The 288,358-nt window shown below is 30.8% G+C and overlaps 1 protein-coding gene, 1 long non-coding RNA gene and 1 pseudogene across 7 annotated transcripts; 2 read left to right on the top strand and 1 right to left on the bottom strand.

Annotated features, from left to right (window-relative positions):
* The first annotated feature begins 45,525 nt into the window (after positions 1–45,525).
* On the top strand, positions 45,526–279,909 carry LOC148284952 (neuroglobin-like). Of its 2 annotated transcripts, none has more exons than XM_088232186.1 (4): positions 45,526–45,816; positions 129,870–130,518; positions 251,020–251,251; positions 277,830–279,909. In XM_088232186.1, exons 2-4 carry the CDS (start codon positions 130,325–130,327, stop codon positions 277,977–277,979), a joined length of 576 nt encoding a protein of 191 aa, XP_088088312.1. In that variant the 5' UTR covers positions 45,526–45,816; positions 129,870–130,324; the 3' UTR covers positions 277,980–279,909. The 2 variants fall into 2 exon arrangements, with proteins under 2 accessions (XP_088088312.1, XP_088088322.1); XM_088232196.1 differs by lacking the exon at positions 45,526–45,816 and adding an exon at positions 129,600–129,734.
* On the bottom strand, positions 161,637–187,020 carry LOC148284954 (uncharacterized). 4 transcript variants are annotated; one of them, XR_015823329.1, is made up of 5 exons: positions 186,060–187,020; positions 185,556–185,626; positions 185,092–185,292; positions 166,998–167,180; positions 165,718–166,080 (listed from the first exon to the last, which is right to left on the bottom strand). It is a non-coding gene; the product is annotated as an uncharacterized LOC148284954 (long non-coding RNA). The 4 variants fall into 4 exon arrangements; XR_015823333.1 differs by having other exon boundaries at positions 185,591–185,626; XR_015823334.1 differs by lacking the exons at positions 165,718–166,080; positions 166,998–167,180 and adding an exon at positions 161,637–162,296.
* Positions 190,184–192,490, top strand: LOC148284953 (phenoloxidase 2 pseudogene; annotated as a pseudogene). The gene has a single exon (XR_015823328.1). The product of XR_015823328.1 is annotated as a phenoloxidase 2 pseudogene (transcript).
* Positions 279,910–288,358: the final 8,449 nt, after the last annotated feature.

Genomic DNA, 288,358 nt, shown 5'->3' with positions numbered 1-288,358 from the left:
TTTATTGTCCCCTTAGAGCTCGTCAGGTTGACAGCTGTGTAATGATGGTTGACTAAATAACCTAACGAAGGCATTAAATGCACCGATAAACACAGGGAACGAGCAGTAAGGGCTATACATAGATATATTGAGTAGAATGTCATTGAACGACATGATCAACGGTGACTACTTAACTAGTACTAACATAAACCGTTTGAGTCAGACAGTAATAAAATACTGTTTTTAATTAACACAATTTTTATTTTTCTTCTTCAGTCTTGTTCTCTCTTTTGCTGGATAAAGGCCACTGCCAAACATCTCCATTCCTTCCTACCACTTGGGACTAAATCGTGGACTTGGGTCCCAGCAAAAATAAATTAGGGGAGGTCCGCCTAAGAGTACGCAGTCCACAAGAGTACGCATTGTTTTTTATTTTTTTTATTTTATTGTTACTATTATTATTTGAATTATTGATATACATTTCAAAAAACTTATTAATATTACGAGATTTAATTAATAATCTAGTAAAATTATATTCGATTGTATAAATTGCATCTATCGTAAATTGAATTTTATTAAAATTGATCTTATATAAATTCTAATAAACTGCTTTTATGACATATAATGAAAATTAAATTTTGGTCCATTAACAATTTTTATTTTTTCTTTTGTGACTGTTGGTGTTCACATATAATTGGTGAAATTTGTTTAGTGTTATTATTTTTTATTTTAAAAATTGTATTTATATTGTGATATCTTTTACTGTTTGTGAACAGAAAATAAATAAATAAATCACAGGCTTTTATCATCCATGTTTTACCGGCTATCGAGGCAACTTTATTGACTCATCTTGTTCGAGGTCTTCCAACACTTCTTTTGTTTGCCCATGGTCTCTATTTTTTTATTCTGGGTGTCTCCTTGCCATCATTTTGTCTCGTCAAGTGTCTTGCCCGCTATAATTTTAGTTTTGCTGCACGATCCATTATCAATAATTATAGGCCTATTTCATTACAAAGCGTTATCTCTAAGATAATTGAGAAGATTTCTAAACAACGAATCTATGGCTATTTGAAAAAGAATAATATTCTCTCCAATAACCAATATGGATTTCGAAAAAATCGTATCACATCTGACGTGATAGCAGTTTTCTCACATATTACAACAGGGTACTTAGATAAAGGTCAAAAACCCTTGGCGGTGTTCCTTGATTTAGCTAAGGCTTTTGACACCGTTTCGTATCCTATTCTTTACAAAAGACTTGCTGAAATAGGGATATCAGGAAACAATGACGGAGTACAAAACACAAAAATTCAGAATGAAAAGGGAGAGGAGAGAAAAAGCTCCAGTCAGCCGATGTTATTTGGAGTACCGCAAGGTAGCGTCCTGAGACCTATTTTATTTTTAATATAAATCAATTTTCTCTGCGACCTGAGTATTAAAGGTAATATTCTTACATTTGCTGATGACACTGTCATAGTTTTCAAAAGAAATACCTGGAATAAAACTTTCCACAAAGCTACTCTTGGAATGAAAACAATTAAAGACTGGCTAGACAATATATTATATTGAGAAAACAAAATACCTGATGTTCTCATTGAAAAAAAGTACAAAGGATAACTTCAAGTTAATGCTGCATTCGTGTCATAAAGATACATTGAATTATTATGATAATAGTCGTATTTGTTCCTGTCCACAGATAAATTAGACAGAAAATTTCAAATATTTGGGAGTAGTCATTGACCAACATCTTCGCTGGAAATCTCATATAGACACAACAACTGATAGATTAAGAAAACTTATTTATGCATTTTACAACCTGAGAAATGTGTTAGACCTCAGCACTCTTCGTTTGGTGTATTTCGCACTATTTAAATCAGTGGCAACATATGGCATAAAAGGATGGGGTGGTTGTGCTCAGACAATCTACAGAACGCTCATGATAACCCAAAAAACCATATTAAAAATAATATTTAAATATCCTCCTACCTTTTCATCGGATATTGTTTAAAGAGGCCAAAGTCCTTTCAATTAGACAACACTATTATAAGTCATGTCTGATCAATTTTTGGACTACAAGTAGTAAACAAAGAACACAACAGGAAATAATATCAAGATATTCCTCAAAAGTAAATTACTACGTGCCAAAAAGTAAAATAACTTTGGCCAAGAGACATTTCTCTGTGGTAGGTCCAAGAATTTTTAATTTACTAGATCAGGTAACAAAGGAATCTGAGTCATTTTCGAAATTTAAATCTGGTTTGAGTTACGGGTTTGCTCGAACGGGAATGGATTTCTGCGATCAAATGTAGACTAACTGATAAATGATTAATATGTATTTATAAATGTAAAATGTAGTAATGTATAAGGTTTGAATGATGTGTATAAACTTAAACTTAATATATATGTATATGTATGTATAAAATATAGTATAAATATGTATGTGCGAATAAATATGTATATATGTGTGTGAATGTATGGTTATGAATGCATTACAAGTTCCCCGACTCAACACGGATTTTCTAGCGAGTCGGAGCAAGTTCACAGACATGGGTCGTTCCTGATTGTGTCGCATAAACTGTGTCTTTGTCCTTAACAAATGTATGTGTGATGTAATTAATAAATAAATAAATAAAAATATCTACGACTTCGGTTGGGCGCCTTATTTCTTCATTTCTTTTTCTGTCTCTTCGACATACACCGAGCATCTGTCTTTTTATGGACCGTTGCAAGTATTTTAGTTTCTGGATTCTTTTCTGTATCACAGGAATGATTTCTAGTCCATATATCGTCACCGGCAAAATACACGAACACAATTACATTTCTCGATAACACCAACTACATAATTTAATTGATAGAATTACAAATTTTGAATCAACGCAATTTTAATTTCAAGTCATCATTATTGCAGTGCTTAACTAACACAACTTTTAATTAATACCATAAAAATGTTGAAATAACGAAATTATATATATATATATATTTACATTTCAATTGAGATGCATAAATTATTTGAAAATGTGAAAATCTACCACGTACATGTAACAAGGCCCCCTATCTGTCATCGGCTGGTTAAATTAATTACATTTATTTGTAATTCTGTCAGACATCGACAGTTCATAAGCCATGTAAATGCCTGGATTTTTTACATTTGGAAATATTCCATCATCTTCGTAAATATATTGACGTTTTGAGGTGAAGTCCAAAGAGGATTCAATTTCAGCATTTATCTACAAATGTCCACACGCAAAATATTCAGCAAAATAATAATTTCAAAGAAACAAAATTAAGTACATGGTGTTTTCATTTTTTGTCTTTTGATTTTTATTTTTTTGCACCACAGCTAGACAGAGGGCCAAATGGATACTACTCATTGCAGTACCCATCATTGTTTCTTTAAGCACAAAAAGTAAAATATAAAAAACCAAACAAAGATAGCATTCCTTAACTTATTATTAAGGTTAACAAGACAATAGACGACACTCAAACTCAAACTCGTCCCTGCTTTATGCAATAAACAGCTTTATGCAGTAAACAGGATCTATTGTCTTTTTCCTAGTAAATAACTGTAAAAACACTTGGTTCACATTTGGCTGTTCCCTGGGAGATGATGGTAGAAACGCATCTGTGTGCATAGTGTAGAGTGTAGGTACCAAGGAATATATCCGCTTGTTAATTTTGTTTGTTATTATTATACGCAGTATTTCCCGCTTAAAATTTCTGATTATTATTGTTATTTTACTTTGATTAAGATGTCAGATAAACTTGTGTGTGATTACTTTTCATATTGGAGTAATTTTACGTGATACAAGAAAAACGAATCATTTGTATTTTTAAATGAACATGAATAGGTAGCACTATATTATACAGAAATTGTTTTATAATAAATAGTCGAATTTTAACAGTTTTAACAGAAGCAGAGTTATGAAATTACGAGAAATTATTATTTTGGTTAGAACAAAGCGTTGAATATAATAACGTGTATAAAACAATGCTTTAAATGAATTCTCTCACCTAATAAATTGTCAAATTTCGGCACTTGATCTTCACAAATAAACACTCGTCTCTGTTTACTATTGTTTTTAGGGACCTTTACAATATATTGTGCGTTTTTATTATCATGTTTTTGTTGATACATAATTAAATCATTTATGTTTATTGTAATTGGCTGGAGTGTTGTATTGTACATTAAAAAAAATAAGTACTAATCAATATAAAATAAATAATTTTAAAAAATTAATGTCATTCATTACTTAAATTGAATACTGATATCTATATAAATATTTAAGTTATGAAACAATGCACACTTATGTAGCATGTGTCGTTTCCTGTATCGATTTTTCATTCAATATTTAGATAATGCGCCTGCCCGTTCCGATCGGAAAAAGGCATAATACGTCGCTCGCCGATTGCAGCGTATATTTTTTATAGGCGCTTTCGGGAGTTACAAATAAATTAAAATATCACTAGCGGGCAGCAGTCGTCTATCGGCTAATGTTACATAAAAAAATCGTGACACATTAAAAAAAATATATTCTGAGGGAAATTTCAATATGGCAATAATAAAACGTATTATTATTTCTCTCCCGGGGCGTGGTGCAGAAAATAAAAATAAGAGATGAATAGGAGAGATAATGATCATTAAAAAATGAAAACGTGCGTGGGCAGAGAGTAAAAAGGTCAGCACATATCGCGAAAATTTTTTAACAACTGAAGAGTTTTCGATTCCTGTTTTCAACATTATCATTAAAGTTAGCCAATGAATCAGCAGATAATAGTTAATACGGGAAGATACTGGAAAAAGACATACAAAAATGGACCATTTGCTTTATTTGTGTAATAATACGACAACATCAGGGCTTCTGATAGTTTAACTACCCTTACTTAACAATGAAGCATTTCTGATCTGTCTTTTCTCTTTAAAATTTTGAACTATTTTATCGATTGCCCTCATCTCTAAGAGCGTATTTTTATAAATTGTCCCATTAAGTCAACGCGACAGATTCAATTTTATAATCCGTTGCCCGAAAAAAAATACGCTCAAAACTCATTTAATCTATCGTAGCTGCTCTAAATTTGATTTACTTTGTCCCCATTTAGAAATTTTCAAAACAAAATTTTGTGAATTAAAAAAACTTTCTAAAACACTCTAAAATGAAGCGTTTTTGGCAATTTATGTACCTTTTAATATTTTAAGGTAACTATCGTAAATAAATTTTAAATTGGTCTACTAAATTAAAGAAAAAAATTTCCCCTCCTCTCCTCCACATTTTTTCCTCATCCCCAACCTTCTTACGGCGCTCTACTTTTTTTCTAATATAATTTTTTTATCTTAAAGTGGATATACTCATATGTACTATTTTTTCTATCTTATTATTTTTCATATAACATCTGTTGTTTTTCCAAGCACAAAGATGAAATAGATTATCATGCATCCGATGATTTTTTTTTTTTTTTTTTTTGTAGTTGCAAATTATTTGTACCTTGCTTTTGTTATGTGCAAGGTTTTATCGAATACATTTATCTTTAAATTATATTCCGTTGACTTCAAAATTTTTCACCGTAGACTTACAATAATAAAAATAAAGCAGAATCAGAATAAACAGAATAATTCTAGAAATATTACATTAACAAATAATAAAAAATAAAAAAAAAGTAAAAGTTGGACACAAAAAAAACAAAAGGAGCTAAATACCACCATTGAATAACTTAGCCTGCTTGATCGTCCCTGTAATGAATCGAACGGTCTCTCTTCGTGTATCATTACAGTTCAGGAGCTCAGCTAGGTTATTAGTCGCAGCAATCCGAGTGTTTATTTTGCATTCAAGCTCCCACCTCGGCCTATCAAACATTGGACAGTATACAAGAAGATGTTCCACAGTCTGCTCAGTGATGCCATCACATGGACAGCAACTATCGTCTCGCAGCCCAAAGCGATGCAGATATTCCCTCATGCATCCATGTCCCGAGAGAGCCTGAGTTAATTCATATGTAGGCGTTTCATGCTTCCAAAATGTTTTGGCCTCGTCTGTGCTTCTCAAAAGTTGCTTGATCCACTTATTGGCAGTTTTTTCTTCATAAATTTTCCTCCACTCATTTAATTTATCTTTTGAAAGGGACCACCTTACATGGCTTATTGGGACTTCATCAAAGTTCGGCCTCACTTTTTTGACTGTAGCAGCCTTGGCTAGCTCATCTGCTCTCTCATTTCCGATTTCTCCAACATGAGCTCTAACCCAGCAGAATCGAACATATATGCCTTGTATGCTGAGAGCATAGTGAAGTTTTTGAATGTTGCTTATAATGGCATTCGTGGAGTAAACAGATTTGAGCGCGAGCAGTCCAGACATACTATCGCTGTGAATTGTGATAATTGCGGGACTAGTTATTTTTCTTTGTATCCATAATATTGCACTTTCAATACCAATCAGCTCTGCCTGGAAGACTGAACACTCATTTCCAAGTTTAAGTTTTCGCTGGTCTATCTCCCTAAGTTCCTTGTATACAACAAAGGCCGCTCCAACATGTCCGTTCAGTTTGCTGCCATCAGTGTAAATATGGATAAGGCTAGTTTGAGTAAGTGATAGCGTATTTGTATTTTCCTCTAGATTCACTTGTATATTAGCACACTTAGCGGGATGTGGTAGTGAGCAATATTCAACCCGGCGCTGACATACACGGTCATTTGGAAGTAATTCGCTTACTCCACTACGTTTCGTTTCATCCAAAGACACGATTTCAGCAATTTTGAGATCTATGGGCTCAAGATCTGCAATTATCAGAGCTGCATAAAAAGATATCGTTCTTTATCCCTTGCATATTTGTATAGCAAATAGTCTTTGTAAGGATCTGAGTTTTGAAATATTTTTTTTACGTTTTATCGCAGAACCCCATACGGCAGCTGCGTACGTTATTACAGGAACTATTATCATATTATATATACATCTTAAAATATTTGGATTCAAACCCCAAGTAGATCTTGTTGCTCTTGTCAACCGCTGAAATAAATTTGTAGATTTGCATATAAGGTATTTAATATGTTCATTCCATGACAATTTTCTGTCGATCTCAACTCCCAAGAATCTGAAGTTTGAGACAGTTTGTAACGCTTGTCCCTGCATGTAAAACTTAGGCGTTATACCACGTTGTCTCGTACAGATCATGACATTTGTTTTTTGCGGTGCAAAGTTTAGTCGAGCTCGATGTCCCCATTCTACTAATTTATTAAGAGTGTCATTACCCACATATTCCAATTTGTCAGTGTCATTGCCAGATATGAGAATAATAATGTCGTCGGCATATGCCTGTATGTGAACATCTGGATTTTCACTATTGACTTTCAAGGCTTTGTTAACTACGGCGTTCCATAGCAGTGGTCCGAGAACGGAGCCTTGAACACAACCTATATTATTTTTCTTAGAGCATACACTATCAGATATACTCAATGTGATATTACGATCCCCAAGGTAACTTATAATTATATTATACAAGTTTTTAGGAATTTGAGCTTCTTTCAATTGTTCAATAATGTAGGGCCACCAAGCATGGTCAAAGGCTCCTTGGATATCCAAAGATATCACAACAGTTGATATTTTGTTTTTTGTATTACTATTTATTCGTGTAATCACCTCCATTAGTGCATCCGTTGTACTTTTTTGTGGCATAAATCCAAATTGGTATGATGAAATGAATTCTCTTTGATGGAAGTGCCATAAGATTCTTTTGGAAATGATTTTTTCAAGGATTTTCCCAAAAATTGATAATAGCCCAATAGGGCGATATGATTTCGGTTCGCTTGGGTCTTTTCCAGGTTTTTGGATAACGATAATTTTTGCGATTTTCCATTTTCTTGGAAAATATCCCATAATCAAGCATTTATTAACAATACTGTGATAAATGGATAAATTCGTGTTGATGGCTCGATGGCAGATATCTGCAGTAAAGAAATCTTCTCCTGGTGCCTTTTTAGCATTGAAAGATGACACAGAGTTCGTGACTTCTAATTCAGTAATGTGTGGATCATCAGGTATTTCATTTTTCCATGCAGATTTTGCACCAATTCTAGTGGTCTTTTGTTCATCTGTATCATCATCGGAATTATCATCGGGGAAAAAAGTGTTCAGCAATAATTCGGCTGTTTCCCTGTGAGTTTTCGTGTAGCCATCAGAAGTTTTGAGTGAGCTTGGGGTGTGCCTAGAAGTATTTGAAAGTATTTGCTGTACACCATTCCAAGGATTTCGGTTATCAATATTTTCGCAGAATTTGACCCATGAAGATATTTTTGCTGTTGCTATTGCTGTTTTGTATATCTCCCTATCCACTAGTAACTTTTCAATTAGAAATGGTCTTCTTAAATCACTGGCGTTCCTAATTTTATGTTTCAGTTTAAGCAAGTTTGCCTTCAGTTCGTTTAGGTTATCATTCCACCATGCACTGGATTTATTTTTTGTCTGTTGTTTCAAGGAAGGGATAGCAGCTTCACATGATTCACGGATTGATTCCTCATAGTTATAAATGACACCTTCTAGCTCATTTTCGGATGAAATCTGGTTAATGTTATCAACATTTAAACCATATTCAATAAATTTTTTCATAAGAATTCCGGTAAATTGGTTCCAGTCAGCTTTGTTGGTGTTGTATTTTCTAGTTTTACGTTCAAGACCTTCACTCACTTTTTGGAAGCTTACTCTAAAGGTTATTGCATTGTGGTCAGACAAGCTAATGACGGCACGATTAACAGACCAGTCAAACACTTTTTCTGTCATATTACCAAACGTCACATCAATAATACTGCTAAGAACCAAGGACCCCCTAGTAGTTTCAAAAGTTGGCGTGGTTCCCTGGTTTGCAATAAACATATGATTGCCTGCTACGAAATCATTTATTTGATTTCCTCGTGAATTGTTTTCAGGACAACCCCACCAAGTACTTCTTGCATTTAGGTCACCACCGATTATTATTTTCACGGGTTTCGAATGTAAATACATCTCAAGAGGCCTTAGCAACACTTCCGGATCAGTGGAAGGTGTTATATATATGGAACAAATTGTAAAGGTTGCACCATTATTTGCAGGAAAAGTCACTAAAACTAAACATTTGTTCATATACTCACTTATACCGACCGATTTCAGTAGGGGGTTGAAAATAATGATGGCAGATTTGACAGGATTTTCCCGTGACGCCCCATTAGTATCTTGAAAAATTTTTTGGCATTTGATAGAGCAGATTCCGTTATTTCCCGTGTAAGGTTCTTGTACAAGCGCCACGTCGAAATTATTATTCAATTGTTCAAACTCAGAAGTAGCCGCCTTTGACCTTTGTAGATTTATTTGTATTACACGCAAATTACTTCCAATGCTGCATTTATTTGAGTTGTTTTCATCCTTGGCTTAACAAAAGTAGTTCTGGGAGAAACTGCTTGGGTAGTTTATATTTTCACGGCTGAGCGAGTCAAAATATATTCTTGTTGGGCAGTCATGACTAAACGCATTGTGTTTAGCCTCTTTTTTGAACTTGATACAGTTGTGGCAGGTTTGTTCTGCTCCTTTATTGGGACAATTCCAGGTATTATGGTCTTCCGCACAATAACCACATCGAGATACACCTGTGCAGTACTTTTGGGTATGTCCGTATCCCATACAGAAATAACATTGCACCAGGGGTGTCTCGTCTTCGACAGTCACCCTCTGGTATCCGATGTTGGCCTTGCCTGAAGATGTTATAGTTAACCACGTGTCTGGTGAACACTCACAAATTATATTGGCAAGAAGAGGGTTTCTATGTCTTTTGTTGTACAATATTTTAATTTTATTTTTAATAACAAAGCTGGAATTTTGTTTTACGAGTGACTCGTTTAGATCTGTTTCAGATATTCCTTTGATAACTCCTTTAAATATTATTAAGGGATTTTTCTTTTTGCCATCAACTGCCAACAGGTTTGGGCATTTATTTATCTCGTTTTGCATAAGATTTTTATCCTTAATAGTGGGAAACTTTACAATGACACGCTCTTTGTTGATTTTCTTCATCGTTTGGATACCTATACCTTGCATTCGAACGTTTACACTCTTTCTTATATTGTTGCAGATGTCTTCGCTGCTACTGTTTAAGTTTTTGCTAGATACAATAATTGAGTGCGAACTTAAAAGTGGTCGTATTGCCGAGCCAAGTTTAGGCCATCCAGATGTGTTTACTTGGTGATGGGGTGGAACGACTGGATGATGATGAGGAACGGCTTTGTTAATAAGCTCTAGTTTCTCATTCTGAGCCCCAATAAGATCCTCCAACCTTTTATGAAGGTTCGGCAGAGCGGCTATATGTTCTGACTGTTCTTTGATAGCTCTCTCGATATTAACAATACTAGCTGTGGACTCATTTGTTACAGTCGTAGCCAGTTTTTTAATGATCTTCTCAAGGCCTCTCAAAGAAGCCAGGACCTGCTCGCGGACCTCTTTCTTGAGTTTGCTTACTGAGTTCAATGAATTAACAGCTGCCTCTATTAGAGCTGTGGATTCCTCAACTGGAAATTGTCTATTCGATGACGTTTCAGAAAACTTTTCCCCCCCAAGGTTCGGCGAGGCATCACGAGATCCTGGTGCCGATCGAGATCCACTAGCTGGAATCTTGAAGCCGAAACTCGTACGGAGAGGTTTGCTAGCCATATTGAGATAAGAGCTGATTTCGCTTGAAAACTCGAAACTTTAGGACTTTAACGGGCGAGTAATTTCGCTAGGGCAGACGCGAAACCCGAAAGCAAGATGGACTTGAACGGAGGTCAGAACAGAAAGCTCGGAAAACTCATACAGACCGGAAGTGGAGTTTTCCTGGATTTCCTCGAATTTTTCCTAGCTTTTCCGAGAAAGTAGAACTATCACAGATTTCCCAATTTTCAGAAGATTTTCCAAATTTTCCAACTGATTTTCCGAGCACCAAACTATTTTCACTAAACACTTAAAAACAGGACTGAACACGTCCGCACTGACTGAAATCCAAAATTTTATGGCACTTACGATATTTTTAAAACTGAAAGGCGTGGGTTCTTATTATTAGTTTTAATCCAACGGTGGGAGCTTCTTTGCTCCATAGGCGTCCACACGGTACGGCGGTCGGCTTGCAACTTGCATCCGATGATTGGTAAAACAAATGTAATATTGTTGTATATAATTGAACGCCCACAGCGGTTTTTTTGTTGCATTTATTACATATCTAAGTAGGTTAACAATATTTTAGTTTTATCAAATGTTACTACATAATTTTATTGGTTAATTATTCATAGCATCTTCATCGTTCACTATGCAAATATCGTACGCAGATTTATTCCATCGATTAATTGCGAACAAAAGGGGATGTCAAAAATGCCACTTACGTCCATTTGACATTCCGTTTTGAAGGCTTGTAATCAAATAGTATAATGTATGTTATGTAGAAACAAATATTAGATCTTAAAGATTAGAAAATTTGCTTTCGAATGACGTATATTTTTTATCATGTTGTTCTACTTTTGGTGCTCAATTTAGAAAAAAACGGACACAACTCGTGTTAAAACCTAAAATAAGGTAACCATCGATATCGGATTTGCGAGCGAAACCGGTAGAAATGGAGAACTACATAATTATAAAATAATATTTAATAAAATATTTGACCACAAGGTCAATGCTTTAAATATTAACAATATTTTTAATAAATCCAAATATTTGTAGACAAGCACTGGATTTCACCACCCATTGAGTTATCATAATCAACATTTTACATCAGAGATGAGAACATAATATTAGAGAACATAATATTGGAACGGAAGGCCGGTTGATAATTGTCTATAGGCCGGCTTCTCCTGAGGAGTTTTAAGTGGTTTCCTCTCCACATGAGCAAATGCTGAGAAGTTCCTGATTGGCCCACATTAGTATATCCCTCCGATCCCAACAATTTAGATAAGTTTAAAGAAATTTAATTGCAGAAAAATCCACCTTTGAAATATAAACCTTGTATATTATAAGCAAGGTAAATAATAAAGCAACTCCTATAAAAATATAAATATATATTAGAGAAGGGAATATGAAATAATTATAAGACAAAACACACGGATGATTAATCATAAACGGTTTTTGCACTTCAGAAATATTATCAAATTAAGGAATTAAAGAAACATGGATCTTTACATATAAGCAGAACTGCGAATGTTACTGTGTTCAAAGTGGTCACTAAAACCAGCCAATGACAGATCATGAACCCTGCTAATGCTTTAACTTCCATATGCCCTTCTCTAAAATGTTCTCCATATCTGTTGTAATATGTTAATAGAAGGTGGTATATCTGTAAACTGCGAATAATATGGTAAACGAACAAATACAAAAATGCAAAAGCAAAAAAAAAAAAAAAAACAAGAAAAAACAATAATGGAACCCGAATACAGAATAGATTTATTGCAAGCCAAGTAAGTATTATTTTTTTACATTTTATAATGAACGCCGAAATAATAATTTAGATAAAATTCTAAACAAAATTACCCATAAAACTTCTTAATTTAGATTCACTTTTATTTTGTTTGACGAACGAGCGTCCCAGACGAGAACCCCAGTCCTGAAGATGCCTTAAAAGGTATCTTCAGGACTGGGGTCTTCCAGTTCAGAAAAATACTCAAGTCTTGAAGATGCTTTCTTAGATGAAAGCGCTCGTTGGTCAAATTAAATAAAAGTGAAACTATTAGAAGTTTTGTCAAGAAATATCAACGAAAAAGATGAAAATTCATTCAAATATCTAAATTAATTGCCAAGTGTATGTTTCCTTTCAATACCCATTCACCGCTCTAAGTTATTTGCCTTCTTTTTACAGCAGTAGCTGCTCGAATAATCTACCCACTAACGTCAGAGGGGCAATGAACATTTAAAGCATGATTGAAATGTCACTATCCGAATATTTTAGTTTTTCCTTTCTCTTCCTTTTTTCCTTCTCATTTTTACCCCCTTCTCTCTGTATTTAAATGAATAACTAAATGTGTTTCATTAGATTAAACATCTTTATCAATAACGATGCTTCATTATATTCGCATTCTTCTACAGCTGAAAAAATCCTGAAACACAAAGTTTTTCAATTTGTGAACGAACGAAAATGATTTATTACCGAGATAACTTAGAGATGAATTCAAACTTTGAATTAAGGACTTACTCTTTGTTTTATAACTCTGCGCCTTTGTTTTTACGACGGATAGAAATATCTTTGATCCTGTAAAATGATTTGACGTTATATTGCTGTAAAAAAGCACCCTACAGTACCCTAAAATATAAATAATTAAAAAAATTCATTTTTTGCCTCCTTGAGCTTCTTATAAATAATTGAGTGATTGAAGTATGTGTCCGAGCTGATGAAGAATACAGTTAAGTATGTAAACATAGAACTAGAATCCTGGTCGAGTATTTATGCTCTCGGGTAAATATCCTGAAAAGGCAAATTGAGGGGAAGAACGTCCGCCTTTTAGTGTAGTGGTTTGCACATTCGCCTATCATGATTAAGGTATCAGCTTTTAATGTGACTAGACTTGAGATTTTGAATCTGATCATGCCACGTCTTTATTAATCAACCACGTTCTACGTTACTGTTCATTCTTGTTGACACTTTTTTTTTGCTTTACCATTTTCTAATAGTGAGTTATTTACAACTCGTTGAAAATGGCCCTCAAAATTAAATTTTTCATACCTGCGGTCATACCTGATTTGTTTAAAAAATTGCCCATAGATATGGTTGTGTGAGAGCAAATTTGGCAGTCACTCTTCTCATCCTTAAATCTTCACTTATACATCATTGCATTAAACTTTAAGTCACTCCAGATACCTTAACTACTTATTCGATGGTCTATTGTCAGTCTTCCAGAATAATTTGGTCAATTTTAACTACATTTTTGTCGGTAAAATATAAAATTTTAATCTCGACCAAATAAAAAATTTCAACTTTAATATTTTGCCTGGAATGAACATATAAAGTAGACAAATGTATTTACAACTTAATTGAGCATAGTAAAATAAAATACAATCAATGAATACCGAACAAAACTGTTTGCACTTAACCGTGGAAATTGAAATAAAATTTACGTTAAATATTATAAGTAAGTAGAAACGTCGTTTCTAAGGCAACCAGAATCAATGCTGTTCGGAACAGTCAAAATTTAGTTTCTCAATTGTTAGCGCCGTGTTTTGCATCTGTGTTGGCAGGCCTGGCAACAGGTGTTTTATGTGTCCAGTGTTGCAGGTTCCCATAACTTCAAGAGTTTATGTGCTAGTTCTCCTGAGCAGGATGCAAAACTTCACGGCCGCGCGTTCGTTCATCCATCGAATAAAACGACTAGTATACAAAACAACAGTTACAAATATATTCATACCAGCCAAATAAAACCCTTTCCAGTAACGTCACTAGGCATACTGACTGAGGAAAGGTAGTTTAACACGACCCTAATAGCAAAACATGGGACTACGAAAACTTTGCCTTCCATAACATCAGTCCGGTTTTTTTTGGGTACCCCCTCTATAAACGCCCAAATATTATTTTTTTCATGTAAGTAAATATTAGTATAAAATTTTCACTGACTTTGTAACGTCTACGAGTTTTAAAGAAAATGCTATAATTTTAAATACAATAACATGTTTTTAGGAAATATTTTGAGTTCCAGAAAAAACAGCATTCTATTTTAATTACCATTACTGTATTTTTATTTCTTTTGATTTCGTTTATTTTTTTTCTTCTTATGCATGTTTGAAATTATATTACTTCAAATAACTAAATGACAAAAACAGTGAAAGTCACTCTACAAGCACAGGAGCAAGTCTCTTTTTTGGAAAGTTACAGTCATAACATTTACTGAATATAGAAAAGTAGATTGTAATAGGAAAAAACATATTTCACTTACATAACTATATTAATCAATAAAAAACATACATCATTAAAAAGATTTTTCATCTCTGTTAAATAATAATTAAATGTTATACTTTTATTATATATTTAGAAAAAAACGTTTTATTATTTTATTTTTGGAAAGACGCTTTTATAAGTCTCCATGTTTGTTATTCGATATGATCTGCGATATTTATTCCATCTCATTTGTCTTATTTTCCCTTTCTATCTTGTGGGAAGATTTAATATAATTGACACATCCTTAGAAGCTTTCGTTTTATTAGTGTAAGTTATTGATCAAATGTAAGTTATTGCCTATGATATTTCAATAAAAAGCAGATGTAAAATGATATTTTCCGTGAATTTATTATAAGTCGTAAAACACCATCCTGCTTATAAGTTTTCAAGTTCAAGTACAAAGTTATAAATTTGTAGTGTGTAGCAGTCGGCAGCAGCCACATTCTGTGTCATTTTGTGTAAAAGATGGTTCGTTGAAATACGTTTTAGCCATTTCACTATTAAAAAAACATTGAATAGAAAATTCAAACATAACAACAATGGTGAATTTTACAAAGTATATGAGGAAGGCGATTTGCTGGTAACGGTCGAAAAATTTAATGTGATAGTTTTTGAAAGGAATGAAAGTATGACTAAATGTGCAATCACTGTAAATGAGGTTATACCAAAACAGAAAGTGGATTTTGTGTATCTGGAAAATAATATGGTTTACTAGGGATGGAATGACTGAGACAGATATTGAAAGGAGGGTGAGTGCTGGAAACAAAGTGAAACACGGCACTTAAATGAATCTTAGCAAAAAAATGTTTGTCGCAAGAGGAGAAATTAGCAGTTCACAATGGAGTCCCAATACTGACCCTGATGTTTGGGAGTAAAATATAAACTTAGAAACACAGGAGTGAAAGTAGGCTGAATGCTGTCGAAATGCGATCTCTCAGGCGAATTTTCGCTTAAGTTCGTTTTTATCCAACATACCAAAATACAAATCAGCAGAAATTGAGATTTAGTTATTTTTACGAAATGAGCATAAATAATGATGGCAACTAAAAAATTCCTTAAGCAATTTAAAATATGTATTTTTTTCATTTAAATTTTATAAATAAAGGCTTTCTAAGCACTCCCGCACACTTATCTCAATTACGTTAAAAATGGTCTGTCAGACAAAAACGAACTAAAGCGACGGAATATGTGGTAAAACAATTATTATTATTATGGATAACTTATAAAGCGCTATTTTTAATACCTCAAGGGCACTTAAGTTTTACGATAGATGCACAAATGTCGAAATCCGTTCATTATGTAAGCCTGAGATAAGCACTATCGACATAATCAAGAAAGGAGATGTGCGCTTGTTTGGACATGTAGAGCAAATGGACAGCGAAAGACCGGCTACAATATTTACAACGCGAATGTTGATAGAAACAGAAATAGAGGAAGACCGAGAAATACATTGCATGACCAAATTCAACAAATACTTGAATACGGTTATGTTAAGAGTCGGAATAATCGGCGTGCGTGCACGAGAAGATGTATTAATTGTAGAGGAAGTGAGATATGTATGCAAAGACAGAGTGATATGGCGTTCTATCGTCTCTGTCTACCCTTACGGGGAAACGGCGTGATGGTTTGTTTGTTTTGTATACCTCGATTCCCAGTAGTGTTCGACCGGTTGGCTGATAATTCAATTTGGGCTTACCCCTAAGCTTTTTCTATGACCCGATATACGATATTACAGCAGTCCGCATCAGTTAGGAAATACAGCAGCATCAAACATCCCACCCACTACATATAAAACTTCCAAATTAATAAAAATTGTGTTTCGAAGCACGCTGAACCACATATTTTATAACGCCAGGGATTCATATTTTTAAATATCAGTCATAATAGGGAAATATCACCTTTTTTTATTACATTTTTAAAGTAGGTAAAAAAAAGTCTATGAAATACTCTCCAGTAAAAAAAATGCTACTACTTATAGAAATAAAAAAAAATAAAAATAAAAATTTGAATAATCGTAATAATACGCCACGATTTGTGTTAGTTTTTAGCTTTGTTCCAAACCATTCAAGTTTTTTTAGAACATCGTCATGAATCTTGACGTTACAATTGAGAAATTTTGACCAAAAAGTTGTAATATTATAAAAAGTATGTAAAAGTTCTTAAAATGTTATGAACTAACTTAATAAAGCATAAATAAATAAACAACTTTCAATGCCAGTAATCGTTGTGAGCATGTGTAATATGTCGCGTTTTTCTAGTGAAATACTTTTTTTATATTGTCTTTTTCAAAGTTATATTTGAAAACATTTCTCCAAAATATCCATATTGATTTTGAATATAAAATGAATTATTCCAAATACGTTTTTCATATTTTTATCGGTATTCGTAGTATGTGATATTTCCCTATCACACTGGCTTCTTTTTTCACAGAGGGTGGAATAGTAAGTCACAGCACAACTCAGTTCCGGGATATCTTTTTAGTACTTTTGTATAGTGCATTCCAGATGAACGAGCTGGCAACGTCTTCCACCAAATGAGCTACATCTACGTTGCGGTGATAAGAAAATTCATTTTATTTATTCATGTTCTACTGTTAATGATAATATTTTTAGCAACTTTTGTAAAGGTTGTCTGAGTCTTTTGTTAAGTTTTGATTGGTATTTTATTTTATAATTTCAGTCCCTGGTTTACTAGTCTTGACTGTCCTAGTCCCGTTTTAGAAAGTCGTTTATGCCATTGTTTTGATTTTCTCGTATTGTGTCCATGTTTAGTACATTTTTTTTCATGTTTAAGTACTTCGTGTACACTTACATCAATGGCTAATTTATGAATACATTTTAAGGATTCTAGTTGATTGAGTTCAGGTTCATTTGATTGTTTAGTTTGTTTAAAGAGTACTTTATTTGCTGTTGGATAAAGGAGATCATATAATGACTTTGATATTTTATTTTGTTGTCTTTGTAATCTTTTTATGTCATTTTGATGTCTTGTTTCCCATAGTAGTTGCATATAACATATTTTAGTTTTTACGTAGGCTTCAATAATGAGATTTTTATCCGTTTTTAGAACAAAGTTTTTAATTTTAAAAAAGACTTGATAATGTCGCCACTTTGCTAGTTAAATTGTTAATATTAATTGTCCATGTGTTATTAGTCCTAAGTATTTAACATGTTCAATTTAAGCTAATTGTTCATCATGTATGCAATAATCTATTTTATGTATTTTTTTCTTTACTTGTTCGCAAATAAACCACTAAATTCAATGATCGTGCATTTGCAGTCACAGACGAATTTTTGGAAAAAGTTTAAAATACATCTTATCTCAAAACAATGTTGATAAATAAAGCGCATGTAATGACGAAAAACTTATTTTAATAAAAAAAATTACTTGAAAGTCAAATTCAAATCAATATCCACAGAATCACTTTGTCAAGTGCCCTCGAGGTTATACGGGTGGCCGGAGAAGTGACGTCCAAAGGTAAAATGTAGGTGCCTCATATTGAGGGGTATCTGAATCACCGCCATGTATATTCCATGTATTCGCGTAGTTCTCGAGATATAATTTTTTTAATGGGTTTTTGGAAATTTTCAACCTAAACTTATTTTCTTTTTTGATTTTGGATGGTTTTTAAGACTTTTTTTGACTCATTTTTTTATTGTATTTTTACGCATAAAATAATCAGTTTCGTAACATTAATGAAAGGTACCAAAATTTTGATATAAAAAGCAGAATTTAAGTTTGAGCAAGTCAGACTTGAACGTTCATTTTAAAATAAAAAAATCCAAAAAGACAATTCCTTAATTTTCGAGAAACTTCGAAAGCTGCGCTAGACTTTAAGCTTTTGTAATGTAAAATGTACTTAATAGGCTCTTATTTGCTGAAATTATGCTTATTGATACTGAGGTGGAAAATTTCAAAGGATAATTGAGGGTACTATTTGCAAACCCGGCAAAATTCTTTTTTTTGAGCAAATTACAAAAAACTGATACAATTCTTAACTTCAACTTTTTTTTAAACTTCAATTTTTTATTGTAATCAGTAAATATTTTATACGCCAACAGTGATGACATAAGCATCATTATGTCAAGAAACAGTAGCACAATAATAAATTTAATTTTGTACATTCCAACTTTGCAATACTCCAGCAGAGGTTTCCATGTTTGCAACAAACCCGATAGTTTAAAGTTAAGTTCTTACAAATAAAGCCGTATTTTTAACTGAAAATGTTAAAATTATTGTAAAAAAATGTATTTTTAATGAGTTTCAATTAATATCTCATTTTTTTAGATTTTGGACTTTGCCGGGCTTGCAAGTAGTACTCTCAATTATGAAAGAATGTGGGTCAACTAACAAAAAATAACCGTTAGAGATAAAATGCCGACTCGAGTAGCACTTAACACAAGGTGAGAATGACTGAGGAATTTTTCCCTTCAGTATTTATGAGGGCTGATTTCAGCGAATAATTACGTTCTAAGTCCTACTTTATTTTGTATTATTATGAAAGCCTAAAATCAAGCGCAGTTTTAAAAGTTACTAAAAAAATTTAGATTCATAAGTTGAACGTTTAAGTCTTACTCCCTCGAACTTAAATTTTGCATTTTAGGTCAAAACTTTAGTAGCTTCCATTAATGTAACGAAAATGATTATTTTATGCGTGAAAGCATAATATGAGTATGTCGAGTTACTAATATAAACTCGATAAACCCTTCCAAAAATTGATAAAATCAATGGAAAACCGATCAGATCGAAAATTTTCAAAACCCCATTTAAAAAATAATTACTCGAAAACTACGAAAAATCGCAGAACATACATGGAGGTGATTTGGATACCCCTCAATATGGGGCACTTACATTTTACCTTTGGACGTCACTTTTCCGGCATCTGTATAACGAAAATGGCTGAATAAATTACCCATAATGGTAATAACGGTTTTATGATAGTGAATCTTGTCAGATCTTACCCACGCGTGTTACTTTAAGTGGTGTCAAACTCATTTCAACTTCAATATTTCTTCTTTGGAGTTAGCGAATAAAACGTGACAGGAAAAGAGACGAACAGAATTAACAATCGGCTGAGTGACATACCGACGCCGACGTTTGTGAGACATAGCGAAAACGTTGGTTGTAGCCATTTATATAGACAGCCCCTAAACTTGATTTTACATACAACAGCATTGTATTCGTAGTTATTTAAGACATTATTTTGAAATTAAGCATTTACTTTATTAAAAGAATGGTTACTGGTTAAAATGATTACCTAGATGATCAAAACAAGTTATTATTTTTCTTAATAACAATGTTTCGACCAGGTCTAAATGTTTTTAAACAGGCGGGATTTCCTCCCTAGGGAGTTATTTAGGTCTAAATATGTTGCAACAGAGAGGGAAAACATTTTGAGAAAGGAATACGGAAAAAGGGATTTACAGAATTTATGTTTTGTCATTGGCTGGTTTAATTGGCAACTTTGCACACTGGATAACATTTACCATTCTGCCAATGTTTGAACATCCATATGTCCTTAACTCTTCCATATGTTGACTTTTGTGAAATAAAAGAGCAGAAACCTTGATTATGTAGGTAAGTTAATTTATCTACTAGGCATCGTTTAAGAACATTTTCCAATTTTTATACTTCTTTTACCAGTTTGATAACCCGCATGAAAAAAAAATTAGCCCTTTTACTTCACAAAAGTCAACGGATGTAAGAGTTCAGTTAGTTGTTCATCATGTATGTAATAATCTATTTTTGTAATTGTTTTCGATATTCAAAATAGATAATATTACTTTTTTTTCATTAGGTCTAAGTAAGTTTGTGTTTGTTGAGGAAATGTAGATGCTTAAACATAGGCATAATGGTAAACAGTGTGTAAAGTGGCCATTTAAACCAGCCACTGACATATCATAAGCCTTGTAAATGCCTAGATTTCCATATTTCAAAACGTTTTCCCTCACTGAAGCATTAATTTTAGACATTTTTTCTTATTTTTCTCATGCCTCATTCATCCATTTCGTCTATTTGCAATAAAATAACTTAGAATTCTTATAAATACATAGATCTATTGGCTTTTCGTAGATCTTTTTGCCACTAAAACAGTGTGGGGTGAAGATGGATAGGCATGGGTCAGCTCGAGGTCTTATATGTTTATCGTGTTTATGAAAATGTATTTTTCACGAATAAAATAGCTTATTGGGATAACTTCTGCATTTTTAATTTCAAAACGGCAAAAAGTTGACTCCCCCATGTATTATTTTCTAACTCTAAGGTACAAATATTAACTTTATTTTTTTTTGTGCAATCGGATCTTAAAAAAGGTTTTTAATTATTTTTTTATATAAATTTGAAAATAACAAAATATTTTCTACATTTGTAAACAAAATTTTTACTGTATTCTGGTCTTTTATTGTAAATTTGCTCTGTCACATTTGACGTTTTCTAGGAAGCCCGAAAGAAATTCGAGGTCAAAGCGTGAAATGAAATATTAAAAGAGTTTAAGAAAAATACTATGACTCTTTTCCATGGAATGCCAAGATAAAAAAAAAATGAAACGTTAATCTCTTGTCAACTTAGGCAGAAACAGTTGATGAGGATAACTGTTTCAAAATATTGTTTATATTTTTATTGTCTTAAAAATAGATTAACATATTACAACAAATATAGAGAAAATTTTGGAGAAGGGGATATGGAAGTATAGGCATTAACGTTCTCACTGCAGAAATTCGAACCCGAGACCGCTTTTATGATAGGCGAACGCGCTAACTACTTCACTGCGAAGCGGACTTATCTCCACTCGATTTCCCTTTTCAGGATTTTAATCTGAGAGTAGCAACAACCTGTATAGTGTATTATCATAAATTAAAGTTAGTCACACTTTGGCATATTTCATACAAACAAATAAATTCACACATTCTTCTTGTGGTGCCTTATCAGGTCACCCCGACGTTGGCGATCACTTAAGCGAAAGCATCTTGTTCTTGCGTAACTTCGTGACCAGGACTACTGCTTGTTGGATGTACTCCTGGGAAAAGATAACCAGATTGGTTACTCGTTACCTTCTCTGGTGGATTTTTCTGTCGGGATTACCTTCCCTAAGCTGGTTGGTTCTGGTTTGGAGGCGTTAGAAACCCGCCTTTCATCCTCTCGTTATCTCCCGTGATCACACTGTTATGAGTGTGATCCAATTGCCTGAGGTTTGTGACGTGGACGCTAACGAGTTGGAGTAGTCAAAAGTGTTGCCGGTGGAATGCAACTTTGCATTCGCAGCATTTAATAGAATCATACCCTCCAGAATGATGTGACTCACTGCGACTCTACTGACGACGGTTTGAACCCCCTAATAACTCCACACGGTACGATATAATAACATGAGTAGATTAATTTTTCATCGTGATCATCATTACCTTTTCAGCGCCCACTGGTGCATAGAGCACTGTATTGGAAAACCAAATACAACGTATTTCGATCATTTCTTACATAGAGGATTTGTCTTACGCTGTGCGATTCCAGAAACAATGAAGTGTTGTGGTTAAAATTACCTTTAAAATCAATATTTACTACCAAGAATCAAACTTAGGACCTCAAAAATGTTAGGTCTGGGTTGACCACTTCGCGATGAGACGGACTTGTCATCACTCGATTATTTTATTCAGGATTTTACCTGAGAGGAATCGAGTCGAAAACAGTCGTCCAGGATCTCGTTCTATTTCACTCATAGAAATATATCAATATTCGCCCAGACACAGAAAAGTAATGATTTTATGATAATAAATATTTAGATTTATTTTCATAAATTTACAAACGCACTAACCAGTACATCAAGAGGCCGACTAATCTTCACTCGATTTCCTATTTTATACATCTTATATTAACATATAAAGGCGGGCATATTGCCTTAAGGCTATTTGTTCCCTACCTACCCAAACCATTCAATTTAAGAAAATCTATGGATATTGAATATTGAAAAAAGTATATGGACATATCTAGGTATGTTAATATGGTTTCTTACAATTTTATTATTAAACAGAATATATACCTACATTTTATTAAAACAGTTTTTTTTTGTAAAGAAACGTTTTTTATTTTAAAGTACCCACTGAGTTAATAATAAAAACAATTAAAAACAAATAATATCTATTTACCATATTTTTTCCTTGGCGTGTCGATTTAAACGATTCGTGGAGTATGGGTTTTTTTTGTATTTATTTTTTCATAGACGTTTTAATATCAACCTAACTTATTCCATTTCTTCCAAATGAATATGAAGTACGATTACTCTATGTAGTACATGATGTTTTAATTTTATTTATTTTTAAACCCAAATAAAGTAGCAATTATTTGTTAAAATGAGTGTTTTTTTATTGCGCCGTTGCGCCGGCAATATTTTTTTATTGTTTTTTATTTTTAAAATTTATTTTGTATTTATTTATTTATTTACATTTCTTATCAAAAATACAATTTTACGTTCTCTTTGCCCAGCTAACAAGGGTACATACCCCGTTCCGAGCTAAGTAATTACATTATAATATATGATAATAGTAAACAAATTAATTGAGAGCACAGACTAATAAAATATAAACTTACTCATATACACATTCTGATACATATACATACACACATATACATATATACATTTAAACACATATATACACATGTACATACACACACACGTACATACACCCATGCGCACACACATACATACATTCATAAAACATAGACAATTTATTTATAATGCGAAACTTCATTTTGCGAACAACTTGCGAAATTTCTAATAAGGATTAGCAAATTTGTTTCAACATAAACATACTTAAATATTACATAAACATAATGCATTACTAGACATGGGGGCATGACGGGGACACGGGTACGATGTATGACGAGGTAAGCAAAAAAAATGTTCAGAAAAGTAGCATAACTATAGAGTGTACCACAGACCACATATTTCAAACCCGTGTTCTCTAAAGGTTAAACCACACTTGGGCGGCGCGTCACTTCAACGGGGCTGCGCTTCACTTACTTCACTTACACTTAAAAAATACCACCCTTACGCCCGTGGCACTGCGCATCGCGTCAAGGCGCGGCAACATATTTTTAACAAGATTTTAATGATTCGTTAAAGATATCAATATCTGCATTACTTTCTTTGCAAGTATATAATCTCAACATATGTAATAATGCGTTAAAGTCCGCCATATTATTATTGAAGGTTGGAAGTTAAAATGTAGTACACTTTTTCCACTTTTTGCTGCATTTGGAATGCATTTGGAAGGTAATATAACACACACGCAAAATATCGAATCGATTTAAATTTCTCGCATTCATGAAATATTTATTTATAAAAATGACAAGTAGTGCCATTTTCTATAAAAAAAAAATACAAAGTTTGTAGCACTAAACTTTAAAAATAATATACAGTAGATAAAGGAAAAAAGAGAGCACAAAAAGTTTGCATGTACATATTATTACACTGTGGTTTCAAACAATAATTGCGTTACATTGTTGACACAGTTTTAAACACTAGATATTTATGTTTATATTTAATTTTTGTACCCATATTCCTACCATGCAAGAGGTATACCTACCATGCAAGAGGTCTCGGGTTCGATTCCGGACATGGAAAGTGTATTTTTACACTAAAATATTTCTTAGTCCCTGGACTGGTATCTGAAGCGTAAGACTGATCATCTTACCTTCATGTAACAAAAAAGATTAAGCTACGCTGCGATTGGTGTATCAATGCAGTGCCCCATGCATCATTTGGTTCGGAAAGATAAAGATGATGACGATGTTACCTATATATATATATATTATAAAACGCACAATAAAATATCTAGATCTTAACTTGTTGCAACATAGAAAGAAAACATTTTGAGAATGAATTTTGGAAGTATAGGCATTTACAAGGCTCATGACCTACCATTGGCTGGTTTAAGTTGCCGCATTATACAGTGTGTAACATTCTCTTTTTTACTTCACAAAAGTCAACAGATGGAAGAGTTGAGAAAATGTGGATGCTTAAACATAGGCAGAATGGCAAATGTTACACAGTGTGTAAAGTGGACACTTAAACTAGCCAATGACAGATCATTAGCCCTGTAAATCCCTAGACTTCCATATTTGGTTCTCAAAATATTTTCCCTTTCCAAATACAGCGTATTTAAATCATCTGTTTTATGAAGGTAAGGTGATCAGTCTTACATTTCAGGTGGCAGTCCAGGAATAATGATTCCCTCCTCAAAAATCTGTTCTTTCTTTGTTGCAATAAATTTCAATCACAACAACTCCCTAGGGACTGAAATTTAGCTATGTCTTTAAACCTTTGGACTTACTCAATATATTGTTGATTCAACCTAATTGTATAAAAGATGTATAAAAATTAAAAAGTATTTTTGGTTGTTGCCAAGTATGTGAAATAATTCAGCGAGAAAATTCTCAACATATCAATAAACATTTCAGCTCTTTTGTAGAGGAAATGTGGATGTATAAACATAGGCAGAATGGTGAATGTTACACAGTAACCGCATAAACCAGCCAATAATTTAATAAATTATTCCGCAAATGCTATTTCGTTTTCAAGAATGTTTTCTTTCATGTAACATAACAGCATGTAAGATAATAAAAACAAACGTTTTAATAAATAATTCACCAACAATATTTTGAGTTTTTCCAAATTTGTAGATGTTCAAATATGGGCAGAATGGTGAATGTAACACAGTGTGTAAAGTGGCCACTTAAACCAGCCATTGAGAGGTCATAAGCCCTGTAGATGCTTAGACTTCTATATTAACTTCTCTTACATGTTCTTCATCTCTGTTATAATATGTTAATAAATAATTCACGCCTACTATGCCAGGAATCAAACAACAACACAATGAGGTTGACTTATCTCCATTCGATTTCCCTTTTCAGGATTTTTACCCGAAAACAACCATCGAATCGAAGTCGAGTCGCACAAAGAACTGTATTCTTCTTTATCATGTTTCGCCTAGACACAGTACAGTTAAAATAAGTTGAAAGGATAAAGTATTACGATATTACCAGTTAAAAGTTATATCGAGACAAAAAAAAAACACCTTTTACAAGAATATGGGTTTCCTTACAACAAATTGCTTAGATACCATCTTCTCTTTAATATTTATTTTCTTATAATGGGGATGAAACATGATTTACTCTCCCCATTTTGTAGGGGGATAACTCCTTTAAATCATTTTATTTCGAGACTCACTTTGTCTTGCTAATGTACCCTGGATTTAGTACCAATATTTTTCAAAAGGTTCATTTGTCAGTAAAATTCGTGGGTAGTTTTTATAAAATGGCCATGTTTACGAAACACAATAGTAAGATATTATTTTAACAGAGATGAAGCTGGTGGGAATATGGATGTATAGGCATATACAAATCTCTTAATATTTGTATTCGCGCATGGCATTTTTTGATTCTGCATAATTTGATCATTACACTCCAATGCGTGTTGATTTATGTATAACAGAGGGCGAAATTATTAAGTAAACTAGCGACATCTATTGCTGAAAAGAGGCAATTTTTTATAGACCGAAGATCTTTATATTGCTAGGTTTCTATGACAGATAACGATGAGAATTTAAATTCTCAAATATTTAATTATGCTTATTTATTCACCTGAAATAAACCATATGATTTTTATTAACAATGTTTTGGGTATTTTTGAATATTTGTAGACTAATTCTAAATATTTGACTGACCGTATTGATATGAGTATTACATTTTTTTTTTAACAAAGATGAAACTATCGAGAATATGAAAGTCTAGGCATTTATAGAGCTTTTGTCCGTCATCGGCTGGTTAAAGTTTCAGACTGTAACATTACTATTCTGCTTATAGTAAGTTGACATCCATATTTACGTATGTCATTTTAATGTGCTTTAATGTTGCGTTCCTATGCGTATTGGTTTATTATAAGGAATAAAAGTATGGAGATAACCACTCGTAGCTACCTCTATTGCTAGTATAATGTGAAAAATCATACTACATTAAGATCAATAATAAATAAAACCTTTTTCAGATACTTTCATTAATCCAGCCATATTGTGTATCCTTTGTTTGAAGAAAAGATGAAATAAGAAAGCTATTCATTTTATAACATTGTGTTAGACAATTTATTATTAAAAAAAATATATATATTTATTTTATTTTTATTTTTATTTATTAAGGAAAAACCACAGTTGTTATATAAGAATTCAAAATAGAAAAAATAATACATAAATCCAGTTAAAGTTTTTCACAAATATAATGAGAGAACATGTTACACAGTAAAGAGAAAAATAATAAATTGACATGAGAAAAAAAAGAGCTCTGAAAAAGATGAGGAAATAGAGTGGAGGAGTGGAAGAGAGGGATTTTCATGATATAGTTGACCAATTCAAAATTTTGGTATTATAATAATATAAACATAATTAAAGGAACATAAACTTATTACACACTGACAAATGTTTTATTTTACAGTGTTTCAAAAAGTTTTTTTTTGATGTCACAAAATTTTGTATTAAAAATATCTAAATGGGGACAAAGTAAATTAAATTTGGAGCAGCTACGATAAATAAACGAGTTTTGAACATAATTTTTTTGTTCAAGAAATTTAAAAAAAATGTACTTGTTGTTGTTGACTTTACGGGACAATTGATTGAAATACGCTCCAAGAGATATGAACTATCGATAAAATTGTTTAAAATTTTGAAAAGGAAAGACAGATTAGAAATGTTTCTACGTTTAGTTAGAGAATTTAAACTAAAATAAATATATATCTGGAAATATATTGTGTTATTATATTTTTTATGTAAATGTCAAAGTAAATATCTCAGTTTTGTAATATCTTTCTCAACAAGTATCACTCGTCTTTGTCAGTATTTTTTTTCTGATTTAGTCATGGTTTAAATGACAAAATTTAAATATTATTTTTCACATCATATTGGTTCTAGTTTTAAGAGAAATCTAGAAAATTTTCTGACTATCAATTCTCAGTTATTTTTCTAACGATTAACCAAATAAAGAAAACAATTACTATCTCTAATTAAATGATCATATTTGACTGTTTTTTCTTAGGTTTGTAAAATTAATGAGAACATTTAAATGGGCGTTGATTTTAAAATGGATACATAATTGCATTTTCGTACTTATCACTGTTTTCAATTAATTGTCTTCAGTATATTGTTGACACACAATTGAACAGTTTGCCTCCCTATCTCAAAAATAGATCCTTAGGATATATGAAGTATTTAAATTAAAATACATATTTTGTAAAGTTTTGTACATAGGAGATTGATTGCTTTCATATTATTGTTTGCTTAGTTTATTATCTCTTCTCGTAATATTTATACCTCCTTATTTTTTTTGCTTTTAATATATTATAAATATGTTTATATATTTTTATATGCATATACGAATGAGGGTTTGTTTATATGTGTATGAATGTATGTAATAAGAGGGTGTTTAATTATATGTATATGGTTTTGCTCCCAACATGTTTAAATAATTCATAGTATTTGATTGTATTTGGCAATGAATAATTTATGTCTAAACGATATTGTTCCGAAAAGAATTTTTGTTTCAATTATAATTATTCATTAAAAAAATATCTTTGATTGTTAATTTTAACACATAGTAAACAAGTTTTTTATTTATTTATTCGGATAACCAACAGCCTTGTTTTTCAAATGTAAAAAAAACAACACAAATTACATATAAGCCAATTACCGCTTTTAATTTACAATTTAACTCGAGATTTTTATTTGTAAAGGTAAATGATTATTAATATTTAAAGCAAAAAAGTTTAATTTAAAACGGACCTTCGTTCCAAGGATGCGTCTTATCATTTCTTTTAAACACAGCCTTCGAAAAACAAGATCCGCTTTCTTCCATGACTGGTATTGATGTGATTGATTATCCGTTTTGGAAATAATAGAACACTTATAATATTAGAAATCAAACACTGATTTGAGTCTACTGAGCACTTTATTTTATTTTTACAAATATAAAAATAAAAACTTCGTGACAATTGTTTTGCCTTGTTAAGGCATTTTCAAACGAATGTGAAGATAATATGGATTGAATGTCCTTATATAGTTACATAACTCATTACCTATTAAACACTTAGCCTCGCCCTTAACCATTGGTGTTTCTCTCAATTATGATTAATGTACATGCTATAGTTCATAAGATTATTTTTATTTTCTACTTAAGTACCTTTAATTATATATAAGGACATTCAATCCATATAATCTTCACATTCGTTTGAAAATGCCCTAAAAAGGCGAAACAATTGTCACGAAGTTTTTATTTTTATATGTTTAAATTTGTAAAAATAAAATAAAGTGTTCAGTAGACTCAAATCAGTGTTTGATTTCTAATATTATAAGTTTAAATATGGAGTTCTACAAAATAAACACCAAATCAAATGATAGAACACTTTTGATTTCACACAAGATAACAAAATGATATTTCATTCGGTAATTTATTTGGTAATGTATTAAAATAAACAAGAAACAAGTAAATTTATTTTGGGTTGAATGCCGAGTGCATTTTATATTTCATTTCGACGTCCATTATCTAGAATAAAGTTTAATGTGATGGGCGCTGAAATATTTTCCTAAGTGTCAGCATGACGAACAAACTTTCTTACGTTTTGGAATATATTATTTTGACATATTTTCCAGGTAAAACCGCCGCATTTGTCACTAGCGTTTGTTATTTTTAAAACAAATGTAAATGTAACTACATATTTTAGAGTACCCGAGGCAGGTCTTAATATAAAGACACGATTGATAAGTGCTGTAAAAAGAAAAAAATATATCCATCTGGTTTAGAAGTTGGTTCCTTTTTAACTTGATGTAACTTTTAACATTGCTTAAAACCTAAAACTTTACACCAAATTAATACTCCATATTCGTTAATTTCTTCGATGCTTTGAGATGGTAAACAAGGTTTCCTTTTCCCAAAACGTGTTTGTAGAAAATTGTTGTACTTTCAAATAATTTTAAGATATACGTTATAATAATATCTTTAAAATCCAGGAGTTAAATGAAATGGATGAGTTTTTTCATTTTCTTTTCTTTAGCTTAGTTTCAGGATGGCACTCAGTCGATTAAATAGGCTCTACATATTATTAAATTGATCCACGCACGTTTTTATCGCCCAATTTTGAAGAGGGTTGTTAAGTGTTGTTTGTTGCACTGTTCAAGAAGTAATATTTTTTTCTTGAGTTGTCGCTGGAGAAGGAAGTGACGTTAGAAACTTGCCCACCACATAGCACACAACGCATCTGAGGACATAAGTTTCCTTGGCGGTGCCCGCATGCATGGAAAAATTGCTCATTGCCAAACGAGAAAAGCTGCCCAAATTAGCTTTTTGTAATCTGGAAGCCTTAGTATCATCGTGTTAAAAAAAGGTAATCCAGAAGTACATAATATATTTTTTTGGTTTGAAAAAAGAAGAAAATGAGTTTTTCACTGACTAGGATTAAATTGATTAGACATGTTTAATTCGCCGAAATGATTACAAATTTTTAAAAAGCCATTAAATTCTTTTTGGAAGCCACCAGATCTGGATATCCGGCAGGAACTACAACAAAGCTACGGATAGTTGCGAGAAGCTCCATTCAGTAATCATAGAGAGTGGGAAAGGAACAAGACCACAGGATATCAGGGACTGTGAAAATCAAAACAGAGGTCACTGGATTTCAAAGGATAGGATGGTTTGCAACTCGAATCAAAATACACACAAATCCGAAACACTTCATGAAGTAAAAATTTACAAATATTAGCGCCCCCGATTGCAATGGAAAGTTAGGAGAGTTATCTTAAATTATCTATAAAATAAAACAAATTATTTTATAAGAAAATGTTTAGTAAAGAAGCATGTTTTAAAAATAAATTTTATATAAACATAAAATGTTTAATACGGAAAATCCTATTTCCTTTTTGACCATTAAAAATGGCACTTAATTTGTTGCAACAGAAAAGGAAAACATTTTTGAGATAAGAATATGGATGTCTAGGCATTTAAAGAGCTTATATCTAATACAATAAAAGTAGAATAAATAGCCACCCACCAATCCAAGCTTCAACCAATCATTTGTTTGTTTATTTTTTTATAGATTATTTGACACAACTGAGAACAATATTCTGTATGTATATGATTACATCTGTCATTGGCTGGTTTAAGTGGCCACTTTACTCTCTGTGTGAAATTCACCATTCTGCCCATGTTGAAAACTCTACATTTCCCCAACTCTTCCATCTCTTGACTTTTTTGAAGTGAAAGAGCTGAAACCATTATTTACGTAGATGAGATTCACCTGGCTGAATTATTTCACCTACTAGCCAATGCCTGAAAACGGTTTTTCAGTTTTATACTTCTTATACCAGAAAGTTTAATCAACAATGTTTAATCTAAATTTTTATTTTTTTTTTTCAAAGGACTCTCGACTCAAGGATCTGTAGTTTGAATTCCATTCTACCCCAACTTGATTCCCATTTTCTAAAAGTGAGTTATTTACAACTCGTTGAAAATGGCCCTCAAAATGAAATATTTGGGTAAATCATAAGAACGCAAATATTTATTTTTTACAAAAAAAAGTATGTTTACATCTATGTAGACATGCTGAGTTTTCTACGTAGGGAGTTATTATGATCTAAATTTATTGCAGCAGAGAGGGAAAACATTTTTGATCAGTGAATGTTGCGTTTTTAAGGCTTTTTACTTCAAAAAAATCAACAGATGGAAGAGAAGATCTTGGAACAACGCAATTTAATGTTCACTCTCCGAAGTAATTTGGAACAATGTGTTACATTATGTTATGATAATTAATAAAAACGTTGAATTAATATTATCGTTGTAACTTAATTGAATTCAAAAGGTTTAATCAACACTTTTTTCATACGTACTTAGGGCATGTTTCAAAATAATAAAAAATGTTTCCCTCGGCATGAAACACCCCTGTGTACATAATCTTTAATGAAAAAAGAAATAATAAACTAGAAAATAATAAATATTTGTTGAATCAATATTGGTGTTCATATAATGTTTGTTTTTATAAGCATACTTTTAAAAGCTTGCCCATTTTTTCTATTCTTTTTATTTACACTTTGTAAATATGTGTGATCTTAGATCCTCAAAATGATATCTTTGATGTTTGGAAATATGAAAAAAGCCGACTGTAAGACAGACATGTTAATTTATATATTGCCAATAACCTGGGAAGCGTCGCATAGCTACATTGCAATGTATTTACATTTTGAATTTCTCATTTAATTGCAAATATTCCTGGGGAAGTTCATAAATGTCATGGAAATTGCTAAATACTCAACGACCGAATATAGAAATACTGAAATTCAAGTTTCCGTAATGTCATACGTGAGTTCAGTGCTGTAACGTACTCATGGCGAATAAATTCATATTTTAGTGAATACCATAAATTTAATGATATTTAAACTTTCAGTGAGAACAAAGCATTAAGAAGATACGCGTCGAATGGTGGTTTGATAAATAATTTTAATTTTGTTTTACGTCGCTCTAACCCTGAATAATGTATAAAAAAACAACTGCGGGTCGGACTGATTACCTATACCTAACTAAAATCGACAAAATCGACTAAATCGAGTTCTCGTTCTCCCGTTTTTTGCACTCCGAAATTGGACCGATTTTGATATTGAAGTTTGAACCTCGGACCTTTGATTTGCGAGTCACACAGCCCGGTTCAACAGGTAAATGGTAACAATTGCAATATTCTAGTAGCAAGCGTCATATCAGCACATTAGTTTTAAATGTTTGTGCTATATTGTTTATCATTACATGTAAATACATGACATCGGAGAATCTCTAAAATATTGGAAATCCAACTTTTTGCAGATGATGCAATAGTTTACATATCAGGATATAATTATGTGAGAGGGATATAATACAGTGATAAATAATAATTTATCAAATATACCGAAATGGTTAAAAGTGTTTTTATTTTTTTAAAGGAATAACCCGCTGAGCGTCTATTTTTAGGCTTGTCAGCAGGTAGGAAAAAGGGGATATGGAAGGACGTAATGAATAATACACCACAACACCCAGACCAATTAAAAAAAATATGTTTCTTGGGTTTTTTCTTGCAACTGGTGGGAATCGAACCCGCGACGCCAGTTTCACAGTTGGCCGTCTTACCAACTGCGCCACGGCGCCTGTCTAAATTAAAATTAATAACGCAAAGACAAAAAAATACCTTATGGATATAATATTGATATTGATAATGTAAATATAAATTCTGTGGATAAAATAAAGTATCTCGAAGTTTACTTAGATAAATATTTAAATTTTAAAACACATTCTTAATTAAACAAAAAAATATATTTCTTTTTAATGATTAGAAATGTTATAGATATAAAGAGTAGTGTTTTTGTCGATTAAACAATCATATGTGCAAACATAAATTACTTTTAAAAATATAAAAAATATTATGTAAAAATAAGGCGATGAAGATTGTACTCAAAAGATATATTTATTCTAATGAAAAAACAATGCACAAAAAAAAATTGGTTCGCTCACCGTAAAGCAACAGATAAAATATAATACAGCAATTTTTAAACAAAAAATAATTAAAAGGATGAAAAAATATAATCAAATTCAACAAACAATGTCATACATACTAGGGCCAAAAACAAATTAAGATTACCGATGAGTAGAAAAACAGAGTCTCTCAACTCATTGTATAAAGGATTGAAGCTGTACAATGAGTTACCAGAAGAAAAACAATAATCAAAAAGCATTAAAATATATTTATATCGGTTTTTAGGATGTTATGAACTAACTTAATAAAACATAAATTAACTACTATGGTCAACGAGTATAGTGGGATTTGCATGTCAGTGTAATAAGTATCCTGACGAAGAGATGGGTACGTCTCAAAACCGGTAGACATGGAAAAGTCAGTAAGTTATCGTAAAAAAGTAAAAAGATTATAGACAAATATTTTTTCATATTTATCGTAATGTTTCGTTCTTTTGTATTAACATTTATTTTTAACGACGACAAAATATAAAGTAAGCAAACGCCCGATTCAGCAGAAGAAAGTTAGTACTCTAAGATATTGTAGGAAATCATAAAAAAAATAGTTTTATGCATTATTAATGTAAAACAGAAACACCAAATGGGCCTCTGATTTAAATAATAATTGTATTGATGATAAGAAAACTTACGTTTTTTGTTCCGGTTTTAACAGTTGTATCGTAATGGAACACAACACTACGTTAAAATACAATTTCGTTGGGTAACTCGATACTTTTCGCATAGCACTCAGAGTTAACACTCATTCTTTACTATGTAGAGTGCATATCAGGAGCACGTAAGTATTTATTTGCTTACATTTTTATCTACCGCTACAGGTTATTTTAAACCTTTTACTACTCAATAAAAAATTCAGCTTTACTACTTCGCAATAAATTGATATGGGGTTATGAATAATACGAGCGTTTTGTAAAAAATAGGGTTCTCAATTTTTTTTCATGTTTAAGGCATTTTTTATTTAAACTAAAAAATACATCATTGGAAAGCTTAATTTCTTAACTATTTTTCAACATAATCACCAGAATTTTTGTTGACGACTAATCCACTTTTGGAATCCAGCTTCAAAGAAGTCCGCGAACAGTCCGTGGAGGAATTTGGTGACCGCTTCCTGCACTTTTCCTTCAGTCTCGAAACGTTGTCCACCCAGGTGTTGCTTTAATTTTGGAAACAAGTGGAAGTCACTCGGTGAAAGATCAGAGCTGTAGGGAGCCTGTTCAACGAGATCCCAGCCAAAATTTTCGATTAAATCCTTGGTTTGGCGAGAGACGTGCGGGCGCGCATTGTCGTGGTGCAGTTTAACGCCTTTCGTCAGTCTTCCTCTCCGGCGATTTTGGATGGCTCTTCTGAGTTTTTTTAAGTTCTCGAAATAATTTTCCGAGTTTTAAACTCGGATTACTGCACGAACTTCACTCCTGGCGGTGACAGCGATCAGGGGTTCCATCGAGGATGGCTGTCAGGCCGGCACCAAATGTTGCAGTGAGTTTTACTAAGGCGAAATCTAAAGGGGAGGAACCAGCGCACACAGCGGTGTTGCCGGATTTTGTCTAGCATTTTGCGCGGCGAGTTTACAGCGTTGGGAACCTTTTTTTTTACACAACCGTCGTATAACAAATAAAATGGAACCAATGAAAGTTATTTCTGTGAAATATAACCAGTATCGTAGTCGAGTGTTTTTCACTCGATGGCTATTTTCAGGAAAAAACACTGAAAAAGGGAATCGAGTGAATACAAGAATTCCGTCTCGAAGAGGTGAGGTTGGCGCGCCAGCATATCATGCTTCAATATAAGTTATACGTAAATGAGCTTTTACATTAAAACCTTTCATTGTTTCTGCTCTGGAACCTTATGCTTAAGGTGCAAGAAGAAGTTTACTAATGCAGTGGATACCAACCAATGGGTGCAGATAAAGAAAAATGATGAAAATGAAACATGGTAATAAGATCCAAAATCAATTAGCTGAATAATAACTATTCTTCTTCTTTAGCCTTGTTCTCTCCACTGCTTTATAAAAGCCTCTTTCAAACGCCTCTATTCATTCTTATCATCCAATTTTTTCATACTCTATCAAAGCAATATCGTTAAGCTATCTTTTTTGTGGCCTTCCAACACCTTTTTGTTTCCCCCTGGTCTCTACTTTATTATTCTGGGTGTCCACCTGACATTATGTTGCTTCGCCAACAATGTAATTTAAATTTTGTTGCTTAATCCATGATATTTATGACTCCGGTTCGGAGTCTTATTTCTTATTTTCTTATTCGGTCTCTTAGACATTTTACACCGAACATCAATCTTTCCATAGATCATTGCTTACATTTTAGTTTCTAGCTACTTTTCTGTGTCACAGACATTTCTAGTCCGTATGTCGTTACTGCCAATATGCACGATTCATAGACATGTCTTTTAAAGCATATTATAGGCATATGTACAAAAACATACTTTAGCTTGCCGAAAACAGCTCAACTTACCCCCATTCTTTTGGCAACTCCGCTGCTTGGTTTTCTTTACCAAGTTTGACTTTGTGTCCTAGGTTTACTTAATCGTCAATTATTTTGATTTTATTATTGTTATTAAGAATGTCTTTATAAATATTTTACATTTTCTTTTTCATGTTACACAAAAATTATAACTGTCCATTATTTATTATTGGAGCAAAAATTCATAAACATTTACTTGTATACCCACGCATAGGCCATGCATTTATGGGATTTTTTTGTTTACTATTTTTACTATTAACATGTATTTCATTGCTATGTAATTATGCTTTATTTTTTGAATACTATGTTTTTTCACTTATGTTTATTGTAAAAAAACAAAAAATGAAAATAAAAAAAATAAAAATTATATAAGACAATAAAAAGAGAAACATATTTTCAGGCGTTGTCTAGTATGTGAAATAAAAGATGTTACAGCTCTTTTACTTCATAAAAGTCAACAGATAGAAGACTTGAAATGTGAATTTTGAAACAAAAGCAGAATGTTCAATGCTACATAGTTAGAAAAGTGATTCCCTTCTCCAAAATATTTTTACTCTCTGGTGTATTAAATTTTAATAATTATGGATGATTTGTTACGAGAGGAATTGTGGATAGTATATAAAACGGTAACATTACATAAAGATATTTTATAAGACTAATCAGGCAGGCAGGTCAACGTTAAATTTTTTTTACAAAAAAAACATTCATAGGAACATACAAAAAAAATACCTAAGAAAATGTTTTAACCATGTATTTATTATAAAATAACGCCCGACCGCTTTCCGTATTTTCAAACATTTGCATATTTCGTAGGAGGGTTATATTTTGGGTCCATGCATTTTTTACTGCTCAAATCCATAAAAATGGTGAACTGATGTGTGCACAAAAATACTTTTTATATAAAAGTTTTATTAATTTATTTTAAAAAAAATTTCGTATTTTTTTTTCAAATTTAAAAATAATATTCTTTAACTGGGGTGTCCCGTGTGTGGGAAATCGATGTTTGACAGCTTTTCAAATAATGAAATTAGGCGATAGTGCAAACATGAGATAGGTGTGAATGATAAGATTAAGAAAGGGTCACTGAGACGGTTTAGAACAAATGGGTGACAAAAGAATGATAAAGGAGATATATAGTGAGAATGAGTGGTAACGTAGGACGTGGACGATCAAAAAAGACGTGGCATGATAAGATGAATCAAAATTTTAAGTCTGGTCATGTCAAAAGCAGAAGCTAGGAACGTATGTCAGGATAGACGCGTGTGGCGGTTCATTTTTACTGCCTACCCCTAGAGAGAAATGGCGATATGGTAGTAGTAGCATAAACTTGCAAATAAAATACACTTGTACATCATACTTCTCAGTCGTTATCATTATAGTGCTTAAAATGATTATTAGTAAAACTTACCTATCACCGAGTCAACAAATAAACACAAAAAACAATTGTTTAGTGCCTTTTTAATTGAGAAATAAATAATCAAATTTACGCAATTCAAATATTTAATTAAAAGCAAATAGAAGAGATATAAAATGATAACTTAAATGCTCTTAGCTATTTTAATTGCTAAGAACGCGTCGCGACGCCGACGCGACGTCTTATTTCATACCTATAAATGTTGGTACTTTATATAGAATCATGCTTTCCTTTCTTCAGGCTGCATAGTTTCTAATAGTGTTCATAATAATTGGTCTGACACAAAATGAGAGGGCGTAAACTTAGGCGGGCAAGAAATTGAGAATAAGGGATACAATAGTACAAAAATAAGCATAAAAAATAGTAAAACTGACAGAATTTTAATATAAATCAAATTTGCAAACCACAAATTTTATAAAATAAATAGCTATCAAATAAGGAAACAAAAAAAAAAATAAACTAAAAAATAGGCCTACCTGAGATTTGGCTTAAAATACAACTAATTTAATAAAAATATAAACACGAATACAGCAACACTTTTCTTTTTTATATTTTTATTATGTAGCGTATGGCCGGAAACAAAATAAAAACATGAAAAAAAAAACTTAGAGGTTCGATTGATTCAGGGACCGCATCGAGAAAGTTTGCTGAATTCCTAGGGTAGCATCGTGCTGATTTTTTTTTCACAAAAATAAACAATCAGTACCTAAGTCAGTAAATAAGTCAAATTAATGAACCTCCACGTGTGAATAATTGAAATTTATCGATAATATGTTGGTGTTGAAAGGGTGAATTTAAAACAAAGAGAGGAGAAAAACTCAGCAACAAGAAGCGATAGAAAGTCCATTAAACTAAGACAAGCTTCGACAAATTGATTAAGAGTAAATACAATAGAATTCAGCGAGGCTTAGCAAACATACATGGCAACGACGGAATCCGATTTACGTAAAGAGTAGTGAGTGATGTGTTGAAATTAAACAAAGGTATGTATGCTATCTTAAATCAATACGGAACTTAACGGAGGTGCCTCCAAAACTTTACAGAACAAAACGTAGAGATATACCCGACATTTAAAATCTCTATGGAAAAAACAAATGTATGCATATCATAAATCTCTACGGAATTAAATATAGGTGTGGTCTTTCGCTTCGCTCTTCTCAAGAGAGAAAACTTTCCATTCCTCGACATGGTACATATCATTTTTCAGAAATTACTTTTCTGTTCAAGGAGCTACACTTTGGAAAGAACTATCTTCATGTGGAAAATTCACCTCCTCTGGCCACCTTTAAAAAACGCCAGAAACATTATTATGTTATATCTGAGGCCTCCTTTCTTTTTCATTGATTTAAAAAAAAAACATTTTAAATTACTTTTCTTTTCTGGTTCCTCTTCTTCTCTCTTTCCAAACTCATTACCTGATTCCATATTCCTCGTCTTTTAATGTGAATAACATAATATAATTTATTAAGTTTAAATGTGCAAGCTTTATCTGCCCTTTTAAAAGAGCTGTTATTTTTAATCAATTAGGTGTTTTTACGAATTTATCTTCCGATATGTATATATTTTTGTTCTTAGTAAAAGTTTTCATCCAACTTTTCTTCTGACCAGACTGTTATTTGGCTGGCCGAAAGATATTTTTTAAACATTAACTCCGCCAAATTACTAGTTTTTTGTACATGAAGATTTAAAAATATATATTTTTATTATGGGAAATATAATTGAAGTTAATAAATTATTAAAAAAAATAATATCACCAGTGCCACTATGTTTTAGTTAAATTACAAATAGTACCTTTGATTAACTGTATTAATATATTTAGCATATAAAATTGTAAAATTGTTGCATTATCACTTCTGCGACAAATAAATTTCAATGTTCCGACTTGTGGATTGAGAAATAACAAATCGCTGTTCACTATCAGAATGGTACAAATTAATTATGGTCTTAATATACCTTTGAAACATTTTTGTCGAATTGTAAACATAAGACAAGATTCAGACTTAGGGCTAAGGTTTAAAGGTCAAAACATATTAGAGCGGCACTGCGCGGTGCGTCACGGCAGTACAAAATATTATTTGAACTGTTTTTAATGAAAGAAACAGCACTACAGGCACGCTACACTGCACGGCATTTAATACAAAATGTATTTTTTCCGCCATTATATAGACGTAGCCCTTCCAACAAGCATAACTACTAGTGGGTCGGTCCTGTATATTGGAATATAAAACGTAAATGCCTAGAATTTCGTATTCCCTGCTCAAAAATGCTCTTCATCTCGGTTGGAAAATTCAATCAACCAATAAAGAATGAATTCAAATAAGTACCGTTTGTCAAATGTATTAACGTTTCGATTATGTAGATAATCGTCGTTTGTAATTTCTTTCAGTGGCATTGTTAAGGAACTAAAATGAAAGAGACAAACGTTGTTTGTATTGTAATCTTCTAATTGGATAAGCGGAATCGGTTACACGATAACTTCGTTCTATGTGTATTTAAAAATGTATATCTGATTTACAGATAAAGTTCAATTCGGTAGCTGATCAATAAACGATAAGTAATTTTGAAATAAAAATCGATTAAATCATGTATAATTTCATATTAACGAAAGATTACGAAAATAATTTAGGACTGATTAAAATAAATTTAAATCGATGATGAGGTTTATTTTTAATTATTTGACGAAACAAGAATATGATGATATTCTGATCAATTGTCATAACCAATAGACTTGTCATTTTAACCTTCTTAATTTGTTCGCTGTCTTGAAGAAATAAGCCAATAAGAATATAACATTTAATTAATCAGTCAGAACATTAAAATCAGTAAGCAGTTGTGTAGAAAGAACTTTAAAAAAGTTGGATAAATTATGTAATATTGTTATTAAAAAATTCAAGTAAATGTCCTCAAGATTTATAAAAATAATACGTTTAAAAATATTCCTGTAAGTCAAGGCCCGACGAAGATTTTTGAAAATATATTAAATACAACATGCCGTCCTACAAATAAAATCAGAAATAAAATACTTACCCTTGCTGGTAAATAGTTTTTGATGAGGATATGCAGTAAGAAGATAAAGGATCACAAAATTAAATTGAATATCCCTAAGAAACAATTGTAGCATCATGATATCACGACACAAACACTTTATATTTTGTTATAGTATATTAGAAGTCCGGGGTTTTGTAAGAAATGATTTTGAAATAATTTACTATTATTAAACCAACACTTTTTAAATAATAAATTAACCTAAAAACTAATAAACGTTAGCGACTCTTGATTGATTATTTTACTAACATTTTCACCGCGTAACTAAGCGTAATTGGCTGTAGAAAGTTGACAATAAAAATATGTCGGTAAATAATATATTTTCAGGAATTCGAATAGAATATTGTCACCAAAAGACAAACATGTACCAACATAGTTCTTTTGTATTTTGTCATTTTACTTTAAACATTTTATAAAGGCAACAAAATACAATACGACAAGCATATAAAACTACAAGCGGACGGAATAATTATTATGTATAAAAATGTCGTATTATTTGTATTCCAATTAGAGCCTAAATTTGTTACTTATATATATATATATATAGTTGGATAATTTATAAAGCGCCATTTTTGTGAAAATCACCTCAAGGGCGCTGTACAATTAATAAATATCCCAGTACGTCTTGCAGCTACAGAGCGCATGGACGGTTGGGATTCTAGTTCCTCGTTTTCAATTAAGATCAATCAAAAATTATAATAGATAGGAGCTAGATTACAGGACGTCTTGCAGCTACAGAGCGCAAATACAGTTAGAAATTTAGCCCCCATTTACACATTTTAAAAATTGACAAATAAATTTAGTGTATTACAAAATAATAATAATATGAATAGTAAAAAGGAGTAAGATTACAACACGCCTTGCTGCTACTAAGCGCATAGACGATTGGAATTCTAGACCCCGTTTACAAAATTAAGGTATTTTAAAGTTGAAATATGAAAGCTAGATAACCAATCATCGTGCAGCTACAAAGCGCATGGATGAGAGGAATTCCAGCAAAGTTAAAACAATATCAATAAATTTATAAAAAATAGAGTATAGTAGTAAATTGGTCAAGTGTTCATACCAAGAAGTAAGCAATAAAAAACTAAATAAATAAAGCACTGTATCAACTCCATGGTTAACAAAGGGAGATAGATGTCCGAAGAGAATCTTTTGTAGACAGTAGGTAGATATCGTCACCATGTGGTCCACTAGGCTGCTGGAGAATTTCTGGAAACGCACGTGTGTAGACCCCAGGATTACGCCTATTGTTCCAACGACTTGGTGTCCATTTTGGTCCGTATTATTTCGTTTTATGAGACGCAACATTCCTGTTCAAATTCACTTCTTTACATGAATATTACACAAACGCGTGTATAAGCGGTTTGATTTATAATTTTGTATATTATTAGAAGGCAGATATTTGAAATATTATGTATTTATCAATAAATGTCAGTTCACTTTTAGTAGCACTGTTGTAATTTTTTAATTATGGGTGTAGTGTTCTAAATAGCAAAATTTAGGTACTTTCGCGTCAAAAACTGATTCTTAAACGGTTTTAAAGGATTCATATAAAATTTTATGATTTTAAGGTTACAGACGCACTATTTTTGTAAGTTTCCATTGTTCACTATTTGTCACATATTTTGTTAAGAATAAAGTATAAAACAATGCTATTAAATAAATAGTCTTCTTTTTTCCACTGTTTGTTGAAACATGACTACACTGTAATGATTTATAAACATAAACTCATTGTTTTCTAACATATAACAACTTATTTTCAGATTTATTATAAGATTATAAGCTACGGTTGGGGAGGAACTATATTTCACGCCCAGCCCGTACGGTGGCTGAGCTTATTATTAGGAATGTCAAAACCATCAAAACAGATTGTATGTGTGCGCAATGATATGTTATTATCATCATCATACCCTTTTCCACACTCAGTTGTGCATAGGGCACTGCATTGTTAAGCCAAATGAAGCCTATTTCGATCATCTGTAACATGAAGGTAAGCTGATTAGTCCACAGCTTCAGGTGCCAACCAATGAAGTATTGGAGTTTTGATAATCTTTAGGATCATCATTTCTCGTCCACCCTGGGAGGAATTGAACCCAGGACCTCAAGCATGGTTGAAGAATGCACTAACCACGACTCAACTATGCGGACTTATCTCCACTCGATTTCCTTATTCAGGATTTTTACTTGAGAGTAGTCATCGAATCGAAAACACACGTCCAGGGTTCTAGTTATTTTTGACATGCAGAACTATATTTTCCATTCTCGAAAAACAAAGCACAATAAAAATGAAAAAAAATCTTATTATTCATGAATATATAATAATAATCTTTTTTGTCAAATATATATATTTTGCCAAACACAAGGACCAGGCTCTCTTTTGGAAAGTTTAACCTTAAGTGTTCCATTTTTTTATTGTATGTTTTTTTTATGCTAATAAATAAAAGTTTTTATAAGAATAAATATATTTGTATGTAATATTACGAATACCGACGTAATGTATTTGATTTTAGAGTTATTTGCCCACCATGAAAGAGATCTTAGGTTTGATTTCCGACATGGCGATTTGATATAAACTATTTCTTAAAAGTGTTTTTACACTAGAACATATTTTCTGGACTGGTACATGAAGTGTAAGACTCATTGACGTATCTTCACATCGTCTGACTAACTTGCAAAACTCCAATTTCCAAAAAAAAAAATTTTTACAGAATGGTGCAAAAACAGTATAATTTGTTGAAATGGAAAATAATAATGATGACGATTATGTATGTCACTTGAATAAAATAAAAAAGGAAAAATAAATTAATAAAATAATACAATATGTAGATGCGTGAGTGTGTAAGAGTTTACTTTTTATAAAAAAATAAAAGTATTGGAATGTAAAAAAAAAAAACTTTAAACATGTAAAAATAATAATAATAATTTCACACATCCAACTATTTAGCACGTTTTAAAGGGTTTGTAATTTCGTTTAAGGGTGTAATCACTTCGTGCATTAAGGTTTAGTCAAGAAAAGAGGAAGTGAAAACACCGTTTGGAATGCTAATCATTATCCTTCAGGATTCTACCACAGAGGCAGTATTAGTTCAGGGATGAATAAATTTTCCATCTCGTAAACTTATCTTGAACGTAAAATATCGTGCACCCGAGAATATAAATAATAAATACAGCAATTCTTAATTTGTTGCAACACAGAGGGAAAACATTTTTGCGAAGGAATAAGGAAGTATAGGCATTTACAGGGCTTATGAGGAAATGCAGCCTGTCCGCAAACATTTTACATGCTCAAATTATTAAATAACGTGTAAAAGAAGAAGAGTTAAAATTGTAAAATTCTTTTCAGGCGTTGCTCAGTTAGTGAATTGGTTCAGCCGGGTGAATCTTACCCATGTGATAAATGTTTCAGCTCTTTGACTTCACAAAAGCCAACAGATGGAAGAGTTGAGGAAATGTTAATGTTTAAAAATAGTCAGAATGGTGAATATTATACAGTGTGTAAATTGGCATTTTAAAACAGCCAATGACAGGTCATAACGCTTGAAAATGCCTAGACAACCGTATTCCCTTCTCAAAATGTTTTCCCTCTTTGATGCAACAAATTTAGACCTAACAAACTCCTTAGGGAGGAAATCCAGCCCGTCTACAAATATTTGAACATACTCAAAACATTTTTGATTAAAATAAGTTATTTGACAAGAAAGTTGAAAACTTTTGGAATTAATCAATTATACGTAATATAAGTTTGTTTTCAAAATATATATTTTTTGGGTGATCACGTGTAAGTCGGATTCGTTCTGAAGTTTCGGCTACCATTGCAGGAGCCATCTTCAGGGTAAACAGCGGAGAAACAAATCCAACTTACACGGGATCACCCAACATACAGTGACTGAGAAAACCTAAGCATCAATTTTTACTTTGTTTTACATATACAAACAAAACAAGAAATTTAATGATATGAGAATACAAAAAAATAAATTATTGTAGTAAATTTTAGTACATATTTTTTTGTTTTATTATCTTTTGCGTGTTAAATTATGTATAAGGCATTGGTTTACAAAAGCAAACTGGTAAAGCAGACAAGCTTCGGCTTTGCGGGAACAAAAATACAATTTTGTATGTTATTTACTTGTTAAAATGAATAAAACTTAATAAAAAAAAAATAAAAAAAAATGCTAGTAAAATGCAGGTTCTGGTAAAATATATATTATGATAATGTACATAATTAATTATTTTGTTGATTTTAATGATACCATTATTTTGAAAATTTGATTACGTGTGATTCTTAATTTGTTTAATTTATATTTTAAAAATTATTTCTGATTATCTTTTTTGCATTGTATTCTTTGGAATTTTATTATTTATTACTTATACTTTTTTTTCTAGATTGTTATTCTATTTTATCACATGTCATTATAATTGAATCTAATTAATTTAGCTGTGTATTTTTATTGTCATTTATTATGGCTTGACACAGGCATAGCCTAAAAAGCCTTTATAAGTTCATTAATATTTAAACTAGTGTAGTTTTGAATGAATAAATAAATTATAAAAAAATATTCAAATATATTTTAGGTCAATCTGAAAATTAAACTAAGGATTTTAAAATTTGTAGTTATGATATAGACTCGATTGTAAAAAGATTTTGAAAATATTCGAAAAAATATGCACGCTATAATCCAACCTCTTTCCTTTAAAATGTTAGTTTTAATATTCTATTCATATTTTTTAAATTGATGTACACACAAATTTTAACAAATCAACCGCCATATTACTAATAACACAATTTTCGTAAATAATTAAAATAAAAGTGACTATTATCAATCGGCAACGTCGCAAAGATGTTCCCTCCCATAAATTTACTCCCAATCCGGCAACGTTGCAAACGTACCCCGAGTTGGAAAACTGTTATGGCCGCGGGTTTAGATCGCAGCCCACGCGATCTTCTGTGGAAATGTAGGCAGTATCACAAAGCGAGCCCTTTCGTGATAAGTAAAATAAAAAACAAAACAAAGACACCGAAAAAAAGAGCCACAATCATAGAAACGGTATTGAATAATTTTCATCTCCCTGAAAATACATTTTGTCTCTTTTCCAGCGTTTTCCCTGCCTTACCTCCTCACATCCTCGGTTGACCGGTGCGAGTTTAGGCAGTTAAAGCTCAGCTGTGAGACGCGGCGGTCGTGTCACGTCCGCGCCGATTCGTTCTACTACCCATACATCAGTTGTTTAGGTTCGCTCATGCGCAAATTTTCAAATAACAAACATTCAAATTTCGGACGGGTTCAGGTAGATAAGATTCTCGCGATTGGTGGTGGAGAAAGGAATGTTTTCATTTACTTTTTTTAATGATCAATCAAATGTGGCGGGAAAACGTGTGAAACGACCGGAATAGTTGATGGATTTTAAACAATCGGTACATGGATTTGGAAAGAAATCGTAAGTTAATTACTTGAAATTATAATATATCATATTACTGTTAGCAAATAAGTAGAATGTACTGAGGTTTTTGTCATTTTTCTTTTATAAATATGTTCCATCATGGTTTTATACGCATTATTTGATTAGCAAATTATTTTGACAGATCAATGTATGTCCTAAAAAAATGTATTTCTACCTACCTACTATTTCACTTTAAAAAAAATTGTTTCCGATTTAATTTTTTTATAAATAGTAATTAAGTGTATGTTAATTCACGTTTTTAGAACCAATCATTGCCATGAATAATAAAATAAAATTTTCTTCACCTCGTTAAAAAATGCTACATAAACCTCAACATTCGTGTAGCTGCGATATCACACTGATCTACAATACTTGACAAATCACTCTAATTTTTTTGAACGACGAAGTTGTATTTTTTGTAAAGTTTAAATTGACATTTTCACATCGGATTAGGAAAGCGAAGTTCGTATAACTCTGTTGGATTTTAATTTTTAATTTTCGCCACGCGAAGATTGAATTTGACTCCAATACAGCAATAAATCTGTAGAAGAGAGAGCGCGAAGATAAAACTCATAACAAGGAAGACAGAGACACTTCTGTGGCCGGTGTTTGTGTGAAACAGATTCAGTTGGTTATTGACAGTGACGGGGGACGCACGCATGTAAGATGACTGGCATATTTATGATTTTTTATTTATTTTGCATAACAGGGCTAAACTATATGTTTATTTTTATAAATCATAGAAAATATTTTTTTTACCTATATCATGTTTTTTTGTTTTTAATGTCTGAACTTTGGAATATTCCATATTTTGCTTGTGGTGATACGATGTTACATCACCGCGCGTAATGGAATTATTTACCACAGTTTTTAAGTCGACTAGAGATCATACGCCCTGTATATGTCTAGACTTTTATATTTCCCTAAAAAAAGGTTTATTCGTCTCTGTTAATATATCTCACTATCATCATCATTACTATTTTTGAACACAATGGGGATACGTAACTGAATTTGTAAATTAAATGCATCGTATTTCGGTTACCCGTGACACGAAGGTAAGGTGATTTGTCGAACGCTTCAGGAGCCAGTCCAGAAACAATGAAATATTGCATTTTAGACAAAAGTGAAATGATGATTATGAAAGTCTTTAGATTGCATCTTAACGCAAGAGTGCTCATCTTAACCGAATGTGACAAATTATTCAGATACGCTGTTATTGAAATACCGATAAGCGCCCATTTGATGATAATCTAATTATAATCATCATCAATTTCCACTCCGCCACCAGTGGTGTTGTTTAGACCTTTTATGAGTAGATTTCTGGAGATATTTAAATGTGTTTGACCAACAAGAGTTTTGTAAATATGTTTTATCGCGTATGCACATGGAAATTTTTTGTATGATAAAATAAATAATTACATTTTCTTTTTACTAGTATTTTAGTTTTTAGCTATAAATATGTACTTTTGTTTAATAATTCTTTTTTTGTTGTTAATAAAAAATAAATAAAAATATTTAGATTTGCTGCGCGGTAATATCTACCTATATATATAAAAGGCAATGTTCGTATGTGTGTCCTCGACGAATTCAGTGGACCGATTTACGTGCGGTTTTCAGCAAAATGTAGATTATTGCCGTGAGCATATTTACAGATATTAAAATCGTCAATTTATTCGATAGAAAAAAAAAATATCTTAAATGTTTTTTTCATCGATCACCAGGGCTACATTCACCGAAATGCATTTACAAAAAAATTGGAAAGATGTTATATTTTTGTGTTTAAATTTTTTTTTTTTAATGATTACAAACGATATTACTTTTTTAAAGATCCCAATCAGATTATTTCCTTATAATTTCTACCTATTTATTTCTTTTAACTGTATTTTTGGAAAAACTAAAAAAATATTAATTTAGTTTATTTATTTATTTATCAAAAGAAAACAACAGCCATTTTAACAAAAAAATCAATATTGACATATATATTAAAAATATAGGCCAACTATAGTTTTTTATCTATTACTAAATACCATGCCAAAAAAGAAGAAGAAAAGCGTATCTTTAAAAAACTACTTCGGATCATCCCACTGCTAAAAAAAAATATATTACACTAATAATGAAATATTAATTGACTTACATTCAATACATTTTTGAAAATCACGTTCCTAAAAAAAGTGCATCCCATTGGTGAGAAGTGCAGAGTTTGACTACTTGCAAAAATAATTATATTTTTGAAAATGAAATATTTCTGGAATTCAATTATAAACAAGTACCTAAGTACTTACTTACTAACTAAATAGTTACACCATCTTTTTTACGTTTTTGAACGGTTTTCTCACGCTTTCATAGACCTACCAAGCATTTCGGTTTCGAATTAAATGTCAAGCTTACGAAAAAACCCAGATGGCGGTAAAAGAACGACAAACTACGCGTAGGGTAGAACTGAACGTTTGGGCGTGAGTTAAACGTCATAATTTTAGAGGGTTCCGGTTGCGTCTATGTGTATTAATAGGTCCATGGTTTTTTTTTTAAGAACACTGAATTAATTTCTATGGTTACATTAAAGCATTATGAAGTAAAGTTTTGTAAGTATACTCAATAATGTTTAATCTTTAGTGGAAACGCAGTCCGATTTTTTTTTCATACAAACGTATTCCCATATTTTTTCTCTGGATTATGGCACTAGAGCAGTGATTTTTTTTACACACTATAGATATTTACCATTGGCGTGTCCTTAGTATTTAGTATTCATAAAAAAAGGTTTATTATGGGAACTAGAACTATCCAAAAACTTTTGTCTGCTGTCTTCGGGCGTACGAAACACAGATATAACTATTTTTGAAAAACGCAAAACGTACCGATATAGAAAATTTAATTCTGATACTTTGTTTAATGAATCAACTAAATCGGTTCAGTTTGAGGTGCGTAAAACGGGAAAACAAAACGTCGATTTTGTCAATTCCAACAAAAGGTCTGACGTGTAGTTGTCTTTTTTGCACATTATCGGGGAGGCATCTGCAAGACAGTGACAGGAAAAAAATGTTCGAATACCTATTTATTAAAATTCCTTCTGTCCTCACAATTTATGTCAGCCGTTCTTATCATAAATTTATTGTTTTTATTTCTATCCCTTTCTAGAACCATTAAACGGAGTTTATATTTTAGAAAAAAACACAGCTTAGGAGTTACAAACTTTATACTTTATTTAATTAAACAGCTTAAAATTCAGAAAAATCAGTAAAAACAATTAAAAACAAGTGCAAAACACTAAATATAAAGGAAAATCATAGGTTTAACTTATATCTGCCAAATGATTAGTTCTCATACGGAATATTGTTGCAATAAGTGTGCTTGTCTGTTTATAAAACGTTCTTGCAATCGTAAAACTTTATTTTAACTTTTAAAGAGAATCTTTGTGAAGGCGTGGTAAATTTTCGAAAGATTAGGGCTCTACAGAAATATTTCTTCGTTGGGGTAAGAGAGTCCAGTTATCCGAAAACCTTTATTTAGAATTGATTTTGCCATCAGGAGTATACTGAAAAGCACGAATATTGGTAACCACAAAATCACATTTTTTTCCCAGGACGAATCATTTTGTAAAACTGTTTAGTCTAAAAATACTTTTAAAAATTATGGTTTTATTAGTGAACGTCATAAAGCTGTGCATTTTTTCCAGGCTGTCTTACATATCATAGTACAATCATTTACATAAAAATCTGCTTTAGGCGTTTATTCTTATACAAGTTATTTTTTATCAGTTAAAATATAAAACCCAATTTAAAACAGTAGCAATGAACATGACGCGTGTAAATTGACAGATTTCAACACAAAATGGCCGGAAGCAAAGGAGTTACAAATATTGCAATATAACTTAGGACGTGATGGAGTTTGGTGGTTTATATTTTGCTGTTAAATCATCTTGGACTATTTTACGCATTTTCGAGGTTTTCACCTAAGATTACAAATCCATTTTTGACAAAGTCTGGAGTTACAGGTTTTACAGTTCAGGGTGACGGTGTGTTAATATCAAGTTTTTTTTTTCAACACTGCAAATGATTTTTTTACACTGCAAATACTGACTACAAAAGTAGCACATTTACATGAAAAAAATTTCCATTGATAATCCTAAAGTGTGAATTTCCCAAAATGGTGTCCAGTTATGCAATTTTTTGTGTTTAAAGACATGGTTTTAAAATAAATTATTGATATGAGAAAGTATTTGAGTAAATAAACATTTGAATGATTATAATGATAAAAACACATTAATAGTTTTATTCCATTTTTATTTCATATTTTTACCTGTGACTGGGTTTCGATTAAATTGACTTTCATAATATTTATTTTAAATCATTTAAAAGTTATTTTATTAATAAATAAATACAATGATCCCATAACTATGTAATAATTATTTGTTTTGCAAATGATAAAAATTTTTTTTTTTGAACGCTCTGGTTTAAATTTTTCACGTTTAAGGTTTGGAAAGAAAAATTAAGTTTTCTGATCGCCAGATTTGTCTCGGGTCTTAAAAGGTAATATCAGTTATCAATATAGGTACTAGGTACGTTATCAATATTATACAACAGATAATTTTGATTTCATAATGGATGATAACATTATATTTTGTCGACCTATCAGTACCTCAATATTATATTGTGATTATATTATCTACATCATCATCAGTGGCGCTACTGTCCGTTGTGGGCCCTGGCCTCCTCCAGTATATGTCCTCATTCCTCCCGGCACCCTGCGGCTCTTCTCCAGTTTATCAGGTCAATTGGTCTAATGTCACTTTCCACATTATCAAGTCATCTTAGTTTTGGTCTTCGTCTGCTTCCTCTACCTTTTAGAGTGGTATAAAAATTCTTTTTTGGGGTACGATTTTTATTAATTCTGTGCACATGGCCCAATCATTGATATCTTATTTTTTGTAAATTTTGCAATGTTGGGTTCACCATACAGTGTCTCTAATTCTTGTTTAAACCGTCTCTTCCACACTTCGTTTTGTTGACAGCACCAAATATCTTCCTTATTATTTTTTCTCTCTGTGATTATATCTATAAGCGCCAAAAACTAGATGAAATAAAAACATTTTGAAAACTTTAAAAACTGTTATTATATTTTATCAATTAAATTAATATTTGCCACATTACAATTTTTTAATTATTTATCAATGTTTATTATGTCCGTGCCCGGGTGGATGAAGAATACAGCTTAGTGTGTTTAATAGCACTAATGATGTGGTTAGCGCGGTCGCCAGCTATGCTTAAATCCCGGGTTTGATTCCTGCGATGGTAAACGCGATATATTTATTTTAAAGTTGGTTAACTGCAATATTGTATGGTCCCTGGAGTGGCACCTGATGCGTAAGACTAAGCCTATCACCTTCATGTAACAAATTGTCAAAATTCGCTCCATTCGGCTAGTGCCCTATGCACCGCTGAGTGCGAAAAGGAAATAATGAGTCATTGGATTGTATCTAAGCGTAAGAGTGATTATCTTAACCTAAGTTAACCAGTTAGTAAGATACGCTGTTATTGGAGTACCGATTCAGTGAATCACTGGATACAAATAAGGAAATGTTATCATAATTCCCTTCTTCACACCCATTGATGCATAAGGTACTGCAATCGAATGCAATATATTTTGATCATCTGATACATGAGGGCAAAGTGAACAGTCTTACGCTTAAGGTACAATATTGCATCAGTCCAGTGCAATATTGCAGTGTTAAACTTTATGAAAAATAGTATTTCTCATCAAAATATTTCTCATGTCTACCCTGCTGGAAATTGAACCCAGGACCTCAAGAACAACCACTACACTAAGTAGCGGATTTTTCTCTCCACTTGATTTCGTTATTTAGGATTTTTGCCTCCGCAGCCATCGAGTCGAAAACATTTATCCAGGGTTCTGTTTCTATTTCTCACACAGAACTGTGTTTTTCATCTACCTGGATACATTATAAAAGTAACATTACACGCATTTGTTAAACCTAAATTCTGAGTTTTTTATTCTCTTCTGATCTGTATGAAACGCACCTTAGTCCATAGCACAAAAAATGATGTCGGACGTCACTTCAATGTTCTCAATATAGTTTGGTAAATATTTACATTCGTGTAAGCAGATTTCAAATTATAAGACCATTGATGCCACCGCACCGTAAAACAGATCATAAAATGTTCATAATTCGTCTAGTATAGTGGTTAACGCATTTGAGTACCATGGGTGACATCATAGGCTTAATTTACAATACACTAAGCGTTCACTTATATGGTAAGTCTTCTCTGTTGCGATTTCAAATTCTAGTTGTACCTGTGTTGCATATTTTATGTTCCCAACCGTGTCACCCAAAGCCAATTTTTTTCAGTCAATCATCTAAGAGAAACATTGATTTTTATGCTCCGATTTCTAGAATGTTATGCGGGTATGTAATAAGTCCTTTCCTCGTTTAATATTATTTGGGTTAGATCTTCCTGATTTTTGACAAAATGGTTTAATATTTAAGAGGATAAGCATGGCTAAGTTTGAAGGCTTATGTTGAACATGTTCTTTGACCATATACTTTATACCAGCGATCGACAATTGGTGGCCAGCGGGCACATCCGGCCCGCGAAGTGCCCCCTGTTGATATTCAGTCCCTGAAATAACCACAGTAGTCCATGCAGCTCGGCTGTCAGGCAAGCATTTCGCTTTATTTTTTGGTAAATTAGAATGTTCAGGGTAAAGAGGGTTTTAGTCGGCATGTTTTATATTAAAATGTCAATTTAAATTGTATTCCTTTATCTCAGCAATTCTTTTATATTTATACATATTAGGCACATATTGGTGGCATATTAGTCCACAAAAATAATTGACGTATTCCTAAAGCCCACCAGCAAAACTAATTACCGACCGCTGCCCTATACCATTATTTTAAAACATTTAAGTTTGTTGGTGAATATTCTTGCTAATTTTAGAAAGGCTTTTTCCAAAGTAAATGACGATGTCTTTCCAATAAAAACAAATACAATTGATTTTAGTAATGCATTGCTGATATGTTTTGCAAACTTTTTTGAAATAGGAGTCAATTTGTCACTTACGGATTTTTTACTTCTAATTTTTTTATACATTTTCAGGAGTCCAACAAGACTCTTATTTAGGTCCATTTTTTCTCTCCATTTTTATAAATGTCAAACACAACTAGATTGGTATTGGAGTATTGTTTGCTGATGACTCGATTTTTTTTACTGGAGATTTCTATCTTGGATGATTGCTGCCTTCTCTTGTCTGAAAAAGAAGAAATTTCTGAGGTATCTTTACTTAAAAAGTAAGGATACTCTCCATGGTGGTATCTGGCATACTTTGTACTGAAAATGTATGGCTAAAACAATTGAAAAAAAAATGGTGAGTATTTTTATGTATGATCCCAGTGACTACTTTATACATCAGCGGCTTTTTCTGCTTGCAGAGCTAGCCTCCCAATAGTATTGCCAGTAAGAAGAGTTATGTCTACTTAACTGTATCTCTTCGGATATTGATATCTTTCATGTTACCGATAAAAAGGTCAGAAAGGAAAGCTTTTTTTACTTTTATTACTGGGTATTTTTATTTGACCATTTTGCAAAGGGTAATTAGATTGTTTTATTTCGTACGCTATGAAATACTTATTTAGTTTTTTTCTAACTTCTGGCTATATATCACATTTACTAAGGATCAATCTTTATAGTAATCAATCGACACGTCTGACTAAGAGATTTGTTGTTTAGTTTCTGTTTTACGGGCTGGTTGACACCAAGACACAAAACTCATGTTAACTGGGGCTTAGGACTCCACTGACTCCACTGCCATCCTCAACACAACGTCCTGCCCGTCACCGCTGTCTTCTAACAGCTTACAGCCTGAAGTATGTCTGGGTGGCCTTCTAGAAAATTTATGCCCCATACTCCTGTTCCACTATACCAATGCACTTCATCTCCATCACAGCTGTTGAGGTCTTCACCCGTAGCCCTGGACAAGGGATTGCGTTACGCCCCGTAACACTGGGTGCTCATCCAAACCTAGCCACGTTAACACTCCGGTCTACTGAAGCGTAAGGTGCCTACCTCTGTGACATGGACGTATTTATTTATTATATATATATACGGCCTAAGCCAGTTACAACAGTTACATGAAGAAACATAAATGCAAGAAACTGAACAAAAAGAACATAAAACTATTTAGCAAAGACAAACAAGGGCAAAACAATAATAGTATACAATATATTAAAAAAAACGAAAGACCAAAAACTTTGAGCTAAACCAAGCCAATCCAACTTCATCCCACACTGTTTAGTCGCGAAGACATCTGCGAAAAGCCGGAAGATCTATCCCAAAAAAATCCAAGTTGTGTGATGAATTGACTAATCTACACATTCTGGATATTGGGGCATAAAAACCAAAGTTGCTCTTAGAAGATTAAATATATATTTTATTAATGTACATAAAAGGTATTTAATAATTAATTGAAATATTTCAATGGATATTTTTTGATGAAGCTCCAAAGTGATTGACTTTGATTGAAATATTAATGAAATTTCTTGGTTTAGTTTTGTTATTTTGTTTATTGAACAACGAGCGCTTTCGTCTAAGTACACATTTTTAAGATTGGTAAATTGATTACACATTTTCAAACTACATTTTTAAACTACCGTTTTGAACAAGTTATTTGATAAACACATCAAGTATTGAAATTAAGGACCAGACATATGATTAAAAACTAGTTTGCATAAAAGATTTTTATGTTTTAAATGTTTGGAATCAAACCGAAATTGGGATAAAGCATTATTTACTGTTAACAAATTACAGTACACTTGGAGAACATTTTAGAGAAGGAAATATGGAAGTCCAGGCATTTACAGGGCTTATGATTTGTCATTGGCTGGTTTAAGTGGTCACACACCATTTTGCCTATATCCGAACATCTATATTTCTTTAATTCTTCCATCTGTTGACTTGAAAGAGCTGAAACTAAGAGATTAATCTGATCAAATTATTTCACTCACTAGGCAACGCCTGTAAACAATTTTCCAATTTATAAACTTCTTCTTGGACCAGATGGTTTAAACACAATATTTTGAGTTAGTCCAACTGTTTGTAGACAAAAGACTGGATTTCACCTCAGGGGAGAAATTGAGATGAACAAATTACAACGCAGATGGAGAACAGGTGAAGAGATCACATGGTGTAACAAAGCAGGGAGCATTTGTTACATCAAAAATTGTATTTCCTAAATTTTTGTGTTTAAAAACGTTTTGCAAAGAAGTTTTTATTATATGTCTGTCCCTAAATTAAAAAAACCCAATTAAATTCTTATTTCCTAAAACTTGTAAACAATAAGGTTAAAGTGAAAGGTATTATAAACGATTTATTAGTTTTGAAGATGCCTAGACGAAAGAGATCGTTGATCAAAAAATAAAATTATAAAACTTAACATAAATAAATTTTATTTTACTAAATGTTTTTAAATATTTGTATATAACCTTTTACCGGCTTTTCTATGTCTACCGGTTTCGAGACGTACTCGTCTCTTCGTCAGGACACCAATTAAACCAACATGCAAACCAACACTGTCCTGACGAAACCGGTAGACATAGAAAAGTCGGTAAGTGGTTATATACAAATATTTAATAGCATTTAGTTAACTGTTAGACCACAAAGTTAATGCTTTAAATATTAAAAATATAAATAAATTTTATGGATATTTTTATAAATATTTTTGTAATAATAATATATTTTGCACACGCCTTGAACTTATGTCAATTTATTTTTCTGATAATTGATAACTAATTTTCCACCCTTCTTTTTTTCAAGGTCTTATCAGTAACCCAGTCAAAAAAATACGATTTAGAGAAGTTTCTGTTTGTTTAACACTTCTAATAGTATCTAACTAATTCTAATAACTAAAACCTTAATCCATCACGCTCTGTCACTCTGGAAATGGATGGATTGGTTCTGAAAACATGTATAATGTACAATCACCCTTTTACAAAATAAATACACATGTTGGAATATAGATTTACTTAGTATAATACGAGTATATGCTTCAGTTGTGCATGACCACTGCTTTTCTTAATAATAATTGGATTAATGTTTTTTTAATACATTATTTTGTTTGTTTATAGAACCTTTGTTGGAGTCGAATATAGACCTTTGTTTTTTTTATTTGTAACTTGATTTAATTCCTATAAAGATCAAAGTTTTTGTATCTCAATGAAAAGTTTTTATTCAACCTTTAACATGGGAATTTTTGTTTAGATAAACATAATTTCATAAATGAAAAGTTGAAGCATGTCATGGATTGGAGATTCTTACTGGATGTCGAAAATAAAATATGAAAATAAATAATAAATTTATAAAATAAATATACAGATGTTAACCATGAAGTTTCGCATTATAAATAAATTTTCTATGTTTTATGAATGTATGTATGTGTATGCGCATGGGTGTATGTACGTGTGTGTGTATGTACATGTGTATATATGTGTATGTGTGTATGTATATGTATTGAAATGTTAATACGAGTAATTTTATATTTTATTAGTCTAAGCTCTCAATTAATTTGTTAACTATTATCATATATTATTATGTAATTGCCTAGCTTGGAGCGGGGTATGTACCCTTGTTAGCTCGGCAAAGTGAACGTAAAACTGTATTTTTGATAAAAGGTGTAAACAAATAAATAAATAAATGCACGAGAATTTACAATGAACTATTCGTTGAAAGATGATCTTGATACTATACGATAATTTTTCTAAATTTTGTAATGTTAAGCAAAATAATATTTTTAACTGTGTATCGTAAAATGTTTGATACTGAGGACAAATCAATGTCAAAAGTGTTTTCGTCCACGGCGTGGCTTAATTACGTATTTGTGTAACCATATGTGTAGTTCCTGGTTTAATGCCAATTGAGATTGAAGAAAAATACTGAAAAAGAGGAGTATTAGAGAAATTGAATCGAAAAAACATTTTTTTTGCTAATGGAGGCATTTGCAGTATCGGCAGTTCCGTTTTAAAAAAAATCGCAGTTCGACGACTGTTATCATGGAAGTTGCTGCGTCAATCGTCTTATTTCTACGTTACTTGCAATTCATTAAAACGTTAGTGTTTTCATTACCAAAGAAAACAAAAAGGGTAATCATTGATTAATTTTAGGGCGTGTGCTTCAATTATCGGTAATAATTTGTACGCGGAGTAAACCTAGCAAGCCATACTTTGAATTGTTTACAGTAGGCACATAAATAGTTTGACGGGATGCGGATGGTAGTTAAGAAAATACAAAGAGAAGTGAACCGAAAGAGAAAAGGAAATACACTTTTAAATAACTTTTTAGGCGTAATTCTTTGAAGAGTTTTAGATCCTATTAAAATAGCTCTTGAAACATAAAGGATTCGATGGTTGGAGATTGGTTCAATTTAATTTGATAAAATTAGAGGATATTTTATTTTAATTTTATTTTATTAGGTAATTTAACAAAGATACATACAATTTGAGAGCATTTGTCAATACAATTTTACATGCATATATATCTTCAATTATAGAATTACACAAAATAGATTTATACATTAAGTTGTAAAACATTTTTTTTTTATACATGATACAATGCAATAAAAAATAAGTTGTACGTGTGTACTTATTGAATAAGATTTATTCCTAAGAGATTATTCGCAAAAACTGAGAGAGTATCATGAAAAATGGCAATTTTATTGTTTCGGCAGTATATATAAAGCTAGGGTTTCCTAGGACAGCGGTGCCCGTATTTTAACGGCCGTAGTGAACATTGATGCGGTTGACAGCCGTCGTAACGGTGACTAGAGAGTCTTCTAAATAAGTTTTTTTTTAAAAATTAAATGTCACACGTAAATTCAGTGTTAAAAATTTAACTGGCTATCTGGGTGTAAATATATAAAACATAGTGGTTCAAACTAATGTGACGAGCGAAGGAAACTGTTTGTTGAGATTTATTACTTATATTTATTTATACACAAAATTCTTAAAGGCCAAATTGATTGCGCAGACCTACTCTCCTCGATTTATTTATTTATCATACCTAGGTGGACCAGACACATAATTTTTGTTCACATACCTTAATACAATACAAATGCAGCAATACATTCACCTATTAATCGTGCCCTGACCTTGTACAATCAAATACTTTCAACATCGACATTTTACTAGACTGCAACATCTTTTACAAATAATATACTGAAGAAATTTTAAAGTGGATTCATCCCCACTTACATAATTTCTTTTCAATACTTTTTCACACACATATACACTCTTCCACCCACCCACTCTCTCACACACACCCTGTTTTGACATACCTAGTGACAAATTTCGGCTTTGATTGGTATATAACTAAAATGACATTTTATACCTAAAAATTATTCTATCTTACTGCTGTTTTGATATTTGTTTTGTTGTATTCTGTTACCTATATAAAATAAAAAAAACATTAAAAAAATATTAATTATAACGTTTTTTTTTTCTTTTGCCTATCCTAGTTGAAAACTCTTTTCACGCGACTGATAATAGATGAACAAATGCAATCTGTGCATTATAACAAAAGTGAAGATCAGCGTTTCCACCAAAACTAAGTAAGGGATGCTGCGTTAGTTTGGGTGTATAGAGCGAATGGATAGTGAAAAACGACTTCAAATATTTACCATGCTAATGTTACTGTAGATAGATGTTTAGACGAGCAAGATCGAGAGAGTCATGACATGATGAAATCCAACAAATAAGGTAGGGTGGACACGTTAAAAGTCAAAATAATCACCGTGCGTGCATGACAAGATGTCACACTCTGAGTAGAAGACTGTTATAACTCAAAATTCATCGATTTTGAGTTATGGACACAGTCAAAACGTGAATTTCATTAGGCATATTTGACTAAACCAGTCGTAATTCTGTCACAAATACCTGAAAAATTATACCAATATCTTCACTTTTCTGTATTTATTTTTTTTATTATATGTTTTCAAATATTTTTGATTTAATAAAAAATACACTTTCATTTAATCCTGATGTACCTACTGCAAATTCATTTTTCAAAAAAATTCTGAAAACCTATCACTTTTTCTTAATAACTTTATGTATAGTGAAACTGAATTTTTGCTCTCCTGTAAAATCAGTAATTTTGAGTTACAACAGTCTTTTACTCGGTGTGCGATGTATGAATTTAGATTAAGCGAAGTCTGTATTCTATCCTGACCGCCTACCCTTCCAGGGAAACGGCTTGATGGTTCGTTTGTTTGTAATATTTGTATCTGGGTCAATATTCAGATGGGAGCATTTTTTATCCGTTAATTATAGGTCAACCGTATTTCACTCTTTAGAACCGTTCTGAACTTTTGTAAAGGTGAATGATTCCAATGTCCTAATTCTTGTGATGGTAAATACAACCTGCCCTGCCGTGCAATAATGAAAGGTTTTCGACAAACGAATCGATATATTCAACTCGAATTTTTCTTAAGCAATGTCCTCAAGTTGAACAATTCGGAAATATTATATTAGAATATATAGAATACACTATAGTCACAACATGTAAGTTGGTATAAAATCAATTGATATTCCCAAATCATATTATGTATTTAAACTAAATATGTTGAGATTGAAAAGTTTTTCATGCGTTGCCTAGAAGGTAAAAAAATTCAGCTCACATCTCACTCACATTAGTAAAGGATTCAGCTATTTTTTTTTATTTGTGGTAACATAGAGCAGTAAAAGTGAGTAGCACAGAGATATTTTTATTTTTTTTTGCCAGTGAGTCATCTGACAGTTAATATGTATTTTTTAAATCTGTTATATTTATAACTCTCCGAAATATATTTTTTTCATTTTGTTATTTTTTCTATTGTATTTTTATAATGAATAATCAAAACATTATTAAATAAATATATAACTAGTAAAATAATAAATTAGATAAACCGTTATAAATTGAAATAAAATTGCACAGTAATAAATTAGACAAAGCTTCACAAAAGTTAACCGATGGAGGAGTTGAGGAAGTGTAGATGTTTAAACATTGGAGAAAGGTGATTGTTAAACAGTGTGTAAAGTGGCCACTTGAACCGGCCAATGTTGTAGTGGTTAAGACGCTTGACTCACACGCGGAAGGTTCCAAGTTCGAAATCTGTTTTTCTTAAGGCTTGGTGTGGCGCTTTGTAATTGAGACTAATGGCCTTATGTGGTGCAAAAAAATTAGACCTGTGAATGACTAAACTTCCATATTTCCTTCTCAAAAATGTTTTCTCTACCTGTAATTTCAGTCTTAAAATAGATTAATAAGACCCCAAAAAAAAATTTTTAGCATTTTTTTATGAACATTTTTAACGAATTCTATATGTTTTGTCATTTTGCTCGCTACTTTGTGTAGATTTTTTAAAGTTATTTTCATTAGAAAGTGTTCTGCGTTTTTTATTTTTTTAAATATGTTTACAAAAATATCTTTAAATTAAAGCTCAGCAGAATTGCAAGCATGCAATTTGTCTGGAAGCCCAAATGTATTTTTTCAATATTTAACCTACAATCGTAATAATTTAATTTTTTTCGCATATTATGCCTTATTTAATTAAAATTAAAAATATCACTAGCAAAAAAAATTTTTTTTCATCAACCATTATTTGAGTATACGTTTCACTCCTGTATTTAATTCACCATTCTTAACGTTGTTTGGTAACATATTTTAGGTATAATGTATTGGAGTGTTCTTTTGGCTAATTTATAACAACGTTTCGGAATAGCTAACCATCCGTACTATTAAACCTGGTATTGTAGTCATGTACCAATTCGTGTTTATACTCGAGTGTGACGTACGATGACAAATTAAGTTGCACCAAAGTAGAGCCCTAACTGATATTTTTTCAATAAATTAAATTGGAATATAATAAATGTTATCTTGACGCCAATACATAACTTATAGATCTTCTGGAGCGTTAGCAGAATCAAAGTATCCGCTTTATTTTAAATCTCAAAAAGTATGACCATGTTTCACCTTTTTGCTCCTAACTCAAGTGGTTTCATTTTTATCAGCACATTAACTTTCAATGTCTATCACTTCTTTATAATATTCTTGACAACTCTTGCGCTCTAATATATGTATCTTGATGAGAATTTCATTTACCTTTCCGAATATGGTCTTTCGCTTCGCTCTTCTCAGGAGAGAACATTTTCCATTCCTGGACATAGCATTTTTCATTTTTCAGCTATCTTTTTTCCATTTTAGGTGCTAGACTTTGAAATGAGCTACCTCTTTGCATTACTATATATCCACAGAATCCTGAACTCGTTGTGTTGTATTAGTTTTTAAAATGTGTATTTTTGTCCCTTTTCTTTCCTTGGTTACACTTTCTCTCCTTCCAAACTTACTATCTAATTCTACACTCCTCATCCTTTAAATGTATAACATAATGTACTTTTTAATTTAATATTTGAAAAAAAAAACGAGTGATACTTTAAACCACAAATTTGGAAAATCCAGTAACCGGTTTCATCGCTTTTGCAACATCTTCGAGACTGGTATCTTTATTAAGGAGTTAAATGTATTTAAAATACTTAAACTCATTAAAATATAATTATCTCAACTCATTAGTTAACCTGAAAATTTTTTGATAGTAATCCTTAAGATAGAAAAAAAATTTATTTAATTTACTTTCATATAATTTTGAATTATCTATCCTTACCTTTGTTTTGTATAAATACATTGAACTCAAATAAAGAATCCAGTCTCGAAGAGGTCGTGAAAGCGATGAAACCGGTAACTGGATTTTCCAAATTTGTGGATTAATGTATCGCTCGTGTTTTATTTACATAATAAATTACAATGAACTTCCATCAAGAATTTTCACTTACAAACTTAAAGTACTTTCTGATAGTTATTATGTGCAAGCCTTATCTCTTCATTAAAAAACAACTGTTATTTTTAATTGATTAGGTTTTTTTTTTCATGTATTTTTTTTTGATATATATTTTGTTTGTTTTCTTTTGACCAGACTGTTTTTGGTTTGCTGAAAAATATTTCTTTTATCAATAAGTCTACGAAAATACATATTTTTTGTATATAAAAATTCAATTAAAAAATAAAAACAATGTTTTGAGTTTGTCCAAATTTTTAAAGACAACGACTGAATTCAACCTCCTAGGGAGCTGTTAACATTAACATATCAAAACAGAGATAAAGAACTCTTTAGAGAAAGTAATATAGAAGCCAATTACAAGTCATAAGCCCTGTGGTGGATAGACTTCTATGTTACCTTCTCTAAAGAGTTTTTCATCTGTGTTGTGAAATGTTAATGAAAAATTATGTTTTTTTATTAGTTACTAAAAATAAACCAAAATAGATTCCTTGAAATTTTTAAACGGCAATAGATTGTCGATTATTCGCATTTGGTTTGCACATAACAAGTACATATCCATTTCTTAAAGGTTGTCCCCTTATTTAGTAGTTTCATTTCAATTCGGCATCCAATTTACCCTTCATCCTGGGTAGTTCCGATTTCTGGACTAGTCGAGTAATTGGTTAACGTCCCGGTCTTGGGCACCCGAACTTGCCTTTGCGAATGATTTAACCCTTTAAGACAAACTAAATGAATTTATTAATATTATCTAATTGAATGATATCATCTGGATTCAGAAATTACATCTTGAAACTTTGAAATGTTTCCAAAATTTTAAGCGTTGTTTACTTATGTACTTTCTCGATACCTGTTTGCTGCCTCGATTGCGAACATGTAAATTACTGGTTCGAATAAAAACCCTTTTGACTTTTGGGGCAACCGTTCATTTGTAGAGCAAGTTCGCAATCGCAATCGAGGCAGTACACCTCTTATATAATTATTAAAATGGAAATTGGGAACTAGAATCCCAACCGCGTATGCACTCTGTAGCTGAAAGGCGTGTTGGGATGCTTATTGTACAGTACCCTTGAGGTGATTTCCACAAAAATGGCGCTATGTAAACTAAGAAGCGGAGAAATGATATTGTATTTACACAAAAAGACAGAAAAAGAGGCCGTGTACAAATTATAAAAGAATTCTAACTTACCTATGAAAAAAGTCAGCGTTTGCCACTGAAAAGCACATAGACGTGACACAGGAACAGATCTAATTTATGCATCCGTTTTGCACCTATAATGCGATTAGAATGCAAATATGATTTGATAACGTCGAATACGCTAGGGTAAATGACCCTGTTGAATATTAAAGCCTTATTCAAACAAGTTAGTTTAAGCTAACCTACATAGTTTAATTATGGAGCATGATTTAATACCTGCGTCAAAAACTTTTTGACAAACAGTATACAGGATGTAAAAAGAAAATAGTTACACTGAATAATAAATAACCAAATTGACTTTAAATAAATAAAAAATTGAAGCTTTTTCTTTGTGGTTATGGATTATAACAAAATAAATTTAAGACAACTTTGTTTTTATAAACTTAATTTTCATTTTTTTCTACACACCGGTTCAAAAGCTACACAAGCTACTTTGTCAGGTATAATTTAATTTAAAAATACAAAAGAGATGCAAAATACCTGAAATAGGGGAATATGGAAGTTTAGGCGTTTATAGGGCTTATGACCTATCATTGGGTGGTTTAAGTGGTCATTTTACATACTGTGTAACATTCACTCTTTTGCCTATGTTTGAACACCCATATTTCTTCAATTTTTCCGTTTGTTAATTTTAGTGAAGTTAAAGAGCTGAAACTTTTATTGTTGTGAAGAGATTTATCTGACTAAATTATTTCATATACTAGGCATCGCCTAAAAACAATTTTCCAATTTTTAAACTTCTTGTACTAGTAGGTTTTTTTACAATATTTGCGTTTGTCAAAATGTTTGTAGACGAAAGACTGGATTTCACTCCCTCGGGAGTCTTTTTTTTCTTTTAAATTTTAATGTTTGCTGTCGAGCCGTGGAAAAAGTGAGTACCTAGCGGAGTTTGAAGTTTGAACTATGCAAATTACTAGAGAAGACAAAAGTTTCCCTCATTCCACTATGTCTCAATTTAAAAAAAAATTGTTTTAGAATTCCGGACTATGAGAAATAATATTTTTAACAGCATCACTAAAACACTAACTTTGCGATTACCAAGCATAAAAAATAAAAGTAATGTTTTGCCCTATCAATCAATATTACTGAACACGATTTGTAATAAAATTAATAATAATTCATATTTATCTTTGATTTCCCCCCGTGCAAACAGAAAACATTAAAATTTATCGTTTTACATTATTTTTGATATATTGGTCAGTTTGCACGTGTGCTTTTTGCTATTTGAGTGCAAAGTTCCGGTAATAACCGCAAAAATCCGGATTACGTGATTTAAATTTTACATGCAATCTCCCCCACCCCTCTCTCTAACTACCCACTTTAGGACCACGGTAACACGTAGCGAGACTTTGATCAGTGATGTTTAGCGTGTTGCAGAGAGATCAATTCGATGCAAAGGTTCGAACCTCGCTCTAACAAAACTTGTTTGCCCTTTTCTTACAATGCTGTTTTCGAATTCAAGAAATGGTCAAAAAATCGAAAAATTTTGAAATATATCATATATTGTTAAAAATAATAATATATTCGTTTACAAAATGAATTGCTTTTTTTTTTAAAGTAGTTAATCCGTTTTATGAATGCTGACGAAAACGAATTAATTATTTTAATTTTACTTAAGTTATTATTAAGTTTCTTGCCCTGAATGCCACTAGCCCTGAATCTACACAACACGCTGTATGATAAGTCTGGTTTATAATATGTAAACCCCACTGGGGGGAACTTCCTAGACATCCTTAGACTCTGAGGGCTGACGCTTCAAGGGTGAGAGATTATAATAATGAACCTTCGCAATTTGTCTTACTCTGTTTGACATGAGATTGGCGTGTCTACATGTAGTTTATTGCATAAATCAAAATTTAATACCCAGAGAAACTTTCAGACAAAATATAGTTTAAGACTAGATATACACATGAAGATTTGTTATTATAACGCCTTAAAAAAATGTCTTTGCGCTATCAATTTTATTATTCACGCATGAAAACTAAAATCACTGAATATATTTGACGATTTATGTAAAAAGTCGAAATAGTTTATATGCAAAAAGATATCAGTAACATTTTAATTTGGTCATTTCTTACATTTTAATTTATTTATTTATTTTATTTTATTTGGGATTTTTACAGCTATTACATAAACAAAATATTAACAATACTAGAGTCAATCAAAAAAATCCACTGTTAATCTAATGACACATAATATATAAGAAAAGAGTTTACGTAATTGTATGTGTGTGACGTTTGTATTCATGTGTTGGTGAATGTGTGTATGTGTATTCTCGTACATAACAATATATATCGACAGTCCTTACGTATACTATAGAATGAAACACAAAATAGGTATTAACAAATTACAATAGGGATGGAGAATACCTTAGAAAAGGTAATATGGAAGTCTAGGCATTTACAAGGCTGATGACCTGTCATTGGCTGGTTTAAGTGGCCACTATACACACAAAAGCTTTGTAAATGCTTTGACTTCCATATTCCCTTTTCTAAGGTATTCTCCATCCCTGTTGTAATTTGGTAATCTTAATGACTCCCGAAGGCGTGAAATCCAGTATTTAGTCTACAAACATTTGGATAAACTCAAATATTGTAACACAATAGGTATATTTGGTAATTCTACAGTATCTGATAGCTTCTTTAAAAAAGTTTAAACATTGTTTTCGCTCTCATGTAAACTTCGCAAAATGCAAATGGTATACGTGAGGACAGCCGATAAATTTCAAGGCATGCATATTATAAAACAAAATAATATAACAATACAATTTTAATGTGAAAGATAGTAGAATAAAAAAAAATCCAGTGTAGTAAAAGAAAGCTATCCTTTCTCAATTTGTTTACATTAACACAAAATATATTTATATCCAAAGAGACAAGACGCACGATTATAAAGGAAGTGTTGGGCCATTGTACAATATGTCGATCGTTTTGGAAAAATTATATGTTCATCAATAAAAAATATGATTTTAGATCATTTTATAGATTTTTTCGCCGTTCAGATTCAATACGCGGTTAATTACGTTTGCAAAGAGTACGAATGATGCACGACATAATATCTCAATGAGCATCTGATTGCCGTGGATATCTTAGAATTTATAAATAAAATAAAAAAATATTAAATAAATATTTTTATTTTTTTTGTAATTCACTAAAGCTTCGTTTTTATTCAAAATATCGTTGGAATTGAAAGGATTTAAAAAAATGTATATTTTGATATTTTTTAATTTTTTTAAAGAAATATTTGCGTTCTTATGATTTACCCAAATATTTTTTTTTTATGGCCATTTTCAACGAGTTGTAAATAACTCACTATTAGAAAATGGAAATAAAGTTAGAGTAGAGTGGGATTCGAACCACGGACCATTGGTCCGTGAGTCCGAGACACTAGCCACAAGACCACAACTCGATTCATAATAACTATGAAGAAGATGCAGTTCATCACAAAATCGAAACCTTGCAATCTAGAAAAACCATCACTGATACCGTCTCCCTTAACAAAATATGTTTAATAAGAACTTACCCATAACGGCTTGAAAAAATTAAAATTCGTATCCCTCAACGTACAACTCGACTGCAACAATTGTTTTATGTTGGTATTTCAAGCACAAATAACAATAAGACTACATCTTTTCCCAGAATTCTAAATTGTAATTAGACGTCACTCCCAATTACGTTCACTAGAATTGTTTTTTCTTTTACGCGTAGTGGAATCTTTTTGTGTGAATGAATATTAATCTTGGATTTTGATTTACCAAAGTTTTGTTGCAAGGTTGCGTGTATGGTATGAAATTCACTTTCATTTTGGAAGCTTCATTTATGAATTTAGCTACTGTTACAGATAAAATATCAAAAGTGATTAAATCACGCACAATACTGTATAACTTATCCGTGTCAAGAATTAAGCTAATTTTGGATTTGAAAATATTTGATAAAGTAAAGTGAAAACGAACTCGGATCAGCGGCTGGCACAGAGTATCTAAATCGTCTCTTTTATCCTGCTAACTAGTGGCAAAAGGATTTTTTAAGACAGAGTTTTAAAAAAATAAAATAATGTGCACTATTTCATTTTTATCGTTATATTTCATTATATTACAAGTGGAATTATATGGAGCGGGTTTTCCTACGATTTTTTTTCTTAATTTAGACACTGTATTTGGTTATTATGTTAAAAATGTAATTTTTTTCCGTTTTAATATTTAAATGTCGTTAGTTTAATTAACGATGAAAAAATACGTATTAATATCAATATTAATGTGACAACCCTACTGTAGTGGTAATTTTTATTTAATTTATGTGCAAATATCCGATAAAGTTAAGCTACTGCCTTTTTTTAAACCAATAGAGGTTGAAGTTTAAAAAAAAAATAGGGTTGGCACACAGCTTTTTCCTAAACTACCCAAACCGACATCATTTTCCACCTCATTAGCATGACGGACCATGTAAACAAAGTGTCGGCAAATGTTTTATCCTTTATTTTCAATATACGAAAATTCTTAAATGACCTTTGAGGTTGGTTTGAAAACCTTGAAGCCATAACCCGAATTACAGTCAGACATTTTAGTACGTTTTTTTTTTAAATCTCTGTTTAAAACGTTTTCTTTACATTACAGATACAATTCTACAGCTTTTTGCCATGAAACTGGTTCCAACCAGCCAAATAAAATGTCAATTAGTTATGTTCAATTGAAAACGTAAAAATGGGTCAAGATGCTTGACTCACACACGGAAGGTTCCGGGTTTAATTCCGGGAGAGAACACAAAAAATTAAATTAGATTTTTCTAAAGCCTGGGTGTTTTGTGATGTAATTCACCACTGTAATTGAGCCTCCTAGTCTGTTGTGGTGCAAAAAAAATGCAATAAAATAAATGTGTTATCATTAACGTATGTTTATTAATTAAGGTTCTTAGAAAACATACAAGTATGTTTGTTAATAAGGGTCCTTGTAAACTTGGTATAAAGTTATTGCTAGGCATCCTTATTTTACCACTATAGTAAGGATGGTATTCCCATCCTTATTCCACAACTATGCCTAGGCGTCAATTTATACCAGTAAAGCGATACAATTTTTTTTTTTAAAACAAGTAGTTACGAGGAGAGAAAGTTTAGGAAAAAAGAGAAGAAAGAGGTTTAACTAAAGTATTATTTGTGTGAAACGAATTATTTCTTTATGTATGTATTAGAAAATATATGATTAAAATAACAATGTGTCTGTAAATAAGGTTGCAAAATTATTTACGGTTTTCAAAAATATGTATATTTTACTGATTTTTTATTGATATGGTCTTAGTAAATTTTTTTAATTTTTTAAAATAGGAGTTGCTTTATTATTTACCTTGCTTATAATATACAAGGTTTATATTTCAAAAGTGGATTTTTCTGCAATTAAATTTCTTCAAATTTATCTTAACTGTTGGGATCAGGAGGGATATACTAATGTGAGCCAATCAGGAACTTCTCAGGGTTTGTTCATGTAGAGAGGAAACCACTTAAAACTCTTCAGGAGAAGCCGGCCTATTGGCAGTTGTCAACCGGCCTTCCGTTCCACTAGAAGAGTGTTCGGCATTTTGTTCCCTACTTTGGTTTATTTTATCAATTGCCTGCACTATATTTATCATGCATGATACTACCTGGTCTAAGTGAATTACAAAGATATAAAAAATAATTAATACAGTATTTAATCTAAAACATGTTTGACTTTTCAAAAAACCTTTTTTTAACTGTGGAAAATAATTAGTTCGTAATTCTACTTAGGGTGAATTGTTTAGAAAACACTAAGAAAAGTAATCAAGAAGCACTATAAAGGTGTAATGGCTTCGCCAACAAATTGAATCTCTCAGAATGGGCAACTTTTCGGAGCTGAATGGTCGAGATACGAGTAGGTACTATTAATAAAAGTGAGCAGATATTTTGTTGGTTTATGAGTTGGGAAATACAATCTTTACCTTGCAAAAACGTATATATTAAACCTTGAATAGACACCGTAGAATTTTGACAATAATAAAGATACTAGGAAAGTACGTATTTTTTAATTAGTATAATAAAAGGTATCGCAATTTGTTGCAACAGAGAGGGAAAATACTTTTCAGAAGGGAACATGGATTTCTAGGCATTTACAGGGCATACGACCTGTCGTTGGCTGGTTTAGGTAGCCACTTTACTCACTGTGTAAAATTTACCATTCTGCATACCCTTAAATATTTACATTTCCCCAACTCTTCCATCTAATGACTTTTGTGAAGTAAAATAGTTGAAACTTATATCACGTGGGTGAGATTCATCTGAAATTCAGATTCTGAATGAACCAATTCACCTGTTAGGCAATGTCTGAAAACAATTTCTTAATTTTTAGACATCTCATACCTTTTAGTTTTTTCAACAATGTTTTGAGAATGTCCAGATGCTTTTAGACAGGATGGGTTTCCTCCTTAAATATTTATTTAGATGTAAATTTGATGCAACTTTACAAAAGTCAACAAATGGAAGAGATTTCGAAATGTGAATGTTTAAAAATTGGCAAATTGGTGAATGTTACACAGTCTGTTAAGTGGTTATTCAAACCAGCCAACGCCAGGTCATAAACCCTGTAAATGCGTAAACTTTCATATTTTCTTCTCAAAAATATTTTTCCTCTCTGCTGTACAAATTTAGATCTATCTTACTCCATAGCGAGGAAATCCAGCCTGTCTACAAGAATTTGGACATACCCAAAACATTGTTGAAAATAATAATAGTTGTATTGTATAGTTGGGTGTCTCAACGACAGACATGCAGTTAAACTTCTTAGATTTTCACGGCCTTTCAGATTCACAATAAGTTTTTTGTGTCGTGTGTCGTTAGTACTCTTTACTGACGTTTGGAATAGCTTAAACCATCCATCAGGGTTGATATTATTTGCGCATGTAGATGCTTAACTTCAAGTATTTGGGATTTGTGCCGTGTTGCAGTCATTGCTGTCGACAGCTTGATCTGTGGCACTTCACAGCCTACGCTTTTGTGTGGATTCTTTAAAACTTACTACTAGTATGATTTTAAACGTATCCCACCGTCTCTGTTCATATTGTTAGGATGTTTGCACAGTTGTTTGGTAAATTGACGTTTATTGTATCTTGACTACCCTGAAAGGGAATATGTAAAGAATGAATTTATTACCAGTAGCTCAATCACAAATAATTATTGACGTGCTAATTAGCGAAGTGATGACAATTTCTCAACATGGTTGTTCATCGTATTCGCAATCACAATGGAACATCCCTGAAAGTTTTGCGACGTATAATCCTGCTACACAATCACATATTTGAATTTCACCGGTGTAAATACGGAAAATATTCCAAAACAACTGTATTTATTTATCTATTTATTATTTATCACGCTGTTTATTGCATTTAGCCGGCAGTTGGCGAGCCAAATGTCAAGAAAAGCAGACGCCATAGTAATTGTAATTTAATTTTTACTTTTTTGTATTAGATACTCCTTACTATGTTTCAAATAATGCAATATATTGCTTTATTTTTAAAAGTAAATGCCAATTTTTCGCTAGCAAACTCTATTTTATTCATTTACAAGGAAAACACAAAACAAACTGACACGAGCGTATTGACTAAGAGATACACACGTGTTGACTTATATATGACTGCGATAACTTAAGCATGCTCATTATTTAAAATATTTAAGTTTGTAAGTGAAAATTCTTGATGGAAGTTCATTGTAATTTATTATATTAATAAAACACGAGTGATACTTTAATCCACAAATTTGTGGCTTATTTATATTTATAATATTAGCTTTTTTTAAATAATGTACATGATTCCACTTTTCATAATTTTGTATCGCAACTCAACACAGGACTCTTGGCCTCATAGAGTTAGGGATACGTTATTATTATTTTTTTGTAATATTATGTATTTTTCATGAATAAATAAATAAAATACTTACTCTTAAAATCTAAATCTAAAATATTCACCGTTCTGCCTATTTTTAATCAAGAACATTTCCTTTTTAATTTTTACGCATATTTTTTATATAGATAAATGTGTTATAAATATTATATGTATACAGATAATTATCAGGCAATATTTTTTATTTATTTTTATGACCTTGTTAAACTGGGAGCCGCAATAAATAATCGATAACCTCTTCACGTCTCGATTGAGCTTTGGAAAGGGGCCTAATAAAGTGTTTGGAGATCTATTATGATGGATATAAAAGAAAGGCGAACACGGTCGTAAGAGTCGTATTGTTCTATTCGTTATCTTGACAGACAAAACGAACGCAATATCTCAACATGATGTATAGATAACGAAATAAAACGCGAAAAACTGTTTCACAGGTTCTATTTTCAGAAATACTTGTTTTTTGTTTTTGTAGTGGTGTAGTGGTCAAGACGCTCGTCTCCAACAAATAAATGAATATATTGGTTAAATTGGTAAAGAGCGCTGTGCATGAATACTCTAATATGTATTTATTTATTAATTTAACTTTTTGTACATAATGTTATTTATACATTGGCGGGCTTATTGCCAAATGGCATTTTCTTCCAACTAACCAATAAAATAAAAGTTTTATTTTTATAATTCAAGTTTCAGAACATATCCTATAGAAAAAAATATTAAAAAGCTGAAAATATATAAAAATAGATATAAACGTATTTGTTCATAAATTACTTTAAATCAAAACTATTACTCAATGAGAAAAGGGAAAAAAAGGGGAAAGAGGAAAAAGGAAAGGAAGATAGATTAAGGAGGAGAAAGGAGATGTTTCTTCAGACTTGATTTAAACAGAGATAATATAGTAAGAGATAAGTATGTATACTTGTATGGAAGCAGGCAGCTACAGTGTTTCGTAATATTACTTAAGTTCCTAAAATGTATTTAAATGAACTTCTAAAAAGAAATTAATATTTTCGTCGTAAGTCAGTTTAATATAATAGAATTGACATGGTTTAACTATGTTTTGTGTAAAACATTTTTGCGAAGTAAATGTTTACATTTTTTACTGTCAGGTTAAATCCAGTCCTTGTTTACAAAAATTTGGACGAATTGAAAATATTGTTTACTTTTACATATAAGTAATTATTAATAGTTTGTATATAATTATAAAAAAATACTACGTTTAGAATGTTAACAATATAAGGTTAAAGAAGAAAATGTGTTTAGAGTATTAATTCAGTAAACTGAGAAACAACTGCAGATAAAATATATATTTATAAAATTGTTCATTAATTCAATAAACAACATCTGTTATATTGGATTTCCACCTTTCTATCAAGGAAGCAATATTGCTTTGCAATAAAAATACCTATATCTAATGAAATTTCTCTTGAGATGAGGAAAGTCTGTAAATGTGTTTTCATATCGGATAAAATATTTCATTAAGGCAAGAAACAGAATTTAAAGAGCAATATTTTTCAATAATGTTGTAATCATGTCTAAATTTTTGAAGACCAGCTGGATTTCCTCCCTAGAAAATTATCTAAATTTATTGCAACCGAGAGGAAAAACATTTTTGAAAAGGAAATACGGAAGTCTAGGCATTTACAGACTGTGTAACATTAACCATTCTGTATGGTTCAAGTCGTAAGCCCTGTAAATGCAAAGACTTCCATGTTCTCTTTTCAAAAATGTTTTTCCTCTTTGTTGCAACAAATATAGAGCAATATTTTTTGTTCATCAAAAACACAATGATATCATTATAACACGAGAATGTATAAGGAAGTATTTTTTCCAAGAATTTTGTCATTTTACGTCATAAATCTATGAAGTCATATAAAAAAACAGAACCTAGCCATTTATAGAGCTTATAACCTAGTGATTAGGTACACTACATATTGTGTAACCTTCACAATTTTAATTTCGTTAAGTCTGCGGATGCGTTGAATTTTCATATCTGCACGTAGTGATGTATAAGGAATTACAACCAAAATACAACAGATCTTGATCTAACCATATAGATGCCCATCTTACCATTAGTCAGATTAACCTTGATGTAATCTCACCGTAATTTGCGTACCAATGCTGTTATTGCCGGAGGAAATTTTAAAACCAACGTCGGGTTCTTTTCACATCTATCAAAGATCCTTAGAGTTTACTGCATACCAAAATAAAACAGGGACGAGTTTGAGTTTGAGTATCGTCTATTGTCTTGTTAACCTCAATAATAAGTTAAGGAATGCTATCTTTCATAAAATAAATAAAACAACTTTGTTTTTAACCACTAATTTTTATTTTTCACAGACCGGTTTCAAAGCAAACAAGCTTCTTTGTCAAGGTTTACGTAACTATTAGTATTACTATTAGTTACGTCAACCTTGACAAAGAAGCTTGTTTGCTTTGAAACCGGTCGGTGAAAAATAAAAATTAGTGGTTAAAAACAAAGTTGTTTTATTTATTTTATTAAAATGAATAACCACAAAGTTAGTGCTTCTAATATAATTTTTATAATGCTATCTTTGTTTAGTTTTTTTATATTTTACTTTTTGTGCTGTTACATGTTCACTTAATTGCCATACTTACTAGTTCTTTGCTCAATGTATTATTATTGTGTTTTTTTAAAATATTTTTTTATAATTAACTTTTTTAAATCATTCTTATGTTGTTGAAATTCCATTTGTCGATGAGTTTTTAAGCTGCAAGACTTTTTGTGATGTTAGCTATCATATTATGTAAATGTTATCAAGTATCTAAATTTAGTAAATGGGGTCTAGAATTTCAACCGTCCATGCGCTCAGTAGCTGCAAGACTTGTTGTTATCTAACTTCTAATTTTATAAATTCGCTTTTTATTTCGTTTTTAAAATATCACTTAAACTCTCAACTTCGTTGTCAAATAAAAAAATAAAAAATAAAAATGTAAATAGGGGCTAGATTTCTTATTGTCCATGCGCTCTGTAGCTGGAAAACGTTCTGTTATCTAGCTCATATGTATATATTATAATTGTAATATAACATAATTGGAGACGAGGAACTAGAATCCCAACCGTCCATGCGCTCTGTAGCTGCAAGACGTGTTGGGATATTTATTTATTGTACAGCGCCCTTGAGGTGATTTTCACAAAAAAGGCGCTATATAAATTATCCAAACATTATCCTCTAAACAGTAAAAAAAAACTCACAAAACTAAACTCACCAACTAAACTAAGGCAAGCATCTAAGAAGCAACCCATGTTAACGCTCTTTTCTTAAAGATGATACATTTTTCATGACTGCTTTGATCTTGCCATAACCATGCCTACTGTACTATTAAATGGTTTATTTTATAGTTTCTATGATTCCAAGATTGTAAAGATAGTTTTGGTTGAGTTTAATTTAATATCTTTATTATCAATGATGCCAATCGTTTTGTCTTTTATAAGCCTGTTGCTTTGCTAAAAAATGTATTATTTGGGTAAAGTAATCATATTACGGGCTTTGATCAATTTTCACTTACCAGCATCCATTTTGGAGATCTTTAGGCCTCTTTTTGGATCTGTACATCACAAAAACCATATTTTTAATGAACGGATGAAAATATTAAAAAAAAAACGGGCTTTTAAAATTATATTATTACGATTTTCGTTTACTGCTTTCAATGTCCCCAACACTTTCAGTGCAATTTAGTCTGGATAGTCAATTTGGATGTCAATATCCATCTAATTTTCCCAATTGTAACTATGATAAGATACATTAGTTCATTAACATATTAGTAGACTAAGGGAACAAAATCCAATCAAGCAAACCAGAACCGTAGACACTCCTTTATTAACCATTCTATAACAGCTTATACGGAGCAACCCTTCCACGATATTTTGCAGTTTAAGACTCCCCGATTCAGATATCTACTAAATTTTTTAATCTTTTTTTATTAATTATGGTTTAAAATTTAGTAGAATTCCATATAAAATCCAATAAAATATCTAAAATAAAATACTTCAGATATCTACTAAATTTTTTAATCTTTTTTTATTAATTATGGTTTAAAATTTAGTAGAATTCCATATAAAATCCAATAAAATATCTAAAATAAAATACTTTCATTGGATTAAAATCTACCTTTTTTTAAAATGAACATTTTGTATTATGTGACGCGTTTTGTTTTGTTAGAACATAATCTAAGAAATTTAGATATGAACAATTTTTCTTTTTATACTAACTAAAATTGCTGTTTAATTATAAAGGTGTATACACGCATTATAATGGCGCTAATAGTTTATGGGGTATTTGGCAAGTATTGAGAATTTATATATAAACCAAATAAGGAAAGTAATTAAAAATCAATTATGGTATGCTAAGTATATTTCATTAGGAATATCAAGGGTTTTATTAAAATTTTTACTTATTTTCATTAATAAAACATATAACACATAAAGTACATACTACACTCCCGGGAGTTATTAAAAAAAAATCATTTGGTACCGTACATAAAAAAAAATATTTTTGTGACAAAACATAATATCATACATAGTTAATACATCCGAAATAGTAAGAAAACTTTTTTGTTTATTGAGAAAACCTTCATTTATTTTTAAATATTTGCAGGGGTACAGCTTTGAGATTATTATAAAATCAATCGGTTTGTAGTAACGTGGCTAGTGTCTCGGACTCACGGCTGAAAGTTTCCTGGTTTAAATCCCACTCGACCTTAACTTGATTCGCATTTTCTGATTAGTTATTTACAAATCGTTGAAAATGGCCCTCAAAATTAAATATTTGTGTAAATCATAAGAACGCAAATATTTATTTTATTTAAAAAAAGTTATGATAATAATAATTATGATTATTAGATATTGATATTGTTTTCATTTACAAAAGTTTATTTTAAATAAATAATTGAAACTCTACACTGGTGTTTTATTTAATTATGAATTAAATGAACTTATTATTTGATGAAGAATTGAATATATCCGTTAATTAATTTTTATTAAATCTTTTCAGTATTTAATATTACTATTAATCAAGAATTCAATCCAATAAAGAATTTACAATTGATATCTTACCAAATTAAACATTTAAATAATATCCTGCCATCTAAATGGATAAAATAAAACAGTTTAGGCATTAGCCACATTTCGGGCGATATGATGAATATGTATCTAAACAATACATGAGGGTACTACTTGCAAACCTGGCAAAATCTAAAGTCTAAAAAAAAAACACATATTAATTGAAACTTATCCAGAATACATTTGTTTACAATTACAACATTGTCAGTTCAAAATATGGCTTTCTTTGTAAGAACTTGACTTTTAAATTATCGGGTTTGTTGCAAACATGGCAACCTCTACTAGAGTATTGCAAAGTTGGAATGTATAATTTTTTATTTTTTTATTTCACTACTGTTTCTTGACATAATCATGCTTATGTCATCACTGTTAACGTATAAAATATTTACTGATTGCAATAAAAAAATGAAGTTTGAAAAAAAAAATTAAGTTAAGAATTATATCAGTTTTTTGTCATTTGCTCAAAATAAAGAAAAATGGATTTTGCCAGGTTTGCAAATAGTACCCTCACATATCATTAGTTTGGCGCGATCGAGATATTGTTTTATTTTGTTTATAGATTCTAATGAAAAGAAACAAATATACAAATATATATATCTACCTAAAGAGGAATCGAACCCGAAACTTCAAGCATGCCAGATATCTCTATTACGAGGCGGATTAATCATCAGTCGATTTATTTTTTCAGCTAAGAGAAGTTACGTGTTAAAAACACTCATCCAGTATTTCGGGTTCTGAGCACATACCCAGAACTGTATTGTGTGAAAAGTGATCACGTACACCAGCCTAAGAACGGTCGTAAGCCCTGTTAATGCCTAGACTTCTATCCTCTCTTCAGCATTTTTCATCTCTGGTGGAATGGTTTTTATTTAGAATCAATGAAAAAATACGATCAAATTAATAAATACTTTGTTTTTAAAGACAAATATTTTTTTTTTCCACCGACCGGTTTCAAAGTAAACAAGCTTCTTCGTCAAGGTTTACGTAACTAGTGAATTAATTCCTATTATATTTTTATCATGTTCACTAAATACTACACGTGGACTCAATTAATCAAGTCTTTTTTTCCTAAGAAGTGTGGTAATTTGATATCAATATTTCCTTTATCGATTTTTAAAGTACTGTAAGTGTTTTCTGTGTATTAAGAAATGCCGTTTTTGTGAATACAGTTTTTAGTACGAAAACGGTCCGGCTGTTTTTAGCAAAATTAATTAATTAATTAATTAATTATGGATAACTTAGATAGCGCCATTTTCGTAATAAAATACCTCAAGGGCGCTTTACATGGTGATTCTATTGTTAAGTTAATTTAATTGAAGCTTTTAAATTTGTGTTTTAATTAAAATAATTTATTTTGTTGTCACGTGCTACGGATTTATTCAAATGATTTAGAGAACAAGTGGGTTTTGAGTTTTTTCCGAAACATCACTTCACTTTCACAGCCTCGCATCTCTGCTGGGAGAGCATTCCATGCCATAGGGCCTGCGACCGCAAATGCGCGTTCACCAAATTTAGTGCGCTGTTTGCGTAGAGGTATAATAACTTTTCCTCTCGCCGTAGACGTAGCTGATCTAAGCGTGAGACGCCTGTCAGCTAGTTCATCTGGAATGCATAGTTCCCTTAGATATTCCGGAGCCGAGTTGTGCAGTGACTTATACATAAGCCAACAGAGTTTGTATTCGACCCTCTGTGGAAAAACAGAGAATTAACCTTGCTGCACTCGATAACACCAGTATCTCATTATTTCAAAATTGTGGACAAGCGGCTTTCTGCATAACAACGTTAAATTAACAATTAAATTTAAAAAATATATTTTTTTAAATATCACACCATTCTTCAACTTTTACAGCCCATAAAGACGGTTTTAGTCTTGTTCGATCTGTGAGGCTCTTATAGCATTTATCGACTCGCGTTCTTTAAATTTTCTCTGTCTAGATCAGGAATGCCGAAATAAAATCACATAGTGGGCTAAATAAAATAATAAATATGTGTGATGACTCACTGAATAAAGATATTTGTGTCAATACATTACAATAGAGACGAAGAACATTTTGAAGAAGGTTTTGTAGAAGTATATGCATTTACAGGGCTTATGACCTGTTATTGGCTGATTTAATTGTCCATTTTATATACTGTATAACATTCGCCTAATTTAAAAAATTTCTATGCCTTTTATTCTTCCATCTGTTATCTTTGTGTTACGATTTTTGAGAGTTTTGCAATTTTGAAATCACTCCGCCCGTGACATCACCTGTTCTCGTTGGTAAGTTGTCATGACATTTAAAAGTAGAGCCCCATCGCTATCAAAATAAAATAAACATTGATAAAATGGCTCCCCGGAAACCGGAAATGTATCACAACTCACAACGCAACACTTTAAATGATTGGTTGATTTGCAAGAACTTGTGACATCGTTCAAAAAAGTCAATTTTTATTGCAACAAAATTTACCTTTTTTTTATGCATTTTGAGAAACTTTGCCGAAAAATTAAATGCTCTAGTTTTCACCGCATGTAAGAAAACGTTTTCATATCAAATTTCCTATAGCACTGAACTTCCTCATTGGGCCATAAGTAGCCCGAGGACCAAGGTTTTGGCATGCCTGGGCAAGATTAATTTAATAAAATACGTCCCTTTGTTTTGTTTGAATAAGTATTTAATGAGAAATCCGGAAGCTTGTACAAGCTTTGTTATGTAAATATTTATGAAATAAAATATTTTATGTCCCTTAGGAAACAAACCTGTAAACAATAAATGTTATAGGAAACAAATATTCAGTCTTTAAACCGATAATAAACAAGATTTTCTCAATTCAGATTGTAGGTATTTTCAAACAATATGCGCCAATGGAAATTGATAAAATTAACATGAATTACCTAGCAGCTGATGAGTTGAACGGGCAAATACAATATTCAAAAATACTTTGTTTTTTCAGACTTGAATAAATTTCCGTAAACAAAAAATATATGGTAATATACATCTCCTCGTGGTCAAATGGTCAGCGCGTTTGCCTGCAATGCGAAAGGTCTCTGGTTCGATTTCGGACATTATTAATGAGAAATATTTATTTTCAAAATAATTAGGCACAAGTTCCCTTGACTTTTTTGGATCCGTTCTAGGAGTTTGGTGGCTTCTTTTCAAATCCGCAAATTACAAAAACAAATTTTAAACTAAAATGATGAGTTTATAACTTTTTAAAAAACATGCCTTATTTACCGCTTTTAATTCCTTTATCAATGTCAGTGCATGTGTAGCACTTCAAGTTTATAATATTATACATAGTTTATTTGACTCATTTTGACGGTAAATGGGTATTTTAGTTTATTAGTTGGTAGGGAGAATTTAGCCCGATCGGACAAACTAGGGGGTTTAACACTATAATATGTAAAGGTCTGGCACGTGAAGCGCGAGACTGATCATCTTGCCTACATGTAACAAAAATGATTAAGATACGCTACAGTTGATGTACTAATATCTAATGCATCATTAGATAGGGAATGAGAAAGATGATGATGACAGTACCAAAGTAATTATTTGGAACCTTTTGGTATTTTAATTATTTCTGTATTTTATACTGTACAAATAATTAAACGGTCTTTTAATACGAATACTGGATCACCAACTGATAACTTATCGACAAAAATGCATTGTTACCTTACAATATGCTATGTTTATTTGATCTACACCGTAATATTTTATTAAAACATATTTAACACACGCCTGAAATATGATTTAGAAAATCGTCGGGTATTCGCTCCAAAACAAACAAACTAATCTGAATTCTGCTGTCAAACTAAGAAACAATTTTAATAATTTTAAGTCAAAAACCAACATAAATAGAAAAAACAGAAAAACTAGCAATTTGAAAATAAATTGCCTCGTTTTAATTTTGGTAAATACGCGAGTACATATATTTTAAATTTTGTGTATGTTTGAATAAACACCCAAGCTAAAAGTGAATTTTTTCAATAATTTATTATCATTCTTGGTGAATTGGTTTTATTTATTGAATGATATTATTGATATGATTTTGTTATGATTTTTTCTTTTAAATCTTGAAATAGTGCAAACATAGATATATTCTAATGTATGCTCTAATGCTTACATTAAATAATATATTATATTATATCAATGTTTACATCAAAAAATAAAAAAGGAGAAACCAAAAAAATTTAAAACAGTGTCAAAAAAGGTGTTTGTTTATTATTTTTTATATATTTCGGAATCAAAAAAGACTTGATTTGCTTGTATTTAATTTTTTTAAACTTTTATTTTATTGATATATTTAAGATTTTTTATATTTTTATAAAAACATAATTATATTGTGTTACCAAAATGTTTAAAGAGAGGAATTCCTGCAAAAAACTGATTTTGCAGTTTGGCGGAAATTAAAAAGTTGTTTAGAAGAATGTTTGTGTAAAAATATTTCAATAAAAAAATAAATTTAAAAAAAAACATTTTTAAACGGTTTTACGTACTAAGGCTTAATGAAAATGTTGAATGTGTTTTTTTTCATACATGTTTTAGCCCGTGTTGCGCATTGAAGGGATTCGAAAAATTCGTCCAAGAGTTTACATTTCGACAGCATTTAGCCTACTTTTTTCCTTGTTTTTCAATTCTATTCCTAGCTCCTCTACATTAGGCCCGATTATAAATTTATAAAAGTGGTTTTTTCAAATTTAAAAATAAAACATTTTTTTTTTTGAATAACAGTGGTTTATACATATTTATAAATAAAAATAGGGGTACTTTGTATAAGAAGTCGGCCTCTCGGTGTAATAGTCAACTCGTTTGCCTACCATGCTAGAGGTCTCGGGTTCGATTCCAGGCATGGTTGATATGAAATATTTATTCAAAAAAAGGTGCTTTCCACCAGAATATTTCATAGTCCCTGGGCTCGTAATTGAAGCGTAAGACTGATCATTTTACCTTCATGTAACGAAAATTTCAAGATACGCTGCGATTGGTATACCAATGCAGTACCCTATGCACCATTAAGTGAAGAAAGGTTATGATGATGAAATTAGAAAAAAATATTGTAAATTTGTATAAAACCACTATTATTTATTCATGAAGTTGTTTACACAAATTTATTAAAAAAAGGGGTAGTTGGTCAAACCACAAAGTGAGAAATGTTTCGGGTTCTATAATTACGATTTCGAAAGCATAAATACAGAAAAAATGGAATGTTATATTAAATTTAAATATAATGAAATACAATATGTAAATTTCTATGGACAACAAAATTCTGTGACAAGGTTACTAGCTATTATTGCGAAAATCTAATTAAGTACCTTTCATTTTGTCTAGAAAATTAAAGGATCTGACATAATGGGAAACGTAGCTCGTAGCAGGTATAATTGATGTCATAAATACAAATGTAAAGGAGAAATGGAGGGAGTTATCCACTTAGTTTTAACAGGAACATCTTAGAAATTCTCTTTTCTCATTATTTCACTTGGTAGAGGTAAAGGGACAAATAGTTGGTAATTTCGGAAAATGTATTTATACATGATAATGTTATTATTCTATTTTCTCTAGCTTATCACAATTTTCTCAAATAGCAATACAAATTAAAATAGATCCATAATGCATTGAGTATGTCCAAATGTTTGTAGCCATGCTAAATTTCCTTACTAGGGAAAAGTCAATTAATTTTTTTTTTTAATTTTAATAAAAAGTTGGTTTTTTAGTAATTATTTTTAGGCAAGGGGAAATCAGAATGTTTTTTCTCTTTTTCAGAAAATTTGATTACATAATTCAGGTGTTTACAAATTTAAATGCAATTATTTGATACGTTTGGAAGAACAATAAAAAAATCATATTCGTTTTATAGAACATATGAGATGTCTTCACAATAAAAATTTATTCGGATTCGCAAATTACCGAATCAATTTAAATCATGACTAGTAAAAATACAGAAGTTAAAATCTTTCTACCGAATAATAAAGGGTTAAAAGTAAATAATATGGAAATATTTCACATTAGGAAAGCTTTAAAAAAATGTTCCTCTGATCAATGATCAAACAACCTTTCAATATGGCCCGTTATACGATTTTCTATTGTAATGGTCACCTAAAACCTATAAAACTCAAGCTTTCCTTCCGTCGCTTCTCTACTTTTTCCAGTATTTCTCAAACAAAATAAAATCTTTTCCTAATCTAATCAGTGCATGTTTGTCCCAATCAGTGCATGTGCTTATTAAAATGCATGTCGTGTTGGTTTTATATTTTTGTGCAACAACTATGGTGAAGGTGTGTAGTGAGTTTTGCATGTTGGTTTAGTTGATGACTTGACGAAAAGGCGGGTACGATTTGAAACCGGTGGACAAAGAAAAATCGGTTAGTTATTATTTACAAATATTTAATAACATTTAGTAAAATTTTTGACAGCAAAGTTATTTTTTTAAATATTATTAATATAATTTTTTTGTGTTACGATTTTTTTTTTTTAAATGATGTTTAAAAGCACCCCGTTTCTATTTAGAAGTAAACAAAATGATTTTCTCATTTATTCACTAAAATAGATACGCGTGGCGCACTTACTACGCCAAATATTTCAATAAATCTTCACACAGAGCAAATAATCTTGCGAATTGAAGCGAAATCATCCCTGATATATGGATTCCCTAGATCTTTGTATCAATTACGAAGTTTGTGAAACATTACATCATTATAACTTTGAAGATGTGAGTTTCATGCTGAACTCAACCAGTGCCTAAACCCCAAACGGTTCTTGCGAAGATGCGAAATTGCTTAATTTACAAAGTTAAAAATGTTTATAATAAACTTTATTACTAAGTGGAAAATAACTTCGCTCTGTAGATTATTTTTGATTTTTTTATTTTTAGTGAATAGCGTATCACTATTTTTGTATTTTCTCGGCCACGTTTAAACAAATAAATGTCTCAGATATACGTTGACGGATTAAGACGAATTTCGATAAATGATATGAAATGATAATAAAAATATTGCTTTTATCAATAAGTTCGCCTATGTACATATTTTTTGTACTTGAAGTTTTAATTAAATAAAATAAATTACGGTATTAGAAGCAAACTTAGAAAGCTCCATTGAAGGAGTTACCGAGATATTAGTAAAAAACGTTGAAAAAAGAATTGTGAGATTTCTAATTATGCTTCACTAACTCAATGGAGAACGCTATGTTTGGGGCGTCGAATAGTATGATTGAAATCTGTTTTTGCAAGATTAAGACATGGTTTTGAATTACTCAATCATTTATTTAGGAAGGTTTTTGTGTATAGTTTATTTTGCCATCAATAACTAATTTTTCGTTTTTAGTGGAGATTTCTAAGTTTGCTTATAATACCCTCAAATGTTTTAAAATAGGTATTTCAGGGAAATGATAAAAGTTAATACAGTTCAGGTTTATTAAAATATTGTAGTCTAGAACCATCTAATTAACTGTTATTAACCGTTCAACTTACAAGTATTAAAACTCGGGACCTCAAATATGGTAAACAAACGCGCCAACTACTACACTACCATTCAGAATAGTCTGGAAAAATATCCATAGAGTCAAAACTACTCCTCTAAGATTCTAGTTGTTTTAATAATATCATCATCATTCCCTTTCTGCACCTAATGGTACATATAGTTCTGCATTGGTATACCGGCAGCAGCGTAACTTCATTTTCTACGTTATATGAATTGGGTTGTGGTCTCGTGGTTGGTGTCTCGAACTCGCAGATCAAAGGTCCGTGGTGAATCTTACACTACCTAACCATGATTCCCATCTTCTAATAGTGACCTATTTACAACTCGTTAAAAATGGCCTTCAAAATTACATATTTAGGTTAATCATGCAAACGCAATTATTTATTTGAAAAATAAAAACAAAGAAGATCAGTCTTTTTAGTATAAAAGCACCCATTGAAATCAGAATTTAATGTCAACTGTGTTAAAATCGAACCGAGACCTCTTGCATGGTAGGCAAATTTTCTTACCGCTACTTCACGAGGTCGACATTTTTTTTGTAGGCATAATTACCTGGCAAATTGAAGAATGAAATGAGACTTCGTTTGTATGTAGCTATACTAGAAAAAACTACGTTCTTCTTGTTATCATTTCCATACCAAATTTGTGAATTCTGGAAATTGGCATGTATTTTTTGATAATTAATGAGTTCTAGAGCGTTCAAATATAAAATAGCTCTGTTCATAAACCGACCGCAGCTTATTTAAATGATTTATTTCATGATAGCGAAATGATTAGTTTCAGGCTTCCAAAGTCAATGAAACATTTAGTATAAAAAAATGTCTGATTAGATCTTTTGTTTCCTTGTGGATTCAATAAAGTTCATAAGATGCAAAATGTGTTATGGTTTGTACGTGGAGTTACTCACAGAAGTTGTAATTTTGCTAGTGAATTAGGCGATCTTCCTTTTTCTTGGTCCTGCGTTGCTTGCCTAGCTTCCGAAACAACAAACATGTTAATCAGTCCCCATTTCTGCAGGTACCGTAGCCCTCCTGATTTAAATTTTAATCTTACAGGAATAAATCTTTCCAGATAAGTTAAGCTATTAATTACAGTCCACATCTATAGTAGTATAAGAAGGAACCTTTACAAAACGGTACCTCGAACCAGATTTTTTTTATCTGATATCACTGGATGATTTTTTTTATACATCATTAACATCTATTGAACATTTTATATCTACCTTGCCAGGAATTGATCCCTTGGCTTAAAAGATAATGAGCCAGATACGTTAATTAGCCTATCAATACAGACTAATACGCACTAATTCCCAGATAACAAAATTAAAATTATGTCTAAAAAAACTCATCTCCCTTCTTAATTTATAAAGCCTTTTCTGAAAGTTAGAGAGACTCAGAAATCTAATTGAAAAAAAAACAAATTATATTTAAAATCCTTTGCAAGAATCCCACGAGAAATAATTGGATGTGAAAATTGTTAAATATTTAGAACTGAGCGGTCATTTGTTTTCCGCTGAAAACGAGATTAATACTTTTAATTATTTCGTTATTTTCTAACTCCCTTGGGCGGTTTTTAATTGAACTTTAAAATAAATTTGATTTATTCCAGCCCTCGACCATAATGTCATTGAGAAACGATTTTCATTAAATTTATTTAATAATGCACAATGTCCAGATTATGATAAAAATGAAATTAAAACCATTTTTCGTTTTAGAAGTACAATTTAAAATAATACGTTAGTTAGAAGGTTTTGATATCAATGAAGGTTAATATTTAAGTTCATTAAATAATTAAAATCTAATATATTATTATACATACAGATATTGTCAATCTTTTTTGAAAAGAAGAATTGAAATAAGTCTAAGCGTTGTGTAATATGGAATAGAACCCGTCATTTGATATAATGGCCTTTTTGAGCGATCATTCTACATATAAAGTACAATGTTTTTCATTCTTTATTTCCATTCTTAATTCTTAATTACTCTTACAAGTTTTCTTCATTTTTAATATTATTTCCATTTGTAAATACTCACTACAAACTACAAACCTTCAAATATATTTTTTTCACTTAAATTTAAATTTTTAAACAACTTTCATTTATGTTTCTTTTTCCTTCTCTTTTTTATACTTTCATAATTAACATTAGATTTAATTGCTTTTTAATATGGAAACTTCACTGGTCCATTAGAATTAAGTCCAATTGTGTAAAATATTAAACTTTGTAACTGTACTGTATGTTTCCTGAATAAAATAAAAAAAAAAAAAAAAAAAAAAAGTGACTTCTTCATTTTGCTCCAGTTTTAAAATCAATTTTTTTTTTCGATTTTTTTATCTGTTAAATAGTTAAGTACAAAAACTCATTACTTATTACTCACAGTAAGGTTCTTCCCAGAAATAAATTTTCTTATTTTTATATATTATTACTGTAGTAATTAACTGAGCCAAAATAGATAATTTATCCTTTTGTATATACGTATTTGAACATTGACGTGGTTGACGTTAAATATATTTGTGCCAAACAACCAGGAATATAAAAGGTGTTATTTTTTTATTTTTTTTAATACTTGTAAAATTAATATGTCTACAGAAATTAATTATTATTGGTAATAGTCTTCAATAGAATATAAAGAGAGGAAAAGATGAAAGATTAAAGAAGAAAGAGAAGATGGTTCCGCGGTCGAGCCACATGGACTCATAGAGTTGAAGAGGATGGAGGAATTGTGAATGAAAGTACGGAGGGTGCTTTGACAGTAAGAACAAAGAGGAAAACTATGAACTAATAAGCATTGAAAATTTTCACGGTGGTATAAAGGGGCATAAACTGAGAGAGGGTATGATAGTTTCACCATTGTCGAATTTCGTACCAATTTAGTTGACTACTATAATCAAATATGCGGTCATACTTCTCAAAAAACATTTAAAAAATAAAATAATTCATTCATTCACTAGGAAACGCCTAAAATAATAATATTTTTGAATATTTTTACTACACCAGCTATTTGTATTTGAAATTATTTTGGCATGTACTAAGTATCGTACAGGCTCAATCTCAAAAAAAAATTGGGTATACGGGGTTTGACTTTGTGAGGAATTAAGAAATAAAAGAACGAACGCTCCGGCGACAACAGTCATCAAGCGGAGGCGATACGGTTGGCTGGGTCAAATACTGCGGATGCCTCCTGAGAGCCTTAACCACGGATGCCTACTTTACAAGGCATCAGGTTCTCGAAGTCTTGGACGTCTACTGTTGACTGGTTGTCGGCAACTTATGTCAGAACTACGGGACGCGAACCTGATTCGAATACACAGGAGCTGGCAGCCGATAGAGATGCATTGAGGCTCTTTGTGGACACCACATGCTTCAACTAGGGAGCGGAAGTCGAGTGATGATGATGAAGAAGCATCGTAGTGATTTTCGAGAATATCTCGAAAGTACAATTATCTTGCAAACTTAGCTAATTTTACTAAAGGTACCTACATTTTATTATTGGTTCTGTCTTTTCTGATAAGTTGACCCTTTTGTTTTAATACGTGATTCTCTAAGTTTCCCATATTTTAAAAAACTCATATATATTTAGGGGAAATAAAAACAAACCGATATAATAGGAAAATATCACAAACTACGAATACCGATAAAAATATACGAAATAGATTTAAAATAATTAATTGTATTTTTGAAATCAAAATGGATATTGTGGAGAAATGTTTCCATGTATAAATGTATAAAATAAATTTGATAAAAATACGTTGCTAGAAAAACGCGACATTTTATTTAGGAAACATACAGTACAGTTATAAAGTTTAATATGATACACAATTAGGCTTAACTCTAATGGACCAGTGAAGTTTCCATATTATAAATCAACTATATGTAAGGTTAATTATGAAAGTATAAAAAAGAGAAGGAAAAAGAAAGACATAAATAAAAGTTGTTCAAAAATTAAAATTTAAGTAAAAAAAAGACATTTTAAGGTTTGTAGTTTGTAGTGAATATTTACAGATGGAAATAATATTAAAAATGAAGAAAATTTGTAAGAGTAATTGAAAGTTAAGAATTAAAATAAAGAATGAAACATGCTCAGATGTAAAAATAAAATAAAATAGTAATAACATTTATTTAAAAAAAAAAAAAAGAAAAACATAAATATACACATATTTATTTTAAGGGATTCAAAAAAACGATGAGAAGAATCTTTAAGTGAAATATAAGACAATAAATTTAATTCAATTTAAAAAACATCTTCAAAATTAATGACACATTATAGTAAGAGCAGCAATATATTGATTTTATGTACATATATAATATAAGTAATTAAAAGTAGTTTAAAAGTATGAAAACATGCCAATGCAGCAGAGAAAAGAGAAAGAATAACAAGTATAGCAAGTAATCTTTAAAATTTGAACAAGCAATATAAGGAGAAGATTTTAAACCAAGAGACATGTTTGGCCTTGATAATTGTGACGCCTAGATTTGTGATAATGAATCGTGATGTATTAGAGGCGTGGCCAATGGAATGACAGTTTTTGCAGGAATTCAAAATTACAAAATTAAAAATATTTTTCATGCTTCCAAAAATTACCAAAAAATTTTTTTTTACCTGACATTATTTCATAGGCCTTTATTGCTTTAAAAACTAAAAAAAAATACCGTAATATTTCCCTTTTGTAAAAATAAAACAATAAACGTTCAATAGCAACGCAATACCTACAGTTTTCCAATAAAATTATGATTACTTGTCTATTTTTAGGTACCCAACCTTTTATCCTTTCTCTTATACCGTTAATTAAACGAAATATTATTCTTGTCACGGTTTTCCTGTGCGCCAACAATATAAGGGTATTTATCAGGTAAGTAAGTGTTCGAAAGAAAATTCAACTCGTGTCCTGCGATAATGAACCCTGTTGTCAGGGGAAATTATAAATAATGTTTTTTTTGCAATTTTAATGTGTTTTGTATTCTTCAGGCCAATTTTTCAAGTGTAAATTAAAATTATAAATTAAATTTTAAATTCTCAAGATAATAATATTACATTGTAGAAAAAAATCTAAAAATTAGCAATATTGCTACAGAATTTTCTGGTTCAAAAAACGAACAATTACGATGGTTGTAAATTTATTGTAATTTATTCACTTAAAATAATTGAACAACAATTTCTTTACATTGTAATTTTTCGTTTTTAATTAAAAACATAATATATTTAAAAACGTAACGGCATATCAAAATCATTATATGAAATATGAAATAAGTTATGTTTAAATAATAAACAAAGGAAAACACTGGATTCAATTAAACATTTTATTAGATTCCATTTCCCTTAATAAAAAGGTTTTTGTTAAATAATTTCTCCCAGCTTAGATATAATGTTATTTACCACGCTTACTTAACTAACCTTTTTGTATGATAATAAATAATTAAATGCTGGGTAATTTTCACAAGTGACTGGGTTTCGTCTTGACTGACATCGTCAGACTGAATGTCTGTCACGAAGAAACCCGGTCACAGGTGCAAATCTATATAAATAAAAAGTAATGTTTGTATGTCTGTCCTCTATATACTGCATAACTACTAAACCGATTTACGTGTGGTTTTCAGCGAAATGCAGATTTACAACCATATTTATAGTTATTACAATCGTCAATTTATTAAGTAGAAAAAAGTTTAAAGCGTAAATATTTTTTTTATCCCTCACCAGGGCTGCATTTGCCTAGAATCAAAATACATTTGTGCATAAAATGTTTGTTTTTGAGTGTTTACAAACAACACCAATTTTTTTATAGATCCCAATCAGATTATTTGCCATAAATTTCTAATAATATCTACACATTAATGTCTTTTTACTGCATTTTTCGTGATACTAAAATATTATTAACTAACATTTAATACATTTTTGAAAATTGCATTCCTGAGTAGAGTGTACCCCTGTTAATGAGAAGAGCAGAGTTTAAAATTTGCAAAAAGAGTTCTATATTTGAATAATAATTATTTTTAGGTTTGGGATCCAATCATAAACAAGTACTAAGGTTTAATGAAAAGTTACACCATCTTTTTTCATGACAACAAAACGTCGATTTTGTCTTTTTTAGTTAGACATAAACGTCTGATATGCAGTTGTCTTTTTTACATAGTATCGGGGAGGCTTCTTTAAGACAGTAACAGTAAAACAATGTTCAAGTACATATTTATCAAAATTCCTTGTCACCGCAATCCTCAAAATTTATGTAATCCGAAACACATGTTTATGTAAATATTTAATGTTAACTAAATATGACTTTTCTCAAAATTTCGATTGTGTGAATTGAATATATGTAAAGGAGTATGTACTCAAATCTAGCACTAGCAAAGCTTTGCTCGGTTGAGCTCGTTTCGACGAGTTTAATATTTTAATTGTCAATTCAATACAGATCAGAGGTTCGAGGTACGAGTCTCGCTTGACCGCAAATTGATTTTAATTTTTTTAAGCTCAGTTATTGATGACTAGTGAAAAATGTATTCCAAAAGGAAATATTTTTGTAAGTAAATTGTAAGAGGACATTAAAAAAATATAATTAAAAAATCAATTGAATGCCAAAAACATTTCTGTTTTCATACATATTTTATCCCAAAAGTTGGAAAAAAAAAACATTTAAAAAAAAAATATTGTTAATATTGGAATTCGTAAAAGTTTCATCAGGGAACAGTTTCGGTGAACTTTATAAGGTATGAAAAAAGTTCTTGTAAATTACACAAAAAGTGCTAAGTGATAAGTTGAGACTAAGGAACATTCAGGTGGAAGGTTGTTACTTTGTTATTTATATGATTATGGAAGGGATGAAGTAAGGATAGGTTTCGTGGACAAAGAGGGTTACAGAATCGCACGTAATTTGGCCGCAGGGTACTTGTAGTGAGTTCGTTCCCCTAAAGAATTGAGCCAAAAGCCTTTGGATAAGAAGTGTGTATACGAGTATACCTATATTTATTCTTTTAGTTTTTGTAAAAAAAACCACAGGCATTTTAAAACCAACCGTATGAATAAACACTATGTATAGAGTTCCTCTTTTGACAATGATATCGAGCTACCGGAGACCGTAAAATCCTAATATTTTCAGTTGCAAACTTGTTTAAAGATGCCCCCCCCTTCAGTAAATTAAAGCCAACATCGCTTATCGTAGCTGAGCGCATAAGTCTTCTTGGCGCAAGGCAGTGCTTACGTGAAAAACTAGAGTTAGCTCTATGTAATCTGGTAGCCTTGGAATCTATGTGCAGATAAAAAACACTAAGATTAACTACATTTGAAGAACGAAGGTAAACAGGATACATAATACATAAATGCGATCCAAATGTTCGTCTTCTGTAAAGCGATCTTTCCTCCATTGTTTTTGCTCTAACATTAATGTTTGTTTTCATCTTTTGATATTTTTTACATGCCCCTTAATTTATTTAAAAATAAATTAAAACTTATTATTTCTGGCTGCGATACGATCCCACTTACTATTTGATGATGCACACACCTAAACACTTACTCCCACACCAATACACATCTACCCACATCTACACTTTCTCTCATACAAATACACATACACATCCTTTTGTTGTAACACAATTAAATAATATGTATGATTTTTATTTATAAACTTTGCTGGTCTGTCTTTAAACTGTATTTTTTAAAAAAATGTTATTATATCAAAATCGACTGTTTGTTTCTTTAAAATATATATTAAAAAAAAAAAAAAAAACTAATCGGAAACAATTACTTTCCAAACGTGGCTGTCAAATACTATTACGTTCAACCAATTAACATACATATTATATACTTACTTAATATTTTTTATCTGTCAAATCGTTTGATTTGCATTACAATTGTTTAATGTAAATATCGTTTCTTACAACTTTTCTCTATTCAACTTAATGATTCCACAATAAAAGAAAACTTTTGAAAATGTTTTTTTTGAATGTAATATTAATGAGTACCTACTAGATAAATGTAATATTAATGCTTTTTAAAAGCTTTACTAATTCTCGGAAAGGTTGGCATTAATAAATTTCATTATTCAAAGACTGGCATCTGAAGCGTATGTACAAATACAATGCCTTATGCACCAATGGGCGCAGATAGGAATATTATGAAGAAAGACTTTTTTCACATTTTTCATATTTTTCTAAAAAAAACTCGTCAGTACACTAAAGTAAAATAACATATTATTTTCCAAACGTTTCATGCGAAATATCAAAGCAAAAGTATGATTTTATGATGAATTATCATAAGTGTTCCCTCGAGTACATTTTGTCCCTTAGTTCGTCAGTCAGAGTATAAAATATGTATATGGGTCAGAGAAACCATAAGAAGAGGTTTTTTCAAATATGCCCGCAGGGATTTCTAATGGATGAGGGAAAATTATTCTGGACGTTTTGTTCAAAACACAAAATTCATTTATGTACCCTAAATTATGCGGTTTCATTCAAATGTTTGAGATTTTTTCTGACCACGGTTTTGATTAAGAGAAGTATATTTTATTCATATAATAATAAAAATACTGGATTCAGTTTAATTCCACTTTTATTAGCTGTAGAAAATGCAGTTTCAGCAAGAAATATCACTAGAGAAACAATCAAAACGGCATAGAATTAAGAATAGTCAAGAAGAATCGTATTAAATACATCGGACTGTGTCCAATAATTCCCACTATGCCCCACTTTCACCGCGCGCATTCGTGATGTCGCCGCGTAATGTTGCACGATGGGAATAAATATAATCATTACACAAATGTTAGGTTAGAAAAAGCAATCTGTTAATTTCTCTAAAATTTTATTGTGCACGCGGAAATATTGATTGACACGACAGAGAAGATAAGTAAAGGGTCATTTAATAAGAGTAATTGAATTTATGAACTTTGAACTTAAAATATAAAACAAATTTTATTTTACATAAAACGGATATTTTTATATCATGTCAAATAATATTTGACGTTTTAAAGATAATGTCGGTCAAATGTCTACCGCAGAGTTGTTTAATCCGAGGCCTAATTTTCATTAGTTCTCTCATTAGATGAGCAAAGTAGGGTAAAAAAAATACTACCCTGGCAACACTAACGAAATGCTCATTTTGTTTCTTCGACAATCTGACGGATAAAAAAATAATTAAATTTTTAAGTAATTCATTTGCTAATTACACATTTATTTGCTAAGTACACATGAAACGTGATCCCATCCTGTTTCTTTAAGATTCTAGCAGTATTTCTACACTTTAAAAGGACACAACGCGACATATTTGAATTCAAATCAGGAGTTGCGTTAACCTAAGCATTTATGAGTAGTTAAGTCGTCTTTTGTTCGATGTGCGTATGCGCCTTCTGGAATATTCTTAATTCTATGTTCGTGAATATTGACACGCCAACTTTAACTTAACCGGACAGCGCTACAACATACCCGCATTCCTTCTGTGCGCCTTGATCGTAGACCCCTTCAATAGGTATGTTGGTCTAGTATAGGCGACCTTACTCAAACCGGTAAACAAAATAGTTACTTATTTCCTATATAAATGTTTTGCTGTCTTAATTTGCAAAATTAACAAACTAGAACCCTGAAACATTATTGTGAATAAATTAAATTAATAGCATTGAACCAAAGTTTTGATACACCATAAAATGATTATTATTTCAAACTAAACTCGATGTAATTATATTCAGTTTTGATATTTAATTTAATTGAATTCCAAATTCGTTGTAGGTAAATAAACAAATTTATGAAAAGCAAATATGTGAAAAATAATTAAATGTATTTCATTGTTTCATCTATGAATATTTTGTTTAATTAACTTCCCCAATTGATGTTTTATCTCAGTAAACAATCATATAAAATAAATTTTATATTTAAAGCACTTACTTTGTGGTTATTGATTATAATAAAATAAATAAAACAACTTTGTTTTTAACCACTAATTATTTTTTTCCACCGACCGGTTTTAAAGCTAAACAAGCTTCTTTCTCAAGGTATACTTAATTCATGAATTATGTACTATTTTGTTTTATGAGTATGCTGCCAATGGAATTTAGAAATCAAGTCTTTTTGTCCTGACATGATGGTAATGTAAGATGGGTACATTCGAAACGAGACAAGAGTGGACTAAAAGTCAGAATAAAAAGACTCAATTTATTCATTTTATTGGCAGCATACTGATAGAAAAAAATAGTTAAGTATACCTTGAGTAAGAAGCTTGTTTAGCTTTGAAACCGGTCGGTAGGAAAAAAAATTGTTTTATTTTTATTTTTTTTGATGTTAGAAATTTTTCGTACATGTAGAACTTACTGTATAACGTACTTACCGACGTTTTAAGTGTACCAGTTTTGAGACGTACCCGTTTTTTTGTCAGGACATTAATTTCACTAAAATGCAAATCCCACTGTACACCATAAAAATTGAACAAAAAAAAAATGTGCTGAAGACACATGCTATCAGAAAGGAACATGAATGTGCACTGATTATAATAACAAAGTTCAATCCTGTAGGAAAATCAGTTGACCATAAATGTCTAAAATTTCGAATTATCCGAAAACGAGACGTTTCGTACCGTATTTGACAAAAGGAACGTATTACGATACTGCGCCATACTTGCACACCATGTTTCTTAGTAGCACACTGAACGGGAATGACGGTGACGCCAAAGTGACGTGACGCCAACTGAGAGCTGTTTTTCATAAACTCCTTTTAAAACCCGAAAATTATGAATGACAACGTGGTTTTTAAAAATTAATGGTTGTACTATAAAAAATGTACAAACCCGCTCGAATTTTTTAATACATGGCACCTGAGCAATAATAATGACACAAGTTTAAAATTGTGGTTATTGAGTTAATATAGAGAAACTTTCGTGAATGTTTTTTATTTGTGTAAGTGAAGACATGATTCTTAAAAATATATATGTAACCTTAAAAGCAATAATATCGATGTCATACCAAATATTCATGTTTATTGAAATTTATAAAATAATAGTAACACAATGATCATTTCACAATTGTTATCTTTTAAAACATTTAACACCTTTTTTTTTCTTTTTTTCATAGTCTTTATTCAATAAAATAAACACTTTATAACATTATAAAGAAAACAAAGTATTAAAATATATTTTGTCCCGAAAACCATAATACAATTAAAATCAAAGAAAAGCAATTTGCTAGAATATATTTTCAATATAAGAAAAAAATTAACGCATAGTTATTTAAATAGTGTGTGCTTGTAAATGTTATCAAAACAAGATAAAAATAAATAAAGTATATCGAAAATTTCACTTCATATCTTCAGAAAAAATAAAAATAAAATGAAAATTTAAAGTGCCTATTAAAATAAAGATCTAAAAAATGTAAATAAAATAAAAAGAAAGAAGAAGATGGCATAAGTGAGAAGATATGTCTTTTTTTCTCGAACTAATGTTAGTTTATCGAGAGCGTAGTTATGTGTAAAACTGCTCTCCGGTAAAAATGAGTTTTTTTTAATTGAGCTATTATTATTCCCGCAGTGCGATACATTCAACGCTATTCCCGATTTGTGAAAATGCCCCATTATTACAGTAGTGAAGCAAGCCTCGTTACGGCGCTCCGTCGCTACAATTTGGGTACCCAATTCGTAAACATTCGTACTAACGAGCTATCACACAATCCGTTCGAATAAAGCCGTTATTTACCCACACGAGCTCTGTTAATCCTATTAACAGCTCACGAAAGGTTAACACCTTGAAAATCCGTTGGCGTAACTACTGGTTTGCTTTTAAACGGGAATTTAACAGTCGGATTCTTGTTATGTTATCACACATACCGTTTTAATGTGGGAAATTCACCATTTCAATGTCAACAATTTTCACAGCTCCAATATTTCCCATTGTTTTGGTTGAAGATTTTCGATACAAAATTCACTTAAATACTTAATTTATTTAGATTGAGAAAGCTAAAACAATGGACAGTAAATTTAAACTTGTAAAATTATCAATTAATTCCTCAATCATGATGTCTGATCAAGAAACTGAAATGTAATGGCTGTTATTAGCGATTAACCGCCAATTTACTGTTTTTCTCTTTTATCATTAAAAAATAAATATTACCGTTCTTATAATTTTTATATTTATTTATTTATTTTTTATTAATAAATATCATAAACGGTACATGTTTTTTAGTCCATACAAATCTACTGTTATACATCCAGTTAATGTTATAACTGCAACTCTCCAAAAAAAGAGACTAACTCGTTTGCTTGGAGAGTGACTTACACTGTTATAGTTGTTTATTTATTAGAATTTATGTAATTTTGAATATCCGAATACATGAGAAAAAAAAACTTAAAGGAAATATAAAGAAAAACAGAAAATCATAATACATTTATACTTATTTAAATTAAATGCAGTTTTTACACTTGTTCAAAAAATTAACTTTGAACTTATTCATTGGAATATTAGTTTTAATAGTTTTTAGTTTATTGGGGAGATTATCGTAATTTTTTATACCTTTGAAGACAAAGCTAATTTGACCATGACTTGTGTGGAATTTAGGGATTTTAATATTATTTTGGTATCCGAGTGACTTATTCATCTCATATTCTTTTATTATTTGTTCTTTATAAATTTGTATACTGGAATTTATTTTTAAAATAGTGTCTTCTGTATGAACTTTAAAAAAATTATATAGACATTCCGTATTGAATGTTAAGGGTTTCTCTTCATATTGACATATGCACCACCCTATCCAACAATATCATTTTGTAACAAAAATTGTACAATTGAGTAATAAGCTTTCTTTAAATAATTGATTTTTAAAATATTCCTTTATCTAATAAATATTTAAATACATTTTCTAATACGTTTAACTATTTCACTAATATGGTCTTTCCATTTTAATTTTTGGTCTATTTAGTCTATGTATACACCAAGATATTATTTTTTGTCTGTTGTATCAAGTACTGAACTAAAGATCATTAGAATTGACTAAAATATTTCAATTTTGGTAGCTATTTTCAACTAGTTGTAAATAACTCACTATTATAAAATGGAAATCAAGTTGGGGTAGAGTGGGGTTTGAACCTCGGACTTCTTATCCGTCTGTTTTTAATACTAATCTGATTTAAATTAAATAAAATTATTTTATTCCTCATAATACTTAAAGTGTGCGGCTGGATAAAATCACGCCATTACAATATACGGCGACAGATATAGATTGCTCCAATTTTGGAGTCATTCATTTTTTGGATTCGCTTATATTATGTCGAAATGACAAGTCGGTAGAACATACCGAGGTAGATGGAGATATTACAGAAGTTACGTATACCGTCTCGGTATGTACCGATGAAGATAACCTTAAAAATGGCAGTCCTGGTAACCTTAACATGCACTCGCATACTAATAAGAATACTAAGTTGACAGCAATTGAGCATTGATGTTTATATTTTAAATAAAAAAATCGAACCATTAAGTTTTCCTCACTTTTTCACTATTTGTGTATTCAGATAATCATGTTACAGTTCATGATAGTATGCTTGATTTTTTGGATTTTGAAAAAATAAAGTTAACTTGTATGTTTTTTACATAGTTTTAAACAATATATCATGATTGCATTGTTTATTCTTGTAGGTAGATTTTCAATACCTACGTTAAAAAAATAGATTGTATTTCGAATATAATATTAGAAAAAAAATATTGTAGGCACTAAAAAGTTTTTAAAAATACATCAAAGCATCTTATTTATATTGAGATATATTTTTTACCCGCTAATCAAAATAAATAAAATGTTTTCACAAATAAGCCTTTCAACGCATTTAAAAAAAAAAAACAAATATTTTATCCTTAGTATGTTCAGAAAATCTGCCGCCCTTATTTTCTCATAATTCCCCTGTAGAACCGTTTTCAAATGATTCTTTTTTATCCCCTTTTTAATCACACATCTATCCGTTTTACACCACATTCTCATTCTTTTATTTGACAGTATCCTTTTTATTGATTTCCCTCACGGATTCAAATTGAAAATCCTTTCATGTTTCTATTTTGTATTCTTTCATTAGAAAAAAGCCATGTGGATAACGTCTTCTAAATTTTATTATATTTTTAGGAAAAATACGTTGGCAAAAATATAGCTTGTAAAGCTCCAAAGGTGTTGGCTCTCTAAAACGCTTTATGCACATGAGTTCGGGGTTTGATTTTTAGTTTAATTACAGTAACTTGCTGTTATTTTTCTTGAATCAAGCGAGAGTTGAGTTTTGGTTTACTAGTATACATGATAAGAATCTTGCCTTATTGTATTATTTAAACGATATGCATTTACTTCAAAAAACATTTAATTACAAAATAAACGATAGCAAAAAACATTTAATTATAAAATTAACAGTAAAAAAAAACAGGAATATGGAAAAGGAATTGAATTAATATTTATACATCATATACATGTAACTTTTCCAAGCCCGAACGTGAATAAAATCAGTAAGTTCCTGAAAAGGGCACCACAAATATCTTAGCTGCATAAATTGCTTTAAATACAACCTGATTATTATGTTGAGAAATTAATACCTGTTATCATTCAATGCTGTTACAAAATGATGCTATAGACATCGCGGTGCCCTCACTGTGACATGTTAAACATCACTGATCTAAATTTTTGCTGCATGTAAAGTGTAAAGCATGAAATCCGGTATTTTGTAGTTATGGCTAAATACAAGTAACCAACTAGCAAAAAGCTTGGCTGCAAACTGACCAATATATCAATGATTATAAAACTGTAGAGCGATGATTTGTAATATTTGCTATGTGCACGGGAAAAACCGAAAACAAAGGTTTTTTAATATCTAAAAGATTTGGCGGAAAACAATTGTGATTATTTTCATATATTTTCAACGTCATGGAGTAGAATTAAGCAAAAAATGAAATCAATATAAGGATTAACAAAGAAGTTCTAAAAAAAATATGCTTTTTGAAGAAGCCTAGATAACCTCCTTGGGCACGGAAGGGTTGAAGTTCTTACCGAATACAATTTTGGTAAAGTAAATAATCCTGTAATCGTTTTAAAGGATTATTTACTTTACTGGTTAGTAAAAATATTCACCTTACATTTGTCATTATGAACCATTAAATGTTTCAACTGGAATAGTTGTAAACACGCATAGATTACTAATGAATTCATCTTAAGGTATATTTTCAGATAAACTTTTAAATACTGGAGTAAAATTTTTATTATATTTAAAAGACAACAGCTTTTAATACTTTCGACATTTCTTATAAACTTATAAATTGAATTTTCCCCTTCAATACTTACATAAGTCGTTTGATCGGAAAATTTCAAGGTTGTTACCAAATTGTTCAATAACTTATCGAATTTGCGGTGAAGTCACAAATTTTAGAAGTTATGCGTAATAAAATAAAAAGAAAATTTCTGAAATTTAAATTTCATTAATATTGCGATTACACTCAATCCTGTCAAATAAGTTTTATAATTAATTCCAAATGGGAAAAAACAGCATTACACTTTTACGTGACGCTGCGCTGGGCATACCTTAGAAGTTTTTAGTATTATGCCGACATTTGGGGTTTAATTTTATGTTTCAAAACGATTAAATTATAAACAAAAACTTGAGTATATTACTGCAACAGAGACGGAAAACATAAAAAAAAATTGGAACTCCAGGCATTTACTAATAAAGGATTCAACTTCTTATTTATGTTGATTTTAGTGAACAGATGAAAGAATTGAAGGAATATAAATGTTCAAATATCGGTAGAATGATGAATGAATAAGCAATTTTTTTCTCGAACCATAGTAAGTATTTGTTCGGTAATCTATGGATTATTTTATTTTTTTTCTTCATTTATATGTTAGCGGAATATGACGTTTTAAAACTGTTTATAGTTATTTTTAAATCCCTTTAAGGACTAACAATTTCGGTTTAATTGTAATTAGTGATGTTTTCGCCTTTTGTATAATCCTGAAAAGGTTTTATCAGTGTTGTCGTGGAGGATTTTTCAGGATTCTTCTTCATCAGTTCTAGGTGGTCATTTTTTCTTATGTTGGGATGATGTTTTTCACATTTGTATATTTTTCAGATTCATCAACTTTATACTTAATTTTCCAGTTGAACAAACTGAAAATAAATGTTTATAAAACCTTTTAAACTTGTCATCCCTTTCTAAGCGAAGGATTTTTAATGATACCATCCATTTTTATAAAAAAGCGAACAGCACACTGGACGGTCAGTGATTTAACGAGACTGATAAGTATCAAATCTTGTACATCCATTTGGTACAAACAGATGGCGTCTAGAAGAAAGAATTATTTTATAAATTTTTCAATTTTCAGACTTTACCAGCTCAGTAACGAGTTTGCAGAAATTAATACATATGTTTCGTTTTCTATGGTCAGTTTTAGATTCTTACGGCAATAAAATGTAAATAACTCGTATTTTTTAATGCTGTAAATTAACTTTGATTTTATGCATTTTATTTACCTAAATAATACTTACTGTAAAATCTTTATTTTTGCCTATATTTATTTATTTTTTTAAATAAATAATCTTATACCTACCTATTTTTATGTAGTATTTTATCCTCAGAGTAATAATTCTCTAGAGAAGCCCTTAAGTTCTATTGCATTGAACAAATGCGTTCTTAATTTTCGGTTTGGTTTTAGTTTACCAAAAAACATGTAATTTACGGTTTTGGTTAGTGCTCGCAATTCTCTACCCGAGTACTAACAGCCTGTTGTGCTTTTGTAATCTGTAGCCAACTTTGTAGTCAATAATCATAGGATGGTTTTTCTACATACGGGTGACTATTAGGTTATAACTCATTGGTGCAAAGAAGACTTGAGTGTGGATCTCTGATCTGGGCACCCCACAAATTAAAGTACTCTTTTATGCTGGAGATGGTTCAAAAGAAATTTCTGAGGTATTTTTATTGAAGGGAGTACCACGGATAGCGGATACTATCCGTGGTTGTTGCCGTCGGACTGCATACTGGGAATGCTTGGCTACAATAGTTTGGAGAAAAGAAGAAATGCATACTTGCTTATGTATTTTTCCGATTGATCCGTAGAATTACGATCAACATAGGTGTGACGGAGATTTTTTTTTTTATGTTGATATGACTACATACACAGCTTGAGCTTTTTTTATCTTCCTGCTTGCAGAACCAACCTGCCGATGGTAATTCCAGTAGGAAGAGCATTGTCTTTACTCAACCGTATCTCTTCGGATATTGACAACTTTCATATTAGTGAAAAAAGTTCAGAAAGGAAAGCATTCTTTCTCTTTAACTTCTGGGTATTTTTATTTTCCCATCTTTGTATATTTAAATGATAGTATTAATTTTTTCGTGTTATGTTTGCATTGAAATATTTTGTAATGTACATAAACGTTTATAAAATAAATAAATAAATTGAATATATAAATAAATAAATTACGCTTTTATCTTTGTTGATTCTGTAAGTCGGCCTTGTTGCGTAGTGGCCAGCGCGTTTGCCTACCATGCAAGAGGTCTCGGGTTTGATTCTCGACATAGTTGATATGAAATATTTATTTATAAGTGTGTTTTTACACCAGAATACTTCATAGTCTCTGAACTGGATCCTGAAGCGAAAGATTGACCATCTGACCTTCATGCAACAAAAATGATCAATAGTATACCAATGCAGTGCCCTATGCTCCATTAGGAGCAGAAATGGAATGATGATGGTGGTACCTTTAAAAAATAATGTAATTTGATACTTAAAAATACTGTTTTATATGTACATATTTATCACACCTACATAATTTCTTGTTATACCATGAAATGCTTGAATTAAAATTTTGTACCTGTCATGTAAAAACCCTCTGGGGCTAAATAAATATTTTACATTTGTGCATAAATTTTCATCATTCCTAATCATTTCGTTTGTGCGTAATGTTATTTACAATTTGGAAAATATTAGAATTTAGAATATTATATGCGTGATGTTTCGTCACTGGCCAGTTTATGTCCGGCAAATTGAAATCCCGTATAATTAAGTTAGTTTTTTTAGTAGTAGCATGTAGAATAGTGTTTAATAGTTCAATATCAGATTCCTCTAGTGAAAAATAGGTGGGACGGTGTACAGCGGCTAACAAAAAGTAAAAAAAATATTTATTGAATATCTAACCATAACGCTTCTACACTTTTCTTATTATTTTTAGGGTTTAGTTTTGATAAGAAGGGAGTGTTTTTATGACTAATGGATACATCGATGTCTACCCCTCCCAATTTCTTATCACCAAGCCTAGTGTCTGAATAATGTGGATGCCGCTATAGTAAAAACACTTTAACTTATTTTGGGTTTTAAGTGAGTTTAAGTTATAACAATAAACGTTGGTTCATGTTTGAAAATTTCCAGTAGCGGCAAATCAAATTTAGCGGTTAGTGATGCCTTATTTGTATTGAAGGCAGTCAATCTTGTGAATTTACGGATTATCAGTTTTTTTAATGTAGCCATTTAAGGGAAGCGTGTAATTTATTTATTCATTAAAAATTACATTCCTTTGAAATATGGATGAACTATAAAATGCTTTTTAGGCTGTGCCCGTGTCAAGCCATAATAATTAACCATAAAAAATACCTAGTAAAATTATTAAACTAAATTATAATGACATGTGATTCAATAGAAAAACAATTAATAATGAAATTCCAAAGAAGGCGAAGTTATAAGAAATAAATATTAAAGTACAAATTATACAGATTTAGATTCACAGATAATCAATTATACAAAATAATTGTATCATTGAAAGCAATAAGATTTTTTTTTGTAAAAACATAATTTGAATAATAAATGAGATATGGTTTCTAAAAACTCACACTTTACTGTGGTAAAAAATTAAAGTAATAAATAATATGACAAATAACATTCGATTGTTACCAAATAACATTTTTAAACGTTATATAGTTAAATCCGTCTCACATTTTCCCATTCGTTCTATTAATTTTTATCCTAACTTTTTTAACCGATCGTATTGATGGATGGTCAAGTTGAATTTAACTGACGGAATCAGAGGCATTTTACCTTTATTCTTCAGGATGTTTTATTATTGGACGAGACCTGGTACAGTGTCTACAGAGTCTGGTACAGTGGAAAAGATTTTTTGAACTTTGTTCATGTCTTGTTTTTTTCTTTCATCTGTTGTTTAGGTTAATCCCTAAACATCAGATGAAAGTCAGCTAAAAAATATTATATCTCTTAAATTTGTTATGAATAATAAAACAGTAGAAGTAGGTTATTAAAATTTTTACCACAGAATTATCCATGATAACTCTTTATAGTAATAACGGCAACAAAAACATACTAAAAATAACACAAACACCAAAGTGGTGTCAAGTTGATGTGTTACTGGAAGATTTAGTCGCAAAGTGTTCAAAAAGATTACCAAGTGATTACAGCATGGCCATAAACAATTTTCATAACCACGAAGCATGCATAAACGCTATTAAAATGTAAATTTAATTAATATTGCGAGGACATGTTTGTATGTTGTATGTCGTATGTCGGCTCACCCCCTAAAAATCCCTATGGTAATGAATGAAGGAAGAGGCAAAGATAAATTTAATGGTTTGTCTTTAGTTTTATTACAATTATTATCTTAAATGAAGTATTTTTTCCTTTGATATCATTGCGATTTTTATAAGGTTTAGTTTTTAAAACGTACGTGTTAATTTCTAGTGTCCAGGTGTATAAATAATACAGTTCTGTATATTTACGAAATAGAACCCTAACCCTGGACAGTATTTTCTAAGCTATGGCAAGTCACAGGTAAAACTCCTGAAAAAGAAAATCAAGAACATATAAGTCTGGCTTGTATTTTATTTATTTATGAATTTCATCAACTTGCGTGTGGCTGTGATGTCACGCTAGTTGACATAGGACACAAGACTTTATATATCTTTCTCATTTTTTCAAGTGATGAATTAATTTTTTTTGTAATCTTCTAATGGACATTTTCACATCGGATTTGGAAAGGGAAATTTGAATAACTATGCTGGATGTTAATGCAAACAATATTTATACTTGCTACGCAAAGAATGAATGTCCGCTTATTTGAAGAAGAATGTAGAATTCATTACAAGGAAGACAGAGACGCAGTTCTGTGGCGGATATTGTGTTAAACAGATTTAGTCTTCAGTCGAGTAAAGACAGTAATGGGGGACGCACGCGCGTAATATGAGCGGCGTGTATTTGTGATTTTTAATTTATTGTTCAAATTCCTGAACTTGAGAATATTCCGTCTTTTACTAGTGGGAACACGACGTTACATCACCGCGCAAAGGAGTTATTTACCAGGCTTTTAAGATTGAAATAATCGATGAGAGATCATTTGCCCGGTACATGTCTAGACTTTTATAACTCCTTAAAAAAAGTTTTATACGTCCCTGTTAACATAACTCACTATCATCATCATTCATACATGATTAAAACGGGGGTTTTAAACAGCCATATTTCATTGTTCCTGGAGAGATCACATTACCTTCATGTACGCTACATTTTGTGTACCAATCCAGTGCCCTATGCACGATCTAGTTTCAATAGGAGTATGTCACTGATGATGATAATATGCGTTTGTATTTTACGGTAGGTGCGTTTTTTATATGTGCGCTAAAATTTTCTTTGTATCAGACATTTTAAATTTATTGTTTAAGTTTAAAAACTTATTTTTACGGCTTGGTAGATTTTACGTATATGGGGAACTTGATGATTTGACAATACCTTATTCTTCCAGGGTCTTACTACAATATAACGTTAGAACATTGTGTATAAACAATGGACCATCTCAGTTAGATTTCCGGTAAGGCATTCCTCTTGTAATTGTGTGCGTAAATCGTCACGTATTCGCGCTGTGCACGCGAATAGAATAACGAATCTTCTACTGAAGCATTCCAGCGAGTACCTACCCCTGTTTTCTGTGGAAAATATATAAATACTAGGTACCCCTCTACAATGGGGTGGCAAGAAGCTAAAAAACTGGGATAACTAAAAAAACTAAAAACTGAGTGGAAATATTTTTTTGTATTTTTTACGTTTAGTGGCTTAAAACGGTTATTGAAAAAATTTTTGGTCCGTATTTTTTCAATTCATCTCTATAATAATGAAGTTAAATAGTTAAAAGCTTTGTTAAGAGGATAGGCGGTGGCTGGGATTTTTTATAAATAGGTAACTGATTATTATTTTTCGGTCATTCTCTCGCAGATACTTTGCAAAAAAATCAACTGCGCGTCGGACTAATTTTGCCAAACTAAAATCGGCAAAATCGATGTTTCGTTGTTCTGTTTTCCACACCTCAAAACAAAACCGATTTGGTTTTTTTTTTAAAGGAGAGTTTTAAAAAAATGTTTTACATGTATTTTCTTCATTTTACAAAATTATTTATCATATTTACATGCCGTATGTGCAAAGTCGGCAGATAAAACAGTGTATTTTTATGGGTTTTTGGGATGGTTCTAGTTTCTGTAAGAAACAATTAATCAAAAAAAAAAGACACGCCAATGGTAATTATCTGAAGTGTGTAAATAAAACACTACTCTGATGCCATAAACCAGAGACTTCATCACTTCTCACATGTTGGTCCAAGATCCTTCAATTTTCTAACCAAGGAACTTCAAAACATCAAATCACTGGTACATTTTAAAGCAGGTTTAAGGTCTTGGATCAGCACAAAAGGAACAGATAGACAAATTATTTAAAAAAAATATTGAAATTAAAAATAAATGCATTCTGCAAATAAATCATGTTTTCGTTATATCAGCATATGTTAATTTAGTTTTTCTTTTTTTTTTTTTTTTCATGTTCATGTCATACCATATATGTATGCTAGTAACTTTTTAATAATTAAAAAAGGAATGACCCACGCTCAGACCCTGAAGTTTTTGTGGGCATTTTTTCCAATTAATGTTTTAGCTTAATTTTAAGATGTATTTTTGTAATTGTGGTTCTTTGCTAATATTATGTGTAAGGAAAAATAAACAAATAAACAAAAAAAAAAGGGAGAAAATAAGTTTGTGTGAAGAAAAATCACACCGCGTTTCCTTTTAGCGTTGATGCGATTCATCCGTACTTTTATATATGCTTTTTTTATTTATATTAATTATTAATACCAACTAAATGGTAGTGTAGTCTTCTGGACTTTTGTTATATTTAACCTTGTTAATTTCAATTTAGCCTTTTCTACTCAACAATTCTGACAATGTTCGTATCTTGCAATTTTATAATGTTTACAAATACTTATGTAACCAGGCGCGTTCCATATATTAATACTGTGGATGCGGCGCATTCCTCTTAAATTTCAGAAAAATATATGTTTAGTCAAAGAAAAAATATGTATTTTAAAAAACAATAAATTTTCGTAAAATTCCCAAAAAACTTACCAACGCAAGCGATTTCAATATTTTAACAATATTCATACTAAATATGTACGCATATTTTCTATATCAACATACTAAATATCTCTTCCCGATTGTGTTCAATATATACACCAGATACTCTTCTCTAGAGTCCAGTTTTATACCAAAAATTCAGACTTAGTGCATGCGCATTAAGGTTCAAAACATTGTAACTTTGTTTTATACGAAGCATCTAAAATAAGCATTCAACTTGTATAATGCAATGAAAAAACAACTCTTATATCGTATAGTATTAAATGTAAAATTTTCTTTCGAATTATTTATATTTCCTTTGTAATTAGTAATATGCTAAATAAATAAATAAATAATTTATTATCAGCACCATTACAACCGTATAAACAATAAATCGTACTGACAATTATTAACAACATACATAATATTTTTAAAACAATCTCAATAATGGTTGATTTGACAATAAATTGCGTTACTATTATTATTTATTTACACCGTGTTCAAACGCCGTATATAATATGCCAACGAATTTAAATGTTATTTTAAAAAATAAATCTATGTTAAGCTTATTTTTTTATGTTATAGGGGCTTTAATATATTCTAGGTGTTTCCCGACAGATGGTGTTATCTCATCCTTTTAACATCGGGCAACACTACGGTCAACTTCATCGTGAAGCTCTATCGTTAAGCTTGATATGACAGATTATGTTATTCTGCCGAAGTATGAACGCCCTATTTTTTCATAGCCTTAAACATATCAAGAATTTGGGCCACCATTTAGGAATGGAAATAAAATTGGGGTAAAAACCTCAATAAAACTTAAACTGGGACTTCTTATCCGAGTTTATAAATCTATGAATAAATTAAAGTCTAATCAATTTATACATTAATAATCCACTACTTTCGTTTCTGGTACACCCTGTAAGAATCAGAAATGGGTATGAAAGTTCAAGGTGTTCTGAAATCCTACCTTGACTACACTTCGCCGAAGTTTTGTTCTCATATTGGATTCTGGATTTACAACTACGGACCCGAGTCTATAAATAATTATATCTAGATTTTGGGTAGCCACTTCAATCAGACCAAACATTTCTTCGAACGTGTATTTTTAAATCAAACACAGGAAATTGTTTACCGCATAGACGTCATTAATTTTTATTAGTTGAATAACGACGCATTTGATTTTCTTCAACCTTACGCGAGAGCAGTTATTATTTTTTTTTATTCTTTATGTCACCACTTTATAAGTACAAAAGTAAGAATCCCCAAATAACGGAAAGTTGGGTGCGGATTGTAATTGACAATGGGATATAATATAACATTACACGCGGTAAATTAGAGCATTAAATTGTACGGCTTAGTTTCTTGAAGATGTATAAAAACATTAATAAAAATGATTTTAATAAAAACTAACTACTTTGAACTATGTCACAAGTTCTTCCGAATTAACCAATGATAAGACACTTGTTACGTATTTCCGGTTTACGGTATGTCAACTGACAAATCAGCAGAAATCATCAAGAAGGAGGGAAGATAACTTAAGACGTCATACCCGTAATTAAAAAAAAAAAAAATTCATATCATACATAAAAAAACCCTTATTTGGTTTAGTTGATTAACAAATGATTTTTTTTAAAGCCACTGATCTTTTTTATTACGACAAAAAACGCGTCTATTGCGGGGTCATAGTGATTAAAATACAGTAGTGAGACATATGCTCAAATTACTTATTTATTTATGCTTTATCAAGTTAGTTCATAACATCTCAAAAACTAATATAAACTTTCTCAAAAACGTATTTTTTCAAATAAATTATAATATTTCGATTTTTTATATTTCCTTTATTTCTTCAGGTAACTCATTGTACAGCTTCAATCTCTTGTACAGTGAGTTTTGAGATTATGTTTTTCTTCTCATTGGTAATTTTATCCTTTTTTAACCCCTTGTTTTATATGTATGACATAATTGGTTAAATTTTATTGTTGTTTCTATTTTATTCATCCCCTTAATTATTTTATGAATAAAAATTGCTACATTATATTTCATTTGTTGCTTTACTGTGAGCAAGCCAATTTTCTTTGTGAATTGTAATGGCTAATGGTTTTTTTTTATTGATGATTAGTATAACATGTAATGTTTTTCAAATAAAATTATGATTAATGTAGTTTGAGTATAAAGAATCGAAGCAATATACAAGAACCTTCTATAGAGTTGTATGCTTACAATTCAGCAGGACTTTAATTTTACCATTTTGTATTGTAAATATTGTTAATAAAAAAAGAAAAAAAGCAGTGTGACATTGTTTTTAGTCCAGTTGCGTGGTTTTTAGTTAACACATCGAGATATTACAGAGAATTTATAAGTTTAAACTCATCAAACTATTTTTCCAAAGTAGTACCTTTTACTTTTGAATCATGATTCTGCAGCTAACTCTTTTTTTTTCGATTTTGTGGCTTGACACATTTACATAACACTATCCAATCGAAAAAATAATACTGAAAACGTTTTAATCATTATTTTGCTTGAATTTTTTTCCTAAATCCGTATTATTCTAAATTTCGCTCTCCTTTTATGCTCGACGGGCCATTTTCCCAAGTCATTCTTGTAATATGGTAGGATTCAGCCGTTTATTCCATTTCTCTGTCTATTGTCTGACCTATTTTGCTGTGTACCCCAGCAAACAAAAGCACTCTCCATTCCATTACTTTCAAGCAATGCACAGCTGAATTGAAAGGATTATTTTTAGATTTTTTTACTACACACATCTCTTTACGGATCAAATTGTTATTAAAATATAAATAACATTTTCTGACGTCAAATTATTATTTTAAAATACTAATTATTTAAATAAATATTTTCTTATTGTAAAATAAATTATTCCTTTGATAAATTATAAACATCATCAATATTTTGAGTCCATCCAAATTTCTGTAGACAAGAACTTGATTCAATCACTTTTGATCGCCCAAAATAACATCGCTAAAATTACATTTAAAAAGTCTAGAACTTACTGTTCAAATTTATTTTTTAAAGAACTAGATATATCGTCAATTGATGACATTTTCAAAAAAGCATCTATTATACCTTCAAACATTCAAAGAAAAAAACCTACTAATTTACATAAGTCTCGAAATCCTAGATTTCCAAATTATTATTTACATGATAGAAAAATACATTTATCTTCCTGATATCTTGAAATCCATAAAAAATATTAAAACATTTAAATCTAATTAAAAAAAACGTATAAAAATATCCCTATCCCGAAGTCCATACGGTAGAAAACTTTGTATTTCTTAGAATAAAATATCTAATTTTAAGAAATCTCTTTTGTGTGATTAAAATTAAGTGTTAATACCGTACTTATGTATGAATATTTTTTTTATTGATAATTCAGTTGATTTCCGGGTAACAAAAATTCAACTGAACAATGAGCATATGATGAGGAAGAGAACTTGACTTCCTGATTGCCTAGTATCTTCTTCTAAAGAGAAGAAGAGGAAGCAGGTATAAATTTAAAATTATTAACAAATTACTCGTGTATGAATATTATATATTTTTATATTTGCTTTAGAAAAAGATTATGGTTAAAAATAAAATATCACGTTAAAATACAGAATTTAAAATTAATGTTGAAAGATACTACGAGAAAAATAAACAAAGGACTTGCCCAAATATTTGAGCTTCAAATAATAATACCTCATTTTTGTCTCTGAAAGGTCGTGACCTGTGAACTTTAAAAATAATAATTTTCGACATGAAGGTTTATTAAATAGAGAACAAACGTTCACAAGAGTTATTAATTTAAATCTTAAAAATTGTACACAATGTGTATCAAATACGTTATTTTATTTTTTATTAAAGCTAAATTTGTTCATTCATACAAATATTTATTTATTTATTAAGGCACATATAGTCTTTATATATTTACAAAATACAAAAGAACAATAAAAAAAAGTAAGACCAATTACAGATTTCACATTAATTTATTATGAATGCAGGAGAGAGGAAAATATAAATTAATTCTAAAAAAAAATATATGTAAAAAAATATAAATAATAAATCAAAAGTTCATAAAAGGGAGAAGACATTATATAGCTCCAACTTTCCTCCCCTCTCTTCTTTAGTAAAAATTCACAACCAAAAATAATTACTAAGATGCAGGTAGTAGATGTACATATGAATAAGTAAAAATGAAGGATTGAACTGAAAAAAGTTAACTAAAAGATAAAATTAAGAGTCAAAATTATAAGTTGAAAGTTAGGCAGGAGATAAATTTAAAATGTCTAACAGATCTCATAAAAAATATAGTATTCACAGTGTGATATGTTGATGTCACTAAAACTGTCATGGTATTCTGTATTCTTCGAAGAGTGTTATTTTTCATAAAATAAGTCATTCAATTAGGAATGTCGAAGAGTACAGATTGTACGTATTACAAAAAAATAATAACATATCCCTAATTCTATGAGGCCAATAGGCCTGTATTGAGTTGGGAAACAACATAATGGAAAGTGGTAGCGCGCATATTATTAAAGAATACTAAAAATAATAATTATTACAAAAACATAAATTTTAATAAACACCTGGACACCACGCCTAACAGTATATAAATCTAATCAATATCTCGCAGCATTTCCTGCATTAATCTCTTCCATTATTCCAAAATGTCTAGATGGAGGACATTTTAAAAATGGGAATGTGGAAGTCTACGCATTTACAAGGCTCATGACCTGACATTGGCTGGTTGAAGTGGCCACATTACACACTGGGCAACGAATAGCATTCTACATATGTTTTAGCTTCCGCATACCTTTATCTGAAAGACTGATATCCATGTGTGAGAAAAGAATCCTGGAGTTCTTTGGGCATATTTCCAGGGGAGATTCTGATAGTTTGGAGAAAACTATTCTCCTGGGAAGTGTCGAAGAGACAAGGTCCCGTGGACGTCAACCGACAAGATGGAGCGGCACAGTCACTGAGTTATCAGAATCATCACTGACGAATGCCTATAGAAGAGCACAAGACCGTTCTAGATAGAGGGAGACTGTCCACAGACGAGCCATGCCTGGAGTCAGGCGTAATCACCATCCTCAGCCATGAGGCATGGATTGAAGAGAGATATCTTTAATTAATCCATCTGTTCATTTTTTTAAATTTCTAATTTTGTCTGAAATCCTGACTTGGTTAGAAACAGTAAGTGGCTCTTGGGCTGAGAAATGGAAGATTTTCAGGGCTACCGATGTATGGTTACCGATATTTGCCAACATTTTGTTTTTGAAAGAATGTGCAGAATGTTTGGTAACTTTTGTATGTTGTCAATGAAACCCTATGTCTCTCGGTATGAACTGAACAAATATTTTGCGCCGTCTTGTCCCATTGAAGGGGAGTAGTGTTGCCTTTTTAAATTTTGATCTTGAAATTGTCAAACGTTGTACATACCAACAAGTATTTCAATGTGATTTAATCAAACTGGTGTAGTTAATAACCTTTGAATAAGCGGCGCTAGATGCATGTTCATGGAATTTACCATTTGATAACTTATATGGGAGTCAGAGTAAAGAAATAAAAATAAATGAAAGTAATAATGTGAGTAAATATTAGTAATTAACCACAAACCTACTTTTTATGTCTACCGTTTTCAAGACGTACCCGTCTCTTTATCAGGACGCTCACTATACTAACATGCAAATACTAAAATACACTTTCACCTTGACCATCACTGTAGTATACATAGTGTTTACGAAAAAGTACATAAATTACATGCAGAGTTAAAGGTGATGCAAAAACCGCCGTGTCCAAATATGCACTAGAATAAGTTAATATTTTTAAGCGATATTTTGCAGAATGTGAGAGGGGGAGTTAGAAAGGGGAGAGGCTATGAGGTTGAACGTAACACGATGTATACTACGGTGATAGTAACGGTTTAAGTGTATTTTAGTATTTGTATGTTGGCAAAGTGAACGTTCTGACGAAGAGACGGGTACGTCCGAAGCCGGTAGACATAAAAAGTAGGTAAAATAACTAAATACCTATATTTTCTAACATCCATTAAAATGTTTAACTTTAAAGTTAACGCTTTGAACATAAATAATAATAATGTAATTTGATGTTATTAAATTTATAAAAATACTGTTAGGAACATAGACTTTTGTAACTAAATTTGAAACAAATAAATACAGTTTTTGATACCATTCGTGTTTGCAATTGGTCATGAGGAAGCATGACAATATCCGATAAAAACCATCCATATAATTTTATAAACTCTCAGTGAAAGGGGCAGTGAAAGTAGATAGTGTTACACTCCATCAAAATTGCGATAATATAGAGTTTGAGCATTTTAAAAATGTAACTCGATAATTGACATAAAAACATTGCTTCTTGTACGAGCAAAACCGATAGGAGGCCCAAGGGTCTTTAAAACAGTTTTCGGGTATGTGGAGGAAATACTTTCACTGTTTATTTTTGAAGGTAAATGGCATTTAAAAATAAATCAATATGATCATTCCACGTCTGCTCTTTAGTTGTAGCGTATGGTGTCCACGAAGATTCTACGAGCATCTCTGTCAGTTGCAAGCTTCTGTGCATCCTCCCGAGTCAGGTTCGCGTCCCGTAGTTTTGACATAAACTACCGACAAACTACGGACGTCCAGGAGTTTGAGAACCTTATGCCTTGTAAAGTAGGCAAGCGTGGTTAAGGCTCTTAGGTGGCATCTGCAGTATTTTACCCAGCCAACCGTATCACCTCCGCTTGATGACTGTTGTCACCGGAGCGTTCGTTCTCTTATTACTTCATTCCTCACAAAGACAAACCTCCGCACACCCAAAACTCTTCTGACACACCTATGTATTCTCAAAACCCAATAATTTGCTGTTTTGGGCTTTAGTGAGGTGCCACGATTTGCATCCATAAAGGAGAATAGGTGTTATGCAGGCGTTATAAAGGCAGCATTTAGTTTTAACTGAGTAAATATTCGATCTCCAGACAGCCTTTATACTGTTGAATGTGACACCTGTTATTTCTAGCTGCACTTCCATTACTTTTTTAAAGCTGCACATTTTCTGTAACATATACTCACAGGGCCAGTATTACGAACGCATTTACAACGCGTCATAACCCGTATTTAGTACTGTAAATGCGCTATACCGCGCTATAAGTGCGTTCGGAATACCAGACCAGGTATTTGAAACTCTCGATCCTTTCAACGACATGGTTTGACAGAGTCAGGGGATTTCGGCCATCGAGGCATGAAGTACATGGGTTTTTGCAATATTTATTTGTAAACCCCTGCAAGCGGAATATCTATTTATTTAGTACCTAAAAATAAAATTAGATGTATTATAATTTTCGGAAATTTTGTAATAAAAACGATATAAAATTTAATCTACTTAATATTTATCAAAACTATTACAGGGGCAGTTGATAGTTCCTTTGAATGCGCGCTCCAGCCTTGCCCCGACAGGAGTAATTAAATAACTCCGGGCTTTTTAATTCTTAGCAAGTAATTTTGGCCACGGCAAAACCCGGTCACTGGTAAAAATATAAATAAAAGTGAAATGAAACTGAAAATAGAATTTTTATTATTTAAATCAATATTCTAATGACAAGCTTTGCAGGTACATAATTCGTATTCAACACCTATTCGGAATAATTACAAAACACAATTAAATTTTGTGGACGAACGGGCGTGTTAAATATTTTTTAGACATATTGACGCATTTACGTCCGGTGGACAATTAGCATGAAAATTTAATCAAGTAATGGCTTTGTCCGGATACTTTACAATAAGGTAGGCCAAAATGGATACGCTACGAAGCATCAACACTTGACTTAATATATTCCATTGAAATGGATGTGCATTGTCATTCGAGATACGCCAGTAATAAACATAAATGCAAATTGATTTCCGTTGCTAAAGGACTACATTATTACTCGCATAAGTTATGCTTATACAAACACTTGTTCAAATTAGAGATATTAAAATTCACCTCAGTACACAAACGCGTAATAACAAATATTTGATTTACAGCCTTTTAATTTATTGTTATTATAAATAGTAATAAAATATCAAATGAGTTTTATGTCTTTAATGACTGTGTCTAGGTATATGAAGAATACAGTTTTAAATGTAAAAATGAACCAGAATGCAAGACCGGTATTGAAATGGGAAATTAATATGAATCTTAAATTTTGTCAACAAAGTAAAATAAAGATTTTTGTTGGAGAAAAAAAAACATATTTTTTTAAAATCCAAACATGTTCAATTTCAGGTTATCGGCGAATATAATTAAATTTTTCATACTAGTATACTAATTTTCGCATGTAGATATCAATTTTATTTTATACGCCTGGGCCCCGGTTACAATGGAAGGTTAACATTTATCTTCAATTTTATTTACAAAATAAAATAAAGTTTTCCGCACGAAAAGCAAAATTTGCATGATTTTTTTTCTTTTAAACATGTTCAACTATTCGTTACCGACAAAGATACTTCATTTTTGTACACAAATATCGGATTTTCTTTATAGACAGTCGGAAATAACTCTGTTAACTTTTTATTGTAATCAGCGCCCTGGACGATTGTTTTTGACTCTAAAGTACTCTTAAGTAAAAATCCCGAAAAAGAAAATTGCATTTAGATAAATCGACTTCATGGTGTAGTAGTTGATACATTCACCTACCAGGGTTCAGGGTTCGATTCCTGGATAAATGATTGTTTTAAAGATGATTTCATCATCATCATTCCCTTTCCAACACATTCTATTTGGTATACCAATCGCAGCGTATCTTGATCACTTGTGTTACATGATGGTTAGATGATCAGTCTTACGTTTCATGTACCAGTCCAGGGGCTATGAAATATTCTGGTGTGAAAACACCCCTTTAAATAAATATTTCAAACCAACCATGTCAAGAATCGATCCCAAAACCACTTGCACGGTAGGCAAATGCGCTGACCATTACATCACGAGGCCGACTGGTGATATTAACACCCCTATATTTTACTGTTCCTGGACTGGTACGTGAAGTGTCAGACTGATAACTTTATTTTCATGTAATAGATGATCATGATAAGCTGCATTTGGTGTTTCAATTTAAAGCCCTATGCACTACCAGATGCGAATAATGATATAATTATAAAATATGCGTTGATAATCAAATCGTGTTAAGGTTTTTAAATGATATCGGGCCTTACTTATAAACCTGGTATAAAGTTACACCTATGCATAGTGGCAAAATAAGGATGAAAATACCATCCTGATTATATCACTATAATGAGGATTGTATTCTCATCCGTAATCTACCACTATACCTAGGTGTAACTTTATGCCAAGTTTATGAGTAAGGCCCTGAATATTTTTTTTTATCAGAACCTCGACTCACATGTTTTATACGTGTATAATTCATATCATTAATGGTAGTGCTTTCACACTTATAGATTACGACAGGGTATAGTCTAAGCTTATAACCAAGTTGCACAGTTTAAACCCGCGCTGTGCCAGCGGGTACCCTGCAAGACATCGGACCCTCCCATTGTTTTTCAAATTTATATTTGGAGCACTAACTTTGTGGTTTTTCATTATAATAAAATACTTTTATATGATAATTATCATAAATATGAATCTAAAATTCATTTTGTTTCTTGATATCATGTTTTTTTTCTAATATTACAGATGTTAAAGAAGCTTACGATTTGAGAACACTTAAAATAATTACATGTTTTTTTTATTGTTAGGATACGTGATTGCAGTAAACACTAATATAACACATAACATAGTAACGTATCCCCTACTCATACCACACACCGCATGTGAGGACATGAGTCTCCTTGGCGGTGCCCACATAAACGGAAAATATGCTCGTTGCTGAAAAAGAATGTAATGTCTTACAACTGTCTCCTGTAATGGCCTCTTGCCTAAGGTAAAATCTAATTATGAATATTCCTCCTAAAAATGGCTTTGTTTTGGAAAACTTAATATTTCCAAAATATAAGACACTCTCGAGGCAACAAAAGAAAATTTTCTTTTGCAAAAGTCGTACGTGTTTTATTGATTAAGTTATAATAAAAACAAAATTCATTTTCAAACATAATCTTTATTTGTGTCAACCTTATCATATTTTTTTTTTATTTTTTTTTTTTATTTATTTTTCTTTTTTAAATTCAAAACAATTTTTTTTTTTAAATTCCCGCCAAACTGCAGAAGCAGTTTTTTTGCAGGGATTTCTCTCTTTTAACATTTTTGTAACATAATATAATAAATGTTTACATGAAATATTTTTTAAAAAAAATCTTAAAAATATCAATAAAATAAAAGTTTAAAAAAAATTAAATACAAGTTAATCAAGTCTTTTTTTAAAACGAAATATATAAAAAATAATAAACAAACACTTTTTTTGACACTGTTTTAGATTGTTTGGTTTCCCCATTTTTTTTAATTTTTTTTTTTTATAGACTAAACTTAGAATTTAAGAAAACATGAAACAATCGACATTCATTCGGGTTAATGTAGGCAAATACAAATTGATTATCCAGTGCAATGGTGTAACTACACTGGCTCAGTATCAGGCATAAAGGAAACATTCACATTCTATCACTTCTTCGCAATATTTTAAATAATCCCACTTCGCCTATTTATTTGAGAGAGCTCTTCCAACCTCTATCAACCCTTTTAACACTCCTTTATCGCTCTAATTTTCTTGCCTCTTCTTTCACAGTAGTAACTGCTTGATTTTGGAATAATCTACCCACTAATGTTAGAGACCCTTCTTTATTTAAATTTAAGTCAAGATTGAAATGTCACTATCAAAATATTTGAGTTGTTCCTTTATCCTTCTTCTTTCCTTCTCATCCCTTCTCCTCTCTTCTCTTCATAATATGTAAAGTGTTAATTTTTTATGTATTTTTATTTTCTTAATCATTGTTTTTATTTTTTTTTTTAAATTGTAAGATTCAATATGTCTATGTACTGGTAATTTTCTCAAACTGAACGGTTAGGGTAGGTAAGAAGAAATTGCCTTAAGGCAATATGCCCGCCCTTATATATATGTATATACAGCTATAGCTCAAAAATCATTGAAAAGAGTTTTTTTTTAAAACCATACCGATACCCGAGTGATTCGCTCTTCAAAGAATTTCAAGTGCTGGATATTCGTCAACAGTATATATTGAGGTCAGTAGCGGTCACGCATCTCAACAGGGAAAAATACGCAAGGGTTTGTCGTGTTCATTATACTAGACACTCTAATGAGGATCTGATTCTACAGAAAAGAGTTAATACTTTTTTTGCTCAAAGGCAGCAATATTATATAGACTCGAGGATATATAACCTTATCCCAGATTCATGGAAATGTGGTGGAATTGCCAAACTGAGGAAGATGTTGACTGCATTTTTAATCCATATTGGTCGGAGGAAGTCAGATAAATTGTTGTCTGATGTAGAAGGACGTAATTTAATTTCTTGTTTTACGAGTAATGACTTCGTACTTAGGATATAGAGATTTTGGTATTATTTATGTTTTTACTGTATATTTATTATTTATTTTAGAAATTGAAAATGCACACATTATAATAAAACTGTAATTACTTTTTAATATTATTATAAAATACATAATTTAATGCCTTTGAACGGAGAATCTATCTCTAGTTAGGCAGTTTATATGAACCAACAGAAAAAAATGCATGTTTTACTACTTAATTATTCGTGTATATATAATTTGTTGTTTAAATAATCACTTGTAAATTGCTGTAATAAATATGTAAAAATTAAATAAATAAATAAAAAATATTTTTATATAAACTATCTATGTATAAAAAGTGTTAAAATAAATTAAATTAATAAATAACTCTTGGGTAAATTATTGTAAAGATATTTTTTTATAATCTTCTATATTAAGAAGTTCAGTGGATATTGTGTATGTTACAAAAACAACTAAATTTATTTTTTAAACAAAAAATATTTCACAAAACACGTTTTTTTAATATAAACACCCTAATGAGTACAACCCGTGACAAGGCATTAATTTATATTATGTCTCTAGTTATAATAGTTCTAGATATCGATAATAATATGGCTTAATCGGTGTAAATAGAATTCACCTTGGGTTAAAAAAATACATTTATGATAGTGGATAGTAAATTAATTCTCCAAACTCACAATATGAACTAGTGGATGCGGCCAACAATCTATTAGAAATGAACTCAGACCAAAGAAAATCAATTTGTAAAAACACTGACTAATCTGGTGTTGAGTTTTCTTCCTTGTCGGCAATCAGCTCACGCAGGGAAATAAGTGATCAGGAACACTGCAGGCACACAAATTTTGTCTGGAGGCGGCGGATGATGGTGAACGGCGATGGATGATGAAATGTATGCGGCGTTGTGCGATTATAGGCAAAGTAATAATTCAAACGGCGAATAGTGAAAATACTTTTCATCAATTCGAAATGCGTGCGGACATAACTCGTCAAAAAACCAAAGAGAAGAGAGGGGGGTACAAGCAGTGTAGCCAAACCAACAATGTCCCGTCTGGCGTGGCAACCCCACAAAACCCTAATTAGCCAGTATCTTCTTACATATGATTCTTATGGTTAAAATACATGGAAAAAAATTATCAGCTCATCCAAATATTATATGCATAATATACATACACACACATTATGCGTACAAACATACACAAATACATGTATGTATATTCATTAATAATTAATAATAAAATAATAATGAAGGAATCATACAATTTCATTAAACGGACAGAAATCAATGAAACTTATTTTGCAATACATTATAATGATAACAATATTTGAGTTTGTCCAAATGTTCGTAAACAAAAGACTGGATTTCACAACAATAAAGGTTTCAGCTCTTTAACTTCACTAAAATCAACAAATGGAAGAATTTAAGAAATATGGATGTAACATAGGCAAAATAGTGAATGTTACACAGTGTGTAAAGTGGCCACTTAAACCAGCCAAAGACAGTTCATAAGCCTTGTAAATGCCTTGACTTCCATATTCCTTTATATAAGGTTTTCTCCATCCTTGTTGTAATTTGTTAACATTATAATGATCTTTTACTAATGTTATCATTTTTAACTGAAGAGCGGAAATTTTATTTTGTTGAGTTAATTTAAATTATGTTATTTGTTTATAATTAAACTATTATTATTTACAAAAAAACATTTATCATCATTATTACGTTCTTATCCATTCTAGTTGGTGCATAGGGCAGTACATTAGTATGTACATGAGTGTACCTTGATCATGTGAATAAAAATGACAAAAAAATGTATGCGTAAATGTGTATGTGAATGTGTGTATATGTATGTGCGTGGATGTCGTGTGTATATTTATTTATATGATTTTTTTTTTAAAAGGGAATAACCCGCTAAGCCTCTACTTTAAAGGCTTGTCAGCAGGTGGGAAAGAGTGCATATGGAAGGAGGTAGTAAAAAATGCACCACAACCCCCAGACCAATTGAGAAGAAAATCTTTCATGGATTTTTTTTCTTACAACTGGCGGGAATTGAACCCGCGACGCCATTTTCACAGTCGGCCGTCTAACCAACTGCGCCACGACGCCTGCCCTTTTATTTCATCTTCATATGCCTTATTCGCACATTCTTTGCTTAATTTATGAAAGTGTAGGATTCATCCGGAAATCAATTTTCAGTGTCATATAAAGTCCACGCAGAAACCAAATAAACTAACAAACTAACTAAACGTTTGTGAACAATTAAATATCAAATTATTTCATTGACTTAACAAACTCCTGATACGAGCAATTGTAAAATCTTTGATAAACACGACTTCAAAATCTCACCAAGAAGTAAAATGAACACTGGACAATATAATATAAGTGATAACATACTCAGTTACAACATGTAGTTCATACAGTGAGTTCCATCATTGAGTCCAGTTCAGTGCTCACTACAACATTCTCCTCTGTCGATTTCCAACTGGGTTGGAGAACCAATGCATCCACATGCATTCAAATCCTACAAAAACTCAATTTGTATTTTTTTATAATTCAATATCTTTGTTTTAAGTTTGTAAAAAAATTAATTTATTTTTCTAAATAAAATATAAAAAAATAGGTTAATCGCGTTTATTTAAAAACTTTTCAAACATTTAGTTGCATGTTTTTGAAATGTAAAATACTCGTATTATGTACACTTTTCTTCATTTAATTATGGAAAAACTCATACTGAATTTGAGTCACACGTCTCATTTGATCACTTCAATAATAAAATATGATCAAATGAATTGATATGAAATCCTTATTACATTCTTGTCATCCTTCAACGCTTCAGAAGGTAATAAACTCATCCAATTTTTCTTTATTAAAAATTCTCATGCTGAAATAAAAATAATTTATCCTTCGTCTTTCTAAATTGGAGAGTTAATGCTGATTTGATCTGTAATTTTGACGCGGGCTAATTTAAAACTTTAATTAACTTTATTGTAAAGGGTTAGAGGTATCTATTTTAGTCATGTCATAAAGGTGTGTCTGCAAATGTATTATATTTTATTAAAGTTAAATTAACATCCAAGTATAACAACGCAATTAATAATAATAATACACCGGAATGACTTTTTACATTGGTTTTATACACTTTTTCAAAATAACACGGTACAAATACGAATTTAAAAAATAATTAAAAAAACATTATTGAGTATACTATTCGTTCTTGGGATTCCCTTTGTCGCTATTTTTATAAAAATTGAAATTGTTTGTACTAATCTAGGAAAAAATAAGCTAATACAATAACGAGTTTAAATTTTAAATTACCAGTATTTTTTGGTCAAACCTCGTATGTAAATGTTCTTCGTGACGCACATCTAAAAAAAAAATAAGAAAACTCAGCTAAGCAAGATTAAAAATAAACCAACTGTCGGTAAAATTATTATTTAGTTTAATTCAATTCATTCAATAAATTTATTTTAAAAATAACTTATACATTACAAAAATGTCCCGACTTAACACAAAATTTGGTAACTAATAATAAAAAATTATAATTGTGCTCTGTGATAAAATTGTGTATTTTGTGCATTAAATAAAAATAAATTAAATAAATATATTCAATACAGACATATTATAAAAAACAAAAAAATACACGAAAGAGACTCATGTCAAAGTAGTTGGAGAATCCTGCTCCGGAAAACCCCTTCGGATACATGAAGCAGATCAATATCCAGAGCGATGTTGTTCAGCATAGCGCTAGCCCTTCCAACAGGTATAACCATTGTCAGGTTAGTCTTGTGCGTCGGAATATGAAACAATCTCTGCCAACGATGTCCTAGGTAGTTATCAGGAACATACAAACCAATGCCCATCATAATCTCTAAATTATCGATCGTACCACGCAACAATCGATAAAAATGTGTAGTCAAATACACATTTCTTCTAGTCTCTAAACTGATGTAGCCAAGCATACTCTGGAGAAACTCGGTCGGATAGAGCCAAGGATAATACCCGCACTCTCATGTAGAGATATCTCAGAAACTTCTTTTGGATTTTCTCTGTAATAAGAGAGTACTTCAGTTCATGTGGCCCCCAAATCATCGATCCAATCTAGAGTCTACTTCTCACCAAGGAGTTGTAAAGAGTTCTCAGTACGCGGGTATTTTGGAAACCCTGGCAGTACGCAGAACAAATCCTATTATTTTCAATGCATTACCACTAATTGTCTCTATTATCATCATTTAAGACACGGTAAATCTGAGTTTAAAAATTTCAGACAAAAATATTGCTTTTTTTAATAAGAATATTTTTTTGATGGTTACAAAGTTGTAATTAATCAAAAACACAACATCGCGTCACGTTAGCTCACTCTACCTTTGCCTGTGGTCAAGCTACCCAGATAATAAACTTTCCCTAACTTCTCCAAAAGTCCGAAGTGTCTTAAGTTTAATGGTGTTGAACTCGTTAAAGAGTATCACACCTCGTTGACATGCTCCGCTTTGACGTAGGGTAAAACTGAACACATTTGTTTTAATGTTCGACGACGGCGTTATACTTTTCCACATTCCGTATTATTTTTTCCACGTTGTTAATGGCCCGGCCATAATAGCACAATATAACATAATAGCCCCATTTACGCGTTAAATAGCGTCATATAACCCCACTTACGATGAAATCTTGAAAAATATTTAGATTTTATTTATTTTTTAAATATGAATTGCAAAATTTAACATAGAATTAAGAATGGTCCAGAAACCGCATACGCGCATCAAACTGAAGGCAAATAAACTACTCACAAATGAGTAAATGAAAAAGAAAGAGAATGGGATCACATTTCATGTGTGCAAATTGACAAATCATATTCTTTAAGAATTTAATTATTCTGCCATGTCATGCAAAATTAATATTGATTTTGTTAGTTTTGTTAGTTTTGCAAGGGTAGTCAAATGTGTACGCTACTTTGCTCAACTAATTAGAGAACTAACGAAAATTGGACCTTTTGGATTAAAAAACACCGTGGTGGACATTTGACCGACATTATCTTTGCAGCCTCCGTAGTGAAGTGGTTAAGGCGCTTGACTCACGCACGGAAGGTTTTGGGTTCGATTACCAGTGAGAACACAAAAATTAAAATGTGATTTTTCTCAAGCTTGGATATTCTGTGATTTAATTCACCATTGTAATTGGGTCTCTTGACCTGATAGGGTGGAAAATAAAACACTAAGGCTTCAAATACTATTTCACGTGACATAAAAATATTCTATTATTCTCATTAAATGATTCTTTACTTATCTATTCTGTTATGTCAATCAATATTTTTGTGTGTTTTCCGTACAATTTTAGAAATATTCAAAAAATTGCTTCATTCTTACATTTGGGTTACGATAGTATTACGAGAAAATCCAGCCAGTCTGCAAGCATTTGGACATACTCAAACATTGTTCGTATTACGGCACTAAAACTGAGACTGATAATCTCACCCTGCTGATATGTTTTGTATGAAATTGTACTTTATTATTATTAATATATTCTATTGATGGAATTCAGGCAAAATCTTTTATTTATAAATATTATTGTTTTCTTTCTTTTTTAAAAAAGATGCAGGCTCTGTAAAATCTGTATAGAAAAATACAATTATTGCAACTTAACATTTTGTAGGTTTATACAGTAAACTGGCTTACTCAGGTTACGTTTTGTCAGTATCCAAACGGAAGAAAGAAAAAGTTATGCGTATGAAATAAATAGGTTCTTTTTTGCACAGGCAAATGAAAAATGAAGTCCTGTGTGTGAAATAAAACCAGAACCCTTGACCTTTCTTTAAATCGATGTCTGCTATCAGGTAAAAATCCCGAAGTAGGAAACCGAGTAGAGATAAGTTCTTCTTATAGTAAATTATAAATTAAAAATAAATTATATCATTCATACGATTTTAATAAAATGTTTTTAGAGAAAGCTTCATCCCAATCAATTTATATCAAAACTAAAATGCAGAATTAAATTTTAGTTATTTCTACATTATTTTTATTTTTTTTGCTGTTATTTTCTTTTTCCAAAGCCAGTTATTTTAATTTAAAATGTTATATTTTTCTCTCGAGAGTCGTTACCATTATGAGAAATTGACATTGGAAAAATGTTGTCATTTTTTTTTTGACAATGAATTAAAATCACTTTAACCAAAACACACCATGATATTTACAAAAAGGCTCAAGGTGAACCCTTTACCCAACGTAGACCCTCTTTACTGTAAATGTTCCATCTACAGCACAATTCAAGCGCCCTTAGGGATTTATTTTGCTCAGAATTTCACTACTAAAAGGGGTAACTTTGCCATTGGGTTTTTGAACCAAAAAAAGGAGGATCGCCTTTTAAAACCCATGATTTATTGGTAAATTGTAAAAAACTCTTCTAAGATTTATGATTATTTTAAAATAATTTATTTATTTTTTTAATGATCTAAATAAATAACAAACAAAGACAAAATTAAAAATTAACATTGATTCTTAAATCAATAGTTAAATGTCATTAGTTTTTTTTTCTTTTTATTATCTTTAGTCAACTAACACGCATGAGAATGTAATATTACACAAGTAGATATAAATATCTAAATTAGTTGCAACAGAGAGGGAAAACATTTTTAAAAAGGCAATATAGATGTCTAGGCATTAACAGGGCTCATGACCCGTCATTGGCCCGTCATTGGCATTCGAAATCCAGCATGTCTGCAAACATTTGGACGTACTAAAAGCATTATTGAATGGTATAAGAAGAAGTATAAAATTGGAATATTGTCTTCAGACGTTGCCTAGTAGGTGAGTGAGTTCAACCGGATGGATCTCACTCACATGATAAAGGTTTAACCTCTTTTACTTTACAAAAGTCAACGGATGGAAGACTTTAGGAAATGTGGATGTTTAAACAGAAAAGTGAATGTTACACAGTCTGTAAAATGGGCACTTAAATCAGCCAAAGACCAGTCATAAGCCCTGTAAATGCCTAGACATCCATATTCCCTTCTCAAAAATGTTTTCCCTCTTTGTTGCAATAAATTTATATCTAACTAACTCCCTAAGGAGAAAATTCAGCCTGTCTGCAAATATTTGGACATACTTAAAATATTGTTGAAATAGAAATATGTTCACAATACTAGAGCCAATTAAGAAAATCACTGTTAATCTAATAATCAGGGATTAATAATGTATGAAGGAAAGTTATTCTGGACGTTTTGTTCAAGACACAAAAAAAAAATTGTACCCCAAATTATGCGGTTTCATGCAAAGGTTTAATATTTTTTTTGACCATGGTTCTGATATCGATTAGATTTATTAATTATTTTTTTACTTACATAAGTTCATTGTACATTATTTGAGATATAAGACCCAACTCCATAGGACTAAAAGTCCTGTGTTGAGATGGGACGAGCAATTAGTTGACTCAGACACATGAGTATATCACCACAAATATCGATTCGGTTCAGCCGGATGAATCTCAACCACGTGATAAAGGTTTCAGCTCTTTTACTTCACAAAAGTAAACAGATGGAAGAGTTGAGGAAACGTGGATGTTCAAACATGAACAGAATGGTGAATGTTGCACAGTGTGTAAAGTGGCCACTCAAACCAGCCAATGACAGGTCATAAGGCCTGTAAATGCCTAGACTTACATATTACCTTCTCAAAAACGTTTTCTCTCTCAGTTAAAATAAATTTAAATGTGATTATTACAGTTTTTTTTGTATGAAAGGGGTCTGGTTTTTTTATTAGAACACAGAATTGATCTTACTACACCCACATCGCAATTTTTCGAAATTGTGGACTGGCTGCTTTTTGCATAACTACATTCAATTTGAATTGGTTTCTTCATTGAATTTATTCGTAAATTTAGAAATCAAAAGAGTAAACGAGAAAACTCTTAGAATGAAAGAACTGAACGTATATTTTTTAACATGGCGAGGTGTAGCAAATGTATTAAATATAGTGTAAAAGGTAATTTTGAATAATGGCTGTAATAAGTCTTTGCCAGATTATAACCAACTCAGTAATGAGCTACCAAGGGTAAATGGATGGCACCACCCACAGAAATTATTTATCTTCACCTAAAATATTAAATTATATTGGATTTAAGACAATATTAACTTTAAAGTCAGCCATATAATTTTTAAAAAATTTATTTTTCAAAAATATTTAAAAAATATTCTTAAATTAAAGTCCTGCTGAGTTGCATACATACAACTCGTCAGCAGGTTCTTATAAATTACTTTGATTATTTACACTTAACCTACATTAACAATAATTTTACTTGAAAAACAATTACAGATTACATTTTGAAAAATTAAAAACTATCACTAATACAAAAAACTTTTTTCTAATAACCATAATTTGAGCAAACGTCGAACTCCTGTATTTAACCATATTTATTGCAGTATCTAGGAACAGCTAGCCCTTCCATACTAGTAAACCTGGTGTTGTAATCATGTACCAACTTGAGTTTATACTCGGAGTGCGACGCCTGCTGACAAATTAATTTGTACCAAAGTAGTAAATTGAACGTAGTTATGCAGAAAGCAGCCTTAGAAAAGTGAAACCGAGAAAATAGCACCTTCATGGAAAGAGTGAACAACAAAAGAATAAGAAGAATATTATTGACTTTGACAAATGATAAACAATTTTTTTATTTTTTTTATTTTATAAATTTATTGCATAAAACCAGTATACATATTTAATAACAGGGAATCTATTTCAAACCAATTAATATAAAATGAAAACTGAGTGTTTTTTGTTTACGATAGTTTCCAGCAAACATGGCCCAGCCTGTTTTAGAGCGTAAGTTGTCCTATACTAATAAAAAATAACATTAAAAAAATACTAAAACTTCTACTAGCTAATCACATGTAAGAAATTTAAAATCGTTATTATACAAATATAAAATATGTTTATGCGCCAAAAATACATGTTACTTAAACACAAATAATAAAGTATAATATATAATAATAAACAATTATAAAGCAATGAAATACATAAAAATATAAATAATACGTGTACCAATTTTATAAAGTACTAGTTTTTTAATATACATAAATTTTTCAAAAATATCTCTCGCTACATTATTAACATGTGCAGTTATTTTTATTTAAAAATTTGTTTTACATTTGAGTCTTTCATATTTGGCAATAAATCATTAAATATTTTTGGAGCAAGTACATTACATTGCTTTTTTCCAAAGATGAATACATCAGTTTTTTTTTAATTAAAAAAAAAGGATCAAATTATGTATTTGACCAGTTTCAATGATTTTTAAAGTACCGTCAGATTTGTCTAGTGCTGTGGGCGTTTTCTGCAAATTGAGAAATGCCAGTTTTGTAATCAAAACTATTTTTTTAGAAGGTAATAATTACATTTTTTTAGATGAAAGCGGTTTGGCTGTGTAAAGCAGAACATAGAATTGAACCTACTGCACCCAATTACACCTTTATCTTTTTTCAATTGTGGACTGGGTGCTTTCTGCATAACTACGTTCAATTATACGTCATTATTTCAAAACAAAAAATATTTTGGTGGTATTTTATAACAAGACATTTTACTATAATTATTATATTAGTACTCCGTGTCCGGGAGGATAAATTATACGATTTGGTGTGTGAAATAGAACCAGAATCCCGGAAGAGCGATTGTTTTAAACCGATGGCAACTCTCAAATGAAAATCCTCATAAACGAAATCAAGTGGAGATAAGCCCGCCTTGTAGTATAGTGTTGGATAGATTCATCTACCATATTTGAGGTTCCTGGTACGATTCCTGGGAAACTGGATATGATATTTAATTTTATTGATTTTGAACTGGCACCTGAAACATTAGACTGATAACCTTACCATCAAATAACAGATTATCAATATATTTAAAAAATATTTTTATTATTTTTTTAAAATATTATTTTTGCACCACAACAGGCCAGGAGTCTCAATTACAGTGTTGAATTTCATCACGGAACACCCGGTCTAAGAAAAATCACATTCAATTTTTGTGTTCTCACCGGGAATCAAACTCGGAACCTTCCGTGTGCAAGTCAAGCGTCTTGACCACTACACCCTGGAGGCCAATTTTTTAGGCAATATTTCATTTGTTAAACGAAAACAATAGCCATTGTAAAAAAAAATACAATGCTTACAAATAAATCAAAATTATAGGCCAATTATAGTTTTCTATTTAAAAGTAAATACGATGCAAAAAAAAAAAAGAATGCGTACCTGTGAATAGTCACTCCGTATAATTCCACCTGTTAAATAATATAATAAAACAATAATAATTAAAATGAATATATAATATGAAAAGATTTTTTTGTCCATTTTTAAAAAAAAGCTTTCGTCAGCGGATGCACACGGAATAACCCCAGATCAGCCTTCCTTCCTTTTTTATTTCAGACAATAAATATTATATATTATAATATAAAAGTAACCAAAGTAATCAAACATTTAAAACCTTAATAAAATGATCTGATAGATTTCCGATTTACGGGAAGCCAATTCACAAATCAGCAGACCTCACTGATGAGAACTTGTGACATTATAAGATTTTTAAAAAATCATAGCGCATCAGCGCTACAATACATAACAAAATATTTTTAAAGTTTTTTGCTCACTTTGGTAGATTGTAAGATATAAAAAAACCACTTAACTTCTTAATTACTTAAAAATTATGAAAAATATAAAAAAAAACTTACATATAAATCAGTTTTAACTACCAATTAAACTTAGGAATTTATAAAATCTCACATTGTCTAAACTATTTTGTTTTCTGTTGAAATCCCGACAATCGAAAATATAACTTTATATTTTTAAGTAGTTGTATAAATGTGATCCACTGAGTTAATGAAATGTAACTTTTTCCAACCAACTAATAAAAACTTCAATGCTTTTATATCGACTGTGTGTAGTGCGTGTCGCGAAAACACGAGATTGTACGACACCGCCCATTTGACAAAAAAAACAACAATTTTCGCTTATTTTGTAGTACTTTTTTGCTTATTTGATAAATTACAAACTTTTTTCCGTTAATTACATTGTAAACTTTAAAAATTGTAAACCTTTTAGAATTAAATCAATATCAAATGATTTGAAAAACAATATTTGATTTTTTCCAAATGTTTGTAGACAAAAGACTGGATTCCACCCCGTCGGGAGTCATTACGATTAACAAATTACAACAGGGATGGAGAATACCTTAAAGAAAGGAATATTGAAGTCTAGGCATTTACAAAGCTTTTGACCTGCCATTGGCTGGTTTAAGCGGCCACTTTACACACTGTGTAGCATTCACTATTTGGCATATGTTTGAAAATCCATATTTCTGGAAGAATTGAAGTCAATTTTTAACATTTGTAAATAGGGGCTAGATTTCTTACCGTCCATGCACTCTGTAGCTGCATGATGTGCTTGGATATTTATTTATGGTACAACACCCTTGAGGTGATTTAAAAAACAATGGCGCTGTATAAACATATATATATTTAATTATTTTATGTTTTATAGTTCTATGATCAAAACGGGTACAAGTAATTACTTTTTTTTTTTTACAACTTACAAGCAATAATCACCTACCTCCCTAGGGGACGCTATGGCTTAATTGAACAACTGTTCTATTTTTCTATGCCTTTGTTCCAATTTACTGTATTCATTTTTGTCTTTAGGTTAAGTATTATTTCCCATATTTATGAGTTATATTTTATTCAAATAACACGTATGTAAACTGTTCAAATCGGGCTAGGCCATTAATTAAAAAATATATAAATAAATAAATACAATACATACACAATTTTTGCAGCTTCATTCCTTGAATATTTTTTTTTTGAAAAAAACACCGCCATGTGTCAAAAAGTGAAAATGTATGTAGAAGCAGACCTGTTTGTGAGTTAAAATCAATATTTTTTATCTGAACACTTGATTAATATACAGGAAAAATAATTAATCACGTCAATTTATTACCAAAAACATCGTTCCTCTATTGACACACTTCATTACGATCATATTTGTGACACTGAAATTCTGAATATATTACAAAAATATATTCAGCCCACGATAAGCCGTATTTATGTTAAAAAATTCGGTCATTATTTCAGCATGAAAAAAAACTGAAACCATTTCAACGCGTTTTTTATGCAAAACGAATTTTTTATACGTACATATTATTGTATTTGTATGTAGATGTAGTTACTAGGCAAATGAAATACAAACGAACATTTACCTGTATATTTCAGCTCATTATGTAATCTCGTTTTGCTAGAAGCAGTCATTGAGTTGGAGAAAAAAGGTGGATTCTCACGTTACGTGACCATTTTTCACTCGTTGAACTGGATTTTTTTTTTGCTCTGGGAGTTGTTTTTCTACTACGTTAGTCAGACGGCGCTATACCGTAACATCGGTCACGTGAAAACGTTCGCTGTGATGGTGGTTGTGTCGAATTTCCACACATTTATAAATTCTACGGACCAAAGAATGATTGTCTATGTAAATGAACGTTATTTGAGATGAAAATCTCACACTCACCTGAGAACTTCTTTGCTCAGGTGACGTGGTTTTAGGAACGGGAGATTAATTAAAATGTGGTTCGGAGAAGATAGCGAACCGAGTAAATTAATCTTTTAATTCTATTCTAATTAAGACATTTACTCTGTGAATGCTAATTATTCTCATTTTTGTATTAATTTAATTCCGTTGGTTTTAAAATGTTGTTTATATTTAACATTGTTTTTTTTGTTCACAGGATGAGGCTGACTTAGAACGGGAAGGTTTTTGAAAAAATCTTAACCGAATTTCACGACATGTTCTTTCATTAAATAAAAGAGAACCCGTTTTTCTAACAAAGTTTGAAATTTTCAAGTGACAGTTAAAAAAAAACCAGTGATTTTGCTTTATCTGAATAGTCAGTGCTTGTTATTTACATAAAAAAAATATGGTTTAAAAAGACTCGCGTGTAATTTTACTCTTGTTGAAGTTCGGCAAAAAGTCAACTCGCTCTTAGTTGAAAAGTGCTAGTTGCAAATAGGTGTTGCGTATTGCGAAAATCTGTGTTTGAAAATAAAGCATTGAGTTGTGGGTTAGTGGGGTATTTTCCGGGGGTGAATTCCCGAATCAAGAGTGACAGGGCGAGGGGTGTACGCCGGCGCGTCTTCGAACGCCCGGGGTCGTTTCCTTAAGAAGTTCGAAGCTGTTCTAGGTATGGGGTGCGAGTTGGGTAAGCTCGCCTCCTCGGGAGGGGGGAGGAGTAGCGGGAGGGGCGGGCTGGATGGGGCGGCTCCGCCCCCGCCAGACCCCCGCTTGCCCCTGACCGCCAAGCAAAAGTACTCGATGATGGCTTCTTGGAAGGGCATCGCTAGAGCCATGGAGCCCACAGGGATTTGCATGTTTATCAAGTGAGTCATTTGTCTCAATTTGTTATGTTTTACCTCATCCGCATTCGGTGCGATATTAAAATAAACTATTATGCATTCCGTTCAACACAATCCCAACGAATATACGTCATTGTTTTATATGCATAAAAAACACGAAAAAACCTATTTCCTAAATAAATATGATTATTTTATAAGACTTAAAGTTTACAATGAAACAAATAGAAGTCAATCGATTAGAATTTAAAAAAATATTTGATAAAACGGTTTTAAAAATCTCATAAAAATAATTTTTTGATAATACTTATTTGTGATTTGTTAATCGATGACTTTTATCTAATTGAGTTTTTATTGTGGTTCTAAAAGTGTCAAAATAACGATCGTAATCAACAAAAATGATTTGGATAAAAATATTTTTTAAAATCCTTGGTTTTGTTTCTTTTTTATTGTACCAAAAAACGCTTTCGACTAAATACATGTCTTCAGGACTGATTTAATTAACTTTCAACTTTCTTGTTTGTTCAGTCGTTGGTCTAATAAAATAAAAAAGATTAACCAAGAAATTTTATTGATATTATTATCTGAAACTAATGAAATGAATATAAAACTGGAAAACATCGCTTTAATTCCATGATCATTCAATTTTATCATATGAATATAATATATTTTATGAACGAGTCATATCTTTTGTAGAATATTTTGAAAATGTTAAACTTGAAACAAAAATATATTAGGAATATTTTGATATTTGTTTTAATCTTAGTCAACGAAAATTGGATTAAACCCCTTTTCTGAGTGATTTCCATGTTTTTTTTTTTTATATTTTTTTCTTTGCATTTTACAATCGGTATAAATAAGTTAAACATTCAAAATACACTATTCGGGACCACTTTAACCAACGAATGACAGGGCATAAGCTCTGTAAATGCCTAGACTTCTATATGTCCTTCTATGAAATGTCCTGTATTTCTGTTGCTATAGAAAAAAATCGGTTAGGATAAGAATTCAAAATTCATATTTTTAAGTGATGAATACTTATCGTTTTTAGTGACGCCTTATATCCCTCAATTTGTATTTAAGATATATGACAAAGAGAACCATCAACGATTTCAAACAACTTAAGTACCCTGCGGATCGTCAGTCTATAGTCAGCGGCCTCCGTGGTGTAGTGGTCAAGACGCTTGACTCACACACGGAAGGTTCCGGGTTCGATTCCCGGTGAGAACACAAAAATTAAAAATGTGATTTTTCTCAAGCCTGGGTGCTCTGTGATGTAATTCACCACTGTAATTAGGCCTCCTGGCCTGTTGTGGTGCAAAAAAAAATGTAAAAAAATGTAAAAAATGTAAAAAAATGTAAAAAATGTAAAAAAATGTAAAAAATGTAAAAAATATCGGGAGATAAATTCTGTTTTCCATAATAGACATTAAACCAAATTTATTATTTGTGCAATTTTCAGAAAACCGGAAAAAACTATATTTAGAACCACTCCCTAAACCAGATTGGCACAACGAAAACCCCAAAAACCCTAATATTTAGCATCGAAATAAAAAAAAACGATAAATGGGGTTTATGGATAATTTATTATTTAATACCGATTTTATGTTAATCTAGATTGCTAATTACAGTTGCCCGTAACTAGTCTTGTCTTTTTTATTCTTTCTTAATACGTAATAAAATAAAAATAATTTTTGTGTTCCGTTTTATTACTAATTATAAAAATGGCACATAGGCGCCTATTTCCAAAATTCACTTCGTCAATTTTTCATAAAAAAGTAAACCATTTTATGACTTAGTAAAAGAGCTCCATGAATTATCATCATCATCATTCCCTTTCCGCACCGAATGGTGAATAAGGCACTGGATTGGTACACCAATCGCAGCATATCTCGATCAATTTGTTACATGAAGGTAAGGTAAGGTAAGGCGTTGGTTTGGACATGTAGAGCGAATGGACAGTGAAAAAACGGCTGAAAAGTTCGACCCACGATGCAAATGTTGATGTATGCAGAAAACGAGGAAGACCGAGAAAGACATAGCACGATCAAGCCTATCAAATACTTGACAAGATTGTATGTAATTCGAGGTCTGTATACAAAGACAGAGTGATATGGCGTTCTATCCTCTCTGCCTACCCCTACTTGGAAATTGAGTGATGGTTTGTTTTGTTGTTTTGTGAAGTTAAAAAAGTCATCTTGTACCCAGTGCATAATTTTTGTTCACGCAATGTTTCATTAAATTTGACGAAATATTTTTTTTTTAATACAAAGGTTTTATACATTTTTGGGGAAAAATCAAAACAAAGCGAAATAGATAAAATAAAGTTTTGAAATGTGTGACTCACATATTTATGTAAATAAAACCATCTAAAATCATTTTCTTCAATATCTTGTGATACGCCTTAATTTCTCTCAGCCTTCGGCTAAGTTGAGTTTTAGAACCCAGTAAAGTTTCAATAAAGCCTCAGTTGATTGTTCCTTCAGATCATTGAACAATAGTTAGAGCAGCTTAAATGAACATGTTTGTTACTGATAATAAAATAAGATAACATTTAACTGAGTTGTGGTCTCGTGGCAAGTGTCGCGGACTTGCAAACCAGAGGTCCGAAGTTTCCCAAAATTAAATAATTGGGGAAAATATAAGAATGCAAAAATTTCTTTTTTTATATAGAAATTATTATATAAACAACTCACATATAAAACAAAACGTAAATGTTTGGTCGTCTCATCTTAGAAGAGACCATTGACTTACTCGCTAACCCGCCACTGCCCCTAAGATCTAAGGAACTCTGTGTATGATACGCCTCCATTCCTTCTGGTCATGGGCCAAAATAAGGCAGCGTTTAATGAGAAGCTCGTTATTTGGTCGGCCCAAGGTGTAGGAGATTGTTTTTCTAAAATGTCTCTCTTTCGTCCAACGTGAGATGATGACATTTTTAACAATATGTCCTCAGTAATAAATATAAATTGTTATGCATATTGTAGTTAGTCTCGGGCGTTTTGAGAAAACTACAGCAGTTAAAAATCTTTTCACCAGCACTATCATAAGTTCATTTGCAGTTTATAAATACAAAAAATACTCTATAAGGATGGACAAAAGATTAATCAAACATTAATTCTATATAATTATCATATTCCAATAAAAAGAAAATATAATTTATTAAATTTATTTCAACAGAGAGGGAAAAAATTTTTGAGAAGGGAATATGGAAGTCTAGGCATTTACAGGGCTTATGACCTGTCATTGGCTGGTTTAAGTGGCCACTTTACACACTGTGTAACATTCACCATTCTGCCTATGTTTGAACATCCACTTTTCCTCAACTCTTCCATCTGTTGACTTTTGAGTTGAGGAAATGTGGATGTTCAAACATAGGCAGAATGGTGAATGTTACACAGTGTGTAAAGTGGCCACTTAAACCAGCCAATGACAGGTCATAAGCCCTGTAAATGCCTAGACTTCCATATTCCCTTCTCAAAAATTTTTTCCCTCTCTGTTGAAATAAATTTAAATATGAACAACTCTCTAGGGAGGAAATCCAGCCAGTCTGCAAGCATTTGGACATAATCAAACATTGTTATAATTTATTATTTTACTTTGTATAAAATTAAGCACAACTTTAAGCCACTCCGGGTTGTGGTCTTGTAGTTTGTGTCATGGATATATGGATCAAGGGTCTGCAGTTCGAACCTCACACTACTATAAGAAATTAATTATAAATACATGAAAATGGCCCTAATAATTCAATTATTTAATTTAACATATAAATAAGGATATGGTTAACATTTAAGGGGAGGTAACTTTGATGTCAAGGCATTCACAGGCCTTATGTTAAACCATTTGCTGGGTTAAGTGGCCATTTTACAAACTGTATAACATTTTTTATTCTTACAATATTTGAGTTTGTCCAAATGTTTGTGGAAAAAAGACTGGATTTCACCCCCTACGGAGTCATTAAGACTAACAAATTACAACAGGGATGGAGAATACCTTTAAGAAGGGAATATGGAAGTCTAGGCATTTACAGGGTTTATGATCTGTCATTGGCTGGTTTAAGTGGCCACTTTACCGACTGTGTAACATTATCCATTTTGCCTATGTTTCAACATTCGTATTTCTTAAAATCTTCCATTTGTTGGTTTTAGTGAAGTTAAAGAGCTGAAACCTTTATTGTTGTGAAAATATTTATTCGACTGAATTATTTCACATACTAGGCAACGCTTGAAAACAATTTCTTCTTGAACCAAATGGTTTTTTTTACAATATCTGAGTTTGTCCAAATGTTTGCTGACAAAAGACTGGATTTCACCCCCATGGGAGTCAATAAGATTAACAAATTACAACAGAGATGGAGAATACCTTAAAGAAGGAAGATGGAAGTCAGGAATTTACACAGTGTGTAAAGTGGCCACTTAAACCAGCCATTGACAGGTCATAAGCCCTGTAAATGCCCAGACTTCCGTATTCTTTTCTTTAAGGTTATCTCCATCCCTGTTGTAATTTGTTAATTTAACATTCTGCCTTCGTTTGAAAACCCATATTTGTGCAATTCAAAAAACTTCTCATTTTTGTGAAATTAAAGTACTAAAACATTTATTGATTAAGATGGGATTGTCCTCCATCTCAATTGTTAATCCTAATAACTCCCTAGCTAGTTTAATTCAGCCCTTGTCTATGAATATTTGGACAAACTCAAAGTACTGTTGAATTATTTTGATAAATCATAAGTATGCATACATTTAATTAAACATTTTTCTCATACCACTTTTGAGAAATTTTATTTTCTATGTAGGAAGGCCTCATAAATATTTATTAGGAGGAAAAAACGTCTCATTTGCAAAGTGCATTTGCAATGGTGGCGGCGGTGGTGATTTATAATAGATAACAATTATTTTATTTATCTTCCCATAAACATAGTTACTATGATATATTAACATATTACAACAGAGATGAAGAACATTTAAGAGAGGGAGTGGAATCCAGTCCTTGTCTACAAAAATTTGGACAAACTCAAAATATTGTTGATAAATTACCTGGTCCATGAAGAAGTATAGAAATCGAAAAAATAACATTTTCAGGCGTTGCCTAGTATGTAGGTGAAATAATTCAATTAGATGAATATCACCCGCATAAATAAAGGTTTCAGCTCTTTAACTTCACAAACATCAACAGATGAAAGAATTGAAGGAATATGGATGTTCAAATATAGGCAGAATGGTGAATGTTACATAGTGTGTAAAGTGGCTACTTAAACCAGCCATTGACAGGTCATAAGCCCTGTAGATGCCTAGACTTCTATATTACCTTTTCTTAAATGTTCTTCATCTCTGTTGTAATATGTTAATATAAACAGCTCCCCAGGGAGTTGAATCCAGTCCTTGTCTACAAAAATTTGGACAAACTCAAAATATTGTTGACCATATAATATTATTAAAGAGAGTTGAATATAATGGTAAGCCGTGCATAATTGCTAATTTCGACGATTCGCCCCTGGTTCGGAATATCAGCCCAGCTAGACTTATCGCTTCCGATTAATGATGGTTGCAAAAATCGTAATGCGATCCAAAACGTCGGAAAATAGTGCAAACAACACACAGTACGATAAACTAGAAATTCTGCATTAATTAAAGTTTTTAAAAATAATTGAAATGCGCACTACATTTTACAATGTGGCTGATGATAAATGAGCCGGTACATAATATAAATACAATAATTTTCAGGAAAACTATCATTCACTCGTACAAATTTAACAGATTCAAATAAAATAAGGCTCACGAAATTGGAATAAATACAAAAGTGAGGACATTAAAACACATGGAAATTAATATAGAAGACTATTTTTTTCAGTAGCTGCTTTTCAAAACTGCCTTAAACTTAGTCAAATATCCACTGTTTGATTTCTTTATCATTGCGTAAACATGTTAATCGTATTTGAAATGAGTAGGTTCCCGAGTTTATTTTAATCGTAACTTGTTTTCTTATAAGCTTTTCAACACAGCACAGTTAATTAACTACTGTTTTGAGTATGTCAAAATGTTTGCAGACTGGGTGAATTTCCTCCCTGGGCAGTTATACAGATCTTAATTTAAATTAACAAATAACAACAGGGATGGATAATACCTTAAATAAGGGAATATGGAAGTAAAGACATTTACATAGCTTATGACCTGTCATTGGCTGGTTTAAGTGGCCACTTTACACATTGTGTAACATTTACCATTTCGCCTGTGTTTGAACATCCATATTTCTTCAATTCTTCCGTTTGTTGATTTTAGTGAAGTTAAAGAGCTGAAACCTTTATTGCTGTGAAGAGATTCATCTGACTGAATTATTTCACATACTAGGCAACGCTTGAAAACAATTTTTCAATTTTTAAACTTCTTCTTGGATCAGTTGGTTTCATTACAATATTTGAGTCTAAATCAACAAATGGAAGAATTGAATAAATATGGATGTTCAAACTAAGGCGAAATAGTAAATGTTACACAGTGTGTAAAGTGGCCACTTAAATCAGCCAATGACAGGTCATAAGCCTTGTAAATGCCTAAAATGGTTTAAAGAACACCCTGTATATAGTTAGATAATTTATACAGCGCCGTTTTTTTTTTTAAATTGCTTCAAGTGCGCTGTACCGTAAATAAATATCCCAGCACGTCTTGCAGCTACAGAGCGCATGGACGGTAAGAAATCTAGCCACTATTTACAATTTTTAAAATTGACTTAAATTCTTCAAGAAATATGGATTTTCAAACAAAGGCAAAATAGTGAATGTTACATAGTGTGTAAAGTGGCCACCTAAACCAGAAATGACAGGTCATAAGCCCTGTAAATGCCTAGACTTCCATATTCCCTTATTTAAGCGCCCTTGAGGTGATTTTTTCAAAAATGGCGCTATATCAATTATCAAAACATTATTATCATTATTATTAAGGTATTCTCCATCCCTGTTGTTATTTGTTAATCTTAATGACTCCTGAGGGGGTGAAATCCAGTCTTTTGTCTACGAATATTTGGACAAACTCAAATATTGTAATAGATCTTAATTTGTTGCAACAGAGGGAAAACATTTTTTATAAGAGAATATGGAAGTCTATATATTTACATGTCTTGTGACCTGTCAAACCAGCCAAAGACAGTCTTTCGTGCTATTTTTTTTTTTAACAAATATAGCTACAGATATGGACTAGGTATTTACTGTTCAAAGATTAGAACTGGGGATTCGCGTATCGATCTAACGCTTAGTTGAGAGCGGTTGCATAATATTTCCAAGGCAAGCGGAAACTCAAGTTCATACAAATTTAGATTTTGTTCATCGTTTGTGGTACGTTTTCTGTATTTCCACAATTGTTCCTAACGACTCATGGGGCTTCGCTTTAAATGCAGAAGTGAGTGGAACAACCGAGAAAAATATATATTGAGAGTTTGCAATTTGGTTTGAATGATTTGTAAATGCCACATAAGAATCATGAGTACGGGGATAACGTTGCACAAAGGTTCTGTAGTAGGATTTAGAAACTATTTCTTAAGTATGAATTTATAATTTTATTCCTAAAAATTTGCATTGATTTCTGTTTTTGTACCACAACACACCAAGAGACTTATAATACAGTAATGAATTAAATTACATATTTTTTAATATATATTTTTTTTATTAATAACAAATAAAAATACAATATTTCATCTGAATACAATTTTTTACATTAATCAAATACATATATTTACATTAACGTTTCCCATTACATAAAAGAAATAAACAATTCTTGTGTACATAATGAAGAGTGATGTCTTACAATAGATTATTTTATTTTAATCAATAATATTTTTAGATTAACATAAATAAATTACAAAAAAGATATAAGCGATGATTTCAATCGGTGTTACATAAAGAAGAATTATGGATGTAGTTTTTTACTTCTTTTTTAAATATATTGTATTCCTGACAGTAGTTTTTATTATCTTATGTGCTAAGAACCTTAAGGACTTTACTAAGACTTTACTTTACTGAAGACATTACTAAAAATATGTACATCTAGAAATATATATCAATGCTTCAGACTCTAGTCCATAAAAATATAGCTAGAAGAATGAGAAAAGAAGCTTAGGAATTCATCTCATACGTCAGAGTATACTCATGAACTCGTTTATATATTAGAAATGTTATTTTTATCTTTTTTTGTTTTCGTTTTTTTTTAATTGAATGTTTCTTCATTATCAACAATTTTGTGAGTTTGTCCAAATTTTCGTAGACAAGGACTGGATTCAAATCCCTGGGGAGCTGATAACATTAACATATTACAACAGAGATTTTATTTATTTATTTATTTATTTATATACGGCATTTCTGCCATTTACATATATGTGATATAAAGAGTGCTTAAAAATAAAAATATTTAAAAAAAATCGAGTATGAAATATTAATATACTCGTACTGTACACATTATTCATTACTTGAAATACATATATATTTAAAGAAATTATACAATAATAAAATACATTAATCAATCAAATTATAACTATTTCAACCCAATCTTCTGAAGATGATTTGCTCTTTTTGATAAAAATATGTTGGTCACTTTATTTTTTAAGTTAGGCAGAGATAAACTAAATATATCAAAATGTGATGTATATTCATTCCCGGTATTCTGTAATCTAACAATAGGTGAGTTATAGTGAGCTACCGTTCGAGAATTTTGACAATAAAATATTGTAGACGTTCTGCTTAATCTAGGTGGTACATAGAATGAAATCAATTTCAGTAGATCAGGGGTATCAAACATAGGTTTTATTATTTTATATAAAGTCGTAAGATCGGTCGATGTTCTTCGTTCTTGCAATTTAGTTAATTTAAGAGAGTCTAAAATGTTGTTATAATTTAATTGATTAATAGAAAAACCCATCTTAAAATTAATATATCTAAGAAATTTATTCTGAATTCTCTCAATAGAATCTGAGAAAGTGATTTGATAAGGTGGCCATATTGGAGAATTATAATCTAGTTGGCTTCTAACTAGAGATGTGTAAAGATATTTTAATGTGTTTATATTATTAGATAAAGAACATTTCAGAGAAAGTACTTTATAAGTCAAGGCATCTACAGGGCTTATACCTGTCATTGGCTGGTTTAAGTGGCCACTTTACACACTGTGTAACATTCACCATTCTGCCCATGGGCGGATCTTAATTGCAACATGATATTAAAATACTTAAAAAAAACGGAACAAAAATTATTCACTGTCACTAATATAATATATTATACCTCAAGTAAGTAAAACAGCGATGTAAGGCATTTAAATAACGAATACTATGATTATATTACTATTATACATTTAAAATTATGTTCAAACAAAAATTGAACTTCATCTTTGAGCCGTGTTAAACGAGATTCCCGAATTCCTTCAAAATATTTGTGACTAATATAATACGTTCTCTCTTAACCTAATTTTTTTACTCGCCCAGAATGATTTGGATACTTATTTACTTCTGACTAAATTCTTAAGGACAAATAATAAAAATATTTGAATTTGTTTAATATTATTTGCCAAATTTAAATAAAAAGTCTAAATTTAAATAATAATGTTGTGTTGTGCTTACGTTTAATTAAGACGATAATAATATTTTATTGTCACATAAACCCTTTCATTCTGATTTTAATAACCTTATATTATATTATATTTTTTCGTGGGTATGGTTTTTTTTGTCGTTAACTGAAGCGTATATTCTTAAAATTTCTTATTCTTGTTTCTAAGAGCCAAAATCACTCGCAAACGAGTGAAGGCGTATATAATAAAAAAAAACGAGATTCCAGTTTATTTGTGTCGGTACAACACTAAAAAGTATCGAAAACGTAGTATTGCGCGACTTCTAGAATACATTTACTATCATTATAACTACTCAGATCGGACTAGGGCATTATTCTCCAACAATTTATGTATACAATGAAGTTGCTTCATCGGATGGTAAAAATATATTTATGATTCTCCTACTGCATAAAATCCCTCAACAAACAGATTCCGCTACCCATAAACCATACATTCTTTGATAAGAATGCAGAATATGAGGTATTTAATAAACCTATTTATTTTATAACCCGCAGGTTTGTGTTCACAATTCAAGTGTTCGTTATTAAATCTATTTCAGGACTACGCAATATCTCGCCGAGAATTTTTATGCTGGCGAATGTGTTTGCTTTTGGTTATCAGTGGAAAGAGAAATATAAATACCACATAATGCTATAAACAAACACATCTTGATAGCTGAGTGAGAATTCATAGGTTATCAGGTTTATTAATGTTTAAAGGTTTTCAGAATGAAAACAGACCCAGTAGAGATGTATTAAAGTTAGTAAAACTGAATATTTAATTTTTTATTTCACTCAAAATAGAGAAAAAAAAGTGATTAAAGAAGTAAGGTATGGCGTAGAAGAAAATAACTTTATTTAATGGATTTTTTGTGACCAGGCGAACGAAAAATTTGTGCGTGTATCCAGAACCATGGATGAGTATTTTAGACTCAGCTGGTCTCAGGTAAAAATATTTAAAATATCTCTGGGAAGAGATCCAGCAAGTCTTCAAACATTTAAACATACTCAAAACATTGTTGAAAATGTACGAAGTTCATTGTTGGAAAACTTTTAAATCTTTTTGATAGAACAACTTAACAAGATATTCTTAGGTAATTTTCCTTTAATAATATTATGCTTTCAATTCAAGACTTTAAATTTTACTTTGAATAAAGTTAATTTAAACAGATGAGCAATGAAAATTACAATTTCAATCAATTAAATTTCGATTATTGTAAAGTAAAGACTTCATGAATAACGTTATTTTGTACTGGGCAAATTTATTTGGTCACGATTAACTAACTCAATATGGATTTTCTAGTTATTCAGAGCAAGTACAAGCATGACTCGTTCCTAAGTGTCATTTCACCTAACATTTACTTCCTTGATTGTTTAATTGCCTCGTGGTGTAGTGGTCAGCGCTTTTGCCTACTATGCAATAGGTCTTGAGTTCAATTTCCGACATGGTTGAGATGCGGCCTCCGTGGTGTAGTGGTCAAGACGCTTGACTCACGCACGGAAGGTTCCGGGTTCGATTCCCGGTGAGAACACAAAAATTAAAATGTGATTTTTTTCAAGCCTGGGTGCTCTGTGATGTAATTCACCACTGTAATTAGGCCTCCTGGCCTATTGTGGTGCAAAAAAAAATGTAAAAATGAAAATGTAAAATGTAATATTTATTTGAAAATGTGTTTTTATCCTATAATATTTAATAAACCCTGGACACCTGAAGCGAAAAATTGATCATCTTACCTTCATGAATAAAAAAAATAAATCAAGATACGCTGCGATTGGCGTACCGATGCAAGTGCCCTACGCACCATTAGGCGCAGAAAGGGAACGACGATGATTGTTTGATTGTGAATTTTATATAACAATCGCATTGTATATAAAATTATATAAATTATTTATAATTTAAAAGAATTTATAATGCTCTTATACAGATTATAAATACGATAAATTTAACATACTAAAAAAATATTTTTGAGAACATAGCTTACCTTATAGTACCTTGCTTATTATACAATCCAATGGCTTAATCCACAGTCCAATGGCTTTATTATACAATTTATTACACCTGCAAGTACTAAAATTGCTAATATAATAACAGATCAGAATATACTTTAGATAATAATATGCAATTATGGACATGACTACGGGTAGTGTATACCCAATGTCCTCGACCAATTTCGAATACAATCGATGTTTCAGTACAATGTTCAATATGTACAACATTACTACATAATGTGTAATATAACGATACTCTTCAGTATTTTTTTAAAAGCGATGCATAATATTTCTATTTTTTGCACTACAATGGGCCAGTAGGCCAAATCACAGTAGTGAATTACAGCACTGAACATAGAGGCTTGAGAAAAATCACATTGGGTCTTCCTTATTAAATTTCCTTATACCAGGTTTACATTAAGAAATAACTAAACCCGATTTATCGTGAATTGCTACTGCAAAAAACTGAGTAGTGTTCAAAGTATAAAATATCTTAGAATAACTATAGACCAGTATTGGAGGTAGGATGAACAAATTGAATCTATAACTGCAAAAATTAAGCGCTTGATACATTTTTTCATCCTACTTAGAAATATACTTAAAGTCCCGGACTTGAAACACCTATACCATGCACTGGAAAATTCTGTGTTGGCTTACGGTCTAATTGGTTGGGGAGCTTGCACAAAAACCGCCCTTGAACCTGTAGCAATTGCACTGAAATCTTTTATCTTAAAAAAACATTTTGTTATGCAAGTGACTTGCTCTTCAAAGAATTCAGAGAACTGAATATTATTCAACAGTTTATATTGAGAACGGTAGTGGTTACACACAAAAATAGAGACATTTACCCAAGCGTCAACCACAACCATAATACAAGATACTCGGAATCTGATACTAACTGAAGGGGTCAACACTGTTCTGGCATTGAGACAACACTATTACGTAGGCAAAAAGGTCTATAACCTTTTGCCAGAACCATGGAAAGACGGGAGTGTTGTCAAGTTGCGGAAGGTGTTGACCTCGCTCTTTCATGACATTGGTCGTAGGGAGTCAGAAAAGTTGATGCATGCTACGGATTGGAGATTTTTACTGGATGTCGAAAATAAAATATGAAAATAAAGAATAACTTTAAAATATATAAATACAGATGGCAACCATAAAATTTCGGATTTGGTCGTGCCCTGTCTTTTTCGGTCTTCCTCGTTTTCTACATCTATCAATATAAGCATCGCAAATGCTTTAAGCCATTGTTCGAACCAACTCTCAATCGAATCCATATCTACTTACCAGTCCTTCCAATTTCCTAGCGCACTCCACGCAACAATATTTTTAACTTGGAAGTGCCGTAAACAACATTTAAATTTCAGAACACAATTAACGAACTTCACCGGGGTTCCAGCACACGTCACGCCTCATCGTCAGCCGGTTAGTAGAGTTGCGCAATCTGCCTTCCCCAACAATACAGTCCACCTATTAAATTTTTCTCCTCCTAGGACGAGGTATTCTTCACACCTCGACCACTCGTCAACAGCTGTTCTTTCGCCGTCCATTCGCTCTTCATATCGAAACCAACGCAGCACATATTTCTTGATTTTTTCGATGGCGGTTGTTTCATCCTTACATAATGAACGGATCTTTATATTTGAGCTCCTACCATAGATCCAACTAGCGGCCTCTGTTTTCAAAACGAACTAACAAACCATCACGCCGTTTCCTCGTATGGGTAGGCAGAGAGGATAGAACGCCAGATCACTCTATCATTACATACAGATCTCGCTTCCTTTACATTCATACATCCTATCATGCACGCGCGCCGATTATTCCGACTTTTAACATGTCCATCTTCAAGTATTTGTTGAATTTGGTCATATCATGTCTTTCTCAGTCTTCCTCGTTTTCTACATCTATCAATATAAGCATCGCAAATGCTTTTTTTTCTATCTGTGCATCCATCGACATTAGTATCGTAAATAATTTTAGCCGTTTTTTCGCTGTACATTCGCTCTTCATGTCCAAAGCAGCGCAGAGCTCCTTTTTTGATTTTGTCGATAATGCTTATCTCTGCCTTGCATAATGTACGGATCTCAACATTTGTGTATCTATCGTACATAGTTTTACCACACATTTGCCTGAAAGAGCGCATTTCGACAGCATTCAGCCTACTTTCATAATTGTTTTTCCATTTCCGCACTTCATTAAACTCACCACAAAAATTAAAATACCTGTGATGGAAGAAATCTTTTTCAAATCCCCTAAGCGTTGTTCCCTGATAGTTGATTTTATTAGCTCAAAATAAATCATTAATTATTCAACCGTTATCTACAAATACCAGCGCGTGTGTGTGTATAATTATATGACATGTAACTTTAAACGTAAGGTCTCTGAATTGATTGCCCCTAAAATCCCTTTACGTCACAAATTTCAAACCTTCATCAAACAGATTACCCTGTATTAAAAAAAATATACGTGCTCAAAATTTCAGCGATTTTATTTTTTAATTTATTTTTTATTTAAATCTTAAAGTAGGGCACACATATCATACATATTGTTTTGTGTGTTCTAATAATAACATTGCAAATATATTTAATTTATAAATTGTTTATCACATATGTCTTGACCATTATTTTAAATTTTGACATGTTTTTTTCTTCATAAATATTTTTTTCCATTTCGTTATACTTTTTAATTGCTTTAAATTAAATTGAATTTTGTGACTTTGGAATTTTGGAATTTTGTGAAGTCTAATTTTGTTCTTTTCTCTAGTATTGTGATCGTGTTCATGCTGGTTCCGATCAATTTTTTTCCGAAATTCTGTTTTTTTATTAGAGTTTATAATTTTATGAACAAATATCATTGTATTGTAAAATATTCTTTGTTTATATGTTAATAATTTCATTTCATTTACCATCGACTTTACCCTCGTGTATCTGTTTTTTTTTCAAAATGATTCTGAAGGTTTTATTTTGTAATACAGTTAGTTTATCTATGTTTTCTTTGTTTGATAAAAATAAAATGCTACTACAGTAGTTAACGTGTGGTTTAATAATTGCTTTGTAAATAGTTTTGCAAGAGTCCTTATCAATAAATCTTCTGATCCTTCCCAAAATTGATATTTTTTTTGCAATCTTATTTATTACCATCTTAGCGTTTTGGTGGAATGTAAGTTTTGAATCCGACATTAAACCTGAATATTTAATTTCAGTGACTTCATTAAGTTTTTCATTTTCTATTACAATTGATAGTGTAACTTGTATTCTTTTGTTTCCTATATTCATATATTTAGTTTTGTTAACATTTAATTTTAATTTATTAATTTTTAGCCACAGTGATACATTATTAAGATCATGATTTAGTCTGTCCATAATTGTTTTATAATTTTCTCCCGATATATATATTAAGGCATCGTCTGCAAAGAGTCTTATTTTTGAATATTTTAATGTTTCACCTAGGTACTTATACATATTTTTACCTGTGACCGGGTTTCGTCGTGAATGACATCGTCAGACTGGTGGAAGACTAAACAAATTTATATGTTATATACAAGTAAAGCCGGGGATGTAAGTCATGGTTTTATATAATTATGGGAATAAAAGAGTTCAAATCAAAATTATTTTAGTATAAAGTAAAACAATTGTATAAATTAAGGTCTTTTTTAATGTTTATATTAATAACAGATGTCAAATGTATAATTTCATGAAGTTTTATAGCAAAAATGTATCTAAATTAAATGCATTGAAATTTTATTAAAACTAAAAAAAACTAGCAGTTCACAATAGTCTTAGTCCCGACCCTGATGTATGGGAGCGAAGTATGGACTTGGAAAAACGGAATGAAAGTAGGCTGAATGATGTCGAAATGCGATCTCTCAGGCGAATGTGTGGTTAAAATATGTACGATAAATGCACAAATGTTGAGATCCGTACATTATGCAAGGCAGAGATAAGCATTATCGACAAAATCAAGAAAGGTGCTCTGCGTTGGTTTGGACATGTAGAGCGAATGTACAGCTAAAAATATTTACGATACAAATGTTGATAGATGCACAAATAGAGGAAGACTGAAAAAGACATGGCATGACCAAATCCAACAAATACTTGCAGATGGACATGTTAAAAGTCGGAATAATCGATGCACGTGCATAAGAAGATGTATGAATGTAGAAAAAGCGAGATCTATAGGTAAAGATAGAGTGATCTGGCATTCTATCCTCTCTGCCTACCCGTACAGAGAAACAGCGTAATGGTTTGTTTGTTTGTTTTAAAAACAGGGGCCGCTGGTTGGTAGTTCTTTCGACAGCCATGTCCCCGGGCCCGGGGTACTTTTAAAGCATCAGAAAAACCGATCAGAAAAAAATGATAACCTACCTTTAACTTAAACTATTAAGAAAAAAGAAATGGATCAGAAGTGTGTTGTGTTCTCAACGCTATTTAAATATTTTATGTGAAAGTAAAGTTTCAGATCACGTTCTGCCTTTGATCCGATTTGTCGCTTAGATTTTGCGCGCTAAATTTAAAAAAAATATTTCTTTAATTATTCCCTTCTAGCACCTCAAATGGAATAGTACACCAACCGTAGTATATATAGTTTTTTTTGTTAAGTTACATGAAAGTAAACTTATCAGTCTTACGCTTCAGGTATCAGTCTAGGAACTATAAAATATTTTAGTGTAAAAAAATGCAGGTGTATTAGGTCACGAAAGAGTTTTTGTACCCTTTAAGTTAACGTTACATCAATATTTTTTATGCTTTTAGGTATTATAATAAAGTATTTTTTTGTCACATAGTCAATCCTGAAATATGCCATTCAATATAAAATAATCTGAAGTTACTTTGTAGCAATCCACTAGCAATATTTTATTTTAAGTTTTTTTTAAGACCGAGTTACCAAAAAACGTTTTTAATAATATTTTGAGTTTGTCTATATTTTTTAGACAATGCTTGAATTCAACTCCCTGGGGAGCTGTTAATTTTAACATATTACAACATAGATGAAGAACATTTTAGAGAAGATAATATAGATCTGGTTAAAGTGGCCACTTTACAACTGTGTAAACCAGCCAATGACAGGCCATAAGCACTGAAGATGCCTAGGCTTATATATTCATTTCTCTAAAATGTTCTTCATCTCTGTTGCAATATGTTAAGAATTTTTATATTTTTGTGTGTTATGTTATGTATAATTATATCTTATTTTTCAATAAGCTAGAGTGGAGTGGTACTGAGTGGCCAAAAAAAGATTTTATTTTTGGCATTTATTAAGAATATTCAGATATCTTTAAATAATTAGCCTCAAGTTTTGGTTTATTTAAAAATATCGCATTTTTTAAAATTGTAATGGCTGTTTTCTTTAAATGAATAAAACAAATAAAGAATTATCGGGTTGTGGTCCCGTGGCTAGCGTCTCGGACTCACGGGCCAAAGGTCCGTGCTTTGAATCCCACTCAACCCCAACTTGATTCCATTTTCTAATAGTTAGTTATTTACAACTCGTTAAAAATGGCCCTCAAAACTAAATATTTGGGCAAAACGTAAATATTTCTATTTCTTTAAAAAAAAAAAAATAATTCGTACACTTTATGTAGTACCCTATTCTGTTATTTTTTTTTAAATGTATATATACATGAATATGTATATATTTTTTAAAAATATTTATTTATTTTAACAAAAAAAATAACATACTTAGTCTAAGTGTCTACCAATATATTTTTTAAATAAATAGAAGACGATTTATTCAAATAAATTACAAAGAATACGATGCCTATTATTTGCGTACTAAAAAATGTACGCTATATTCAACAAAAAATATTGTTCAGTCATTGAGTCGAATTATTAAACAAGTTTTCTGAAACGTTCTTTTCTTTCCGTGTCTCAAAGCAATTTGGTTGAGAAGTTTTAGAATTTGCTAAGAAACAAAATGAAAGGGTCAGGAATCAAATTAAATGTCAAAAAAGAATTTGCCAAGTGGTTTAGACGTAAAAGTTTTAATTAAATAATACAAACATGTACATAACGGGAATAACCATTAGCGTTTCTAGTAAAACGTATTGATTTGCTCTGCTTTCCGCTTAACAAAATCACGCTGTTTCATTCTCACGTAAGAAAAACCAATATATATATTTTAGAAATATTAAAAAATATTTTAATTATCTAAAGTATTTAATTAAAGCAATTTATAATTCCCTGAAAAGTTCAATAATATTGTTGAAAATTTTGTCAGTATTTACCAATACTGCAAAGAATATCTAATTTTCATATCAGTTTTGACAGGCGGAATTATTTAACGGTATATATCTATGTTTTTTATTCCAGATGTCGGAGCTTTAGAATACACTGTCTTTTGCTTGTGGTAACACGATGTTACATCACCGCGCGCGAAGGGATTATTTATGAAAGTCTTTTAAGAGTAAAAAAAAGCATCATATTATGCTTGTATTTGAATACAGTAAACAAAATTATCAGGTTACTTTAAAAGAAAATTAGTATGGCTGTTGATTATATTCAAATAATGTTATTATAATTTGAATTTACCTCTTACGAGCCGTAATGGTAGATAGCAAAATCCACACGTAATAAATTCTATTGTAGTCTCCAAGATAAACGATCGTTCTTTACCCGAAGAAGAAAGGATATCCAACTGCGCCAATATAATGGCTTCATGAATATTTATGATTCTATTTATTATTCAGATAAGGAATATGTGTAAATTCTGGGAGAATGAATGAACGCGTTGTTACATTACTATCACCGATAAAAAAATATTAACGTCAGGTAATTGATCAATAGTTACTCCGTGTAACGGGGAAATTCTTTACCAATGTTTTTTTTTTCTTATTTCTTTTGTTTTCTTGATTTTATTTAAAAGTACACAATATTTCTCATTGTCAATTGTTTTATATCAGAATGTATTTTTTTTTTTTTTTTTTTTTTTATTAAAGAGGGTAAAAACATGAACAGAAAAGATAAAAGGAAAAATAATGAAACCCTCCAAACCGTATACCTCATATTTATACCAATTACCTTGGCCTCGTGGTGTAATGGTCAGCGTGTTTACCTATCATTCAAGAGGTCTCGGGTTCGATTACCGGCATGGTTTTTAAAAAAAAAAATATATATATATTTTTTTAGTTTTAAAAAATAAAACATAATCACATAACAATGAAATACATATTGAAAGTGAAAATTGTTAAAAAATAATCCCACAAAGGCATGGCCTGTTCGTGGGTATTCAAGAAAATGTTAGTGAATTTTCGCTCCTATAATAAATAATGGACAGTTATAATATTTTTGTGTAACATAAAAAAGAAAAAGTATGATATTCTGTAAAAGATAATATGGTATTCTTTTAAATAGTAATTATAAAAGGAAATGAAAATTATTAAAGGGCAACAAAATAAATCATAGAAAAAAAGAGTTCGTAGGAAATATTTGTTTAAAAGGGTGTTTTCACACTTGAATATTTCATAGTCCCTGGACTGGTACCTGAAGCGCAAGACTGATCATATTACCTTCTTTTAATAAAAAAATGATCAAGATTCGCTGCGATTGGTGTACCAATGCAGTGCCATATGCTCCATTATGTGCGGAAATGGAATGATGATGATGATGAGTTTTAAATAAGAATACAATTAGTAATTTTTATATCATTATTAAAATTGTTTTAATTTCTTTGTTAATATGTAATGCTTTCTAACTTTTTTTTTTACATGTTCATAATATTTCGTAATTTCACTTACATTTACGAAATTTATTGTATGTGCATCTAACATGTAGTGCCGTGCCTAAGTGTTAAAACTAAGTGCCGTATATTTTTAATAAATTAAAAATAGCACATACTATGATTACCGATTAAAATATATGAAATGGATTAAGAATAATTAATTGTATTTTCAAAGTCAATATGGATTTGCAGGTAATTCTGGGGATTAGTTTGCAGCAAAGTCCTGCATCTCGTCCTCCATTGGTCTCTATTTTCTGCAGCCCTCTTCAGCTCGACATATGAGGCGCAGTGAAAATCTTCGCAAACTTGCTCCAAATATTCCCGTCGGGGGCGCCCTTTTTAATTTGTCCCCTCAGCCATTCCCAGATAATGTGGAGAAATGTTTTCATACATAAATGTAAATTTTTAAAAAAAATACGTTGCTAGAAAAACGCGACATGTTTGGCCTCGGTAGTTGTGACGTCAAGATTTGTGATAATGTTGTTATTAAATTCGAATGGTCAGGAACAAATAAACATGAATCGAGACGTATTAGGGGCGCGGCCAATGGAATGGCCCTTTTTGCGAGAATTACAAATTCAAAAATATTTCGGATGCTACTAATAAATAGTTTTTTTGTTACTGGATAATAAATAACCTGTATTACTTTAAAATTTTTGAAAAAAGGGATTTTTCCTATTTATATTTAAAACATCATTTCACAAAACAAAATGAAGTAAAGTATATTCTTTGCTCCTTGGTCATAGAATATAATATGCTAATTAAAAAGTCTGATAATTCACACCTCGTAAAAGATAAACGTAAGTGGGTCATGGAAAGAGATGTTCTTGGTTAGTTTAGTAATAATTAAAACTAAAAAATAGAATAGTACATAGATACGTATTGTACATATTACATCATCATCATCATTCCCTTTTCGCACGTGATGGTGCATAGGGCACTGCATCGGTACACGAATCGCAGCGTATCTTGTTCTTTTTTGTTACATAAGGTATTGCTTATTATGGTTAATATGATAATTAGGTAAATTGTATTAATTACGCATTTATTTTTTTTATTATTTTAACTGAAATAACTCATTTAAACCGTGCTTCACTTATTGAAAAATGTTTCCCTCGGCACGGGACACCTCAGTGAGAGAAAATTATTGTGTATAAAAAAAATAAAACAAACATGTTAAAAGTATAAATAAATCACATATGTCCCAGTCTTACGCTTCAGGTACCAGTCTAGGGACTAGGAAATATTTCATTGTGAAAACACCCTATTAAATAAATATTTCATATTAACCATGTTGCGATTCGATCCCGAGACCTTTTGCATGGTAGGCGAACGCGCTGACCATTACATAAATATGTATGTTCACGCAAATTGAAATCAGTATATCAGTATACCCATGTACAGGCTTTGCCTTCGAGGGTTTTTTTTCTTATTTTGTAGCTTGTTTTTTTTTATGGAAAAAAAAAATATTCATAAATTAAAATAAAACCAAATTTTCTTTGTACAGATCTGTATTTAAACAGGTTTTCATGTTTTGATTGGGCACGTATTTTGGTACTTAATAAGGAAATTCGCTTGCTTCATTATTTTTAATGGGTTGTCAAAAACTACTTAATCAATTTTAGGAGTTATATAAAAAATAAAATAGACGAAATTGATATGATATTGGACATATCTATTTATATGGTATGTCTATTTTATAGCGAATAAATAAATGTCATAATTGAGTCTCGTGAAAAGTGGAGTTTGCGTATTAGGGTATAAATTACTTCAACTTTCCCAACTGTTCATTTTTTATAAAAGTAAATACGTTATGGTACTTTTTAATAACGTCTTCATACTTTCTTCGTAAAACTTTTCAATGTCACAACGTAAAAAAAAGTGATAAATTGTCGACGTTACGTTAAATATATCACGTGTTTTGAGTTACATGCCAAAAGTATGAAAAACTAACGGAGAATAGAAAATTAATAAATTATAAAGCCACTTGATTTATGAGATCATTATTAAACATATTTATACTAATTTATGCGCAAAGATTAAATTTTTAACTTTGTAAAGCTACTTTTTAATATCATTGGTTTTTACTATAACTCTTTCTCGTACATTTTTTTTTTCGTGATTATAAAATCAGTAAAAAGTTACGCTTACGCATAGTGGTAGAATAAGGATAAGAATATTATCCTTATTTTATTGGTCTAATAAAGATGGTATTCCCATTCTTATTTTACCACTATGCCTAGGTGTAAGTTTGTACTGAGTTTATAAGTAAAGCCCCGCGAGTAATGGATTTATTTTTAAAAAATCTGAATATTAAAAATTAAATATTTAATGATTTTCTTTACGGGGGTTTGAAACACCGTTGCATTTGTAATATGCATAAAATATTAGTTTCACTAGTTTAGATGGGCTTCTTCTTCCAAAATTAATAAGTAAATACGCTTTAAATGTATTACGAGTATATGTTCTCATTAAAATCAAATATAATATAAACATAAATCTTGCTTACGAAAAAGACATAAGCTGAAAATCTGACTTTTGGTACGTGATTTTATTTTTTGAGCTTTTTCAAGTTGATATTATTTTTTTATTTAAAGCGTTTTTCTTTTAATTTTATATCTTGTTCATAATTTTGATACATGAATTTGTTATTTGTAAGAATTAGAATGTTATAAGATTGAGATTTTATATTCCGTATATAATACATGCCAAAAAAAAGTAAAAGTAAACAATTTAAAAAAGTGTTCGTTTATTATTTTTATATGTTTTAGTGTCAAAAAAACTTGATTTACTTGTATTTAATTTTATTTTACTTTTATTTTATTGACATATTTTTTATTTTTTTTTATTTTTATGTAAACATTATTATATTTTGTTACCAAAATATTTAAAAAGAGAAATCCCTTCAAAAAAACTGCTTTTGCAGTTAAACGGGAATTAAATAATTGTTCAAAAGGATGCTTATGTAAAAATTATCAATAAAAAAAATGTATTAGTTATAAGCACCTACTGACGAATTGCATTTATGCAATTTAGTAGGATTTCATAATTTGTATTTTTTTGGAAATGAATAAAAAAAGTTATTGCCAGGGAAAAAACAACATTAATAGTATGATAAATTATTTTTTTTGTAAACTCATAAAATTTATTTTATATTCACACAATACATTAAAAAACAAAAGCAACAATAAGTTTTAACATTTACACATTTTTATACAAGTAAAAACATAATGGAATCAGAATACCTTTTTAGTTCGGTTAAAACAGATCCTCCAGATAGATTTTTAAAAGCGGCAAACATGGCAGTTTGTTAACAATAAAAAGTTCTCTCCCATTGAACCCAAAAAATGAAAAAATAAGAAATAGCTTTCCAGAAAATATTCAATAAATTATTTCTAAATTACCCATGATTGGGTCAGTACGTTGAAAATAATTTTCTGAGTTAATGTTGTTTTAAAATAACTCTGGTTGAAAAACGGGAAAGTTATCCATCATAAATCTTGTTGACCAAATAAATGTCATACTTTGGGTGATCTTTCATTGAATTTTATTATTTTATGTAAGAAATTAATTCACAGAAACGACATCCGACAGACCAACTGCAGCATATTTTGATCATTTTCGTAAAATTAAAGTCAGTGAATCAGTCTTACACTTTAAATGCCAGTCCAAAGACAATGGAGTATTCCTATATAAAGTCAACTTGTTAAATTTATTGATTTATTTTACTATTTTTGCAATGTACAGAGGTTTTTTGTTTCAGGTCGGACTATCTGTGTTTAGTTAAGGTATTTTTCGTTACATGTATTTTTTAATTACGTGATATGATAGTATAAAACGTATTTCATGTCCACCATATCGGGAATCGAACTCGCGACCTTTTGCATGGTAGGGAAAATTTCTGACTATTTGACCATATGGGGGATATAAATACCATATAGTTTAAGCGCATGGTGGTACTAAAGGTGGTATAAAAATTTGAAACTATTATTTTAAAACAGTCATTCTTCCGTAAAAGCTGAATTAACAAAAAAATTGCATGTTACTTAGTAGAAAAAACAAGTAAACAATAGCAGTTTTTTTTTTCGGAAACAGCTGTATCAACCTTATTATTAATTATAATTAAATGTTAAGAAAAATGAGTCAGGATATTAAATAAAAATGTTTTTGAAAAAAAACAGTCTAAAGGTGCGTGGGTAAAACCGTGGCAACCACCCTCTTATAAAAATAAAAAATAGGTGAAACTTAGTCGGGTTGTGGTCCCGTGGCTAGTGTCTCGGACTCACAGACCAAAGGTCCGTGGTTCGAATCCCACTCTACCCCAACTTGATTCCATTTTCTAATAGTGAGTTATTTACAACTCGTTGAGAATGGCCCTCAAAATCAAATATTTGGGTAAATCATAAGAACGCAAATATTTCTTTTAAAAAAAAAAAAAACAGTTTAATAAATTGTTGTAAAAGTATTCGAGTAGTTTCTTTTACCAGATTTTTTACCCACGCTATAAACTGTTGTTTAGAGTTAGTTTTACGGAACAGTTTAATTTGTGAAACAATAACTGCTACTGCTACTTCTTTGAAATAACCGAAACACTCATCTCTAGTTTCCATAACAGTGTCAAGGCCTCTCTATCAGCTGGCAACTTATATATTGTTTCCTCTCGGGTCCGCAATACAGTTTTTTTCTAAAGTAAACTGTCCACAAACTGTCACTGTCAGCCTTAAACGTCAAGGGCGGGCGACGAGAATGTATTGTAAAGTTGGTAAGCGTGGTAAACGTGGTTTAGAATCTCAGGCGGCATTCACAATACGTGGCTCAGTCAAGCGTTTCGCATCCGCTTGGTGATAGTTGAAACCGGAAAACGCTGTATCAGTTCTCTCGTTTCCCCGTTCTTCAGAAAGCAAAATCACCACACACCTATTCTTCTACGTATGTGATTCGTTGTATGATTTAAAGTTAGTTGAAAAATATTGTTCTTAATAACAAGACAAGAAATTTTATCGAAAGTTTAATAAATAATTCAACCATTATACGATATATTATTACAAATAATATCTGTACTTTAGAGGTAAAATATGGGAGTCGACAGAAATTATCACAATAAGCTATTTCATACGCGAATAAAACACCGAAATCCACTATGAACCTAAACCTTTCATCAATACTAAAAAACAATGTTTTGGCAATGTACTGATCTAAAAAGAATCCACTATACCTCTAAAATGGATCCAAGTAACTGGGACTTTAATGCAATATTTTTATTGATCGTCTATATCAATGACATATTTTGTCAAGACTTAAATTAAAAAATAATATCATATGCCGATGATATGGTTGTTCTAGTTGAAGGAGTTAACTAATACTCAGTAAATTTAGTAGCTAATGACGTTATAAATAAATTGAAATTATGGTTTGACAAAAATATATTATCTTTAAATACGGAAAAGACAAAAATCATCCCATTCCTTATTAATAAAACAAATTTAGATTCAGTAGTAAAAATAATTATTCACCAAAGCAATTGTAACAAAACTAACTGCAATCTCACATGTTCAGTACTTGATACAACATATAAAATTAAATATTTCGGTGTATACATAGACCAAAACTTAAAATGGAAACTAGTCAAGCGAATTAGAAAATGTATATACATATTTATTAGATTAAGGAATATTTAAAAAATCAATCATTTGAAAATAGCATATTACTTAATTGTACAATCTTTGTTACACTATGGTATTGTAGAATGGGGTAGTGCATATGCCAACATATTAAACCCTCTTAAAATAGTACAAGGATTAATTATTAAAGTAATTTTAAAGCATCCCTCAACATTCAATACAGAAAGTCAATATAAAATATTTAAGTTTCATACAGTAGACACTCTTTATAAAATAAATTTTATTATTTAAATTTATAAAAGAGAAAAAAGAAAAGAATTTGAAATGAATAAGTCACTTAAAATTCCTAAATTTCATACAAGTCATAGTCAAAATAGCTTTGTCTTCAAAGGTGTAAAAAATTATAATAATCTTCCTAATGAACTAAAAACTATTGAAAATAATATATCAATAAATAAATTTAAAGTTAATCTAAAGAAATTTTTCGTTTTATTTTTCGAAAAAAACTCGTGTAAAAACAACACTAAATTTTAATTAGTATAAATGTATTATTGTTCTATGTTTTTTTCTTTATTTATCTTATATACTTGTATTTAAAATTATATAAACTCCTATAAATAAACAACTAAAACAGTGTAAGTCACTCTCCAAGCACAGTCTCTTTTTTGGAGAGTTACAGTGATAACATTTACTAGATGTGTAAAAGTAGATATGTTTAGAATTTTACAAAAACATATACTTTTTATAAAATTGATGATTAAAAAACAAATGAAAATTTCATTTCATCTTGGAGCGTTAGACTGATCACCTTATCCTCATGCAAAAGTTTGGTGTACAAATGCAGTACCCTATGTACCAAAGGGTGCGTATAGGGACATGAAGGTGATGGTTTACTAAACGGGTAGGTTCATATTCTGCGAAAATGCACGTACATACATATTTTCCTTAAATTTATCCACAACTCACATATTTAGGCATTTTCTCATAGTTTATTTTCCCTTACATTACCCGTATTCAAAATACGTTTCAATATTTCATGGCGCGCTCGGTTACTCGAAAAAGAATAGATAATGTGAAAGTTGGCTGAGCAAAAGCAGAAGTAAAATGGTTTCCCTAGTACTATCGATATCCGGAAGGAAATAGTGGCCGGAAAATTCTGGAATAAATTTTATCTTAAATTTTTTGAACCGAAGTATTCTAAACCCAATTTTCTATAAATATTTTTATGCTGCGAATATTATTTTTTTTACAATAGACTCCAAATAGGTAGGGAAATGATGGGTTGAATAATCATTTGTAGGATTTCAGTCAGGTTCAGGTATTTTAGGTACATACTTTAGGTCAAAAATATAAAAAAAATTGTCCATATTGAAAAAGAAAAATAGTGCTAGATATTTTTTTTTGTACAAACCATTAAACAATATAATTCACTCCCCTGATCTACTTGAAAGACTTTTATTTTGTGTGCCATCTAGACAGACAAGACAAAATCATATGTTTCACACAGACAACGCGTTACAAACTATTTAAAACAATCTACAATACCTAAAATATGCTAGCAATATAACTATAGATTTAACGAGGTTGATATTTTTATTGACGATTAACGTTAATTAAATTCAAAAGTCATAGAAATATTTAGAGAAGCACATATTTCAATAATTATTTAAATTTTAAAACTGTATTCTTTTTTTAAATTATTATATATTTTTTTTTATTATTATTTTTATCTCTATATAATTATTTTTTAAAACATTTTAAAAATATTTTATTTTTTTACAGGACTCACTAAGTGAATTAGTATGGCTTGTCGGTAAAGATCCTTCACATTAAATCATATGATAGCACTACATAGTTTTATAGTAATATGTAATAATTACTACTAACTTAAATATAAGGAGCGAAAAAAGTACATACAATTTATACTTTTAAAAAAAATTTAGAAAAATGCAAAAAAAAGCAAAAAATAAGTGAATGATAACGCAATTATAAGATAAAAAAATAAATATAGAACCGGAGTACCAAAATTTAAAACAGAAGTGGGTACATGTTTAATAGGCACAAAGCATTTTATTAAAAACATTATTTATTAACATATCCATATCTATATCTATATCTATATCTATATCTATATCTATATCTATATCTATATCTATATCTATATCTATATCTATATCTATATCTATATCTATATCTATATCTATATCTATATCTATATCTATATCTATATCTATATCTATATCTATATCTATATCTATATCTATATCTATATCTATATCTATATCTATATCTATATCTATATCTATATCTATATCTTTATCTATATCTATATCTATATCTATATCTATATCTATATATATATCTATATCTATATCTATATCTATATCTATATCTATATCTATATCTATATCTATATCTATATCTTTATCTATATCTATATCTATATCTATATCTATATCTATATCTATATCTATATCTATATCTATATCTATATCTATATCTATATCTATATCTATATCTATATCTATATCTATATATACATCTACATCTACATCTACATCTACATCTATATCTATATCTATATCTAAGTCCATATCTATCACATCCTCATCTATATCCAATTCAATTTCTGATCTTTTACATTTGTTTTATTTCACAAAATTTTAATCATTGTGTCTTGTTGTTGAAAATTGTTAACTCTACCATTACTATGGTAGAACTACTTACTAACTACTGTTAGCAACAAAAAAATTTCTTTATCCGTAAAGTTTAATAGGTAACGTTTTAAGGTCATGCAAATCAGAACTCACCCATTAGTAGTGCAATTCGCTTGCTGAATACGGTTTCTGCGGATAATATGAATCTATTTTTCTGTGTTTATCGGCAGTTGAGCAGCTATCTGATTTTAATTCATTAACTTCTTAGTTATATTTACAGTCTGCATTACGCGATGGGTTCATCATCGTTCCCTTTCCGCACCTGATGGTGCATAGGGCACTGCATTAGTACACCAATCGCCGCGTATCTTGATCATATTTGTTTCACGACAGTAAGATAATCAGTCTTACGTTTCAGGTACCAGTCCAGGGACTATGAAATATTCTAGTGTGAAAACACCCTTTTAAATAAATATTTCACATCAACCATGTCGGGAATCGAACCCGAGATCATTGCACCACGATGCTAACGCGATGGGTTAGAGAGCCCGTAAAGAAATATAGACTACAATTACCAAATAAATACCCTTCTAAGCTGGGCAAAGTGTACAAAAAAATGTATAAACGATAAAATGTATGAATAAAAAAACATATATTTAAACATTTAAAAAAATAAAAATTAAATAATATTTTAAAAAATAATAAACTTCCCCTATTCAACAATAAATTTGACTACATTAGTTTTCTCCATACCTTTATTCTCTATAGTCAACCAACAAGCTTACGAATGTAATATAGCACACACCACCCACATTCAGTACACACTTACATCTTATTTATTTATATACACAACAATTTTTACATGTGAAATCATTTCATTGGCTCTGACTGTTTATTGTTATTATAATGTTGTACAATTTTTCTCTCGTGTGAATTTCAAATAAATAAATTACTTTCCAATCCAAGCATACATACAGGACCAAAAAAATGCCAAATATGGAAGTAGAATATAAATTTAATCGTTAATTCAATATAACGAGGGGATAAAACAAAAACTGACCATGTTATAATGTGTAGGACATTCATGCACACACCAAATAATAGTTTTAATTAAGTTAAATATTAAACATGTAAAAATAAGAAATAAAAAATATATAAATACAAAAAAAAAAAAAATATCATCCTCTCTCAATATTTCTACGATTTATGACTTAAATCTATATACATTTACATACAAAATATCAGCTTTTGTAAATCTATTGTTATATCAGTATTGCTCGCATATTCTAGGTTTTGTAGATTGTTTAAAATTGACGCGTTGTCTGTGTAAAACAGAAGATTTTGTCTTGCCGGTCTAGATGGCACACGGATTGAAAGTTATTCAAGTAGATTACGAGAATCAATTTTATTATTAGTATAAAAATAACTGGTCCAATTATTATAACTATTACAGTTTTATAATATGTTTTTTTTTTATTTTTGTTACTCTCCAGAAAAGAGACTAGCTTTTCTGCTTGGAGAGGAATCTACACTTAGTTCATAATTCAATTATACACACATATTTAACAGTAAAGTGACACAGTTTGTAAGTGATCACTTAACCCTGACGATGACAAATAATAAGCAGCTTGATTCCTGTCGAAAAAATATTTAGTAACTTAGTTTTGTTAAATAGATATCAAAAAAGCTTTCGATGATGTTTCACCAAAATAAATATTTCAGTGATGTAAACAAACTTATGAATATAAAATAATTAATGGTGTAACGTAGTTCGGGAGTTGTATTTTGGTCGTTGCGTTGGTTAAATTTACTAAAATAATTAACCTTGAGACTATTTTTAAATATGCCGCGTATATAAATGTAAGAATCAATGGAGAAATGTTATGTTGTTAAAGAAGTCATGGATTTCGCTTTTCTAGCACTTTGTATAAATACTATCAATTCAATGTTTTATCCACAAATTTAGAAGCACATTGTACCTTTTTTTTTTAAAAAATATATTTCATAACAATAATGTAACGTAAGTACCTAATTATTTTGTATAAATCATTCAAACAAATGTTATATGCTTCAATTTCAGAACACTGCCGTTTTTTTTTCAAGGATTAAAGAAACCAAAATAATGAATAATTTAAACCCTAACAAATTTTGGCCTTACTCATAAACTTAGCCTATAGTTACGCCTAAGTATAATGGTATAATTTGGATAGGAATACCATTCTTATTCTACCACTATAATAAGGATGGTATTTCCATCCAAATAATACCACTATAATTAAGTGTAACTTTATAACAAGTTTATGGGTAAGGGCCATAAAGTATAGTACATACATAATTAAATTACATCTGCTAACTTATGTTCAGCGTTTTACGTTCAGGCTACAGTTTTTCAGAAAAGGAATAAACGGCAGGTATAGGATAAAATTCGGTTTTCACTAAAGAACAGCCATTAAAATTATTTTTTTGTTATTTAAAATTTCCAGGAAGATTATTTTTGACAGCTTTGTGAATTTCATTTTTAATGGTGATGAATTTCTATCAGCTCTTACATCAAGGGCGTTGTACAAATGCTTACTCTAGATAATTAACTTACAGACAGATTGATTGTTTATGAAAAAAAAACTATGCAATAGAATTGATTTATTTTTGCACCACAACAGGCCAGGAGGCCCAATCACAGTGGCGGATTACATCACAGAACACCCAGGCTTGAGAAAAATTACATTTTATTTTTTTGTGTTCTCACCGAGAATCGAACCCGGAACCTTTCGTGTGTGAGTCAAGCGTCTTGACCACTACACCACGGAGGCCACCAAAACACATCATCATCATTCAATGGTGCGTATTACATACAATACAGTATACGTATACAGCGTATTTCGATTATCTGTTACATAAATTAAGGGTGGTTAGTTTTACGCTTGAGATACCAATCCGGGACAGTGAAATAATGCAGTGTTAAGCCACTATTAAAACAACTATTTCACGTTGACTCTGCCAGGAGTCGAACTTGAGACCTTAAGCACGGTAGACAAACGCACCAACTACTGCAGTACAACGCCGACTTATCCCACTCGATCCAACTTTGCAGGATTTTTACCTGATAGTAGCCATTGAGTCCAAAATACTCGTCCAGGGTTCAAATTATTTTTCACATGTGGGACTGTATTAGACACAACGTTTATTCTGCCTTCATAAGCCAAAAGGCACTGATTTGCTAAAATTCACAAAATAAATTAAATAAGAGGTAATATTTCATATTCTTAAGCGCAAGACTGATTATCATACCTTCATGTCAATAAAAAAGATCAAGATACGCTGCGATTGGTGTACTAATTTAGTACCCTATGCACCATTGGGTGCGGGATGGGAATGATGATGATGATGATTGTTATATATAGTAAATTTCGAACCATTTGATGTAAAGCAAAAAGCAGCCAAAAAAATATTTCGGTACGAAAAATGATATAATGTTTTTTAAGCAAAAACCAAATTTAGATTCGACGCATGCACGTTTTATACTTGGAAACAATAGTTGACGTACTTATGAATATTTACAGTTTTTTGGAAATTTAAATACACTTGATTAATTCTAACGTGTGTCATATCTACAAATATAATAGCTGGCTTTTTCCTTATGAGGGCAATATTGGTATTACATGGAAAACCAATTAAAAAAAATTGTTACTAAAATAACAATATTTATTGAACTTTCTATCTTTTGGGGAGGATAAATATTTACATTTTTTAAATTTGGAACAAACATATCAACGCTGGAAAGAAAAAAATACCAATCGACATGAAGCAACTTTACAAAAGAGCCATTTAAGTTTTTTGTTCAAATTAATAATGAATCTCTTGTTTGAAAATTTTTATTTAAATTACATAATAATCACGCCAAAATAATGCGTCTGTATGAAATTCTTTTTATAATAAAAAAAATAAAATATTGACTCATCTGTAAAATTGCTACATGTCGCTTGGTAACCTTTTTCTTTTCAGCATCCATATTATTTTGTAAATTGTAAGATTTTCTGCTGATATACAAGTTATCAGATTGCGTGAACATTCTAGATACTTGGGCTGTTTCTGACACGTCATCAGAAATCAATTATAGCCAAGATGTACGAAAATCCCGCTTCTGATTCTTATACGATTCCTTCTGTCACCCATCTTGAAATATGACGTCATCAAGAGATGTCACGGACATGAAATTTTCAGCATCGAATCCGTAGAAAAATACTGCAATCGTAAAATAAAACATTGTATAATGATTGTTTATATTCGGGTGTGGATTTTTGTGAATATACTATATTAATCTGTATGAAAAAATGCACTTAATTAAAAATAATATATGAAAACATTTGATAAAAGTATTTGTTGACATATTACAAAAGATAATTTATGTATCTGGCAGAAGTATGTTAACTAGGGATGGGAAGTCTGAGAAATATATTGAATGGGGGGTGAGTTGAACGGTGCACTTAAATCTACCTTAGCAAACAAATGTTTGTCGCAGGTGGCAAAATTATCAGTTTGCAATAGAGTTCTGGTGCCGACCCTTATGAAGTATGGAATCGGATAAACAATGATGAAAGTAGGCTAAACGCTGTCGAGTTTGTGATCTATCAGGCGAAGGTGTGAGAAAATTATGTATGATAGGTGCACAAATGTTGAGATCCGTGCATTATATAAGACTTTATTGACAGGCATTATTGACAAAATTAAGAAAAGAGTGCTGCGATGGTTTTGTGGAGCAAATGGACAGCAAAAGAACGGCCAACAGGATTAACGATGCCAATGTTGATGGACACAGAAGACGAAGAACACCGAAAAAGATATGGCACGACCAAATCCAACAACTTCAAGATTGGCATGTCGAAAGTCGGTATAATCGGCACGCGAGCATAAAAAGATGTATGCCTGTATTGGAATCGAGGTCTATATGCAAAGAAATAGTGATATGGTGTTCTATCCTCTCTGCTTACCCGTATTGGGAGACGACGTTATAGTTCGTTTGTTTGTCAACAGAGATAGAAAACATTTTAGAGTAAGGAATATGGAAATCGTTTTTGATAAGGGTGAGATTCATTTGACCGAATTATTTCACCTACTATCTATTAAGATAAACATTTCAGCCTCGAATTGTAGTGGTCAGCGTGTTTGCCTACCATGCGAGAGGTCTCGGGCTCGATTCTTGATTCCATGACTGATCATATTACCTTCATGTTACAAAAGTGATCAAGGTGATTGGTGTACCAATGTAGAGCCCAATGCACCATTAGATTCGGATAGGGTACGATGGGAACGAATGATTCAAAATAAAAACGGTAGTATTTTATAAAAAATATTAGCCCTTTATTTACTCACAATATTTCGAGTTTTTACAAATGTTCGTAGACAAAATACTGGATTTCACTCCCTAGGAAGTCATCGAAATTAACAAATCACAACAGAGATGGAGAACATTAAAGATAATGAAACACGGAATTCTGGCTATTTAAAGGGTTTATGACCTACACATTGTGTAAAGTGGCCGCTTACACCAGCCATAATGAGTCATAAGCTCGGTAAATGCGTAGACTTTGATATCTAAAATGTTCTTTACTAATTTGTTTATTTTCAACCTTTGAACAAAATTCTTGGGTGGTTTATTAATTTCTTCCATCAAAATATCTTTTTTCCAACCAACTTACAGCTTTAAAAATTTGTATGGAATATCTTGACTGTCTAAGTTATATAAAATAGCACAAGGAAATTGATTTTAGTAACTGAATTCAATACAAGTAAAGTGCAGTTTTTTCTACTGTTGAAGAATGGCAATATCAGATAAATAAAAACCTACCACACAATTTGTTAAACTAACTAAAAGTAAAACAATAAAAATAAAAAATAAAAATTATTAAAGCCTTGGTTTTGTATTTTTTTTTAAATTGAAGTTATATGACTTTTGTACAAAAATCTTTAATATCGTAAGCAAACGCGTTAACTATTTAATCAAATTTCATTAACTGCTCCATACTCAACTGTATACCTAAGATGCTAGCTCAAATGTCCTAAAATATTTTTTTGAAATCGGTTTTCATAACGAATTGATGCAAGTCTAAAGGCTAAGGCTTTCGTTATCGGCTGTTTTCGCTCTGCATACACTGGACGCCATAAATAGAAGTAATCACTGCGCTTAATCGGACATTTTACGAGTAACTTACTTGGCCGAGTGCTTAGAGCACTTGCCTACTACGTGACCTTTTCAAAGCTTTGAATTCGGAACGCTGGCATTTTACGAATTTTACCGCCGAAAGTCACGCGTCCAAACAGGGTCGGCCGAGGAAAGTTAATTATTAAAAGTGTTGTTAGCTGTAAAACGACTATTTTTAAATTAGATTCACTAAAAAAGATTAGATTTTTACTTACTAGGCGGCCTCCGTGGTGTATGTAGTGGCTTCTGCATTAGACTCACGCACGAAAGGTTCCGAGTTCAATTCTCGATGAGAACACAAAAAAAGAATATGATTTTTCTCGTATTATTAAGTATTGTGTGCTGTAATTTACCACTGTTATGGGGCGTCCACGTCTGTTGTGGAGTATTTTTTAAAAAAACAATTGCAAATTTACATTGATATATCCTTTACACAATAAAATAAAAGGTTCGACTCAATTATTACTAAACAGCTAACTTCATAATAATATGTACCTGATAGGATAAATCACGGAAGTCACATTGAACGAAATGCTTAGAAAACAAGATTTTGTGATTGTGCGATTTTCAAAACATCATATCTTTTGAACCAAATGAAATAATTTCAATCTATAAGAACTTTCAATAAAATTTAATGAAATATTTTGATAATATTAATACAAAATAAAATAACATATCTGGGACTACCGATGATTTTGGCATTAAAACAAAGTAGACTTATGATTTTTATTTTGACTTTAAAAAATAATTTTTAATACGAAAATGAGCTTTGGTGTTTTATACACTTGTGAAATAGCTTATTGTGATCATTTCTGCATTTTTAATATCAAAACGGTACAAAGTGGACTCCCGTGTTTTATCCTCTAAGGTGCGGATTAATTATTAAATAGGAGTAAAATATTTTATTAACGTTCCACTGGAACCTTAAAACATACAAGACATAAACCAACTGAAAAATAAACCTCATAAACTGGTCCTCAAATACAATAAATTGAAAATTTTAAATATTTATAAAACATGTTATTACTTTTCTATAGTCATGTACGCTTTAGATATATTTGTTATAGTTATAATATTTTAATTGTAATTTTCTTTTCTAGTGCGACAGTTTACATTTTTAAAAGCACTGAAAATAGTTCGCTCATTCTTCTAAGAGAAACTTTTGCTTTTATTCCCAAATGTCTAGAATGTGTAGATTTGTCAATACGTCACACAACTTGGAATCCTTTAGAACATATCCGGCTTTTGTAGATCTTTTCGCCATTAACACAGTGTGGGATGATATATTGGCATAGGTTAACTCGAAGTTTTGTATGTTTATTTATAAATTTATTTTTAATCCACAAACAGTAAAATATATCACAATATATAAACAATTCACAAAATGAAAAATAGTAACACTAAACATCTTTCACCAACTAAATTATGTGAAAACTAATAACCACAAAACATAAATTAAAAACGTTGAACAGACTAACATTTAATAATTCATTATATAAATATTAATACTAATATAATAAGGATTAATTTATTTTTTATTTATGTTGATTGTGTTCATAAATATATTGTATTACGTTATTTTATTGCTCTTTTTAAATACTTAACGCAATAAGTGATGTCCCATTTCTGTTGCAATATTTTATTTATTTTATTGTTATTTTTATTTGTTATATGTTCCCAACCATGTCACCAGAAGTCAAAATCTGCGATGAAATAAACCTTGCGTTTTTATGCACCAATGTCCAGAACGTGTAGGTTAGTCAATTTGTTGTAGAACTTGCAATTCTTTGTGATAGATTTTCCGGCGTTTCGTAGATCTCTTCGTCACTAAAACAGTGTGGGATGACGATGGATTGGCATAGTTTCGCTCAAGGTCTTATATGTTTATCGTCTTTATAAATATATTGTCTACCATTATTTTATTGTCTTGTTTGTCTTTGCTACATAGTTTAATGTTCTTTTTGATCAGTTTTTTTACACGTGTTTCTTTATTTAACTGTTATAATTGAACGTAATTATGCAGAAAGCAGCCAGCCATAGAAAAGTGAAACTGAGATAATAGCACTTTTGTGAAAAGACTGAATAAATAAGTCTACACAACAGTTGGAATGTTTTTGACTTTAACAAACGATAAAAAATGAATACATAAGTTTGTTTTTATATGACCAACAAGAAGCTAATTATGTATTTGACCAGTTTCAATGATTTTTAAAGAACCGTAAGATTTTTCTAGTGCTGTGGGTGTTTTCTGCAAATTGCAAAATGCCGTTATTGTAATTGACTCCATTTTCAGAAGGTGATTAGTACAGTTTTTTGTATAAAAGCGGTCAGGCAGTTTTAAGCAGAACATAGAATTGACCTTACTGCACCCAATACTCCAATACTTCAATATCTTATTCATTTTTCAAAATTGTAGACTGGCTGCTTTCTGCATAACTACGTTCAATTGGCTTAGGCAATATAAACTAAATAAGTAAACCGTAGAATTGATTCTAACAATGTATTCAAATTGGAATAAAAAAAATGTATAAATATATATATATATTAATTACCAGATATTTTTTCAATCCCGGAGCGTTTTGAATAAATTTGTATTGCGTCATGAGTTGTCAACTAATATGTCAAACTCAAATAACAAATAAATTGTTTTTGGAGTAATATGAAAGTACATAGAATGCACGTAAATTTGTAAAAGTGCATTGAAAACTTCTAGATTGAGAAAAATAAGTGGATTTTTCACTCACTAGGATAAAATGAAGAAGTTCGGAGTTTTTTTTTTTAATGGACTATCAAATCAAGCCAAAAATATTTTTTTGTATCGTGTTGTTAGCGCTTTGATTTTAAAAAAAATTTGTGATTTTGAAATTACTCCGCGTCTCAAGTTCTTTACAGTGAGTTGCTTGATTGGTGGGTTGGCTTCTCGATAACTGAAAATATATCAAAACATTCTGTCATTGGAAATAGCAACGCCGTTCAAAGTGGTTTATTCTAATAATTTTTTTTTCAGACAGTTTCAAAAAACTTCGCCTCACATTTTAAATTTCCCATTGCACTAAACGATGACTGACGATTGACGATGATTTATTTGCTGGGTTGATTACAAACAATTTTCGATTTTTTTTTTAAAGTCTCCAGATCTGCACATCTGACAGGACCTAGAACAGTGTCACGGATAGTAGTGAGAAGCATCGCTCTATTCGATATTCATAAAGAAAGGAATAGAGACAAGACCAAACAATGTGATCAGATGATTGACGAGGGTGTTCGCAGCAGCACGACGGGGAATTAACAATATTAAAAACAAATAATTTTTCTAAAATATTTTGAGTATGCCTAAATATTTGTAGACTGGTTGAATTTCCTCACTAGGGAGTTATCAAGATTTAAATTTATTGCAACAGAGAGAAATACAATTTTTGGGAAGGGAATGAGGAAGTCTAGGCATTTAGAGGAAATCCAGCATGTCTACAAACATTTTAACATACTCAAAACATTGTTAATTAAACTAACAGGGCCGGTTTTCTAAGGGAAAGTAAACATTTATCGTAGATTTTATCTACAAAGTAAAATTAAGTTTAGTGAATGAAAAATACAACACGTATAGAATTATTTTTTAAATATGCTCAATTACCGGTTACCGACGAAGATGCTTTGAATTTTCATACAAATAAACACATTTTTGTACATAAATAATAATAATAGTGTTATTACATACCGTCTCCAAATGAACCACTGAAGATAGCGTTTATAATCGTGGCCCAGGTATAAAAAATATTATAAAGTTGAAAAGGGGTTTTAAGGCGTTGCCTAGAAAATGAAATAATTTAGCAAGAAAAATCTCACCCACATAAATAAAGGTTTCAGTTCTTTACGTAATACAAGTTAATAGATGGAAAAGTTTAAGAATTGTGGATGTTTAAACTTAGACAGAAAGATGAAAGTTACACAGTGTGTAAAGTGGCCACTTAAACCAACCAATGACAGGACGTAAGCTTTGTTAACACTATGTTGCAACAAATTTAAATCATTTTCCATTTGAAATGATGATCAAAATTGAGACTTATATTCTGTATTTTATTCTTGATTTTCGTTAGTGATGCTTGTGGACATTATCGAACGACTCATTTCGTGTTTATCCAGCGTCCTTAAGTTCCACTCAATGCAGTAGGAAGATAATCACCAACGGCCTTTAAGGCAGCAGAAGCCTGTTAGTGTAAAGACATGACAATTTGGTTTGAAGCTGGCCTGATGCATTCGCAGTACGTGCCCAAACCAGGTTCCCCGTATTTGAGTACGTGCGAATAGACAAATAGAAAAACGCCACGTTTAAGTCAAAATTTAATGACATTTAATTCGTGGGCATTTAGGTTTTTTATTATTATTTTAATTTACAAACTATATAATTAAAAGTATTTCACAAAGTGATACATCCCCAAGAGTTACTTTTACTCAATTCGGTAATAAATTTATATTATTTTTGAAGCACATATTCAGAACAACGAAGAATCTATATAACTAAATATATAAAAGCTAAAAAACTAAATACATAAAAACGCTTTTGAGTATGGAGGAAGGGGTAAACCTAGGACTAAGGGAGATTATGTTGTAATAATATTTGCCTTTCTTGTGCTATTAGAAAATGCTTTAAAATAACTGCAGCACTAAAAATAGAACTAACAGATTTTTTCATTCATATCGTTCCTATCTTTTTAACTCCAATTATTTCTAATTATTAAACCCGTAAAATCATCAAAATATTTTTTTTTCCTCACCTTATGATGCATAGGGCACTGCATAAATACACCAATTACACGAAGGTAAGATAATCAGTCTTACGCTTCAGATACCATGAAATATAAAAAATATTTTTTCTCAGATTTATTCTAAGATATTTTTTAATACTTCAATAAATATTTATCCAGCCCTGATTTTATGATTGTAAATTCCATTAATCTTCCGAAAAATGTATTATACGTCTTTCGAAAAAATATACATTAAAAAAGTTCTCATCGAAATTTACACGCGTAATAAAAATGGTTTTACTGTCACAATAAGGATTAAAATATTCTGAGTTTTATCAGTAAGCCGTAGCATATCGTTCATCCATTGTTACCGAATCTAACACGCTGATCTTTCGATTCGGTAACCGATTCGACTAAAGGTTGTATACGTATAGTGTATACGCTATATTCTTTGTAAAAGCGAGTCGATAAATCTTATCGCGTGTCGACTCTTATAGAAATAATTAGGTCGCTAAAGTATTCAAAGAAGCGTTATTTGATTAGATACTTGATACTGGCTTTGATTAAAGTTTACAAAAAAATAATTACTTAAGAAAAAGAGACTTGGCGGTTTCAGGGTGAGTCGCATTCGGGTTTTTTTAAAGTAACGAGTTTGAAAATAGAACCTGATTCATTATGATGTTAAAATCATTGATTTGGACTGAATCTAAGGACTTTTTTTAAAATTGTACCTCAACGTTTTGAGTTGAAGAGCTAAAACCTTTATTGTTGCACGTGAGATTCATCTGATTGAATTATTTTACATATATTTTTCAATATTTGCATTGCTTAGTATGTTGGTGGAATAATTCAGTCAGATGAATCTCACTCGAATCAATGAGGGTTCAGTATTTCAACTTCACAAAAAAACAATATATTAAACTAATGGTGCATAGGGGGCTTTATTGGTACACGAATCGCAGCACAAGATCAGTCTTAAACTTCATGTGCCAGTCCAGAAACTATGAAATAACTGGTATAAAAACACCTGAAAAATAAATATTTCATGTCGAAAATCGAACTTGGAATCAAAATCGGAACTGCAAGAATACGGATGTTTAAATATGGGCAGAATTGTTAGTTTTAAATTTGTAATATTTGAAATCAAACACTGATTTGAGTCTACTGAACACTTTATTTTATTTTTACAAATATAAAAATAAAAACTTTGTGACAATTGTATAATAATACATTTATGTTTAAATAAATTTCCTCATAATATTTCAATCATGTTTTAAAATTAAAATGAGCAGCAACCTATTATAATATTGTTACTATTTTTTCGACCGCAATTATCTAAATTTACAAAACGATAAAGCTTCATTAATTATCCCACAATACATACTTGTATGTCAATAAATACTTACTTTGTTATATTTTTCCCGAAATTCAAATATAAATACCTAAATTCCCCATTACCTGTTAAACACTTAGCCTCGCCCTTAACCATTGTGTTTTTTCCCTCAATTATAAATAATTAATGTACATGTTAAAGTTCATAAGATTATTTTTGTTTTCTACTTAAGTACCTTGAATTATATAACTATATAAGGACATTCAATCTATATAATCTTTACATTCGTTTGAAAATGCCCTAACAAGGCGAAACAATTGTCACGAAGTTTTTATTTTTATATTTGTAAAAGTAAAATAAAGTGTTCAGTAGACTCAAATCAGTGTTTGATTTCTAATATTATAAGTTTAAATATAGAGTTCTACAAAATAAACACCAAATCAATCAATAAGAATTGTTAGTGTTAAACACAATACAATATGTAAAGTGGATATTTAATCCAGCTATTGACATGTCACAAGTCCTGTAAATGCTTAGACTTACATATTTCCGTTTCTAATATGAACTTCATCTTTATTGTAATACACTATTTATTAAATTCCTAAACAATTCTTCCATCTCGGTTAAGATTATATTTCTGTAAATTCAATCTATAAGGGCCAATGTGGTAAATTGTAATATTACAGGACAGTAAAATTTACCCATTTTGTGTCATTATATAATGTAATCTGTTTCCGTTCACGGTTATTTAGGCCTATTAGTAGTCCAAATAGTTGTAATCAAGAACTGAATTAATGAAATCTCAAGAGATTATTCAATCACGCCTGATGAAACGTCTTTCTAATCTTCCTTAATCTCTCCTTTCTCTTTATTCTCATTTCCTATTCAAGACAAGAAAGCAAGATAACATAAGTTATGTCCGTTTTTTCCAAATGGAAAGGACAAGATCATTTTCATAATTTCAAGTCTGCTCCCTAGTTGAAGCATATTGTTTCCAAGAAGATCCTCTAAGTATCTCTGTCGGATGCTTGTTCATGTGCATCCTCTCAAGTCAGGTTACGTCCTGTTGTCTGACACGAACTGCCAACAAACGATCAGCAGTAAAAGCCCCACCCACTTACCCGGAATCGTTTTATTTACTAATTTATTAACGGACATTGTCCATGTTCATGAATAGTTAAAAATATGTTTTAAAAAAAAAGAAGCATTGACAAACATTAAGTTTAAATCGTTATAAACTTAAACTAAAAAAGTCTAGATCTTGTCTTGAGTTAACAATACGACTTTGTTTGTTCTATGCAGATCGATGAAAAGAACAATTTTAAAGGTCTTGTGGCCTTTTTTCAGAGCCACACCTTGTAAAAATATTTTTTTTTTACTGTGATGAACGGTTAATTATTTGTTATTTTTAAATTCTTTGCTTTTAAAAGATTCGCGGTTTTTTTTTCAGAATGTACATTTTATCACCGTCAAAGCAATCTAAGTATGCAATCAGCGGTAAACGCCCAGAACATCGATAACCTGATGCTTTGTAAAGTAGGCAAGCGTGGTGGCTCTCCGGAGGCATCCGCAGCACGTGGTCAAGCCAACCGTATCGCCTTTGCTTGATGACAGTTGTTACCGGAGTTTGTTCTATCCGTTCTCTTATTACTTGAGTCCTTACTAAGTCAAATCAAGATTCTTCTAAAACATCTCGAAGCTTGAAATTTTGCTGTTTTGGGCCCTAGTGAGGTGCCACAATTCGCATCCGCAGAGGAGAATAGGTGTTATGTAAGCTTTATATGGGTGGCATTTGGTTTTCACTGAATAAATACCCGATCTCTAGACAGCCCTCATACTGTAAAATGTGGTGCCTGCTATTCCTAACCGCATTTTTATTTTTTTTAAGAACAAGAGAACACAACAACCAATAAGCCAATAATGTTTTAACCTTCATTATTTTAGAACTAATAAGTCAATAATTTTTAGCATCTTTAACATGCACTGCAAAAATATCGCGAGCAGCTTCGGCAGCTTTATTTACTAGATTGAATGCAAGCAAAAAGAAGTGATCTGCTAAATAATATATTTTGAAGGCATTTAATTTTATAAAATATTACATGTAATGTAAAAGCAAACAAAAATCTTGTAATTAGAATATTTTTTTGAATTGCGAATATTGTGTAAAGTGGCCATTCAAAATTGCCAATGACAAGTCAAAAGCCTTATAGATGCCTAGACTTCCATACTTTTTTTTTAAAGTGTTATTCATCTCCGTGGTGATATGTTATTAGATTTATATTGATAACAACTTGTTTTTGATTTATATATATTTTTTTTTAATTCTCATTTTAATATTTAAACCTGTGGGCTGGAATGGCTGGCTGGCTGGGTGGAAAGCCGTCGATGACGTTCTTTTGACTTAATTTGGCGAAACTAAGGGACGCTGGATTGACGTTGGAGGAAGCGAGAGTGCTGGCTGGCGATAGGGTCTCCCGGAGGCAACTAGTGATGTCCACATGCTCCATTTAAGAGTGTATGTGGAAAAGAAAAGAGGGAGAGATGTTTGATTCATCGGCTGAAAAAGATTGTCATTTGATAGTAAGCCCGCTAATGTATAAATATGTATCTATGGAAAGTGAATAAATAAAAATAAAAAACATATTTATACAACAATATTTTGAGTTTGTCCATATTTTTGTAGACAAGGACTGGATTCAACTCCCTGGGGAGTTGTTTATATTAACATATGACAACAAAGATGAAGAACATATAATAGAAGGTAATATATAATTCTAGGCATCTACAGGGTTTATGACTTGTCATTGGCTTAGTTTAAGTGGTCACTTTACACACTGTATAACATTCACCATTCTGCCCATATTTGAACATCTATATTCCTTTAATTATTTCATCTGTTGATGTTTGTGAATTTAAAAAGTTGAAACCTTTATTTATGCACTTGAGAATTATCTAATTGAATTATTTCACCTACATACTAGGCAATGCCTTTTATTATATGTTCTTCATCTTTGTTGTAATTTGTTGATATTAACAGCTCCCCAGGGAGTAGAATTCAGTCCTTGTCTACAAAAATTTGGATAAACTCAAAATATTGTTGATAAATCCACCTGGTCCATGAAGAAGTATAGAAATTGAAAAAATAACATTTTCAGTCGTTGCCTAGTATGTAGGTGAAATTATTCAATTAGATGAATCTCACCCTCATAAATAAAGGTTTCAGCTTTTTAACTTCACAAACATCAAAAGATGAAAGATTTGAAGGAATATAGATGTATTAACAATCTCTGTAGTAATTTGTTAATCGTAATGTCTCCCTAGAGGGTAAATTCCGGTCTTTGGTCTACAAACATTTGAACAAACTCAAAATAGTGGATTAATATTGTTGACAAAAATAGTTGTTCCTGCAACGATCAGAGGCGTCCTTACAATTTTGTGATATTCTTTAGAAAACCTTTTATGTAAATTACTGCGAAAATAAAAAGGGAGTTTAATTTTACTGCCGAAACTAATTTGATTACGTAACACGGTAATTAAATTACAAAACGTAGATTAAATTATTCTTAAAAACGTCAATTACTTTTATTATTTTTCGTTCCATGTTTTTCTTGTCCTTAAAATTAAAGTAATTATCATGCCTTTACTTTTTTTATATTAACATTACGTTCAAATAAAATACAGGCGTAATAAGATTATTTTTTTTTTTTAAATACGCAGTGTAATTCTTCGGAATTCTCAAAAGGTAAAATTAAATTGAACCCTTCAAAGCGCAAGAGTTTTTCAAATATGAATTAAAATGTGTTTACGTCATATTATAATTAGCTGTTTTTACAAATAATTTTCGTTCAGATAAAACGTTGGAAACTATTAACTTTTCTATTAAATTTTCACCCATCTCAAAACTTATTATCGTAAATTTGGTAATGCAATATATTATTTTCTATAAAATTTTCTTTTGCTAATGTAACAAAGGTTTTTAAACATTGAAAACTAAACAATTAAATAAGCTTATTATAGAAAAATAAGTGCTGGGGATATCCTAATCAATCTTCTGAACACATTATGTGATCTTTCCCCTTTATTTGATTACTGGATGGAGCTTCTCGCTACTATCCGTGGCCCTGTCCTGTCGAATATACACATTAAATGGCTTCCAAAAAGAATTTCAAAGCTATTCATTTTTATAAAATCATCATGGAGAATTGATTATGTGCAATCAATCCGATCCCAGTCGGTGAAGAATCAATTTCTCGCTTTTTCTCAACCCAACGAAGTGCGTAGTATGCACTTATGGATTACCTTCTATCACCACAAAGATGCTCAGGCTACCAGGTTACAGAGAGTTTTTTTGAGATGATTTTTCTATTGCACATTAAAAGGTTAAAAAATCTTTTTAAAAAAATATATTTATTAGTTTATAAAAATAGTTCACGAAAAAAAAAAATTACGGATACACAAATACTGGTATATATGTTTATAAATTATAATAATATAATTTCTTATAAGGAATTCTTAGACATAAACATAAATAATGTTTTGCCAAAAAAAATATCTTCCTTCAATAGTCATTACTTCCTGCGACTCCACCAGACCAATGGCAAGAAGAAACGAGTCCAACACTCTCTTAAGCTTTACAACACCACCACATTTCCATGATATAGGGAAAAGGGTGTATATTTACAGTCCAATGTCCAGTGTTGCCTTTGTGCCAAAGAGGTGTTGACCCTTTTCTAAAGGGTCAGATCCTTATCGGAGATCCTAGTAAAATGGTTATGATCGATAGTTGTATATTTGTCCTTATTAAACTGTATAGCCGCCACTGCTCTTGTTATATAATATATCGTTGAGAAATATCCACGCTATGAATTCCTTGAAAAGCATATTTCTTGGATATCGGTTAAGTTTTCTTAAAAATTCTCGTATTTATTAGAGAAAAGAACAAAATTAGACTTCCATTTAGGAAAAAGGCAAAGTCACAAAATTCAATTTTATTTAAAGCAATTAAAAAGTATTACGAAATGGAAAAAAATATTTATGAAGAAAAAAACATATCAAAATTTAAAATAATGGTCAAGACATATGTGATAAACAATTTATAAATTAAATATATTTGCAATGTTATTATTAGAACACACATAACAATATGAATGATATGTGTGCCCTATTTTAAGATTTAAATAAAATAAAATTAAATAAATTTATGATTTTTGTGCTGTTGCTGCTGGAGCCTGGGTGTTATTTATTGTTTTGTAATTTAAAACTCGCTTCGCGTTCAGCGTTTTGCCTACCGTGGTCTCGGTTTTAATTCCCGACGTAGTTGACAGAAAACATTTTTTTCAAAAAGAAGTTTCGATCCTTAGTAGCATTTTGTAGTTCCCGCACTGACACATGTAGCGTAATACTGATTGTCTTTATTTTTATTTATTGTTACTAAAAACACATTCAGTCTCATTACGGATATTAAAACAAATTGAAATAAAAAAAACAATATATTTTAACCCGAATTCTCATATCGTGAGCATACAACGAAAAGTGGCCAAGTCACAAGAAAAGCCAAAGGTTGAAAAAGTTATGTGAATCATTTACACGAATCATTTACATACATGGTACAATTTGTATGGGATCTTCGTTAAAAATGCTGCCTTATACAACATCACCCCAATAAACTCACTGCAAAAATAAAATGAACCAGATTGGTCAATTACCAAGAAAACTACATTAAGATATTATCAATGTCTTTATCCCACAGAATTTCTCAAGGACATGCATGGTTATAAGAATTTAAAGCCCAGAAGGGATGTGTAACTACGCAATTCTTTTAATTGTTGCGCGGTATTGTCGTGTCGACATCCCTGAAATTGTGCGGTGCATTTGATTTTATGTTTCAGATTTACCTTAGGCAGCGTCAACATAAACTGTTTGATATTCCAATATACAGAACTAACCTACCAATGGTTATGCCCGTTAGAAGGGATACTTCTATGTTGAACAATATTGCTTTGGACATTGATATTTATTACTTATCTTATTGTTTTAACATCTTCTCAACATATTATGTATACCTACGTGTTTTTTTATATAAACTTATTTTTAAAAACTTTTTATTATCATTTGGGTATGTATGAATTAAGATTTCAAATTTTGTAATGTAAAAATACATAATTAAATCTAATTAAAATTAAAATAGTTTATAGTTATCTTTTTTTTTAAAACACTTAGATATAAGTGAACTTGGTTTTTTTTTTCAGAAAAAGGTACCATCTAGCACTAAAACTTTGTAAAAAAATCGCAAAATTTGACTTGGCCTATTATTGCTGTATAATTACAATAAAATTTAATGGAATATGAGGATTTCGGGGCAAAAATATATATTTGTATTTTTTGCCCTTATTCTTCGATGAAATAAATTTGAAGAATAGTTTGGAAAGTTCACGAATTTTATTATTTCTATCTTGAAATTTCTAGACCATTAAATAAAATTATACAAGATACACTAAACATGTTGATTTTATTGGTTTCTTGAGCGATAGTCCTAGCTCGAAGGTCAGAAAGAAAATGAATTTCGAAAAAGATAAAAAATGTGTTATGTTATTTTAGAAACTTTACTTTTATTATGTTTCTCGTAGCGATTTTACTTTTTGAAAATCCTTGTGCAGAATTCTGGTTATTTTTTACATACACAAAAATGTATTTTCCATACGCCCGGGAACGAAATTTTAAATTTTACATGGAATATTTTTTTATATTTTTTTTCCCACTATCTGATTAAAATAAGATTCGAACTGGCATGAGAACGAAACGGGAAAAATGGTAATTAGAAAAAGCGTTTTAAATATGTACTTACGTATAACTTTTATTTTCTTTCTTTCTCAGATATAACTTCCATTTGTTGTAGAATCCAATTTTAAAGTTTTCCCGCTCATAAGCGATCTGAGTTTTGTCTCTTAAAGTCTCCACAAAGAGGATTTTGTTTCAAAACAAATATAGAAATGTTATTATTATATTCAACAGAAAGGTGTTTATTGTTCTTAATAAACTGAATCAAATGACATATATAACGTTTAATTAAGATTTCAGTTTGTTTTTTTTTTCAGAAGTTAATTTGTTTTAAATAAAAATGACCTTATTTTAACTTTACATTTTCGTACGAAAATTACGTATAATTGAATAGGCACGTTAAACGCGCGAAGTAACTGCCATTTCAACTCGTTGCTTAATTATAATAATAAAAATACGTATATAGTTTTATTCCACTTTTATTTATAACTTTTACCAGTTATTAGTAAAATTCTATTATATACGGATTCCTATTATTATCATTGAAATGTAGTTCCACCAAGAAATTTCATTAGAAAAACTCAATATATCGTGGCTTATTGCCTGCCTTTATCTCATTCAACGGATTTTCTTCGTGGTCATACGCGATTTCGCAAAAAAATGCCATGTGTGTTACTAAAAAATGCTATGATTACACTGCGGTTATGATGCATTTTTATTTAAATAGGGATTGCTTATTTTTTCCCTCGCTTATTATGTATAACGCTTATACCTATCAACTGCAAAAGGTATGTTCCCCAGGGAGCTGAATCCAGTCCTTGTCTACAAAAATTTGGACAAACTCAACATATTGTTGATATATGGAAAGGTTTTATTATTTTATTTATAAATCATAAAGTATTTTACAAAGTACAATTACCGAATTAAATTCCATAAAGCTACTGAAACTCAATTTGGGACCTAAATAAATTATCTTTTTTTTTATCCCATGTTAAGAATAACAAAGAAACAACACCAAAGCTGGTATTTCAAACGTTCTCGTGGCCGTATTATCCCGTGTATTTACATACAAAATACACGAGAAAAACTGTTTTCTCGTGCCACGAGAGTGGTTCAGAATCACACCCCAGGCTTAGAAAGGAAATATTTTGCTTCGATGAAAGAGGACAACGTAACATATTTGTTCAGTTCATACCCAGAAATATTAGGCTTCGTTTTCAAAATATAATTTAACAATTATTCTAAACATCATCTTAAAGCAAAAATCTACAAAAAGCGGTCATATACTAAGGAGCACCCCCGAGAGTATTATTAAATATAATTAAATATCTGTAAATAACCAGTTTTACCGACTTTTCTATGTCTACCGGTTTTATATTTTTTTGCAACAATTATGGCGAAAGTGTATAGTGGGTTTTGCGTGTTGGTTTAATTGGTGTCCTGATGAAAGACGGGCACGTCTCGAAACCGGTAAAAATAGAAAAGCCGTTAAGTAATATTTAATAACATCCAGTAGAATATACTCGTTGATCATCTATTCGACAAATTTTACTCCTACCTACCTCGTACAAAGCCACGGCAGTGTAATAAAATCTTCGCGAACTTTGTAGATCTGCTAAAACATGTATTTTTAACATAAAATGTAAACCGAGTTTTTAAGATAACATTACCGAGATTCCTGTCAGCGAATTTCATGAAATTCGTTTTGTGAAAATATAAAGAGAATAGTTCCGTTACACTGTGACACAAGTACGAACTTCAAAGGTTCTCGTTTCTCATAAAAATAAAGTCGTAATCTCAAAATGTAATAACTTTTGTGAAATTGTTGAGCGTACTCTGCCTAAGTTAATCAAATGCAATGAAATTCAAAAGAAACGTAGCAGAAAATCAATTCAACAATGTTTGAGTAAGTCCAAATGCTGGCAGACTGGCTGGATTTCCTCCTTAGGGAGTTATTCATATTCAAATTTATTTCAACAGAGGGGAAAAGCATTTTTGAGAAGGGAATATGGAAGTCAGGGCATTTACAGGGCTTATGACCTATTATTAGCTGGTTTAAGTAGCCACTTTAAACACTGTGTAACATTCACCATTGTGCTCATGTTTAAACATCTACATTTCCTCAACTCTTCCATCTGTTGACCTTTGTGAAGTAAAATAGCTGAAACCTTTATTATGGGGGTTTTTTTTTTTTTTTTTGTAGTTGCAAATTATTTGTACCTTGTATTTTAAATATTATTAACTACCTAGTAAAAGAAGAAGTTTAAAATTTGGAAAATTGTTTTCAAGCGTTCCCTTGTAGGTGATATGGTTCAGCCGGATGAATCTCACAACTTTTTTAAATACGTAAAAAATATTATTATTAACAACAGAGTATAAATAAAAAAATTACATATTATTTTTGTAAAATGAATGTAATAATCCGTAACGGTTGGTAAATAAATTTTCAAATAAAAAAATACAAAAAATAGTACGGTTATTTTGTATTTATTTTTACTTTTAAAATAATTTGGTTTATTGAGTTGTGAAATTATTAATGGAATTAAAACTTTAGATACATGATCTTTAATGCGCTTCACCATGTATTATTAAATAACTTATCTGTATAATATTTTTCGATTTATATAATTTTTAACTAAATATTTTGTATATTAATGTGTCATAAAAAAAATATATAAAAAAGAAAAAAGGAATAAAGAGGAAAAAATGAGAGATTAAAAAGAGAAAAATATTTCTTCAGACGTGATTAAAACAGAAATACAGCAGTGACATCTCTGATAGTGGATGGGAGATAATTCTACAGTCGAGCCGAAAGGACACTATTTGAGTAAAAAAAAGAGGAATTGTGGATTGGTATTAAGGGGTTGCTTTGATAATGAGAACGATGAGGTAAACCACTGTAATACACTGATAAACGTATTTTTTTACGGAGGTTTATAGGAGCGTTAGGAATATGAAGTATAGTAAACAGAAGTGAGAGGGGGTGATAGTCTCTACGCTGTCTAATTTTGAGTCATTTCATTTTTCTACGATAATCAGAAATACGGTCGTATTTACCATGACAAAAAATACTCCTTACGCATGTATTCTGAAGTCGTTTAAGTTTATCGAGTTGCTCATAGCTGATATCAGTCATGGAAACATCGGCGTAATCTTGAATGGGTAGTAGTAATGCTTGTAAGAGTGAGCATTTCGTATTAACGGGTAAGAATTTTTGCAACCTTCTAAGTGAGTGTAGACTAAAAAATATTTTGCGGCTTTTATTAGCATGAACTCGCCAGCATAGATGTTCTATTAGTTTATTCTCCCCTAAACAGAAGTATGCTTAGGACTTGCGAGTTTTACAAGAAATGCCGAATGTAACTTAACGTTTTCAGGATTTGTATCGTAGCGCAGTCGTTGCTCCATACATTGTGTCAATTTTACTAGCAGATGATCTTAGTAAGACCGGAAAATCACCAAATCAAGAGGCAACCAAGATTTACAAACATCGCGACAATTTAAAAAAAAAAAAATGGGATGCGATTCAAATCATTTTCTTCTTCTTCTTCTTTTCCACATCCGCTCCTAAGTGGAGCATGTGGACATCACCAGTTGCCTCCAGGAGACCCTATTGCCAGCCAGCACTCTTGCTTCTTCCCATGATGTCAATCCAGCACCCCTTAATTTCAACGAATAAAGTCTAAAGATCGTCATTAACGGCCTTCCAGGACGGCGTGATCCCGCAGGTTTAAAAAAGAGGTAACTAGGGTTTAGGTTCTCCTGAAGCATGCGCAGCACGTGTCTAAGCCAGGTCCACCCCTGCATCCTCAAGACGCTCGTTATAGGAGGCTGCTAGTTATAAAATGTATCCTCTCCCTCATTCATTCACGCATACACACATCCACATACACATGAATACAAACGTCACACAAATACAATTACTAAACTTCTTTTCTTATATATTATGTGTCATTATATTTACAGAGGATTTTTTTTAATTGGCTTTAGCATTAGCATTATCAAGCATTAGCAAGATTAGCAAGATTTTTCTACTTATTTTGTTTATGTAATACAAGTAGCTGTAAAAATACCCAAATAAAAATAAAAAAAATATAAAAAAATCAATCCACCTTATACCTAATATTCTTCTCAAGCACTTACTCTCAAAACTCAGAAGTTTAATGTTTTGAGCTTTGTTAAGGTACCAAGATTCACACCCATATAGGAGAACTGGCATTATACAAGAGTTGAAAAATCGGCATTTCGTTTTGACCGAGTATAGACTAGAGTTCCGAAAATCCGAGTCTCAAATCATTCTGGTGGTTAAATAAAAGTCTGAAACGACACAGATTTCAAATTTACAAGCTGCATACAGCAACGATCACAACATGGTACCAAAACTCAGGCTTGTTTTTCTGAAAGAGGTAAAATAGATTTTCATTATTTTATACTACAACAGGCCAGGAGGCTCAATTACATAACAAAATACCCACGCTAGAGAAAAATCACATTTTTAATTTTTGTGTTCTCACTGGAAATCAAACACGTTACCTTCTAAGCGTGAGCCAATGTCCTAGCCATTACACCACGCAGGCCATGTTAAAAATAATTTGCAAAGTAATACGACTGTGAGTCATTAACCTTTTTTTTCCGTGTTGAAATATAAAAATATTTAGGTGAGTTTTTCCTGCAACGCGAGTTTTTTAACTATACTTCTTAATTATTTTAAAAACTTGTTACGGCTTTTTTTATGACATTTTTTGAGAAATTTACACGAAAACTGATCAAAATACTCCTTCAATAATTTTTTTTTTATACGAGAATGTAAACAATAACTCTAATTATACATACGATTTAAACATCTAGTCTAATTACATACATTTACGTCACGTAAATTCAATTACGGTTCACCTTGTTTGAATGTTAAACAGCGAAGATACAGTATTATGTACCCATGTCAAAATACAAACTACAGGCATGTTTACTTATTTATGCGAGTACAAAAGGCAGTTAGTTCACAGTTCTGCATGAATAGATTATGAATTTACTTTTCCTATATTTCGTAACCATGAAACTTGCTTGTAGGTGTATGAATGTTTGAATCCCCAGCATTCATATAATTATATAGGGCAGTGCATTGGTTCAAAAATAGATTTCGGAGTGTTGCAATCGGTAATTTCGTAAAATATGTCCAATCCAGGAATGATTGAATCATCATCACCATCATTCTCTTTCCGCATGGTGCATAGGGCACTGAATTGGTACACCAATCGCAGCGTACCTTGATATTTTTTGTTTCATGAAGATAAGATGATCAGTCTTACGCTCCAGGAGCTTGATTGGATACTCTAGTGAAAGATGCAATAAATGTTCATTTCTTATCTATAATGATGGAAATTGAACTCTTGACTCAACAAAATAGAACTAATATTATACGAATGTGTTATTTTGTTACGTTTACTAGTGAAAGATTCTTGAATGCACTTTTATATGTATATTTAGAAACAATTGATTCTCATCACAGTATCTATTGAAATATGCTAGATCTTTTTGTAAATCTAAAGCCACTTGCGGAGACGTTATTCTTTGAATTAATTTAACATTATCGGCAAAAAGTACTAATAAAGGATAGTTAGGATACCTTGTCATTTATATATAACATAAATAACAATGGTTTTAGGTGCGACCCTTGTGGGATTCCCAAGGAGAAGATGTTTTAGTCTGAATATATTCCATTAACCACGACAGCCTGTGAGCGATTGACAATATATGAAGGTATCAAAGAAAGCTAAAGGATATGATGGTTTTGATTTATTTTATGAAACGCTGTATTTAAATCTAGGTAAGCATCAACTTGTGGCTATTTATCCATCACTGATAAAATTAAATTTATAAACAAGATTGGATAAGACTTTACCGATCATATTTTCATACATTGAAGGTGACTCTGATTTATAATATGTTTGACACTGTTATAAACATTATCATAAAAATATGTTCAGAAATTTATTGGACGACCGTTTTTTATGTTATTTCTACTACCCTTCTTAAATACTTTTTCCAAATTAATAGAGTAACGCCATATTTCATCGTCAGTGAAAACAATATCTAAAGAGGCTTATTTGGATGAAATGAACAATAAGTAATGAAAATTTACGGGATTGTATCTGGACCCTCTTCTGTTTATGGTCTAATTATTTAATAATCCGAAAGGTAGAATCGAAATCAAAGGATGATGAATTTATCAATAAATTTGGAATTTACGTCTACTTTTCCCACTCTTCTATTATATAAAAAAATTAAGGTTTTCGATATAAAATTCCCATATAAAAATAATTGTTTGCTTCAAATAAATAAAGATAAAATAAAAAGTAGTATTTTTAGGTCACAAAACGTAAGTACGCGACCAAGAACAGGTGGTAATATCTTAATTCCTAAATTAAAAGCAACTACTGCACGACATCATTAAACTTACAGAGGAATATTTTTTTTAATGAAATGAACGAAGATATTAAAAAATACAACCAGGAATACAATATTTTAAAGAAAGAAGTGAAAAATTACATCTTTAAATCTTCTTTATGTAACACTGATTGAAAGCATCGTTTATATTTTTTTTGTAATTTATTTATGTTATCCTAAAATATTATTAATTAAAATAAAATAAACTATTGTAAGACGCCACTCCCCATTATGTACACAATAATTGTTTGTTTCTTTTACGCAATGGGAAACGTTATTATAATTATACGTAATTTATTAATGTCAAAAAATTGTATTTAGTTGTAATATTGTATTTTTATTTGTTATTAATAATTTTTTTTTAAAAAATCTATAAAAAGAACTAAACAAGGCATCTTGGGTATTAATTGGGCAAACATATGAAGATAAGTTATTTAAAAGAATATTATTTATATTATAAATATTGCTGTCCCGAAAGAAAACTAATAGAAAAAAACATAACAAATGCATTACAAATTTCTTGGCCATTTTGTGCTACTATTTTATTTTAAAACGTGCGTTTACGGAGCAAACATAATTTTTTTTCAACTTAATGAATGTTCACAAATATCTTAACTTAACTTTGAAAACATTTTCAGTTTGCAATATATAAACTATTGTAGTATGGATTGGCCGTTTTTTTTTGACGAAATCAGAATAATTAATAGGTTTGATTTCATGATTGGCGTTTATATCGTTCCCTCTTCTAAACAACAGTGATTTTTTTTTTGTAATTTTAATTTAAGCTAGATAAATACCATGGAGGAGATTTGTGGAATCCCAATAATTAAGATGAGGCATATGCATCAATAGTATTATTGATAATTGAGTAGAATTCATTCGCTGCATTTTTGGTATCAAGATCATTTAATCAATTTTCCTAGTTAATTTTAGAAAAAGAATCGTTAATTTCATCGTAGTTGGCTGAAACGAATCGTCGCTTAAACCTCGTTTGAGTGCAATGATTCTCTTCTTTGATACAAAAACGAAATATAATAAAAAAGTTCCTTATAATGAGATTCTACACTTACCAAAGGGCAATCAGAAGATGATACTTATAAGCCCTTGTTACAAATTGCTAAATCTAGGATTCCGTAATTTAAATAAAATTTGTTAATAAATTGAATTTGTTTTTTATGTTATAAGTCATCTAGATGTAATACGAAAGAGTTATTGTTTCTGTATAATGGGATATACGAGTAATAACTTGAGTTCTCATCTTTATTTCAAGTAATATTTTGTACTGATTTGAAAGACTGCTTTATGTAAGAAAAATGATCAAGATACGCTGCGATTAGTGAACCAATGCAGTGCCCTATGCACCATTAGGTACAGAAAGCAAATAATTATGATGATAAATACTTTGTAAATTGAAATCTCCTAAAATAATTCTTTTTTTTCGGCCCAATTTAGAAAAATTTCTGATACATAATTAATGTGAGAATTCCAATTTTAGAGTTATTTTGGGAATATAGCAACAAAATATATTTTTTGATTTCATACCGAATATGTTGATCTTTACCCAAATACTTTCTTCTAGTGGAGTCCCAGATAATTGTTCTACAGAACATATATTTGTTTTAACTGCTATCAGGCTCAATTTTTCGTGGTATTTGAAGAGTCCTGAGAAGAAACTTAATATCTCCGATATACATTTGTCATCAAAATAACTATCGTAGAGATTCGAGTCCATCAGCCAAGTATCTGTCAAACATGTAACATCGAGTCATTAATGAGTACATTCGAAAATATATAAATATATTTTTTTTTTTTTAGATACATATAACAAAAATAACGTATCCCTAACTCTATGAGGACAGGAGCCCCTTGTTGAGTTGGGATGCAACAGAATAGAAAGTGGAAGCATGCAAATTATTAAAGAATACTACAAATATTTTTTTTAAGGTAAAGATAAATTTTAATAAACATCTCAACGATACGCTTAATAACAGTTACCGATACTTTACTTTACTTCTGATACTTTACCGCAAGCAGGTCTCACATTTTGATAATACATTACGTAAGTATCATTAGTCACCTAAAAAAAGGTAAATACCAATAATTATAATTATCAAAAATAATCAAATTTAATTTTTTTTTAAATCCTTACTTTTAAAAAATTAAAAAATTTATTCGAAAAAGAGAATTGCGATAAAGATATTAATTTCAATTTTTTTATGTTAATAGAGAGCAAAAATGCAAATGGATAAAATTTTATTCCAATTCTAGAAAAAAAGCATAAAGCGTATATATAAAAATCTCGGGAAAAGGAAGGTGAGAGAAATAATTTCTTTTTAGCACTTATTAATCAGAAACGGTAAAGAATAAGGAAATGTACACTCAGATTTACTAAAATCTCCAGATGACAGGTGGTAAATCACTAAAGTTTGTTCTTCAAACCACTGGATGATTGAATGTATAGAGGTGGAGATTTTTTTAATTTTCTGAGAAAAAAAATTGCTGTTTTTTACCTAATGAAAAAAAAATCGCTTTTTTTCGCTATATTATTTGCTTCTTTAAGAAATCATTTATTAAATGTTGTTAATTGATCACTAATGTAGATGCTCCGCTTCTCCTTTGTCCGGTCACTGATAAATCTTCCGTTGTTGCACTGCGCCGAATTAAGCTAGTAAGCCAGTAAACCCGCCTGTCTTTACGTCTGTTTGATAGTTTAACTACTACTCGTATGTTTCTCTGCTTTTAGTTTTGCAGACGAATTATTTTGCTTATCGACATTCGGTTCACTTCGGCTACCATCGGAAGTGTTCGGCTGATTTATATGTATTTTGCGTGTTATCCTGTTGATGTGAATAATATCACCCGGTGCAATAGGAATCCGAAATCCGAATACACGTATTTTTGTTATCATCTTAGATGGATTTTTGTTTTCGTTTTCATATGCACATACATACGTACCTGTTGTTTAGACTGATTGCGTTCCTAGGCTATCAATAACATTATTCAGAATATTGACTTGTTTTTCTAAGGCGTCTATTTTTGGCATTTTTGTTCTAGGTATTAAAACTTTTTAACCATTTCATTTACCTTTAGGTTATAGAATGACCGGTTTTTTGTATATTCCTCGAAAGTTTAGTTCATAATCTTAATGGATTCGGTATATTAAATCCATCTTCCACTATCCAGTGCGTATCTTGCCCGTAGATCATAATAACCTATATTACTAAAATGAACCATAACATAACTTAAATCATTTGAATGAAATTCCGAATGCAGTAATTCTTTTAAATGAATTATTTATTGAATGAATTAATAAATAAATAAACGGACGAACGATCTTACATTTAGAATTTACGATCTTCTGAAAATACTTTTCAAGTTAATGATTGAAAATAAAGAAATCAAAAAGATTCAAAAAGATCACCAACAAGCTACAGAAAGTGGCTTGGTGGGATTTTAGTTTTAGTAAAAATATAAAAAGTGTTTTTTTTTTTAAATTGTAAAAATGTAAAATTATAATATTAAAAAAAAACAATAATAAAAAAAAAATTGCAAAGAAGATGACACAATCCTATTTAAGCATTGTTTAAGCATTCCGGTGAAGCAACTTTACCAGTTTATTAAGATAAAAATATAGCATCCTGATGAGAAAAAAACCGTGACCGTGAAAACCTTCGCATGTATATGTTTTGTATGTATCCCAAATAAAATAATGATGTTTTAGACAGTTCACAAATTAATTACTTTTAAATAAAAACATTCTCTTAACTACTAAAATTATTCCGTTTTTTCGAAAGGATGGTGACTTGTTCAACTTGGGCTCTGAATTTTGTGTTCAGAGCACAAGTTGAATAGCTAGGTATATGAATAATCATATTAAAACAAGAATGGAGAACATTTTAGAGCAGAGAATATGGAAGTCTAGGCATTTTAACAGTTTATGACCAGTCATTGGCCAGTTAAAGTGGTTACTTTTCACCCTGTGTAACATTCATCTTTTTTTGTATGTTCAAACATCCATATTTCTTCGATTCTTCCGTCTGTTGATTTTAGTGAATTCGAAGGGCTGAAACCTTTATTGTCGCAAAGAGAAATCATCTGATCGAATTATTTCACTTACTAGAAAACGCCTGAAAACAATTTTCTAACTTCTTGTACCAGTGGGTTTTAATACAATATTTTTAATTTGTTTAAATGTTCATAGACAAAAAACTGGATTTTTTAATTTTTTTAAAATTTAAATCTTAAAGTAGGGCACACATATCATACATATTGTTATGTGTGTTCTAATAATAACATTGCAAATATATTTAATTTATAAATTGTTTATCACATATGTCTTGACCATTATTTGATTTCACCTCTGAAAAATCCATAAGATTAACAAATTAAAATAATTCGATCAGATGAATGAATTTCTCGACAACAAGAAAGGTTTCAGATCTTTAACTTCACTCAAATTAACAGATGAAATAGTTGAAGAAATATGGATGTTCAAACAAAGAAAAAATGGTGAATGTTACGCACTGTGTAAAATGGCCACCTAAACCAGCCAATGATAGGTCGTAACAAATTCGTCAAAAAACGCTACGATTAACCGTATTATGGATACGTATAACAGGAAATTTAACGAAATAGATATATTTACCAAAAATATTAAATTTATCAAAACTGCCATAGGTAATAAGTTGTCTTTGTCCGCGTCCTCCTCTCCGTTGCTCTCTATCCCTGAATAAATATAAGTTTTATAGTGAGAAGATCTTTTAATATAATTATGTATCCCCGTACTGCGGGCCAACTGTTTGTGACACCTGATTTTTATAATCCAAATCATTTCTATTAAACTTATATGTTATTCTTATTTATATATTATGTAGGTGCATATAATATGCATTTGTGTATTCGTTTTGAATCAACGTTCGCGTATTGTCAAACTTTATATTATTGTTGTCATTATTTCGTATTTACTGCATTTTGTGGTTACCTACTGTATTGTATAGGACTCGTCGCACATTATTCATTCGATGTGTATCAGTTAAATTTTAAAACAAAATGCTTTTTTTTTCAGAATACGGTTTTGAAATTTAACATACTTTAAAAAAAAAACCAATTTATATCATTTCGTCATTTGAATTTTAACAAAAAGGTTTCTTACTTTTACTAAGCTCTTTATTGTACCATTTTTAATACAATTTACAAGTTTGAAACAATTATTTTTTTCATACTTACGCACCCTCTCCCTCATTCATTCCCACACGCACATGTATCCTCTCCCTCACTCATTCACGCATACACACATTCACATACACATGAATACAAACGTCACACAAATACAATTACTAAACTTCTTTTCTTAAATATTATGTGTCATTATATTTACAGTGGATTTTTTTAATTGGCTTTAGTATTGTTAAGATTTTTCTAATTATTTTGTTTATGTAATAGCTGTAAAAATCCCAAATAAAATAAAATAAAAAGTAAAAAAATAATGTAAGCCCTGCCTAGACATCCATATTCCCTTCTCGAAAATGTTCTCCCCCTTGTAATTTGTTAATGTAAATGACTCCTTAGGGGGTGAAATCCAGTATTTTGTTACTTAAATAAGTTTCGATTTCAACCGAAACTTGACCAAAAGCCGAAATTTGGTTTCGGATTCAGCTGAAAATCTTGTTTCGGTCGGACGCTAATACTGTGGCATACGCAGTTGAAATTTGCAGAAATGTGGACTTGATCATGTTGTGTTCTGAGCCCCTAATATTATTGTGTTTGTATATTCAAATATTTCAATTGATAATTTATATTTTATTTACTTCCTGTGGAACATGATTCTGATATTTTATAATCAAAGCAAATAAATAATTATATCTTTTATTTCGTAGTATTTTATGGCAGGAAGTAACTGTGACCTTGTTAAATTGAAAAAAAACACGATTGTTTTTAAAAACAAAATGAAAGATTTGAGCACGGCATAGGTAAGATAATGCAATTTGATAATTGAATTTGCGAAACCGCAGGATACGAAACCATTCATGAATTTTTAATTTTTTTATTTATTGTTGTGATGTTGTCTTTATTAATACAATTATGTTTTTTTTATTAATTAACATAGTATCATAAAATCACACATGTGTTTTTTTTTCTATTACAATCTACTCATGTGAATATATTTCATCATCATTATCATCATTCCCTTTCCGCACCTAATGGTGCATAGAACACTGCATTGGTACACCAATCGCAGCGTATCTTGATCATTTTTGTTACATGAAGGTAAGATAATCAGTCTTACGCTTCAGGTACCAGTCCAGGTACTATGAAATAGACTCGCGGATCATAGGTCCGAGGTTCGAACCTCGCTCTACTACAAGTTGATTCATAATAGTTAGTTTTTTACAAATTATTTAAAATGGCCACCAAAATTGAAATAATTGTGTAAATTCTATAAACTAAAGTGTTTCTTTAAAAAAAAAAAAAAATAATTGCATGGAGTTTTAAGTGATATGAATTGAAAATTGATTGCGGTTGCCAAACTTAAACCGCAGAAACTTTCAAGAAGTGTGTAAATTTGCACAAAGCACTACGTTTTCTTTTAGATGTATAGTATATAAGCAAAGCAAGCATCTTTATCCATAAACTTAATTCAGTTGTTCTTGTTATATTCTCGAATAGTAAATCTTTAAAAAATGGACGATGTGGATTCCGATACGGGGTGCTCTTACACTCATAAGGGGATATTACAACTAATGTTTGAACGGCCAACGGAGCCAATGATCACACCGAGAGGAGATGATGCGAGGGCGATATTCGACGTTCCCGATTCGTACTTGCAGGATCGGATCCGAACGCTTCGTGAAGATATTACAAAGAGATTCGACAATAATACAAGAGAAAAAATCCCAATAAAGAACATCAGTCTTCCTGATATTTCTGTTCCCCAGAAAATGGGTTTGAAGGATCCATTAAGTTTGTTTAATGATAAGCATATTGAGATGGCCGAGAAACTAATAAAAATATTCATGGATCAAAAAGACGTTTCCGATTTGATATGTGTGGCAGCCTACTGTCACGACAGAATGAATCCATACTTGTTCAACTATGCGCTGTCTGTTGCCATTCTCCATAGAAAGGATACCCGTGATGTGACAATTCCTAATTTTCTACAAGTCTTCCCTGGAAAATTCGTTGATAATACAATCTTTGGCGCTGCACGTGCAGAGGCAGCAGTTATTCCTGTTCCTGTTCGTGAACCAATTGTTCTTCCTAGAGAATATACCGCTAATTCCAAAGAACCTGAACAGAAAATCGCTTACTTCCGTGAGGACATTGGCATCAATCTTCATCATTGGCACTGGCATTTGGTGTATCCGGGAGGTGCGGCTAATCGTACTCTTGTTGCCAAAGATAGACGAGGAGAACTGTTCTATTACATGCACCAACAAGTCATTGCTAGATACAATGCCGAACGTTTTGCAAACGATCTTCCTCGTGTTATTAGTTTTGATAATTTAAGGGTCGCTATTAAAGAAGGTTACTTTCCAAAATTAACTGTTTTAGTAGCCAGTCAAAATTGGCCCGGTAGACAAGCTAACACGCCGCTCAGCGATATAGATCGTGATCGCATTATCAAACTTGCCACTCTAGAAACAAACATTAAAAATATTAAGGATGCTATTGTAAAGGGCTCGGTTGTAAATGCAGCTGGAACTACAGTACCGTTAACGGAAACAACAGGTATTGATATTCTAGGTGACATAGTAGAAGCATCAATGTTATCACCGAACCAAACTCTTTATGGATCAGTTCATAATCTAGGACACATGGTGATTGCTGGTTGTCATGACCCTGATGGAAGATACTTGGAACCGTATGGAGTAATGTCAGACACCGCAACTGCTATGCGAGATCCGGTATTCTATCGTTGGCATAATTTCGTAAATGATGTATTTGTGTCTCACAAAGACAAAATGCCGAAATATACTGTGCCGCAATTGGAGTTTACAAATGTCAGTGTTACAAGTGTACAAGTCACAATACCAAACAAGGCTGCCAATACTCTCATTACTCACTGGCAACAAAGCGATGTTGATCTTTCTCGTGGATTAGACTTTACTCCTCGCAGTGCAGTATTGGTTCGATTTACTCACCTTCAGCAAGAGGCATTTAATATTGTTGCCGTGGTTAGAAACGCTTCGACAACCCAACTGGTCGGTTATGCGAGAGTTTTTATTGCTCCTAAATTTAAGGAGGGCGGAGTGGCTATGCCTTTTAACGAACAAAGAAAATTCATGATCGAAATTGACAAGTTTAGGGTAACACTTGTACCGGGAAACAATACTATTAGAAACAACTCAAATGATTCTTCGGTAACAATTCCATTCGAGAGGACTTTCCGCAGTGTAGATGCGAACCGTCCAGCTGACACTGATCCGGCAATTTACGGATTTAACTTCTGCGGCTGCGGTTGGCCTCAACACATGTTGATTCCTAAAGGAACCGCTGCTGGAATGAAGTTCGACCTATTTTTTATGGTTTCGAACTACGAAAATGACAAAATTGTTCAGGACATAACTGGAATATGTAATGATGCTGACAGTTACTGTGGTATTCAGGATAAGAAGTACCCAGACAAAAGATCTATGGGATACCCATTTGACCGCGTTGGAAGGGATGGAGTTGATACCCTCGCGAAGTTCCTCACTCCGAACATGAAGACCCAAGAGATCACCATCAAGTTCGAGGATCGCGTAGTTATTAGGGCTGCTGATCCTGTTCCAACTGTTGTTCCTGCAACTCCCTAATTCTGCATAATATAAATATTGATAATTGTTTACTTTATTATACCTATATATGATTAGATTTTGGATAATGTATTCGTAATTCCAAATGAACAATTACTGCTTTTTAATAAATACGTGATATAAATAATTTGGCATTGTATTTATTACTGTTTACCTCGTGATGTAGTGGTAAGCGCCTTAGCCTAACATCCTTGAAGTACAGGGTTCGATTCCTGGCAACATCGAAATATGGTATTTATTTATGCAGCAATATAATAATTATAATAAATCTGTTCTTACCATAATATACAATGTGATAAATATAAAAATAATAACAAAGGTATACATGGTTATATGGTGGACTTATTGCCACTAGCAATTTCTAACTGGATTTTCAATAATATATAACCGGACATGATGGATAAAACATCACCTTCTTGTAAGCAGTATAGTATAGTAATATATTGTATTTGGCGTAATGATGAAGTGCCCGAATAACGATGATAGTTTTATAATTTTGTTGTTCACATTCAGTTTTCGTCTTATTAAAAAAATAATTCACTTTGATAATATAGCCTTGAAATTATTAATTGATTTTGTACGAGTATTACCAAAATACATTATTTGATTGATTACCTTGATTAAGGCATCAATAATCATCAAAACTGAAACAAATTTTACATATAATTTTATTTGTAAGTATAGGCATGTGCAAAACAAGACGTGTATATAATACAGGCATTATTCTTAGCCTTAGTTTTCTGAAAAAAAGCATTTTATATTAAAATTTAACTGATACACACTGAATGAATAATGTGCGACGAGTCCCATACAATACGGTAGGTAACCACAAAATGCAGTAAATACGATATAATGTCAACAATATAACAAGGTTTGACAATACGCCAACGTTGATTCAAAACGAACATACAAATACATATTATATGCACCTACATAATTTATATAAATAAGAATAACGTATAAGTTTGATAGAAATGATTCGAATTATAAAAATCAGGTGTCACAAACAGTTGGCCCTATAATATATATTTTGCACCTTTAATATATATTTAGATTTTTATTATACTCTCCGTTTCTATTTAATAATTTTTTGTAAGTATTTATTTTTCGAGTGTTATTTATTAACATAAAATTAATATTTTTTCTTCTAAATATACATATACGTATGTGTATAAATATGTGTATGTTTGTAACATTAAATAAAATTTGCCATACTTTTTAAAAAATTTGAAATAACTTAACTTTAAATACATTATAAAAACTCAAACAGTGTAAGCCACTCTCCAAGCACAAGAGCTAGTCTTTTTTTTTTAATGCTTTGTGATAACTGAATAAATGTAAAAGTAGATTGTGATAAAAAAAAAACTAAAATCTTTTCATGTGACCATATTTACCAACAAAAAAATTAAAAAGATAGATTTGAAATAACTTGGATGTTTAAATACAAGCAGAATGGTTAATGTAACACAGCGTATAAAGTAATCACTCAAACTACCCAATAAGAAATGTGAGTTCCTTTGGCTAGACGTCCATATTTCACAGTAAATGTGTACTCCAATCATATTTTGATATCCATCAATGAATAAAATCTCCCTTTCTTTTAGATATATTTTTTTCTAAAAAAAAATGTATAAAATACACAAACTTATCACTTATAGCATAAATTAAAGCTTGATAACGTTAAAAATATAAATATTATATATGCCAAACAGTTCTCGTATGAAAAAACACTACCACATGTGCACAATACGGTTTTTTAAGGATTGTCTCAAAACTATGCAGAAATAGAAGAGCACTTCAAGTTTCCGCGGCACGAGGACAATACGTCATAGTTTACAGCATGCACATACACATGATTACATGCTGTTACTCTATGCAATGTAGGGAAAGTCAGCGTAAAATGACCATGTCGTATAATATGGCCCATTACAATATTTATTTATTTATGCTTTTTGAAGTTAGTTCATACATTTTAAGAACTAATATAAACTTTTGTTAATATTACTGTTTTTTCAAAATTTTCCAATAACATATTTTTAAAAATAATTAATTTCCTTTTATTTATTTTATCTCTTGAGGTAACTCATTGTACAGCTTCAATCCCCTGTACAATGAGTTTTGGGATTCTGTTTTCTCTTCATTGGCAATCTTATATTTTTTTAACCCTTGTTTAATTTTTTTTTGCTTACTGGATGTTGAAAATAAAATATGAAAATAAAAAGGAATTAAAAAAAATATATATATTTACAAATAATGGCAATCATGAAATTTTGCATTATATTTATTTATTTATTTATTTATATTGAATAAATTGTCTATGTTTTATGAATGTATGTATGTGTATGCGCATGGGTGTATGTTCATGTGTGTGTGTGTATATGTATGTGTATATATGTATATACATCTACAAATATGTATATTTATATATGTGTATATATGTGTATGTATGTATATATGTGTATCAAAATGTTAATACGAGTAAGTTTATATTTTATTAGTCTTTGCTTTCCATTAAACTTGTAAATGATTACCATGTGTTAAAATGTTATTACCTAGCTTGGAACGAAGTATGTTCCCTTGTTAGCTGGGCAAAGAGAAAATAAAATTTCATTTATGATAAAATGTATAAATAAATAAATAAACAAATAAATATATACGACATTGTTGGTTAAATGCTATTATCTTTTTATTGTATTTATCCTCTCAATTATTTCATGTAATACATAAAAATTGCTACATGATATTTTATTTGCTGCTTAACTGTGAGCAAGCCAATTTTTTTGCGCATTCTTTTTACATAAGAATACATATTTATTTTGAGTATAATCCTCATTGCCTTATTTTGAAGAATTTATAAAATTTTAATTCCCCCTGAATTACGTAAAAAAATAATGGAAGAACAGTTATTTAAGTGTGGACACATGATTGTTTTATATATAAGAACACTACTCTTTATATATATTACATTTTGAAATTTTAGCATAAATGATTTTTTCTAAACCTTTTTTTGCTTCATATTGAGAATGTGCTTTGAAATTCAATGGGCACGTCTCGAAACCGTTAGACTAAAAAAGTCGGTAAGTTGTTATTTACTTATGTTTACTTACATTATTTAAAATGTTTGGCCATAACGTTAATGCTTTAAACATTAATATTTTTTTAAATAATTTATTAACCAACTAGTTTTGGCAAAATACTATGCTTTCTTTAAGGTTAATATTACAAACTAAGATAATATATGTAATATTTACACAGTGTAAATAGAGTGGGTGTGGCTAAGGGATAAGAGGGGGGGGGTAGAAACTGGGGGTTTATGTTTGGATTTTGGGAGAAGGCAACGTATTTAAAATATAACTAATTATTAAATTTATTTGATTGTTAATAATATTTAAATTGTTATTTACAACTTTTAGAAAATCTAATATTTCTAAATTAAATTTATATCATAAAAATTCTTTTTTTGTTTATCCTGTAAAATATTTAAACCATCTTCAAAGTTAAATGAGCAATTAGCTGTAAAAATATGTTCTGCTAACTCCGAAAAATTACTGTTTCTAAGACATCTCGTGTGTTCTTTAACTCAATTTTTTAATGAACGTCATGTTTTTCCAATAAATAATAAATTTCAATCGTGACAAGTTAACTTGTTAATATTTTATTTATCAAATTAATCAGTTTTTTTCGTATTTTTTAGTCTATTTCCTATAGTGCAGTTTGTGTAATATGCCGATCATAAATCATCCGGTAACTCTTTAAAAAAATATTTGAAAAATTAATTATGTACGCACACCCACTCTACCCTCGCTTATGAATTTCATATTTTGAGCATTTGTAATAAACCCGAAGAAGGCATAGTATTTTGCCAAAACCAGTTGGTTATTAAATTTTACAAAATAAAGTGGTACATTAAAAAATACTAAGTTATTTCATTGAAATAATATTGAATAATAATGTTCATCAAAGTTAGTGCTTCAAATATTAATAATATGATGTTATTATTTGAGTTTTTTTAACAAGAAAGAAAAGCTTAGCCCATGTTTTCAAGTAACCTAGTTTTTATCAGCCATTTTTGGAAAATAATGAATACGGTTATGCCATTTTGACCTTTTGTTTCCTACTTTGTATGGAAACTCTGAAGTCTAACTTTAAGGACCGTCTACATATAAATGTTCATACCCATGTGACACATTTTCTACCTAGACTTGTAAATTCAAAGACCCCGTGGAATCGAATAATGTGCAGTTTCATTCTTCTTTTCTTTTCAACAATGAAAACTTTGGAAACTTTTCAATGGATCGATAAGTTTGCCGTAAAAGTAAATTTATATCACAGAAATATATTGAAATCTTCTTTAAAAAGAACGTTTTTAAAGAATTTTCAATGCGGTCATTGGATTACGATTAAAAATTTTTGTTTTTTTTTTTACAAAAAACGAGCTAAACTCGGCAATGCTTTATTGATAGATTTGAGAACTTGTATATACGAGAATGTTAAATAGACACAATTGAATGTTTGATATACATTATTGTATTTAGTTGAAAATAGGTATGTACATATTATACATTATTATGTTTGGGTTTCTGATTACAAAAATAAGCCGGACTTGAGGTGACAGAAAATTTTGATAAATAGACAAAATCGATTTTCAGAATTGAATTTTTGGGTTTTTCAAAAATAATGTTTACCGTGCGCCCGTAGATAGGAGACAAAACTAAGCGTTTTTACGGGTTTTTGGATGCTTCTAGTTCCCATAATTAACAATTAATCAAAAAACGTAAAAAAGATGGTGCAACTTTTTATTGGTATGTAGGTACCTAGGTACTTGTTTATGGTTGGATTTGAAAACATCAAATAATTAATTCCCAAATACAGAATTCTTTTTGCAAGTGTCACGATTAGAGTAGTTAATTTTGATTCTTGGAAAGTGGAGTGGAATTCTTCTAAATTATCAAAGGGATTTTTTTATAGTTATATCCATCCTGATATTCCCTCCAAACCTTGGTAGAATCTTCTTCTTCTTCTGCAGCCTTATCTCTCCACTGCTGGATGGCGGCCTCATCCAAACGTCTCCATTCCTTCCTATCACCCGCTTTCATCATCCACGTTTTACCGCAATAGAGGCAATGTCGTCGACCTATCTTTTCTGGTAGAATAGCGCGTGTAAACTCAATAGGTCTAGGATTGTTACCTTTTGCCGTATCAGGTCTGGCCACTGTTGCACTCCGTTCCATCTGTTTAAAATTAAAATTTTAGACTCCAATGCCTACGAATGTGGAGGCATTGGAGATCTTAATCACATTTGTTTACATATCTTTTAATGACTGGGAGGAGAAAATTATTTGATATTTTACTTATGTTTTTTATAACCTTTCCAATTCATTTCTCTCAATTTTTTTCTTGTACAAATTGTTTATTGATCAATTCTGTTTATATTTTTTTATGTTCAAACGGTTTCCTATTATAATTTGTAATATTTGTTTCATTGAAATAATTACGTTTAAATTAATTCTTTATTTTTTTTTTAATGAATTTATCTTACATTTATAGGTTAATGTAAGATATTTTAACGTCGTCATTACTCCCTGGCGTTAAATTTTTAATTTTAATAGTTATAATTTATCATTAATATAAGATTATTTTTTTAATATTTTGTTGTAATTTTTCTAGAGTTATTAAGTTCTATCTTCCTTCTAATATTTTACTGTGAGTTTCTCTTTTCTGTTAAATAAGCACTATCAGGTTTTGGTGGGTTTTTCTGTTAGAGCCTATTTCAATGTATGTTGAAATTTTTGTTGGTTTATGTGTTTATTACTACAATTGATATTTTGATGTTATTCTTGGACTCATTTTTTTCTTGTCTATTGTTTGTATCTATATTGTTGTTCCTTTCTGTTAAGCAGGCAATAGCAGGTAATAGCAGGCAAGCTAACATTTGGGCAGGACAACGCCTGTCGGGTCCGCTTGTTACATATAAAAATAAATATAAAACTAAATCCCTTTCTAAACACGAGTTTTTACTCTATTAGAGAGGTAGAAACGCTATTATTAATTATGTATGCACAAAACGTCTGAAATTGTCTACTTATTCCCATTTTTTTTTATTAAAAAATAAATAAATACGACTTTCCAAAAAAAAAACTGCGATATTTTTGAAAGCACATCATAAAAAATGTTCCTCTTAAGTTTCACGGTATGGCCCTGAAAAACCGTAAACAGCGCGCATTTTGTACGTTTTATGACCATTTTTGCACCAGGGAGAGTTTAAGTGTTATGCAATCAAGAACTATAACCAGTTCAAATTGCCCATTAAGGCAATAAATAACAAACATTTGTTCAAAAAGCCTTTTAGAAAATGAATTATGGAAGCAGGTACAAAAGAAATAGATCGCGTATTAGACCAAACTATTGCTTACCATAACTCTTCAAAACTATTAATGTTGTTATTGTTCACACATTAAACGTATTATGATAATTGATTTATTTATAATTTTTATCATACACTCGTACAAACCCCCTTCTATGCCAGGCAATTGCATTTTAATAAATAATAATAATTGACAAGTTTATTTATTTGAAAGATAGAACAGACAAATTAAATATAAACTTACTAGTATACATATATACATATATGTCTATATATACACACATTGTATATGTACCTATGCGCATACACATAGAAACATATTCCTATGCGCATGCACATACAAACATTATTTATTCTTATTTTTTTATAAGTAAAATGGTTTCTGTCATATTTTTCTTTTTAACATTTATGTAACTCTAGATGGCAAACCAATAGCTAATAATATTTTGGGTTTGTGCAAATTTCATCCAAATTGTATACCTGTAAACTTATATAAATAACTTCTGAATCTAGTTCTTGTCTACAAAGATTTGGACAAACTCAAAATACTGTTGATAAAACCATCTGGTCCAAGAAGAAGCATAAAAATTGAAAAAGATTTTCAAGGATTGCCTTATATGTATGTATGTAATATTATGTACGATATTATTCGGTCAGAATTTTGCTCGCATTAACAAAGGTAATGGTAAAGTTCTTTATCTTAGCAGAGATCAACAGATGGAAGAATTGAAAGAATATAGATATTTAAACGTAAACAGAATGATGAATGTTACACAGTGTGTAAAATGGTATCTCAAACCAGCCAATGACAGGTCATAAGTCCAGTAAATGCCTAGACTTCCATAGTCCTTTCAATAAAATACTCTTTATCACTTTTGAAATATCTCAATAATAGTTGATCGTTTATTGGGACAGAAAATCACTTAATATTTTACTTTTTGGATATACATACATATTTTTTTGATATTATTTTCCAGAGTCATGAAAAAAACATTTTAGTTATTTTTCATACAGATTCAAAATAAGATTTTTTCGAAATTATGAAGTGATGTACCTTATATTTGACACACATTACACAAGTTGTGTGCCCATTACAGGGCTTTTACAAGGAACATGACCTGCCATTGGCTTGTTTTCCATCCTACTTTATATGTCTACGTTCAAAAGCGTTATTGAAAAAAATGTAAGAAAACCACATTAGTATTTTTATAACGAATTGAAATTGAATTCTGAGAATCAGTAATAATGCTAGTTTTTTTATTTTTTATGAATGTACTTTATAATATATTTTCAAAGAAATTTTTGCATATGATTTTTAAAACATGTATTGTGCTCAACTGGTATTTTTAAATGATATAAATTTTTAAAAAAGGTTCCTTTTTTAAAAATCTAATAACTGTTTTTTTGTATATTTAATATGCTCGAAGCCTGAGAATCTTAACATTGTATCCGAAATCGAAACATAATACACAAAAATATATAAACGTATTTCATTGCCGCGTTATGATTTTAATTTAAAGTTTTGGTAAAAAGCAAATTTATTTTTAAATAACACGCAATAGGTATTTAAAAAAATATTTTTTATTACTCTAACTAGGGAACTATTGTTTCAGCAAACTTTATTTTACAACGGACGCGATATCAGCGATCTACGCTTTGTAAACTTAAGACGCTTGACTTTTTATGGAAAGAAATATAGCAATACAGGTTCCAAGTGGTATTTAACTTGAAAAGGAACAATATTCAAACACGTTTTTAGTTCAGTCATATTATACTGGAGGGTCATCCGGAAAGTAGTACTCGTTTGGGAATATAAAAAGATCTAGTGTTTATAAACAAATATGAACGTTTTATTTGTCAACAACATACCTTAAACTACATCTCTACATAGTCACTTAGCAAATTTAAGCATTTTTCGTGACTTGTGACGAGTTTTTGTATTCAAGGGTCATATTCCTCCGCCGCCAGTGTATTGAGATACGTAGTCACCAGGCGCGTGCGGTGATTTTTATTAGTAGGGATGCAGACAAAAAAGAATCACGTTCTTACTTTTGTTAGGTATGATAGTAGGTATCTACTTATATCATAAAATGTATACTTTTAATCAGTTACGTGTTTGTAAATTAACACTGCTATAAAATTGTCATTTGAATAAATCCTGAGCCTGTGATGACAAAATAATTTGTTTTTCTGGTTAGTTTTACTTAAATTTTAGGTTAAATTAAAATGAATGTTCCATATAATCCCTTTTTTAAAGCGCGCTTGAGGTATTATATTACGAAAATGGTGCTTTATAAATTTTCCATTTTATTATTAGTTGATCGTCTATAAATAAATAGAGCACAGAATCAGGCGCGGCTAGTGGCAAAGCTGTAAACATTAGGACTCGAGATTTTCTTAAATTTTGGCCAAATTTTCATACTCCGCTATTTAAAACTTTATGCTATACGTTATTTTTTATATAGTCTTTTTTTTTGCATTACACAAGTTGGATGCTCTTATCTCAATGAGTCTCGCAGAACAATATGACAACGTTATGAACTTTAAAGCTCGTGCGAGGAAATTCGAACATTTGTAATTGGACTGGACTTAAAATAAAGAATAGTATCTAAATAATGCTATTAGGGCCAAAGTTACTTGATATGGAAAATATGCATACGTATGTCTGTATGTTTACTAAAATTATTGTTAGAATTTCTAAATCGCGTGCACTCGGAAAATTGTCTCCGGTAATTTTAGGAATTTTTGTAATTTTTAATTTAAATAAAAATACGTTTTATTATTATTATCAAATGTTTAAAGGATGCACCGCATACACTGTATGTATGGGCGGAACGCGCCTGGTAGTCACAGTTTCTTTCAGCTCTTTATCACTTTCAAATTTCTTTCCTGCCAAAATATGTTGTCTAATGACGTCATCCTTCTCCACCGTAATGCCAAGCCTCATACGGCTGACATTACATAACAACTTATGCACCAATTCAAAGTGAAAACTTTCAACCATCCACCCTATAGCCCAGACTTGACTCCTTCTGATAACCATGTTCTTACAAAAATCAAGGAATTTTTGGCAAGAAAGAAATTCGAAAGTGACAAATAGCTGAAAGCAGCTGTGACTACGTATTTCAATACAATGGCGGCGGAAGAATAGGACGTTGGGATACAAAAAACTGGTCACACGTTACGACAAATGCTTAAATTTGCTAGATGACTATGTAGAAAAGCAAATTAAGATATTTTCACTACAAATAAAACGTTCATATTCTTTTACACAAACAACATTTTTTTATGTTCCCAAACGGGTACTACTTTCCGGATGATCCTAGCAGAAAATGACTGAATTAAAAACGTGCTTGAATATTGAAAAATTTAAAGTTATATACCACTGTGGAACCTGTATTTCTATATTTCTTCCCATAAAAAGTCAAGTAGTTATGTTCTTTACAAATTAAAAGTTAATATATGTTAATGATTATTAGATTTTTTCATATTCCCAAACTACTACTTTCCGGATGACCCTCGTGCATTTCCAAAAAATTACATTTGCCTTGGGGAGTTCCTTCTCTAAATTTAATTATCATGACTATAGAAAACGTAAACTTCGAAATCTCCACAACGCGTATTACGCTTCGTCAATGTTTTATTTTTGTTCATTTGAATTGTGCGAATTCATAATTTAAATTCACCTCAAATTAAAAAATCCAAACAAAGGTAAAGCTAAACCTCGTTTTGCGCTGGTTCGATTTTCGCTGATTTACAATCACGCCGGTTGGTGCCGGCGTGGGATTTCACAGTTCGGCCGACACCAGACGACAGTAGGCGCCGCGATTCTAATAGCAAACACACTTTTACACGTTGTTTTATTCTATTACCGTATACGCGAGCAGCCTATTGTGTGAGTGAAATTGTTTTCGAGTAAGCTTTTGTTTTATTTTTAAGAAAAATAAAAAGGTATGATAATATTTTTTATTTTATTATTATTCAAATTAAAAGAATATTCAAATATTTAAAGTTTGTGCTATGATTTAGCAAAAAAGAAAGCAACAATCAAACCAAATGAAATTGGATGCTTCTTTCAAAAAAGTGTGAGAATTTAATTTAGTACCGTGAGTTAGTATTTATTATAAAAAAAACATTATTTATATCAACGGATAATTATTTATTTTTTTACGAAATATAACTGTATTTATTAAATATATTTATTTTGAATATATATAGGATATGTATTCAATAAATATGAATGATTGTTCTTAGAATTTTGACTCGAAACCTAATCTTATTTCTTCCATTATATATTTTTTTCATTTTACGCCGATTGTTTTTACGCCGGTGTCTCTCGGAACGAAACCCCTGCGTAAAACGACGTTTATCTGTATTTACTTTATTTTACGATTTGTTCTAACGTATCGTGAGTTTTTTATTATTACAGCAGATCAACTTTAATTTTATTAGTATCGAGCTGAACCTGGCAATGCTTTGCTATGCTAGATATGAGTACATACTGGTATATAGATTAAATGACCAAAATCGAAAGTTTGATATTAATTATTGTATTTAGTCCAAATTAGATATTTAAGTAATCATTATTAATTTTGTGTTTCGATTTACATAAATTGTGAGGACAGAAAATTTTGATAAATAGGTGTTCGAAATTTGTTTTCCTGTCACTGTCTTGCAGATGCCTCCCAAAACTGCGCGAAAAAGATAACTACATGTCATACCTTTTGCTGTCCCGTTTTCCGCACCTCAAAACTAAACCATATTGGTCATTTATTTAAGACAGATTATCAGATTTTTTTTTATCGTTGCGTTTTAATTTTTCAAAAACTATTATATTTGTATATCATGCGCTCGAAGACAGCAGATACAAATGTTTTTTTTTACGGGTGTTTGGATGGTTCTAGTTTCCATAATAAACCATTTTTTTAAGAAACAAAACAATTCAGTCACGCCAGTGGTGAATATCTATAGTGTCTAAAAAATCACTTCAAAAGTATATCCAGAGAGAAAATACGGAATACGTTTCCTCTTAATATTAAACATTACTAAGTATAATTACAAAACTTGACTAAAAAATGTTTTGTAAAAACCGTTCGGATAAACGTAAAAAAGGTGTTGTAACTTTTCATTGGTAAGTAAGTACTAGTTTATGATTGAATTCCAGAGCTTGAAATAATTCATTTTAAAATACTGAATTTAAATAGATACCTTAGTACTTGTTTTTGTTTGAATTCCAAAACAAAAAATAATTCATTTTTAAATAAAGAAATATTTTAGCAAATGTCAAACTCTGCTCAGCGGTGCACTTTCAGTAAGGAATACGATTTTCAAAAATGTTGGAATGTCAGTTAATATTATATTTGTTTTACCAAAAATCCACATAAAAGAAATAAATGGGTAGAAATAATAAGGAATTTATGGAAATAATCTGATTGGTATCAATAAAAAACGAATGTTTTTTGTAAGCATAAAAAAAAACTTTTTTGAACACAAAAAAACAACATCCTTCCATTATTTCTGTATGTGCATTCTCGACAAATGCAACCATGTTAACCGCTAAAAAAAACATTTTCGCTCCTAATTTACTTGTACTTAATAAATTGAAGATTTTATAAGCTATAAAACTTTTCGGGGGAATGATGTATTTATCTGAAAATCGCACGTAAATCGACCCAGTAGTTATTCAGTTTATCGAGGAGAACCATTCGAACATTACCTTTTATGTACGAGTTTACCTATATAGATTTTAATTCAAAGATTCTTTCAATTCAACAATTTTCAACCAACACATTATCAGCAATTACAAAACGGTAGTTTAAGGGATTACAAATTAAGAATTTATTGATGTTAAAGAAAAAATAAATATGATATCTACAGCGCAGTGACTCAATTTTTACATTCAATTGAGTTTTTTATTTGTAAATCGGAATATTTTTTCAATAAACCGGCCTACCGTTTTTGACATTCCAGTGGGTTTATACAAAAGTATTTAATAAATGTACTGAATGAATATTCGCCATAGAATTGCTTTCAATCAACGGTACCCTTTTGACAAGTAAAATTCTTATTCATGTAAAATATTTCTGATTTAAATTTCGTCGTCCTTTACATACAATGCATACAAAAATGTCCCAAAGGCTTTGGCAAAACTCGGGACACTTTCAAATATGTATTATCAAATATTGTAATGAAAAAACTTTAGACGTATTTTTAGTATACGTGACCAGTGTAAACAAGAAAAGTGACGTTTAATTTCATTCTGTGAATAACTTCATTTTGTATTACCAGCGTATGTACGGATTTTTCCGTGTCTGTGCCGAATAAATTAAAAGTTTTATGCTGTTTTTTGGAATAAAAGGAATAACCAGCTAAACCTATATTTTAAAAGCTTGTCAGCACGTGGAAAAGAGAGTTTTTCAATAACTCCTTCGGTAACCTTGGGACTGTCAAGCAAGGCTACTTTTTCCTAAAACGTGTTCAAGGAAATTAGGTGCAACAATGTTTTGAGTATGTCCAAATGTTTGCAAGCAGGCTAAATTTTCTACCTAGAGATATTTTTGAAAAGGGAATATGGAAGTCTAGGCATTTACAGGGTTTATGACCTATTATTGGCTGCTTTAAGTGACACCTTTTTTTCATAGCTTTAATTTTTCAAAGCTATATTTTATTTCAATTGTACATGTTTATATAATAATGAAATGTATATACCATTGTTAAATGGAGAAAACAAGTAAGTAAAAAATAACTGCTACAGCGCAGATAAAAGAGTCCTTTTAAGGATTGGAAATAAATAAAAAATGATGTAAGAGCCAAGATTATTATTTAAATATATATTTTTTCAGTTGGTTTAGAATATTGTTTTACGAGTAATTGTATCTCAACACAACACAAGATCCATGGCCTCATAGAGTTAGGGATACACTTTTTTTTTTGTAATATGTATCTTTGTATGAATAAGTAAATAAATAAAATGAATTTTTAAAAAAAGGTTTTTGTTCGGTTTCCATATCCAGAAAATGAATTAGTAAAATACCCAATTTCCCAACATCAATGTTCCGCCGGACTGATTATTAACCAACCCCTTTGGGAACTATACGCGGGTTTTTTCTTGATCTTGATTTTCTTGAAAGCTTTCAATAAGAGGGGGAAAGTTTGACTTGAAATCCAATTCTGACTTTTCAAGGTACGTTTGGAAAGAAGTATTTTATTATATATTTTTATTCCCAGGAACTTTTACTTCAAGAACATAAAAATAAAACAACATAATTTAAACAAAGTTTTGGCCCGGTCGTTTGATCATAAGAAATAGTTTTAAAATAATACATTCGCGGTTTTTCAGGGCCATTCCGTCAAACTTCTGAGAAATATTTTAGTTTTACAAGTATAATAAGTAAATTTTTCGGAAAATTACATTTGAAAATTTAAAAAAAAAAACTGAGATTTAAAACAAATTTTAACAACAAAGGCATAAGCACCGGACGTGGACTAGAGAAGCGGCTGGGTAGGAAAGAAGTAAGAGTTTATGTAAAAAATGATAGTCCGAGACATTTAGGACTTCAATTTTTAAATTTTGTAATTATTTTTTTGTATTGTAAGAAACAAGTTTTTGTAAATATTGTTTAAGGATTTAAAAAATAAATTACCCTGAGAAACGTTACTCTGAAGTTTTGCGGTCTGGCCATGAAACGTCGTGTATTTGTGATCAAACATTCTGTTTATTCAATAATTATTATGTTTGGTTAGTTGTTAACTAATAAGATGGAATTTTTAGTTTTTGAAATAATAGTTTTTTTATATTGATAGAGAACAAGCAATTTCAATAGCAATTTCAAACACAAAAACATCTCCATCTTAGAGCTGGCTGAACGATGTTTGATGGAGACTAAACTAACTAAAGCACACTTCATATTAATGTTTAATGTTTAAATTTGTACTAAGTAAAAATGACTTTTTATTAGGTTGGTAAGAAAATCAAACGTAAAGCAGTACACCCAACAATATATTTGCCTCAAAAATTTTAAGTAGAAAAATAAATTCTGACATATTTTGTTTTATAGTAATACGTAAATATGCATAATTGAAAAAAAACTAATCTTATTTATATTTTATAACATAGTAATATAATAACTGGTAAGAAGCCTTATAAACGGCTGGACTCATATATTGCCTTCTCAAAAATAATATCGATATCTGTTCTAATAAATATACCTTATAATTCTAAACAACGTTCAATACCTTTTTTTAGGTTTTCAATATGTTAGAGATTACTTAACCGAAAATATTATTTTAGGGTTACATAAGAAAAACAATTTATTATTTAACGAAAAACGCGCATTCAAAGATAAAATATAAAGCTGGGTTATAAATATACATACAGAAGGGTAAGTATTATTCTCAAGCACCCATTTTGATGTAATGAAAGGGAAGCGAACGAATTCGAGAAATGTTCACCCAGTTCGTATTATTTTTCTAATAATTGTTATGGGGTTTACGTGAGGTTAAATTGAATGAAAGTCGAATTGAAGAAAATGTTATTTTTATATTTACAAGTTTTACTAAAGTGAAAAAAGGATCAATGCTCACTATATATTATTCACTGTCTCTAGAAAGCGTTAAAAAATGAAAAACAAGGATTTCTTAGAGATACTGATTTGGAAAATATGAAGTTATCATTTGTTATTTTACATATTTATTTATGTACGAGGGTCAGCCATAAATATATGCCTCTTTTTAATTGTCAAGAAATTAAAATTCAATTACATAGGTCAAAGACCACAGTATTGACAATTAATTTGTCACCTTTCAATATAATCTCAGTTCATTTCCACAGTTTTGGTCCAATTTTATCGAGGGGTGTATTCCGTTTTGGTTAAAAGCACGGTCCTGCTTTCTAAACCATTGACGCAAGGAATATTTCATGGCCTGCTCATCTTCAAAGTGAATCCCAACACGAGCTTTCGTTTGCAGCCCGAATATATGAAAATCTGAATGTCTGGAATGTATGGAGGATGAGGCAAGACTACTCATCAAATTTTCACATTTTTTTCACAGGTGTGACTGCCTGTGGGTGGTCTTGCATTGCTATGCAAAAGACAAACAGACGCCTCAGCTTTTGTTGGGCGAACCGCTCAAGACGTGTTTTAAGCTTTTTAAGGGTTGTGACGTATTGGACAGAATTTATTGTGAATCCTTGTTTCAAAAAATCAACCAAAAATCACTGCAGTCAACGGCTTGCTGCTTCGTTTTTGGTCAGCCTACGGTGTTTGTCCATCAGTTTCGTAACAGCAATAAACCCATCATTTTACAGTATTGACATCCACTGTTGCATCGCCGTTCACATTTTTCAGTCTTTTATGAATGCGAATGGGTGTTTCACCTTCTACATTTAAGAATTCAATAACAGAAAGCTGTCTTCCCTGCTACTGACAAAGAAAGTTACTACTGTGTAGATTGTAAAAAGTTTGACGCATATCACGAAATTAAAAATTTACATGCAACTAACTTTATTTATGTAGAAAAAAAAAGGTTGCATTTTTTTTGTTTTCGACAGACCCTTGTATATGTATGTACAAAATCCAATACTTTTTAAATTCAATTACAAATAAATGTCTAAATATACTTTATGGTAAAGTGTTAATTTACCGTATGATTATTGTATAAGTAGATCAAATATACTGACTAAAAAATATTTAAATTATTTTTTTTGTTCAATACCTTTTGTTTTGTTCAATAGCTTCTAAAACCATTTTTGTATATACCAAATTTTAACTGTTACTAAACAGGTGCCTATTCCTAATACTACTTTCCTTAACACTTAATTTGGAAATTTAGATGAATATATTACAACAGAGATGGAAAACATTTTAGATAAGGAAATATGGCAGTCTAGGTATTACTGTATTCAGGGCTTATGATCTGTCATTGGCTGGTTTGAGATGCCAATTTACTCACTGTGTAACATTCAACATTTTGCAAATATTCAAACAGTCATATTTTTTTTATGGTACCTTCCGTCGATTTTTGTGAAGTGAAAGAGCTGAAACCTTTATTGTTGTAAGTTAGATTTGCCTGACTGAATCAAATCACTTACATACTAGGTACTAGGTAACGCCTGAAAATATTTTTTTTTAATTTTTACACTTTTTGGAACGGAAGTTCCCCTCGTTGTGTAGTGGTTGTTATTTCGGCTTTAATTATTGAAGTACTAGGCTCATTTTCTGGAAGAGCGGAAGTAAATTATTGGTTTGTAAGGTGGTTCAACGCTGCAATATTTCAGTGTTCCTGAACTAGCATCCGAAGCGTAAGACTGATCACCTTACGTTCCAGGTGATCCAGGTACGCGGTAGTTAGAGAACCAAAACGGTGCCCTATGCACCATTGGATTGAAATAGGGAGACGATGATGACTTATTTTATTTCCACATCTTTTCTTATTATTTGTATCGCTTTAACAATTTTCATTTAGATCACCTTTCATTAACACCTATGAGTAAACAAAGTTTTGTAAATAATTCAACTTCAATACTTTTATATCAAAATAGATCCTTCATTAAACAACCCCATTTTTATAGATTTGCCTTGATTGATTTTATACCAATTTCCTATTTGTAAACACTCAATATGTAAAATGTAGGTATGTTTTCACATAAAAGGTGCAAGGAATCGAATTTTAGGTAATGTTGTACACCTTTTACGTTTACACATATCTGACATAATAATCATCATATTAGCTAATGGATACGAAAGTACTGCTTTATAGATAAAATAATACTGTGTTAATTAGATTAGGAAATTGTTTCACAATAATCCCTTTCATAACTAGCAATTAACATTACTAGTATATAACAGTCAACGAATTAAAAATACTTTAGTGTATTGCTTTAGAACTTTATACTTTGAAGTGCAAAAATTCTTCGTGGCCTTTTTATTTATTTTTTTACATGAGCATTTTTTTGAACATTCATTTAATTCCCACCAAAATGCAAAAGCAGTTTTTTTACAGGGATTTCTGTCTTAAAATATTCACACAATATAATGTACACACAAAAAAAAAATCTTAAATATATCAACAAAATAAAGTAAAAAAATATATAAGTAAATCTAGTATTTTTTAGATACCAAAATATATAAAAAATAATAAACAAACAATCCTTGTTCGAACACCGTTTTAAACCGTTTGGAAAATTTCATTCAGAGGAAGAAAAAAAACTACAACTTTATGTAGAACATTGTTTTATCTCGATGGAACAAATATTTCATTTAAAATTATCTTTATATGTATTTAAGTAAAAAAGATTAGTAAATGAAAGGTCATTGGATCAAACATTTTTTTACTCATTTATTTGAAAATAAAAAACAATATTTTTTATTTAATAAACGCAATTTTAAAACTTGGGTCCTTACTCATAAACTTTGCATAAAGTTATGCCTATGTATAGTGGTTTTATTCGGATAGGAATACCATCACCACTGTAATAAGGATGGTGTTTCTATCCAAATTATACCACTACACTTAGGCGTAACTTTATGCCGAATTAAACCACTACACTAAGTCGTAACTTTATTTCATGTTTATGAGTAAGGCCCTATGTGATATACAAAATATAACATCATTTTTATATTTTGTGTTATTTGTATAAGTTTTTCCGCTGAACGATTTCACGCTATCCCTGGGGAGGGGTGGTATGGTGCTGTATTGAAAGGGGGTGAAGCGAAAGAGGGGGGTGTTACGTCATTATGTTCAGTACTTTGAAAATAGGACAGCGTTTCAAAAATTCTCGAGTTTATCGCATTCACAATTCAGATTAAATAATTTTATAGTTCACTTGTGCATAAAATATTTTTACTTGAAATGTTTTTCCACACTGGGATAGATGCGTAGTAAAAAATGTAAAAGTAAAATGAACAATATGCTTTTGTTTTTAAAAAGGCCCAAACGGGTAATTTTTTAAAACCTTTTTAATAGATTATAACAATAAAAATGCTGCAAATAGATTATATAATAGTGAGATATAGATTTAAAAAACAAATAAAAGACTGTAGAAGTTATTTCAATCCAGATATAGATAGCGATCATAATATGGTAATATCCAAAAGTCTTTTAAAACTGAAAAAATTAAAAAAGAGAAATAATTTCAAATGGGATACAAAAGTATTAAAGATAAAAGAGGTCAGTGACAGCTTTAGGAAAAAGACACAAGAGTGTAACCTAATGGAAGAAGACAACGTGAATGCAATCTGGGAAGAGATAAAGGTGAAGATAAAAACTACAGCAGAGGAAATTATAGGCAAGAAAAAACCCCAAGCAAGAAAGGAATGGATAACCGATGAAATTCTTAACAGGATAAAGGAAAGAAGAGATCTCAAAAATGATAAAAGAGCTGAATCACAAGAGAAATACAAAGCGCTAAGAAATAAAATAAATCGAGTCAAGAATAGCAAAAAAAACCTATTATCAAAATAAATGCGATGAGATTAATGAGGACCTCAAGAGAGGAAATGTAGAAAGAGCTCACGCTGCGGTGAAAGACTTTTTTGATATGAGAATTGGAAAGGGTAATGCAATAGAAGGAGAAGACGGCAAAATACTATTTGAAAAAGACCAAACAGGAGAGAGGTAGAAAAGATATCTCGAAATGCTTTACATTGGAAAGGAAAATATTGACAATGAAACATTGAAAGAAAGAGAAAATGAGGTAGACGCGGATGATTTGCGAGATCCAATCATTAGAGAAGAGTTCGACCTAGCACTGAAAAACTTCAAAAACGGGAGAGCACCCGGAATCGATGACGTTCCGGCTGAACTCATTAAGTCAGCAGGAAAAGGAACCACATATGCCCTGTTTAAAATGATACAGGTAAATGTATAAGACTGGAAAGATATCGGAGGACTTCGAGAAATGCCTTATTGTCACATTACCAAAGAAGGCAGGTATGATTGAATGAAGACGATATTGATATGGTTGCTGAAAGTGAAGAAGAACTGCAAGAAGCCTTAACAACTATGGAAAGCATTCTTCAAAATAACTACAGTATGAAGATAAATAAAGACAAAACAAAGTTCCTGACTGTAGGCCGAATGCAACACCAGATGAGAGTAGTGATATCAGGAATACCACTAAAGAACACCAAGGAGTTTGTCTACCTCGGGAGCAAAATAACATGGGACGGTCGGTCTTAGAGCGAGGTCGACAGCCGTATACATCAAACTAGACTTTAATAAAAGGTCAAAAATAATTGAATCAAATAATATAGACCTAAAACTAAGAATACTCCTATTCAAGACCTATGTATGGAGTATTTTAATGTATGGCTGCGAGACATGTTGCCTATCCGAAAGAAATAAACGGAGACTAGAGGCTTTTGAGATGTGGTCCTATAGAAGACTTATAGGAATTTCCTGGTGTGACCACATTACAAATGAGGAGGTTCTTCAAAGAATCAAAGGTGGAAGGCACCTGCTCAGGACCTTGTCTGAAAGGCGAGCGAGATGGATCGGCCATGAAATACGTCAAGAAAGCCTCCTGCATGTCATATTATAGGGGATGACCGAGGGGACAAATTCTAGGGGACGCCCACGCCGAGAGTACCTGGAGGACCTATTAGAGGACGTGCGCTGCTCATCATATGTTGACTTTAAAAGAGCCGCACAAGACAGGGAGGAATGGAAGAGAAGAATGAATGTAATTGCTGCCAGCCCAATCCCAGGATTGAGACCAGAGAAGAAGAACAATAAAAATACTTATAAAGTTTTATTCCAGAATTTAAATTTCTTCAATGATATTCATTTGTGGAACTGCATTTTGATTATAATTTATTAGTCAAATGCGTCATTTAGTTTTGACCTGGGTCCAAAGTATTGATACTGATATCTATCATGATTTATGCATATCACGATATTTATTGTTGAATTACAAGTATTTCAATGATATCCATAGTTCAACAATGTTTGATTATGTCCAAATGCTTGCAGACTGGCTGGATTTCCTCCCTAGGGAGTTATTCATATTTAAATTTATTTCAACAGAGAGGGAAAACAAAGAGAGGGAAATCAGCCAATGACAGGTCATAAGCCCTGTAAATGCCTAGACTTACATATTCCCTTCTCAAAAATGTTTTTCCTCTCTGTTGAAATAAATTTAAATATGAACAACTCCCTAATAAAATATTCCATATTATCTTTTTGAAAATATTCTCTATCTTTGTTGCAATGTATGTAAATACTGGAGCTCCAATTGCTGTGAACCTTGATCATTTTTGCTACCTAAAGTTAAGGAGGAAGTATTACGCTTCAGGTAGCAGTCCAGAAAATTAAAAATATTTCAGTGTGGATGTGGATGTGGAACTACCTTTAAATAAAATATTTCATGTCCACTCTGTCAAGAATCGAACCCAGGACTTCAAGCATGGTAGGCGAATGCGCCTACTCCAAGAGGCAGACTTATCTCCACTCGACTTTCTTTTTCAGAAGTTTGACCTGAGAGTAGCCATCGAGTCAAAGCACCCATCTAGAGTTCTGGTACACACACAGACCTGTATTGTTTTTAGGTTTTTAGGTGGAAGTTCAATGTAATGTATTAAAAAAAAGAATTTCAGGTTGACACTTTCGTCTATAAAACTCAGTTTGATAAACCAATAAATCATTCGTTGGGCTGATAATTTTTTTTTTTTTTAGTATATAAAATATATGTTTAATAAATATTTTTTTTAAATTGTTTTAAAATAAAATATTGATTTTTCAATTTTCAAAATCGAAAACTGTAAAATTAAGCCATTTTCTTAAAGAAAGCACGTAAAACAAGTAAATTGAGTAAAAAATATAATCTTAAAAATTAAACTCTAGCCTAAATTATTAATATGTACAAAATTATATACTATTTTTATATTTTTAACGGGTTATTTTACTCCATATAATTTCAAAGTCCCCAAATTGGTGACTCAAGCCTTGTACTGATCATCTGTCCTTCATATAACAATAATGAATACCAACAATATTTTTAATTTTGTCAAAATTTTTGTGGACTAAGACTGGATTCAACTCCCTGAGGAGCTGTTCATATTAACATATTACAACAGAGATAAAGAACATTTAAGAGAAGATAATATAGAAGTCTAGGCATCTACAGATGGATAGATAGATGCTCCCCAGGGAGTTGAATCTAGTCCTTGTCTACAAAAATTTCGACAAACTCAAAATATTGTTGAAAGATCCACCTGGTCCATGGAGAAGAAAAGAAATTGAAAAAATTAAAAATTCAGGCATTGCCTGGTGTGTAGGTGAAATAATTTAATTACATGAATCTCACCCGCATAAATAAAGGTTTCAGCTCTTTAACTTCACAAACATCAACAGATGAAAGAATTGAAGGAATATAGATGTTCAAATATCGGCAGAATGGTGAATGTTACACAGTGCGTAAAGTGGCCACTTAAACCAGCCATTGACAGGTCATAAGCCCTGTAGATGCCTGGACTTCTATATTACCTTCTCCTAAGTGTTCTTCATCTCTGTTGTAATATGTTAATAATGATTACGATACGCTGCTGTTGGGGTAGTCCCCTGTGCCTAATTGGGTGCAGATTATGAAAATATTTTTATTTTACATACTGGTTGTCTGAGCGCCCGACAATAATATTAGTTTTAGTTAATCGAAACAATTATTGTTTAATATTTTATATTTCATAATGTAAAATAATATTGTTTTATGAAATATTTTTTTTTTTCCATAAAGACTCAGAAAAATGATAAAAATGAAAATCGCTCAACCATAGTTTCATAAAAGTAATTTTGTCAACCATGTACTTTTCTTGCTTCAATAAACTGTTGAATATTTTATTTTTATTTTAAATATGTCGTCGATAGTAACATGTTGAATATAAGGTATTTTCGTTTGCTTTGCGCTTGGGTCTGGCGCTGTGGAACAGTGGTTCTTAAACATGGTTCGTAAATTATTCAAAGGATCAGGTGACTAAAATTACATAAAAAGTGAATAATCATTTTAATTAAGTTTCAGAGTTAATTTTTAAATTATCAAAATGTAAATAGTCATCAATTTGTCAATATTAATTAGCGTTCTTAAACGCGATTGATAAGCATAAAACGGCATGTGATTGATACATAACTATAACAAGTAATAATTTATATAAAAATGTCTGATTCAGAATATTTCCATTTGTTGCAACAGAGTCTAGGCATTTACAGAACTTATGACCTGTTTTTGGCTGGTTTAACATTGTTGAATTAACTACCTGGTAAAAGAAGAAGTATACAAAATTGGAAAATTGTTTTCAGGCGTTGCTTACTGAAGCCAGATGAATTTCACCCGCATGATAAAGGTTTCATATTTCAAAATGTTCATAATACCATTTTACAAAATACGTTTTATTTGTTTTGAAAGCCAAATAATAAAATCAGTAGGGGGAGATTAGCATCTAAAAAATGCTAAAAACACTATTAATTAACGGAAAAAATAATAATTCTTAAGCTACATGAGCGCGTAATAAAATAATAAACATTTTGGCATTCATAACTCAATTTTCTAAAAATGGTCTTTTGAACATACAAGAACTAGGGCAGCGAACGGTGTGTTTGTTTCTTTGTGTTTAAGGATAAATTAAATAAACCTATATAAATTTATTTAAACAAGAGGAAAAACATCTTTAAAAAGGAAATATGGAAGTCTAGGCATTTACAGACATACTTAAACATTGTTAAATAAACCTACATTTCCATGTTTGTTTGCTTACATGTGGAGCTGCAGTTGTCGAATCGACAAATCAAGAAATGTAATTTAAATTATCTTCATAAAGTTGATCAACGTAGTCTCTGCTTGTAGCTCAATCACAAATAACTATCGACGTGCTTAAAAGCGTGCTAAGCATTTGAGCGATCACAGTGAACATGCTCAAGTTATCGTAGTCATTAGTCAACGCGTGTGTAAACTCTAAGTCGACGCTCGTGTCGTGTTTGTTTTTTGTTTTCCTCGTAAATAAATACAGTTCAGCGGCGAAAAATCAGCGTTTACTATAAAAAATAATAACATATTACAACAGAGATTAAGAACATTTTAAAGAAGGTAATATAGAAGTTGAGGCATCTACAGGGCTTATGACCTTTCATTGGCTGGTTTAAGTGGCCACTTTACGCACTGTAGCATTCACCATTCTGCCCGTATTTGAACATCTATATTTCTTCAGTTCAAATATGGGCAGAATGGTGAATGTTACAGTTTGTAAAGTGGCCACTTAAACCAGCCAATGAAAGGTCATAAGCCCTGTAGATGCCTAGACTTCTATATTACCTTCATTAAAATTTTATTCATCTCTGTTGTAATATGTTAATGTTAACAGTTCTCCGGGGAGTTGAATCCAGTCCTTGTCTACAAAAATTTGGACAAACTCAAAATATTGTTGATAAAAAAAAATATATTGCATTTGCAAAATAGCAAGAGTATCTTATACAAAAAAGTGAAAATTAAATTACAATTACTATGGTGACTGCTATTTTTGACAATTGGCTAGCTAACCGCTGGCTAAATGCAATCAATAGCAAAATAAATAATAAATAAATAAATAAAAATAGCAGTTTTGGAATATTTTCCATATTTACACCGGTAAAATTCAAATATGTGATTGCGCAGCAGGATTATACGTCGCGAAAAGTAAATATTTTGACATTTAATATAAGGTATTCAAGGATGTTGCATTGTGATCGCGAATATGATAAACAACCATGGTGAGACATTGTTATCACGTCGACATTTATTTGAGATTTAGCTACTGATCTTTTATGGTTCACACTCTACGATTTCTTTCAAAATAATATCCGGGAGAACTTCGTGGCGTAAAATGTGGCTTTAAAATTTACATGTCTTTTTAGTAGAATTATAAGTGCTTAGCAAGTGCCGTTAAAGAGTAGGACATTGAAAAGTTTTAGAATCTGATGGGGAAGGGGTGAATATCGATCCATCATCCCCCAACCCCAACTGGTTTGTTTCGCTATGGGATGTGCACAGGGTGAATTGAAATACGGAGTATGTTGTATCCTTGTATCTCCGCTCTAACATAGTTAGTTCCCTACAGAGAAGCATGACTATAAATAATGTAATCTACACAATGCGAATTCAAAAGCTAACGAAACGAATTATAAAATAAACAGTTATTTTGCTTAATTAAAATCCACACGGCTTTCGCTGTGCGCAAGGCACATTTCCTTTAACGCTGTGAGAGTGTTTGATATTTTGGACGAACTTCGGTAATTAAGCTGTAAATGACAAAATAAATTTTCGAAACAAATTTTCAGTACTTGTTTTTTTTAAGGGCGGGGATTTAAGTTAAAACTCTTTGATGATTTTAACCCTTTCGGGTCTCGAGGGTCCCCCAGGTAGCATATATTTTTCAGCAACTTTTTAAAAATACATGTCTGCTGAATTTTTTCAATAATAATCCACATTTGTCTTTGCTTTCCAGTTAACATCTCAATTTCTTCGCTATATAGTTCAATAACCTTTGATACGTTGGTCAGTTTGCGTGTGTGATTCTTTCTTTTTGGCCGCTTATTTCGAGCAATAACTACAAAATCTGGATTTCGTGGGTTGGATTTAACATGCATTTACCCTCCAACTCCCAGATCAGCCTTCCCGCTAACGGGTTTCGTGACTTTAGATCATTGTTATTCAACGTGTAGCAGCAAACAATATCTACACTGATATGTGTAAATGACGCGTGATTCCTTTAGTTATAATCACATACTAGATCTGGCAAATATTGCGTTGTTCTCAAAGTTGCCATAAACTTCACAACCTTCATATTTTTCTCCTCATTTCACACTTGAACAACTATCACTTCCTTCCGGGTAATTTTTATCCATTCTTCCCATTTAACCTACTCCCTTTTTTTGTTGTAAGCCCATATATTAGAAGTTGCTAAAACGGGTCAATGGGTGCTCAACTGGCGGCTCATTGCAGGCTATAAGTCCGACACTCGTATGATGAAATGATACATCGAACTGATTTGGAAAAACGAAGAATGAACACGATTGACTGTTGATAAAAAAATGTAATTTTGTAATAGCATTTGAGCTGTCTAGTGGTAGTAAGTGGTTTTATATAATATGTCATATTTATACAAGGATACCTACGCAAAAAAGCCATTCAAAAACTTATAAAAAATGAATCATTGATCTTGGTTTATTAATTTAAAATGCTGAATCAATATTATTGATTTAATTTAAATTCTGTTGCAACAGAGGGAAAATATTTTTGAGAAAGAAATATTGAAGTCTAGGCATTGAGAACACCTCACAACCTATCGTTGGCTGGTTTAAGTGGCCACTTTCCCTCTCTGTTGCAACAAATTTGGATCTTAGTAGCTCTCTAGGGAAAAAATCCAGCCTGTCTACAAACGTTTGGACATTTTCAAAACATTGTCGAATTAATTTTAATGTTCTATTATTCATTGTTAATTTTACAGGGAAGAATAACATGTGTGTGCTTTTGCACTACGTTTAACTTTTTAAGTTAAATAAATAAAAATCGATAAAGGTTTCAGCCCTTCAGCGTAACAGAACTTACCTAACCGATAGAAGAATTTTAGATGTATACATTTTTCAACGTAAACATAATGATGACTAACAACATTGTATAAATTAGCCACTTGAACTAACCAATAACAGGTCAAAAGCCCTTTAAATAAGTAGTCTACCATATTCCCTTCTTGTTAATACTATCCATATCTGCTGTAAAGTGTTATTTGTAACTTCCCAAGTCCGGTCATTTTATTTGTAATAGAAAATAATCATAACTTTGATAAAGACACTAGATTAAAAGTACTTCATGTTGAAAATAAAATATTAAAATTTGACAACTTAGAAATCTAAGAAATTAAAAAACCGATTCATAATAAGAAAACAATAATAAATAACCAAATAAACAATATTTGTTTTAGCCCTCTCCTGTCTAACTTCGAAAATAGTGATATCAAATTACCACCTGTGTAAGGAAAAACGACTTGATTTATTGAGTCCACGTGTAGTATTTAATGAACATGATAAAAATAAAATAGGAATCAATTCATTAGTTACGTAAACCTTGAAGAAGAAGCTTGTTTGCTTTGAAACCGGTCGGTGGAAAAAAAAAAAAATAGTAGTTAAAAACAAAGTTGTTTTATTTATTTTTATTTATTATATTTTTTTCTGTGCATTTCACAATAGGTAAACATAAGTAACAAGTACAAAATAGACTACAACATAAACACAAAAAAATGGCATAGCCTGTGTGTGGGTATACATTTTATTTCAAATTTCAATAAAGGTTACTGGAAGAATACAATAGATATAAAAAAATAAAAAATTAGGGCTCATATTAATACACATTTTTATTGCAATATAAATGAGGACATTACAATAAAAGTGTATGCTATGCTATTCATTAATAAACACAGTTCAAATCAGCCTTTCTTATCCATAATTTCAACAAAAAATTGAATCTAAACACATAAAAATAATTCATTTCTGTCATATTTCATCTAATCATTTTGACAGACTCAAAATATTGTTGAAAACTTCATATCTTAATTTAAAATTAAAAGGTAAGTCATTAAGTTGGATAAAAAAAAAATCATGTTACAATTGCAGTTAGTGTAAATTAGAAAAATAATGTTATAAAGAACTATGTGTTTTAATTATAATTATTTTCGCAAATGTACGATTGCGTATGTTTTCACGTAATCTAAAATTGTATTTTCAGGAACGAAATGATACAAAGCCAATCGTTAACGAGATAAAATACATTTATTGGGTCATAAATATAATTTGTGGTATTTTTCTAATTATCGCCCACTATTGTTATGCCCTTTCCAATATAACTAACGAACTATTATTGCATTTCTATTGGTGAATCAATACATCATTTGAAATAACTCCGATCGTTTAATATAATAAGTTAAATAATACAATTATAAATAAACGTAAATCTAATTTACTGAAAAGTGTTCTAATAATTTTTATGCGATAGCAAAATAATTTGCACTTAAAATAGAAATCGACAAATTATTTCATGTCATTTTTTATAAATAAAAATAATTTATTGAATTATTAAATTGTAAAAATTTTGAAAGACAAAAATTGTAACTAAAATTACTTTACTCATAAATGTTCCAATCTTCTTAACTCTTCTGGGCCTGAGGGGGGTCCCCCAAGTAGCATCTTTTTCTGAAAACTTTTTAGCAAACCATTGTATTGATTTAATTTTTTGTATAATTTTTTGTATCTTTCTTCTGTAAATTTACTAATTTGTGTTTTATATTTAGGTATGTAAGCATGCAGTTTTTTTTAATGCCTCCTGGGCGATAAAAGACAAAATAATTTTTTTTTAAACCCATCCAATGATGTAATAAATGTCTCAAAATAATTTTTTAAAATTAGTGTTTAAATAATAATTTACGTTAGTCTCTGCGTTCCCCCGTGCAAACAACAAACATTTCAGTTCAGCGCTTTACAGTTGAATACTCTTTTTTTATTTTATTTTTGTAAAAGGAATAACCCACTCAGCTTTTATTTAGAGGTAGCAAATAGGGAATATGGAAGAAGGTAATGAAATATACACTACAACATCCAGACCAATAAGAAAAAATCTTTCTTGGATTTTTTTTCCTTCAACTGGCGGGAATCGAACCCGCGACGCCTGTTTCACAGTTGGCCGTCTAACCAACTGCACCACGGCGTCTGTCTGCTTTTGATATATTTGGTCAGTCATCACGTGTACTTTTTTACATAACCACAAAAAACTGGATTTCGTGCGTAAACTTTTACATGTATTCCAACTCCTGACTCCCCGCGTACTGTCGCGCTTACACGTAGCGAGATTTTAAAACCGTGATGATTTTGAATTAATTTATTTAAAATAACACATACATTAAAAATTGAAATTTAATACGTAATTATTATAAAAAGACAATAATACACAGAGACTCATGTCAAAGTAGTAGGAGAATCCTGCTCCGGAAAACCCCTTCGGACACATGGAACAGATCAACATCCACAGCGATGTCGTTCAGCATAGCGGTAGCCCTTCTAACAGGCATAACCATCGGCAGGTTGGTCCTGTATATCGGAATATGAAACAATCTATGCTGACGCTGTCTAAGGTAATTATCAGGAACATACAAACCAATGTTCATAATAATTTCACACTTATCAATCATACCGCGCAACAATAAAAATATCTAGTCAAATACATATTCCTTCTAATCTCTAAACTGTTGGAGCCAAGCATACCCTGGAGAAACTCGGTCGGGTAGAGCCAAGGATAATACCCGCAGTTTATCTTGCAGAGATATCTTAGAAACTTATTTTGGATTTTTGGTTCATGTGGCCCCTAAATCATCGAGCTACTCTCGAGTCTACTTTGCAATATTAAATTGCACGCAGAATAAATCCTAACATATTCAATGCATTACCACTGATTGTCTCTATTTGTTCATGAAATATCAAGGTGCTTACAAATCTAACGCCCAGATCCTTAACATTCGATGTTCGTACAGATTCTGATCATTCATTTTGTAGCGAAAAATAGTTTTTAGGCCCGAGTGAAAGACGTGACCGAACACTTGGAAACATTGAACCTAAGTTTGGTTTACCTTCTTTATTAAGATATTTTAGCTATATATGCTTGGAAAAGACGAAAATCGCAGAGATCGTATGACAGAGAGAGCAGCGCGATGCCATATAGCATCCTCTCGCAACAGTATTTTATGAAAAAAAGGATGAATATCTCAGAAAACTCGAAATTTTATGAAACAGTTTTATAAACATTCCCATTATAATCATAATGACATGTATTAAAAAAAATCGTATTTATTGCATTTTAGCAGGGGTATTTCCGGTAACTTTAATATTTTATTTTGCTGTCTTTGTAGTCTGTTTATGTCATTTTGATTTCCTGTTCCCCGTAGTAGTTGCATAAAACATATTTTAGTTTTTACATTGGCTTCGTACATAAGATTTTTTTCCGTTTTTGAAACAAAGTTTTCGATTTAAAAAAGAGTCGATAATTTTTCTACTTTGCTAATTAAATTGTTGACATGAATTGTCCATGTAAATTGTCTGTCTATTGTAAATCCTGAGTATTTAACATGTTCAATTCTAGCTAGTCCAATTAGATACTACATTTTTATTTTTGGGTTCATCATCAGTGTATTTCTCAGAAAAAGCTTTTATGCAACATAGTCTACGAAAAATTTAACCTACTCAAATAATTGCTAGATTTAGACCAATTAAGTATGGCTCCCGGCACTACACACTACAAAAATGACGCGCAATATATCGTACCTACTGCTGACTGCGACATAGTATAAATGACTAGTATATAAACACCTATTTTTTCTTCAAAACATATCGTTTACCCTGAAGATGGTAGCGAAAATGTTGGAACGAATCCAGCTTAAAAGGGATCATTAAAAAAATAAACATACGTATTTATAACAGCGTCCTGAGGATGCGGCGATGGACCTGGCTTGGAGATGTGCTGCGCATGCCTCAGGAGAACCTAAGACAAAATTGCCTCTTCTTTAAACCTGTGGGCTCACGCCGTTCTGGAAGGCCATCAATGACGATCTTTAGACTTTATTCGGCGGAATTAAGGGGCGAGGACGTGGGAAGAGGCAAAAATGCTGGCTGGCGATAGTCTCTTGGAGGCAACTGGTGATGTCCACATGCTCCACTTAGGAGCGGATGTGGAAAAGAAGAATCGAAAACAGTTACCGTGAAAATCTACCCTCCTGCTTTGTGTAATTTTAAGTACTAATTTATTTATTTAAATCTACTGTTTATATTTTTACAAACAAAATTACGTATTTAAAATTACGGCTAGGTATAAACAAAAGGTAAATAAAAAATATTAGGATTTCGAACATAACGGGAAGAAAAAAAAACACAATATTCATATTCTTATTTTCGGCATAAAAATAAACTTATCCTATGTTATTGTCCTCCGCTTTTATAACAATTATGCTTTAAATTGTTAACGCGTCAAACATTAAAAAAAAATCGTTTTACACGAACTTGTGAAATGTGAACTTGGCTGGTAATTCTTTAAAATAATTGCTGTAGGCACTTTCAGTACAGCTTTTGCTGATAAAAACCTTTCTCTTACAATAAAAGCACAGAAGGTTGAAATTACATCAGTAAATCTAAAGCCTCCCTTTAATTATTTCATAAAGTATGGCACCCTTTTCATTATCGGTGTTTTCTGTCTCCGAGGGATGCGGATGGTCCAACTATTATCAGTCTTATCCCTGAAGATTTGAGCTTTTCGCCCTGCTTTATTGAGTTATTTAATAACCTAGGGTTCTTAATTATATTCACAATAAAAAACGAAATTTGACAAAAGTAAACTAATTATGTTTAAAAGACTAAATGTAAGGTTATACTGTAAAGCCTAAAAACAGTAGAAATAAAGTCTTATTACGTTTGATATTTACTTGTTACGTATTTATAACTATAAACGGGTGATCATGTGTAGTTGTGTCTAGTTTGCAAACGATCAAGTCTTTCCGACAAGATCGGAAATATTGAACTAGAGACACTTTTCGGTATTTAGTTTTTTTTTTTCACATGGAATTTTTATGATATACCCAAACATTTCGATTTTGGGGCCATTTTCAACAAGTTGTAAATTAATCAAGTTGGAGTAGAGTGGAGTAAGAACCTCGGATCTCTGATCCATGGATCCAGAACACTAGTCACACAACCACAACCTAATTTTGCAAACGAGAAGAGCCCTGAACTAAATGTCTCTTCATGTTTTTCGCTTCTTTCTTGTATTTTGTATATCTAGTTCATTTAATTCATTTGTAAGCCACCTTGTCTAAATGTATCGGATGTAAACATTAGTTCTATTTGTTTTTTTTTACTGCATCTTCCCGTACACTGCGAAAATATCAAGAGCAACTTCAGCGGATTTATTTCCTCGATTGAACGCAAACAGAAGGTGTCGAAAATGCTCACTTTCGTCTACTTGACATTCCGTTTTGAAGGTTTTTTATCAGATTAAATCATATATGTAACGTTAAAGCAAATACGATTTATGGTAGAACCGAAAATTTTCTTACGAATAACATATATTTTTTATCATATTGTTTTACTTTTGAATGAAAAAAATGGACACAAATTATATTAACAGCTAATATAGTTAACAAATTACAACAGGGATGGAGAATACCTTAGAAAGAGAATATGGAAGTCTAGGCATTGACAGCGCTTATGAACTGTCATTGGCTGGATTTCATGTAGTGTAAGCATTTACTTTGTGGAATAACATTTTTATTATATTATGAATAAAACACTTTGAACTTTGAGTTAAGTATAAGTTTGTATATTCACCTGATGATGGGTAATTCTGAATATCCGAAATATGCGTTCTAGTTTATAATAAACTCGTTTGCGACGTATAAATACAAAGTTTATTTTTTAATAATAATACAAATAATAAATTGTTTATCTCGATTTAAAATCTGATAAATGTACTGATTCGTCCCGTAAAAGTCATTCTCATAGAATAAACGTTTGCTTAATAAAATAATTGATGACCGTTTTTTACAGGTGTGTAGGTTTTATGAAAAATAAATTGATTGTCGTCTCATTAAGTGAGTTGATAAAAATAAAATAAAAAATTTACAATAAACATATATGCTGAAATGAGTTTTAAGAGGAAGGAAGCTCATTGATAACATTTGGTACGGAGAATTGTAAATACAAAAAACATGTTTAGTATTAAATGTTATGAATTTCTTTCTCTATAAATACAGTTTTCTGGGATTATCCCAAGAAACATAAAAGAGTGGGTTCATTTTCACAAGCACTTTAAAGTACGTTTGTTCTGGTTCTAGCAAAAACACGTGCGTTTCATTTTATGGATATAATCTTATAATCCGAAGAAAATGAGATCGTTGTTTTCTTACTAGACGCTGGGAATGACGTTTTACAAAAGAAAAAAAGCTTCATTTAGTTTGGGGGACTTAAGTTACTACAGGAAGAAAATTATCAAATATTGATTTTGTACAATTGATCGCCGTTCAGGCAGAAGTCACTTACTTCAAAAACACAATTTCTATAAATCCAATTCGAATATTTTTTTTACTGAGGGATGTCTTCTTATATTTTACGTGCCCGAAAATGTTACACAAATCATGAATTTGAACGCACTTTTGACCCACCTTTCTCAGCCCACGCGCAAGGCACTACTAAGCAAATGTTCGATAAGTCAGTTTTTTTACTCCAGCTACTGAATGAGAGGGAATGCAACTTTGTAAATTTTTTGTTCAAAAAAAAAAAAAGCGTTTGAAAATGTGCCGGGTATTTTACACCCAGGTTCATTGACGCCCTGTGAATGCAAATATGTTATAGAAACAAAATAAAAGAATTTGAGATGAATAAGTCACTCAGATACCAACATAATATTAAACCTCCTAAATTCCACACAAGTCATGGTCAAAATAGCTTTGTCTTCAAAGGTGAAGAAAATTGTAATAATCTTCCCAATGAACTAAAAACTATAAAAAATAGTATATATATAAATTAATTTAAAGTAAATCCAAAGAAATTTTTTGAACACGTGTAAAAACTACATTATATTTATTTAGTATTATTGTTTTATGTATTTTCTTGGTATATCCTATGTTTTAATTTTTTTTCTCATGTACTCGTATTTAAAATGAAATTGATTGAATATGAAATTTATTAATAATAAAAAAAAAATGATAACCATGCTAATACTATAGACCCAAACCCAATAAGGCGCTATTAAAATCAAACTCTTTTAATTTAGTTAATTGAATTCAAAAACATGGCTGGGTGGAATTCCGGAACGAAAACATATTTTAATAAAAATACTCGGTAACCTATAAGCGTAGAAATTTTATCCAAATTTCTCCTGGTATTAAATTTTTTTCATATTAAAAACTAGTTTTTAGCGTTGGCATGAAAGAAAAAGCCTACTAAATTATTATCTTCTTATCTCCTCAGCGAGGCTCCTTAAAAGACAATCTCAGTTTGAATTAAACTGGTATATTGCCTTTTAGAATTTTCCCTCATGCGAGGCAAGAGAGTAAGCCGCACCTTTTCAATTATATTATAAAACTGAGAAGAGTCCTTCTATAGGGAGGTATAAAAATACAGAGGGGGCTTCCACCCTAGGCGGACTGACAATATTGGTATATGCATTACGCTATCTGAGTTTTCCCAAAGGAAATCGTAACCAAGTGTGCGTTTTCAAATATAATCCATCATTACTGTATTGCATTTAAAAACGAAAACAGCCGACAACTGTTTTTTTTGTTAATTTTCAATCAATTCGTTTCTTTTCTCTTGAAACATTTTTTTGGGACTTCGGTAGACCAATATTTTTTTTTATGTATCTCATTATGTTTACAATGTAGAGAAGCTTTATTTTGGGATCATAACTGGGTAGGAATTTTCCGTACTAAGACAGAACCTTAATTATTGCATGTGACTTTATTTGGATATTGTTTAAACAATTTCAATTGATACCAATGAAAGTGAAAAATTAAAAAAATTTAAAAAAATAACAGAAAAATTGTTATGTAAGATTTACAGTATAAAAATAATTATTACGAGGGATTTAAATCGAGATTATAATACATTTTTATTTATGTTTAATACAAAAACTAAATGATATTATGAGACTCTTTTCAATCTTTAATTTAATCAGGTTGTGGTTCCGGGGCTAGTGTTGCGGACTCATGAACCGGAGGTCCGAGGTTTAAACCCCACTCTACCCTAACTTGATTTCTATTTTCTAATAGTGAGTTATTTACAACTCGTTGAAAATGGCCACCAAAATTGAAATATTTGAGTAAATTATAAGAAAGCTAATAAATATATATTTATTTTTTTAAATAAAATTATTTACCCAAGGAAGTTTGTTTTAAATTATTTTCTGAGAAAATAAAATATCATAAATGATAAACTCGTATTATAAGATAATGTAATTTTTTATACGTGTTTTAAGTGTTTTTCAATATTCACCTCAAGAATACTAGAAAAACACATTATAACAGTATGGCACAAGCATGAAAGGTTCTGGATTTGATTCTCGGTGAAATATAAAAACTAATATTAATATTAAATTTATTTTTCTCAAGCCTGGGTGTTTTGTGATGTGTTTCATTACAGTAATTGGGTCTCCCGTCTGTTGCGCTACAAAAAAAAATACAGAAAATAAAGCACAAATTTATAAAGTATTTAATTATTTCACATGTGATTCGTGTAATTTGTGTTTTTTTAAACAATTGAATAATTATTGTCGTTTGATACACGATCATTTAGGTATTTTTTGACATTGTAAATAATCAATTCTGCATTGTTGTGATTTATGAATAAAAATTAAACTGCAAAAAAGCACCAACAAAACAATTTGAAATGTTCGGTTTTGAGTTCGCCAGTTCTTTGAACAGTGAGCACTAACGGAATAAAATATGTCAGAGCTTTTATTCCAATTAAGTGGCAGTAACGGAGTTTCTTAATTCCGAACTTTATATGGGAAATGGAGACATTCATTTGAACTTTAATTTTATTCGGTCGGGTGGCAAAACTGCGATAAACACTTAAATTTATGACGTTAAATGAATTGCGAATGCTTAGTTCATGATATTTTACTGTACAGGATGTTTTCTGTTGGTTTATTATATTGTTTACATTTTACATTTTTTTTGCAACACAACAGGCCAGGAGGCCTAATTACAGTGGTGAATTACATCACAGAGCACCCAGGCTTGAGAAAAATCACATTTTAATTTTTGTGTTCTCACCGGGAATCGAACCCGGAACCTCCCGTACGTGAGTCAAGCATCTTGACCACTACACCACGGAGGCCGCTAATTGTTAGTAGGTTCAGTACCAAAATGTTACTGTTTCACGTAGTAAACATGTTGGTTAAAAATTAACAAATGTACAAAAAGAGTAACAACATGTTTTTATTAAATTCATTGTTCATGCACATTTTATTTATCAAATGGTATTTTTACAAACAAACAAACAAACCATCACGCCGTTTCCTCGTAGGGGTAAGCAGAGAGGATAGAACGCCATAAAACTCTATCTTGGCATACAGACCCCGCTTCCTCTACATTCATACATCTTCTCATGCACGCTTCCTACTTTTGACATGTCCATCTTCTAGTAAATAAAGTTGCTATGACTGCTATAATAGAGTAACACAATTGCTAGTCAGTTAAAAAAAAACAATATTTGTACCAAAAACATTCAAAATAATATTTTTAGAAAAAACACATAAAAAAATAATCTAAAAATAAATAATTGACAAAAAAAGAACAATTCAAACATGTTTGTTAATATATTCCAGCAGAGATTAAGATAATTCTATAGAAATAATGCAGAAATCTTGGCATATACAGGCCTTATGACTTGTCACTGGCTGATTTATCTGGCCACTTTACACACTGTGTAACATTCATCATTCTGCCTGTGTTCGAACATCTATATTCCTTCAATTCTTCCATCTGTTAATTATTGTGAAGTTAAAGAGCTTACATCTTTATTGATGCGGATGGTATTCCGAATCAATTATTTCACCTACATACAAGGCAACGCCTGAAAATATTCTTCGATTTTTAAACTTCATTTCATTTTTATTTATATTTTTTTTTTGCACCACAACAGGCCAGGAGGCCCTATTACAGTGGTGAATTACATTACAGAACAACCCGGCTTGAAAAAAATCACATTTTAATTTTTGTGTTCTCACCGGGAATCGAACCCGGAACCTTCCGTGCTTGAGTCAAGCGTCTTGACCTCTACACCACGGAGGCCGCCTTGCACCAACTGGTTTTATCAATAATGTTTCGAGTCTGTCCAAATTTCTGTAGTCAGGAACTGTAATTAACCCTTCTTTGGAGTTATTAAAAATACATAACAACAGAGATGAAGAACATTTCATGGAATTATAGGCATTTACAGGGCTTATGAGCTATCATTGGCTGGCTTAAGTGTCCACTTTATGTAGCCACTCATTATTATTCCATGTCCGCTCCCTCGTTGTAGCATATGATGTCCAAGAAGATCCCCCAGGTATCTCTGTCAGGTCAGGCTAGCATCCCGAAGTTCTGGCGTTCACTGCCGACAAACAGTCAGCAGTGGACGTCCAGGACGTCGAGAACTTGATGCCTTGTAAAGTAGGCAAGCGTGGTCAAGGCTCTCAGGAGACGTCCATAGTACATGCCGACCGTATTGCCTCTGTTTGATGACAGTTGTCACCGGAGTTTGTTGCGTCCGTTCTCTTATTACTTTATTCCTAAAAAGTCAAAGCACTCACACCCAAGATTCGTCTGAGAAATCTATTCTTAAAATTCAGAATTTTGCAGTTTTGGTTTTTTGAGGTGTCACGATTCGCATTCAATGAGGAGAAAGGGTGTTTCTCTTTTAAAATACGTACCTATTAATTTTGGTTAATTTTTAATGTCGGGGAAAATGTAATGTTTCTTTTAAATTATTCGAACTTATGATAAAGGAGTGTAAATGCAAAAAATCTTATACCCCATACAATTAGTTTACATAAACTTTTCACTTTAAATGTTTTTTTATTGCTTGTTATTTTATGCTGATATTCCATGTATTTTAAATAATGCTTTTGTTTTACGTAGTAAGTACATTGGTTCCGTGGAGTTGAGACTTCTGTCTCGATAAATGTTTAATAAATATTTTTTTAATAAAATAAATAATAAAAAAATAATTTAATAACCCATAAGTAAGTAAGTCTACCAAGAGGGTATTTTTTACTTCATATTTGACAAAAATAAAACGTCTTTAAAAGCTTTATGAAATTCCACGCCTCTCTGAAAACCCTCTACATTTTGATGCAATAAATTTTACGAGGTTATCCATTTTGGGATTACGAAAAAATGAAACTAAATATAGGCGTTCGAAGTGTCACATGTGGTTTATGATGGCGGTATTTCCAAACTCAAGAAAATTTGAAAGTTCAAAAAGTGTTCGAAGTCTGACACGAAGGACAAAAAAGGTAAGCTTTTTTAGAAAGAAAACTTTTAAGAAATACCTTTTTTTCAGCTTAAAATATTCGTATATTTCCAAAAATGTTTAAAGTTCGCAAATACAATCCTAATGTTCGAATCGTAAACTTGTCTGGTTTTGATTACACGTCATTTAAATTGTAAACCTCATGACCCATCCTTTAGTTTGACTTCTGGGGAGCAATTACTAACAGAAGATACGTAATGCATACCTTCACTATGACGGCATATTTGAAAATAACATCTTCCGAGCATAACGAAGAAAAACTACGAACCAGGAGCGTACGGTGAAGTTTTTGATAAGGGAAGCAGTCTCTTAATACAAAGAACGCAGAAAAAAAAATTGTACCTACTACCAACACATTCATTAAAATAGGTGTGAAGGTTTTCACGGTCACCGTTATTAATATGTTTCTTTTTTGGGAATGAGTACGACACGGTACAAATTACTAGTACTTAATCTTTTTCTACAAAACATTCAGTTTACCCAGAAGATGGCTACTGCATTAATAGCCGAAACGTCGGAACAAATCCAACAAATACGGTATCACTAAAAAAATAAACATATTGACGTTCATTTAAGTTTACTATTTTAAAAAAACAAACAAAGATTTTATGCTAAAATTAAAATTTCTTGCTAAAAAAATGTGTTGTATTTCAAAGTTGAATACTAAAATACCATCATGTCGATTTAATACCATAACGATTTAAGTGTAAAATTTGTTACAAAATAGTCACAATATATGAAAAACAAACGTGGATTGATTTGCTAGAACTGCTTCCACAGAGCTTCTTAAGATATCAATTTGCTCATGCGCAGATCTTTGAATTTAGTAGTAACCGACCGCATCAATGACTGAACCAGCTAACTTTTGCAGTTCCCTATTCAATTATTAGGCGAAGCGCAATTCTTGCAGCCAGTTTGTTAGTAAGTTAGTAGTTGTTTATAATTTTCTAGAAGTTATTAATGAATTAACATCGAACCATGTAAGACCGCTACGATCAACAATATGTTAATCAAAAAATATTTTGTACTGACTATAAAAATAAGTTAAGTTATTAAATAAAACAACTGATTTGTTAAATTTGTATGGAAGCATTGGTTCCATCTAATTTATGGACGGACCGCGCATGCTACCGACCCTGTATCTTGTATATACATCGATATATACCGAAGGATCAAGTACCCGTTGGTATACATTTCAAAGCATTACGGGTGACAAAAATTATGTTCCATCAAGCACTTTTTGCTTTGATACCGATTTAAATAAATTTTTAATCGTTTTCAGGTGGCTTTTTTTTCTTATAAGCTTTTAAAAATATTCTCGTCCTTTCTCTCATGACTGAGGATGGCGGTTGGACTCAGGTCACTATTTTTGTGGTCCGCTTCCAGGTAGTCTGGGTAGTACTGGGCAGAGCGAAGAGCATCAGTCACTGAACACCGCTGCGTAGATTTAATTAAGTCGCTCCATCGAGTAGGTGAGCAACCTCTGGATCTTATTCTCTCCACTCCGCCCACCACAACAAGATTTTCGAGGCTCTCTCATTCATTCCTGGCGATGTGTTTAAAATACTGTAGATTTTACCTGTAACTTATAGTTGACAACCGTTTCCAAATATTTAAATAATTCAATATGGACCCATTTGTACGCATGGAATCCGGAGCATTCTTTTCCAACACCACGTTTCACATTTTTATTTTTAAAATACGAAAGATAAATAAAATCAATTTACTAAAATATGTAATAAAGAGTGCATTAAATTTTCTACAGTTTTAACAGCACCATCTTGCAGAGAAATCTTAACATTAGGAGTAATGACAAGTAAGACCGCTTGACCTTTGAGATTTGGAAAAAATGTTGTCACAATAAAAAATAATAATAATATTACATGTTTTCCTATCTTTTTTAAAGCACGTTTCGACTTATTAACAGAGCTGGCTTTGTAATATTGAGGTAGATAGATATACTAGATTTTTTTTTGCATTCATACATAAATTAAGTCATACAAAAATCATGGTCATACTTTTTATCACAAAAGCCTATTTAAAGTGAGAAAAATATTTTTTTTCATATCTATTTAACATTAAACGTGGCTTAAATCGATCATACTACGTCTGAGATTACGTAATGAAATCGCGTATCGACATGTCGGTAGATCAAAATTCGCCATACCGAGGTATTTAGAGATAGCAGAAAAGTTATGTAAGTATACCATTTCGATATGTACCGATGAAGATAGCATTTGTAATCAGGGCATTTGTAGTGTTGGACAATTCCTTTTGGGATTCAGCAGAGTAATTTACATTTATATACATAAATGTCATATAAATATACAACCCCTTTTTATATTAAACCCAGAATTCTTGAAATTACTCGACTCTGGAGTACCTACGTACATAAAGGACTAGTGAAATATAATTGTAATTATCGATTTTCAAGTAAACCCGTCAGGTTTCATCTCATTTAATAACTATATACTTTAAGTATATCGTTACTCGTAATCAGAACAATCGCCCTCAAGGTAAATACGAAAACATAAAACTAATAAAATATGGAACGTACATAAAATGAAATTTCCCTCATTCAAAAAGTTTGGGCAATTGTTTTTTGTTAGGGTTCTCCATCAGTTAAATATACCGTGACAAGGGATGATAAGTTGTTGGTCTCCAAGGGATGGTCAGTTTAACCTAACTCGCTTAGAGAGTTATGGAGTGATAACATAAAACCCTTCCTTATTTTAAATCTCTTTGGATAACCTTTGGATAAAGTATAAACTTCTGTTGAAAAAAAATTAAATTGTAAATAAAGGGTGCGGGTATCTCAAAACTTGCTTTATTAAAAAACACAGTGTAGTTGAATTCTGGGGATGTTTTCTATCCAATGTAAAATTTGGACATGGAAGTTACGTGTGGAATACAACATCCGACAAATGCTTGCCTTGGCTTTGTTGGCAAACGTTCACCTTTTCCAAGAAATTTTCGATCACATTTTTACTTAATTTTAATGAATTTCGTCAATAACTCGTCGAGTCTCCGTTTCCAGCTCCGGAATTGCCTGTGAATTATTTGCATGCACTTTTCCTTTCAGAAACCTTCAAAGAAAAAAGTCCAGAGGTGTCAGATCACACGATCTTGGTGGCCAGTTATTTTCTCCCCGCCGTGAGATAACTCATCCTGGAAATTTTGTCTGCAATAACTGCATTGTTTCTGCAGCAGTGTAGCAGGTTGCATCACCTTGTTGAAACCAAATGTCATCAACATCAATTTCATCCAACGCAGTTCACACAAAGTAGGTAAAAATGACGTGATAACGAAGACCGTTGATTGTTACTGCATTGCCGGTTGCATTCTCAAAAAATACGGGCCAATGATTTTGCCAGTCCAAAATCCACACCACACGGTCACACGCGGTTGGTGCATAGGCTGCTGATGGATCGCTCGTGGGTTTTCGGTATTCCGAATTTGACAGTTCTGTTTATTGACGTAATTGAAAGTGGAAATGGAAAAATCACTTAGACTTGACGATGCTCCATTATTAAATTGCTAAATATTCAGCTTAAGATGTTGTCTTAATTTAATCTTGTAAGCGAGCATGTACAGATTTTTTTGTTGAAAATCGTAGCAAAAAGCTTTTGGAAATGTTTAATTGTTTACAACAATGACGATAAGAGGTGGATGGGAGTTTGCGTAGACTTTTTATAACTGCTGCAATGTTTTTATCGGCCATCTGCTTTAACATCCTCAACGGAGCCAAGAGTTTCAAATTTATTAATTCAATTCTTCACAGCGGCTTGAGATGGCGCATAATGATGACTGAAAAATGTACGACGTTTTCGAATCATCTGTCTCTGGAAAGTTCTCGTCATTTCGGGAGAGAATTTTTCAATTTATATGCGTTGTTTATTTTAGACTTAATTTTTTTACTGATGGCAACTGCAAAATATTCGCGTTCCATATTTGACAAAACGAAAATTATTCGATATTCAAAACTCAAGTAGGTGTTGAGACACTCATTTTTAAATGTCTAGATCATTGATGTTTACCTATGTAAACTAAATATGGCACTAAGCACCCATCTTGTGTTTCATTCAACAAAGGTTTCGAGATTTATCTTGTATTTGGTAGAAAAGGGTGTTTTATGCCCAGCCGTCAGTAAATGTGAAGCATCGTTAATACAGTTTTAAATACACAGTATACATGCATGGACAGTTAGTCTTTTTTACTCTTCTACATATTTTGTACGGCGATTTTGATACGGCATGACGCGACAAAGCTCATTTTTAGAACATAGTTTGAACTATCGTTCTTTGAAGCACTATCTCTATTTAATTAGACCTTGATATTTTGTGATCAGATTATGTAAAATTTCACTAGAAAAATCAAAAAAATAAAAAAAAATTGTTCAGATAAAAAAAACCTCCTTTGAATATGCAGTTATCCAGTTATTTGTTGTATTTTTGAATGTATAAACAAATAAAAAAATAATATCCGATTAGTCTGTTAAACGTACAAAAAATAATTCTTTTTTAATTAAAAAAGATTTATAAAAATATACTTGCCATTTTAGTTTTTTTTAAATAAAAAAAAACTGTTTATTATTACAATAGGCTTAACTACATATTTCAATATTTTCATCGTGGATTTATAGTAAAAAAAATATTGTTATAAATAATTTATAAGCACTTGCTTAAGATAAACAATTTTTTGTTTAAAAACCACTTATATGCGTTTTTTAATTCATAATATTTATAAATATTAAACTTTTGTGATTGAAAAAGACCCAGAACATTGGACGAGAGCTTTTGACACGACGGGTATAGTCTGATAAAAATCCCGAAATTGAAATCGAGTGGGGATAATTCGGCCTCGTAGTATAGTTGTTGGTGCATTTGCCAACCATGCTTGAGATTCCTGGTTTGATCAAATTCTGACAGGGTCGAAGAGAAAAAATTGTATCAAAGATGGTTTTGATATTGCAATATTTCACTTAGCCCGGACTGGTACCTAAAACGTATAACTGATCACCCCACGCAAATGTAATAGTAATCAAGGTATGCCTCATTTGATGTTCCTGTGTAGTGCCGTATAACTGTTTTTTTTAATACACTACAACAAACTAGGAAAAATTATTGTGGTGAATTATATCACAGAATACCCAAGCTTGAGAAAAATCACATTTTTAATTTTTGTGTTCTCACTGGGAATTGAACCTGGAACCTTCAGTGTTTTGATGGTATCCTGGACGATATAAGTGCGATGGCACAGAGCGTGTCGTGTTACAAATCATTCGTTGTGTTGATATTACGACTGATTATTGTTGAAAGCTGTTTAGCCTATAAAACAAACGCAACTTCTGACATGTATGTTCACTACACGTGCCGCTAGTGCCATCTATGTGTAAACCTGGAAACTTAGTTGCTAAGACACTTGACTCACGCACGGAAGGTTCTATCTTTAAAAAATAGTTTTCAATGCTTTAATCTAGTGTATGACAAAATACAACATTGAGAAACATTAAAATTCCTAATCCACCCGGACACAGACTTAACTAACGTATATACGAACGTTACAATAAATGCATCCTCTTAAAATTAACAAAGTTGATAATAGAATAGTTATTATTTATTACTTGATATGGCTTCGTTATGATTGCCCGTCGTAAGCATTTGATTACGAGTAAATTACCTAATGATTGGTAAATTGCCTTCCTGTATTTGACATGGAGCGTCACTGAACTAGAAACTTGTTAATGTATACTGTTCCGTACACACCAAATGTATAACTGTTTTATTTTATCCAAAAAAATAATTCAAGTGAAATACATACATGTATTAACATATTACAACCAACATGATGGCTCATGACCTGTAATAAGCAGTTTTAAGTGGCCACATTACATACTGTTTAACATTCACCATTCTACCCATATCTGAACATCTACATTCCTTCGGCTATTCTATCTCTTGACGTTTGTGAAGTTAAAGAGCTGAAACCTTTATTGTTGAGGGTGGATTAATTTGATATAACTATTTCACCTACATACTACAGACCACGTGAATATATCAAAAATGTTTTGACCTTGTCCAAATTTTTGTAGGCAAGGACTGGAATCAACCCCTTAGGGAGCTGTTAATATTAACATATTACAACAGACATGAATAACATTTTACAGAAGGGAATATAAAAGTCAAGGCATCCACAGGGCTAATGACCTGTCATTGGCTGATTTTAGTGGCAACTTTACACAATGTGTAACATTCACCATTTTGCCTATATTTTAACATCTACATTCCTTCGGCTATTCTACCTGTTGACGTTTGACTATGCTTGAACTTCTATATTCCCTTATATGAAATGTTCTTCATCTCTGTTGTAATATTTCAATATTACAAATCCTTAGGGGGATTGAATACAGTCCGTGTCTACAAAAATTTAGACATAGGTACCAGTATGTTAAAATTTTATGTGTTATCGTTAGCATTCGTCATCATTATTATTCCATTTCCGCATCTAATGGTGCATAGGGCACCGCATTGGTAAATCAATTGCAGCGTATATTGATCATTTTTGTTTTATGAAGGTAAGCTGATTAGTCGTACGCTTTAGGTACCAGTTCACGGACTATAAAATATTCTGCTGTAAAAACACCCTTTTACATAAATATTTCAAAACAAACTTGTCGGGAAGTGAACCCGAGACCTCTTGCATGTTAGGCAAACGCGCCGACCATTACACCACGAGGCCGACAGGCATCGCATATTGTTGGTTTTTGTATTAAGAAACAGTCGCAACAGTTTTTTATATTTTGTACATTGTTTTGAGAGTTTGAAAAAGCAAACTTACATATAAAATTTGGTTGTGGTACCGTGGCTAGTGTCTCGGACTCACGACTCAAAGGTCGGTAGTTCGAATCCTACTCCACTCCAATTTGATCTCCGTTTTGTAATAGTGAGTTATTTACCACTTGTTGAAAATGGCCCTCAATATATATAAATTACTTATGATTAATTACCAATACTTGCTCATTTTCATACAAACGTATTAATTATTTCATTTTTAACTATTTAAAATCATATTTTTTGGTTGAACCGGCCATAAAAGTCAACTTTACTGAAAAAAACAGATTAGTAACGAAATGTTTTTGTTTTTTAATATACGAAATAGGTTGAGTGAAAAAGTGAGATAAAACATTTTTTTGACAAATTTTACAAAAAAATCAACTATTATATCATTTAACTATTTTACGTATCGTTTTGTGGGACGTCATGTTGTTTTTAATGCAGAAAAAAAGTTTGTTATATGCAATATAAAAATCACATTATATTCTTAAATATGCTATTTATATTTTTAAGTATCTACTGTTTTATGACAATTGCTGTTTTGAATTCAACTTTTTAAATTCGAATAAAAACAAGATTAGTATCATCATTATTACTTACGTGCATTGACCGTTGACGTGTATTTGTGAAAAATTTGTAGGGAATTTAATAATCATGTATTGTTAAAAACGCAAAATGTTTTGAAATTAATTTAGATTACAACAAAATAATTTTAGACCATTTACCTTTAATAGAAATAAAAAAACACTTTTATTGAACTGAATATATTATCATACTACTGTTTTTTTTATAAATAATGATAAATAATAAATTTAAAACATTTAAAGAAAATACTTGTTTGAACATTCGTGTTTGAAAATTATTTTTAAATCAGACTGTGCAGATAGCCCATTTATAGAGCCAATTAACTCGTAGGAGGTAGAAATTATTTAAAAGCCAACGAGAACTCTACGCATGAAATCAATTTACTAATGAAACTAACCCTAAAACAACTTATTAGATTAGTTCAAAATACATTTAGCATATTGAAATCATTACAAGTTAGGTTCTTCTTATATTTAAAATAAATAATATCCATATCAATATAAAAACAAGCAAAAACTAACTTGCAAAAAAAATCCAAATTAGAACGGGCTGAGCAATCTTCAGTAGATATTCATGGCTCAATTTTTTGCCTCCCTTTTCACACTTTCACGGTAGTATCTGCTCGATTGTGGAATAATCTTCCCTCTAATACGTCAATATATTTTTCTCATTTTAATTAAGTTTTAAATGTCAGAAGATTTTTTTTTAATTGCGATTTTTTTCTTCTCATTGAGTATCATTTATTACATCGAAAAATAATTCAATAAATTATTATTTATGGTGATGATAAAAAAACTTTTTTTTATTCCAAATAGATCCGTGATTGTTCCATTTTACGGTATTCCTTGAACGTTATTATTTTATCAATATTTTGTTTTTGTCAAAATTTTTGTAGACAAGGACTGGATTTAACTCCCTGGGGAGCTGTTAACATAGACAAATTACAACAGAGATGAAGAACATTTTAGAGAAGGTAATATAGAAGTCTAGGCATCTACAGGGCTTATGTATGACCTGTCATTGGCTGGTTTAAGTGGCCACTTTACACACTGCGTAATATTCACCATTCTGCCCATATTTAAACATCTATATTCCTTTAATTCTTTCGTTTGTTAATTTTTGTGAAGTTAAAGAGCTGAAATCTTTATTTATGCAGGTGAGATTAATCTAATTGAATTATTTCACCTACATACTAGGCAACGCCTGAAAATTTATATTTTTTTCAATTTCTATACTTCTTCATGGACCAGGTGGATTTATCAACAATATTGTTGTGGCCACTTAAACCAGCCAATGACTGGTCATAAGCCCTGTAGATGCCTAGACTTCTATATTACCTTCTCTAAAATGTTCTTCATCTATGTTGAAATATGTTAATGTTATTATTTTAGTTGAATACTCCATATTAAACCATCTGAAATTCCTTTATGTTTTGTATCGATAAATCTTATCTTTGTAAACTTAGAAATTCAATTTTGTCACTGAAGAGTTTCCATAGAAGTTCAATTGAGGTTTGGATCCCAGTTTACACACAAAAGCTCCATTCGTTGTAAATAAAATGATGTTTAAGAAAAACCCACCTGAAAGAGGAGGGTACATTCAAACGTGCGCGTGAAAATATTTCCAGGATTATTGTTTGCTTGCTGATCATTGATTTTCAAAAACAAATAATGTTTTTATGTCACTCACATTTTTTTACTATTGTGAAACTTACAATATTTTTAGTTTGTTCAAATGTTTGGAGACAGAATACTGGATTTTACCACGTAGGGAGTCATGAAAATTAACAAATTTCAACAGGGACGGAAAACATTTAAGAGAAGAGAATATGAAATTCTAGGCATTTACAAGGCTTACGATCTGCCATTCGCTGGTTAAAACGGCCACGTTTTATCTATATTTGAGCATCCATATTTTTTCATTTTTTCTATCTGTTGATTTGAGTAAAGTAAAAGAGCTGAAACTCTTATTGTTATAAAAAGATCCATCTGATCTAATTATTTCACATGCTAGGCAATGCCTGAAAACGATTTTCCAATGTTCAAACTTATTTATTTATTTATTTGACACTTTGTATACATATATAATAAATATACATATAAGGGCGGGCATATTGCCTTAATGCAATTTCTTCCTGCCTACCCAAACCGTTCAGTTTGAGAAAATTATAAATACATGGACATATTGAATCTTACAATTTTGTACAAAAATTAAAAGCAAAGATTAACGAAAAAATATATTTATATATATATATAAAAAACACTATACTATGAAGAGAGGAGAGGGGATGGGAAGGAAAGAAAAAGGGTAACGGAACAATTTAAATATTTAGATAGTGACATTTCAAGACAAGGGGCGTCTCTAACATTAGTGGGTAGATTATTCCACAATCGAGCGACTACTACTGTGAAAGAGGAGGAAAAAAAATGAGAGCGATGACGGGGTATTAAAAGGGTTCTCTCGTAACTAGAACGAAGAGATAGTCCGTTTTGCGAAAGAGGTTGGATGAGCTCTCTCAGATAAACAGGCGAAGTGGGATTATTTAAAATATTGTGAAGAAGTGATAGAATGTGAATGTTTCTTCTATGCCTGATACTGAAATACAAACAATACATACAAACATACAAACTTCTTCTTTGACTAGTTGGTTTTATCACAATATGTTTAGTTAGTCCAAATGTTTGTAGACAAAAGACTGGATTTTACCCTCTAGGGAGTCATTAAGATTTTTTTATTTTAAATAAAGCAGTTGCCTATTTTTTGCCTTGCTTATTATGTACAAGGCTTATATTAAGTGCAAGAGGTATGTTCTTTCTAACTTTTCTGACTATAGTGTTAAGATCTGGTGGTAAAAACTCATACAGGAGAAGCCGGACTATTGACAGGCATCAACAGACCTTCCGTTCCACTTTGAGAGCGTTCGGCATTTTGTGTCCTATTTTTATTAATTTCAACAATCACCTTTAGTACTTTTACCATGTATGATATTACCTTATGCGATAAGTTCTTATGACTTATTACTGTTAGGATATCTTCCATATCCTCATTCAGACTTTTACATCGCGCCTCTAGCTGCATTCGCTCTAAGCTGAACATGGGACAATGCATCAACAAATGAGGAACATCTTGGGGTGTCTCATCATCGCATGGACAGCTATTGATTTTTAAGAACTTAAAACGGTGAAGATAGCTCATAAAACCTCCATGACCTGTAAGGATTTGAGTCGTTGAGGATGAAGAACAATTAAGAGAAGGGAATATCAAAGTCTAGGCATTTACAGTGATTGTTACTCAGTATGTTCAGTGGCCACTTAAACCAGTCAATAACAGGTCATAAGCCCTGTAAATGCCTAAACTTCATAATATTCCCTTCTTTAAAATGTTTTCTATTCGGGAACCGGGTTGTGGTCCTGTGGTAAATTTCAATAAACATCTGGCCCCCCGCTCAATAGTATTTTGTATATTAAGTATATATATATATAAGTATATATATATATATGTATATTAATCTATCCAATGTCTCGCAGAAGTCTCCTGCAATGCTTTATATCATTAAAATATGTTTTTTTATGTTACAATTAGTTCTGGAATATTGTTAAGTATTTTATAAACGTAAGTATTGTCATATTGGATATCGAACTTACAGGATATAAGTCACGGTAGCCAATCACAAGATAAGGATACAAGTTCCTAGTTTAAACATTATGACGTAAATCTAATTTATTTTAAATTTAAATACAATTTAAATTTTGAATTGAATAAATATATTGACATTTCTTAAATTGGTTCTGTACATTAGAAATAATATTATTTATATTTTTAAATACAAGAAATTTTAAAATACTGCAAACCAACTAATGACAATTCATATGCCCTAACGAGATACCAAGACTTGTATGTTCCACTTTTAAACAAACTCAAGAAAGTTTTTTTCTATTTTAAAATTGCTATATTGACAATGTTTATACTTTAGTTTTGTACAATGAATGAATTACCAGATGAAATTCTAATTACAAAAATCTTTTTTTTATTTACTTTCATTGTGATAATACAAAATTATTATTTGTGATGTTTTAGTATATCAATAATATTTACTGTAAAAATATTGTAAAATTTAAATAAAATAAAGCTTTTCAACAAAAATTACCTTACATCACGCCGTAAGATATTCTGATTTCGATATAATGGTTGAAATGTGGAGATAAATTTTACTCAGTTACTTTTAAACCTATTATTTTATTTCTGAAAAAAAATCGTGTTCATTTATATCCCTTTATTGTGTTTAAAAAAATTTTAAAATGACTTTTTTTTAAAATTTTAGTAAATTAAATTTTATCAAATACATATAGGTACTAAGTGTAATTACCCAGGGTTACATAAGAAATACGACAATTACATTAACAGAGTTGTAATTAAATTGCAAAATAATGCAGTTAAAACGCTTTTCATATTTTTGTCAGCGAATATTTGCTAAGAAACGTGTAGGTAAAAGCTCCTATGTAAGCTCGGGATTAGACTTAGCGGTACCTATGCTATTCAGTCTGAAGTGTTCCTCTTACCGAGACCGGGTTAAGACACGAGAGTTTGCACCTTCCTACCCGCACTTGACTCTACGTACATCTTTCAAGACAATATAATACCCTCTCGTGATTCTACGCGAGACAGTTTTGACCTCAGAGTAATAAACTCTGAGGTGTCAACCATATTGGAACAAGTAAAAATCATCCTTGTTAATATTAAATTAAATAAATACATATGTATATTTTTAAACTCTTCCTTCCCTATATATCCCTTTTTATGCATTTCCGTCCTTATTGTTTTCCACTTACAACAAATTATTATTATTATTATTTTATTTTCATTATGTGACCATGACTTGAAAACATGTCTTAATAGTAATAAAATTATGTTTTTATATCTGAAAATTATTAGAAGACAGAAAGTTTCTAAACAATATTTTGAGTTTCGCCAAATTTTTGTAGACAAGGACTGGATTCGACTCCCTGAAGAGCTGTTTATATTAACATATTACAACATAGATGAAGAACATTTAAAAAATATCATTTTCAGGAGTTGCCTAGTATGTAGGTGAAATAATTCAAATAGACGAATCTCACCCGCATAAATAAAGGTTTCAGCTCTTTAACTTCACAAACATCAACGGATGAGAGAATTAAAGGAATAAAGATGTTCAAGTACGGGCAGAATGGTAAATGTTACACAGTGTGTAAAGTGGCCACTTAAACCAGCCATTGACAGGTCATAAGCCCTCTAGATGCCTGGACTTCTATATTACATTTTCTTAAATGTTCTTCATCTCTGTTGTAATATGTTAAAAAAGTTTCTACTTGATTTATTATTTATGTGTTTTGTGAAATTTTATTTATTTTTTATTTTGCCTGCTCCTAATTCTTTGTACCTGTATGGATTAAAATTTTTACTTTTTCATTAATTTTACTTTATTTTTTAAATTTGTTGGACATCTCTTACAAGCATCATTAACACAATACAAATGTTTTAATTTTTTTTAAATCTTGTTTTTATTGCATATTTTGAATACTTACAAAACCATAACATATTTATATATTAAATCATTTTTATGTAATAAATATTACTTATAAAATATTATGCCTGTACTCTCTCATTTAAAAATAATTGACACTAATGTCTGAGCACCCGATGACAAACTTGTTGATAGTTTATCTAGACGAATTTTTTTAAACGTCCAATTATTTTTATAAATATATGAAAGGAACGTGCATATTTGATGCATATTTCATTCAATAAAAAACTCAAAAAGAATGAAATATTATTATATTCTGTGAAAAACATTATATGTTAAAAAATAAATGTCTTGCTTTACCTTAACATGTCTTTTAATATATATGTATAATGGGTACATTCAGATTTAATTTGAGTATTCTATCAACTTATTCTCACATATTTTCCTAGGAAGAATTCAACAATTCCTATTTTCAGGAGTCTTCAGTTGTTTTAAAATATTCACCACACATTTGTGAATTATTCGCACTATCTTTCCTCCAAATATTATCTGGCGCAGTAAACGTGTACCCAGCACTTTATATGTAACGAGATATTTAAGAGTAGGCTCTTAAACTTTAGCAGGGTTCTAAAACAAATTTCCTTCTTGTTTCTCTTCTAAACGCGGAGATAACTCTTTATTCCATTCCATGTTTGAGAATTTCGACGTTATTTGAGAAAAAATAAAACATGAAAAATATTTAGCACAAACTGTTTTTTTTTTTTAATTTTTATTCATAAATTTCATAAAAAATACATGTTTTTGTGAAATTCTAAACATATCTACTTTCTATCTCTTTAGAAAGATTATTATATTTTTTTCACCTTTGAAGACAAAGCTATTTTGACCATGACTTGTATAGAATTTATGAATTTTAATATCATGTTGGTATCTGAGTGACTTATTCATTTCAAATTATTTTATTTTTTCTTTTTAATAAATTTGTATTAAAGAATTTATTTTATAAATAGTGTCTACTGTATGAACCTTAAATATTTTATGTAGACTTTCCGTATTGAATGTTGAGGGTTTCTTTAAAATTACTTTAATAGTTAATCTTTGTGCTATTTTAAGAGGGTTTGGTAATAAATTGGCATATGCACCACTCCATTCTATATTACCATGTTGTAACAAAGATTGTACAATTGAGTAATGAACTATTTTTAAATGATTGATTTTTTAAATATTCCTTAATCTAATAAATATGTATATACATTTTCTAATTCGTTTAACTAGTTCACTGATATAATCTTACCATTTAAAGTTTTGGTCCATGTATTCACTAAGATAATTAATTTAATATGTTGTATAAAGTACTGAACATGTGACATCGCAGTTAGTTATTTACTACTGAATCTAAATTTGTTTTGTTAATAAAAAATTAAAGGATTTTAGTACTTTCCGTATTTAAAGATAATACACTTTTGTCAAACTTTTTGTTGAATGCTTTCAATATTCGATCTGCCAGGCAAATATATGATAAACTTTGTATAATGGGTGGGCAAATGTCGAGATTCTTGCATTTTTGTATATTATGCTGAGACGGTCATTTTGAACAAAACCAAGAATATTCGATTTCTTAGATCCGTTATTGAAAATATAACCTTATCTAGGCGTTTGTGTTTTTAAATAATATTCAATTCGTTTTCTTAAAAGGGTGAACGTTATTAAAATTTAAATTGTCAATATGTTTTGACTGTTGCGTATTTATCTTTGACTACATTTCGTCAAGTTGAATGAAATTAAATTTACGTCTTTTTTTATTCAATAAATTTAAGTTAAATTCTAGTCACAACAAATAATTATAAATTCTCCCGCGTTCTGTGACCGCCTGTCACTTAATATTGAATTTTCTAACTAAGCCTTAGCTTTACTCACTCTATTTTTAATTTATCTTTAAATCTTTTGTATTTTCTGACATCTCATTTCCAGTTTTCAAACGCGTTCCGTTAAATGAAATCGTTCATTCCCTTCTCTTCCCTTTCAATATTCTCACACATGTCAAACTTTTAGATTAGTTGTATTTTCAAAGAGATGAAGTAAATTACAAATATTTCATAATATTATATAAATACATTTTGCATTTTATTATAAACTCTCGTGTGTCTATGATGTAACACGAGTTTACATAGGATACAAAACTTGATATATGTCTTTATAAAAAAATGAAAAAGTTGTATTTTTTACAATCTTCAAATGGACATTTTCACATTGGATTTAGAAAACAGAATTTGTAGAAATATGAAGGATTTTAAAACAAAAAATATTTATCCTTGCCATGCGAAAAATAATTATATGAATTAAAGTAATGCCAATTCAACAATACATCTGTTTACCCGAATAAGAAAGAGCAGGAAAATATAACTTAAAACAAAGAGGCCAGAGATGCTGTTCTATGGCCGGCGAAAGATACAAAAGCATCCAGAAAATACGATTGATAGATGTATTATGCAAAAAACAAGGAAAAAATTAGGTGTGTGTATTTTTCTCATTTGTTTAATCAGTCGGTTATTGGCAGTGCGTAGGAGTGCACGCTAGTTAAATGATCGGAGTATTTATGATTTTAAATTTATTTTGCCATAAAAGGCCAAAATTTATATTTTTATTTGTATAAATTATTGTTATATGGTTAATTTTTTCAAATATTTATACTCCAGAACATTTCGTATTTTGCTTGATGTAACACGACGTTAATTGCGCCGCGCCCAAAGATTTTTTTTATCACAACCTATAAAGAGCAATTAATTAATTACTTTAATTGTACTTATAAATACAGAAATCTACAGATGACCAAGCAAAACACTATTTCGAACAAATTTCATAAATGAATGAAAATATGTAGCTCTGAACTGAATTGAAATAGGAATGGTTTCAACGGGCGAAAGAATTGACGAACCATGGATGTTCAAACATAGGCATAATTGTGAAATAAAATTGGATTTTTCTCAAGCCTAGGTGTTTTCTATTGTTACTCACCACTGCTGTTGTACCTCTTGACATATTGTGGTGCAAAAAAAAGAAAAAGGAAGTAAAAAAATACCAAAGAATTATTTTAACAAAATGTTAGGATCTTAATTTATTAATTCGTTAATGTACAACATGAATATTATAAGTTATACAGATAAATAAAAAATCTCGCACTTGCAGATGAACCAGTTGTGGCTCAAACCCAATTTTACCACAATGTTATTCCAATTTTCTAATATTCTATCTACAACTGTATAAAAATAACCTTCCAAATTGAAATATTTGGATTAATCAGCAAAAGGCAAATATTTATTTTTATCTAAAAAAAATATATTATGGAAAGTGGTGAGCGACTATGCGTATGTGTGGGTGCGTGAGTGATAAATATAAAATTAACTAAGTACGTAAAAAGAATAACTACCCTTCACTTAATTCCCATTTTCCTAAAATTATTTCTTGTAACATGACACAGCAATTTCGAAATTCTTTCCTAAAAAAAATGTTTTTTTTAACCCCATTGCTATTTTGTTTTCCCATGCACAAAAAATGCTTATGTTAAGGCATTTCTTTATCATTTAAAAAAATATATTATAATATATTTTTTTAAACATGCAGAAGAAATAAAACATTATATTAAAAAACAAAGAACAATTTCACAGCAATGTAATACATATTAACAGTAAGAATAGTAAACAAAAAATCCATTAAAGGCATGGCCTATTAGTATACAAGAAATGTTATGTAATTTTTGGCTCCTAAATAGACTGGTATAATATAATTGTATAATATTTTTTAAAAAAAGGAAATATTTTGTTGAAGATAAGGATGTACTTTTTTTATTTTAAAGTAATTAAAAAGGAAATGAAAAATACAGAAAAAACATGAAAATATTTCTTATTATAAAAGGGCAAAAAAATATATCATGGCAAAAAAGAGTTAATATCTTTAGTATGAATCCAAAATAGTGCGTATTTTTTAAAAGAAGGAAAAATTTTAATATTTGGGATTAATGAAATATTATCAGTAAAAAAAGAACTAAAAAAATTTGGGCCTATAAAATATGCATGCTAGCATCGTTTTGCAAGGTGCACGAGATTCTTTCTTAGACTAGATCTATTTAAATTACTAGAAAATACATTTTGGTTCTAAAATATATATTTTAAACATTGAAAACAATATGTTTGTCTTACTTCCAAAAGTTTTGCTTCTGAGAACAATTAGAAAGAGGAAAAAGTGCGATTTTTGTAAAGCATTATTTTTAAGATAAATTTTTGAAGAGTTTCTAATGGTTTAATTTAAGTACTTGTAGTCTCTCTCTCTCTCCGATGGCGCTATAGTTCATATCGAGCTTTGGCTTTCTGCAACTTTCGCCTCCAGCTATGTCTGTCCTTAGGATTCGATTCGCTTTCTGGATAAGCTGCGTTGCATCCTTTTTCACTTTATCCTTTCATCTCAGCTTGGGTCTTCCCACTAATCTCCTTCCACCCGGGCGTCTGCTTATCAATATTTTAAGGACGTGTGAATCAGGCGTTCGTTGTTCATTAGAGTGGGCCAATGATGTATGAAGTTTTGTACTTTATTAGACATGAAAGTGAAAGGGGTCTAAAAAGTTGCATTTTGGATCACATTGAACATGAAAATCATTAAAAAAAATATTCCATACTTCTTTTGGCCCTCAACCGAGGTTTGAAGTTTATCACTGTCTGAACATTTTGTTAATTATCTATATTGATATTGTTTTAGTAAATATATATCTTTATCACATTACAAATTCAAACACGATTTAAAACTACCGAAATGCAAAAAGTTTACACCCCGCGCAACTGATTCCGTCGAGCGCCTGGTGAATATTGACGAAAACAATGTCTCGTTGAAACAATGCTACCCATTTATTACAAAACAAAGTGCGACTCATGCCCTTAGATGCTGATTTAATAAGGTTAAATGCACATTATAAAATTTAATTGGACTGATTTTCTTACTTAAATACGAAATGACAGCCGGTTTTGGGCAAAAAATCAACTTTTTCAAAAACTTCAAGCTCTGGCTGAGGGACAAAAGTAGTATCAAATATTTTTTTAAATATTTTTTGCATTCCCAGTAATCTTAAAGGCAACTTTTTAGATCCCTTTCATTTCGAAATTCGGAAAAAAAAAATATCGGCCCACCCTATTGTACATGACCGGCTCATCTTAATCTAAGCAACTTCATACGTGCCGAGATGCTCGAGGTCTGGTATATGTTGTACCGTTCTTCACTATACCGAATGCGCTACTGATTATTCCTCTCACTGGTCTGCAGATTCTTCGAAATACTTTTCGTTTAAAAGTATGCAGCATTTCAGCCATTTTCACTGTCAGTGTTAACGCCTCACACCCATATGCCAATACATTTCGTGTAATTGTTTTGTAAATGGTAATTTTGGTTTTTCTGTGGACACAACGTGATTTGAACACTGGCAGTAAAGGAAATTATGTTTTGTTGGCTGATGTAAGTCTATATTCTAACCTCCTTCTATTTTAAAAAGCGGTAATTCTTTTTCGGAAAAAACAAATAAATTTTACAACCTAAATTCTGAGAATGTTAAAACAAAAAAAACGTTATCTACTATTTATCATACAATGAAGAATATACTGTTATAATTTTTTTCAATAAAGCGTTAAAATAATCTTAAAAATAATTTATTGCTATTATTTAATTACTCACGTCCGAATGGGATTTAAGTTATTTTCTCAAACTTGACAAATACGTAGAAAAACGTTTTGTCAGGGAGTTATTAGTATGAATATGCAATTGTTATTTAAATCAAAACCGAGAACTAAATCATAATTATTAAAAAAAAAAAAAAAACTGATTTAATTTGGGATATCAACAGTACAGCGAATATAAATTTCCAAATGAAAAAACTTAAAATGAAACCAATAACAGATATTCACAAAAATACATCAAATTTAAATCAATAATAATTTAAAGCAAGACAAAACACTTGTCTATAAACATTTGAGCATGTGTAGCTAATAAAAAAAATATACATTATTTTAGTTGCGAAAGGGTTAACGCCTACATCGCCCGTAAGTACCTAAGTGACCATTTTCCCTCCCCACTGATCTCCGTCTTGAGTTATCGCCTAAACTGGTGCACTGCAGGCTTTTGCTCTCACGTTTTTCCTCCAATTTATGCGTGGGAGGTTAGGACGTATTAAGCCGCTATTTAATCTGGAGTGTTTAACTTTCTTATACATAATACTATAAACTTTGAGGGGGTAAAACATACTTGTGTGGGTGTGTCAATACACTATCTACTTAGCGTAAGTGTGCGTAGGTGGGTACTGAATAATTTGATACTATATCGTCATCCTCGTATCCTAAGAATCACTGATTTGCAATCATTTTGATTTCTTTAAAACAAATAATGTTAAGAATAAATATTTGAATTGTGATTTTCCATATTAAATTAAATAACTAAATATTCACGTCTTGAATTTAAGTTTGTAATGAATACAATTTTCTTTTCAAATGAATGGATTTGAAAAAAAAAAATACGAATTTCGTTTAAGTAAAGCACTCTCTTAACTCCCATCCACAATTACTTGTTCTCTAACTCATCACAACATGGACTATCTCTTCGTTCTAGTAACGAGAGAACTCTTTTAATACCCATTCACCGCTTTATTTTTTTTCTTCCTCTTTCACAGTAGTAGCTGCTCGATTGTGAAATAATCTACTTACTAATATCAGAGACGCCCTTTATTTATGAACATTTAAATTAAAATTTATTTATTTACATATATAAGTTAACTGTACATTATTTGACACATAAGTCCCAAAGTCCTGTGTTGAGATGGGACTAAGTGTCTAACTAAGGACTAAGTATAAATGTCCCTATATCTTCTGTGGCTATGATGTCACACTAGTCTACATACGATACAAGACTTGATATATCTTTCTTATTTGTTAAAATAATGGAATTTCATTTTCTGTAATCTTTAAAGAAACATTTGAACATCGTATTAAGAAAATGAAATTTGTATATCTATACTTGATTATAATAAAAACATATTTATCTTTGCTACGCGAAAATTGAATCTCCGCCAGTACAGCAATACATATGTATGAGAGATAGCACAAAGATAGAACTCATAATAAAGCAGACAGAGACGCTATTCTGTGGCCGATGTTGTGTGAAACAGATTCAGTCAGTTGTCGGCAGTGATGGGACACACACTTTGTAATATGAGCGGCGTATTTATTATTTTAAATTTATTTTGCTATAACAGGGCAAAATTATATGCTTATTTTTATAAATTATGGAATAGGAAATATAAAACAATATGCCACCATTTTATTTTTAATGTCTGAACTTTAGAATATACCGTCTCACCGGTTTGTTAGGATTTATTGTATGAGCCCATCATATATGTATGTTCACTGTAGGTATGTCACCGATAACAAAGAAATTATTTACTACAGTTTTAAGAGCAAAATATTTAAGTTCTTTCTTTACGTTTTTTCTTTCTTTCCACCCCACTCCTCTCTCCATAGTATAATGTAGATTTTTAGTTAATTTTTCATTAGATTTATTTTAACATATGTATGTGTTAAAATCACTTATTGTTTAATAAACATTATTTTGATAACATGTTTAGGAAATGACGAAAACGCCATTTATAAATTGAAGAAATACGTATGTTCAAACGCAGGCAGAATGGTAAGTGTTGCTGTGTAATGAATAATTACTTAAACCATCCAAGGATAGATCATAAGTCTTGTTAATGCCTAGACTTCCATTTTATTCCATTATCTAAAACATTTTTTATCTCTATGGTAATATGAAATCTTAATTTATTTATTTGACAATCGTAGTCTGCATTGTTTAACTTTTGACGGTTTAATTTGTTACGTATTGTATACTGTAAATATATGGTTAAAGTTCATTAATAGAAAGCAGATTGCTGTCGATTTGTACGGAAAAATTGATGGAAGCCGTATTCAGCAAGTGAATTTCCCTATTATTGGGTGGATTCTGACTTGCATTTGTGCGGCTTCTGGGTGTGTAAAACAAGGCATGAGATCTAGAATCAGTATTATTATTGGGAACGCACAAACTGATATATTTTAGTGTATTTGGATTATATTTACTCGTACTTCCATAAATCAGCTTGTTAAAATGTTTCTCAAGAAAAATTTGACGACTCATTACGATCTTAATAAATCCAGTCCTTGTCTGCAAACGTTTGTCAAACTGAAAATATTTTTGTGTGTTATTTAAGTGTTATTAAATTAAAAAATCTTATAACTTATTTTTCCTTATTCACAGATTATTTGAAGAGCACAGTGAACTTCTAAACATGTTCGACAAATTTCGAGAACTGAAGACGAAAGAAGAGCAAGCGAACTCCATGGAGCTTGCGGAGCATGCCAACAACGTGATGCAGACTTTGGATGAGGGAATCAAGGGGCTGGATGATCTCGATACCTTTTTCGAGTTCCTTGACCAGGTCGGAGCTAGTCATAGGAGAATACCAGGATTTAAAGTGGAGTACTTTTGGGTAAGAAAAAAACATAAATACATTAAATATGGTTTTTTTTTTATTTTCAGCGAATAAAATCTTTTTTTAATATTTGTTTATTCAAATTTTGAACCTAAAGGAAATTGTACATTGGCGAGCTAATTACCAAATGGCAATTTCTTCTAACCAACCGATAAAATCATCAACATCATTATCATCATCATTCGCTTTCCGCACCGAATGGTGCATAGGGCAATGCATTGGTACACCAATCGCAGCGTATTTTGATATTTTTTGTAAGGTGAATGTAAGATGACCAGTCTTACGCTTCAGGTACCAGTCCAGGGACTATGAAATATCCTAGTGTGAAAACACCCTTTTAAATAAATATTTCATACCAACTATATCGGGAATCGAACCCGAGACCTTTTGCATGGTAGGTGAACCCGCTGACCATTGCACCACGAGGCCAACCAATAAAGTAAAAGTTGTATTTATATAATTCAAGTTACAAAACATATTTAATAGAAAATAATAATAAAATAAAAAATAGATAAAATAAATTTAAAAAAACTGTTTATGTATATAAATTGCTTTAAATCAATATTAATACTCAACGGGAAAAATTAATAATTAAAAAAGAGGTAAGGAGAGATTATAGAAGGGAAAAAAGATGATTTTTCAGACGTGGTTTAAACATAGATACTGTAGTAACATCTTTGATTGTGGATGGGAGATGATTCTACAGTCGAGCCGCACGGACACTTTAAGAGTTAGAGAAGAAAGAGGAATTGTGGATGGGTATTGAGAGGGTTCTTTGAGAATTAGAACGAAGAGATAAACCATGACCCGATAAACGTGGAATTTTTCACGGAAGTATATATTAGGTACGAAAGGACCATTAGGTACAGAGAACAGAAGTGAGAGGGAGTGATAGTCTCTCAGCTGTCTGATTTTGAGTATCATTTTAGTTGCCCAAATCAGAAATGTACTAAGTTTTTCTGACTACTTTGTAAATATTATTATTTGTGCTTTAATTTTAATTTCAATTTTTGTATTTTTAATTGCGCATGCACCCACTTTTTCACCATGGTGTATCCAACTCAACACAGGGTTCTGGTCTCATGAAGTTTGGGAAACATAACTAGTTTATTTAATATACGTACTATTGTATTATTTTATAATTTCATTTATTATTTTATTATTTTTTCACGCCCATAAGGCTTTTACAAACATGAAAGTTATATTAAACATGAGTATATAAAATGTATTTAATAACTAAATGTTAATGTTTTTTTTCAATGTTACAATACCATTGTCGACTGTTTGTTTCTTTAAAATAAATAAATATAAAATAAATAAAATTCAGCCTCCCATCAGATCATATTCTGCTAAAACTAAGAACGGTATGCTTTGCTCTTCAATTTTTTTTATTCAAACGTCAGTATGTGGAAAGGAAGCATTTCAATAATTCACCCCAAAGATTACGAGAAAAAATAGCTTTATAGATTTTAGCGAGAATTTGAAATGTTTACATAAAGGTTTTTTCAGAATGAAAGATCTATAAATTAATGGTGGAAAAATTCATAGAAAAACAAATCAAAAGTTGAATTATTATTTGATACGGAAAGAAATTGTTGTTTCAAGTTTAATAATATATCGTATTTTTGACTTCTTCGGATCAATTATATAAGCCTTGTGACTTCTTTTCAGATCTGCAAATTACAAAATCAATTTTATAACTTTAATGAACGGTTAATTACTCAAAAAATTTTGTTTGTTCGAATCGGCTTGTAGTCCAGTGACTAGTGTCGTGGACTCACGGACCAAAGGTACGAGGTTCGCTCTCCGCTCTACCACAACTTGATTCTCATTTTTTAATAGTGAGTCGTTTACGACTCATTGAAAATGGGCACTTAATTAGGAATATATGGATGAATCATAAAATACCAAGTTTTGCCTTTATAAAAATGTTTGTGTAAAATAAAATTTACATTTACCGCTCTCCATGTCCTACCTGTATCGCAGTCATTATCCATAATAAATTAATTTACCCTTCACTATTAATCTTATTTTGATTTTTTTTACGATGATGGGTATGTTAGTTCATTAGCCATTGCTACCCCGGCAATTCTAAAGACACTCTGATTCAAATATTTATCAAAAATCAAAACCTATTAAAACCACGAGGAAATCATAAACAAATTTACGCATGTAAGTATTGAAGGAATGTATATTTTTTCAAAATACATCGGCTAAATAGTTAACAAAAAAAAAAAAAGCTTCCTTTTTATTTTGTAGCTGTGGACTGTAGTATTGAGAGCCACTGTTGCTTCGGTGTAGATATAATTTCTTAGGATAATTAAATTCAAACTGAGTTCAGGTATCCACAGATAGAGAACGGTGAATACGAATATTGTTTTTAGGAGCTAGGAGAGCATGAGACATGGAAATACCAGTTTAATAATATTCACTACAAACTTAAATTCAAGACTTAAATATCTAGTTTTATTATTAAATATGGAAAATCATTATTCAAATATTTATTCTTAAAATTATTTGTTTTAAACAAATCAAAATGATTGCAAATTAGCGATCCTTATGATGCTAGGATGACGATGATGATGATATAGTATCAAATTATTCAGTACCCACCTACGCACACCTACACTGAGTAGATAGTGTATTGATACACCCACACAAGTGTGTTTTACCCCCTCAAAAATCATAGTATTATGTATAAAAAGTTTATAAAAGAAAATTAGCTCATGGCAATAAAAAGCTTCCTTCTCATTTTGTAGCTGTAGACTAGTATTGAGAGCCGTTGTTGCTACGCTGTAGATATTACTTCTTAGAAGAATTCAATTTAAACTGATTTCAGGTATCCACAGATAGAGAACATTGTTTTTAGAAGCTGGGAAAGCATGAGACATGGAAATACCAGTTTCACTTAAGTACCCTCTGTGGGTAGTTCTACACACCAAAATATGCATCTAATAAAAACTACCCACAGAAGACACCTCTAATCAGGTCGTTTAAATGCCATGAATTTCCGTGTATCTTTTGAAAAGGTTTGTTTGTTTCTTGTTGATTGTTCAATATTTTATGAGGAGCATTTAAATTGCTTTATTTTCGAAATAAGAAGCTTAATTTATTAGAATAACTAAAAGTTAGAAGTTATTACATCAGTTAACAGAAAATATCCCTTTATTTAATATTGTATAACACGTACATAGGTTCATACAACTACGCTCAAAACAACTTAAGCTCAAAGATAAATTTAAATTTACGAAATCGCGGAAGTTAGAAACCAAAGTGGGTTTGAAATCATTAAAATAATACGTGATTAAATAGAATTTTAGAATTTCCCCGTAAACTTTAGAACTAAGCAATTTCTCCTTCATTACCATTCAATGTTTTAAAAATTATTGCGATAGTTAGGCAGAGTAGACCACAGAGCTTAAAAATCAATAATTATCGTGCAAAAAAAAAATATATAAACTCCAATTTTCGATTTAGGGTGAAAGTGTCGTCCTATAGAATCTGTGTACATTTGTCGATGGAGTAAACATGTGAATTTTTAAATACCTTTTCGCTTCGTCGTGATAGTTTTATATCACCCGTCGATGGGAGGAGTGCTCTCCTAAAACTGTAGTAGTTTTCTTGTAAAGTAATAAAATCGTGTAACACCGATAACAAAGCTTTATTTTCATAATGAAGTGTAAGGAAGTGAATGCCGATCCAATTAATAATATTATTTTTTATTGTATTGCGTTATATAAAAAAATATGCGTAAGAATAATCATTATACCCCCATGAGATGAAATATTAAGACAAAGCTACAACTTATGTTATATTAATACGACTAATCTTGTACGAAATGTATGCCTTATAATGAATTTAATTATAATTAAATTTTATATTTTTTTAAGCAAGTATGTGTATAAGGAGCGCTTTATCTATATCAAGATACTTTTGACGTTTTTAAATACATTTGTTTGGGTGAAAAAAATATAATAATTGAATCAATTCTCCATTCGAAGCACTTACATACGCAATAGTTTCATATCAACATAATATTGTATTAAGGAAACAATTTACCCAAAAAAGGGCACGTTCAGACATAACATATTGTCAAAAGACGCCTAAGGGATGTCGCCATTTCAACCCCTTAAAACAATTTTTCATTTTAGGTATATGTATGTGGTGAGTTTTACCCTTCAAATGACTGTGCATATTTTACCCAAATGGTTGATATCCGAACCTTCATTTACTCTATTTTATCCCACACGTCCTCAGTCTACTACTTAGTACTTATTTTATACAATACTAGAAAATTCTGGCGTTCTGTTTATCTTTAAAAAAACTTCGCGTCTTATGTACTCGTATAAACCTGACAAAACAGCTTGCCCACTACATACCGCACACCGCATCTGAGGATATAAGTCTCCTTGGCAGTGCCCACGTACACAGAAAAATTTCTCACTGCCAAACGAGAAAAGCTGCTCGAAGTAGCTTTCTATACTCTGGTAGTTTTAGCATCTAATTGCTGAAATAAGGTAATTCAGAAACAAATAATATGCACTTCATTTGATTGAGAAAAGAGGGAAGTGAATTCTTCACTGACTGGGATTAAACTGACTGGGCATAAACAATTCTCCGAAATGGTTATTAAACTTTTTTTAAATCTTGATATTATTTTTAGAAGCACCCAGATCTGTATATCTGACAGGACCTATAACAGGGCCACGGATAATAGCGAGAAACTCCATTCGGTAATCATAGAAAGGATGAAAGGGACAGAACCACAGCATGCGTTTAAAAGACTGATTAGGATATCCGCTGACATAACTTATTTTTCTAACTTCTAACTTCTTCCAACCACGTGTCGTTCGATTTCGTCTACTTTTGACATGACCAGACTTATCTGATCGCTCCACGTCTTTTTTTACGTTGCAATTTATTTTCATAATGAAGAACTTCAGCCTTACGGGGAATCGGATACAATAAGGCTAAGTTCAGATGACCGCGCGGTAAAAGATCATACTAAACAGTGTTTGTCGTCTACCTAACCGCGCGCTACCGCGCGGCAGCACGCGGTACAAGTTTTACAAACTTTTATCTGCCTGTTCAGTTGATCCGCGCGGTTTGAGACGGACGTACGTATAGATCAAAGAAAAATAAGTAGCGAAGACTCATTGTTGATGCCAGACTGCCGCGCGTACAGCGTACATATCCTGTCATGTGAATGCTACCCACGCGCGGCGCCGCGCGGTTTTCTGAACTTAAATGTTTTCTTGCGTGCGGTAACAATTGGAGCGTTGAATTGTACTGCAAAGTTTCCTGAAAATGTACAAAAAATTAATTAAAAACATTTCAATAAAAATGAACTATTTTAATACAGCCACTGGTGCATATGAATTAACCTATGAAATGAGAGTTATGGAAGAATTCCGGTTTGCTTCCGTGGATAGATTAATAGAAAGAGCTGATCGAAAATAACCGAAAAAGAACCTTTGACTTCACACGCGGAGTAATTTCAGAAATACAAAACTTTAAAAAATTCGTAGCGCTTTTGAAAATGAAATTGAAGAAAAAAAATTTTGGCTTAGTTTGATAGATTAACAAATATACTATCAAATTCACAGAAATCATTATTGAGAATAATGTTCCGGCGCCCTCCAACATACCCGTCAGAACAGCTGTTCCAATACATGAAGGTGCTGGATATGAGACAACTGTACCTAAAAGAAGCAATATATATGTTTTTTAAATATTTTTTATGTTTTTTTTTTATGTTTCTAATCCTATATTTGTGGTGATATACTCATGTGTCTGTGTCATAAAATTGCTCGTCCCATCTCAACACAGGACTTTTAGTCCCATGGAGTTGGGACTTATGTCTCAAATAATGTACAATAAACTTTTGTATGTAAATAAATAAATAAAATTTAAAAAATTAAAAAAACCACTGAACTTCGTTATTATTACATATCAGTTTTACTTTTCTTTCACCACCTATTTGTTCCACATCACCATTTTATTTTAGAGATTCTAGGTTGAATGTGTTTCGCAGACAAATGCCTGGATGAAGAAGTTCTGTGGGTTTTTAATTAATTTATTATTTTTTAAAACTATAAAACTTTATTCTGGTTATATTTCACAGAGTAAACTGAATTTTTTTGACCCAAACACAGACAAAAGACAACATATTTTTTAAAAAATATAGCATGACTAATGAATCAAAAAAAAAAATTCTTTTCCAATCATTAAGTTTTTATAAAAAAAAAAATATCAGTTTTAAGTCGAGACTTTATACGCAATCAAAGTTATCTACTCTTAAAACAATATTTTGTGTTGACCTGAAATAATTCATATCAGTATCCTCCGAATAACCTTATGGACGACTCCTTATTTATTTATTTAAATCGAGTTTCTTGATTTTATTTAATTTCGATTAGCTGAAAATATTTAAGGATCGTTAATTCCTTTTGTTCTTAAAATGTGGCGTCACTAGTGAAAACTCAACCAGCATTTCCGGAATAACAGGTTTATTTTTCAAACAATAGTTTAAAGCCTCCGTTGAGTTTGCATAGCAAAAACACAGAATACACAAATGCATGAAATTACTTGTCCACTAAAACTTTAAACGTTGTATAAATATCACAATAAACACAAAATGTTACATTTTCCAGACTTGCACGCTAGGACAGTGACCTAAATATATGGTATAACCTGACATGACAGTAAAATGCAAATGAAACGCCCTTTTCCAGTCGTTTATGGTTCTTTTAGCATTTAGAACCTTCACAAACAGTGTGATAAAATTTATGCATTTTGATCGTTTTTGTAATATACATTTTTCGTTACAATGAATATTAAGGAGATATAAAAGCTCACTATCCATCCACCAGCAGATATTATAGAAATATTATTTGTTCATTTATAGTTTATTTTATTTACGTATATTTATTGTTTTAAAAAAAGGTTCTTTTGTCAAAAGAACATGTAAGATGTTCGTTGTATATGGTGAATTTTATTTACTAAATTGTGTATTTAATTCGCTAAACTTTGTAATATATTTATCAAATTAAAAAAAAAACTTCTTTTAATAAATAAAAACACGTAGAATGTGCGTGTTTTATTTTTTTTACTAAGTTTTTGGTGTGTTTTATTAATTAAAAAAAATGACCGAGAAAGACACAGCTGACCAAATCCAACAATCTTTGATGATGGACATGTCAAAAGTCTAAATAATTGGCGCGCGTGCATAAGTTGTATAAATAAATGTAGAGAAAGCTAGATCTGTATGCAAAGACAGAGTGATATGGTTTTCTATCTTCTCTGTCCTCGTTTTCTCTGGAACAGTATAGCAATTTGTTTATTTAAATATTTGAAACTAGTTTTTAACCATGTAAGGACATATTTATTTATTCTACACTTTATATATGTACATAGCAAAGAAAAATTTAAATACCACACAAAATATAAATTACATAAAAACCCACTTGATTACAAAGCATTCTCATTATTACGATCAAGATTAAAACATTTATCTTATATTAGTTATATAAATTATAATAAAAAAATTGAGAGCGAAATTCTTACAGATCCTTTTGGTCATATGTAAAATCTAAAAATACCTCTCATGTTATTCCTAATAAAATTATCTACCTAAACCAAACTGCAAATAGTAGAATAGACATATGCAATTTATTTTCCGACTACTTTAAATCCGTTTTTACTCCAAAAACAATACCTATTCTGTTCAATCAAAATAACTCTAATTATGGATCAGCTGATATCCAATATGCGGATATAACCCAAGCAATCGTAAAAAATTCATTAAGGAACTTGACATAAATAAAGGTAGTGGACCAGACGGGATCCCTCCTATTTTTATTAAAGCGGGCTACCAAAATTTATCTCTCCCACTTTTTATATTATTTAAAAAGTTTCTCCAGGAATGTGTTTTTCCATCTCAATGGAAGAAAGCAAACATCACACCCATATTTAAATCTGGATCAAAAAATGACGCAAACAACTATAGGCCAATTTCAATACTATCGACATTCGCTAAATTATTTGAAAAAATTATTTATGAAAAATTATTCCATGCAGTAAAATCCTATATCTGTCCTCAACAACATGGCTTTTTCTCCGGACGCTCGACCGTTACAAACTTTACTTTATTTACAAATGATATTTTAAACACAATGGAAAGTGGTTTCCAAACTGATGCTATATATACTGACTACAGTAAAGCCTTTTACAAAGTTGATCATTCAGTCTTAACACGCAAACTTTTGGCTATAGGTATACATGGTGATCTTCTGCGCTGGCTGATATCATATATTAGTAATCGATGTCAATCGGTAGTAATTGGTGGGTATAAATCTGACTGGGCAGAAATCTCCTCTGGTGTTCCCCAGGGAAGTCTACTCGGTCCCCTATTATTTCTTATATATATAAATGACATTGATGTTTGCTTTCGTTATTCAAAATTTCTTCTTTATGCCGATGATATGAAAATATACGCTAAAGTTAAATCTCAAGAAGATTGCCTAATGATTCAAGACGATCTTAATCGTCTAACTGACTATTGTATTAAAAATAAAATGTTTTTGAATATAAATAAATGTATCTGTATTACATTCACAAGGAAAAGAAAAATTCTTAATTTTGATTATAATCTAAACAATAATGTACTAATGAGAAAGCACGAAATTAAAGATCTTGGGATTGTTTTAGACTCAAAACTACTTTTTGAATCGCATATCAATAAAATTACCTCCAAAGCATTGAGCATGTTAGGTTTCATAATTCGAATGAGTAAACACTTTGATAATCCAAAGGCCCTTATTTTATTATATTATACATTTGTCAGAAGCCATTTGGAATACGCCTCTCAGATATGGAATCCCCAGTATGCCATATATATAAGTAGAATAGAAAATATTCAAAACAAATTTATAAAGTACCTTAAATACAAAACCGGTATTTCTTATGTATCTACTCCCACTGCCTCCACCTTCCATGGAATCATTTCTCTACAATACCGCAGAGTGTGTGCGGACCAACTACTGCTTTACAAAATTGTGACAGGAATGGTTGACTGTACAGAACTGCTTGGTTTAATAACAATACATGTGCCAGCCAGGATTTGTAGACGGTACCACCTGTTTCATGTACCAATAAGTAAAACATCGTATGTTAAAAATGCTTTTTTTCGTAGGACTTTTTCAATGTACAATACAAAATTTAAAAATATAGATTATACAAACATCACTCTGTCAGATTTAAAATTTACACTAAAAATGCATTATGTAATTTAGTAGACATTATAATAATAATTATGTACATCTCCCCCCCCCCCTCCTTATCCTCTCTTCAAGCATTTTTGTCCTTATCCCGCCCAATTTACAGTAACTTAATGTTCTTAAAATTAATATTTAAAAAATCTTTGATTATTGAGTACATGAAAATAACATTTTTATATGTATTTATTTGATATGTAACATATATTTTCTTTACTAACTTTGTATACTATGTGGAAATCTGTTATTAGTTCTGAGCTTATACACTATATCTGTTTGTTTACTAAAAAAATATGTATGTAGAACTGTTGATTTCCCTAATAAAATAAAAATAAAAATATATATAATAAATAAACACATAGGGGCGGGCATATTGCCTTAGGCAATTTCTTCCTACTTAACCAAACCATTCAGTTTGAGAAAATGACAAGTACATGGACATAATGTAAGGAATTGTACTTTTTCTTATAATTTTATACAAAATAAAAAACAAAAATTAACGAAAAGTACATAACATACGCTTTATTTACAGAACGTGGAGACGTCTCTAGTTTTTCTGAGAGTTTCTGAGATTCTCTGAGATTTTCTGGCAACTAATTGAAAACTACGAAGTCCAATCAAACCGGTTTTTATTAAGTTCCAGTCAGTGTCACTTTAGGAAACCAGAAATCGTCTCCACTACTCGTTTGATTTAAATAAAAGTCCTTGTTGCACCTGACATAGCCATCTGCACATAAAGTATAATTGACTTTTTTATTTCCAAGGAATACTAACTCTATGCAGATTAACGAGAGGTAGGAGAATATATGCATTCGTTGTTCAAATGTAGGCAGAATAATTATTGTTTTACAGTGTGAGAAATTATTATTTGAACAATAGGTGGTAAGTTTTGTAAATGCTTTGATTTTTACATAATCTAATGATTCCTAGGTTGAGATATCTACCAATGATAATTCGTTCGTCTCTGTTGAAATATTTGTATAAATATTGCCTATCTAAAATATATATCGTGTACTATCAACACGGATATAAACTTTTATACGTTTTCATAGTACTTCATCCCTTAGGAATATCAGAAATGACGTTTCTAGATGAAGGCTATTCAAACGTCATTCTATAAACGTTATCCCCCGCGATGAAAATATGAGGGAAAATAAAGTTATTTTAGGGAGACTTTGGATTTGATTGGTTCAAAGGTACTTCATCTTTTTTCTAATCTCCAAAAATATATTTTTCTCAAACAAATAAATAAATGGTACTCCTAGAAACGTACCAAAAATTCATTTGGGATATTTTCTATTCAGTGAAAAACCTTTTTTTATTATGATCACTGGATGGAACGCAAGGTTCTGGGGTGATTTTATTTTTTATCGGAAACAAAACTGTGTTAGAATGCTTGTATATTTTTTTTTGTATTTAACAAGTAAGAAAAACATATTAATGGATAGATAGAAACATTCAATGCTTTTGACAAATTATGTAGATTTAGAAATTGTATTTCCCCTTTGGTATTTTATTATGGAATCTATATGCGCTATTTTTAATGTTGTTACCGGCAATCCCACGTAGAATTATTGTTGCATGGAGTGCGCTAGGAAATGGGAAGGAAGGGTAGGTAGATATGGATTTGGTTGAGAGTTAGTACGAACATATATAGTAAATAAATATTTTTAGAAATGTTTTGAATATGTTCAAATGCTTGCAGACTGTTTGGTTTTCCTCCCTAGGGAGTTATTCATATTTAAATTTGTTGCAAAGTTGTTTAGTAGGTGAATTGGTTCAGCCGGATGAATCTCACCCACATGATAAAGGTTTTAGCTCTTTTACTTCACAAAAGTGAAAGATGGAAGAGGTGAGTAAATGTGGATGTTCAAACAAAGGCAGAATGGTGAATGTTTCACAGTGTGTAAAGTGGTGACTTAAACCAGCCAATGACAGGTGATAAGCCCCGATAATGCCTAGATTTCCAAACTCCCTTCTCAAAAATGTTTTTCCTCTCTGTTGCAACAAATTTAAATAAACATTTTGACTACTTTTTCGTAAAATATTTTCCACAACAATAATTCAAAGCTCGAAATTTGTTTGAGTCGAAACACGTGAAATTCAAATAACCTGTTTGCAAAATTATGAATACCTGAGTTATTATTTTATTCACCAAACAACTCGCCTGACAAAACTTTAACCGCTAAACTGTATATTACGCGAAATGGCGTACTATTTCGGAATAGAAATGTAGGACGGCCACAGAACTTATTACTTATGTCAGAATATTTGAGCTGTTTCGGTACAGAAATATAAATTCAAAGCCTGTTCGAGAGTTACGCTATCGTAAGAATAAACTTATTCACAATTAGTTCAGTATTACTACATAGAATGTCCCGGATATTTTGTTCGGTTGTTATTAGAACGTGTTCCAGGTTTACCAACAAAACAATTATATCCAAATGTTTATGTTTCCTAATTAATTTATGAATAATTAGGAGAGAAGATACACCGAATATGGAATAAATTAGGGAAAAAAAATCTTATTAATTTATTTTCAAATATTTATTGCACATAAAAATTTTTGGGAATGTAGCCATGTAACATAAAATCACAATAAAATATTAAAAAAAAAAAAAAAACCGTACAAATGCCATCATTTTAAACAAATTAATAGTAAAACAATATTTTCAACAAACTGCTCCGAATTTGGATACTATGAATTTAAAAAAAAATGCATGCGATAATCACACATGAAATCGATATTAATTGCCTCCGAGCACTATTAGCCCCGCCACACTATGCTCCTTGCGCTGCTCATGCCCATGCCCCTCGCGCTGCCGCCCTCTCGCCCGATGTTGCCCTCTCCGCCCACACACTGCTCTACTCGCGCAATTAATCGCGACGTTCCGCGCTTGTCATTTGTTTTTCTATACAATGGACGATGAAACTGTGACAGCGAGCGCGCTATGCATTTTTAGTGCTGCTAATTATATCAATGTATATTAATATGGAATGATGGAATATTTTTATGTTTTTTATATATTTTTTATTTCCTTTTTTAATTACTATAAAATAAAAAAGTACCTTATAGTCTTTAACAGAATATTTTCTTTTCTCTTTTTTATATAACACAAAAATATTACATATGTCCATTTATTATAGGAGCAAAAATTCATAAACATTTCTTGTATACCCACGAACAGGCCATGCCTTTGTAGGATTTTTGTTTGCTATTTTCACAGGTAATAATAATACAATAATTTAATTTCAGTAATAATAATATAATTTCATTAATATGTATTTCATTTAAATGTGATTATCCTTTTTTTAATAGGTACTTTGTTTCACCTCTTCTGTATATTGTAAAAAAAAAAAAATAACAAAAATAGTAAAAGAAATGTCATACAAAGAAATATACATCATTTAAAAATGACGTGCGCGTCTTGTGTGAGCGCTCGATGCGTACTGCGACCGCGCGATTATGTGGCCCCACTCGCGCTCATATTGCCGGCCCTTTGACTCGCGCTCAAAAAACCGACAAAATAGGGAGCGATGGGCACGACGAGGAGCATGACGAGCGGCATGACGAGTAATGTTACCACACTACGTCTATGCCTCCTTTCCTCGCTACTTCCCATGCCACTTGTCGAGTGTGTGGCAGGCCCATATAGCACCAATGATAGGAGGCTTTGCACTGGATTCACGTCTTGCCTTTAGTTTGGCGACTTTTTTTTCGGAATGTCTTTGGAGGATTCACCACAAATAGTCTTATCGTCTAATGCATGATGTATGTCTAGAGAGCGAATTGGTGATGAACGCAATTATGTCAAAAGTAATAGTATTTAAAAGGGGAAGTGAGGTTACTGATTGCATAATAAATTAAAACAACGAATGTTTTGAACAAGAAGAAGGCTTTGTGTATTTGGTAAGAATGTTTTCAAGAGATGGAAGACTAGAAAAAGATGTTGAAAGGAAAGTGAATGTGGGCAACAAAATGAACGGCGCACTAAGCACGGTAAATACTTATAAAATTATGTCAATCGAAGCTAAACTGGCAGTGAACAATGAAGGTTTAATCCCAATTATGTATGAAAGTGAAACATGGAAATGGCAGAGGAAGGATGAAAGGAGAGTGAACGTGGAAATGCGATCTCTTAGACGAATGTGTGACAGGGATACGAATGATGAAATCAGGCGAGAGTGTAAATCTGAGTCAAATATAATTAATAAGATAGAGTCTGTGGAATAATTTGGTCATGTAGAACTAATAAATGACGAAAGAATGGGAAACAAGTATATATGGCGAAAATGAATGGTAACGTGGGATGAATGTGGAAGAAGCTATAAATGTTTGCCAGGATAGACGTGTGTGGCGGTTCATTCTCTCTGCCCACCCCTACGGGGAAATGGCTGGATGGTAGTAGTAGTAGTATTTTCCAATTTCGACACGGCTCCTAATATATAAAATAGATTGTTCTGAGCTGATAAATTTCATCAATTTTTGCATCCCACATAGACCAAATAGATTTATGTTTTATTTCACAGTAATCATTATAGTACTAATAAATTATTGAATTTACCAGTTACCCGCACTCAGCAGCTTTTAAATCAATGCAAATGTAATTTAAATTTATTATATGTATATACATATGTAGATGGGTTAAAGCTAAAATATTGTATCTACAATTTTTTACAAAAAATTTGTACCGAAACGTACTAAAGATAATCTATATTTTCAAAACAAACAAACAAACAAACCATCATGTCGTTTTTCCGTAAGGTTAGGCAGAGAGGGTATCACTCTGTCTTCGCACACAGATCTCGCTACCTCTTCATTTAAACATTTTCTCATACACGCGCGCTGATTGTTCCGACTTTTGACATGTCCATCTTCAAATATTTGTTGGATTTGGTCATGCCATGTCTTTCTCAGTTTTCCTCATATTTTAATTTATAAAAATATCGCATTTTTAAGCAAACCGTTCCTTACCCTTTTTTATGAACAAAAATAATGTATATACTTGACAATATGTTTATGTAAATGACAAACGCCAAAATATTGTATTTACACCAGGTACAATGTTTTGGAATACAAATGTATTTAACACACTGCTGAGAACTTGAGATTCAAATGTCAAAATATTGTTTTTACATCAAAAACGATGTTTTGGGACATTAATATATAATAATGTATTTTCATTAAATGCAATGTTTTTGACACATAATTTTAGTCGTAAAAAATCTTAATAAATACAAATATGTACATATCTTGCACCTAATGATCAAGTTCTGGGTTCAAAAAAATGGTGATTTAATACACAGACCGATTAACACTTTTGTGTTTTTTTTGTATAAATCTTACGTGTTTCAAATATTTTCACTTAGTCTTTTTTACCATCAAGACAAAGAAAACATGTTTGCGAGTACACAAAATTTCGTAAATACATAATTGGACGTAAAAGCAAAACATTAAAGCGCCTCTATTATTATTTGTCAAGGTGGAATAAGTCTTTTATTTTCCGTGGGTTTATTTTCCTTTATTAGCCGAAGAGAAAAAAAATTATTATCAAGACGTCGAAAACAAATTACTGAGAATATCGAATTCCTCACTCTTCTTGGAAACGGTTTTTCTTGATACGGTCAAAGCCAAAGTCGAGAAGGTTCTGTGGATCATTTACATAGTAATGATAACATTTGTAAAGGATCGTTCGGAAAAATTCTGCCTTAAGACAAATACAACATCACCCTAATAAACCCGCTGTAATAATAAAATGAACCAGCTTGATCTATTCTCAAGAAGGATACGTTGAGAAATTAGCCATGCCTCTTTCTCGGTGAGTTTCTCCGGGGTAAACTTAGTTACAAGAATTTAAAGGCCAGAATAGATTTGTATCTAATTACACACTTGTTTTAATTGGTTTTTTTTGCACCATAAGAGGCCAACAGGCCCAATTACAGTGATGAATTATATTCCTTTTCTATCAGTTACTAAATGTGTGAAGTTTTTTTTTTATTTTGGAAGAGTTTTTGGGACAACATCGATGTTGCAACTTGTCTCTGATGCTAATATGCTGATCTAAATTCTGATTTCGTATTGGTCCAAATAAAACGGCTTACCGATCAATCCAAAAAAATCCAAGGCGATTATAATTTTTAGCCATAGACAAATCTCCTCTCTAATTTTTTCAATCTTTCCTACCTTAGTAATCCACCAAAATGGGATTCTTTTCACAAAAACGGTTAAAAATATTGTCATTGTTATGGACCAACACTTAACGCGGCAAGAACAGATTACTGAGGTTAGGTTTTATCGCACCATTTATTTACTGAAAAGACTTTGAAAGTATTAAATAAAATTTACAAAAATGGTTAAATCTTCAAAATGTCTTGTTTTGTAATAAACGCCATTTTAAACATCATAAACCGGGGTGACTTAACGCCTTCCTCGTATACTTTGCGTTAAAATTATACTTTGTTGCGAATAATATTACGTGTAAACAACAAATATTTGGATACCCTGAGGTTGTTAGTTATCTAAAATAATTTGTCGACGTGATATTTTTATTTTAATAGTATTATTATTTCAACTCACTCTTTTATGCGCCTGAACTACTGAGCTCAATAAAATTAAATATACCATCTAGAAACCCTAGACAAAAATTACTCTTTCATACCGATAACCATATAACTAACAATGGTTTTGCCAACAAACATACCAGTTTTAATTTCTTTGATAACAAGTTGTCTTCTTTCAAACGATCACTGAAACAAATTTAATAACACATCTCTCCCGCTTCCACTTCCACCAAGTATACTATGTACCATTGTGTATTTCTACTTTCCTTTATAATAATTTTCTTTGTATAAATATGTCCTTAAAAATGCCCATTGGACGTATATATAAATAAAATAAAAAAATGCAATAACATTTTTACATGCGCTCACTTTTGATAGAAAATGTTTTGACACAAAAGTATACATAGCGTCAAAACACTATTAATATGATTTTTGCTTGGTTTTGTAATTTTTTTATTAATTCATACAAAAATAAGGGATACCTAACTCTATGAGGCAATAATCCCTGTATTGATTTGGGAAACAAAATAATGGATAGTGGAAGCATGCATATTTTTAAATACCAAAAGTAAAAATTGTTACTCAAACACAATTTTTAATAAACATCTTAACAACACGCAAAGTATCCCACCATGTAGGATACTCAGATTCAAATTTAAAATTTTTATGTTTGTATTTAAATAAATGTAAATAACGTACGTTTCATTTTTTAAAAATATTTGTGTTATATTTTATTTTTGATACATTGAGCAAGATTTTCCAATATTCACGATCATTGCTATGGTATAAAGTCACCCCGGGTTACGGTATTCAAATTAATGTAATTGGGTTTTTATTCTGTTATCTAAAATTCAAATCATTTCATCACTAACGTGGTACAGACACTAGAGAATAAAAATGTTTCCCGCAAAACTTAGATTTTTTAATTAAATCGTAAACTTTAATCTGATAAGACTGGCTTACAATGAAAGCTAATAAATCATTTGATTAAATGTTGATGAGAATAAAACAACAAATTTCATAAACGAATGGAGATAAAAGAGCATTTTAATTCAAATATAACAAAGATACTTTGAATGTTAATGAAGTCATTATTATTATCATTATATTAATTATTCACTTACTTTTAAATATTTTAGAACAGTATTTTTTTTTAATCACGTCTGAAGAACCATATTGACGCCATTCAGGCAAAGGTCACTAACCCAAAACACATCATTTTGAGAAATCGCAAATTTGAAAGTTTGGTGACCAAGGAAAAATCAGATTTTTGTATTTTAGAGGTTTTTTGCACACAACATAATTCATTAATGTATGTTTAATTATTCCATGGGTATTTTTTTCCTTCTGATACATCGAAAAATATCTAGAAAAATTTCAATAAGACAAGGTGGCTTAAATTTTGTGATTTGTTTCTTTATAATCTGGACAATGCAATCTATGAGAGGTAGTAAAAAGAAGAAAATATAAGAATTGAGCTCAAAACTGTAATTTTTCGGGTTAGTGGCTTTTGCCTGAATAGTGACAATTTTATGTTTTTTTTTTTTTAAATCCTCTCTTCCTCTTATTTTTTCTGTTTGCTTTTGAAGACTTGTATCAATATAAATGTATTTATTAACGCACAACATAAGTTCAATTTTGGTATATATTTTATATAATTCTGCCTATGTTCGAACATTATTATTTATTTCATATTTCTATTTTTTTACTTTTATGAAGTAAAATAAATAAAACGTTTGTCTAACTAAATATTTAATCAAACAAATGACAGGTCTAGGCCCTGTAAATCAAGCTGATACTTCCGTATTGACTTTTAAAAAAATATATTCTCTATCTTTGTTATAATACTCAATATTTCAAATTTATTCAGATTTTCAATTTCAATTCAATGTTATACTATTTTAATCTGTTACCTTTACAATTTATGCTTTTTTTGAAAAGTTTACAATACAATAACATAACGTGTACCTGTAATAAAACATAGTATATAGTTAATTTTTTTGTAATTTTAGCAAGACACTGTCACTATAATAATTCAATTTGATTAACATAAAAAATATATGTACTTGTTGAGAATGTTAGGATAAAGTTTCAAAGCTCAATTGATCAAAGTTCTTAGTAGACTTTGTAAGCAAAGCTAATAAATGTTTTGACGCAGCCAACTGTAAAATATGGTAAAGGAAACTTTATTATAGCAAGATGATTTTAAGAGACTTTGAATGTTTATCTAAAATCAAAGGCTGCTGTCAATTATTGGATTAATTCAGCAACATTAACTTAAAGTGGATTATAATTTAGACAATTTCATAATTTAAATGTTTAATGCGTTACGACGAATGTTTTTTGTATTTAAATAAAGTCCTAAATTTAGATATAAACCAAACTGCGGATGAGCAATATATATATATTTTTTATGCATTTTTATTTGTTGATAGACTATCGAACTAACCATAATAAGGGTATTTTTTATATTTTTGTATCATATTGTCATCGCTATTAAGTTTTGTGATTTTTAAATTATTCCACCCGTGACGACACGAGTTCAGTCTGTGAGTTTTTCTGATATTTAAAAGGAGAACCACGTAATAGTCCAAACAAAATGTCAATAACATGGCTACCCAGAAACGGGAAATAAATCACAACACATAATAATGCTTTAATTAACTATTCATTGGATGTTTAAACGAAGGCAGAATGATGAATGTTACACAATGTAAAAAGGCCTAAACTTCCCTATTCCCTTCTTAAAAATGTTTCTTCTCTCTGTTGCAGTAAATTTCAGTAAAAAAAAAAATTCATATGATATGACAGATATAATAAAACTTGCGTGGGGTAGCATATTCAGTCAATATTAAACTATCTATTCAAACAATTAGTAACAAAAAAATGTTTAAAAAGAATATAAAAAAATGGATAGTGGAGCTAGGTAGAAGTAAAATGGATTGTCTCATTCGCCCAAACCAATATTGAATCAACTGTTCCACAAGTGTATAGCTTATGTTAGGTTTTTGTTATTTTCATTGTGCGTTTTGTAATATAAATAATATAAATAAGCAAATATACCTAGTTTTTAAAACATTCTGAATATTTTGTTAATTATATATTTTTATAAGTTTAGTCTTTTTTGTTTATTCTCAAATGTGAAAACATTTCAAAAAAGTATATTGGTAAGTGTCTTCGGCACGGGTAACCCCAGTGAGGTCATTATTTTTATTATTGTTTATAGTTTGTAAGAGTGAAATATGAATAAATAAATAAAATAAATAAATATCGTTGTAACGTATTCAAGCAATGAAAAAAATATTACATAAGATATGACCAACTATAGAATTAATTTACTTAGTTTGTCGTGAGGCTCGTGATTAAATGATAAACTATGTAAATTAGTGTAAAACATACGCGCTAACACTTTTTACAAAATTGGTTCCGTAATGAAACAAAAAACACTACCAAAATAGAAATTTATACAGTATTACCTGATGGCAGATTATTTTCATCATTAAGAGAAAATTGTTATGTTTTGGAATCCAATTCAATTTAGAATGATTCAATGGCAGCAAAATAAAATTTGTTACCTTAATAAAACCAATGTTATTTGGGTATTGAATAAAAAACTTCGATTCATTGATTGCTTTTACTTGATTACAAATAATTTTAACATTGCAACACGTAATTACTTATTTATTTTACAGAAACAAACAGTCGAAATGATAAAACAACATATAAAAGATAAGGTTTAAACCTTAAGGTTTAACTAACTATAATTAATTAATTATATTGTTAATTGAATCGGCATTCACTTCGTTACACTTCATTATAAATTATTATGAAAATAAAACTTTGTTATTAGTGTTACAAAATTTTTATTATTTTACAAGAACCCTACTACAGTTTCGGGACAGCACTCCTCCCATCGACGGGTGATATAAAATAAATATAATAAACACAGAATATTCTTTACAATTTCATTGAATTTAAACAAAAAATATACAGATTAATCACTGAAACTTAAATCAGGGGGTTTTTTATTCCAATTATCTAAGGTGTGAGCATATATATGGATATTTATCTAAAGTACAGATGTAGAAACATGATCAATGAGGGAAAGAACGTTTAGTAGAACTTATTTCTCAAAATTTAGCATATAAGTGGAAGTTACAATAATTAAGCCTAAGATTTACTATGTGGGAGGACAGCACTCGGCTAAGAGAGTGTTAACAGACGCGGGTCTACGTGGGTCAGTGGGTGAGGGGGGGAGGGGGGGAGGGGGGAGGTCACAAAGAGAACATAGTCAACAAAGGCGAGGGGTGATTAAATGTGTGATTATTATTTAAATTGTTCTCAGAATTTAAATTTTTGTCAATTTCTATTATTTCTAAATTGTTCATATTACTGCCTATGACATTTTAAACAAAATTCTGAGTTTACTATATTAGTTTTATATCACCCTTCGATGGGAGGAGTGCTCTCTTGAAACTGTAGTAATGTTCTTGTAAATTTAAAAAAAATGTGTACCTAACACTTTATATAAATATTTTTATATTTTTTTTTTAAATTTATTAATAACAAATTAAAATACAATATTACAACTAAATACATTTTTTACAATAATCAAATACATATATTTACATTAACGTTTCCCATTACGTAAAAGAAATAAACAATTCTTGTGTTCATAAGGGGGAGTGACGTCTTACAATAGATTATTTTATTTTAATCGATAATATTTAAAAAATAACATATTTAAATTACAAAAAAGGTATTAACTTCTTTCTTAAATATATTGTATTCCTGACTGTACTTTTTATTATCTTTGTTCGTTGTTTGTAAGTATACTGATGTTGTGCAGTAGTTGTTTTTAATTTAGGAATTAAGATATTACCACCTGTTCTAGATCGCGAACTTATGTTTTGAGACCTAGAAATAATAATATATAAGATTAGTTCAATCCAGTTATGGTCATTACTTTTGCGCAAAACTAAATTCTGTAGATTATTCAACATGAAATAAATACAAAAAAGTAAAACGCGTTTTCTTTTGACATTTCCAACTGAGGTAGGAGCTTCCTGCACCAACAAGCTAAATCCTACACTACTATATGGAACTACCTATTCTAAGGTGTTATATTTTGCTCACTAACATTGTAGTTATGTTAAACAATTTACGAAAATTACTGTTTCTTTGTAATGCATGCAAAAAGCTATGCATTTTAAAGAAAAAACAATTTTTTTCTTTGTATGTCTTTCACCCCGGCTGTTTATTAAAATACACGAATTAAAAGATTTTTAACTCTCGTACCTACCGAAATTCAAAAGCGGCGAGTTTTTTTGTTTAATTACTAAAACTCCTAAGTTCGCCTCTATTTGTTTTTGCATACGTCTGTAATCGGCATTAAAGAGAAAAGTTCGATTTTAACTTTGACAGCTGGCTTCCAACTGGTTTTTTTTGTAGGGAATTCCAGTCGTCCTTATAAATGATATGTAATGCGAGTTCGAAACATACTTTGGTTAAATTAAATAAATTTGATTGAATAAATAAATATTGTAAAATAATAATAATTTCTTACAGTAACCTTTTTTCAGCACTAAGACGTCAAGGCTACCAGCTTACAGAAAACTCTTGTGTCGGCCTCGGGATGTAATGGTCAGCGCATTTACCTGCCATGCTAGAGGTCTCGGATTCGATTTCCGCCATGGTCAATTTGTAATATTTATTTAAAGTGGTGTCTTTACACTAGAATATTTCATAATTCTTGGACTGGTACCTGAAGCGTAAGACTGATCATCTTACCGTCATGTTACAAAAAATAAAGATCAAAATACGCTGCAATTGGTGTACTAATGCAGCGCCTTGGGTACCATTAGGTGCGGAAAGGGAATGATGATGATGATGATGATTATGTATGATAATAACACATTTGAATGAAAAAAAAAAATGTCGGTTGAATATAAGTTCATAAAAAAATAACGTCGAATAGTTTCCATAGTATAAAAGCTGAAAAAAAAAATAATTTTACCAAAAATGTTTAAATAATTCCTTATAAAATAAAACAAAACAATTAAATATAACAGAATAAAAAAACTTTTTTGATCAACAGGAATTAACTCCGGTCTGAAAAGGTTAAGAAATTTTATTCGAGTATGGCCGTTTTTACACATGCCACGTCAATCCACCCGGCCCGGTAATTTTCCGGGTTCACCCTACGACACGTTTTATATGCGTTTGTAGGATGAACGCGGTGAAGTTACCGGGCCGGGTGGATTTGCGTGGCATGTGTGAAAAGGGCCTATATATTATCGTTATAAAAAACATTATTTGTTTTGGAAATTATCGTTTAAAAACTAGAAATAATAAAATGTTGTAATTTATCTACAACAATCATTGCAAAAATGAGTTTTTTAAATGATTGCATGTTAATTAATTTAATAGTCATCTTTTTTTGCTGCAAGAAAGTTTAAAAATCATGTCTAATCCTGTTATTTTTTATCTCGTTTCATTCGCGTTTTTTTCAAGAACTAATTGCTGCTTTTTTAATGCTTATGAATCCGTTGAAGTATTTATTCAACTGCTCTTTTAGCGTTCTTTTGAAAATACGCTCTTGGCAGAGTGAGACTGAAAGTGAGCGCTATCTTTTCAAAGAAAGGCAATTCCCTGAAGGATTGAGAGAACCGCTTATAAAGCTTTATCTGAAAGCTTTTTTATCAACCACCGCTGAGCTTTTCATTGAGTGCGTGCTACAAGTCTATTTGATAGTTGTTCATTTATACGTAAACGAAAGTCATAAAATGCGTCAATTTTTAGCTAAATGTGAAATCAAAACACGCTTTATTCGATGATGTCTATAATTCAACCAATTACAAATATGCAGTTAAATGCAATGATTATTGTATTCCTTTCTTGGCTAATGGAGTTTGTGCCCTAGTAAGCCAACAATCGTTATTTAGATAAATTAATTTGTATAGAAATGCACAAGGTAAAAAAAATAGCTTGTCCACCACATACCGCACACCGCATTTGAAGTCTTGAGTTCCCTTGGCGGTACCAAAAACTAAAACCGGGTTGATCGGGTTGTGGTCCTGCGGCTAGTGTCTCGGACTCACGGACCAAAGGTCCGTGGTTTGAATCCCACTCTACCCCAACTCGATTCCATTTTCTAATAGTGAGTTATTTACAACTCGTTGAAAATGGCCCTCAAAATTAAATATTTGGGTAAATCATAAGAACGCAAATATTTCTTTTTAAAAAAAAAAAAAAATATATGCTACAAAAGTGTGTTTCATTAAAACACAAAAGTAGGATGAATTTTTTTTGTACAATGGCGTTTAAAAAAATAAACACTCTTAGCATTTGTCTGTAAGGTGCTTAAGCATCGCAATAATATATATGAGAAAATACTTCTCGTTTACACTTAAAATATTTCAACGATTTTTTCATGCAAAAATAATGAGTACAAATGGGTATTTTTCTTTACGGAATACCATCTTAAGCCGTAAAAGCCATTAAATTTTGCAATGTTTTACAGGATTTAGGATTATTAAACTTTAAATGTCCTTGCAAATGTTTCTCGGGCTTTCAGAATTGTGTTAGAACACGTGAAATAAAAGTAAACTATGTTCATATTTGTAATGGATGCGAATAATAAAACAGGATTATTTTATTATGTTCGTAAACAAAGTGTTATCATGCATTATTACTTTTAGTATTTTTAGCATATATTTAAAAAAATAAAATTATTAACTACTACGTATTTATGTTGGAGCCACTACCGTTATCCCCGATAATACCTCCCACAAGTAACAGCTTAATTGCAGACGTTTTTTAACGTGGTCAAAAAGTCCTTAAATAACTTGGTCGATCACAATAAAATATGATTAATTTTACACGGCCACGTAACTGCGATAAAGCGCATGATAAATAAATTGTGTTTATTGTGGATGCAGATAATTGGAAGAATTCCATATTCTGTAGTGAAGACAATTTTAAGCTAGCTTCTTTTTTTTGTACTGATGTAGTCTGTTAAGATTTTTTTTTACTTTTGCCCAAAATAATTATTTTATATAATGAAATTGTCTGATAAATGAAATCAAATATTTGTATTTAACCATTTACCGACTTTTCTGTGTCTTTCCGTCTCTTCGTCAATACACCAATTAAACCAACAAGTGAATCACCATAATTGTTTAACAAAAATATAAAACCAAAACGACATGAATTTAATTAAGCATATGCACTAATAAGAACAAACATGCACTAAAAAGATGATATTTTTTTTTTATTGTTTGAGAAATACATAGTTGAAAAAAAGGAGAGGGAATGGAAGAAGGAGCTTGAGTTTGATAGGTTTAGGGTGACCATTACATTGAAACATCATATAACGGGCTTTGTTGATAGGTTATTTGGTTATTGATCAAAGAAACATAATTTTTTAAAGCTTTTTTAATGGCATGATTGAAATTGAATATGTGATTTGCAAGTTCGGAGAAATTGTTATTGTGAAGACACCTCATATGTTATTTGACACGAATATCAAAATTTCTTGATGTTCTTCCAACGTAAACAGAAGGACAAGAATTGTATTTTAATTGGTAAACACCTAAATTATTTAAAGAACTATTTTTATAAATTTTATCATTGAAGCACTAACTTTGTGGTTATTCATTATAATTAAAAAAATTAAACAACTTTGTTTTAAACCGCAAAGTTACGTAAGACTTGGCCTTATGGCATGGTGCTCCATCATGCAAAAAATGTAATTTTCGCCATTGGGGAACCATTGTGATAACTGTGGCAACAGTCTATTTTGGAGAATTTCCCGATATTCCACTAAGTCTAATAATATGGCAAGCCACTGTACAATATTTTCTTTACTATCTAGAAAAGAGACATTAAAAAAAATCGAAGTTGAAATACTCCTAGATACATCCAGTTTCACAGTTTAGAATCATCTAAAATTCCAGAACATGGCGTTTTATTTTTTGCTCTAGAAACTTACACAACGCCAAACTTCCACTAAAGAAAGTGGGACAGTAGAAGCTTTAATCCTTTTTTTGTGATTTAGTTCGAACACTTAAGTTCGTGTAGAAAGATTTAACGTACTGTCGTTAGGAACTTAGTTAATTTAACATTATTTCACTAAGAAACTCTCCAATAAGGTTCCAGAAGAAATATACTTTATCAAACAATGCGCAATTAGTTGCAAAAAATAGGTCACAATATTTAATTGACAATTTTATTGTAATACAATTATCTTGTCTTTTCCATACCCAATCCGAAGTATTAGTTTTCTGACCGGGGTTCGTATTTCAATAGGACGGTAACAGAATTCTCTTAAATTGTCCATTAAATAAAATCGAGTTTTCAGCGTAAACAATTTATAATGCACATAAAATTGGTTTTGAAACATGTTCAATTTCAGGTTACCAACAAAAGTACTTCAAATTTTCATACAAATATACACATTTTCGTACATATAAATTGATTTTACTTTATACGTATTTAAAAATGTTCACTTTCTATTCCCTTCTCAAAAATGTTTTCCCTCTCTGTTGCAACAAGTTTAGAATATTTACTGTGTTAACATGACTACTCGTATTTTAGTAGCTCCAGATATGCGACCACTTAGTGATTTAATGGTCAGCGCGATTGCCTACCATGCAAGAGGTCTCAAGTTCCATTCCCGACATGGTTGAAATGAAATATTTGTTTAAAGGGTGTTTTCAGACCAGAATATTTCACTATCCCTGGACTGGCTGGCTCCTGAAGCATAAAACAGATCGTCTTGCCTACATGTAACAAAAAAATGAACTAGATACGCTGATATATGTGTATTAATGCAGTGCCCTATGCACCATTAGGTGTGGATAGATAACGATGGTGATGAGAAATTTGTGTACTCGTATAACCCCTTACCGAATTTTTGTTCCTACCAATTTCAACACGTACCCGTCTCTTCGTCAGAATATGAACTATACTCACATTCGATACGACGCCGACATTCCATTGTAATGGTGATCCTTAGCTTAGTAAATTCATACTACTCCCTTCCACTCGTAATATTTTTTAAGCAAACTGCTGCATAATCAGTCGACGGTGTTAGCTTCTAATAGCATGTGTCCTATAAGCATGTTGGGTTTTTAATTTTTGTGTAATTACAGTGGTGAAGGCGTGTATTAGAGTTTGCACATAAGTGTCCTGACGCAGAGATGGGTACGTCTCGAAAAAAGTTTATTGTAAATACATCATGTACTTAATTTTTCCGTTATGTCAAAACCGATTTGTTTTTTTTTTCCATTTTAGAAAGCAAATAAAATAATCAAAATTTTTAACCTAATACCGAAAGGGCGTATTTTACTTTTCATGGAAGTTCTGCCGTTTTGGATGTATTTTTACAAATATGCTATCAGTACATTTTCATTTACGAAAAACTATTTTAATTCTCGGACAAATTTAAAAAAACTTTTCATTCCAATTTATTGGGAATATTTTCTTCACCAAATTCATGATTTCTGTAAATTCTTTCTATCTGACGTAAAACATCCCTTATCATTAGCTGGGCCTGAATTTGGGCTGGCTTATTTGCGATCATTATATTTTCCACCTGGTGTAACAAAGGAAGCTTTTATTTTGATGAATTTACGATAAAAAGCGCGTAGAGGCAATTTCCCGTCTAGAAATCGCGCTCTCCAGAATTTCGTTTTATTAAACGTAATATGTATTCATGTTTCGAATTTCTTTTACAGCGGATCGAGAAGCCATTCCTCGAAGCGGTAGAAACAACACTGGGGGACCGTTATACTCCGAACGTTGAGAGTATCTACAAAGTCACCATTAAATTCATCATAGAAACTCTGGTTAAAGGATTTGAAAAGAACACGACGCCACCAGCGTGAACGACAGGGGACCCTCAAAGGTAGCCATAGTGAAATGGCGACTGCCAAAACAAAATGGCTTCTTCGAAATGGCGCACAAGCAAATGGCGGGCTCCAGAAAATAGTGTGTCAATTTAACGTCTCGTTTTATCAGGGGCGTACGTGAAATGCTTATATTAGGAATGTGAACATAGAAAATAAACTATAATCGTCGATGTTAAATGTATTTGATGCCTTAATTGAGAATTTATCGAATGTTTTGTGTAATGTGCCGTTAATCGGATCCAACCAAAAACTCTTTTAGGAAAACTGGAACATACCAAAATAGAATTAATTAATCAAAACTGAACGCTATTTACATTACAAATTAAATACGTCTCATAAAATATGTTGCTTTAGTTATTTATTTGCATTTATAAAACAAAATTCTAGCCACGATGTTATACTTTTATTCAACTCAAGTGGAAATAACGTAGGTACGCATATGTATGTGTGTCGTATTTCATCATAAGAAGTCAATTCAAGTGTACGTTGATTTAAAAATAGACCTACCTACGAAAGTATATATACACGCCTGGGTACTTAAACTTAATATCACTAATTTAAAATTGTACATTGTGTAAAATATTACTTTTAAGCCAATACAATTGACTTAATTGTAGGATAATCAGACCTAGGGCAAATTCAATATGTTTAAATAGTGTAAATCGGGCAATTTCGAATCTTCTAAAACACAAAAATATTTATTGACTTATTTGATCTAAATTTGCTTACGTATAACATAATGAATCCTACAAAATTTATTTTGAAGTATTTTTTTTTTTTAAATTAAATTCTTAGATTTGCGACTTAAGGTCAGTTGCGCCAAAAATTAAAAAAAAATTGAAAGTAAATAATTGTTGGGATCTTTAGAAAATGAGCACAATAAATTGTTTTCAACTTACCATTTTCACGCAATTTATTCTAACAAAAACGTAACAATTATTTAGTAAACATTTTTTTTTATCAGTTCTCTCTTACTAGTCAGATAAAACAATCCAAGTTCATACTTTGTACTTTTGTATTTATAAAATTGTGCGTTACTTTTGAGAGGATATACTAAATAAGAAACCCTAAGAATACAGCCTAACTGAAAAATCAAGTTCTCGCGTACAATACTTGTCTTAGCGACCTTCGTTCTTATTGATTGGTGTTTGAGATAAGCTTTAAGTTGAGCTTCGAGGATAAGATGCCCTTATTTCATTTTGCTTAACAAATCCACAACATATGTATATACAGTACCAAACAGATTAATTAAAACAAGATAAATAGTTTGAGAAAATGTTTTATTTGTCAAATTTATCACCACAAATAAATACGAAGTGTAACCTCCTTTGGTCTCAAGCAGACATTTTATTGACAAGGTTTTTGCATAAAGACTAATTTCTTATCCAAAAACCATACTAGAATCATAGACCAAATGAGTTTTTCCATCGTGATGCAATAGACTTTAAAGAGATTACTCTTACAGATTGCCTATAGATTTACAAATGAGTTTGTTCACAATAAAATGGTTAATCCAGTACTATTAAAGTGCGATTTTGCGTTCAGTCATGGATCTGTCTTTTGATCTTTGATGAAATCGTTGATTTAAGAAAAAAAAAATTTTGACAAAAAAATTAAAAACTAGTAAAACACCTTAAAACGTGCGTTCATAAGCTGCGATACATGCTGATATTTATCAAACATGCAAATCACGAGTGTGTTGCCAAATTATTTTTTTTTAATTATTACCTAAGTTGAAAATGCAGAAATTAAGTTTGTTCAATTAGTATGTACAGTACTGTATAAAACATTTGTACAATTATCAAATAAGTTTATTTATTAAATATTTGTATGTATTTCTGTCAAGTTTTGTAGCGACTACCTAACACTAGATACTAAAAATGTGTTCTTTTACATATAAGAAAAACAGTCATTCAAAGTATAAATTTTAATTGGTGTTTTGTTTGTTTTTCCCTTTTTAATTTATATGCCGGGAGTTGTGTAATAATTTTTTAGATGAGTATTGTAATCCTACATATTATACATATACCTATTAGTAGAAAATGTGTGTTTTTATCGTATAATATGTAGGTGATTAGAAATCTGGTGTTAGGCCTAATGTTTTCCATTATATTTGTCTAAATTGCGTTACAGAAAGCATCCATAATTATTGTATTTCTAATTTAAGCTTGTGTTTTATCTACCTATAACTTAAATATTGTATTTTGATTATGTCGAACACAATAAAAAAAAATTCATTCCAAGAAATATTAGCCTTTTTTTATTAATTTGAAGTTATTTCGCATTGAAAAAAAAACACGTTTTATCGTTTTATTTAAAATTATGTATTACGCTATTAAAATTAAATTGTTGAACGAGTATTATTACATAGTAATTTGTATCTATTCAGTAAAATATACTTAAACTTACCCCTTGCTTTTATTATTTACATAGGCATTAAAAATGTATTGAAAATTATAAAGGAAAATGTTTTTTACTATTGCATTCGTATTAATGTCGTCTCATGACAATTATTTCAATTATATATAACTAAATTTTTGATTCTAACAAAGCTTTTGATCGCAATATTGTTTTGATTTGTTTATTTTGTATTTTTGTTTGTCGTTGCAATTTGTTGATTTGTTTTTAAGCATTTTATTTTATATATGCTTAATAAAAAATAAAAAAAAATCATGGTTATTACTAAATAAACTACATATAGGGAAAATAGAATATAAATGTGAGACATTTTGTTAATGGAAATCATATTCAATTATTTAAAAATGTGTGTATGTATGTATTAAAAATGTTTAGATGTATGTATGTTGAATACATAAATAGAAGACCCTAAGCTCTTTAAGAGATCAATGATGTTAACATATTAATTATAAAACAAACGATATAGTTATTGACTTGAAAATTTTGATTGATTTCACGATTAATTCACAATGAACAAAAAAAGTGTTTATACATTTACTTTATATTCTAAAATATATTTTAATGATTTGTTATAGCATTTTTGTCGAAAAAATAATTCCCCTATAACTAAACCAAATATTAGGCTTCAACAAAAAATATCATTATTGTACATTCTGCAATTTTTTTGAACACGTAATATTTTCATATGAAGTATAAATGAATGCTTCGTAATACTGGCGTCATTCTACTTGTTTAATTAACCGATTAGCTCATTCACTTTCTAACTGGCATCTTTGGATTGGTAATTTGGTAACTTAACACACATTTTGTTTATTGTAACACTTAATTCAAAATTATTTCATTTATTTTTTTTAACACAATACACCAAAAATCATGAGAGATTACATTACATCAAAGAAGAAAAATAATACAAAATAGATTTGTGCATAATCGAGTCTATAAATGGTCAATGGTCCTGGTAGTTACGTCATTGTCAATTATTCATTCAATTAATGGTTTTAAAATATTACTCCAGAATTAGCAGTTTAAATGGTTTGATGTATAGAAATTAAAGTCTTTTTTTCCGAAGGTAAAGTTCAAAATTTGTAACAATCGAATTACTGATAAAGTTCATTGAATGGAATGTATGGTCTGAAGTATTGTTGTTATTGCTGTTACCATGGTAATATACAATTTGTACTTTTAAGAAAAACCACGAGAATCGCATTCAACTTTCAATGTAAAATAATCTTTATTTTTATATAAAGTCCATATTAAAGTTGCGTATCTGGAACAACTGATGGTAAAAGTGGACTTCACGTTTTTATTTCGACCTTAAAAAGCATTTTTATGACAAAAATGGACTTCGTTATTCACGAATAAAATAGCTTATTGCAATAATTTCTGCATTTTTAACTTCAAAGCGGCAAAAATTGGACTCCCGTGTTTTATCCTATAAGTACAGATATGCATGTCGAATCTAATTTTTTTCATTTAAAACTTATATGAGAATATACGCTTTTTATTTATTATAATGAAAATTATTCAATATTATAAAATACGTATATATATGCATAAAGCTAATCATTAAATCTTTCATGATTTTTAACATTTAATTTTCAACATTATTATTCGCCTTTGAAAATTGTTTTCAAAACTCTTTCTAATTATTAAAGTCAGTATGTATTTTTTCGCAGAACAAAAGATGCATTGTAATGGCGACTAAAAGAAAAACACTAATCATAAATATTTACACTATGCCAATTGACTGTACCAGCATAATAATGTATTGTAAAATGACATATTTTGTAAACTTTCGTGAATTACCCAATTAAGATATAAATGACTAAGAGCTTATTTTGTTTTATTTCACAATTTTTCCTTGTAAAATTATTATATAGGAACATTTGAAAACTGTCGTGATGTTGAATAATAAGATTGTTGAGTTGGATTCTTTCCAACAATTTTGTTGTAAGAAGATATTGAAAAGAGAAACCAATTTTAATAAAGAATGTAAAAAAAGCGACGAGGAAGGAGAAAGTTTAGCGCTACCAGGAATTATATTAGAAAAATGCTTTCTTTGTCGAAATACCAGGAAAATTTATTTGTACGGCTAAAATTTTGAAAATGTACGAAAATTAAACTGAAAAGTTGGGGGGGGCTACAGCCTGATAAAAAGTATGAAAATGAAATATTTTTTTCTATTCTTAAGATATAAGCTGTCCGTTCAAAATTAAGCCATTAAAAATATAAAAAAGGATAAAAACAATATCTTCATTCAAATAAAAAAAAAACTCAAAGTTTTATCTAACTAAAATATGATTATTTGACAACTAGCGGATTACGCCTTTAGACTAAACTTAGGTACGTTGGAACCCATGTAAAGGCAAAAGTAAAAACATTTTCTGATTGTCCAAATTTTTGTAGACAGGAACTGGATACAACCCCTTTGGGAATTATCAATATCAATAAATTATATCAGAGATGAAGAACATTTTATAGAAAGGAATAGAGAAGTCTTGTTATTTACAGGGCTTATGACATGCCATTGGCTGGTTTTAGTAGCATTTTATATACTGTTAATTTTAGTTATTATCTACCAAAATTAGGAGAATCTATTGTTTTTAAAACCTTTTTGTTCAAAAAGAAGTGTAAAAATTAAAAAGTATTTTCAGGCGTTCCCTTTAATGTAGGTGAAATAATTTGGTCAAAATCTAACCTGTATCAATAAAGGTTTCAGCTCTTTAACTTCACAAAGATTAACAAATAAAAGAATTGAAGGAATATAGATGTTCGAACATAGGCAGAATGATAAATGTTATACAGTGTATAAAGTGGCCACTTAAACCAGCCAATGACAGGTACTAAACCATTTAAATGCCTCAATTTCCAAACTCCCTTCTATAAAATGTTCTTCATCTCTCTTGTAATATATTCATACAAAAGTAAATTTTTAATTTAAAGATATTAAATTATTTTTTTAAAATTTGTCCAAATTTTTGTAGACAAGGACTGGATTAAACTCGGGAAGCTGTTTATATTAACATATCACAACAAATATTAAAAACATAGAAAAGAAGGTAATATAGATATCTAGGCATCTACAGGGCTTATGACCAGTCAATGGCTAGTTTAAGTGGCTGGTTTAAGGAATATAGATGTTAAAATATGGGCAGAATGGTGAATGTTACACATTGTGTAAAGTGGCATTTTAAACCAGCCATTGACAGGTCATAAGCCTTGTAGATGCCTAGACTTCTATATTACCTTCTTTTATATGTTCTTCATTTTTGTTCAGGGCCAAAAATCATTATACTTACATAGGACGGAAGCTTTTAAATAATTTACCACAAAATCTACGTCAAGAAATAAATTACGGAAAATTTAAGGATAAATGAAAGAAAAGCTTCTTGACATAATTAACATTAACTATATTTTGAAAATGGAGATGTATGTTTAATATGTGCCTGTGTTTTTAAATTTATAAATTTTGTGTTTTTATTTAATATATTTTAGTGTTATATTTTCTCAATTTTTTAAAAATTATTTTTTTATTTATTTTATTATTATTTTGTTTTGCATTTTTTATGTTATTTTGTAAGCTTGCCAAACACAAGAGCCAGACTCTTTTTTGGCAAGTTCAACCTTACGGGTCCCATTTTTTTACTGAATGTAACGTTAATTGTTTATTTATGCTAAAAAAGGTTAATATAAAAAAAAAATATGTTAAAGATGAATGTTTAAAAGAAAGTGATTTTGGTTTTTAAAAAGATATACAAGCATTTTAATAACACAAAATTAGTGCCGTCAAATAGCCGATATGAATTTTAAAATTTTGCCAAAAACATGCTGAAAAAATAAAATATTTACGAACAAAATGATCTTTTTTAAAAAAAGACAAATAACGTAATTCCATAATAAAGGATTTGAACAAAACTATTTTAAAAAGCAAAATTTATGTGATTACCTAATGAATTGATAAGGCATTTTCTTTTCGCTTGTAACATGTCTATTATTTAATTATTAATCGTTCTTTATGACAAACAACCCTCCTTTATAACAGTTTATGGTTGAATAATGCCTTTTAGTAATTTGTAACTTTATGTTTTAATGAATATATAAATAATGTCTGTGACTTGCTCATTTAGAACTGAATGACCTATGTGGGTTGTAACTGATATCAATGATCGTCATATTATTATCAAATTACGAAAGGTCAAAGTTCATGTATACACATATAAGAAAATTTGATTAGTACAAATTACTTACTGAAAGAGTGAATAGACACACTCAATTCTTTAAGGCTTTCTTACAAATACGAAAAAAGCTAGTTTACAAAGATAGACCGTCAACCATTTTCGATTTATTGACGTTGAGAAATTGGATGGGAAGAAAAAACTACTTTGGAATAGCCGAAACAAATCAATTCGATCATTGTTGACTATTTTATAGGAGCACCATTATTGGTGGAAATGAGAAGTTTCCGACTGTCAGTGAAGCCACAAAATAAATAACGATTTGGATACGTTATCTGTTTATTAATTATTTTATTTAACTTTTGTGAATTTTTTTGTTTTGTGCAAAAATATAACTCCACGTCTCAAATATTATTATTTTCCAATTCATACAAGACTACTGGAGATGGTTAAAAATAACGTAGTTATTTGAAAACAGTTAATGTCTAGAAACCGCTGAAACAGTTTAAAAAAAATCTTTTAAGAAGCCATCAGATACTATAAAATTGTCTTCCATGAGACCTTCAATTCACTCCTCTCCTCTCCAGGCTCCGAGGATCGTCGAGCGCTCCGCCCTGCGACCGTATTTAACCGCGTCTAGAGCCTGATCAGATGTTCCTCCCGCTCGCGGACCGCTGTGTAAGCCAGGCTTTTGACGGAATTGACTCACGGAATAAACAACGAGATTCTGCGCTGCAGGCCTCTGAACCACGATTCAGATCAGGGTATGGGCGGTCGGCCTTCGAAAGGGACGACCGCGGCTGCGCGACAGCCGCAGGTTGTAGCCAGACATGCGCCCCCTGTGTTCGTCTCACGGCGGATTACAGGGTCCTGCTGTCGCTAACCCGGAGCCAGGAACTGGAGCAGTAGTTAAACCGAGGGTGTTTCCGTTCGTCTAGTGACCGCCTGTCACCCGCGTGGTGTGAGTGCGCGCGCGTGTCGACAACAAGTTATTATTATTTTATTGAAATACAACTGTATTGAAATACAGTTGTATAAAACAAACATTTTACCGGTCAAAAAAAAACAAGAATTAATTACAAAAGTTATTTTGAAAAAACCATGTACTTTTCCCACTGTTCAATTTAAAAAAAAAAAAAAGGTTGTAGATATAAAATTGTTTTATAAAAATAATTATTTGCTTCAAATACATAAAGACAAAATAAATAGAAGTATTTCTAGGTCACAAAACGGAAGTACGCGACCTATAACAGGTGGTAATATCTTAATTCCCAAATTAAGAACAACTACTACACAACATCATTATACTTACAGAGGAATATTTTTATTTAATGAAATGAACAATAATAATAAAAAGTACAGTCAGGAATGTAGAATATTTGACAAAGAAGTGAAAAGTTACATTTATATTTCTTCTTTGTGTAGCACTGATTAAAAACACCGTTTAAGTATTATTGTTTTTTTGTAATTATATATTTTATCCTAAAAATATTAATAACTAAATCAAATAAACTATTGTAAGACGTGACACCCCATTACGTTTACAAGAATTATTTCTTTTACGTAATGGGAAACGTTAACGTAAATATTTGTATTAAATTAATGTAAAAAAATGTATTTAGTAATAATATTGTATCTTTATTTGTTATCTGAATTAAAAAAATAAAAAAATTCAATAACTACATGTTAGGCAATTCTACATACAGTGTCTGAGAGTTTCTTTAAAAAATATAAAATTTTGTTTTAGCTCTCCTGCAGATTTGATCGTATAAGTAGGGACCGTTGAAGTATTTGTTTTTGTAACAAGAAAAAGTTTCTTTGAAATAAACTATATTCATAATACGTTTTACTACGGTAAAAAGTTCTCATAATACAGAAAAGCGTAAATAACATTAAATTGACGAATTTAAGTGAAGGGCCTGTTGCGATAACGTTATGGGTCGTTATAAAGGGAAAACCGGAAATATTTTCTGGTAATGGTCATAATTTCAGCTATATTTCTGTTCAGAGTACTCCATATAGTAATAAAAATATTCTCGTGGATTGCATATACCATACATTAATTTTAATACTGAATCTAAAACCTCAACGAAAGCTTTCATTATTGAATTAAATTTTTTCATAATCTAGATGGAAATTTGGAATGACGCTTTCAGGCGTTGCATAAATTACTGTTTGAGAAAGGTAAAACAAACTTTTTAAAATCTTATTTCTTGTGTGTATTTATTATTCAAAAATATCTGCAAATTTTCCCTATTTAAAACGATGGAACCATAACGAAAAAACGAAATCATGAGAGCCTGAAAACTGTCTTATACATTTAACGGGTAACATTTGCTACTCATCACAGAAAACAGTTGCGACATATCTTTCTGATTTTGTCTATGGCGAACGCATCTACCGAATATCGTTTTCTCTAAGCCTTCTTACGTGGCAAGACGCGAACAGAATGGACAGTCACGGGTAGCGCTCTTCGACCAAAGGCATTACACAGTGTGTAAGTGTTTCAAATTACTTTAATTCACGCCGATCGAACGTCTTTCGATATCCTATTAATATTTCATTGAAATCCATAGAACCCCCCTTTTATACACTATATTATTTACATATATTTATCAAATATATTTATGGAGTGACAACTCTGTCTCAAATGGCCAGTGTCATGTTTTGTATTTCAATGGATTCAATATTAATGGATCAGAAGTTAAAATGATATAATCCGTAAATTAATCACTACACAACATTAAAATTGATACAAAAAAGGATTTTGTATAACTTGGAATATAACAAACCAAGAAACTGTAATAGTCGTCAAAATGCTGTGTTATTTCAAATAATTTTCCGGGCTATGAAGTTATGGCTTTAAATTGAAGCATCAATCTACTAGACTTGATGACTAATTAAACCAGTTGACCAATAATTTTAGATTACTTTCCTCTGATTCGCTTGACGCGTAATTGTAATGTATTTTTCAATGAAATAGACATATTTAACTGCAGTAAACTCACTTTTAAAACCAAAATTTAAAAAAACTATCATATGCAAAAAATTATGTTTCTTTATAAAAAAAAATATTTTTACATTATAAATTTAAGTTGTTTCTATTCACTCATATCCTTGTCCATAAAAATACCCTCACACACATATTTACATACCTACCAAAACCACAATCCACTTTTTGACACACGTATCCTAACACAAAAAAACTCGCACACATGCACTTCTATAAATTAATATCTAACTGAACTGGATTTTTATAATCGTTTTTATATGGAAAACTTATTTGACTTTATTTATATTTTTTTGTATTGCTGTTGTTTTTCTGAATAAACAAAATAAAATAAAATAAACACTCAGGATAATTGATACAACCAGCTGAGATAACATTTCCAAAAAAACTCTGAGTTCAACGCGTCGCCATTTTTTATTTATGCAATTTTTGGTTTCAAATCATTCATTTAGTTAATATTTTCAACTAAAAATAGATTCGGTAGTATTTTTAATGGATTTTGGAATCAGGTAGTTCATAAAACTTCAATAAATTGACATGATGTTTCTTCTTCCGGTGCCTTGTCGGGTCTCCCACGTTGGCGATCACTGCGGTGAAAACATTTCTGTCCCCCGCTACGTTTATATTCCGCAGCCAGGGCCCCGATTACCATGGAAAGTATTGGAAAGTTAACATTTATCTTCAATGAATGCAGAATATGTATACATTTTATTCTTCTAAACATGTTCAATTATAGGTTACCGACGAAGATA

The sequence above is a fragment of the Micrasema longulum genome, unplaced genomic scaffold, assembly GCF_059751315.1.
Source record: "Micrasema longulum isolate JH-2025_06_02 unplaced genomic scaffold, ASM5975131v1 h1tg000073l, whole genome shotgun sequence".
NCBI classification, from domain to species: domain Eukaryota; kingdom Metazoa; phylum Arthropoda; class Insecta; order Trichoptera; family Brachycentridae; genus Micrasema; species Micrasema longulum.
This window is presented reverse-complemented; position numbering and strand designations above follow the sequence as displayed.

What these genes read in the sequence shown, in the direction of transcription:
- LOC148284952 (XM_088232186.1), top strand. Translation starts at nt 130,325, where the DNA reads ATGGGGTGCGAGTTGGGTAAGCTCGCCTCCTCGGGAGGGGGGAGGAGT. An exon ending in GGGATTTGCATGTTTATCAA is followed by an intron (nt 130,519 to 251,019) that starts GTGAGTCATTTG and finishes CCTTATTCACAG; the next exon opens with ATTATTTGAAGAGCACAGTG. An exon ending in TTAAAGTGGAGTACTTTTGG is followed by an intron (nt 251,252 to 277,829) that starts GTAAGAAAAAAA and finishes TTTCTTTTACAG; the next exon opens with CGGATCGAGAAGCCATTCCT.